At 48.8% G+C, this 288,358-nt stretch overlaps 2 protein-coding genes and 2 long non-coding RNA genes across 9 annotated transcripts; 3 read left to right on the plus strand and 1 right to left on the minus strand.

Annotated features, from left to right (window-relative positions):
- The first annotated feature begins 86,439 nt into the window (after positions 1-86,439).
- Syt13 (synaptotagmin 13) lies at positions 86,440-126,846 on the plus strand. The gene is made up of 6 exons (NM_030839.4): positions 86,440-86,708; positions 111,907-112,132; positions 114,341-114,475; positions 117,128-117,429; positions 122,374-122,503; positions 124,390-126,846. Exons 1-6 carry the CDS (start codon positions 86,526-86,528, stop codon positions 124,692-124,694), a joined length of 1,281 nt encoding a protein of 426 aa, NP_110466.3. The 5' UTR covers positions 86,440-86,525; the 3' UTR covers positions 124,695-126,846.
- Positions 126,847-134,978: 8,132 nt separating this feature from the next.
- Positions 134,979-214,691, minus strand: Prdm11 (PR/SET domain 11). 6 transcript variants are annotated; one of them, XM_017592049.3, is made up of 8 exons: positions 183,630-183,762; positions 182,500-182,624; positions 182,058-182,161; positions 181,361-181,623; positions 162,949-163,016; positions 149,983-150,170; positions 144,764-145,375; positions 134,979-143,723 (listed from the first exon to the last, which is right to left on the minus strand). In XM_017592049.3, exons 2-8 carry the CDS (start codon positions 182,616-182,618, stop codon positions 141,559-141,561), a joined length of 3,519 nt encoding a protein of 1,172 aa, XP_017447538.1. In that variant the 5' UTR covers positions 182,619-182,624; positions 183,630-183,762; the 3' UTR covers positions 134,979-141,558. The 6 variants fall into 6 exon arrangements, with proteins under 6 accessions (XP_017447538.1, XP_017447537.1, XP_038961810.1 ...); XM_017592048.3 differs by lacking the exon at positions 183,630-183,762 and adding an exon at positions 183,218-183,359; NM_001271530.2 differs by lacking the exon at positions 183,630-183,762 and adding an exon at positions 214,236-214,310 and having other exon boundaries at positions 141,404-143,723.
- Positions 151,925-154,192, plus strand: LOC134486127 (uncharacterized). The gene is made up of 3 exons (XR_010064857.1): positions 151,925-152,061; positions 153,506-153,614; positions 153,992-154,192. It is a non-coding gene; the product is annotated as an uncharacterized LOC134486127 (long non-coding RNA).
- Positions 200,191-203,364, plus strand: LOC134486128 (uncharacterized). The gene is made up of 2 exons (XR_010064858.1): positions 200,191-200,734; positions 202,053-203,364. It is a non-coding gene; the product is annotated as an uncharacterized LOC134486128 (long non-coding RNA).
- Positions 214,692-288,358: the final 73,667 nt, after the last annotated feature.

The raw sequence follows: 288,358 nt of genomic DNA on the forward strand, positions 1-288,358 counted from the left end.
ATGGATACCAGGGTATCCTCTGACATCTACATGCGCTCTCTCTCTCTCTCTCTCTCTCTCTCTCTCTCTCACACACACACACACACACACACACACACACACACACACACACACACGAAAGTCAAACACGGGCCATGTGGGAACTGGCAACATCTCCCACCACAAGCAGAAGTGGCACCGTGAAGCTTATAGACAGACTTCCAGCTCTCAGGGAATGCAGAGGTACCCCCTCCCCTCCCACGCTTTATGTCTGTTAAGGACATTATGCACAGGCTCCAGAGGGCTCAGAGGGTGAGTGGGGGGACCCCAGGGCAATCTTCAAAAGCAACAGAAGTTAATTTGGAGCCTGCCTTGGCCCTGATGCCTCAGGAAAGGTTGCCATGGCTACCTCTCTCTTTGACTTCCCAGCTTCCCAGACCAACCTGTCCTGGATGAGTCTGAGCCACCTGCAGGCCAGAGAATCCACTAACATCCTCTGCCCAGTGACCCCTGTGGAAGATCGAAGCTGTCAACCCATTTCCCAGTAGAGGCTCCTTTGTCTAGGCCTTCGGGTGGGCATCACTTCACGCCTTCATCGCAGAGATGTGCAGAGCCCATTAGTGCTAAAGTGAACAGAAATAGGAGTCAGGCTGTGGGGAGAAGGGAGGGGCTGGGGTGAAAGGAAATGGGGACCTCAGGGGAAGCACATGCAAGGGGTCCAGGCTGGGTTACTGCAGAAGGAGGGGCTGACAGCAGGGGAAAAGAGGCCACCCTGCTCCAGGCCCCTGGGCTGTCACAGATCCTGGCCCTGCTCTTCAGAGCCCCTCAGGTAGGAGAGGAGGAACCAGCACCCTGGATGCCTACTCCTGCAGCCACTGCTCCCTGATGGATGGCTATCTTCTTATAGCTTGGCTGTGGAGTGAAATCCAGAACCTTCCCTTTATTTCATGTATCTGCTTATTTCTTTGCTTTTACTTCTTAAGATGGGGGTCTTATGTATCCCAGGCTGGTCTTGAATTTGTTACGTAACTGCGGAAGACCTTTAACTTCTTGTTTCCTGCCTCCACCTCCCAAGTGCTGGGATTTCAGATATGCAGCACTGCACCTGTTTTATCTATTCCTAAGGCTCGAACCCTGGGCTTCATGCATGTCAGGCAAGCATTCTAGCAACTGCGTTTCACGCCTAGCCTTGAAGGTTGGTGCTAAGACTGCATTTGATCAAAGTCTTGCACAAGGGGAAGGAGTGATCAGGCAAGCGACCACATGGCTGTCTCAGTGAGGGTCACCATGGATGCAATGAAACCAAAGCAACTTGGGAAGGGAAGGGTTTACTTAGCTTAAGTTTCCATACCGCAGTCCGCCATTTAAAGAACCAGAACAGGAACTCAAACAGAGCAGGAACCTGGAGGCAGAACTCATGCAGAGGCCTTGGAGGAGTGCTGCTTCCTGGCTTGCTCCTCCCAACCTGCTTTCTTTCAGAACCCAGGACCACCAACCCGGGGATGTCACCCCTGGGGATGGGTCCTCCTTCATCCGTCCTTAATTAACAAAATACCTTACACCTGATCTTCCTGCCTACAGCCTGACCTTATGGAAGCATTTTCTCAACTGAGATTCCCTCCTCACTAATGAGTCTAGCTCGTGTCAAGTTGACATAAAACCAGCCAGCACGGTGTCGCATTGCATAAATTATAGGTGCTCAATAAACACTTGCTGAGAGAATGAACCTGAACAGGACCTACCTGGTAGATGTTAGCAAGGATATCATTTATCAGCACTGCACACATACCAGGGCCCATTACAAACCTTACTCCAGTTTATTTCTCTTTCCTCACTGTGGGTGTGGATGAGACCTTCCACACTCAGGGACTATGGACTTCCACACTGACTCCTCCCTGAGAGCAGCTGCATCCTGGTTGTTCTGAAATTGCTGACTTTTCTGCAAGGGAGCAAGTCAAGGGAGACCGGTACAGGGTGGGCCAGACAGTCGGGGGCTGTGGCTTCGAGGTTGGGGGTAATCAAGGGATTAGGCGTCTAGCACTAAAAGGAAACCCTGAGGTAGAGGTTCCCCACAGCTTGTCTATGACACACAGCACTGCTGACCGCTGTCTGCTGAGCAGCAGCAGCATCTTGGAGGTGAACGCCCCAAAAGATCAGGGTGGTCAGTTTAAAACAGTGTCTGCACACCCTGTTTGCCCAGGAAATCCTGCTAGGATGCAAAAGTAAACTAGGTGTGTCTACAATTAGAAACAGATTTATTTTAAAAGGTTATAATTTCCTACTGATTTGCTGCTTGGTAAATACTGAGTTTATTGCTACGATGATTTTTTTTTCTTAACTGCAGCTCAGGAAAAACAAGCCCAGGTCTGGACATGAACAGGATGCCAGGGAGATGCTGAGTGTGGCTGGGATTGTTTCTTCTTCCAGACGTCAGCAGGGGTCTCTGATATTTCCTGGTCATCTAAGCCTGTTTGCTGAGTTCCAGGTTCACCGAGAGACTCTGTCTCAAAAGTTCAAACTCCTGAGGAATGACACCCAAAGCTCTGGCGCTTACACACATGCACATGTCCTCAACACTCATACAACATGCAGAACACACACAAGAAGACAGACAGAGAAGACAGACAGATAAATACAGAGACAGAGACAGAGACAGACAGACAGATAAAGACAGAGACAGACAGTCAGAGACAGAGACAGATAAAGACAGAGACAGGGAGACAAAGACTAGAGAAACCATGTGACAGCCGATGGAGGCAGAGGATGATTGAGGCAATTCTAGGGACCACCAAGGAGACAGAGGTATCACCAGAGAAAGCCAGGTATCTCCCAGGAACATCCACTACCACCTACTCACTGATTGCCCTGTCAGACTGGGAGGGAATGGGCTACTGTTGTGCTAAGCCCCAAGTTCATAGCTGTCCCAAGGGCACAGACCCTTGATCCCTCTTTTGGAGTGCTCCCTACTACAGCTGGATCCAGCACAGGTGCTCAGTGAACATTTGTTTGTGAGTGGATGTTGGATGGATCCTTGCAGTAGGGAGCCACGTGTCTGGTTGCTGCACTACCATTGCCAACGAGGACCAGGGCACTGCCCTCACTTGCCTCCTTTGGCCTCCCTCCCAGGCTTCCACAGCAGATTCCCATGGGTATCCTTGCCTCCACCATCTCCCAGCCTCTCAAGCTTTGTTGACTCATTCATTCAGAACAGGCCAATGGATTCACTGTGGTCCTGGCCTACCTGCCACTCCTCCTCTCCCTTCTCTCTGGGTGACTGAAGCACAGAGGACATGAGTTGTATTTGGAGAGCAGAGCTGAGGGGAAAGGGATCATGTCCCAACCTCATCTCAGGGACCTTGGAAGATGCTTTCACACCTGCCAATGTCCCTTCAGGGCCCAGGAGGAGGTCCCTATGAGGAAGAGAGAAGCAGATTCTCCTGATCTGACCCTTTCAGATTGGAGGTGAGGACTCAGGATCACAGGAAAGAGCCTGTTAGAGGTCACACACCGTGGAAACATGCTCTCCCAGAGCCCTGAGGCTTGGCCAGTGCCTCCTCAGCTCATTTGCTAAGATAGCTCTTCAACCTTCGGGGCTGGGCTTGGGGGATCTGATGGGAGAGGAGGAAGGAAGAATGCTCTGGTTTCCCTCCAGAGGAGACCAGGACTCAGTCATAAAGTGTACCTGCCGTGCATGCTCTGTGCTGGCTATTGCAAGGGCCAATATGTGTTGCCCCCACAGGCTCATGGGTGGTGTACCTCATTGCTGGGTGGTGATGCTATTTCGGGGGTTGTAGGAACTTCATGAAGTGAGGCCTAGCTAGACGAGATGGTTCCTGGGTTCTGCCCTTGGGACATAACCTGCACTGGTCTCTTCCTTTTGTTATTCCGTCTCTGTTTCCAGGAAGTGAGGAGTCCCACTCCAGCACACATTCCCACCACCAGGAAGTTCCATCCAAATTCATGGGGCCAGACAACCACGGGATGAACTTTCAGACGCTAAGAAGCAGCACAAATCTTTCCTTCCTTACACTGTTTCTCTCCGGTATTCAGTCACAGCAGACATAAGTGGACGCATGCTGTGACATTTGAAACAGACTGGGCACAGCCCCGAGACAGGACACCATGGGCAGATGAAAGCCCAAAGGTCAGTTGTCTCAAGAGCCCTGGGCAGAGGTGAGATCTGAACCCAACTCTGCCTTGTTCAGAGTCTCTGGGCTATCCACACATTACAGAGGGTCCTCACAGGAAGAGTTCAGGTAGGCTGTGGCAGGATCTGGCCTCAAAGGCGGCGCAGGATTTCTCCAGTGCTGAAAGATGCTGGAGTCAGTTTCCCAACAGAGAGCTGTGGGGCTTCCCTAGGGATTTAAGGCCCCCAGTTCGATCTCTACCGCTGCGCTATGAAAATGATTCAAGTAGTACTTGAGAGCAGTGAGTATAGCATTTGCCTTACTATATGAGGACCTGAGTTTGAATCCCAAACATCTACGCAAAAACAAACAAACAAACAAAAACCTGATGTATTGGATGCCGTTTGTAATCACAGGGATCCTACAGTGAGACTCACCTACAGCCTCAAAGAAGAGTTCCTGTGTCAGCAAAGGCGGAGGAAGGGCTTAGTGTCTGAGCTTATCCTCTGACCTCCACACGTATGACACACTCTCTCTCTCTCTCTCTCTCTCTCTCTCTCTCTCTCTCTCTCAAGAAAAAGCAGAGAAGTGGGATTATAGGACTAACAAGATCTTTGCCTCTCCCCTGGGTGAGACCTAAAGCAGGACAGAGGATGAGATTTCAGGCTGCAGGGCTGTCCTAGGGGCCCTGTTTCCAGAATGGTCAGGCTGTCACGAGAGGCTGCATGCCTTTTGGCTGGATTGATGAGAGGGGAATGTCCATGTAGAGAGAAGGATCCCCTTGCCAGGCCTTGCAGGGACACAAGCCAGTCCACTGTGGGGCCCTCACCCAGAGGGCCTCATGTTGGGGCTGAGGAGATTTAACCCAGAGATGCCACTGCAAGAAATGAGAATTATCACCAGTCCCTCAAGACATCTTGGTGGCAGAGCAATTATACAGATACCTCCTCTTCTAAGAGCTCCAAATAATGGGGGAAGGGGGTTTCACATCCCTTTTAAAACACAAGGGGCTGCCGCTAAGGGAGCAGGATTTCTATCCTAGGAGGCATTCGGCTGAGGGGGTGAAAGGCGCTTCACCATGCTGCTGCGTTGATCACACCAGGTGCTCCACACCCTCCCACACCTGTGATGCTCAGAGACAGGGCTGTCTTTCTAGACTTTTCTATAGTGATACACTACTTGCTTCCTGAAACCACAGGTGCTTTTTTTTTTTTTTTTTCAAAATTGGGGACTTCTCCTGATAGTAGGGTCTAGGAATCTGAATTTCAAAATTATTCTGGTGTGCATGAATAATAGGTTTGTGAGATCCTGGACAGCATTCTCTGCCCTCACTTTCACATAGACCCACTAGCCACATGTTCTGGAATCCCACTGTCAATCCCTTGGCCTCCAACCTCTCATTTTCTTTATCCATTAGTATGCCAGCCCTCAGCCCAGCCACTCAGCCCCAGGTCCCCAATCCTGCAGCCCCTCAGCCCCTCAGCCCCGCAGTCCTGGGCTCTTAGTCCCAAGCCTCTGAGCCTTGAAACCTAACCTCCTCAGCCTTTAGGCTCTTAACCCTCAACCCCAGGCCTATGCCACACTACTGGAGGACAAAAGGACTTGACCTACACAGCAAAGCCCACCTCCTATCAGTTGCTCCTTTCCTTCTTGATTTAGAGAAGTGAGAGAGAAATCTTGGTCCAGGCTGCCTGAAACTCAGCAGTAGAGCAGTGTCTCTGTGACCTGGCATGTTTGCTACAAATGGTATGATAGACACTTTGTGTCCATTTTTTCAAGCCATGGTATTCACATATGCTGTCAAACACTAGTCTAGATATTTCTATGGGGATGTTTTTTGTTTTTGTTTTTGTTTTTGTTTTCTAGGTAGTCTCACTATGCATCCCCAGCTGGCCGTCATCCTCCTGCTTCAGCCTCTAATGCTGGGATTGCAGGTGTTTTGGGGTGAAATTAACACTCAAATCAGCCGGCTTTGAAGAACGCAGGCTGCCCTGTTGACATAGGTAGGCTTCATTTAGCCTAGTGGCTGCCACAGAACAAAGGACAGGCTTTGCTGAGCAGGTGGGAGATCTGTGGCTGGCAGCCTTTGGACTTGAACTGCATCACAGCTGTGCCCTAGGTCTGCAGGCCGCCAGCCCACCCTGCAGATGTGAAGCCCTGGCAGCCTCCAGGGCAATGTGAGTCACTTCCTTAAAATAAACCCTTTTCTATACATATAGAATGCACTGGCTCCATCTCTCCGGAGAACCCCCACCAGTGCACAGGGGGCAGACTGAGCCATTAATAGAGGGAGTGCAAAAGGCGAGCGGCTGCAGGCCGGCAGGCAAGAAGGGAACTCGGAGGCCACAAGCAGTCACTCTGACAAGGCCCCTTCCCTCTGCTCTAAAGCGGGCTTCAGAAACACCAGGCACACCAAGGAGGCATCACCGAGTGCCACAGAACATTCTTGGGAGATGCAGAATGAAGTCAAGCCTGAAAACCAGTAATCAGCAAGCTTTCAGTGGGCTGAAACGGCTGACTGCAAGAGCATGCTCCAACCTGTGTGACCCAGGGCACAGGGTTCAGGGACAGGCCTCAAGAGACCTGGGAAAAAGCTAAAGAGGACAGAAACCCTCAGGCCACAGACCCCAAATCATTGTGAATCAGATAGAGAACATTTAAGAAAAAAAATTTTTTTAGCCATCCTGCCTCAAACAGACCTGGGTAAAAACCCCTGTCATCTATCCAAGACAAAGTGGGCCCTAAGCTAGAGTGTTCAAAAAGAGAGCTGGGGAGGGGAAGGGGAGACAGGAAAAAGGATTTTGTGGGGAACCAAGGAAAGAAGGAGAGAGGGAAGGAGGAATCCTGGTGAGCATGGCCTTACCAGCTTTTATAGTAGCTCCTGGCTGCCAGGCACTGAGTGAAGGGCCATCGAACATCATTGGCTTAAGAAGGAAGCATTAGTACCATCCCCACCTTACAGCCAAGATTCAAGGGTACTAGTGAGCTTCCTTACAGAGGTAGAAAGTGGGGGGGTGCAGACCATACTCGGAGCCTCCTTTTGCCTGTTTTAACCAATGTGGACCTCAGGCCTGCTTGGACTATGTGTCCAAGCAGGCGTACCTTGGAGGAGGACCACACAACTCCCTTCTGCCCTGATCCTCCTGTCTCTAAAGAAACAGCACATCCGTGTCATGGGTCAAAAAAAAAAATTAGTGATCGATCATGTCCTTCCCACCTGGGATGACAGAGACAGCACAATGGGCTTGGGGTTCCAAAACCAGCTCTGCTTTGAGCCCAGAGTGGCCTGGCATAAGTTACTTTTCCCGTGCCAAAAATGGAAGAGCTGAACTCTCAGAGACTGTGTTTGTACTCATGTTTATGTGTGTGCGTGCTCACACATGTGTGCTCGTGTTGGCTCTCGAGCCATGTGTGTGGGCATATGTGCATATTAGTGTGCATATGTCTGCACTCACATACAAGCACGCCTGTACACACATATACACATCTGTGTGTGTGTATCTGTGTGCAGGTGAGGCAGTCTGGACAACAAGTGATGCACTCCACGCCTTCCATTTTTGTTTCAGACAGGGTCTCTCGTTTGACCTAGAACGTCACCACATAGACCAACTGGCTGGCCAGAGAGCTTCCAAAGATCCTCCTGTCTTTGTCTCTCGTGTCAAGGCTGGAGTTCCAGGAATGTGCCACGGCACACAACTGTTTTTCCATGGATTCTGGGGACACAAGTTCACACTTGTGAGACACATGCTTTGTCAGCTGAGCCATCTTTTCATCCCTTCTAAGAGGTTCTTATCTATAAACTCTCTGTGTGTGTGTGTGTGTGTGTGTGTGTGTGTGTGTGTGTGTGTGTTTGTGCACGTGTGCGCGTGCGCATTGAGTTTTATTCTGTAGCCCAGGCTGACCTGGAACTCAGAGTAGGCCTTCCTTCTCTCAGTCTCCCAACTTCTGCGATTCCAGCCCTGAGCCTCTACATTTATCTGAGACTTCATTTTAGAGCTCTGAGCACCAGAGTGGAACGCTCACCTACGAAGAACAAGTGCTTGTCTCGCTCAGTCGACTTTAATGAACATGTCTGTTCTCTGAGTGGCCCTGGGTCACTAGTGAGTCCCTTTAGGACACATCTCTGATTTGTATACTTTGAGCCACATTGGGAAAGTGAGGAGAGAGCTCAACCAGACCCCAGCATTTATCCACAAAGAACTTCCTCCCTCCTCCTAGTGGCCAGTGACAGGGGTCACTTTACAAAGGCAGTGACTGAGACCCAGAGAGGTCAGGCCTTAGCAGAGAGAGAATCACCTCTAAACCTGGGTATTTTAAACACCAAACCTATGCTACATGTAAAATGATGGAATAACAGCAGACTCCATAGAAACAAAGTCTATTTTTTTCTTTTTTGGTCTTTTAAAGCAGCTTGTTTCTTCAAAGGCTAGAATCCCCTTCTCAGGGGCAAAGCAGGAACTAAGATCTGGTCTGTGTATTACAGCTCCAAGCCCAGCTGTCTTGGGAGAAAACAGTTACATCGAGGTTCAGAAGGCTCAGAGCTGAATAGCTAACGATCATGACAGCATGACAGGACTGGCTGATTTCCTCTGAAGTCAAGGAGGAACCCCCATGGCTCTGAGAGAACCTCTCACCGGTGACTCGGAAGCCACACTCTGTGTCTGCTGGTCCTCTCGTCTTATCCAGTTTCCTCCTCTGCAGGTGAATTCCCCACACCTAAAGGTTACTGCTGGTGTGTAGGGTCCTCCATGCGGCTGAAGAACAGGGGCTCTTTCAGGCCTCCCACAGGAAGCAGGGTGCTTGCTGCATTCGGGGTAAGGTCAGGGAGGTGAAGGCTTTGAGCTCAGACATGCCTGGGCTCTTGTCTGTCTCTGCCCTCTGACTAGTCCGTGATCCGGGCTTCATTGACCTGAACTTGACATCTGAGCCTGAGAATACTATTGTAGGAATCACTGTGTCCAGATTTACTGAGCACAGTACTGCCCTAGGCAAGGATTTTCAGAAGCTGTGGAGGAAGAAGTCTCAGAGCTGAAAGGTCCAAGGCGCTGGGCTCCCCGATGGAGAAGCTTCCCTAATATCAGGTTCATGTGGTCAGGTTTGCATATGATCCTGGATGGAGGAGAAGACAGGTTCAACCGAGAGAGCATGCTAACACCCCCAGACTGTGGGAGACCCGGTGCCCAGTAAGCCTTTAACAAACGTTAGCATTTTTCTCCCCTCGCCACCCCAGTTCTCACCTCAGTCATTCTCTACACCTGCAGTGACTCACTTGGTATTTTGCTAGCCCAGCACACTCCTGCTGGGGTTTGCTTTTTGGCTGAGCCATCTGGTCAAGAATCCAGGGGGTGTGGTGTAGAGAGCCCAGTGATGTGGTGTAGAGAGCCCAGTGATGTGGTGTAGGGAGTCCAGTGGTGTGGTGTAGAGAGCCCAGTGATGTGGTGTAGAGAGCCCAGTGGTGTAGCCTTGGGGCTTGGCCTGCAGGCAACAAAGAAAACAAACTGCTGAGAACTGAGGGTGGAGGAACCCCTCCACCAAACTTCATTTTACAACAGGCTGTCCCCCCCCCCCCCATCCTCTCCTTTCTGGCTTTTCTTCTCCCCCAACTCCCTTCCCTTCCTTTCCTTTCCTGCCTGCTCTTCCTCCCCTTCTCCTTCTTCTTCCTCTCCCTTCCTTCTCTCCCACATCTTCACCCCATCCTTGAGATCTTCTTCAGTCTCCCCCCACCGAAGGAAATAGCTTCGAGAAAGCAGGATGGCCCTGAGAAGTTGGGAGATGGCTTTGTAGCAAATCATCTAGTTCTGCTGCACTGTGAGTTCACCGGGAAGGACTAGGATATTCTCTCTCTCTCTCTCTCTCTCTCTCTCTCTCTCTCTCTCTCTCTCTCTCTCTCTCTCTCTCTCTCTCTCACACACACACACACACACACACACACACACAATTCTCACATCCCACCCTCAGCAACTCAGCTATTGGAGCCACAGCGCCACCTTCAGTCAAGCTTTGGCTCTGCAGTTTCTCTCCCAAATGCTGCTGCCTGCAGATCCTATGCTGGTGCTGGGCGCTCCAGGTAAGTAGGCCACATCTGTCAATGCTGTGTTGCTGCGTGTGCAAAGGAGAGCAAGGGTATTGCTAATCAGAATGTGGGCGCTTCACATCAAGCAGGGCAGGAAACCAGCAGATCTGAAAGCCAACCTTTTAATCAAAACACGGGAAAACTGAGGCTCAGAGACCTGACCACAGTTAAAGGAAGCTGGAGGCAGAGCCAAAGGCCCTGGAGTAGCCACATTTCTCAGCTTGGCTGGCTGATCACAATAATCTCACTGCGCCAGGGGCAGCAACTACTAGGCTGTAGTGCACACATGAAGCTATGGCTGTACATCATGACGGTACCTGCAGAAGAATGTCAGAGCTTGACTCCCATGGGAGGAGAGGCCTCTGCCCTCACTGTTAGTGGGAAAAGGTTCTATACACAGGGCTCATCTACCTTCCCACACACTCTCACCATTTCCATGTGGAAAACTGCTACTCACCTTTCACAACCCACTCATACATCTGTCTTGCAAGGGTTTCTCTGACCCTTTCCTACCAGTGTAACTTTGAGACATTCATTACCAGATGTGCTCTGATGATTCAGCGAGATGGAGAACTCTAGCCTGGAATTAGATTTTCTTCTTCCCCTTCTCCTTCCTCTTTCCCTTCACCTTCTTCCTCTTCCTCTTTTCCTTTCCCTTCATCCTCCTCTTCTTCTTCTCCTCCTTTCCTCCCCCTCCCCCTCTCCCTCCTCTCTCCTTCTCCTCCTCCTTCCCCTCCTTCTTGGTATTTCAGAAACCCAAGTCAGAGCCAGGCACAAAGATAGTGCTTGAAAAACAGTGAATGGGGGGGTTGGGGATTTAGCTCAGTGGTAGAGCGCTTGCCTAGGAAGCGCAAGGCCCTGGGTTCGGTCCCCAGCTCCGAAAAAAAAAGAACCAAAAAAAAAAAAAAAAAGAAAAACAGTGAGTAGATCCTTGGGTGGATAGATAGATAGATAGACCGACAGACGGACAGATGGACAGACGGTCAGATAGATGGAAAAATAGTGAATGACTCCTGGATGGGCTACTAGGGCTGGATAGGTGGATAGATGGGTACAGGGTAAGTACAACAGTGATGCATGTATTTATGAATATATGGATGGATAGACAAATATATGGGTAATGGATGGATGGAAGGAAGGAAGGATGGATGGATGGGTGGGTGGGTGGATGGATGTGTGGGTGGGTGGATGGATGGGTGGGTGGGTGGGTGGATGTGTGGGTGGGTGGATGGATGGGTGGGTAATGGATGATGGATGGGTAATGGATGGATGGGTGGGTGGGTGGATGGGTGGGTGGATGGGTGGGTGGGTGGGTGGATGGATGGGTGGGTGGGTGGATGGATGGGTGGGTGGGTGGGTGGATGGGTGGATGGGTGGGTGGATGGGTGGATGGGTGGGTGGATGGATGGGTGGGTGGGTGGATGGGTGGGTGGATGGATGGGTGGGTGGGTGGGTGGATGGGTGGGTGGATGATGGGTGAGCAGATAGAAGATGGATGGGTGGATAGATGGGTCAGTGAGTGATGGATGGATGAGCAGATGGTGATGGATGGGAAAATGAATGGAAGGACAGCAGACAGGTAAATGTTGGATAGGTAGAGACTCACTCTTTCTGTTCTAGGTCAGGAGTTATAGCTGTTTCTAAGGAAACACATCAACGAATGTTTGTTTCCGAGCCAGAACTGAAAAACATGGCTAAGGGTATATGTCCCGAGGAGAGTTGTATGGATGCCACTGTCCACCTCACTTCCTCATCGACTGTCCCCTCAGAGAGCCTGTTGCAGAGCAGACAGGAGTTCTCAGGGTGTCATTCCCTGGGTTCCTGCACAGAATATCTGGAAAGACCACAGGCATATGGTTTTCTAGGTCCTTATTACATAGCTCTTACCCAAACCCTCTGGGCTGTGTCTGGGGAATCTAACTCAGCACCACTCATACGAGGGAGACTTTGACAGCTGTTCACTGAGGAGCAGCATGTGGGTTGATGCTACACATTGTCTCTGCTGACTGGCCATTCAGAGAGGCTGAGGAACTGACTTGTTCCAATCTTACTGTCTGTGGGGTCCTCCTGCAGCTATAGCCCTGTGAGAGGCACAGGCTTCTGACTACACATACCCAGTCCATGTGGAAAGAGGGCCTGGCTCTCTCTACACCTAGGGAAAAGGGTCCCCTATAACCCTAACCAGCAGGGCTCATATTGCAAGGCTGACTCCCCATCTATCCAGGCTGGTCACTGAAGAGCCAGCAGCTGCTTTCTGTGTCTGTTTCTACCTGACACAGGTGCCATTCCCAAACATGTGATGTTTAGCAATGTTAACAATGTTGTCACACCTGCAGCCCCACTGTGTGCACCATAGGAAGAGCTCAAGGATGATAAAGGGGCCTGACAATACTTCTGGACTAGGCCAGCAGCCCTCCTACACTCCTGGGAGGGGGGTGAAAAGCTCAGAAGGGGTATGTGTGAGTCTGTCTGTCTGACTGTCTGTCTGTCTGTCTGTCCCTCATGTGTGCCTGTCTCTCTCTGTGTTTGTCTGTTGTCTGTCTCTCTGTGTGTCTGTCTCCCTCTGTGTGTATGTCTGTCTCTCTGTGTGTCTGTCTCCCTCTGTGTGTATGTCTGTCTGTCTCTCTTTGTGTCTGTCAGTCTGCTGTCTGTCTCTGTGTCTGTATCTGTCTCTGTCTGTCGTCCCCCCCCCCCCATGTATTTTCCTGTGACTCCTACCGCATGTGAGTGCCATAGGACAGGCTTAGATGTTGTTTCTCAAGGGATGTCCACTTTGTTTCAGTGTGCTAGCACTTTTGTGTATGTGTGTGCACACAGGTGTGTGCATGTGGAAGTAAGACAACAGTGGAGTCAGTTCTCTCCCTTGCATGGGTCCTGGAGGCAGAGCTCAGGGTACAAGGCTTGCAGGACAAGCACTTTACCCTGTGAGCCTGTGTCTGGTTGCAGTGTGGTTGTTTTCTCAACCAGGTTATCTCCTTGGGGTCTGGGATCTGTGCTTGCACATTAGACTGGCCTGGCCACCCAGTCAGCCCCAGGCATTCACCTTTTCTGCTTCCCCAGTAGTGGGATGGCAAATGTATACTTCGGTTTTTTTTTTCTTTAAAGATTTGTTTTTATTTTATGTGTTTTGCCAGGATCCAGAAGAGGTAGTTAGATCCCCTGGAACTGGAATTACAGGTGTTGTCATGTCATCTATGCTTTTATGATTCTACCACAAGGATGATCAGAGAAACAAGAACTTGCCTGAGTGCTACTGGGTGGCAGTCATCACCCATCAGCTCTCCCTAAGCACCTAGTAGGTCCTGGGCATGGATTGGAATATAGTGGGACAAAAAGTCCAGCTTGGCCTGAAGGTCTGTGCAGCCACCAGCTGAGCGATGCCCTCTGTAGATGGTGCAGAAAGGGACCAAACACCTCCCAGGCTGACTCTGAAAGCTGGGACCTAAGTGACATGTCAGGCCAGGCTACACTGCTTATGGTTAGCCCCACGCCTCCCTCCAGCCTTTTATCCGATGTGGCTGGGTGTTAGTCTTCATCCACAAAGCAGTTAATTACCGACGAGAGCCCCTTCTTCACAGAAGCCGATGGAGGGCTCGGAAGATAAGATTTATGCCTCTTTCAGTCCCTTTCTTCTCTCATCAGCATAGATTCATATTTCAGTTTCCCGAATTGGAAACAAAAAGGAAACTCACTCAGCCCACTGCTGCCTGCAAGAGATAAATGAGCTTACACAAAGAACCCGTCCTATAAACTCAATCTCCTTCCTCTCCTTTCATGTCTGTGATTATAAACACAGCCAAGGGCAGCTGAAATATATCCCTTGGCCTGTCTCTCTGCCTTGTCCAACTCAAAGAGGAGACCAATGGGACAATAGCAAACTGTGGGGTGTCAGGGAAAGGAGACAGGCTCCCCACAGTCCCGTGCTGCCGGCCTGGAGGGAGGATCAGATGGAAAGACCTTGCACCGTTCTCTCTCACAAAAATCTTTTCCAGAGACCACAGGGAGAAGCTGGGCACCCTGCCACTGCAAATGCTTTCATTTTCTAGATGTCAAGGTGCAAACTATTTGCTCAAAAGGAGAAGCCTTTGCTCTGGTGGGCTGGGCGGTAGACATGGGCCAGGCCCCCAGCTGGTTTCAGTAGCGCCTGGATAGAGGTCACCAGTGAACTGGACCACAGAGCAAGGCTGTTTCCACCAACCCAAGGGGCCAGATCCCAAGGAAGAGAAGGGCTTGAAGGGGGTGGTTCCGCATGGAATGGCGCTGAGCTGCCCTCTCCAGAGGCAATAGGGCGGCTTTTTGGTGAGGTTTACTGCAGTTTAGCCCCCTTTTTGTGCTGGGAGATTCCTAGAGTCACTGAAAAGAGTAACCTCTGAGGATCAGGCACCCTGGAAATGAACCCACAGGACCAGCATGTCGGAAGAGGGATCAAAAATCCTAACAGTAATGGTTGGTTGGGGCAGAATGACTAGGAAATGAATGGGACTTAGGCCAGTCATCACACTTGATCTTTGCCAAAAGGCTGAGAAGCCATTAGGCCAGTCATCAAAGGGCTTGCTGTACAGGCCTGAGGACCTCTGGGGCTTGCTGCCCAGGGAGTCTGGCCCTATTGGTGAATTCTAGACTTGGTGCAAGACCCTGTCTCAAACAATAAGATGGAGAAGAATTAAGACTCTAATGTTGGCATCTAGCCTACACAAATGCACACACACGCACACACACTCATGCACACAAACAAGCAAGCACAAATGCAAGCATGCATGCACATGCATACAAACCCCTTCGTGTATGCAGTCATAGCCAACACACACATATGCATACATGGCCCATATATAAGAACACATATGCATACAAGGAAATGTATCATGTCACCTATACCTAAATGGAGGATCACAGAAATAGGACACTTCTTGTTGGAGGTCTCACAGGGAACAAAGAGCCTAGAGGCCCTTGGTCAGAGACACACAATGCTACCTACCATCTCTGGATGCCACTTTTCAGTATTTTGCTTACCCCAAAGCCTTTTTGATTTGGTGTGGTTATGGGGAGGGGGAAATCTAATATTTAAGGCACAATGAAGTAAACAGAGGAAGAAAGGAAAAGAGCTATCCCAATGCAAAGGCCAACACAAGGGTCAGGTCAGTCAGGTAATAATAAAATGTCATCTCACAAGATGTAGAACAACAGTCTTTAATAGACTTGGAGATTTGATTATGCCTTTCTATTAGCAGCAGGCTCCCCCTTGTCTAAACCATCCATTCGCTATAAACACACCCCCCTAATTCACAAACACACGGTAAAGCAAATCATTTTGATATCGAGCAGTTCCAGAGCCTTTCCTCCTCAGAGACCGGTACCTCAGCATTCTCTCCCAAGGGAATGTTAATGGAAGCCCTGGGCACTGTCTTGTGTCCAAGGCCCAAGGCCTGTGTGCCCAGAGCATGCTGATACTGAAGCCCAACCAGTCTTTTACATCCAGAGCTCTCATGGCTGCCCTCTCCCTTCCTGGTTTTCTGATCTCCTGTCTTTCCTACAAGGTGGTCCATCCAGCAACTTCTCAGAACCAATGTGTGAAATCTCTTCCCTGGAGACATCAGGCTTCAACTTTCCCTTCTCCCAGGATGAGATTCTTGGGAAAACTCCCAGTTCCTGAGGGGCCATTTTGTCTGTAGGCTTCACTCCTGCCTGGATGTTTACAAGTCAACACAAGCGTTTCCAACAGCTTGGAGTGGGAGGAGTTGGGGAACCTGTGAAGCTTATGCAGTCACATTCATGTCACCTGACCTCCATGACCCCAGCTCCTCAGGAGGGTACCCACCCTGCACAGGCCCTACCTGAGAACCACCTTCTTGTCCTCACCCCTCCCCAACTCCTCTCTACTTTCTTCCTTTGCTCAAGTTTCAAGAGGATTTTGAGCTTGTCGTAGCCTGCTTGTTCAGCTGAGTTTTGGGAGGTAAATAAAGTCTTGCTCTCCTCCCAGTTCCAGAGCTCTGATTTTTCCCTTCTTTCCACTCATATATATGTAAGTATGTCTAGATGCATATGAATATGATATATATTATATTATACATTATATAAATGTACAATAGTACATTTCTTGGGAAATATATAATATATTCATATACAATATATATTTTAAAAACAGTTCTCTTAAATATGGGTTTTACCTCTGTAGCAAATGTGGGATCTAACTCTATGTGTTTGTTTAGAACTTGCTATTCAGAATGCACATCTTTTCACGACAAATAAGAAATGCTGACATCCCTTCTAACATCGTCCCATGCTTGCCATAATACAGAATAAGATGATTCTCTTCCAAGCCACCATGTATCTCTCTGTTTTTCCAGATATTGGCAGGCCCAATCCCTTCTCTGACCTGCTATCGCATGATTTCCTTGACTTATAAGCTGTCCATCTTTAGCCAGGCTTTCCCCTGACTGGCCAGTCTTGTAAAGGAACACCTTACCCACATGCTATTCTGAAGGGTAAACACTGCAAGGTGGTCATGGTCCTTCAAACAAGACAAAGACAGGCTTGTCAGTCCAGGTTCTGTTGCTGCAAAGCTTAGAGCCCCTTTACATTTTTAAAAAATATTTGTCTGTGTTTATGTGGGGAGTCTGTGTGTGTGTGTGTGTGTGTGTGTGTGTGTGTGTGTATCTACACATGAGTAAACAGGAATATGTATCTGTGTGTATGCATGTGGAGACCCCAACACTATGTTAAGTGTCTTTTTCACCACTCTGCCTTATTGCCTTGAAGCTCACCTTTCTGGGTCAATGGACTGTATGAATCCTCCTGTCCCCGCCCCCCCACCAGTGGGGGCTTCACACACGCCCAGCTTTCTGTGTATGTGCTGGGGATTTGAACTCCAGTCCTTATACCTCCAGAGCAAGCACTCTTAACTACTGAACTCTCTCCCCAGGCTGAGAATGAAAGGGAAAAACAAAACAACAACAACAACAACAACAAAAAAAAAACCCGAAAAACCATAAAGCAGAACTAAACCCTTAAGACACCCTAAACAGGCGTGGAAAAATACAACGCACAGTTCTCAGCATAAACCCAGTATCTTCCAGAAAGACTTACAAAAACAATCTCTGAGAACAGGAAAAGTCGTTGTTTACCAAAGAAAGATTTTTTACAGCGCTGTTGCTGCATTTTATTAGCAAGAGAAGAGGCTGGAAGAGGAGGCGGGCTGGAATCTGCTCATTTAAACTGGGTGCTAAAACACTGCGGGTCTGTACGTCTCAACACGGGAAGTAAATTCTTCCAGGCAATCTGCTTTGCTGGAGCTCTTTTATGGAAGTCACATTCAAGCAGTTTTAGAAATCAAAATGAAATCTCGCAAAACGCATTAAGAGTCCATATCCTTTCGAACTAGTTAGTGCATGGCGGGGACTCCTTGAAGTCCCATCAGCAGAGGCAGGGAGATGGGGACGGGAGGAAGCGGAGTGCTGTGTTACTTACGATCTTAAAAAATAGAAAAGGAGTTAACGGGTCTACAACGGGGAGATGAGATGAGATGGCACACGGCTATTAAAAAAGGTGTTCACTGAGCTGTGAACAGCAAGCAGAGGTGCTTATATTACAATATTAAGTTTTAAAGAGAGAGAGTGAGAGAGAGAATTCTGTGTCAAGACTCCATGAAAACACAAAGAAAACACGAGGAGGCCATACCCCAGCATGCTAACAGTAAGAATCTCTGGGTGGTAAAAACTCACAGGGTTATTTTGTCTTCTTCTCTTCTGCCTTTTTGTAATTTAAGATTTACCTCTAAAAAGCCTACACTGATTTTATAGTAGTTTGAATTAAACCAGGTTCAAAGAGAGAATTGATTCTTTTCTTTTCAGAGCCACAGCAGGATAGGTATGGACAGGTAGGTGGGCATGAGAAGGGTGGTGGGTAGAGATGAGGGTGACCCTGGGAAAGTGGGGGGTCTTAGTTGTTGGTATTCTGTCTAAGCTCCACCCCCACAGCTACCTGGGGACAGCCAGGTATTCTCCACCCCACAGTTACCTAGCAACAGCCAGCTGTGCCTGACTATAAAGGGGGCTGCTTGCCCCTCCTCTCCCTCTTGCTCTTTATTCTTCCTTACTCTTCCCCTCTTCCCTGTCCCTTCTCTTTACCCCCCCTTCCCTTCACGTGTTCATGGCCAGCCTTTCCTCTCCTCTCCTCTTCTGTTCTCATTAAGCCTCTCCACATGGAACCATGTTGGCTTGGTGTGCTTTATCTGGGCACAGGCCATGATTTAAACCCTAACATTGGTGACTCCTACATGGTGATTGATCTCCCTGTGCCTACATGGCCTGGCGCCCCGCCGCCACCGCTGACCATGGGGGCAGAGGAGTAGGCCTTTCCCACCGTGTGCCTTCACCGCCCCACTGCTCGAACATAGCCGCAGAGCCACGATGGAAAAGGATGGAGCCTGGCGCGCGCTTCCGCCATGTGTTCGTGCTGGCTCTGGTATGAGGACAGGAGAGGCACACAGCTTCTGGGCACTCCACCCAAGATCGCTGCCGCACATCCCACCATTGCATCCCACAAGTACATCTAGTTACATCCACGGCTGCTTACGTGCGCGCACCACCCAAATTCGATTGCAGCCGCTGCCTTCGTTATGCCAGCTACGCCATGGACCACCACCACCACCACCACCACCACCACCACCACCACCACCACCACCACCACCACCACCACCTGCTGACTGCTGTGGGACTCAGGACTTCCACCATTCCAGCAGGCCTCCTCATCACTGTGATGCCCTACTTACAGCTGCCTGCCAAGGAGAGCGCTCTCTTTAATCACGTGCTGGCGAGTGGTACCTACTCAACCTCTGTGTGCTTTCTTTACCTCAGAGCTTGATTTTCCATGGTGTACACATGGTCTCAGGGGAGCGTTGTTGAGGTGCCCCTGGGGATGGATCCTTTCACTGACCCTCATTCTAGGACCTTTTCCCTTGGGTGAGATTTTTCCTCTCTCTTTTTTTTGAGACAGTTTAATGTCAGGCCAGGCCTAGATAAACTGCTCTCTGACTCAGTGGCTCTAAATGTAGCCCCAACAATGGTCGGGGAAATTAATAATCCCTTTTCTCACCTATGGATCTATCGGTCTTCACCGTCTGTCCCCATTTTCTTGGATGTTGTGGTCTAATTTACGTTAAGCAGAAAACAATTATCTCTGTCTGGCCCCATCCCCAGGCCCCCCTCCTCCCTTCCTCGTTGCTGTAGCCCTTGGTTCTCACCCCGTGAAAAGCAGGTCTGGCCCCGCAGGAACTCTGTCTGTGAGACCCTCTTTCCCATGCGCCTGCGACACCTAAAACCCTCATGCAAGTGAGCTCTCTCTTTCTGTCCCGGACTTTGCTCCTGTGCTCAGAGAAAAACAGCTTCCACACTGTCTTTTCCAGAGTGTTCACACCGCCACCCGCGTGCAGTGCCTCACTGTGCGCACCAGCATCCCAGCTGTGCGTGCACACACTCACGCCTCTCCCTTACTCTACAGATCTTAAAGAATGTTCATGTTGTCAATTCATGTTGCTATCTCTTTTGTAAACTTATAAGCTACAGGAAACCCACTCAAACACATCTCTCATGAACCAAATAGACTCCACCCAGATAAGGACATCTGCCTAAAGTTCCCACTTACTACCTATTCCAAAGAGTGGGATTCCTCTGGGTTTCAAATGGACATCTAAGAAACTTTTTTTCTTTTCTTCCAGATGCACTTAATCTTATATTCTCTATCTATCTGTCTCTCTGTCTCTGTCTCTCTGTCTCTCTGTCTCTCTGTCTCTCTCTCTCTGTCTCTCTCTCTCTCTCTCTCTCTCTCTCTCTCTGTGTGTGTGTGTGTGTGTGTGTGTGTGTGTGTGTGTGTGTGTGTTCCAGCAAATTGTCAAGGCACTTATTACACCCAGGACAGCTCCAGAGAAGCCACCTCCAGATGTTCACTCTCTTCTCACAGACACAGACACTTCTATTGGACCTGCTCCTTCTGACCTGTCCTCAGATGGTTCCACAGACCCTGGACAACAAGGAAACAGCCAATTCTTAAGACTGGACAAACATCCCATACCCATTTTTTCTAGGGTCCCTAGAGTCACATTGCCCCAAAGCAAGCAGGAAGTAGTCAGAGATCACAAAGACCCTATTCCTGCTCCACCATCACTTTTAATTTTTCTTTTTTTTTCTTTTTTTTTTCTTTTTTTTTTTTTCTCGGAGCTGGGGACCGAACCCAGGGCCTTGTGCTTCCTAGGTAAGCGCTCTACCACTGAGCTAAATCCCCAGCCCCTAATTTTTCTTTTTTAATTAAACCAAAAAGGGGTAATGTTCATAATCTGTCTAAGCTCCGTCCCCACAGTTGCCCAGCAATAGCCAGCTGTGCCTGACTATAAAGGGGGCTGCTCGGCCCTCCTCTCCCTCTTGCTCTTTGTCTTCCCTGCTCTTTCCCCTTCCCTGTCCCTTCTCTCTACACCCCCCTTCCCTCCATGTGTTCATGACCCGCCTTTCCTCGCTTCTCCTCTTCTTCTCCTCACAGATTTATAGCTCGCCTGCCCTAGAGGCTTTTCTTTTAAACTCTAATAAAATTGTCCTTGAGCTCCCATTTGAGCCCATTCTTAAATTCTTTTATTAATGGACTAATGTTAGGATTTAATGTTAGGACCAATGCTAGGGTTTAAATCTCGGCCTGCTTCCCGGACAGAACACACCAAGAAGAGGATCCATGAGGAGCTCCAAGAGGAGTTATAGAATGGCAGTGAGATGTGCAGGTGGAGAGCCATGCCAGTTAAGCTGGGGCGGAGGTCAGGAGGTCAGACACATGGCTCCCACACAGCCACAGGGCGGGAGGGTGTAGACAGAGCAGGATGGCTGAGAATGGGGGAAATCTGGCATGTTAAGGAAAGTGTGCCTAAAGAGAAGAGAGAAAAAGAGAAGTTATGCTTTTCTAATCCAGATTACACACTACTTGACTGCCTTGGAAATTCCTATATGACCAGGGATTCTGGGAAGGAAACATACAGTACCTCATGAAAGAGCCAATTATTCCTCCAATCTCTTTAGCATAACCTAAGGTGGGCCGTCTTCCTGGATGTGGTCCCTTGGCCAGGGGATTAACTTGGCCCAATTGGAATATTAGGTCTCCACCCAGGCCAGAGTTTCTATCCTCTGGACCAGAAATTCTTTCTACTCTAACAAGGGTTTCCTGAGTTATTAGGCAGAGATGGAGACCATCCCCTCCCTTCTTGGTGTCTTTAGTGTGTGAACCATTTTCATGGGGCCTACAGAATAGTAAGTACACACCGAAGCTTCATCGGCTCAAAGAGAAGACATTGTTCCAACACTCAGTATTCATCGTGTACTTACTGTACTCCAGGCAGCAGGTAAAAGGATCAACACTGTCTTGTAGTTTATTACAAAGAAAAAAAAAGGCTCCCTTTGTCCCTGTCATTGTATACTTTATGTGGGACATCGATTGCCCCAATTTTCCTTATATTGTTCTCAGAAAGACAAACTGAAAGGAAAGCGAAGAGAGCAGGTGGGAAGCCCCACCCTGGAGCCTCCAATCCCTCTGTGGCCTTCACCAGAGTCAGCTCAGGGAGAAGCTGCTGCCTACGATTTCCCATCTTCCCTGAAAGGTCTTGGGTGATGGATTCTCTCTCTGGGGTCAGGAATAACTCCATTCGATCAACATGTCAACCTCTTCCAGGAGCCGCGGGTGATGCTGGGATTCAGACAGGGTTCTCTCATTGGTGGAGCTTATATTCCAGTGCAGGAAGCAGGCCCCATACAAACAAACAAAAACAAAAACCAGACAAACAAAAACAAAAAATAATCAGACCTTTCGGGTCACTGTTATGGAAGAAAGAAAAAGAAAGGCAATGGAAGGAAGAGCGTGCTCTGTTTTTAGAGAGTACTAAGAATTCCTTCTTCAGAAAATGAAAATGGAACGGAAAACTGAATGAATGAACTGAGTAGTGTTAGTATCTCAAGGGCTGGCTGGAAGAAGAGTTGAAAAGACCCTGGGGCAGTAGTGTGTCCAGGAAACCAACCTGACGGTTCTGAGAGCAGAGGAAGAGCAGAGGTCGCCGAGGTCCGAGGACAGGTGGCAGTGGAGGATCTTTTAGTGCACAGTGGGATCGTCAGATTTAACCTAAGAGTGAGGAGACCTCTGCATACCTACTCTTGAGTTGAGGAATAAAATGTTCTGGTTTATGTTTATGAAGATGACTGTGTTCACCATCTGGAGGGGAAGGGTATAGAGGGGAATTGGAGCTAGGAAGAGGCACTAAAATCAGCAAGAGATGATGTTTGGGGTGGGAGGGATGAGAAGCAGCAGGAATCAAGACATCGTTTGCCCCGCCCCCTGCAGTGCGCCTGCCACTTGAGGCAGGACAAGCATCATGAGTTCCAGGCCAGCCTTGGCTGCACAGGAATCCCTGCTTCAAACAAAGAAAAAATTGCTGGTGCTTTAAAGCTGGAATTTACGGAATTTGCGAGTGGGATGAATTTACAGCCAGAGCAGCAGAGGAAACATGTGAGAAGCTTCCAAGGCCACTGGTAGGAGAAAGCGGGGTAGGGAAGCATGGGGCAGTGTTTGGTTTTGCCTAAGGTGGGGCAGCTGTCGGTTCCCAGGCCTGCCCTGAAGACCCCACACTTCCGTGTGCCCTGCTTGCCTTTGCTACTACCGTCACCGGAAGTCTGTCCAAAGCTTTCTTCCCAGCCCCATTCCTGTGAGCAACCGTCCCTTACTACACACAGAAATTGATGTACAGACACCTCAGGTCCCTTCCAGGGTGGGAGCAGAGACATCGACTCAGAGCTTGTCAGCAGGCTTCACGGCAAGTGCCTTTCCCCTCTGAGCAGAGTAACTTTAATAAAGCAGGCAGCTATCCCATTGGGCCAATAACTGCTTTCCTTGTCAATTCCAGTCATTAGTGAAGCTGTACCTCCTTGCTTCCACATCTTCTAGCCATGAAGAACAGAAAGAATGATGGCCAGGGAACTGTCAAAGGAGAAGAGGCAGGAGACCAACATCCCCTATCTGGTCTGTCTCCTGGAGATAGTTGAGCATATATCCTGAATCAGGGCAGCCACGTTCTTAGCAGCCACATTAGGGGCTATATAATAAACTCTGGCTCTACAAGGAGCTGGGACCTCATGTATAAAGCTGGAGGCCAAAGAGAACTGATTCGCTGTATGAGCCTCACTCAGGACAGCCCATTTACATGTCACAGTTTATGTGCCACAGACAATTCAGAGACTTTCTAAGTTTCTCCTGTTAGTGTGATTGCCTCGGGTGGGGAAGGTGTTCACTAAAAGTCCCACAGAGTATGTTTGGTTTAAGGAACAAGCACACGGTACCAATGAACTGCTCACAGAAATACTATCAGTCCTTCTAAGGACAAAAGGATTTCAGGGACATGGTCACACAGGAGGGAGGAGGCTCAGGAATCCGTGTTTCTATCATGACAAGGAGCACAGGCTTTGACTCCCCTCAGTTCTGGCCTGGAGTGTGCCCCACTGAAGCTCAGTTTCCCCAGAAGCTTGACAGAGATAGCAGACATGGACATGGGGGGTGCTGAGAGCCACAGCACCTGGCAACCAGCAGAGCAGATGGCCCACTATATGCAGTCCCTGTCTGTAGCTACAGCAACCTGGCAGGGTACCCTGGCTCAGAAATTCTCAGGGTACAGCAACTGAGAAAGAGGTAGACACTTGAGAATGGAGGTTCTTTTCCAGACCATATAGCATACAGTCTTCTTAAACACCTGTCTCCTTAGCATTGCTTGGCACACAGTAGGAGAACAGGTTCATGCTGTGGAAGCAGCACACACTATGTCTAGAGTCAAACCCAAGCCTGCCACTTGCCTTTAGTAACTTATATCTTCATTCTTTAAATGTCTAATAATATCTACATTAGCACTTGACATGGTGGCTTACACCTGTATTACCAGCACTGAGGAAGCTGAGGCAGGAGGGTTGCTACAAGTTCCAGACCAGCCTGAGCTACACAGCAAGACCATGTCTCAAAAGCCAAAACCACCCCCTCCTCCACAAAACAATTTAAGGCATCCTGAGCATGAAATAGAGCAGATAGACCGTCAAAACGGTGACTGACTTTCTAGTATTAAACATATGCTGATAACTCGCAGATGAAAGCACTCTGTCTAGTCCACATACTCACACCCAGGACAAAGGCGTGTCACATCATCCAGTTTTCTTTTATATATGTTAATAGGTAGAAGAAAAAAAAAAGAAGAGGTAGCCCCAGCAGGGTGTGGTGGCGCACACCTTTGATCCTAGCAATTAGGAAGCAGAAGGAGTCAAATTTCTGACTTCTGAGCTAGCCTGATCTACAGAGCTAGTTCCAGGATAGCCAGGTAGGACTACACAGAGAGACCCTGTCTCAATAAGAAAGGAAGGAAGAAAGAAAGAAAGAAAGAAAGAAAGGAAGAAAGAAAGAAAGAAAGAAAGAATTGAAAGAGCCAGGGTTGGGATCAGTCTAAGGCCAGTGGGAAAGTTCCAATGCAAACCTCCAAGCACAAAGACCCCTCCCTTCCAGGGAGTAGTTAGTTCCCGGAGCAACTGCAAGCCTAACCATCAAACAAAGCTACCTGTGATTCCCAACCAACAACCCCCCTCATTGACTCCCAACCACCCCCCCCCGAAAGTCCATTGATCATGCATCAGCTTGGAGGTCACTTTGCCCCATCAATAATACCCTGCCTGGTTACCAATTGTCTGAATTCTGCCTCAATTGTTTGCAAGGTATATAATTCCCTGTCAGAGTCTGCTCGGAGCCTTCCCCTTTAAGTGGGAGGACCCTGACATGTCAGAATTAAACTCCTCTTGCTATTGCATCAATTTCTGCATCCGTGAGTCTCATTCAAGAGGTCCTGGAAGAGATTCAACTGGGACCTCACAGAAGGAAAGAAGGGAGGAAGGAAGGAAGGAAGGAAGGAAGGAAGGAAGGAAGGAAGGAAGGAAGGGGGGAGGGAGGGAGGGAGGGAGGTGGGAGGGAGGGAGGGAGGGAAAAGAAAAAATACAAACCAAAACCAAATAAACAAAAAATTCAACAACAAGAAAATGAAGGACTGCTCTCCTGAGCTCAAGGCAGGGTCACAGGTATCAGGCCACTCGGTGCTACACAGTAAACTCTGCCACAAAGCAAACAGAACAAAACATCCCCAGCCATTTCTTATACTGACAAGCATCTCTTCCAGATCTCTGCACTTGGGCTGCCCAGTGTGAACAAATCCCTGCTCTGCCCCCACCTCCACCCCAGCTTGTGCAAAAGGGAAGTCTTCTTGCCAGGAGGCCAGAAGGACTCTTACACCATCCACCCTCAAATAGATATCAATAAAAATAGATGGCTTCTTGGGTAAATGCACTTGCTGTCAAACCCGATGGCCTGAGTTTAATCTCTGAGACCCATATGGCCGAAGGAGAGAACTGACTCCCATAAGCTGTCGTCCTTTGACTTCCATGCATGTGCCAGTGCATGCATAACAGAACCAGGGAGCCATATTGATGTCACACAGTTCATCATGGAACGCCAAAAGAGTGTGGCACCTGTGTGGTGTTCAAACCAAGAGATAAGATCACAGACACTCAGTTTGAGGGACAGACCCCAAATCACTGGCCAGCCTCAAAGCCAAGATTATAGACATTACGGAAATTCTGAGAACTGTCACAGACTAGAGGAGACTTGGAATCCTGGCTGGGACTGGAATAAAGTCTACATTTCAATTGGAAAGGATTGCAAGGGTAGTTACAGGGGGCAGAAGACTCATAAAGGTTCAGATCAGGAGTGTGTAGAAGGCAGGAAGTTGGCTAGACATCAGGCTAAGGAAGATTTATAGAAAGATAAATTTACCTTCTCTGAGTCTCTCTCTCCTGAACACCAGGGGGAGCTCCCTCCCTCACCCAGTCCTCAAGTGCACCTCAAGGATGAGTGAGTACAGTACAGCAGCACCATCCGCTGTCTATTGGATATTAAAGACCATAACATCAGGTTACTCGGAGATGACTCCATGGGTAAAACACTCACCACACAAGCATGAAGACCAGCGCTGTGTCCCCAGCAACCACATCATGCAAGATGGCTCTACCATATTCCCAGCACACAGGAAAAACAAATGAACACAAGAGCCAAAACAAAAGTTGTATAATGGGGGGAGGGGGGCGAATTGACCTCAGGACTCCTTGGTATGAAGAGGTTTGAGGCCAGAGCGGAGAGATCTGCAGCCCCAGAACTTGAGGAAATTTGAGTGTTAAAAGACTGTGATCCCAGGGCTACCTTCTCCTTTCATTCCCTGTAAGCTGAAGGACAACAGCAGGAAGCTCAGTCCTTGTGAGACACTTCTGTTCACAGGCAGGCAGCGGGAGGGAGCCACATGTTTCCAGGCAGGCATAAGCAGCTTCTCAGTCAGCGAGTCAACTGTTCAGGGGCAAACTAATTAAAAATTTAATCCCATGATTTTCATCTTAATCTCCTTTTCCTATTAGTTTTGATCAATGCCCACAAATACAATTTAACAGAACTTTTCATTTAGATAAATGACTGAGTAGGGCACCTAGCGAGTCTGTTTGTTATGAACCAAATGATAACTAAAATTTATATGCTAATTACTTAAAACCACAGACTAATTTCTAAAGCCCATTATTATCACAAAGCTATGCCCCTGTTATCAAATGGAATACCTTATTCTTTCAGGCAGAGCAACGGTTCTGGTCGGTTTATCTTGACTTTGAGTATTCAAATCACAGTGTCCTCTGCAGGTAAGCAGCACATCTGGGAGACGTCCTCACGTGCTTGCTGACATGCTAATAACAGGAATGGGAGTTCACCCAAGAGCTAAGATTCTACAAACTCCTCAGCTATCTGGAGACTTCTATCCCATGATCCCCCTACTCCACCTCAAAAACAAACAAACAAAAAGCAGGCTATATACAACACACGAAGCAAAGCACAGCGTGAAGTATGAGGAAGTTTTTTTCCATTAAAGGTGGCTAGCCCCCTAAGGGTCAATGTTACATAAGCAGCCAATCCCGTGAAACGCTTCTGTATGAGCCTGCTTGCCCAACCCCTGAACAAACAATCCCATGACTGGCCTCTACAGCACCCTCCCTGGTCTCACCAATTAATTACAAATTAGCCAATCTCATCAAATTGTGAGATCAAGCTTCCACCAATGGGATTAGACACCGTCACTTAGACTAAAAACTAAATGACTTCCCTGCCCTCCCCACTGTGCTTGACCACCTGGTTTGGGTTTGTGCAAAAAAAAGAACTGCTTTGCTGGGTTACTTTCACTTCATGTGTTTCTCTGTGCTACACCTAGAGCATTCTTTTCCGGAGGGACTAGCTGTTGCTGCTTAGTCCAATGCTAAGGTAGAAAGCACTGATGTTCTGTTGAACGCGTCTGCAAGGATGTTCCTTTGGTATGTGCGGATGCTTGCATGCTTTGCTTTTGCACATGGAGGAGTCCACTTGCGTGAATACCCATGCATTTGGAGGCCCAGTGTGGGTATCAGGAACCACCTTATTCGCTGAAGCAGGGTTTCTCAACCTCAGTCAAACCCAGAGCTCACAGATACAACTAGTCTTACCAGTCAGATCGCTCTGGGATCGCTTGCGTCTTAGTCAGTGTCCTGTGGCTGTGAAGAGACACCATGACCATACCAATTCTTCTAAAGGAACGCTGTATGGCAGCATGCAGGCAGTCACGATGCTGGAGGAGTTGATAGTCTGACATCCAGATCCACCAGCAGCAGGTAGAGGTGGAGGCAGTAGGCTGCTGTAGTCCCAGCCTTAGAAAGCAGAGGCAAGGCATTGCAGTCAAAAGCTGAAAGGAGTTGGAGGTCTGAAGAGCCTGGGTCTGATTTGGGCTTTTGAAACCTCAAAGCCAAGCACTGCACTGGTGACACACTTTCTCCAACAAGGCAACACCTACTCTATTACAAGGCCCTACCTCATAATTCCTGTTAAGTAATGCCACTCCCTGATGAACAATCACTCAAGTATATGAGCCTATGGGGGCCATTCTTATTCAAACCACCACATTCAAACCACCATAGGCCTGCAGTCACACCATAATGCAAAAATGCAGTCAGTCTAATTTCAAAAGTTCCCATAGTCTATCACAATTTCAATGCTTTAATTCCAACATTTAAAGCCTCTTCTAATGACGGTAACTTCTCTTTTAACTCCCTGTAAAATCACAATCAAAAAGCAGATCGCATCACTTACAAGGGCCGGGACTATCCATCACCATTCCGAAAGGGAGGAAAGGGAGCAGACTGAGGAAATATTGGCCCAACACTAGACCTAAAACCAGCACGGTAAACTAAGAACTCTGTATCTCCATGTCTGATGTCAAAGCGCTCTTCAGATCTCTGACTCCTTTCAGCTTTTTTAACTGTAACATCTAGTCCTGTCTTCTAGGACTGGGATTACAGCAGGCCACTGCCTCTACATGGCATTTATACAGGTTTTTAGGGATCTGAACTTTGGTCCTCACACTAGTGCAGCAAGTGCTTTCACCATTGAGCCGCCTTCCTAGTTCCTGGTAATGGTCTTTCTTTCTTTTTTTTTAAGATTTATTTATTTATTATTTATAAGTACACTGTCTCTGTCTTCAGACACACCAGAAGAGGGCATCAGATCCCATTACAGATGGTTGTGAGCCACCATGTGGTTGCTGGGATTTGAACTTAAGACCTCTAGGAAGAGCAGTCAGTGCTCTTAACCACTGAGCCATCTCTCCAGTCCGGTAATGTCTTTCTCATTAACTAAGGCACAGCTTTCAGCTCCCATGAGATCTATGTCAATGTCGCACCCTTAAGTTTTTTCAATGAATGCTTAAGGTTTTCATTTTAAAAATAAGTACCAGTGTCTCTGGCCTCTATAGACTTTTCAGCTATTAACAGTGCTGTTTGTACTTGGATTTGCACTGCCATTTCAATAAAAGAGCAAGAAGGTGTGTGATACAATAGGCGTTATCCAGCAATGACATTCTTGGTTGTAGTTCCAGATACAGGAAGTTTGCCAGATAACGAAGTGGCTGGGTCTAGTTCAACTAAATCTAAAAGGAGAGGAAAGCAGTTCTGGGGATGTCAAGGCCCTGGCTGACCATGATGGCCTGCCACAGTTTCGGTGTCTCTGTACACCCGCTGTACCTGTGACTGGCATGGTTTCATCCTAAGCTCAGAAACTCTTCCTCTAGACACCTTCCTCATTGTTTCTGTCTGCTGCCTCACAACCAGCCCCTCGCTCATCTACATTTCTGACAAGGTAAGTGTGAAGAAGATGAAGGGGGCAGAGACCTCTGACTCTTCCTTTCTAGCTGGCACTAGGGCAAGTCAAAAAGTGAGAGAGGTTCTATGTGAGAACCAAAATCCACCCTGGATACCAGTAGTCAGCACATTGTGAGAACTACGTAAGATTTCAGCTTTCACCTCTGCACTCTCTCCTCTGCTTTGCTACTATCAATCACCCTTCCTCTTCATGAACACAGAATGATGTGTTTATAAAAAGATAAAGACAGGAGGGATATGGGGAAAGGGAGTGCCTCTGCAGGCCCATGCTGAGGCATCCCTTCCCCTGAGGGGCCAGCCACAGGACTGTATAGTATAGAATAGAGTTTATCCAGGGCTTGGGGAGGGAAGTTGAGAGGGCAGTAGGGGCAGAGAAAGGCAGAGAGAGAGAGGGGGGGGGAGGGAGAGGGAGAGGGAGAGAGAGAGAGAGAGAGAGAGAGAGAGAGAGAGAGAGAGAGAGAGAGGCCATGAACATGTGGAGAGAGATGAGGGAAGGGAATGGGAGGACAGAGCAGGGGTAGGAAGGCAAAAACAAGAGCAAGAAAGCAGGAGAGCATTGAGAGGGCAAGCAGCCCCTTTTACAGTGTCAGGCACACCTGGCTGTTGCCAGGCAACTGTGGGATGGAGCCAGATACCTGTGGGGCTGAGATTAGACAGAATGCTAGCATGGAGTGTTTTCTATGGCCCCTCTATGTGCTTTGCCCCAGAAATCAGGGAGCAAGATAGACCAACCATTAAGTTTCCTGGCAGTGGAATCATCATGGAGCAGGAGTGGACAGTTTCCAGCAGGGAGCACTGGGAAGGCTGAGCAGGGAGCACAGCTGGCATGAAGCATCTAAAGGTGGCTTGTCTGGCTTTGGCCATGTCAAGGAGAAACATAACCCTCACCATTCTTGAACCAACTATGAGTGTGTATGGCCCAGGAACATGAATAGAGTCAGGTTTCCCCAGAAGACATGCTTCATTATGGAAGTGGTCACCTGAAATTGTATTAGTTACAAAATAAAGGAAGCCATAAATCAGTAAAGATGGGACATTTCTCCTATAGGTTTCAGGTGATATCTGTTGACCATCTTAGCTTTCAGATTTGTGGGACTCAGTTAAGAAGACAGGTTTTGACAGTCACAAGGATGTTAGGTCAGACAGCAATAGTCAATGTGTTAGCATTCTAGGCTCTGCCCCTCACAGTTACCTGGCAACAGTAACTGTGTATGCCTGACTCACTATAAAAGGGGCTGCTTGCCCCCTCCTCAGTCTCTTGTTCTCTTACCCTCTTACTCTCTTCCCTCCCTGTCCCTTCTCTCCCCATTCCCCTCCCCACTCTCATGTGCTCATGGATAGCCTCTACTCCCTTACTCTCTCTCTCTCTCTCTCTCTCTCTCTCTCTCTCTCTCTCTCTCTCTCCCTCTCTCTCTCCCTCTGTGTGTGTGTGTTTGTGTGTGTGTGTGTGTCTGTGTGTGTGTCTTTCTGTGTCTCTGGTGTCTCTGTCTGTCTCTGTCTCCCTCCCAGCCCTGCTTTTCTCTGTCTCTAGTCCCTCAACTCTCTTCCCCATGCTCTAAATAAATAGTATAGTATTCCATACTATATCCGTCGTAGGCTGGTACCTCAGGGGGAAGGAATGCCTCAGCATGGGCCCACAGAGGCACCCTCTTCCACCTCTACCAAACATATCACTGATTCCTTCTTTCTTTTTATAAAACACAACACAATGAATGGCTTTTCAGGAGATTAAAAAAAAAAACAGTGGAGGATAATTTGGCTCTGGTCTGCAACAGTCTCACTTTCCATAATTATGACGTTCAAACATCAGGACTTAACAGAATCATCAGCGGTGTGATTTTCTCCCCTGGGAGTTATTCGAATTAGGACCACACTGGAGAATAGGAGAGGGGGAGGAAAGGGGCTGTGGTAGATTGACCTGCAGGATGAGCGGGGACAGTGGCAAAGATTCTAGGTAGGAGAGCTATGTGAACGTTGGAGTGCCACAGGCCACACGGGATTTGTAGGGACGGTTTGGTTTTAGAGACATTCAGCCTGAGGGACCAGCAGGCCAGTGAAAGGCCTTGGAGCTTTTAGTGAGAGACTTGAACTAGAAGTCTGTCTTAGATTAAACCAAAAAGATGGAGTGGAGCTGTCTGGGAAACAGGCCTAGCGCTGAGCGCTAAGCTCCCCCTCCTGAAAGGGAAGAAGAAGACAGCTGCACAGAAGGCTCCGTGGTTCAGGACCCTTGCTACAGAGTTTTCAGCACCCACATGGCAGTGCCTAACCATCTCATCTCCAGTCTCGGGGATTCTGACTTCTGCAGGCACCAGGCACACATAGACACACGTGCAGGCAAAACTCATACACGTAAGATTAAAAAAATAAATAAATCTAAAAGGAGAGGAAGAACCAGCCACCATAGGAGGAGATGGCATAGTAGGAGCAAGGCAAGAAGGCTCCAAGGAGGAGTAGGCACCTGGGCCACAGTGCCGAGAAAACATGGAGATGAAGACCAGGATACGCAGGCGTGGATACATCAGCCAGAGCTTGTTCACTGGAACTGGAGAGAAGAGCTGCCCTGGGGGAGCGGAAGGATGAGGGAGGGTGAGAAAATGGGGACAAATGATCGTACAAAAGTCTTCCAGGAAATTGTCTGTGAAAGAATGAGTGTTGTAGTAGAAAGAAGATGCTAATGTTTTCTTAAATTAAAATTCTGTGGGGCTAACAACAGAGACAGTTCTAAGAACCATTGAGTGCCCTTGGGTAATTTCATGAGAGTTGTCAACAGGGATGGAAGACGTTTGCAAAGGCCTGGCTGCCTGGGGATTGTGGCTGGGAGTCATTAGTGGCTCTCTGCAAAAATCATCTTACCAATAACAATGAGTGCCCTCCACACTGTCACTCACTGCACCCCCAATCATACAGAGATGGATAACAACAACGGACTCTTGTCCCTGCAGAGCTAGCCTAGTGTCTTCATTGGGGTCAGTATCTCCTGAGACACTGCAGGCATACTTTTCACTTTGATCATTTTCGTTGGCCAAAGAGAGGAGGGGGAGGGGCCTGTGGGTCAGTGGGTCTTCTCTTCAATCCAGTTCTCTAGAAGTTTCTCCATATCTCCCTTCCCAAAGTTTTGTGAGCCTTATCGTCTTCAATCGGTTCTCAACCTGTGGGTCCTGACCCCTGGGGGGGGTGGAATGACCCTTTCACAGGTGTCACCTAAGTTCATTGGAAAACACAGATATTTATATTATGATTCATAGCAGTAACAAAATTACAGTTACAGTTACAGTTACAAAGTAGCAATGAAATAATTGTATGGTTGGGGATCACCACAGCATGAGGAATGGTATTAAAGGGTCACAGGATTAGGAAGGTTGAGAACTGCTGCTTTAATGGTTTCTGTCACTTTGCTTTGCAGGAGGGGAGCTATGGTGGAAAGGCACATGCCTGACTAGTTCCCACCATTGATATCCTAGATTTCTTCTGATACTGCTTTCTTCTCGGTCACTCAATATGGTGCCTTACTGGCAGCCTTACCCATGGATTTTTGTATTCTTAGAAACATTGTTAGAAGGAAGGAGAAGGGGAGAAGGAGGAAGAGGAAGGAGAAGCCTACAAAATTAAACAAAGCACAAGAGAGGACAGTGCCTCTAAGAGTCAGAAAACAGGAGACATGCTCCTTTCTGATAGAAGCTATGTGGATGAGATGCGTGACTGTGTTGGTTTTTGTTTTGTTTTAAGAGTAGAGAGGATCTGGGGTTTTGGCTAGAGTGGCTGTTGGTAGAGTGCTTGCACACTATGCATGAAGCCACAGATTCAATTCCAAATACCACACAAAGCAAGATGGTGTCACTCACTTGCAGTCTCAGCATGTGGGAAAAGGAGGCAGGAGGAGCAAGAACCCAAGGCATTGTTATATAGCAAGTTGCAGGCCATCTTGGTCTACATGAGACTCTGTCTCACAAAAATATAAAAGGACAGAGACTTATGTTTGATTAAATATCCATGGGAAAGAGTCAAAGATATTAATCAGATGATGCTAAATTACCCTGTTTCCAAGCACTGTTAAGGGATTTTGTTTTGTTTCGTTTTAAAGGATGATTTTTTTTTTTGTAAAGAAAGTGAGGTTGGTAAGATGGATGCAGAATGAAGGGACCGTGAGAGCAAACCAGGAACTATATCTTATAGGCTAAGGGTTCTGTTTGCAGCTAAGACAGTTAAGAAGTCTCTGTTGTCCTCTGTTGAGTCCTTGCAAGTTAAGGTTTCTATTTGTAATTAAGAATAAGCTCCTATTTCTTAGATCTGGTGTAAACTGCTAGATGCCCCATTCACATGATGTATATCCTCACCCTCATTCCTTCCCTTTCACTGTATTTTCCTAACAGTATAACCTCCAATCTCTTGCCCCTGTGAACATCCCATCTCTCCTATAAAAGAGACTTACTTCAAAAGGCAAGCAGAGGCAGCCAGTTGGCTGGCTCCTGGTACACCCCCACAATAGAGCTTGCTTTTAATTGGACAATCGTGGACTTGGTCTTTTCTAGTTCAGACTCTCAGGTTTAACAGGACAGCTTTAGAAGGCTACAATGGGAAAAGAGCATTTTAAAACTGACTGCTGGGGTTGGGGATTTAGCTCAGCGGTAGAGCGCATGCCTAGCAAGCACAAGGCCCTGGGTTCGGTCCTCAGCTACAGAAAAACAAAACAAAACAAAACTGACTGCTGAACCAACTGTGTATCTCCCAAGTCCTGGAGTTTATTATCAACTTCAAGGTTATCTTATCCTTGGGTGGTAACCACCGTTACCTCCTGATAGATGATGGCAAAGAGCTTTGAAAAAAGGCTGCTTTTCTAGTTTCATTTCTGTTGCTATAAAACACACTGGTAAGGGCTGGAGAGATGGCTCAGTGGTTAAGAGCACTGCTTGCTCTTCCAGAGGTCCTGAGTTCAATTCCCAGCAACCACATGGTGACTCACGACCATCTGGAATGGGATCCGATGCACTCCTCTGGAATGCATGGTATATGCAGATAGAGCATACATACATAAAAATAAATAAATTTTAAAAAACACTGGCAAAAAGGGGAGGATGTGTTTATTAACTTAATGATTCCGAGTTATGGCCCATCACCTCAAGTAAGTGAGGGCAGGAGCTTAAGCAGCTAGTCATATCACATTCACAGTCAAGAGTAAAGAGAGAACAAACACACCCTTGCTTACACTTGACCAGCTTTCTACATCAGTTCCCCTTGCCTAGGCAATGATGCCACCCACAATGGGTTGGGTCTTTCCAACTTCAATTAATGATCAAGGCAGCCCCACCACCATGACATGCCCACAGGGTAACCTGCTCTAAATAATTCCTCATCAAGACTTTCTTTCCTGGTGCAAAAAGAAAGACAGGCAAAGTTGTGTGTGCTCCCATGTAATGAACTGTCAATAACATTAAAATGCCTGAAATCTGGAGAAACATGAAAGCGGTAGAATGGCCTTTTGTACTTAGAGGTCAAGAAAGAGCAGGAGAAACTGCAGTGTGACAGCCACCTTGCCTGTTGGTCTCTTTCCCACATCCTGTCATTCATTACCTTACTGATCCTACTTTTAGAATATTTTCTTCTGGTGAGAATCTAGTAAATTGCTATCAGTATGTAACCTTCCTTCGTGCTATAGTGTTAAGTTTCCACATCCCAGGGGGTTCTGATGCTGATACCCATCTATGAAAGACTAAAATATAATAGTTCAGGATGCACTGGCAGACATAGGCTCTGGAAACTGCTTTTGAATGGGTCTTCCCTGGGTCCCTCTGGGACACTATAAACACTGGCAATGGTTGGTGTAGACAGACAGTGAGACACCAGGGATGGGGGCAGGTGCATCCAAAGGCAGAGTCCTTACTAGCACCAACCACTAAGTGACAGGCCCTGGGAAACCCCTGTGTGAGATGGATAAAACCATCAGTTTCCATATTATCTCATTTTCCTGCTCCAAGTCCCTTGAAGATGGGATTACAGATACTTACAAGATACCCAGCTTGCCATCTCAGTACTGACTTCTGAACTCTCCCTCGTGACTCACTCTTACCTGCTAAGCCATCTCTCCAGCCGCTATAAAAACTCTGTGAAGTAAGAGTGACTGTTTCTCCCCAAGGTAGAGAGAGCATGAGCAGGATGCCCATTCTCACTGTTCTCACCGTTCTTATTCAACACGGTCTTAGAACTCTGTACAAAGCAATAAAATAAGAAAGGGAAATAAAAAGCCACAAAAATCAAAACAAGTAAACAAAATGAAATACGGGGCTGGGGATTTAGCTCAGTGGTAGAGCGCTTACCTAGGAAGCGCAAGGCCCTGGGTTCGATCCCCAGCTCCGAAAAAAAGAACCAAAAAAAAAAAAATGAAATAAAAACCCTTGTTCTCACATAGCAACTGGCATCGAACAATCTCAAGAAACTCGGGGGCGGGGTGGGGCACAGACTGAATGTGTGAGCCTGACACAAAATGCTCAGGTAGAAATCTGATAAATCTGGGGAATTATTTGTTGGAAGCTACAAAATGTTGCTGGAAGACATCAGAGAAAGTCTGAGAAAAAGAAAGAAGATGGCCCTGAAAAGTTCAGCCAAGGTGACATTTCTTGATATCTATATCTATTCTATATCTATATCTGTCTATATCTATATCTACATCTATATCTATATCTATATATCATATAAACAAACTGCTTACCCAAATCCTAGAAGTATTTTTGTAGACAGACACAAGTTTATAGCAAGATGAAGAAGCTAGAGTAGCTAATAAAGGAGAAAAACATGGGGAAAGTCAGTGAGCTTGATCTTGAGCTGCACTCTCAGACTGCACGGTACTGGAAGAAAGACAGTCACAGTGATCAGGGAAGACGGTAGCGTGTCTGGAAGCAGAGCCACGGGATAGTTGTCCCTACTGATTATTGAGCAAGATGCAAAAGCAAAAGCTGATGACACTAAAATAGGCATGGCTTTCATAGGGAGAGAGAAAGAAAGAAAGAAAGAAAGAAAGAAAGAAAGAAAGAAAGAAAGAAAGAAAGAAAGAAAGAGAAAGAAAGGAAGGAAGGAAGGAAGGAAGAGAGAGAAAGAAAGAAAGAAAGAGGCAAAGATATAAAGAAAGAAACAAAGAAAGAAGCAAAGAGAAAAAGAGGTTCAGGCTCCTTGTAAGATGGCTAAGAGACAACTTCGCAGTCAAGAATACTTACTGCTCCTGAGGAGGACCCGAATTTGGTTCTTAGCACACAAACCAGGTGACCTTCTGGCTTCCAAGGGCACCTGCACATACGTGGCCCACATAAAATCACACAGAAACACACACATAAATGAAATTTTTTAAAAAATTAAAGGACTCAGGTCTCACAGACACAAGAGCGAGTTTGAAGTCATAAGTGTAACAGAGAACAGAAAGCTATTAAACATTCAGAGGGCAGGGAGGTGACTCAGTCTGGGAAGTCCCTACTGTACAAGCATCAAAATCTGCAACGTATCCTCCAAACCCCATAAAGATGCCAAATGTGATAACACACTGGTAATACCAACCCTGGTGAGGCAGACAGGAGAATCCCTGGGGCTCACTGGCCAGCCAGTTTAGTTGAATCAGTGAGGCCCAGGAAATGGGAGACTGTCTCAAAACACAAAGTTCCTCAGGAATGCTATTTGATGTTGGCCTCTGGCCTACACACACACACACACACACACACACACACACACACACACACACACACACACAGAGAGAGAGAGAGAAATACACATACACACATGCATACATACATATATACATACATACACACATATATACACACACGCATATACTCATGAACACACATATATACACACACATACATACACACATATACATACACACATATACCCACATACATACACAGACATACAGACACACAATTTATTAGGGAAAAGGGAATAAAATTGTCAGGACCCGGGGTGAAGCAAAGAGGAAACTGCAGGGAGGCTTGGAGGGAGAAGGAAAGCAAGCGACCAGGCCTTTGTGTTTTATGCTAACAAGTCACCCTGAGTTTCCCTAACTAGAAGCAGAGCTTCACACATGCAGAGATTTACAGAGAAACTTCAAAAACAGACTAGAATAGCTCTTATCTCTTAGATTTAGGGCAGGCCAGGATATCAAAGGCCCAAGCGAAGCCTTGCAAATTCCCATTTCCCGTGATCTAGTCTAATTCTTCAGGCGCGTTTGTTACAGACCCACTTTTTCCCCCCAAGGAAAATTGTTTCATGTTTTAATGTGAAGGCAATGCAGGGCTAACTTCATTCTGTTTCACAAACACCCCTGCGGGGCTCTCCGCTTCCAAAGGACCACCCTGCAGCTTGCAAGGAACCCACAGGGCTTGCTCACAAAAGGTCAGTGGCTGTAGTTGTCATTTTTGAAGCTCACCAGGTTTTGATCATGTTGATCGGTCTATGGTTCAGTCAATGGCCCTTCGCTCCTGGTGTGGCAGAGCCCAAGGCCCTCTTCCCTATAGCTCATTACTTTACCCATTTTGAAAGAAGCGCTTTAAAGCTAGATTTCCCACCTTTGTTGGTAGGGAGGAGGGAGATAGAGAAAGCTTTAGGACTGTCGGTGAAGGAAATACATCCTCATGTGCTTCCCAGCACCATTGAGAATCATAGCCATTCCAGCCATTCTAAAAGTACAAGCAATAAACTCTATTTCATGCTTTTGTGTGTGTGTGTGTGGCTATTTGAGCATCATCTTCTCTAGAATTATGAAAACAGTTTTCGTGTTTACATTTTAAAATAAATTATTGTTATATTTTGGGTAGGACACAATACCACAATGACCCAGCCACTGCTGAGATGGGTAATTAGCACAACCATCTGTGATGGTCAGTGTTAATTGTCAACTGACAGGATCAAGAATCCCCTGGGAGATGAGCCTCTGGGAATGCCTATGAGAGATTGGCTCAATTTCATTAGTCGATGTGGGAAGACACATCTTAATTCACTAAGCAGGGAATCCTGGACTGTGTAAAGAAGGGAGCTCAGCACAAAGCACCTATCCGTTGCTCTCTGCTTCTTGATTGTGGGTGCAGCACCACCAGCTGCTTCGAGAAGCTACTGCTGCCTGGATGTTCCCCGTCATGATGGACTGATCCTTGCAGTATGAGCTAAATAAATCCTCTCTACATTTAGTTTCTTTGGTCAAAGTGCTTTATTATTGCAACAGGGAAAGGAACCAAGATAGCACCGCTCCATCCACAGTCATGTCTTTGTGGTGATAGCACCCACGAACGGCTCTCCTAGCCATTGTAGAGTATGCAAACCCCTGTCAGTTCTAGTAACTCTGCTGTGCACATGGAGGAGTGCTTACATACATACATACATACATACATACATACATACATACATACATACACACATACATAAATACACATGAATACATATATACACACATAAGCATATATACTCACAGTTCGGCAACACCCATCTCTCTGGGTGTCTCTTGGTAACTAAAGTCTATGAAAACTCTTTCATAGACTTTTCACAGACTTACGCACCCTTTTCTTCTTGATTTTGCAGAATTTTAAAAGATCTGTCCTGGATACCATACCCTTGTTGGATAAACTGTGATTATCTTTTCTAAATTTGTTGTCCTAATTTGCTTTCTGTTGCTGTGATAAACGTCATGACCAAAGCCACAGTTTATTCCCACTTATTCTCTGCATCGTCTCAAAAGTCAGGGCAGGAACCTGGAGGCAGGAACTGAGGCAAAGACCATAGCTGCTCATTGGCTTGCTCCCCTGGGCTTACTCACCCTGCTCTCTTATACCATTCAGGACCATGTGCCCAAGGGTGGCACCACCCCATGCTTGGGATGTACCCTCTAACACCAATATTCATGAAGGAGACAGCCCACAGTCTTGCCTACAGGCCAATCCAATGAAGAGAAACCCTCAATTAAGTTCACCCTTCCCAAGTGACTACAGTTCGTGATAAGTTGACAAAACTAACCATCATGTCTGCCCTCTGCCTTTCCCCTCTCTTAATAGTGTCCCTGATAAACAAAAGATCTCATCTTCAGGCATGGTGGTTAAGAGCATTTGCTGTTCTTGCAAAGGACCCATATTGAGTGGCTCATAGCCACCTACAACCCCAAACTCTAAAAGAGTTGCTCTTCTTCTGGCCTCTGAGGACACAGCACCTCTGTGCAGATGTACACATACATACACTTAGGCATGCACATGTGTACGCACACATAAAACAACAAATAAATAAATGTTCCAAAGATCCAGTGTGCATACTCTTCCTGTGGTTGCTGCTGCTGTGTCCTCAATGCTGCTATAGCGTCTGTGTAGCCTCCTAAAACCAAGGCACACGGAGATCGTACTCCCTGCTTAGCCTCTTCAGTGCAGGGCTGTGCTCACACTTGGAGCAGCACTGCACAGTGAAATTTGATAAAGCTATGTGTGCCATTTACGATTTCCTGGTGACCATATTTAAGACAACTGGAAAGTAACGGTGACATAACTGTGGTGGCCTCTTTTATCCAGCCAGATATGTACTGGTACCTGGGTCCTTCCAGTGTCTAAACCTCTCTGCTGCTTTGGTTTTATATTTACGTTCATGTTCTAGTCATCCTAGTCACGTACAAATGCATAGCTGTCACTCTGGTGACTGCATTAGAAGCTGACACATGACATGGGCTTAGTAACAGTGCATAGCTCTTATGGAGTGTTCATCCTCAGCTGGATCTGTCCCCAAGCACTAAATATATAGCGTGCTGAAGGTATTCCAAGTACCAGATGCTCAGTGTCCCATTTAATCCTTCCCCAGCCAGGCAACACAAGCAATACCCTTAGCCCCTCCTGGTGGTTCACTCCATATGACAACGCAGAAGACTCCAGTGCTCAGTTGCTTGAATACCTATCAAGCTATTGCTGTGAAATTATCTATCTCCTGTATGATTGACATCTGAATCAGTAGACTTTGAATGAATTAAATGTGAACAAACATCACCTGGATCAGGACCAGTTAAAAAGAATTCAGCAAACAGTCAGCCACTGTGCTTGAGACTGGCATCAACTGCTATTGGATCCAGCCAGCTATCCTGCAAGTCTGCATTTCCCAGCCCCACAGTTCTGCACAGTGCTTCAGTTTCTCCCTCCCTCTCTCTCTCTCTCTCTCTCTCTCTCTCTCTCTCTCACCCCACACGGTTTCATCTCTCTCTCTCTCTCTCTCTCTCTCTCTCTCTCTCTCTCTCTCATACACACACACACACACACACACACACACACACACACACACACACACACACGGTTTCATCTCTCTGTTTCTCTCTCTCTCTCTCTGGATATCAAACCACCCACCCCAAGTCCCCCAACCAGTCCATAGTTCATTCTTAGCTCCTCTCGCCTATTGCTTCCTGCCATTTGGAAAAACTGTTTAACTTCTAATGGTCTCAATTTTATCAATGGCAAATGAAGCCGGATGACAGCGCCCGCCTGTTGGGTGCTGTTAGGACTGTTTTATTACTATAAAGCTCCTGATGTGTGGTGAGCACTCGGAGAAAGAGGCTGCCATTGATTGAGTCTGCCATCTGAAACACACAGCACAGCTTACTGCTTGATTACACTGCAGATGTCGAAGAGTTGAAAAAAAGGACAAATTTTAGAAAAGTGTGTTATACCTCTTAGTGGTATTACTACAGGTAGTTTTAAAATCTTTTTTTTCCCCTATGGATCATGTCAATAAAAATGTAACCTGAGCTCACCTTGAATTCACTCTGCAGGCCTGGTAGCCACCAGCTCAGGCTCCTCCTGCCCCAGCCTCCCTGCTGCTGGGAGGGTAGGTGGGAGTCACCACAAAGGTGACAACTCTTTAAGCGAGTGCCCCTCGAGTGCCCTGCACTGGAGACCCACGTGCTCACCAAGTGACACTGTTCATACTGAGGTGGGCTAGCTACCCTTTCCAGGTTCCAGAGGAGAAGCTGAGGCTGCTGGTGATTCAGAAGCTCACCGCCCGCCTTCTAATGAAATTTCCAGGGAAATAATTTCCCAACTACCTTCTTATCAAACGACCTGGTTATTTGTTTTCTGGAATAATCCTTTACAAAGCTGCTTACAAGTGAATTGAAATTAACATCAAGTCCTTGGAGAGCACGCCAGCTGAACCACTCCCCTCTCCCCATCCCTCCCTTGTGTCTGGTGCCTGGTGCACACATCTGCAATTCTGCTTTGAGACTGTCATAGAATCTTATAACGTTTTCTTCCTTTGCAATTTCGTGCAGGTAAATCCTAAAGCGGGTTTTTAATATATTGTGTAGGATGAAAATTGCACAGAGCCCGTGGGGAGAAAATGCACGGCCAATAGCTAAGAGAACCCTGTGTTCTTTGAAGCTGTTTATTGTTAATGAAAACAGACTTCAGATGTCAATACATTTCACTTTGTTTGTTTTGCTGTTCTCCATTCTGTGTTCAAATTACTGTAATCCCCAGATTAATTCTAAGGTTTTTCTCTGAGTTATGTTCATAAATGTCAGGCTTTATGGAAAGATGATTTTGTGTGTTTTAATATGTACTCCCCCCGCTTCATTCTCCTTTCTTTGATGTCAAGGTTGAGTAAAGCCAGTTAAATCTGCCTTTCATTTGTGAGGCTTAATGCAGAAACCATTGTAGGGCTCAACTAAAACCTTCCTCTGTTTTTCAGCAATGATCCTGTTGTGTGAAAATGAAGCAAGCCCTTTGGTTCAAAGATTTTAAACAAATAGGTCAAAAAAAAAAATCAAAGCTCAGGGTGGATTTGAATGCCTGTGAAGCAAGTTCCCTAAGATGTTCGCATTGACTATTGAAGGCAGTGCAATACCCATAGAAGGAGCTCTAGGAGATTCTTTGGGGGGCGGGTTCCATAGAACAGCAGTTGCCTTCTGCATACTCTTCAATTTTAACCAGCAGGTGGGTAGGTCTGTCAGATTCATGACCTTTTCTGGCCTGGCTCCGTGGAGACAGTGTAAAGTTTCGAACTTACTTTATGTTGGACTATAAGTTATGCTTATAACTGGAGTGTTAGCACCTGTCTTTCAGCCTAAGTTCTGTACAGTGGCCTAGACGGTTATTTAATGACTGCCTCCTCTGAGGTGCCACCCCTCCCCCCTTTCCATCTCTCCCCTTCCTCTCTCTCATCTGACCAGCTCACTGAGCCTTGGAGAGCTAGTAGAATTCAGAGCAGACCTCCAGACAGCTTGCTTAGAAGAGTCGGAACTGAGCGTGCTCAAATCACAACAACGGTGTGTGTTTAATAGCCTCCACGGCTTTGGTTTGTAGGCAGGTCAGCATGTCCCTTTAAAGCACAACCCACTGCATCTGGAGTGTCATTCACTACTAAAATGTTAGTTAGCATCCTGTTTATCAGGTACTTCTGTCTTTAGATACATAACCCCAGCAAGTCAGTGAGGGTGTGGGTAAACACTTCCAGAGATGGGATTCACACAGTGGTTCAGAATAATAACTGGGAAGTAGCCTAAACAGCCAATAGGAGGAACTGATGAATTATTCCCTGTGTGTCCATGTGATGAAATGTATGCAAACATTAATGACTGACAGGAAAGTATATTAATGACATAATGCTGAGTAAGGAAAAAAGTTACAGTGATGTGTGGTACACGATTCAGTTTCCAAAAGTGCACATATAAATGCACACATTACAGTTCTAGGGGGAAAGGCAGGAGGTATTTATTGTAAAGAGTATCTGGGGGTTGGGGATTTAGCTCAGTGGTAGAGCGCTTGCCTAGCAAGCGCAAGGCCCTGGGTTCGGTCCCCAGCTCCGGAAAAAAAAAAAAGAGTATCTGGACAGTAGAAATGGGTCTTTAGTGTTTCTTTCATAGTACGTGTGTTCATGCACGTTGAGTGAGGACACCAATGCAGAGGGACATGTGTGGAGGTCAGAGGTCCGATGACAACCGTCAGTACCAGTTCTGCCTTCTATTTTCTTTGAGACAGGTTTCTTTTGAGATGGGATCTCTAGTTTGCTGCTGCTTACACTAGGCTGTCCAACTTCCGAAGATTTGCCATCCCTCTGCTCCTCAGCCCCTTGTAGGTCCTACAGTGTAGGGTCTCTGCGATTACAGACCCAGGCTACTGCATCTGGCTCTACCTGAGCACAGGGAATCTGACCTCACATCCTCAGACTTGTGCGGCAAGCCCTGTACTCACAGGGCCATCTCCCAGCCATTTTGTTTACTTTGAGTTGTGGCCCTACAAGCTAGGAGAGGACAGAAAGGGAGGACTGGCAGGGAGAGCACAAGGGTGACGGGGATTCTGAGCGTAGTGAGGGCCGGGCTCCTGAGCTGCGGCTGCTCTGGTCTGGTGGTTAAGATGTGCACCAGTTAAAATTGCTAGAGTTGTCCACAGTCAGCAACTATCGTCTTCATGCTGGTTTTGTGGCTCTGGGACCCAAAGACCACAGGCTTGCCATCCAACCTCCAGGGCTTGGCAGTGTGGATGAAAATCTGGGAAGCATTTGTGTTTGGTCCAGAATTTTCAATGGACAAGATGCCAGGACCTGTCTGCTTCTGGAAGAAGTTCTCACCATCAAATATCTCCCTGTAGATGGAGTTGCCACCAGGGTCACAATGACATGTGACATCACTACCCTGGAATGTGAGTCCTGGGGTGCTTCTAGGAAATCGGGGTCTCTTATAAGCAAGTCTTTTTTCTTCCAGTACTCGGAATCTTGCTATCTTCCAAACCCGTGAACAGCCCCAAGGAGGTACAGCCCAGGGCCTCCCAGTTGACAGCCACGTCCAGTGTTTGGAAGATGACCCTGGCTGGCAGCAGGATGCTCCCAGAGCACCACATCTAAAAGGACACATCTGGGAAATACTTTTTAAAAATTCCCTCACATTTCTTTGCTTTTCTGAATATTCTAATATTTCTTCAGAGATAAAGTATTACTTTTGAGATTAAAACATTCTGAGAGCAATTTTAGTAGAGATAATTTAGAGTGTCTTTTATCAGACATCTGGTGGACTCTCCCACTGCCTGAGCTGGGTCCACAGGCCTGCTTGGGTCTGGCTGAGCCCCTCTGGCCTCCTTCCCTTGCACCCTCTTTGCCCTGCCTGTGTGCCTAACTTCAGAAAGCCATGGTTTGCGTTTGCCCAGTGTGAACTATGGGATCAGCTGCTCCCTTTGGCTCAAACATTCTAGGATTGTTTACCTTGGCATCGAGTTCTGGCTCCCTATACCTGGCCTTTGGGGAAAAGAGACTCTAGGTAGGACCCAGGTGAAGGTGTGGTCCTAAACCCAAGGGGCTCAGAGCCTCAGGGACATGGATGCTATCAATGTCCATGATCACCAAATGTGAGCCCTGGCCCTGTCACCAAAGGGCATCTTGTCTTGCTGTCCCACAGATGTACGCAGAGTTCATAATTTGGCCATGCACTGCCTCACCTGTAAATACACCCTTCCTACAACAACTGGGCACAGTTTATAGTCTCGGTGAATGAATTTCTTGACTCATGTCTGATGTGGGAGGGTCCAGGCCACTATAGGTGACATCATCCAGAGGCGGTAGGACTGGGCTATATAAGAAAACCAATGGGCTATGAGCCAGAGAGAAGGGAGGAAGGAGGGACAGGGAGAGGGAGGGGGAGGGGGAAGGAGGGGGGAGAGGGAGAGGGAACAGTAAGTAACGTCTCTATGGTTTCTGTCTCTGGTTCCTGACTCTACGTTCCTTGCCTGACTTCTCCCAGTAATGGATTATGACCTAGAAGTGCAAGACAAACAAGCCCATTCTTCCCCCAAATTGCTTTTGAACAGTGTTCATAGTAACAAAAGAGAACTAGAAGGCACTCATCTTTCCATCTAGATTATAATAAGGCAGATGTGTATGTCAACCATGGCTACAAGAGCTGGACAGACCTTTGTGGATTTTGAGCCTGAGTGAAGTTAATTCCCTAAGATACCATTTTCCATAGGAGACAGAGACACGGATAGGTCATTTCATTTACCCTAGGTCATGAGCTAGAAACTAGCAGAGCTAGACCCTGCTCTAGGGCCTTACCTGATCATGAGGCTGTGCTATCCCAAAGGCCACATCAGTTCCTGGAAGGGCTGGCCAGTCTGGCTGCCCCATGTCAGTATAAGGCATGTCCTTTCCTGGCTTGTACCCCTCCCATCTCTTACTGTGCATCTGTTTTCCTTCCACGATTAGTTCCTTTTCCTTCCATTGCTGCTCTCCAGCTGGCCTCCTCCTCCTCCTCCTACCCCTCCCCAGCTTCCCGTGGCTTGTCCTAAGGCTATTCCAGGAGGGAGAAATGTCCACATGTCAGGAACATGTAGAAAGGCGATTACGGTTAGCACAGGTCTCTATTGCATCTAGATCTGATGCAGCTGTGAAGACAACCCATTCTCTAGACCCTTTCCTCTCTGAAGGAGAATTGCAGACTATGGCCTGGGTAATCCAGGCCAGAGACACATGCTGTGCGAAGATACCGGGTCCCTGTAAGGGGAATGATCCAATGTTTTTTCTTGTGTGAGATGACAGATTCCTGCACTTTCCAGTCATGTGGATACAAAAGAAGACTTCAAGTGCATTGACTGCTATCCTTCATACACTTGGCTGGGTTCATGTAAACTCTGGGAGCCTGAGCTCCTCTGGCTGGTGGTCCAACAAGAGGTATCGGCCAGCAGGTCCCCCCACATATCCCTCCATGTGGAAGGACAACCACCTCTCAGCCTTTGACTTTGACATGCTCATGACCTGCTTTAGTCAATGGATGCTCCTGTGTATGGCCTTGTCCTCCTCTACCCCAACGATGGCCATTTTACCCCACCTAAAGGTCCCATTTTAAATGCCAGGCAGATCGAGTGTCCATCATAGTGAGGATAAGAATGGAAGATTCAGTACACAAGAGAAGGGAAAACCTGCCACCTTGACTCTAGACTGTCTTTCCCGATGGCTGAGAGTCAAAAAACATCAACACAACCAATAACTTCAAGATCGCCTGCAGAGAGGACACAAGTTTCCCTAAGCACATCTCAATAAGACTGTTAAGAATGAATGGACAGTGCTTACTTGGACTGTAGTGTTTGCAACCCTGACTATTGTTTCTCCCTGAATCTAAACATCATGTCCTCTACCCTCTAAAACAATTAAGTTGTAGGCAGCTTGTCCTCTGGGGACAGGCTTCTCTGTAAAGTTGCTGACACCACAGGAAGTCGCATGGCAGGGGACACTGAGAAGGCTAAGAAGGGCCCCTTCCCCTACAGGATTCAGCAGTCACCTGGACAGACAAATCATCAAAGGCTCTTTGTTGGATGTGTATCCATCATGGCATGCTTGCCACTTGGAGCCCCCAAGAACTTTGTAAGTTCCTTTGGGTACACCGGGGACAGGGCGTGGCTGAAGAGTCCAGAATCAATAGAAAGTTGTAGTGTGGTGCTTGCTACTTCTTATAAGGCGGCTGTGGAGGAAGAAGGGGGGTTGACAGCTGCAGAGGTAGTGGCTCCAGGAGCTCCAGCCCTGACCTAACAATTTAATTTGCAAAAGAAAATTAAAGGAAGAAGAAAAAGCCTACTCCATAGATTTTTATTTTTAAACTTTGAATTTTAAGCTTTGCTTCAACTTTAGACCTTGTGGTAAATCACATCTCTCAGCTGCAGAACCACTTACGCAGGTTTTGCTCGTTTGGTTTTGATTTTTAAGGTGGGTGGGTGTTTTGCCTGCGAGTATGTCTGTGCACCATGTGTGCTGCTACCTACGGAGGCCAGGGCAGCATCCGATCCCCTGGGACTGGGGTTATAGATGGTTGTGAGCCACCGTGTGGCTGCTGGAAATTGAACCCAGGTCCTTTTAACTCCTAAGTCATCTCTCCAGCTCCTCTTTTGTTTGTTTATGTTTCTGTTATTTTTGACACAAAATTTCACTTTTTGCCCAAACTGGTCTTGAACTTATAGCAACTTACAGTTGACCTCTTGAGTACTATGATTCCAGATGTGAGCCACCACACCTAGTGTTTCTTTCTTTTTTTAATTAAAAAGATTTTAGGGGCACAAGGTTATCAAAAAATTGAGCAGAAAGTACAGAGAATTTCCAGATGCTTCTCCGCCTCCCACCTGCCCCTTCCCCCACCTAGCCCCCCACCCTTCTGTCTTCCACTCGCCCTCTCCACCTCCCACCTGCCTGGTTCCTACTGTCACCACCTCACATTAGTGATGTGCACTGGCCACCGTCTGTGAGCCAATACTGACTCGCTGCTATTAACCGGTCTAGAGTTCGCTGCAGGGCTCACCATTGAACAGCTCATTCTCTAGGTTCTGACATGTGTGTAATGATCTATTGCCCCATTAAAGTATAGCATAGAATAGAGTCACTGCCCTGAAGATACCCATCCATATCTCGCTCTCCCTCCCTCCAGGCAACCACTGATCTTCCTACTGTCTCTGAAATCCTCTTTTCCCAAAATGTAACACAGCTGGAATGGTGCAGGGGGCATGTGGCCTTTGCTAGCATTCTGTCTAAGCTCCACCCCCACAGTTACCTGGCAACAGCCAGGTATGCCTGACACCATAAAAGGGGCTGCTTGCCCCCTCCTCACTCTCTTGTTCTCTTGTTCTTACCCTCTTCCCTCCTTGTCCCTTCTTTCCCCACCCCATGTGCTCATGGTGGGCCTCTACTCCTCTACCCCTCTCCCCCTCTCCTCTTCTACTTCTCTCTCTCTCTTTCTCTGCCCTACTACCCTCCCCAAACCCTGAATAAACTTTATTCTTTACTATACCATCCTGTGGCTCAGGGGGAAGGGATGTCTCAGCATGGGCCGGCTGAGGCACCCCCCTCAGACTTCCATGGAACATAATCCCCCCATCCTTTATCTTTTATAAAACACAACATTGGTGCCAAAACTCGGGATCGAACCAGGGACCTGGGACATATCCTCTCCTTATCTTTTTATAAAATGGGCTTAAAATTCAAAGTTTAATCTTTCTATCAGTCTTTGCTCATATAATAATTTGCATTCAAGTCTCTGCTTGTCTTTTGATGCTTCAGTAATTCCATGGTGCTTTGTTTTGTTTGGGGATTTTGTTGTGTTGGTTTTGTTTTGGAGACGGGGTCTCACCACGTAGCTCTGGTTAGCCTGGAACTCCATGGTGGTGGTTCTCAACCTGTGGGTCACAACTCCTTTGAGGATCAAATAATCTTTCACAGGAGTCACACGTTACATAACCTGTATATCAGATATTTATTACAGGTATGAAATAGCAAAGAAATAATTTCATGGTTGGGGGTCAGCACAACATGAGGAACTGTTTTAAAGGGTCAGGGCATTAGGAAGGTTGAGAATCACTGCTCTATGTAGACCAGGCTGGCCTTGAACTCAGAAAGATCTGCCTGTCTCTTCCTTTAATGCTGAGATTAAAAGCTATGCCACCACACTAGATCTCTTGTGCACTCTGAACATCTGTTTACTTTAGATACTTGTTCTTAATAGCATGTGTCTTCCACCCTGGTTCTTGTCCTTCTCTTCTCACAGAGAAATTCACATTTTATTGTTCCTAAGTACATTTGTACTGGAACACAAGCACGATTACTCATGTAGAGACTGTCTGGTTAATTGCTCAGTATATCAGCGGAGCCACCCAGAGCCTCGGAGCAGAGAACCTAAGTATTTCCCAGTTGCCCTTTACAGCTCAGCTTGCCGACCCCTGATTAAGGCTTGGCCCCTGTTCACTTCTTAACAAGTCTGTCTTTCCCAGAAAAGCAATTTCCACGGTTGGCAACAGCTGATCAAACTCCCTTCTGGCATGGCTGAGTCCTGTGTCTAATTCAGGCCCAGCCAGCCAGTCTTTTTCCTTTTGTATCACTGCTTTAGGGTGGCTTGATGTTGACTCCAGATGGTATTGCTCCAGTCCCAGTGAATGAAGAGAACATGGCTGGAATACACTGGGCAGGGACACACTAGAACATACTGGGCAGGGACACATTCGGCTGGGACACAATGGGCAGGGACACACTGGGACACACTGGGCAGGGACACACTAGAACATACTGGGCAGGGACACACTGAGCAGGGACACACTGGGACACAATGGGCTGGGACACACTGAGCAGGGACATACTGGGACACACAGGGACACACTGGGCAGGGACACACTGGGCAGGGACACACTGGGCAGGGATGGGGCTATCTTGCTTAGGCATCTCCCTTCTTCAATCTTTCTGTCATCTAGGGATGGGCAGGTTACTTCTCTCTTTCCCACAGGAGGACCACATCTTCCCTCTTCTGGAAGTTAATCAACATATCTCTATCCTTAAAAAATATCAACACCCCTCAAGGAGGTGCACAGGACTGTATTCCACAGAACTCAGCCCCCTCTCGTCTATGTTCAGGGCTGCTCTTCCTTCCGTTCCTTTTTCTCCTGACAATGTTCTTCTCCAGCCAGGGCTGCCATCTCCTAGACCCCACATCATTTGCCATTTGCAATCTCCGGGGAGCTGTTGTCCCTGTCTTGCTGTTTGGATTTTATACTCTTTTAGCATTTGCTCTTCTTTTTTCTCTCCTCCTTTCCAGTAAGAAGAAGGATGGCAGAGGCATCGTGGAAGGATGTTTAAGCTTTTCCTTTCTCTGCATTCATTCGAGCAGCCACAGTGGAACAACAAGAGAAGGAAAGAGATCTACACATGACCTCCTGCCTGGCGCCGGTGACCTCTGCCATCAGCATCTGATGTAGATCCATTGTGTCTCAACTTCAGAAGAGTTCTGTCAGCTGGGTTCCCAAGTATCGATGCAAAGTATTCTTATGAATTGTTGTTTACCGTATGGCCAAGCCTTTGCTCTGGGTCTCCCCATCTAGAGTCAGAGAAAGGAAAATAAACCAGGGTTTGTAGCCCCTGACCACTCTAGAACAGGTATTGTTAAGCCTAGACGTAGCAGGACCTTACCTCTGCTCCCACACCTCACCTTTTCTGTAAACTGAGGGTTCGTAGAATGCCTGTCCCTTAGAGTTGTTCTGAGGCTCATACTCTTTAAAGGACAGAGCATGTGGAGGGTACGCAGCATGCTGCAAACTACCTAGGTGCAGATGTCCATAAAGTTGTGGCCATAGGTGAACCTGTGTCAATCTGGCTGGCAGTGTCACCCCATTCTGCGCAACCTTTTAGGCTCTACTGCAGCATTCTATAGGATGAGAGATGACTCTAGCAGTTTCAGTCAACACACACACACACACACACACACACACACACACACCCCTCCCTCCAGTGTGGGAAATACATGTGCCCAACATCTCTTCTATGAAGCACTGCAGTCTTCCCAGGGGACACCCAAGGGGACACGTGAACATCATTCAAGTCTTGCTCTTGCTCTGCATTCTGCAACCAGCAGTTCTGAAGATATGACTGGAGGCATGCATGTATTCACGGCCAGCTCCATCCTCAGAGCCCAGGCTGCCCTTGTGGTTCATGTGGCCTCTAGCACTCATTTTGCTCCCTGCTGTCCTGCCCCCTCAACACTGTTACAATCAATCACTCCCCTGCCACAATTAGAATAGTCTTAGACTGCAAATCACTTCTCTACTTAAACCTTCCAACCTTTAATGAAACAACTCACGGCTTCTGTGCCTTCAAACAGGGTCCTGCCAAATACAGCCTGGTGACCCTTTAGGTCGGAGCTGCACATTCTCCCGTCACCATTCAACAAGCCTTTTGACTTTCCCTCTCATTCTTGCTCAGGGTAAAGAGAATTTCACGGTCTGTAGATTCAGGTTCAAGTGCGTGCCACTTTCCTGCATATCTTATACAATGTTGCAGCACCACAGGCTCTTCCCCAGGGGCCCTGGGCCCCTCTAGTTCTCCTCCTTCTGCTGGTAGCCTTCCCTGGAAACAGCCTCTGTCCAGCAAATCCTAATTATGTCGGCACCAGGCTGGCACTGCAGGTGGGCACAGACAGATGAGACTCCATCCTCCCTGGGGAACAGTTCCTCCTACCTCAAAGGCTGCTGTCGTTCACTTTAGGTCTCTAGGGTAGGTGTGAGGCTCCCATCTTGCTGGATTTAGCTCTAAACACACAGGACTCCGGTGGTGCCCTGTGCCCTGTGAGGCTGCACCACAGGCCTCCTTCCCATTGGCCAGCCGCTCTGTTCCACGTCCCCTTTCTGGCTTTCGAGGAGCTATAGTACAATTGTTTTTTTAAAAATGGACTTGCAAATGTGGCTACTGCACTTTTGTCCACCTGCATGCTAATGTCTGTCTGTCCCTCCTTTGATGTTTCCTGCCCCAGAGAATGTTTGTCTATAGACACACACGTTTAGTAAGACGTTCTTTCATACAATTTGAGAAAGTAGGTCTTCCTTTCTTGAAAAAGAACACTATTTTTGTGAGCTACACAAAAAGTCGCAGAGTAGAGGGGGGTGGGGACGAAATAAATCAAAACAACCAAGGAAACTAACACTTGAAAGCAAAGGAACAATGCCCCCTCTCAAAGAGATACAGAGTTCCAACCTCAGATGTGAGTTACAGCAAGCAGGTCAGAGAGGCGCGAGTAGAACTCAGGTTCTGGGGTCTGTGCATTGCCAGGACCCCAGGGCAAGACTCTAATAGCAGAGAGTTTAGAAAACCTGCTGAGGCACAGCGCCTTGCAGAGGGGATGTGGAGAGACATTGGAGGAGATGAGGCAGGTGCAGAAGAATGAGATGCCATGGATTGAGGCATAGGTCATGCAAACAGCATCCTTGGCTTCCTTGCAGATTAGACTGGCGGTGAAGTATGTGTGCCCTCACGCCAGTGATGCCAAGAAACTGGAAAGAAGCCTTCACTGACTGACCTTCAGAAACCCTGGCAGTAGGAGTTTCCTGGAATTAGACTTTATGTTTTCCTCCCAGGAAAGGACATGTCACCTGAACATGTCCCTGTGGGGAGAAATTGATAGACTTTAAAACCCCTGCACACTGACCATAGGAACACATGACACTCCTTTCACAGAATTATCAACCAACACAGAATGACTGCTCCTATAAAATAAAGATCACTCAGGGGCCACCTTCCCGTCTAGTATGCCACAGCTGGTGCAGCCTGAGGCCCTTGGCTGCAGACAGCAGAAGCCCCACCAGCCAGCTCACACAGGAGATCCTGTGGAGTTCACACACCTTATGAATTCCTGAAGGACCAGGGAAACAAGCAGACCTGGGCAGCTGAGTCTAGCTGGGTCTTCGCCTATCCCAGGTCCCTTAAGGACTCTTCTCTTGGAAGTCCCCTGCTTCTGACCCATTTTCTTACTGCTAAGACAGACTATCTGACAGGAACAGCTTAAGATTAGACAGGTTCATCATGGCCAGGGAAGGTGTGCTAACTGTAAAAGTAGGAACATGTTCATGCCTTGTTGACACGGGGAACAGGAAGCTCTGGGCCAGATTCAGAGGCTGGTCAAATGCTCATGTTTAAGACCCCCATCCTCCAGGCAGACCCCATGTCCCAAAAGTTCCATGAGCTCCCAGAGGAGCTGGGAACCAAGAGTTCAAGTACATGAGCCTGTGAGGGACATTTCCAACCCAAACCATAACAGGACTGAATGTTTAAGGTTCCTCCCAGTCTGCCCAGAAGGATCAACACATCTGCCCTGGTGTTTCCTTAGAAATGGTCTTGAACAGGGATTGATAGGAACTGTGTCATGGGCACACCATACTGCCAGGGAGGAGGAGGCACCTGGCCTCAGTGTTGCCATTTCTGTGATGTGGGAAGATGTCTAGAAGAGAACTGGAAGGGTATGAATAGAGCCGTCTGTACATTAGCATTCGATTCTGTAGGCAAGTGGTTTAGATACAGATGGACTCCAGATCGGCCTTCTCAAAGAATCTCAGTTAAAAACGAACTCCACTTATTTGGCGGCTCTCAGATTTAATTCCTTGTTTCTCTGTAGTATAGTGTTAGTTTTCCAACCTGATGCAATGTAGAATTACCTGGAAAGAGAGTCTCAGTGAGGGATCATCTAGATTAGGTTGACCTGTGCGTGCATGCGTGCGTGCATGCGTGTGTGCGTGCGTGCATGTGTGTGTGTCTGCTGTTGTATTTTATAAACCGTGCAGTGGTGCGGTGTGGTGTGGTGAAAGGGAGCGTCTGGGCAGGCCCATACATAAGTGTTCTCCCTGAGGAATCAGCCACAGTACAGGCTTAGTATAAAAGGGAGTTTATTTGGGACCTGGTGAAGGGGTAGAGACAAAGAATGGGGACAGAGGAGGACAGAAAAAGAGAGGAGAGAAAAAGAGGGGAAGAGGCCAGCCAGGGACACATGGGGGAGAGAGAGAGAACAGGTAGAGAGAGAGAGAAAGAGAGATGGAGAAAGAGAAAGAAACCTGAGCAGCCCTTCTATGCCTGGCTCCAAGCTTAGCTACCTGGCTGTTGCCGGGTAACTGTTGGGCGGAGCCTAGAGGAAATGCTAACATCTACGAGGGATTGTCTTGATTACATGAGTTGGTGTGGGAAAGATCCAGCTTACTGTGGGTGGCACGATTACCTAGGCAGGGGACCTTAATTGTATAAGTATGAGAAAGAGCTGAATATGAACAGGCATACACCTCTCTCTCTCCCTCCCTCCCTCCCTCCCTCCCTCCTCTCCTTCCCTCCTCTCTCTCTCTCTCTCTCTCTCTCTCTCTCTCTCTCTCTCTCTCTCTCTCTCTCTCTGCTCTTGACTGTGAAGATGGCTTGAACCACTCAAGCTCCTGCTTTGACTTCCCTGGTATTATGGTCTACAACTTGGAATTGTGAGCTAAAAATCTACCTCTTCTCCTTTAAGTTTAAAAAAAAAAAAAACAAAAAAACAGGGTACTTTATGATAACAGAAACTGGATCTGAGTACAAAATAGCCCATGCCTGTGACTGCTGTCTGTTCATACAAGATGTAATGAAAGCTCAGACCTTTGCTGAGGACCTCCTACAGGCCAGGTTCCTTACCCTATTTAATCCTGAAACGTCCGTGAGGTGGATGTTACTATGCCCACTTCACAGATAAGGACACAGGCTGTACATAGCCTCCCTAAGACTAAATTCACCCAAAGAGTTAGAAGGTGGTAGCCTCAGCCACTCCATCATCATCCGGATATGTTGAACCACTCTGTGACCCACAGCATGCCACAGAAAAGAAATGCCATGGTCTTTTGACTGCTGACTATTTTTCTTTCTTTGACTTCATTCTGCTTCAGTGGGTAGCTTTTTATGTGTTCTTAACAGTACAGAACAGACCAGGGAAAATGATGAGGTGCCATTTATTATCTTGAGCACTAGGGGGCAGCAAGAGGCCACGTGTGTGGAGCCTCGCCTCGCTGATTCTCAGGTCTGGGAATAGGAGTGGAGTTTGGGAGGAAGAATGCCCTGAATTTCCAACATCCTTATTTTTCTCATAAAACAAAACAAAAACAGAATACCACAGATCAGGTTTCTTCTCCAGAGCCAGTTATGGGGAATCATTAAATCAACAAATGTTAATTAGATATTCGTTAAGCCAATTCCAGCTCAGATGTGGTTGCCCCCAACAGAGCTAACAGTCTGGTAAAGTGCAGGAACAATGGGAAGCGACTGTGGAGAGGGCTGCGGAGAGGAGAGGGCAGGAAGAAGCTCAAGCATTCTCGATCTCCCCACCCCCACCCCCATCCCCAAGGATGGAAGGCAGCTAAGCTTTCCAGCAGATGGAACAAGAACTCCAAAAGGAGGACCGTGAGGGGCTGGATCGAGACCAGGAAGGAAAGATGCTTAAGGGGCCAGAAGCAGAATAACTGCGGTGGCTGGAACATGGTCTTAGAAATCGGGAACACGATTTCTCAGCATCCTCACCACGAACCTAAGCTTGTTGACTCGATCTTAAAGCCCCAGGGCTAAAACTTCTTAGCCAAGGCTACAGAGTCTGGAAAGGCCTGGTGGGGACTTGCATTTGAGTCTGTCAGCTTGTCCTTATTATCCCAACAAGGGCAGAGCTAAGACTAGAAGCCCAAGATCCTGTGTGAGGGTCACTTCACTCTGGGAGCCTGGCAGAGGTAGATACAGTATGCAAATTCCAGTCACCGCCTGCTCCTCCTGCTCCTCCTGCTCCTCCTGCTCCTCCTGCTCCTCCTGCTCCTCCTGCTCCTCCTTCTCTTCCCTCTCCCCCCTCTCCATCTCAGAGGACCACTTGCTTCTTCTATGCTTTTGTAAGGATCCTTGTCACTGGATACAGCATCCACCTAGACAACCCAAGGTAATCTGAATTTTAGATGCTTAATTTCAGCACAAAGACCCTTTCTCCAAGTGCTACCGTATCTCATGGTCTGGGGTGGGCGTTGTTTCCAGGAGCCCCCAGATACCAAAATCTGAGGCACACAAGCTCCTTATAGAAAGAGCTGCATGTGACCCTCACGCACCCTAGGCCTCCTGCATACCTTAAAACATCTCTGATTTCTTACAATCCTTACAACAGTGTAAACATCTGTCATGTTGTAATGTGTAATAATGACAAAACAAAAGGCTTTGCCTGTTTGGTTCACTACAGGCACAAATCTTTTCTTTTCTTTTTTCTACTTTCTTTTTTCTTGTCATTTGTTTGTTTGTTTGTTTGTTTGTTTTTAATTTTCAGTTGGTGTCTGTTGAGTCTTTAACTAGACAGTCACATTCATAGGATCCACAGATCAGAACATTATTGAAATGAGTCGATCCAAGCCAGATTATATTATATTAAAGGCAGGTTTATTGGGAAGCTGCTCTCTAGCGAGCTCACTGGCCTCATGGATTGAGGTTAGGGGAGTCGCCATGGGTAGAGAGGGAGGGGAGAGAGAAAGAGAGAAAGGGAGCTCCTGCAGAGAGAGACTACAAGGAGAAGAATGCCAGAAACCAAAATCTCTGGATTATATATGGAAGAGCCTCTGAGGGAAGGGCAGCTCTGGGCTGGAAAGTTCTGGGTTGGGGCCAGGTATGAACTACTGGGAAACTTAGAGGCCTGATTTGCTTTGATATGTAAAATATTTACCTCAGTCCCTTATCCAAGGTCCAAGACCGAGCGGTGGTGGGCACCATTCAGAGTGAGCTGATTACCTGGGTAGCAGTAGGTCAGGCACATAACCATGAACAGATGCCACAGATGCAGAGGCTGCGCCTGAGATCCAGCTTTGGGAACTTCCGTGACTGGAGAGCAGGAACCAGGTAGGCAGATTGGTCAGTCACCCTTTCTCCACAGGTCCCCACAGTGGGTACCCTGACCTGCTGAGATGCATTTCCCAGCTTGACCGAACTCGTTCCAGCTTCAAGATGTGCCGCATTCTTGCTCTGCCTCAAACAAGTTTTGTACAGAAACTAGCAGTTGCAGTAAAGCCTTTCTTTTGCTCCACTCAAAGCAGGCTCAGGCTGGCTACTGGTGGAAGGTGCTGGAAGCAAGCTGTAATGGAGCCCCCCTGGAAAGAGGAGGACTTGGCTCCTAGAGGGACCTCACTGGACCTCAAGCCAAAGCCAGCTTGGCCGTAGCCATGATGTTAGCATCCGATTTCAAAGGCGAGGCAGATTTTCCTGGATGAGCTGGACTGGGTATGCACAAGGGCCTGGGGCACACACATCTGGTTGGAGGCAGAATAGAGAGAATAGAGTGACGCAGAGGATAAGTGTAAGAGTTGAGGAAGTCCAAATGGGCTGAGGGAAACTGAAAGAGCTGAGGAAGCCCAGGGAAGCCAAAGGATGAGGGAGCAGAGAAGGCTGTAGGAAACCGATGCTATGGAGGCTGAGGGAGCCTGAGCAGGCCAAGGGAGACCAAGTGAGATTGAGAAGGCTGAGAAGGATGATGAGTGATGGAGGGGATGCGGGAGGGTGAGGAGGTCAAGGGAGGCTAAGGAGACTAAGGGAGAATGGGGGAGGCTAAAAGGACTGAGGGAGGTTGAGGGAAGGGGAGAGGGCTGAGGGAGGGTGAGGGCAGGTGAGGTAAGCCAGGAGGCTGAAGAAGGCACTGAAGGAGTCCTGGGAGGCTGAGGAGGCTGCAAACAAGTTCCTTTGGGAATTTGTTGGGCGTTGTTGGGAAATTCCTGCTTCTTGAAGGGAATCTGAATCTGCACACTGATTGGCTGACTAGAATTTCAGTACTGTAGAGAGATTGGAAGGGTGTCTGTCCAGAGGTTAATCAGCTTATCTTGGGCTCGAACAGCGGGTCTTCCACATCTCCAAACCTGGTGTAGAAACTTGTTTGGTTTAGACCCCAGGACAAGGGACTGAACTGCATATTTTACATGTCAAGGCAGACCTGGCCTCCAGATTCTTCCAGCATCCCTCAGTCCCTACCTGGCATACTCTGCACCCAACCCTGAACTTTCCAGCCCAGTGGCTGGGCTGCCCTTCTCCCAAAGGCTCTTTCCCACATAACCAGCATTTTTGTCTCCTCTCCCTCTCCCTCCCCCTCTTCCCCTCCCTCTCCCCTTCCTCTCCCTCTCCCTCTTCCCCTCCCTCTCCCCCTCCCTCTCCCTGCCCCTCTCCCTCTCCCTCTCCCTCTCCCTCTCCCTCTCTCTCTATTCCCCCTCACCTCTCTCTCTTCATATGGTGACTTCCCTGGTCTCCTTCCCTGAAGTCAGTGAGTTCACCTGCCAAGAGCAGACTCCCAACAAACTTTCATTTAATATAATATAATATAATATAATATAATATAATATAATATAATATAATAAATATAATAATCTGGCTTGAATTGGCTCCTTTTTTATCAAAACTAACACCTTGTGGCAATAAATTAACAAAACAACAACAAAAACTAGTAGACTACTAGCTTAGCAGGCAACCAGTGTCTACCAATCCCAAAGCAAAACAGTCACCTGACAGCATCTTGAGCCTATAAGAAAGCTTCCCTCCGCTCCTTGTACCCGCCTCTCTGATGCTTCCTTGCCTTGAATTATGATGTTTTCTGTTCTTTAAAACTATAAAACTCAGTGAAACTGCTTCCATATTGAAACATGGAGTTTGAGATAAACTAAACCTGTGCTCTGGGCCCAGGTTACTCGAAACAGCTCCAGAATAAACCAGTTCTTATTTCCGTTCTGACAGAGCTTCAGTGTTTGTATTGAGAGATCTAAGGAGGGTGTTGTTGCACGGTATCCAGACTGGCAGAGCTGAGTTGGCCCTGTGATCCTGGGGCCCCCACCAGGAACAAGACTGACAGAACAGGAAAGTCCCAGGCCTTCCCAAGGCCAGGGGTCAGTACTTGGCCAGCTTCTGGGGCTCTCTTCCTCTGGGGCCAGCTTTGGCTGCTCTGAGTTTTATCTAAGGGGAACTATGGACCAGAGAGATGACTCATCAGGCAAACGTGCCTACTGCCCAAGCATGGCGACCTGAACTTGAGTTCCTGGACCCATCTTGGAATGGAAAGAAAGAACTTCTGCCCCTTTGACTTCTACATAGAATGTGTGTTTGTGTGTGCACACACGTGAACACACACACACATAAATAAGTAAGCAAACAAATAAATCAATAATAAGAGAGATATATGCTCAACTAGCTGAAGGAAAAACCAGTGACGGGGAAAGTGCAATTTTAAGACTCTGCGTTTCCATTGGCTCATCATGACTGGTGAGTAGCATTCTTGTGTTCTGTTGATCTCACTGGGGACCAAGTTCAAGGTCTCACATATGCTGAGAAGGTGTTGGTACCACTGTGTTTCACCTCCACTAAGTTATTCAGCCTGACCTTAACTTATTCTGTAGCCAAGGCAGGGCCTTGAACTGGCCCTTTTCCTGCTTCAGCCTCCTGAGTGTTTGGGATGGCTTTTGTGATCACAGAATAGTCCTCCATTTTAGTTTTGTCAGTTGGTTGGTTGGTTTGGATGGAAAACTGATTAAGATTTTGAGTAATGTAATCTTTAAAACATTTTTTAATTAGGTGTTTGTGTGTGGCCAGAGAAGGCATTGAGTCCCTTGGGGCCAGTGTCACAGGTGGTTGTGAACCATCATGCATGGGTGCTGGAACTGAACCCAAGTTTTCTGAAAGAGCAGACAGTCTTCTTACCTGCTGAGCCATCTCTCCAGCCCCGAGGTATGCAGTCTTTGACAGGTGAACTTGGAGAATAACAAATGAAATGATTCTTTACCAGCCAAGCTTTCAACTCATCCCGATGAGGGGAATGGGAGATTCTATCTCAGATGAGTAGCACCTCACCGAACACATGGGTTGTGGGGCAGCCAGAGGAAGCAGGCCAGCAAACAGAGGGTGCCTTGCCCTGCTGGCACCTGGCAAGAGCAAACCCAGGTCTGGCCTTCTTCCCTGGGTGCCTACCTCAGAACAATGCCCTCTTCTCAGGCAGTCAGAGGGATGGAGAAGGGAGCTGCCTTTTCTCTGCCCAGCTCCCCAGAGCGTCGGATCCCTACATCTCCACAAGGACATTTTTAAAGAAGATCCCTCTTTACTGTCAGGGCAACTCGCCTGAGCTGGGCGTGTTCTTAACAAGGCTACTTTATCCACCTGAGAGATACGAAGGGCTCCTCCCTCACCCCTTTGACTTTAGCTTCCCATCATGTTGACAGTACTCCCTCCTTGCTACAGTAGATCTGTACCTGCTGGACCTTGGACACTCGGTCTCAGCAGGACCCAGAGACAAGGGAAGAGTCTGATGTTTCCACCCGTGCTCCGGTCCTGGGCAGACACCTCTCTTCAAATATGTTGTCAATTCAAGGCTGGGTGGGGAGCGGCAAAGCCCAGCTCTGCTTGGATCTCTGAAGGCTCCCACTGTGACATGAGCGACCGGCACTCACATGCGCTGGGCACCCCACACACAGCTGCTGGACAAAGGAAAGAAATTATAGATGCCGGACCCCAGGACACAGCCAATCCAGGCTTTGAGGTGATGTCTACGTCCCAACAGGCGTTAAAGCTAGTGTTTATCCTCTCCACCACTTACTTACTGACCCAAGCACTCAAACAAGAAAATTCCAGACCAAGAGGGGATCCAAAGTCACTGGGAATGAGCACACAGGTGCCCACATCACTCAGTGGCATGGCTCATGAAAGGCAAGGGCCCAGAGCGCTGGCTGCTCTTGCTCAGTGATCTCTAGAGAAATGAACTTCGCTTTCCTCCGTCTGAAATGAGAAGCTCATGAACTGCTGTACCAAGGGTCTGCTGTTGTGCACATACAGAGCATCCTAACTCTACAACCCAACTCCATGCCCTGGGGCACAGGAACGAAGAAGAGGGTGGAAAGAAAGATGCTCCAAAGTGAACAAAGAAATTGCAGACGGATGTGATTCCTTTGTTAGAGGAGGAACAATCTTAAATTTCAGATGGAAGGATAAATATTCAAGAAGGGCCAAGAAAAATGCCAAGAAGCCTCAGCAAGGAGGGCTTTGCTTCAACAAATGCTCAAGCTTAGATCCAGAGGTACCATGTTCAACATAAACCTGCCTTAGAGGTCAAAATGGAAGCACACCACAGGCCTAGAAGACCATCCCGACAGACTGGTGTGTGAGGAATGACACGGTAGCTCAGAGGAGGGTGACAGCTAACCTCTCGGTGCTGAGAGGTTGTTACTGAATACTGTTCTGCTCCTAGACCGGGCATAGTCAAACCTTTCCATACAGAATACACAATACACTAATAATGCCCAGACGAGTTAAAGATTTAATGGAGTCACCAGTGCTTCTTTAGAAAATCAAACACCATGCAGAAGGATGAGAGGACACACATTAGTTTCTTTTCTCATCACTGTGACAAGTTCAGGGAAGAAAGTATGTTTTGGCTTGTGGTTTCCAGGAGCAGGGTCCATAATTGTTGGGTAGGCACAGTTCCCTGACAGTTCTGTCTAGGACAGGAAGAGCTGTCCGTGCAGCTTGTTTATATCTGGGCAGATCAAGGTGGGGCCAGAAGCAGGGATCAGATGTAACCTTCAATGCCCCTCAGGGAAAAAGAGAAACTCTGGACACCTATGGGCTAATTAGAACCCAGGAAGCTTCTCATAGGAAGACCAACATGCAACCTGGGGGAATTACCACTGCAGGAGACTGACCTCAGGTGGCATCTTCCATCCCCCCAAATCCCCTTTTCCACCCTATAAAACCTCAACCTCCCTACACATGCTCAAGCACAGTCTGTGCCCTTTCAAAGAGACTGTGTCCTCCAGACGCTCTGCCTGAAGAACAATTCCGCTTTCAGAAAGGCCTGTCTCCTTCCTTTTATCAATCCCCAGATAACACAAGTGACCTACATCCCCTGGCTAGACCCTATGTCACAGAGTTCCCCACCTCCAGAAATAGCAATGCGGACGGGACACATAAGCACATGAGGCTGCGGGAGACATTTTATGTCAGAACCACTACAGGGTTTCTCAGGTAAGGTGTAGATGCCACAGAAAATGCAGGACGGTTGACTTCATCAACACTAAAATTTTCTCTCCTGGAAAAGAATTCAGTTGTATGTGTGTACTTTATATGGTTTTTTTTCTTGTATTGCTAATAAGGCAGGAATTCATTCTCCATAGGCATTAAAGGGGAAGCTCCATAGTAGAACTACAAGCTGGCCACTTAGCCGTGAATACAAAGAACCCAGCTGAACCAACCAGTGACACCAGCCAGGGCCAGCGGCCAGTGGACAGGTTAGGGCCCAAGGCTGGTGGACCAGCCAAGGTCAGCAGTTCACAAAGTGCACCAGACATGAGCAGAGTAGAGCTTACACACACCGCCACCCTTAACTAGGTGAGCAGCACACAGCAGCCTGTGACTCCCTCCTCAGCTGGGTCACAGGGCTTGCATAGACCTGTGTGGCCCTGCCGCTTCAGCTCACAGCATTTGTAGATAACCAATCTTTTAAAAAGTTGCCTCAGATTATGACCAGTTTCTGCCATAAATCCCATAAAAAGACCCTAAAATTCCAGGCTGCAGTTTCTCTCTTTCTCCCAAGCCCCTCCCACTCCTGGGTGTTTCTCCCGTTTTCCCCATAATTTCTCATTTTCTCTTAATTTTCCTTAATAAAACCTGCTTTAGCTGTGCTCTCTCCTCCTTTGTCCGTGTCTTGATTCCTCCCTGAGGTGAGATGAAGAACCCAGGGGCCACCGTCTCAGGTTGGCTTTTGGGAGCCATTGTCAGTCTAGCAACTTAGCTCCCAGGTCAAGTCCATGTGGATCATCAGAAGTCCCCTTGCTCTTGAAGATCTGTAACATTAAGGACAGATTCAGAGTCCCCACCATGCAAGGAAAGTGTTCTACCACTGATCCCAGCCCTCTTTTCTCTTTTTATTTAGAAATTGGGTCTCTCAGAGTTGCCCACATTGGCCAGGAACACATTCATAGTCCAGGCAGGAATGAATGGATATAATATATCCGTTGGATACACACACACACACACACACACACACACACACACACACACACACACACACACATCACAAACACAAAGCTGCTTTCCTTCTGCTTTCACACTCAACACTCTGAAGAACATTCTAAACATCAAAATATACACCAGCATCCTCAAACACCAGAGGTTTCTCCAGTAGTCACTAGCAGGCTAACTGCTTAATTCCAATACTCTACCTGGACTTTGAGTCACAGCTCACAAATGACTGCCTCCCCCGCCTCAAACTTGAGTTATGAAGAATAAGTCACCCAACTTCTCCCCAGCTTGACTATAAATTAGAGTCTCCCACGATCCCCTTTTAGGATTTAATTAGTTAGCTAGACTGGCTCACCAAATCAGGGACATATGCACTGCCATATCACGTAGGGGGAGCTGGTACTGCATAGTGAGCAGCTAGAGAGCCGCATGGGGTGCCTTGGTTTCTTTCCTATTGCAGTGACAAGACAGGATGACCAGTGTGAAGGCTGGCAGAATAGCTGAGTGCTCACATGTGATCTGCAAGAAGAAAGCAGGGGGAAGGAGGGAGGGCCAGAGGGAGGGAGGGCCTGAGGGAGGGAGGGAGGGAGGGAGACAGTTTCAAGTCTTTTGAAACATCAAAGCCCATCCCCAGTGACATACCTTTTCCAATAAGGTCTTACCTCCTAACTGTTTCCAAATTTCAAATCATCACATGGAACAAGGTCCCACAAGGTTCTGAACACAAGCCCTTGTATCCCCATGTGTTTGGGGTGCATCACCCCTCCTGTAATGTGAGCACATTCATCCACCTGAGGCTGTCTGGACTTTAGTCCTGGGGTGTTTTGGGGCAGGTCCCTCAGATAGGTGTGATGAGCTAGGGTGAGGGGTTGGGTAGAAGGTCTCAAGCCTTTAATCATGCCTTGGTAGTAAGAATGAGACTGCCCTCCTCCTGAGACTCATGATGAATGCTTGATCCCAGTTAATGGTACCATTTGGGAAGGATTAAGGCCTTGATGGAGTAGGTGTGGCCTTGTCAGAGAATGTGTGTCACTGGAGGTAGGCTTTGAGATCCCCCCACCATAACTTCACCGTAACTTTAGATCACATGTGAGCCTTCAGGCCTGTCTGTTGCCAAGCTTCCTGCCATGATGATGATGTACTCTGAAACTGTAAGCCAGTCCTTAAGTAAGCACTTTCTTTTATAAGTTGTGTTAGTCATGGTATCTCTCCACAGTAATAGAACAGTAACTAAGCCAATGTGGCTGGTGCAGCCCCATTCAGGAGCCCACACAGAGTCATCTTTTCAGAATGAAGATGGCTTTTAGTACCCAGGAAATTCCAAGAGGATCTAAGCTCTGAGACTAGAACTGGGTCAGAGAGTTAATATCAGGACCAAAGATCCTACTAGTATTTCTATTGCTTGAGAAATTCTAAGGGTTTTGGGAGCTTTCTGCCAGGAACTGGTTTGAAGACCAACACACACACACACACACACACACACACACATTTTCTCTTGTCAATCACAATGTCACGGTGGAAAATATCAACACATTTTCCAAGTGCACATAGAATATTTACTCAAATACCATATTGCTGGGCTATTTAAAGAAACTTCAAAAATGTAAAATATTAGAAGCATTCAGAGCCCACCCTCACACAGCTGTGGAATCAAGTCAACTATCAATGATAAATGATATCAACTGCTTACAAGTGAGGCAAAAATAACAGCACAGTAATATGGCTTAATAAAGTTGTCTTAGTTGCTTTCTGTTGCTATGATAAAAACCTCAACCAAAAGCAACTTAGGGGAACAGAGGTTTATTTCAGCTTACATTTCCAGGCCATAGTTTTTCACTGAGGAATTTGGGGCAGGAACTCAAGCAGGACCTAAAGCATAAACCCTGAAGAAACACTGCTTACTGGCTCACTCTCTGCTCATGCTCAGCATGCTTTCTTATATAGCCCAAGCCTATCTACTTAGGGATGGAGCCGCCCATAGTGGACAGAGTCCTTTATACCAATCATCAATCAAAACAATCTGAAGAGACAGTTTTTTAGTTGACATTCTCTCTTCCCAGATGGCTTTAGGTTGTGTCAAGTCGACAATATAAAATTAATAAGATGTAAGTTTTCCCCAACCTGGTCCTTGAGCATGAGGAAGGGTGCTGAACTCTTACTATGAGGGGTAACCATCATTGTTGGCTTGACTGGATTAACTCCTCTAGATGTGTCTGGGAGGGTGCATTTCTAGAGAAGACTGAGGAGAGGTACAGTAACTGGGGAAACAGAGCTGCCCTGAATGTGGGCAGCATCATCTATTAGGAAGAAGAAAGGAAGGAGGCAGTCAGCAAGCTCATGTAGGCACTATTTTTCTTGAGTGCATGCACCTATTACTGCTATAATTGTCCAGGGACACCCTTTCCAGATTCTTCAGCCTTTCAACACAAACTTACACCAGTAAGTCCAGGAAACCCCAGATTTCCATCCTCAGGCTGGAGCTCCATCACTTCTTACTCTTGTGTGCTGGTTCTTTTTACATTAACAACTGGAGCCAGCCATTTGAGAAGACTGAACTTGATGCAGAAAGTGCTCCCAATGACTGGCCGGAGGGCAAGCCTGTCATGAGTTTTCACAGTTGATAACTGTGATGGCTGTTTTTCGTATTCAACTTGATTACCTCTGAAATTAGCTAGAACTGTGAGCGGCTTTTCTTGACCAAATTGTACGAAGTGGGAAGAGTCACATATCAGCATCCTTTGAGGTGGGGAGATCCACCTTAAATATGGCCACACCCTCTGGTAGCAGCCTATATAAAGAACATGGAAGAAGGAAGCACTTGCTCTCTGTCCACTTGACCTCACAATTACTGGAAAGTTCATACCTTCACTGCTTTTAGAGTTTACTTCTTTGGGATTTTGACATGTGCTGAAAACCAGCTGAGACATCCAGCCTCACAGACTGAACCAGTATTGGATTCTTGGACATTGTGTCGGTAGACAACCATTTTCGGACAAGTTGGTTCACAGACTGTAAGCCTCTCTAATAAGATCCAGAATGTGTTGTGGGACAGTGGGCCATGCCAGGAAACTTGGTAGGCTGAGCAGGTTTAGCGTCTCTGGTACCTGGGCACCCATCTAAGATGGTAGGTGCCTCCCTGCTCCCTGCTAGATTCCTGGCCCAGAAAACAGGTCCACACTCCCCATGTCAGCCACATAGCCCAGAGCAGAGTTCCCCATGCTAATGAGGAATCTAGAGGCCCTGAGGGCTTAGCCAGTAAGCGTCCCTTCCCAGACATGGCACTACAATGTGGACCATGCCCAGCTGATGTTGGCAAGACACTTAGACCCACATCAGAACTCCAGACCCAGGCCTCTCTCTCTCTCTCTCTCTCTCTCTCTCTCTCTCTCTCTCTCTCTCTCTCTCTCTCTCTCTCTCCTCTCCTCTCCTCTCCTCTCCTCTCCTCTCCCTGACCCCTTCTCTCTCTTTCCCCTTCCCTCTTCCTCTTGCTCATGTTGCTTTAATCTTGCTCTCCACTCTCTGCTTCTGGCTCTCTGACCACTTTGACTTTTAACAGCACTTTCCAGATCTTGTTTTCTCCACTTTCCACTCCTCCCCAACCCTGCCGCCCACCCACACCCCAGTGTTGGGGCAGAATTCAGGTCCTGTGTGTGTGTGTGTGTGTGTGTGTGTGTGTGTGTGTGTGTGTGTGTGTGTGTGTGTAAAATCATTCTGTCAGTTCCTTTCCTCTAGAGAACAATACAACACAATGATTGATGTTGGTGGGCCCAGCTCATTGTGGGTGGTGCCATCCCTGGGTAGGTGGCCCTAGGTGCTATAAGAAAGCAAACTGAGTAAGCCGTGTCGTCTGAGCCAGTAAGCAGCATTCTTCTGCAGTCTTCGTGTCGGCTCCTGCCTCCAGGTTCCTGCCCTGTTTGAGTTCCTGTCCTGACTTCCTTTAGTGATGGACTATGATGTGGAAGAGTAAGTGAAGCAAATCCTTTCCTCTCCAAATTGATCACCGTCTTGGTGGTCTTTCATCACAGCGATAGAAACCCTAAGTCACCTTGGTTCTGAGGCTTCAGTTTCTTGAACTGAGCAGTCACTGAGTTGTCTACACCTCCACTGTTGAATCAAAGATGGCCATTGTTTGACTACCCAGCCTCCAATTATAAAGACGATCCAATAAGTCCAGAATCGCTCAAGGTAAGCCACTCACACTGAGGCAAACAGAGCATTGAACCCATGGCTACTAAGAGAATTAGTGTAAACCGACTTCGAAAAACTTCCTGACTACTACAGCTGAGCACACATTTAACCAGTGACCTAGTGACACCTTTTCAATCCATGAGCATAAGTTTCCCAGGAGATACATAGGAGGCTGCTATTACTGGCTCAACTAATTGGGGACAAAACACCAGAGAGCCGCCATTGCTCATCAGTGTCGGGGTAGGGAGATAATTGTGATGGAGTTGCATGCTATGGAACATTATACTGCGGTGGGACCAGATGAGCTCCTGCTGCGAGGACAGCACTGAAGAAGTTCACAACACAATGCTCACTCAGCCAAGAGCCACAGGGAGACAGGGAGGCCTCTCTAGACCGAAGAGACAAAAATGCAGTGAGCACATGTGATTGGATTCCAGGTTTTTTTTTCTTAAAGCAATATGCTACATTTTCAGGCTGACTTGCGGCTGCTGGTGTGTATACATTGTACATTAGGGCTGACTGAATTAACATCAGTGTTCTCAGGTTATGATGAGGAGGCTGTGTTGGAGGATGTCCTTGTCTTGGAAGCTTCAGGCTGAAAGTTTTAGGTACTTGTCTCTTGCTTTCTTGAGTGTTTTCGATGAAAGGAACTATGTGTAGTGAAAGAGAAATGGAAGCATGTGGCACAGTGTTAAAGACCAGCAACGGTCTGGAGGGATGGCTCAGCAGTTAAGAGCACTTATTGCTTTTACAGAGCAAATGGGGTTCACTCCTAGGCCCCACATGGTGACTCACGATCATCTGTTACTACAGGGAATCCAAGACCTCCTCGACCTCCAAGGACACTTGGAACACATGCAGTGCACATACATGTATACATGCAGACAAAGCACAAGTACACATAAAATAAAAACAAATAAATCATGAAGACATTAAAGAAGAAATATTAATAATGTAGATGAGGGGGCACGCAGTGGTCACCCACCATTCTTCCAATGTTCCTAGAAACTTTTTGTTCTTGAAAAGAATCAAAGGTAAGGACAGAAACTGAAATAAAAAAATCTAAAGGATACCACTTAGAGAAAATTAAAACATAAAACCGAAAGAAAGACAAAGGAATGGAATGACTAAACCTTCAGCTTAAAAGAAATTACACCCAGAGAAAGTATCTGCCACATTGTCACTTAAGGTGGACTAGGAAATATCTCCTGTATTTTCACTTAAGGTGGACTAGTGAGTCCCAGCCAGGCAGTGATGGGGTGAGGCGCTGAATGGAAAGGAACTAAATCCCCTCCACTGCAAACAAGTTATCAGTCCTAAGGGAACTGAGCTGGGCTGCTGTGTGCAGGATCAGTAAACAAAGGCAAAAATGCATGTTTACATCAAAGCATCCTGGGACAAAAAAAAGTCGTAGTATTTCATTTAAATATAGCAATGAAAGTAAATCAACCAAGGCTGGATCTAACGAAAGACGGTGAAGGATTTGATGTAGCAGAGAGTGAAGTTTTACTGAGACATTAAAGTCCCCAGTAATGGAGAGATAAGTTCATAGATGGGAAAAATCTGAACTATGTCTATTTCTCTCAGTTCCATTTATAAATTTAATTTAATTCCAACCAAAGTCTTCAAAAGGTTTTTCATTGACTTTGACAGTTGGATCGAAGTTCGTGGCTCTGGTAGAAAGACTTAATTTAAAGGCAATGTGCTGAAGATTGTGTGCTATTGAGCGATGAGGGACACATGGGCTAACAAGACAGCACCAGAAGAAAACCACATGTTCACTTGAGGATCCTCACAGTGAGAGGGAGCCCTCCAAGTCAGTACGGGAGGGTTCAGAGGCCAACCCATGGTGTGTTGACCATTGGTGTTCCTTATAGAAAAATATGCTCAGATCTCCACCTCCCACCAAACACAGAAACAGCAGTGCCCAGGGTGAAGTATTGTCCTAAATGAGAAATACAAACTTTTAAACTTTTGAAAGAGCTAGAATTGGGTAGGGGGAGGGCAGAGAAAGAGCTAGCGTGGTGACTTGTGGTGGCTCAATCTTAGTATTTCTACAGGCTAAAGCAGGAGGATTGCCAGGGGTTCAAGGACAGCCTGGGCTACATTGTGAGTTCCAGGCTATCCAATGAAGAGTCAAGAAGCGAGTGCTTCTGAAAAGCAAATTCCCAGAGCAGAGAAGTTCACTGTCTTGTTGGGAGAAGGCCACAGGGATGACAAAGTGAGACACCAGGACACAGAGTCAGAGATAGGTGTGACATTCAGGCACAGAGCCACCATATGCTGCTTCTCCAGATACCCACTGGACACTTCAAAGGTACTATGTCTCCTTGTTGACACGGGAAGGAAGAGTTTCTGACACAACTGCCTGCTTATCTGTGGTGGGAAATTATCCAGTAGTCACCTCAACCTATCAAAGCCTCACTACGTGCCAGAATGGAAGCAGGGAAGGGGGAAAGTGGCTTGCTTGTCTCAGAGCTCCTGTGCTAAACTGCTTGTCTGGCAAGCTGCTCAAGGGAAGCAGAACACAGCTCGTAATGGTGGTTCCCAATCCTTGTTTTCTCAGGTGGGAAGCAGCAGGCTCTGGGATGGTTGTTGTGGTTCCTAGTCTCCTGTGTATCCCAGCACCACTTGGGAGTTGGGAAAGGAGGTGGGGGATTGGGGGGGGTGTTCCGAAGTCCCCTCAGGGCATTTAAGTGCCAGGCAGGAAGGATGGCAGAGTTCAGGACCGGGTGCCAAGAGTACAGAGGGGCTGTTTTATTTGATGGCAAATTTGAATGCATACCCCTCATTCAGGGTGAACGAGGGATTAAATACCTTTTTTGGGAAGGAATGTGCAAGAAGGGAAGCACATTGGCTGAACACTCGGGTCCTATCTAGATACCTCATTAGCATGGAGAACTCCAGGTTTTCATGCTACGTGACTGATTGTCATGGTCCTCTCAGTGTGTGTCATGGTTTACGAGTTCCAGATCAAGTAGTTTGGCAGGGAGCGGGATCACTCCTGATGTTCTTGATTCTGAGATTCCCCAGGGTCTGTCTGTTTGACCTTACCAGTTCTTCTGTCTGGTGGCACAGTTCTCCTGTCCCACACTCCTGCGTCTGGCTTTGGAAATGAAGTCAATGGAGATGACATCTGTGATGTGGAGGAGCTGCCCTCCCTGGAGCAGGCTCAGCCCCTGCTCAGATCCTAAGACTTCTCAGTATTGGCATGAACCCCCTCCTCTTCTGTGAACATTCTGCCTCCTTTGGTCTCCATGTAGGACTTGGCAATGCAATTTCAGCCCTAGAGATTCAGCATACCTCATTGCTGGGAAACCCTGAGGGTTCAAGTGGAGCGACCCACTCCAGCCTGAGGGCTTTCCTCCCATACCCTGGTTATCATCTCACTGTGACCCTCTGCTTTTGCCCTTGGTCCTTGCAGAGTCAGGCAGATTCAGGGCCAAGTCAGGAGGGTCACTTGCTGAGCCAGAATCTTTGGGTGAGAGGCTAGACCCTCACCATGCTTCCTTGCCCTGCTGTCAGCTCCTGCCCTCTTCAGCTTCCTTTCTCTGAGAACCACATCCACCTGCTGTGGTTCTGAGCGGACCAACCTCATCTCCACTTCTTCTGGACCTCTGAGTAGCTGTCCTCATCTAAGCTGAGTCAGGTGGGCACTTTCTCTGAAACTGTATACAAGCCTTCGGTCAAAGACAACCCCTTTTCTTTAAAACCACACAGTTCAGCGTGAACGTCTGGAGGTGAGCAGAAAGGTAGGGAGAAGGAAAGAAAAGACTTCAGTCACAATTGAATTATTGAGCCTAACAATATTCCTGCCTGGGTTTTCTTTCAGCTTGATGGTGAAACTAACAGCTCCCTGTGTTGGAATAGCTTCCTGTCCCTTGTTTCTTAACAAAGTAGAACTCACTGCCCACAAAGTAGAATGAATCCTATTGGACAGCTGCTGGGTTTGAAAGGAGCAACATGGCCTCCCCACTTTCTCCCGATCCTATGGAGGTTAGTGGAGGTAGTCTCCTCCCCAGTCTCCAGGAAGACCACTGCAGATGGTAGCTCTTCTGTGGATGCGGTGACAGCAGAGGTCCCACTCTGTCTAAGCCTCTGTCATCCTTCTCATTCAGATGTGAAGTTCCTGATATGTCTGTGTAAGAGGTTGTCGTCATTGAGACTGGTAAGGAAAAACCACCAGGTGGGGAAGGTGGCTGTCACTGCCTACCTCCTCATGACTGTCTCTGGCTGCTGGTGTCTAAGGTGACAAGGGACACTAGTAACAGGGATTGAGGACCTGAAAGATATACACAGAAGTGCTCACTCCCACTGTCTCAGGTAAAAGGCTCTACATAACTACACCCAGCATCCCTTCCCCACTGCTATGGTGTTCAGTTACCTCCATTGAGGTGGGGTAGGACAGGAAGTAATGGGGAGATGAAAAGAAAAGGAAGCTCCTCAATCCTGAGTCTGGTAAAGTCAACAACTTCAGAACATCCTGACATCTGTTTCTGTGGAAGTCATAGATCTAACTTTACCTGGGTGGACATTCCCTTTCTTAATTCGGGTTTCCATTGTTGTAAACAGACACCATGACCAAGGCCACTCTTCTAAGAGGCAACATTTAATTGGGGCCGGCTTACAGCTTCAGAGGTTTAATCCATTATCATCAAGGCGGGAGCATGGCAGCATCCAGGCAGGCATGGTGCAGGAGGAGCTGAGAGGTCTACATCTTCATCTGAAGACCTCTAGGAGAAGACTGGCTCCCATGACGTTAGGAGGAGAGTTTCATTGCCTACCCCTACAGTGACACATGTCTTCCAACAAGGTCAGACCTCCTAATAGTGCCACTCCCCGGGTCAAGCACATTCAAATCACCACATTCCCAAAGAATGAAAGACCTCTGCAAGCCAAGAACAGCAGTGTGAGCGAGACCTCCACTCTGCCAGCTGTAGATGTTTACCACGGCCAGGCGGCAGGGCTCTCACGACCTGCATGTAAGAGCTACAGCCACAGACTCTTATAACCGTTACCAGCCCAAAATGTGAACCAATGAAGCCCAGCATTTGTTGCTGAGGATTCCTTGTTAGTATCTTGGGCACAGATACCAACCATGTATCTTGGGACCATACCTTTCTTTCTTTCTTTTTTTTTTTCGGAGCTGGGGACCGAACCCAGAGCCTTGCGCTTCCTAGGCAAGCGCTCTACCACTGAGCTAAATCCCCAACCCAGGACCATACCTTTCTTAACAGGAGGGGACCCAAGCCTCTGACCATGCCATCTAAGGGCTAGTGAGTAGCTCAGTGTAGGAAGGAGCTTGTCTCCAAGCCTGACAACCTGGGTTCAATCCATGGAACTCATATGGTATAAAGGGAAAGCCAGCTCCCAAAAATTGTCCTCTGATTTCCACACATACACTACATACAGCACATATATACACATAGCCAAATAAATAAATAGTCCTTAATAAAAAGAGGGAGAAGAGAAAGAAGGAAAAATGAGGTTTGCCTAGATCATTCCTGACTTCCTGCCCAGACCTTCTCTTTATTGTGTCCCCAGAGACATATATAATACAGGAAATGAAGAGGATTCAAGCCACCAGGCTGTGCTCCAATCCACTGGGTTCTCTCTGGCTTAGCTCTTCCTTGCCTGGCCTCCTTATCTTATCTTCTCAGAAAGACATGGAATAGCAAGTTGTGTGGGTACACAACTGTAATCCCAGCACTCAAGGAGGCAGAGGCAGGAGGATTGAGAGTTTGAGACCAACCTGGGCTTCATAGTGAGACCCTGGACAGCAGGGAAGAGAGGGTCAGGCATGGAGCACCTGGTTCAGGTCTAGCTGGATTTGTGGGAGGACAGGGAGGATAAGACATGCTCCTCCTCTTGGGGTGCTCACCACTGGGACAGTTGAAGCACAAGGAGTCCCTAGACCAGCATTTGTTGAAGTGGCCACTAGCGTCCTACCTGTTGGGAAAGGTTGAGACAGGACTGACTACCATAGAAGCCGTGGGTATAAGGAGTGAGACTACAGACAGGAAGTGCACGTAAAGGGGTGCAGCCTCGACCAGGCCTGATCAGTGGAGAAGACTTTATTGCTGCTGGTGGCCTTCAGTGTCCCTTTGTTCTCATGCAGGTCCCCTGCATGGAAGGAAGAAAGAAGGCGGCTCACATCCATCAGGCCCTTAGGACCACAGGCTTCCAGCGTGCATTCTCAACTGTCTCTGGGACACAGTGCTCTTGTTGTGGTCCCTGCTCAGTGCAGAAGCTAGGCCAGGAGGTCATGGGATGAGGCAGGCCAGAAGAACTAGCAAGGCAAAGGATGGGGAGACATTTTGATGTTTGAAAACCCTCCAGGCTTTGGGAATGGAACTGGGACCCACGTGTTTATAGGCTGCTGCAAATGGGTCATTTATAGCTGAGGGTGCAGTCAGGAAATTGGGGTTTTATGGCCCACTAAATATCAATAACAATTAGGCTCAATCATGGAGGGATCGCATGGCCCTCCAAGGGTGCAAAGCACTAAACAAAGTAAGAAAGTCCCCCATTCTGCAGTCCCAGAGAAGCCAGAACTCTGCCAAGCCTTCCCCTGCAGCAGGGGAGAGGGGACACTCAGCTCTGGGTACCTCCCTTAGTTTTGTTTTCCAAAGAAACAAAAACTTAGTGATTATTTTTCTCAGGGGGAGGGAGAGGGAGGTAGGGAGAAAGGGAAGGGAGGGAAAGAGAGAGAGAGAAGAAAAGAAGGAAGGAAGGGAGGGAAGGAGGGAAGGAGGAAGGAAGGGAGGAAAGGAGGGAAGGAGGGAGGGAGGGAAGCTACCTTCTAAATAGGTCAAACAAAAGGATGCACCACCACAATGCTAATTGTGTGGGTATCACAGCAGGCTGCAGTTCCCCAAGAATAATGGCCTCCACTAACTCACTTGGGCAGTACTTTAAGCAAGCAGGGATCATCACCCCCTTCATAAGAGAGGAAAGGGACCTTGGCAAGGGGAGAGCACTTGCTGAAGGTCAGTACACATCTGGTAGGTTCTGTTTGCCCTGCAACCTGACACTTCAGAGTCTTCTAAGAAAAAGCCTGTCCTTGTCCTTGGTCATGAGATAAGCTCACCAGTTAGTGAGTAATATGTCCCACTATAGTACTTAGGGCTCGTAACACAGACAGACAGACAGACAGACAGACAATACATACATATACGTACACACATACATACATTGATACCTAGAGGATAGGTAGGCAGGTAGATAGATAGATAGGTTCATAGATATATAGAGGTATTCACATAGATAGATACATAGATAGATGATAGATAGGTGAACTTAAAAAGGAATAGAAAGGAAAGGAAAGATTGTTCCTAGGTATAGGACATGACTGGCCCTAAGTTTCAGCACCAGGTACAGTAAAAAATAAAAAGGAAAAACCTGACTGCTCCTGGGCATGGTGGAGGAGAAGGTGTGTGGGAGAGCAGAACCGGAGGCAAGAGTGTCTGAGGGAGTCCAGAGTGGACAGGTCCAGGATGAGCTGTGCCATGTGGGGAGGGGGAAGGGAAAGGAAAGAGAGGGGAACCAGATGCAGCAGCCAGGAGGCCCGAAGTACAAAGAGCAGGTAGCAAACTGGTTAGATTATACAGGGAAGAGCAGCCCAGCCTCCTGGACTGGAGAGTTCAGGGGTCCGGGTGGATTATGTGACTCAGGAGGACCCTCTAACAAGTAGAGGATGAAGGATGAGGGAAGAACATGGTGGCCAGGTCCACTTTGATATGTTACATAGGCACCTCAGTCATTTGTCCTGATTTGAAACCTAACAGTTGATAGGTAGTCAGACAGACAGGTGATCGATAGAAGATAGATAGATAGATAGATAGATAGATAGATAGATAGATAGATGATAGATAGAAGATAGATAGATAGATAGATGATATATAAATAAGTAGATAGATGATAGTTGATAGAAATAATAGATAGATAAATACATAGGTAGGTAAACACATAAATATAGAATATGCTGATGACAGATGCACAAATAGTGGGACAGATAGATGATAGATACATAGATTAGTAGGCAAGCAAACAGGAATGGGGCTTAATAGGGGAACTGACTCCTATAATTATGGAAGTCAAGAAGTCCCATAAGTAGCCATCTGTAAGCTGGGACAGCAGGGAATAGAACAGAGAGGGAATCCACTTCTGCAATCCTTGGGGTAACGCCATCACCCAATGGTGATGCTCTCCTGCTTCTCAGGGGGTCCCAACTCCTGCACTGACACAGTGCAGACATGTTAGAAGCACACAAATTCTGAGAACATATTCAGACCCGGCCACACACATTCCACCAAATAACGCTTTACCAGCGAATTGGACTGCTCTCAATCCAGCCAGGCTGGCACTAAAGTGAATTACCACACTAGTGATTCAGACTGTTAACTTCATCCTTGGGGAAAAGAGTGATCCTCAGAGAAAAGTGAGGAGAGCAATCCAACATAAAAGAGAGTAAAAGATAAACGGTAAACCGAGTATAAAGGAAAAGGAGCTAGTTTGGGCGACAGGCAATAGTTTTCAACAATTCTGAACGTTTCGGGATGTTGCAAGCAAGAAATCCAGTTGTTTGGAGACAGATACACTGAGCACTTGAGAAATAAAAATATGGTCGTACGAGTAAAAATTAAGGTGCAAGTGAGAAATGGGAAACCCTCCCAGAAGTAGGCAAATGAAGAAAAGCAGGAAGAGATTGGTCCAGGAGGCTCCTCTCCTCTGTAGTGTTCCAGGGAGAGAACCGGGGAAGCAATGAGATCCAAGAGCAAGAGGACACAAGTGTTTAAGCCACAAGGTTCCCAGAGTGCCCAGCCCAACAATACTGGGTGACAGACACATCCATGCTCAGTGCTGAAGCCCAGATTCTGGGAACTCAGAGAAAAACAAACAAAAAGATGTCACCACCAAATGAGCAGTGTCATCTGAGACACTGACTGTGGGGGTGGGGGTGGGGGAGTAGAACCAAGTCTATAAAATTATAGGGGGCGGGGCCACACCTTCGCCCCACCCACCTCATGTTTGCTGAAGCTAGATTCCCAGGAGGTCATTGGATGCTACATAATTGGAACCTCTCAGGAGGACATTTTATCAGGACAACATCGAGTTCAGAGACCAGGAAGGCTGACAAAACTCTGAGGACATTTCCCCGGGGAGAGGCTATCTAGTTGATGTAGCGAATCCGCCCCCCACCCCGCTCCTGCCACTGTGTATACCTCCATGTCCCCATCTGTAAAATGCCTCCCTGTACCCACTCCTGTAAAATGATGGCACAAACTACCACCAGGTGCTTCATACACATTAGGGAGAGCCAAGCTGTTGGCGCTTCGGAGAGGTCCGTGGGAGATGATGCTGAGGGACGAGGCTAGCCCGAGCGGGTCTGCCCGAGTGAGTCTGCCCTTGCTCTCTCCTCCACCAAAGCAGTTTGTCTTTTGTTTTCTACTGTACTGTGTGTTGTCACTGTGACTGGACTCCCTCCCACGCCCTGAAAGCACCTGTTTCACATTCTACGACACTGTTTAAAAGGACAGCAATCATTCCAAGTCCATTGCACATCACGTGACACGCATTAGGCTGAACCTCCATATCTATTGCGTAGTCTTAAAATTTTTGGACACTGAGCTGAGCCTTCACGATGCTATTTTGTCCAAGGCTTCCCAGTTGGCTTCCCTGTGGGACTCAGGTTCACTGGGGCCATTTTCCTCTGGCTTAACAAAATCACAACACTGTTCTCAGCCTGCCTTACCACTGAACAGACACAAACCAAGGAGGCCATGGACTCTGGCCAAGGCTCCTCCGGATAAGCCAAGCCCCAGAGAGGATCTCAGGAGATCCGTGGCCCCCTCTACAAGTGAGAAGCAGTAGAGAAACCTGCAAAAAGTCTGTGCATAGAGGCAGGAGGGCTCAGAGACTTGAATGTCTATTCTGGACAGGGGCTCTCAGTGCCTGAGATGTAGTATGCCTGGCTCTGTTCTGCGGCTGAGAACACACCAAAAAGCAACACAGAACCGTTTTTCCCTGCCTTCCAAAGGCCTTATTTCCAGAGGAGACTCAGCAAGATAGACAAGACAGATACGCAGTGCACTGTGGAAAGTTAAATAGTGTAAGTGCAAATGCTCGAAAAATTAATGCAGGAAAGGGAAGCAGGAAGTGATGGGGCGAGAGATGGGAGGACGGAGGAGAGAGTTGGTGATTTCAGATGTATCAGGTCCCTTGAAGGCTGCTTTAGAGGTTAGGCTTACAGCAGATCCAGAGAGGGAACAATTCCTGAGATGGCCTCTAGGAGGAAGCATTTCCTCATTTAAGAAACAACTGTCTAAAACTTTCTAAAATCGGGCCACTGGCTCTCTGATCTGGTAAACAGGGGTACCCACACTATAGGAACCTCTGTGACATACTTAGAACCTATGCACTGTGTGCATCCTACTTCAAAAATAAGTCACAATGACACCCCCACCGTAGGCTTTTATTTCAATGTGAATCACAGTTATACTGTTTTGCTCCTGCCCCCACTAGCAAGAGCTGCTAATCTCCTCAGATTTTACGTAATAGATTAGTACACAGAAAGCTCAGAGTGTGCTTGACAGGTAGGAAGCACTTGATGACTGTGAGCCTCACCTCCGGAGCACACCCACGGAGCCTCCTTTGCGATTCCTGGTCTGTCCCAGTTCTACAGTAAAGGGAGAACAAGCGAACAAGCAGATTTGCTCTCTCTGTGTGTTTGTGTGTGTGTGTGTGTGTGTGTGTGTGTGTGTGTGTGTGTGTGAGAGAGAGAGTGTGTGTGTGTGTGTGTGTGTATGTGTGTGTGTGTGTGTGTGTGAGAGAGAGAGAGAGAGAGAGAGAGAGAGAGAGGACTTCTAGAATGCTGGAATATCCATCACCCTGATGATGGTGATGGTGGTGGTGGTGGTGGTGGTGATGATGGTGGTGGTGGTGATGATGGTGATGATGGTGGTGGTGGTGATGATGATGGGGATGATGATGATGATTGTGTGTGTACATGAGTACACTTGCCAAAGGAGGCCAAAGGTATTAGATCCTCTCAGATCTGGAGTTACAGGCAATTGCAAATCACGTGACATGGGTTCTGGGAAAAAGAATTCGGATCCTCTGGAAGAGCAGTAAGAGCTCTTAACTGTTGGGGCATCTCTCCTACTCTGTTTTTGGATAACTCACCCTATCTCATTAGCAACTCTAAAGGTTTCAATTACCCAGTGGATCTGGGCAAACCACCCATCTTGGATTCCATGAAGCAAACACTCCAGACCTCTCATTTGTTGGTTGACTTCTCAATTAATTAAAATATGTGGGGTTATGTTGGGTTTTTCATTAATTAATTGATTTATTTATTCACTTTACATCCTAATCACAGCCCCCTCCTGCTGCCCCCCCCTAAGAAGAGGGAGGGAGGACCCCTTGGGTATCACCCCACCCTGGCATATCAAGTAACTGCAGGACTAGGCACATCCTCTCTCACTGAGGCCAGACAAGGCAGCCCAGTTACGGGAACAGGATCCAGAGGCAGGCAATAGATTTAGGGACAGCCTCTGCTCCCATTGTTGGGGGAGCCACATGAAGACTAAGCTGTATATCTACTACATATGTGGGGGCCTAGGTCCAGTTCAGGTATGCTCTTTGGTTGACGGAGCCCCCAAGGGTCCAGTTGACTTTGTTGGTCTTCCTGTAGAGTTCCTATCCCATCCGGGGCCCTAAATCCTTCCCTCAACTCTTCCCCCCGACCCCCCAAACTCCGTCTAATGTTTAGCTGTGGGCTTCTGCTTCTGTTTCAGTCAGCTGCTGGGTGAAGACTCTCAAAGGCTAGACTCCTGTCTGCAAGCACAACAGAGCATCATTAACAGTGTCAGGGTTTGCTTCTTGCCCACGGATGGGTCTCAAGTTGGGCCAGTCAATGGTTGGCCATTTTCTCGGTCTCTGCTCCATCTTTGTTCCTCCATGTCTTGTAAGCAAGATAAATTTTTGGACCAAGGTTTTGTGGATGGGTTGGTGTTCATATCCCTCCATTTGGAGTCCTGCCTGGCTACAGGAGATGGCCACTTCAGGTTCCATATCCCCCACTGCTAGGAATCTCAGCTAGAGTCAGCCCCACAGACTCCTGGGAGCCTCCCCTATCCAGGTCTCTGGGTCCTAGAGACAACCCCTCCCCCATTGCTCTCTTTATCCCCTCTTCTACCCAGTTCCCTCCCTTCCTCTACTCCTATGACTATTCTGTTTCCCCTTCTGAGTGAAATTCAAGCATCCTTGCTTGGGCCCTCCTTGTTATTTTGCTTCTTTGGGTCTGTGGAGTATAGCATTGTTATCCTGTACTTTATAGCTAATACCCACTTATCAGTGAGTACACACCATGCATGTCCTTTTGGGTCTGAGTTACCTCACTCGGGATGATATTTGCTAGTTCTATCCATTTGCCTGCAAATTTCATGATGGTTTTATTTTTAATAGCTGAGTAGTATTCCTTTGTGTAAATGAACTCCATTTTCTGTATCCATTCTTCACTTGAGGGTCATCTGGGTTGTTTCCAGCTTCTGGCCATCACGAATGAAGCTGCTTCGAACACAGTAGAGCATGTGTCCCTGTGGTATGGTGGGGCATCTTTTGGGTATATGCCCAGGAGTGGTAACTGGGTCTTCAGGTAGAACTATTTTCAATTTTCTCAGAAACTGCCAGATTGACTTCCAAAGTGGTGTACAAGTAAAACATGTGTTTTGGTAATGATACCAACAGACATTAAAAGGTCTGGATATGAGACCAACATCCCTAGGTAGGTGGTAGACTGGGGTGAGGGGAGAAGGGTGAGGTCAGTCAGGGTGTAGGCTGTGGGCTGTGAGCATCACAGAATAGACTGAGGCATCAGTGGCGGCCATAGCCATGGCGAGCTGGGACGAAGCTAGAAAGCTGGACCAGTGGAGGTCAGTTCTGGGAAGTGATAGTCTACTTCCTCAGTCCTGGGGTGTGAAAGATCTTGGGCATTTGTAAGGCTACCCCTGGTCAGTAAGAAAAATAATCAAAGGCATTAATGTAACTTAAAGGCTCTGCTCTGGGTAACATCACAATGCAGAGTATTAGGGGGCTGGAGAGACAGCTCAGTGGATACTAGCATCGGCTGCTCCTGTAGAGGACCAAGGTTTGGTTCCCAGAATCCACACAGCTTCTCATAGCCACCCTATCCCAAGGGTTCTGATGCCCTCCTCTGACCTCTACAGGGACCAGGCACATATGTGTCAAACAGACATACAAGGCAAACCATTCATGCAAAAAGTAAGGTAAAAGATACAACATTTTTAAAGGGGGGGGAGGGTATTACCTGTCTTACCATGAGCCCAAGAATGATAGATTATCATCTCTTTGTTTATATCAGTTAGCTCCTGATATGTGACATATACTCTAAAACTAAATAGCTCATTGCTTAATGGAACTCAGAGTTCTGTGGGTGGCATTTGGCTGGGCTCAGTGGGGAGGTTCTTCTAGCTTCTGCTTAGCTCAGTCATGTGTTGAAGTGAGTGGCCAGTCACCTGGGTAGCATTGCTTCAGGATGGGCCTGCTGCAGGTTGGGGGTCGTAGGAATAAACAGCTCACTTGAGCTGTCATTGTCCTTTGAGATCTACTGGGCTTCTTCACATGGTGTCTGGGTAGGATTCAGTGATGGACTGTGGAAGCTCCCAGGGTGCCTTGGGAACTACATTTAAGTTAATAAGAGATGTTAAAGATGAAAAGAAAATTAATAAGAAAATTCTAGAGGCTGTGCCAGAGCTAAATTCTGAGTGATATAATTTTCAATTCCTTCCTCTCACTTAGCCTTCCCTGACCATACTTCTTCCTCTTTATCTTCAACAGAAGATGTTAGCTACATGTCTGCTCTAGGAAAAGCTTTGCATCTGTGAAACACCTCCCACCCCACCCCCTGCCGTGTGGCTGTGGAATAGGGACAGTTACTTACAGTGACAATTTTGGGATTTTGATTTCTTTAAAAGACACAGAAATAGTATAAGAATATGTTTTCATTTTAATCTCAGGTGTAGGATATGGGGCTGCTTCAGATTGTCCACAGCAGCTGACTATGATTTGCCCCATGCTGTAGCAGGGGTGTGATTTCGCCAGCAGCAGATAGTTTCTGTGATTGTGTGACATTGAGATTTCTGGGGACTTTTCAGAGGGTGTCTTAGTTAGGGTCTTATTGCTGTGAACAGACACCATGATCAGTGTGAGTTTTATAAAGGACAACATTTAATTGGGGCTGGCTTACAGGTTCAAAGGTTCAGTCCATTATCATCAAGGCAGGAGCATGGCAGCATCCAGGCAGGCATGATGCAGGAGGAGCTGAGTTCCACATCTTCACCGGAAGGAGGCCAGGAGTAGACTGATCATCCTCAAGCAGCTAAAAGGAGGGTCTCTAAGCCCACCCCCTCAGTGAAACACTTCCTCCAACAAGGCCACACCGTCTAAAAGTGCCACTCCCTTGGACAAGCATGTGCAAACCATCACAGAGGGTATATAAATGCCAGAGCCCCTAGAGATAGAATGGGTTGTTGCTTGGTTGCTGTTGGCCACGGTTTGTTAAGTAGTCATGCACAAAGAAGAAACAAGAAGAAACTAGATATCCTGAGTGTGAACATCAAACTTGCCCCCAAGGAACTGAACTCTTCCAAGCAGCAGGAAGTAGTCTAACAATAATGTCTCCCCTTTTCCCTCTTGTCTCTCCTGTCTTGGGTTAGGAGGTTGAAAGGGTGAGAGAAAGGGGGTGGGGAAGGAAGAATCCACAAAGCAGCCAAAGACAGCTACAGTTATTCCCCTGAGTCCCTTGACCAGCCTCCCTGTGATTCTTGTTTACCCTTTGTTTCCTCTCAAATTGATCAAACTCTCCACTTCATCTTTCTAAGACACTCTGATTTACTGATGTCGTGTCCTGTGTTAATGATCACCATTTGCATGATCACTTTTGTGGGTCACTTATGTGTTAAAGACATTGTGAGACAAGATTCTGTCTCTAAAATTAACTGATAACTGAGCAACAAAATCTGTGGACACTGTAGTTTACATTTTTAATTTATTGTGCACTAGAATTCCTTTCTTGGCATGCCTAACTTAAGATGTGTGCATGTGTGTATGTGTGTGTGTGTGTGTGTGCATTCATACATGCATGCTTGAATGTGCGTGCAAGTATGTGCATGTGCGCATGTGAATGTAAGCCTTTTGAGAATAATTTTGATTTCTCACCATTTTTGGAAAACAGTGTTTTCAAGATTCTTATTTTGCTCAAGCCTAAGTAAAATACAACTCTGAAAATTTAGGACTAATGTCTTAAAGATCATTATAAAACGATACTGCTAGCCCTTTCTTTGCCTGATTAAAGCTTACAGATTAAAAAAAAAGTCACATTTACAAATGATACTAATATCTTATATTACATCCTAAATACAACTTAGATTCCCTGTTCCACAGTGCGTTTGCACAATAATTCTTCAGCCTTGAAGAGGAAAGACTAATTTAAATAGAGCCCCTTTAGATGATTAAACTGATGACCCAAATGTACAGGGGACGATAAGCTGGGTGGGAGACAGAAATGTCCGACCTTAAGCCAGCGCCAGCTTTTTGGTTGCTTTCTGCTCTGAAAGACAAGTTGATGCTTTGAGCAAAGGCAGGTTTCTAAATGCCCAATATGCCAAGACTTCGATTGTGAAAAGGGTTTTCGGTGCTAAGATAACACAGAAGTGTGCCATGTTTCATGTTGTATCTATAACTGTTAGATAGCAAATACCTGATGTCCATGTTTTCTGTTTTTAAATATAGCTTTCTTTGATCTTTACGAAACTATAATTATTTTAGGAAACATATTTCTAAAGTTTATAAGAAAACAATTCAAGGAACCATCAGGCAGATAGATAGATAGATAGATAGATAGATAGAAAGATAGATAGATAGATAGATAGATAGATAGATAGATAGATAGATAGAAGATAAAGGTTAAAAATATATTTTGCTAAAAAGAAATTGAAAGTGATACTATACTATACTGCCATCTGGATTCTTCTCTAATATGAGTGTCTATTTACTCATCTAAGGACAGCCTTTGCAGAGCGTTGTGAGAACGGACATACTATACCACCCACCGGTCATAGGAAAGCACGGAGTTACGCTCATGATGATACTTGTTTGTAGCAACAAAGCACGGTTACTGGTTCATGTACTCGCTGTTCTCAGCGTTTCCTAATGCATTCCTTATAATCATTTTAAAAATTACTATTGTGAAACAATGATGCTGGATGCAGCCTCTGCAGCCTCTGGTCATGGTTTCCCTTAATTGCGTATGGGGACCAGGGGAGTTGACTGATCTGTGTGTTCTGGTCTTGTGTAATTGCATCCAGTGATGGGATGGTGGCTTGAAGAATTCTCAGAAGCTACCCCATGGTGAGCAGCCATGTGGCTGTATTTGAAATTTTTTTCTCCAGGATGAAAGTCTTCCTGGATCTTGGAGACTAGGAATGACTCCTCCCATTATTTAAACATCCAAGCATATATCGAAATAAGAATGGAGGTGTTTCATACAGAGATTGGGGGCAGCCCTTGGAGAGCTTCCTTCTGCTTGAGATGACCCCCCCACCCCCAACAATTTGCTCTTGTCCGACCTTGGCAGCCCGGCAGCCGGAATATTCCCAATTATCCACCAGCCTTTTCTTCACTGTCTCATCCATTCTTTCAGGATGACTCTGTCAACCACTTTTATCAGACCACATGATTTCATTTGTCAAAGAAACCCAGTCATGCCTTTTCATTAAAGGCCACTTCTCAGATATCAGTCGCAGGAAGTGTAAGTTAGCCCTTTGATGGTGTGTGTGAGGCTGTCTGGTTGGATAGCAAAGGCATTCCAGCATCCTGACAACCCCTGGGGTTCATCTGTCTTGGGCTCTGCTCTTGGCTCTCTAATAGGTTCATTGCATATGAAAGAGATGAGAGGTAAGCTCTTCTTCCTAGGCTGGGGGCCACCGAAGCTGTTAGCATCCCAGTAACCATAGCAACAGTGGACCACATGGCAGGTGTCTGATGTCCATGAGACATTTTCTGGCGTTAAGTGCTTTTCCTCCTTCCACCCATGGCTCCCTTAGATTCTATTCTGACTGGTGGCATTAAGAGTCTCCCAAGGGAGCAGCTCAAGCCTGGGAGACCTGCAGCCAGCTGCCTTAATTAAGCCTCTCATCTCCCCAGAATGTTTAGCATTGCCAAGCTCAGGAGCCCAAAGAACCTCCCAGGCCAGTTCCGATGAGAGAGGCTGCTAAATAGAACACAGGAGATTGGGGGGGGGGGGGCCAGTTTAAGAAGTACAGTTCACAGCTGTAAACAAATGGAGCTTAATAGGAAACTATTCCTGGTGTAGAGCAGGCACACAAGTAATAACTGTGGAAAAGTCAATGCAATAAAATCGAGTTGATATAGAAACTGAAACTCCCTCCAAGCTGCTAGAACCCCTAGGGACATGGTCCCATGTATCACTTAACAATTATTAAGTGCCTACTGTGTGCAATCATGAGTGACGTGGAGCCTCTGATTTTTGAATTACTGATGACTGAAGGGAAGCAGGACCAACCATGTAGCAAAGTGTTTGGATCTCAGTTGCTCCTCTGGTCTATCCATGGAGAGCCTTTGAGAAGTTATGTAGGTGACAGTCAGGGTCCGAAGCAGATTTCAGAAACATCCATTCTGACAGACGTTGAGAGGATTACAAAAACAAGCTAACTACTTCAAGAAGAAATTATTTTCTCCTGTCCCCACCCTTTAAGAGAAATGGCAGCCAGGGCTTTCTTCCTCTTCAAAGCTGGCTGCTGTGCTGGGTGGGAGATGCTCGGGCTACAGGGAAAATCCCTGCGGAGGAGAACCAAGGGCCCCCGTCGAGGTTTCAGGTTGTTTCCTGTGGAGGCCCAGCACCAGCTGCTGCCGCTGAGTGCTTCGTCTGACAGCCCAGACCAGCTGGACCCCTAGATAAGAGCGGTTCCAGAGACTTCCTACAGAAAACAACTGTCCTAAGCCATGGCGTCCTGGGTGGGGCTCTGCAGTGTGTAAGTGATAAATTAGAGGGAGAAAAGGGGGACCCCGGCAATGATCACACCTGAGGGTAGACAGACAAGAGCTGCTGGACATCTCCAACTCCAGTCATCAGCTGCCCGGAGGCTGTGGATTAAATTCTGCCGAGCCCGTCTCAGGAGTGCCCAGCACGCCAAAAGCCCACAGACATCTTGCCCTCAGTGAAGGAAACCTTCCTAGAGCCAAGACAGTCACCTTCCTGGACAAATTCTCATTTTCCCTCCTTCATAAGCATACATATTCTCCACGTTGTGAGCTCTGTGCCCAGGGACAGACAACCTCTCATGTCATTGGCCCTGGGAAGATAGGACTTTGAATCAGCATACACTGAGTGTGGCCTCAGGATGGTAGTGGACTTGTGTCCTTTCTGAGCTTCAGTATCCTCAGCTATGTAAGAAGTAAGGTCTCTGGTGATCAGATCAGGTAATCCATGCAGCCCATAGATAACCGCAAGAACACAGGACCCCACGACAAAAACCACACTGCATCAGTCAGCCCCTGCCATACCTCAAGCTCCCCCATCTCTCTCCTGATTTTCCCCATACTCCTCCTCCCAGTCTCTGCTTTTGTCTGTCCTTAGCGGCAAGTCACTGTGAGCCTAGAAAATGAGACCGCTCTAGTCCTGTGTGTTTGCAAAGCTTGGGGCACCCACTTTACAGCCTCCTTAGCAGCTCTGGGGAAGGGGGAAGGGTGGTATGGCAAATAAAGGGTTACTAATCTGATGAGATGACCAACTACCCAGAATGAGTTCCAGGCCTGGTTGCTTGAACCTGTGACTTTAATAAGCTCCAGTCCTTCCTATGTCCTGTGTGTGTACATGTACTTGTACAGACAACACTTTGTGAATATGTACATGTGTGTGTGTCTATGATGGAGCACTAAGAATGGCTTCATAGAACTCTGAGGTTATCATGTTCCAATGTGTGTGTGTGTGTGTGTGTGTGTATGTGTGTGTGTGTCCATACCTATGTGTGCATCTGCGTGTGTATATGTGTGCGTGTGTGTGTGTGTGTGTGTACATAGAGTTCTATGAATTGCTCCATACAACCCCAAGATTATCACCTGAGAGAAAGAGAGAGAGAGAGAGAGAGAGAGAGAGAGAGAGAGAGAGAGAGAGAGAAACACACTTGGAATGACCCCACACAACTCTGAGGCTATCATCCGCCAATGTGTGTGTGCATGTGTATGTACGTGTGTGTGTGTGTGTGTGTGTGTGTGTGTGTGTGTACATAGAACACACAAACCTGAGGCTATCACCTACCTTCTCCTGCCCTCCTGGCGATAGAGGGGCGGGTCACATGGTGGCGAGGAGTGGGTAACATTTGACGCGCCTCCGGGTCAGCCTCCGCCTCTGACGTCCTTACAGCCATCCTCCCTCCCAGCTGGCTGCGTCCCCGCCCTCGGAGTCTAGAGAGCGGCTGGAGCCAGGCGGGAGCGCGAGGTGCAGGAGGCCGGCGGGAGGCGGGCGAGCCGCGGGAAGCAGGCACCATGGTTCTTTCGGTGCCTGTGATCGCGCTGGGCGCCACGCTGGGCACTGCCACCAGCATCCTTGCACTGTGTGGGGTCACTTGCCTGTGCCGACACATGCACCCCAAGAAGGGGTTGCTGCCGCGGGACCGTGAGCCCGACCCGGAGAAAGCGAGGCCCGGTGTGCTCCAGGCAGCCCAACAGGTGAGTGAAGGCCAGGTAGGATGGCCGGGACACCCTGTTTTCCCAGGCAGGGAAGGGTCAGCAGACCTGCAGCAGGGGTCGCGGTGGCCCCGAGGAATGGGGGAGGGACATGAAGGAGAATGGGCGGAGTAGGGAATTAGGGCTTCAGAAGGCTGGGAAAGGAATTAGGTGGGGAGACAGTGTGCAGGGAGGAGTGGTTGTGAGCCTTTGGAAGGCTGAGAGAGCTGCAGGGTAAGGATACCTACCCTTCGGGGGGGACACCGAGGAGAAGCCCGCAGAAATAGGGGACAAGGATAGTGGGGTCTTCCAGAGGAACGAGGGTGACTGTAGGACAAACAAATAACTGGAAAATAATCAGAAGGGAGGCGACACCTCCTCCCAGCTGGACAGCAGGAGATGGGGGGGCTCTAGAAGGAGCCAGTGAAGAGTCTGCAAGACCCCCACTCCTAGCAGCTGAGCCTCAGCAGCCCCGCAGGTCTCTGGAGATTAGAGGGCTTTTATCACCTTCATCCGTGGTCCTGCTTGAGCTAGAAATGGGCTGTGCATCCCAGGCAGGAATGGCAGCAGGCTCTGAGAGGTCTGGGAGAAGAGCCTGCTCCATGATCTGTGACCTCCAGAAAGCTTCTCAGGTGGAGGACAGTGCTTCCTGGAGAGCCAGAGGAAGGCTGGCCATAGGTCAGGCGTGCATCAAGGACCTCCCAGCAACTTACAGATCCTCTGGTTTTGGTCTCCTGGGAGCATCCTGCTCTAAGCCAGTCCTCATTTTCCTAGTAAATTAATTATTCAGAAACCCCCCAGGTCCCAGAGTGGAGCCTGTGTCATTGGTCACAGTAGAGAGTAAAGGGAAATGGCTGCTGTCCTTGAGGCACTTAGAATTCCAGGCAAGTGACATTGTCACTGTAAACAGGAGCTGGTGAGTGGTGGGAGGTCAGCCTGGAAAGGTCTGCAAGTGGGGAGTGGGCTCCCCGGTGGTGAGGGTGTGGCCCGCTGCCTTTCCCTCCCATCTGGTGTGGATGAGAGACACACCTGAGGGACATATGGCATCCTGCTGCCTTTCAGCCATGGCCCTTCAGCCCTGCCCCTGACTGGGAATCGGTTAGCATAAACAGCCACCAGGCTTCCTTCTAACTGTCCTACTGACCCCCAGTAGCCCACACAATGTTGATTATCTCCCAAAGACGTGCCAGCCAGGCTATTTCTTCACAACTTAACCCCCCCCCAACACCTCATTAGAATAAGTGGCAGCAAGCCAGCCATGGCTTAGTCACCCCCACACTGCCTCACTGGTAAGACTTTTACATATATCCATGCTTGTCAACAGACTGACAAAGGTAAAAGGCCAACTTACAAATTAGGAAACATAAGTGACTTGCCCAAGGCCACACAGTTAGAGTTTTTGAGCCCCACTATCCCTGAGCTAGCCTGATTTAAGATTCCTAACTAGTAGCCCCTCCAACCAATCCCCTCCCCCTCTGTCAGGTGCCTCTCTCTCCAGGAAGGCTCACCCCTGTGACTCTTTCTGCTGTCTTTGCCTCTCTGGCTTGATTCTTCTTCTCTTCCTTCTCCCCCTCCTCCTCTCCCGCTTCCCCCTTCTCCCCATCCTCCTCCTTTCTCCCCTTCTCCTTCTCCCCCTCCCTCTTCTTCCTCCTCTCCCCCTCCTCCTCTTCTTCCTCCTCCTTGCTCCCCACTCATTTTCCATACAGATGGTTTCTCAGCCTTTGAATCTCTTGCTGTTATCTTCCGAGGAAGGATTTTACTTACTGGCCCATGAAACAACCCCCTGATGACCATGTTCCATACCATCCCTTCTAACACCTTTTAGAGCACTCCCAACATTGGCTGTCATTCATATCAGCCACCTGCATAATACTCATTCCTAGTACCTAGAAAATGCCATTTGTGCAATAAGAAACCACTGGCAAACAAAGGCGCCCAGTTTTCTGTTCTAAGGGATATGGGTGCAGGGGGCTGTGTCTCTGCAGCCCAGGGTCAGTTCTATGGAGGCTCAGTGATATCTGCCCACGAGTATCTGTTGATAAGTAATGCTCACCCATCTACATTTCTTCTCCTGGTTCCCTGGTGCCAGGGAACTTGGCAACACAGGTGAAATCAATAGGTGTGAAAACGATGGCCTGGGAGCTCAAGGTGTCTTGGTGGCCACTGTGCTCTGATTCAGCCACTGACCCAGATAACGTAAGGACAAAGACAGTGCACTTGATTTCAAGGAAGCCAAGGAGGCAGGCGCAGGGTGGGAGGTGACGAGAACAGTCAGCAAGGCTCACTGAAGATGATCCTCAAAGAAAGGACGCTGTGCTGGGGGAGGGAGAAGACTAAATTTCTGGCTCCAATAGCTTGCAGCTGTTGTGTCCCGCTGAGGTCTGGGGTGTTTGTAGGGTGCAGCATCCCTGCCTCATGCTTCCAGATCTCATTGGCTGTGTTGCTGGGAAATGTCTTTGGTGTCATAGGGCAGACTGGGAATCTGATTTATGCCCCAAGTGGATAAACACAATTGAGATTTGTACTGAAAAAGAAGCCTGGAGGTCTTCCCAGGGGTTCAAACTCTGCCAGGAGCCTGCAGATGGAGTTTATGGGGGTCAGGGTCTTGAGTGGGGGAGAGATGATCATGGTTTTGTCACCAGTAACTCCAACTGAAACTTGGCAATTTCTCTAAGTGGGGCTATAAACAAGAAAGCATGAGTGTGTTCCTGATCCCTGCAACTTTGTTGCAGAAGATCATAGCTCATTTGAAGCATGCTGCCCGATTGCTGACGCTTCCCCTGTCGTTTATTCCCCTCCCCTCCCATTTTAAGTTATGGCATTTATTAAAGTTCCTGCTCTGTCCTGTGATTTACTACATTAATAAAAGACCACGCATGTAACTTTCCCTGGATATATGCTATTGACTATCCCTTTACGACCTATGTGTTTTACCTTCAGATTTTTAAGCATCCTGGAGACATATCTGAGGGCTTCTCTAGATAGTGAAGGGGTCAGGTCATAGCACAGATGACCAGGAGCTCCTGCTGAGGGCCAGGTGGCAGAGGGTGGAGGTCTCTGTAGCATCCCCTCTGCAGACCATCCCTGGCTGGCTTCCGGTCACAGGTCACAGTGCTTTGCACTAGAGCCAGACTATTGTCCCTTTGCTCCCCCTCACTTGTGTCCAGTCTTTGTGGGGGTGCAGACAATGCAGTCTCTCACACAGGCCATTCCTGGGACCACAGGGAACACCTCAGTTCACTCCAGGATAGCTTCATTACAGGTGACCTGTAGTCAGGGAGATGCCCCACTCAGGGTGCTCTGAGGGCTGTTCCTTCTCCTTCACAATTGTCTGAATTTATGGGAAAGCTGCCTTTAGAACCCCTAGCTTCATTCTCTGGAATTTCCTCTTCCCAGGTTTCAGGTTTCCACTGTCCTTTTTGGCATTCCTGGGTGAGCAGAGAAGCTGCCCTCCCCCTTGTTCACCCTGAAGTCTCTAACATGACCCTACATGGTCAAGAGGCTTTCATTTTAGGGTCCTATTTCCCTTAGGTGACACTTGCTTAACTATGACTGTAAGTGCCTTAAGTGGATCTTTTCAAATAACTCTTAGGTTCCCAGGGGAGCTGGTATTTTCTGTCCTCTCAAAGGCAACATGTAGCCAGAGGCTTTGGTGAACTTGCTTGGCCTTAATTGGTACTCACCCAACTCTCCCATCCACACCCTTGCTCCCCACTGCCACAACCTACTCCCCCATCCACACCCCTGCTCCCCACTGCCTCACCCAACTCCCCCATCCACACCCCTGCTCCCCACTGCCCCACCCAACTCTCCCATCCACACCCCTGCTTCCCACTGCCACCAGCGCCCAGCTCATACACTTCTTTCTTTCCAACGGAGTTGAGACATGATGGCTTTCAACAGAAGCTGAATTCCAAGTTTTCGTGGGATGAATAAATGCTAAATTTATGTCAAATAATATATGCATAGCTGAGTCCTTTCCCCCAAAGTCCAAAGTATACATGTTCCTGACAATGTCTGCTGGGAAACAGGGCATGGGATCCACCTGGATGTACATATTGAACGAAAACATTTTATATATAACACGGACTAGGGGGGACAAACCACAGGTCATACAGGCAAGTACCCATTTATAGGAAATCCAAGGCCAGGCTTGAGCCATGCATGGTGCCACCCTGTAAGGCAAGTAAGGGACAGGTGGAATACAGAATGGGTAGCCTTTGGACTTTGATCTCTGCACTGCCTCTTGATGTAAGCGCTGGGTACATGGTTTATTTCCTTTAAAATTCACCTAGCCTTATTGTTTTTGTGCTTCCCTGTAAGAAGTAATGTACCAACATGGTTCCTATTAAGCCATCTCATCATGACATAGTGTTTGTGCACATTATATCAGACCAGTATTCTAATGATAGGAGCTTTTAGGCCTGAGATCCTCACATACATGGTCTATAACAAGCTGCCTCTTGGCCCTACCTATTTGCTACTGTTTCTCCATTTGCAACATAAAAGTCTTGCCCTATGGACTGGGATCACAGGGCCATCAGTGAGGCCCTAGGAATCCTCTAACTCTTCTTCCTGTAGCCTCAGAGTAGCACCTCCAGGCTTCTTGTTTTCACTACACTCATGAGTAAGATGGGCCAAGAACAACGGTGGCACCACATATTAATCACATCACCCATTAAAGGTTAATGAGTGCATCTGAGGTACAGCATACGGTGAAAGGCAGACATGTTGCTGCTGAGGAGACAGAAAGTGCAGCTGCCACAGAGCATGTAATGGTGCTGCGTGATAGGTAACATTCAGGGAGCTGTGCGGAATCCTGAGGAGAGGCAATGTCAGTGACAGTATAAAGTACATCTTTCTCCAGGTCTGAGAGGATACTCTCTGGACATCCCTTTTGTTGACTCTTAAAGACTGGAGGCCCTGTAAATTGCTAACCCCACTCCTGGAACTGATTGGACTCTGGCTGCTTTAAGGGTTGACCTCCATAGGTTCTCAAGCTTTTACTTATTCATTATTGTTGTTGATAGGTGTTCATGGAGACAGGGGAGACTTGAATCCAACCCTTCCTACATGCTAAGTACATATGGTACTACTGAGGCCAGCCCAGCCCCATTCTCAGCTTTTTAAAGGATTTAACTGCCAGCTTACTGTTATTAAATACCCTGACTTGTAACTCTTCTGTCTGTACAAACAATAATAAAAGACCCATTTCCACAGAGTAGTAAATATCAGGACTGGCACTGCCATCTACACAAGTTCTTTATATATACCAGACAATTGCACTTTACCAGTCAGAAATGGGAATCTGGAGAGCATAAGTAACACATTCATAGGCAGAGCTGGGACACAGACTCATGAAGTCTCACTCTAGAACAAAATATTGGATCACTTAGCTAGAGCTTTATAAGAAAAAGCTAGTAAAAATTTTGTTCAGGCCACTGTTTCCCCAGACAGGTGAACAGGTGCCTGTGTCTTTGCGGTTCAGTTTCCAAAATATCCTCTGATGCTTGGGTTATTCTCTTCCTTGTACATCTGCTGGCTCCAGGCACTAGGTACAGCTCAGGGCCCTCCTGAGAGATTTTACACAGTAAACATGTTTGGGCTGGTTGCTTAGCAACAATAAAGACAGTATGAATTTTTCATCACAAGATTAGCATAAATTATTTCAGGGAGATGAGCACACAACTGCAGGAAGTGCTAAGCCCTTCAAAGCAATCGAATAGGGTATCTCTGTACCTGGACCTATCAGTCCTTCCTAATAGCAGGTCCTGACCTATTGCAGTCCTGCTTCCCCCCCCCCTCCCTGTTTCTCTTTTTTAGTATGGCTTATAGATTAATGTAGTGATTAGTGTTAATTATCAACTTGACAGAATTTAGAATCACCCAGGAGACAGGCTTCTGGGCATACTTGTGGGGATTATTTTGATTATGCTAACCAAGGTGGGAAGACACGTCCACTGTGGGTGGCACCATTCCCTAGCTGAGATCCCGGACTAAACACATGGTGAAAGGGAGCTGAAGAGCAGTGTGCCTCCACTGCCCTCTGCATTCACTGTTATGAATGTGATGTGATTAGCTGCTCCAATCTCCTGCTGCCTTGACTTCCCTGCTATCCCTTGAGCCAAAGGACAACCTTTCCCCTTGTCTACCAGGCATGTTATCACAGCAACAGGAAAATTAGCCAACAGTCAGGTTTGTGACTTATTCCCTGGTGGAGCCCATACAGAAAACACTGTTGCACCCTGTCCAGGATCTTAGATGCTGACCATGTAATCAGCAACTGGGAATGCAGGAGAAGGACTCAAGGAGATAAGGGAAAGAAGAGACCAGCAGGAGGAACCAAAAGGACAAGGGAAGATGAAGGCATCTGAGACAAGACCCAGGAACAATCAGAATACACAGAACAAGTTCTTTCCTGGGCACCTGTCACGCTACAGGGCTATTGAGGTCAAGGCTCTCTCTTACGTACTCTGAGTACAGTTTCTCTGCCCATTCCTCTACTAAAAAGCAACAGTTCACACACACACACACACACACACACACACACACACACACACACACACACACACCCCTCTGACTTTAGTGGCTCTGTGTTAAGAGCCCACAAAGCCTATTTCTTTCTAGCTCTGGGGAAACCTGATTTGAAGAAAATAGCTTCATAGAAGCAAGTGTACTTGTGTGTGTGTGTGTGTGTGTGTGTGTGTGTGTGTGTGTGTGTGTGTGTCTGGGTGTCTGGGTGTGTGTGTGTGTTGGTGTCTGTGTGTCTCTGTGTGTGTGTGTGTCTGTGTGTGTGTATGTGTTGGTGTCTGTGTGTCTGTGTGTGTTCATGGGCACTAGCGCATACATGCATGCAGTGTTTGCCAAAGTCAGAAGAGGGCTTTGTATCACTTGGGACTGGAGGTACAAGCAATTGTGAGCCACTGGAAACCAAACCCAAGTTCTCTTCAAGAGCAGCAAGTGCTCTTAACCACTGAGCTATCTCTCCAGCCCCATAGAGTTGAATTTCAGTAACTAAGGAATTCTCTTTATGGGCCTCAGAACCAACACATCTAAGCACACAAAATACCCCATAACCAAGTTGTAGAAACTAACATGTCAGCAGAGGGGGAAAGAAAACAGAAGTGTTCCTCCTTCCTGTCCTCTCTCCCCTTCACTATTTTTATACTTTTCTCCTCCTCCTCTTCCTCCTCCTCCTCCTCCCCCCCTTTCTCCTTCTTCATTTCCCCTCCCCACCCCACTCCCTGCTTCTTTAAGTTGGGGATTTCAGACAGGGACTCACTGTTATAACTATGTAGCACAGGGTAGACTGGTACTCACTCTGTAGACCGAGTTGGCCTGAAACTTAGAGATCCTCCCACCTTGCCTCCCAAGTGCTGGTATTAAAGGTTCGTGCCATCACACCTGGCCCTCTATTCCTTTTTCTTATCCCTGTAATGACGTTGACTGAGCACATACTGTGTGCCGGGCTCAGTACTGGGGGATGGGTACACTGTAGTGACTGCTTCGTCATCTGTGACACAGTGACCCGTTCTCTATCCTCATGAAGCATACAGTGCCGTGGGCAGGACCAGAGTCAACAGAAGGGTCAGCATGTGTGGGGTCAGTGAAGCTGAGGCCAGCAACCCATTGCAGCCCCTGTTCAGGTTCATCCTCATGCAAGCTCAGAATGTTCTAATGCCTCTGCACACCGTGTACGGATTCTATTCCGTTTCCGTGTGTTTTTGTATTAAGGTAGAATCCACACAAAACCCAACCACTCGAAAGTGAATCATGAATCAGGGCCGTTTAGTACATTCCACTGTTAACCAGTCACCACTCCACCTAGTTCCAGAATCCATCGCCTCAGCAGAAAACCTGCACCCATTGAGTGGGAGCCTCTTGCCCTTCCTCCCCAGGCTCTGGTAAACACCCATCTGCTGCTGTCTCCACGGACATTTTGTATAAATAGAATCATTTAGCAAGTGACCTTCTGTGTCTGGCATCTTATAGTTAGCATAATGTCTCCTTTTACAATGCTTTGTTTTATTTGTGTGTGTGTGTGTGTGTGTGTGTGTGTGTGTGTGTGCGCGCGCACACACACGCACGTGCCCCCATCAAAGTGTGTATGTTCAGGTGCACTTAGATGCGGGTGTAGGAGGCTGGCCGAGTCCCCAGACGGGAAGTTACAGATGGCTGTGAGCTGTCTGGTGTGGGAACCCTGCTTTGGTCAACTGCAAAACAGCAAATGGTGCTCACTGATGCACCAGCTCTCCTTCCACACCATGCAGCATTTCTGAGGTCTGTCCCATTGTCCACACATCCCTCCTGTTTTCTGTCCCTAGTCCCACTGCCCTGGGCTTCCCAGCTTGTTGATTTGTGTCCCTTCAGGTACACAATACACATGGGAGTTGAATTTCCAGGTCATATGGAAGTTCTACATAAATTATGGAGGATCAGCCAAACTGCCTTCCATAGACACTTTGCATTTTTTATTCCCCCCAAAATGTTTGAGAAGCCAAATCCTGCAACTCTTTTGACATTCTGGCTTTTCCTTCCTTCCTTCCTTCCTTCCTTCCTTCCTTCCTTCCTTCCTTCCTTCCTTCCTTCCTTTCCTCCTCCTCCTCCTCTTTGAGATAGTCCCCTAGCAATACGTGAAGCTGTGCTTTGGGTGTAAGCGGTGCCCCGCCCCCACCCCACCCCATTCACCTGCTCTAACATCTGGTCTCCAGCTGGTGGCGATGTCTTGGAAGGTTGAGGAAGTGGAGCCTTGCCAAGGGGAGTGGGCACTAGGGGTGGGCTTTGGAGTTTTACAGACTGGTACCACATCCTGTCTGGTCTGTTTCCCGATTGCAGAAGCAATCTGACCAACCACCTCATCCTCTGATATCCTGGATCTCCGAGGATGGCCTGCTATTTCCTAAAACTGTGAGTCAGAATAAGCTCTTCTTCCCATAAGTTGCTTCTTGTCAGGTTTAGTCACGGCTGCAGGAGATGGAACTAAAACATACGTGTATCTCACGTCAGAATTTTCCAAGCCCTTCATGGAAACATTTTAAAATTATTCTTCTGCATTGATTCTGATTTACATTTCTAAGCTCTTCAACTGGTTTTAAACAGCCACTTGCACTTTGCACTGAAACTTTATTGAAGTGAACCCAGGAACATCTCAGTGCATCTGAGATACACGTGTCCCTGAAGCAGTGGGGTGGGACACAGTTGAGATGTCTGTACCTGCCATTCTGTACCTTAAATCTGTTGCATGCTGACACGGTCCTCTTCCTCAGCTCCCACCCCACCAACCTTTAGCCCTCCTGGGTCCTAGGTCCACCCAGACACTTGGGTGTCCTCTAAGCTCAACTCCATTTTGTACATGTATTTTGTCCTTATGTCTTGATGCTGACAGGACAGAGCAGTGCCAGGAGCAGCTCTGACAATGTCCCCATGGGGCTGGTGTGGCCTATACTCAAGCCTCCCCATCAAATCTAAGCGCTAATTTCTTGGCTAACGGACTTTTGTGCCTTTATAGTACAGAAAAGGCTTAGACGATGTTCACACTGCATTGAAAGGTAATTATGAGATATTTGGAGAAGCTGGTTGAGATTTTAGAGTGGCTGAGGAGCACATTATGAGTTTTTCCATGAAAACGACAGTATCACTTGCCTTCTGAAGCTTGCTCTATGGGAACAAGTCGGGATCGTGCCATGAGGGGCATTTATGCATGTGAGTATGAATGAACAAAAGCGGGAAGGGCCCTGAAGGAATTCTGTGTGATTGAGTCCACCTGGCAAAGACCCAGGGCACATTGATATATTTCATTGATTTCCTCTGCCCTCACTTCCGCTCATTAAAGCCAGGGTGTGCTTTACTTTCTTAGAAACTGGCACGGGGCTCGGAGGAAGGCTAGGAGAATGAATGGATTAGAGGCTGCCTGGGTGATGGCTGGGGAGTGGATGAGCAAGCTGCCTGCAGCCATGGCATACAGCATAGCATAGGGCTGCAGGAGGGCTGCAGGTGGAGTGTGGGCAGACTCACTCCCGATTGGTTTCCCTCCCTTTAGGCCTTCGCTCACTTGGTTAGCATAGGACAAATTAACGACTTCACCCATGGGCATGGGGAGCTGTCTCAGTCTGCAGAGGGCTGGCTGTGCAAGCATGGAGACCTGTTCACATCTGTGGCACCAATGGAAAGGCCTGGCCTAGTGGTGAGCGTTTGTAATCCCAGCACCTCTGATCTCCATGTGCACATACACACGAGAGATGTGTATCTGCACACACACCTAAATCCTCACCTGTGAGGACCAGGCTCCAACTCTTGGGAAGTTCATACTGTGCCTGACAGAGGGTCCAAACTGCTTAAGGTGGCTATGCTGCTGAGGTATCAAGGAGGGGCGGTGGCAAATAGGACAATGAAGGAGAGGGAAAGGGGTGTGTGTGTGTGTGTATGTGTGTGTGTATGTGCATGTGCGTGCATATGTGCACATGTGTATATGCATGTTCATACATGTAAGCACTTGTGCATACATGTGTACATGTATGTGTCTGTGTGGATGTATGGATGCATGTGTATATGTATATCCATATGCATGCCGGTGTGCATATGTGTTTGTGTGTGTGCAAGTGTGTGTTTCCACACATATATGTGCATTTGTATACATGTTTATATGTGTATTCATATATGCATGTTTGTGTGTATGCATATGTGTCTAACAGGAAAGTAGAAGGAATACTATGATGTGGGAGGAAGATTTCTAAAGAAAGGGAGGACCGAAGAAGGAAGGAGGAAGGGAAGAAAGATGTTCCTTCAGACTGGAATGTGGCTTAGTGATGGAACACTTGCCTAGCATGGTCCTTGGTTCAGTCCCCAGCATGTCACAAAGGAGGAGGAGGAAGACCACAGGACTGGAAGACAACACAACTGACTATGACAAACTGTCTTCTCTCCTATGCCAAGGAGATTCCCACATACACATAAAAGCAGGGGGGAAATACTGGGAGGGAAGAGGGGATCAGAAAGTTGGGTGGGAGAGAGGGAACGCTAGTTGGAAGGGCAAGGTATGAAAGTGACACATGTGAGTGAAACTGTCATGATGGAGTTCAACAGGCGTGGTGCTGCATGCCTGTAATCTTCACACTGGGGAGGTAGAGCAGGAGAGTCAATAGTTCAAGGCCATTCTTGAGTACCTAGCAAATTCAAGGCTGATTTGGGCTACATGAGGCCCAGTCTCAAAAAATCGAAGCTAGTGATGACTGAAATTCTAAAGGAGAATGTTCTGGGGAGGATTCAGCTTAGGGGAGAGCACTGAGGGAACAGCAGAGGGTCTAACGGAGGCAGGCCCAGGCCAAGCTGCCTCTCTTCACTTTTGGTGGCCCTGCCTTTCCTGGTTTCACATCTTTCCTTTCCTCAGTGCCTTTCAGCAGCAGCAGACATGCTTCCATTTCCAGTACAAGGAAGAGCAAACTGCCAGACAAAGGCAGTGGTGCTATTTCAAGACAAAAATCCACCCTGACCTGCAGGGCTTTCCTGTAGCTGTGTCCTTTGGTCCTTTGAAGAGCTCATCTCCTATTGTAGGAGTAGCAGATCCTCGAAGCAGCACCTGTCGGGGGCCCCTTGTGCAAAACACCTTAGGACATGAGGAGTAAGAGTGTTAGCAATGGCTGACTCAAGGCCAGAGCTTTGCCGATGACATCAGGACAAGGACAAGGAACCGGGCGATCTTTGGGTTCCACAACACATACTCTTGAAACAATAGATTACAGAATCCAATGGGGAAGCCTGGAGGTGAAGATGGTCAAAGGCTCTGTGAACCAGAGGCAGGAGAACTCAGCCTGCAGCTGGAATGAGAGGAAGCTGGGGATGGAGGGCACCATGTCACAGGGTGCCCTGAGAGTGTCATGCCCACCAGAGTGTGAATAGACACAGCCATCCTTTACAGCCCTGTAAGGCAAGTAGGGACCTTAGTGGGGGAAGTGTCAGGGGACAACTGGAACACTTGCAGTCCATGCAAAGGAGACTGAGCTGCTAGTGTCGGAGGAAGCTAATCCCTGTCAAACATGCCCAGTAGTGTTTCTAGACTCTTCCTTTTAGGAAGGCTCCAGAATCCTTGGCCAACTCGTAGGAGAGTCCTACAGGAGCACTCACAGTGACTCCAGGTCTGCTTATACCTGAGCCTGAGCCGTGAGGTCTGGAAACGTGGGCTGAGGCTCCTACCAGGGATCCATGCAGCGTTGCAGATTATTCCTGAGGGAGGCACTGTAGAGCCATAGCCTCCTCAGGAGCACAGAGAGGTGGCTGTGGCTGAGACTGACTAAGCTGGAAGAAACCTTGCTTGGGGACTCAGACAGGCCGCCTTGGGAGGCTGCTCTAATTGCAACAGTAAACGGAATGGTAATTAGGCTAATAAATAGTATGAATAATTAAGCTGCCTTCAGAGGCCCTTCTCAGACTGATTTTGCTATACCCTCTTTGAGTGAGTGAAGGCATGAGGCATCTGAACTCTACCTTCCCTCTGCTTTGACCAGCCAGTGACCTAAGCCTTCCGCACCTGCCTTGGTTACCTGTTGTTTCCCCATCAGTAAATCATCATGGAGATTAGGTAGCATGCTGTGATGGTTAGGATAAATTGTCAACTTGACAGAATCTAGAATCACTAAGGAAGCAAGCTCCTGGGTCTGGCGGTCTGAATTAACAAATTAGGTTAATTGAGGTGACAAGACCCACCTTAACCATAGGGGAAACTATTCCAAGGGGTGGGTCGGATCTTAGATTAAAATAAGAGACCAGCACCAGGGTTTATCTCTCTGCTTTCTGACTGTGGATACAATACAAGCAACCATAGAACCAACCACCTCAAGGACCTGCGGCCACACCTTTCCTACCAGGATGCACTGCACCTTCAAACCGTGAGCCAAAACAAACCGGACCTTAAACAAACAACAACAAAAAGTAGCAAATGCACACACAAAGCTTGGTCTCCAGAATGTAGTTAAGTGCTGGGGTGGAAACTGCCCCTTGTGGCTTCCAAGGCCTCTGACTGAGCCCTCCTGACCCAGCTCCAATCTTACCCCATCCCTGCCTTTATTCTGAGCAACCCTTATTTTCTGTCCTTTTATGCTCTGGCCCAAGAGGCTCCTTCCTGTCAACTACACTGGTAGAACATTGTGGCACTAGTCCAAGAGGACCCTGAAGGAGACGCCCCCTAGATTCCTCCCTGCCAGGTCTCCACAACGGAAGGGTTCAGCACTTTCCAGGGGTATGTCTTCAGTCAGCCAGCTGCCCTGGGTCTTGTGACCTTCCCTACCCAGGTCCCAGTGATCCTGCCGGGCCTGAGATATCTACCATTCATGTTTCATGCTGTTACCTTGTCCCTCCACTACTGTAAATGTCTAATGAAAGTTCTCCCTTCTGTCCCCCCAGCATCCGACATCCAGTGTAAATGTACCATGTGCTCCTGCCCAAATCTAACAATGGGCATTCAGTCAGTGTTAGCCACCATCACAGACACTGACAGTCAGCCAGGAGAAGGGGGAGCAGATGGTCAAGAGAAGGTACCAATGAAACTGGCAAGGTAGGGCCCAATAGGGAAGATGCTTCTAGTCACACAAGGCCCCAACGTATAGCAGTGGCTTTCATTTTCCATTTTTATCCAGCATCTAGCCAATACCTTGTGCATTAAATAGGGCTTTAATACCTGTTGCCAACCAACACCTGGGAGCAGAGCACTTCAGGGTGGTTCTCATTTCAAGGAGCTTGTAAGGACCTGAGGAAAAACACCCCAAGTTTATACTTAGCGGAAGCCAGCCTCTCTAATATTCCTGGCCTCCTGTGGTCCAATCATGTTTGCACATTTTGCAGACCTGTTGGTGGGAGAGGTTTGTATCTGGTTTAAAAGGAAGAACAGCTGTACCAAAATGGCAGCTTGGAGGGATGTGCTAGATGTGGCTCTGCTGTGGTTGGAGGTAGACATCTCTCTGTATTTTCTCAAGGGAGAGGATTAAGAAAGACAGACAAGCTGTATAAACTGAAGGGTTTTGTCTGCTTGCTGGCTTGTGTTTGTTATTGTTGTTTTAGCAAAGCTAAGCAAAGCAGATATACCAAAGAGAAACTTCAAAGGGCAGCCTTGAAGGAAACAAGCTGCCCAGTGGGTTCTGCATTTGAAAGAAACTTTTACAACTATGTATATGGTAGGCAACATATTCATGGGCTAAGGTAAGCCATTTCACGCCCAAATCATGGTGGGCCAGATCTCCCTTTTAGGGTATTTCCCCATGAGCCTATAAAAAAGTCACACGGGTGCAGAAGTTAAAACCACATTGTAAGTGATGCAAATTATAAAGCCGGAGTTTTTAAGAGCACACACGTCATTCTTTAGCGTACATCTGGAAATTGGGTGAGCACCCTAATTTCTGATCTAGTAGCAACAACCTTGCTGTGACCCCAAATGGAGCGTTCAGACCATGAGGAAATATAGCTGCCAACATGCCAGTATCCTTGGCTACCTTATCTCCAACTCCTTGCCTACCCAGTATCCGCCCTTTAAAGGGGGACATCCCCTGTTGACTAGACAGGAGAGTGAGGGAAGGAGCCAGTCTGCCCTTCAAGCCCTGCTGTATACAGCACCTTCAGGAATAGTTCCCTCTGGGAAGCTTACAAACAAAACCGGAAGTGCTCCTCCTGAGTGCAGCTCTCTTGTACACCCCTCCCCCTCAAACCTGGTTCCACCCTAAGCAGTCCATTGTTCTTGGAGATGTCTCCTTTCCTCATCTTGGTTCTTGGTGTCCCTGATTCTTCCCTCCTAGACATTTCCCCCACCATCCCTCTCCCTTCTCCCACCTCTCACGTCTGTCCCTGACCTGCCGGTGTGAGTTACATGAATCCGTTTTGTTCAGACCATTCTGCCATCCAGACTATGCAAAGCTTCCGCTGTTGAAATAGAATTCTAAATCCTTGGTTCAAGGCCCCTGATGGGCTGGCCTCACATTCTTTTCCAGCCTCGCCTTAGTGACTTCACCGTGCCACATGTGTGTACCCCTCATGTGTGTGGATCCAGATTACTGCCATCTGACTTGAGATGCCTCTGTCTCTCCTACGATTCATCAGCCTTAAATTCTAGGCTGAAGCCATCCTCCTCTGATCACACCGATGTGAGAAGCTGTTCTTTGGGCCTCCGGTAGCACATGGCCCCAGACACTGGACCTTTTAAGACCACATTCAGGGAACTGGAGAGACAGCTCAGTAGTCGGGAATCCTCGTTGGTCTTCCAGACGTCCTGAGTTCAGTTCCCAGCACTTTGATCAGGTGACTCACGACTGCTTGTGACTTCAGTTTCAGATTATCTTACACTCTCTTTTAGTATTCTCGGGCACCTGTGTGTATATGACACACACTCGCATAGACATATACACAAAAATAAAAACAACCCTTTCTTTTCAAAGGCCACATTCAGCAGGCTGGGGGAGTAGCTCAGCTGTAGTGGGCTTGCCCACACACATGAGGCTGTGGGTTCCGTCCTCGGAACTGCCCAAAATGAAAGTCTGCAGCTCAGCTTTTATACAGATGCATCCAGGGTAGCCAATACCTTTCATCTTGTATATCAGTTCTTATTCATTAATACAGCACAAGGATGCCTGAGCTCAGCAAGAACGAACCCTCTGATGGATTAGCTATGTCTGCCGTGAGTTCAGTCTCGGGAGTTTGATAAATTAGCTATGTCTGCCATGAGTTCAGTCTCAGGGGTTGAGGCATAAGCACTTCCATGCTCTTAAGTATGGAGTCTCTCATCCGACCCTTCAGTATACTCTCTGGGAGGGGGGCCTCACGTTTGCTGCAGAGGCTGGGTGAATACGCAGGAAATGGGTGTGGAATGACTTACCAGATCCTAACCCAATGAGGAGAATCTAGGCCTAAGCCCCAAATCTAAGGAGAACGCACACCTGTTTGCTAGCACACTACCGCCCTGGCTTCACTCACACCTCCAGGGTAGAGACTGCTGTGCCTTCCACATGACTGAACAAAGAGGACAGCTGTTCCCAGAGACTTGCACCTCTCTGCACTTTTTCCACCCTGTGTCACCCTTGACGGATGATTTATATGCTTGCCAGACTCAGCAAATGTACTTCCTCCTCTAACACGGAGAAAAGCTTCGAGGATGCGAATGGGAACAGTAGGCGTTGTTAGAAGGATAATCTTGAGTGCACTCCTTATTTCATGGGTAAAAGCAATCCTGTTCCAGTAACTTATGGCTTTTCAATAGGTTGGCACAATAACAGGGGTGAAAATGTTGTCATGGCCCATGGCTTCATCAATTATGCAAGGATTACAAAATCAACAGTTTCTATGGCTGCTTTGGAAAGATTCCAGATTCTGTGTCTAGGAAAGTGACCAGGGCCCATGTAATAAAAGCCAGGCATGGTTACACTGTAACCCCAGTGAGGGGTGAGGAGCCACACACAGGCTTGCTGGCCAGCCCAGGCTACTTGGAGAGCCCTGGGCTAGTGAGAGACCCTGCCTCAATAGAACTGAGTAGATAATGTCACCTAAGAAACAACCAAGGCATGTCCTCAGACCTCCACATGCCTGCACGCACATGTGTCTTTCAGTGACCATACACAGACACACACACACACACACACACACACACACACACACACACACACACACACACACCAAACAAACATGGCCACCACAGATAAGAAATGGAAGTAAAAGTATCTAAGGGTTAAACTGGATCACAGGCTGAGCTGCTCCTGGCCCATGGTCTCTGTTTAACAGAGAGAATTTCAGCCCCTGCAGATGGAGGGACTGGTGGTGAGGGAGGAGCTCACATGGAAACTTTGGAGGTCAAAGGCTGGTGGAGAGAGAGCTCTGGGGTCAAAAGCCAGTAAGCTACACAAGGAATATCAAACTCAGATTTGAACAGAAACCATATAGTAAAGGTGGATAATGCTCAAACATTCTGACAATTCATTCGAAACCAACACACAACTGGTCTGGAGAAGGAGCCCCATGGGACACGGTGTCCAGATACGCAACACCAAAGGGAAAGTCAAAAACCACATCTTGGGAGCTTCCATTCTCAACTGTTTCCCTAGATATCCAGACATGGCACCAGGGAGCCACCCAAGTTCTGAGCAGCATTGGCTTTGGACTCTAATTCTATCTGAGCTGCCCACCCACTCTGAGGCCTTGGACAAGCTTCAGCTTTTACGATACCCCATCTTCTCCTGGTAGAGAAAGTAGTTATGCTGATTTGATTTTTACTTTGTTTTTAAATTTTATTTACTTTTACATGTAAGTGTTTCACCTGCATTAATGTCTGTCCACCACTTTCATGCGGTAATTGGGGGTCAGGAGAAGGTGTCAAATCTTCTGGAACTAGAGTGACTAATGGTACCACCGTGTGGGTGCTAAAACTGAGCCCAGATCCTCTGGGTGAGCTGCAAGGCCATGCTCACCTCTGTTCTGTCTCTTCTCTGAAGGACTGGGGTCTAGCCCACCTCATCCTCCGGCACCTCACCATCACTCACTCGAGACTCACTGCTCTCTGGATGAAGATTTTCAGCCACTGCTTTGCCCCAGAGTCCTCCTCCCTAATGTCTCTGCCTGTCGAGCTGCCACTTATGCATTGGGGTGCCCAGTTCAAAGTCAGGTTCTCTCAGCATCTTCTTGCATGGTTCCCTTCTCCGGGTGCTGTGTGATTCTAGCCACATGGTCTAGCTGGGTTTTTATTGGACTCAGCGTAGCAGATGAGCTTAGAACATCTGTAACTATGTATCGATCTCACAGAATTTCCTTAGCCGAGACTTAGAAGGCTTGGGGAGTTTGCATGGGGCAGTGTAGGGCACAGACAGACATGGGATGAGAAAGGCTGGAAGCCTGAGTTTAAAGGAAAGAAAGAGATCTTCCTCAGACTGGAAAACTCTGCTTTCGAATTGCTTAGTCACTGACCTGGGGCAGGGGCTAAGGACGATGTCTGTTACAGAACACATAGTATTCTCTGGCCAAATTAAGCTCCAAGGAGAGGAAGGCCATTCTGACTACAGATTTAGCCTGTAGGACGTCGTCTTCCCCTGGGGACACAGTGATTTCCCTCAGCAAGCTTGACTTAACAGACCCATCCACCTCTCTCCCCTCCCTGTATCACACACATGCAGACCACATGTGAGGGTAGAGACCAGCAGCTGCCATGGCTACTTTCACAGAAAATGCCCTTGATGGTGAATGATGTCTGACCAGATGAATGAGTGAAGGTCCAGCCTAGAAACACAGAGATGGGATATTCCTCCCTCAAGCCTCTGGCTTCTCCATAGATCTTCCTACAGCCCTGGGAAGACGCCAGTCCACTGCCAGCAGAAAAGTACAGGCTGGTCTACAGACCCTATAGTCACATGCCTGGGTCCAAAACAAAACTTGGTGTCTCACTAACCACGTGACTTCAGGCTTACCACTCTGTGCCTCAGTTTTCTCTTCTGCAAAGCAGGCAGAATGTAGGCACTCTCCTCATGAGGTAGTGAGCTTTAAACAAATCCTTCTGGCACAATGTATAGACCTATGGATGACACCTGATCGATACAGAGATATTTATCTATCTAGGTTTGCTAGTTTATTTATTGGTTTTTCAAGACAAGGTTTTTTTAGTATAATAGCACTGACTGGCCCAGCACTCACTGTGTAGACCAGACTGGCTTCAAATTCATAAAGATCTGCCTTCTGAATGCTAGGATCAAAGGTGTGTGCCATACGATTTTCACACACACACACACACACACACACACACACACACACACACACACAGAGAGAGAGAGAGAGAGAGAGAGAGAGAGAGAGAGAGAGAGGAGAATTTAGCTTAAGAACGACACTTTGGACATAATTTCCTTTCTTCCTTCCTTCCTGGCTTACTCCCTGCTGTGGTCTTAATACTACTTCCTTCTAACCAAAAGCATCTTTGGGATTAACCGTATCTAATTGGTGTCTGCCGAGACTGCCCTCCCCATGAGGACACTGACTTAGAGATATTGTTAACTACTGCTTCTTGGCCCGCAGAGACGAAGTCAGTGCTTAGTGGATAGCGGATGGATGACTGACTGCAGAGAGAGGGTTTGCCTTCTCTACTTGTGGTACACGCTTGCCACTGACACCGTGAACCACTGACAGAGGGTTACCTACCTCACTCCGAGTGGGACCCTAGTTTGTTGCATTGGGTACTGACTCACAGGCTAGGTCTATCTATCTGTCTTCAGTCTGCCCTTTATCATCTATATGTCTGTCAGTCTATCTAGACAAGGACTCAATAGAGGCTTGACTGTCCTCAGACATACTATGTAGCCAAAGATGACCTTGAACTCCTGATCCTCCTCTGTTTACCTCCCAAGTGTTAGGATCACAGGTGTTGTGCCAGCGCTGGTTTGTGGAGAGTTGAGGGTTGAACCCAGGGCTTCATAAACGTTAGACAGAAGTCTACCTACTGAGCCAGACCCCCAGTCCTCAAAACTAGCCTTTTTAGGTTTAAAAATAACCTCCAAGGGAAAACAGAGTAGGAAGAGGTGAGTCCTGAGAGAAGGAGATTTGGGACACAGGCTTGGAATACACAGAGGAGGAGGTGGTGCAGGCTGCAGGGTCGCCATGGAAACACTGCTTTGCGCCAGGACCGGAAGACCAGCTGTTTCTTTAAAATGAAGCTCTGCTCAGCAGTTTGAAATACACACTTCTTTCACTGGGACCCTGAGGACTAAGCCCTAGCAGCCCAGCTGATCTACCATACCTGTGTCTCTGGGATCTCCTTCAATCTGGGGGGGGGGGGCCCAAGTGTGTGGTTCAAGTACCATTCACACCAGTACATCCTGGGAGGCTTTTTTTTTTTTTTTTTGGTTCTTTTTTTCGGAGCTGGGGACCGAACCCAGGGCCTTGCGCTTCCTAGGTAAGCGCTCTACCACTGAGCTAAATCCCCAGCCCCCTGGGAGGCTTCTTAGACATGAAGAATCTACCTGAGGCTGGGGCAGGAATCTGAGCTGTACATCCCTCTCTGTGAATGATGTCTGTCAGCTAGCTCCACCAATATGCCTGCCCCCAAACCCCAATGCCTGGACTGAAAGCTAGGTGGGGCAGTAGGGCACATCAAGGTAAAACCCTAGAGTTTAGCCTAGGTTGAAAGGAAACCCCACTGTTCTCTGAGGTGCAGAAGAAGCTGTTTGTTACGGAGCACATGGTCTTCCATGGCAAAATTAGATTTCAAGGAAAGCCAGGTCATTCTGAACTACAAACTTAGCCTGTGGGAGGTAGTCTTCCCCTGGGGAGATGGTGATTATGTGTGTGCTCATTTGTATACATGTACATGTGTGCGCACGTGTGTGTTTGTGACTGAGCCATCTCTCCAGCTCCCTGAAGCATTCGTTACTTTAAGAAGGATGTCCCAGCACAAAACACTAAATTAATAACCAGGATCAATGAAAACCTCAGATAAGCTGAGTCTTCACAGATGTCTAGCTCTGTAATTAACTTCTGCTTTCCCAACATAAACCTCACCTGGGAGGGCATCTGTTTCCTCCCTCCTGTAGCCTTCACACTCAGGTGAGGCCTGGCCTGAGGTGAGGCTCCATCAATATTTGCTCATTGAATTAAGTCCAGGTCCTCCCGCCCTGCCCTCAAGCCATCTGTCAGCCTACAACAGCTGACATAGACAGAGCCTGGGGAAGCCTGAGCTAGGAAGGTGGGGCTGAGGCTGGGAGGAAGGGCACAAGGAGAGCAGCAGCCTCCATTTAGCATCCAGAATGACAGCTGGGGCTACAGGAGTCACCTTCAACCCAGAAGTTCCAAAGACGCCATTAGGGAAAACAAAGAGGAAGAAAAACAGAAATTTATGGTAAGGTTTCCTGCACACAGAGTCAAGTTCTCCCTAGAGCTATTGGCTTTTCATAAGTGTTTTCCAATATATAGATATAGATATAGATATAGATATAGATATAGATATAGATATATAGACATATAGACATATAGATATATAGATATATATATATATAGATAGATATATAGATATATAGATAGATATATAGATATATAGATAGATATATAGATATATAGATATATAGATATATAGATATATAGATATATAGATATATAGATATATAGATATATAGATATATAGATATATAGATATATAGATATATAGATATATAGATATATAGATATAGATATAGATATTGTCTGTGGAAGGATCTTACTATATAGGCCTAGCTGGTCTTCAATTTGTGATCGGTCTGCTTCCAACTCCTGAGTGCTAGAATTACAGATATGAATCACTATGCCAACTTCAATGTATAATATGTATGTGTGTGTTTGTATATGTATATTGTATTATGTGTATGTATATGTATGCTTTATATGTGCATATATATTTATGTATGTGTGTTTATATATGTATGTTACATGTATGTATATGTGCTGTATATAGTTTGTGTATGCATATGCATGTGTGTGTTTGTAAATATATGTGTGTATGTGTATATATACATATGTGTGTGTGTGTGTGTGTGTGTGTGTGTGTTATGTGAATGTGTGTATGTATTGGGTTTTTTAAAACAGTTTCTCAGTACATATCCTTGCCTGGCCTGGAACCCATTAGTGTAGACCAGGCTGACCTCAAAACTCATGGCACTCTCCCTAGCTCTGCCTCCCAACTGCTATGATTACATAGGGAACTATCATACCTGACCAACACACCCGGCCCGCTATGCCTTATTGTACTAAATACGCATGGTATGAAGTCTGCTCAGTGTGGCGTGTGTGTTAAATATGCTCACATATTTAACTGGCTGGGTGATGAGCCAGCATCGCCATGGCATGTTGCTTCTGTAAAGCTGGAACTCTGTCCCCTTTCAACAGTGCCTCCCTCCTCCCCACTGTGCCTTGCTACCACCCTTCTGCATCCTACCTATGGTGTCTGACCACACAGAGTCTCTCAGGCTTGTCTTGTAGCCAGTAGCATCTTCCAGATGCACTCATGTTCTCTAGGTCTGTGCATACGGTAGAATTTCAGGATTCCTCTTTTAAGGTCGAGTAGCATTGCAATGCCTGCGCTGCCATTTTCTTTCCTTTCTCTCCTCTGCCTCTCTGCTCCTCAGGCAGGAACCTGGAGGCCGGACTTGAAGCGGAGACCATGGAAGGGTGCTGCTTAGAGGCTTGCTCCCTGTGGCTTGCTCAGCCTGCTTTCTTATGTAGCTCAGAATCACCTGCTCAGGGGCAGCACCACCCACAGTGATCTGGCCACTCCCACATCTATCTTTAATGAAGAAAATCTCCTTACAGACTTGCCTTCAGCACAGTCTTATGAAGGCAGTTTCTCATTTGCGGTTCCCTCTGCCCACATGATCCAGCTTGTGTCAAGTTGACAGACATTACCGAGCATACATCACCGAGGTGGTAACTGTGTTTCCTCTTTGGAGAATGACCATTCCTTTGCCTGCTTTTGGGCGGAGTAGTTTCTGACTTTCCCCATAGTGTTTTAGCGCTCTATATTCCCTGATTGATTTTGATGGCCAATTCAGCCCTGCAGCAGGAGGAAGGCTAGACGTGACCGGGCATGTCTCAAGGGCTATTGTACACTCCTTCCCAGCCTGAACCTGGTACCTGCAGAGTTGGCCATGGTGCAGGGAATCAGAGGTTAACAGCCTAGGATATAGGTGAGGCTGGAACGCCAAGGGGCTCCTCCGAGGGGTCTGTCTTGAATGCGTGTCTCTTCTGACGCATTCCAGACAGATGTTCCTGATTGTAGTCCTGGGCTGCAGGGACAGGGAGACCAGAAGACCCAGTTCTGAGGTCACCTCTCTACCTCCACTTGGGTATAGTGTGCCTGCAGGGCCTGCTCCTTAACATCCTCATCCTCTCAGGCATTCTTATCCCCCTCCAAACCCCTCTCCTAGGCTCCCTCTACCCTCAACCTCTTTTCTATGACATGGACTGAAAGGTTTCTGTTATTTGACATGCAACGAAATTTCTTACATGTATGTATGTATGTATGTATGTATGTATGTATGTATGTATGTATAAATTGCACATGCCAGGTACATATATGGTCAGAAGACTGCCCACAGGAGTCAATTCTTTCATTCTATTATGTAGGTTCTGAGTATTGAACTTAGGTTGTCAGACTTGACAGAAATACCCTTACCCAGTGAACCAACTCAATGGCCCTGAAACAGGGTTCTGAAATGAGGAACAAGATGTGTGATTGGTGCTTTTGTGCCTTGAGGATGTAAGTCACTGACAGCAGCTCCCAGAGCTTGGGCCATTAATCATTCCTGCAAAAGGCCACTACTGTTTGCCCTCAGGATAAGGATCAATACCAAGTGTGAAAGCCATAGGCTGGGTATACCGAGATTCCAGGGGTACAAAGTCCTGCCCAAGGCTGAGTGGACATCAGGCTGATGACCCCTGAGGGGCTGCAATACCGGGCATCTATTTAGCATGCTTTGGGCTCCAAGGCAGAGCTCACAGTATCACTTGTGAGCATTCGAGGTGGCCAGGCCACAGGGTGGATGGACTTGGTGGCCAAATGATATTAATATCAGGGACACAGACTCTGTGTCCTTCCACCCGCAGTGAGTGGTGTTGGCATTGTTCTAACTGACTCATCTTGCAGTCACAAGACAGGGGTGTGTGGTTTCTGCTTAGCGGGGACACATTCTGTCTGGAGGACATCTGGGCTGGCTTCCCTAGGATTGAACAGGAAAAATCACCAAGGCAGTGCCATGAACAGGAGGATCAGAGGAAGCAATCACAGCCTAGGAGGTGAAGATGGCCCCAGACAACCAGGTGACCATGTGCGGGGAAGCAATTGAAGGAGTCACCATGGGTTTTTCGCTTCAGGATAGGCAGGAGAGCATTCTGTAGCTCTGTGAAGGGCCCCGTGGAGAATCCCGTTCATTTCTGGAGCCAGTGATGAGTCCCCCACCAAAACCGCAAGTTCAGCCAGTCATGACTCAGCCAAGAACCAAACCCAGCCCTCATATAAAACAATTGAGGTGGAGTACAATCAAATGCAGCCAGGGGCGTGCTCCCAAGGCCACCCAAATAGCCTCACTTCTGGCTCCAATATGTGGCAGACAAGACTGGTTCTGAGTCAAGGGTGGCTGAGACCAGCATATCCAGCTACTCCTTGGGGCTGAGGAACAAGGTAGAACCCCTGAGGCTGGACCAGGTGTTACAATTACCATTCGGTTCACTAGCAATGTCCAAATGGCAGTCAATACCAGCAGGCAAATGGTATGAAATCTGGTCAAAGTCTCTAGGGGCTCTGAATGGTCCAAAGTGCTTCTGAGTCTCAGTTTCCCCACCACGAAATAGTAAAAGAGATGGAACCCACTTTTAGGTGAGACGCAGAATGTGGCTCTGTACTACTATGTGTTGGGGACATGATCCTTCTGCCTTCTGCACACCTCCCTCTTTCAAGGCCAAGGTCAGGCCTGATTTCCAGGCTCTCGAATTGCCTGTGGATGACATGCAGTCCTGCCCTCGACCTTCGATCTGCTGACGCCATATCTCCTAAACAGGCAGATGGGCTCCCTCTTTCCTTCTGTTGTTTGGGCTATCTCCCTAAAGGACAGTGTCACCGACCTCTTGTAACCTGAAGGAACAGCTCAGTGCTGTGAGTCAAAGACCAGATGTGGTGGTGAGGAGAGATAGGAATAGTTCAGATGGGTAATGAGTAGCTAAGAGCTGATCTTTGGGGCCTTAGAAGGGAGATGGACAGATTTGGGAAGTGCCAGAGGCCAGTGAGTCAGGCAAGGCAGGCTCTTATAGGTCACCACAGGAGTCTGGATTTTGTGGTAGATATAGAGGGGAACCACTAGCCCAGTTCAGCCATTGGAAAGGGACAAAGAGAAGGAACGAAGAATAAGAGACAGATGACAGTAAAACAGAGTGACAGAGAGGAAGGCCATAAAAGGGGTGTGTGTGTGCACAGAAGAAGCATGACCTTACTCAGAGATGGTTGTGGGAGGGTGAATGGTGACTTATGCCCACCGACCCCCATTCACACATACACTCTGAAATGTGGTTAGGAGTGACATTTTTCCTTCCCAGAGTATGTTCTTTTGGGGGAGACTGGAAGCAGACCTCTGACCATGCCTCCTTCAGGAAGTCAGCCCCCACTTTTTCTTCTTGGGGTGGACATGGTCCCTACCACATTCTTGTGTTCATACCAACTAACCAGTTCTATTCACGTTTGTAGTTCAACGTTAAAAAGTCCACAGAGCCTGTCCAGCCCCGACCTCTCCTTAAGTTCCCGGACATCTACGGTCCCCGGCCAGCTGTGACGGCCCCAGAAGTCATCAACTACGCAGACTACACCCTGGGGACCACAGAGGAGTCTGCTGCACCTGCCAGCCCCCAGGCCCAGAGTGACAGTCGCCTCAAGAGGCAGGTCACAGAGGAGCTGTTCATCCTCCCTCAGAACGGTAGGGTTCTACACCTGGTGGGCAGCATGGGTCTAGGGAGGGTCTTGCCTGGGTCTTTGGATAGAGTGTGTGAAATGCTGAAGCTGTCCAGAGCCCCAATGTGGTATACACCAACGTTTGGCATCTAGCTTTCCTGTGAGAAATGAGGAGTCTGTTTCAGATCTGACTGTGTAATTACATAAGGGATAAAAAAAAATCAAGGTTAAAAACAGGCTTCTGAGTTGTGTTTAATTCTCTGCCTTTTTATATGCTTGCTGTACTGCACTGGACGTACTACTAAGCCTCTCTGGGACTTCGTTCTCATCGATGGAGTGGGACCATATTATCACCTACCTGGGAAAGTCACTGTTAAATGTATATAAATAATGACTAAAACAAATGCCTGAACCAGGGCTTAGCACAAAGCACCAAAACATATATGTCTATTGTCACTGTCCCTATTCTTCCTATGAGCATCAGGTTTCAGAAGACAGGACCCAGAAGTGGCCAGCATGGTGCAGCCAGGGCAAACGCAGGGGAGCTGAGATTCAGGCTTTAGCCCACAGGAATACAGAAGCTTCTCAGAGAGACAATCCTAAGAGTGAGAGGTAGCCAGTCCTGTGAGACAGGTTTGCTGCATGTGGCGGGGCAGGACGCAGCAGCTCTAACAATGACCTGGGTTCATGTGCGTTCCTCTTGGTCAGTGGACAGATGGCCTACCGCAGGGGCCGGTACTCACTAGCTTGGCTTTTCAGAAACCACTTCAATCTGTGCTGCAAATGTGCCGATCCTTTTGGCTGTCAGTAGTCAAGCTTCCCTGCCCACATTTTAAATAGATTCAAAATTGAAGACAGGAGAATTGAAAGTCAGGCAAGATTGATGGGTGTGAGTACTCTCAGGGATGATTCCCACAGTCAGAGCTTCTCTCAAGAGACTGCTCAGTGCTTGTATAGATCCAGGATGGAACCCTCATGGCTGCAGAGAATCCAGCCCACATAGACTGGTGTCTTCATTTCTTTCCCGTCGCAGAGGGCAGCATCCTGGTTCTGACCTGCAGACAGCTGGCAGCATTGGGCACTTCAGCCGACATCCCATGATATACTGAGTGTGTTTGACTCCCCCCAACTCCACTGCCCCCCTCACTATAGTGCTCAGCACCTCATGTCTGGAAGAAGAGTCCATTCCTGCCACTCACATGGTACTGTCCCTTGGTCACTCAAGAAAAAAACAGCTGCAGAGGGAGCTTTGCAGATGCTGCCCCTGGACAAAAGCCCAACCAGGTGATGGCAGATAAATGGTTCCTCAGTCTGAGGCTGCCTGAGCTCCAAGACCTCTAGGTACCATTAAACCCCTCATTACCCAGTCTACTGCAGCATCCTCAGGATGGCTTTGGGAGCCATCCGCATCCTGCACATATATGTGCCTTCGTCTCACCATAGTGGATCTGCTCCTTAGAGGATAGCTTATAGAAAGAATCTAATAATGAGTCCTTGGGGACACTAATGGTCCCCTAGAGTCCTGCTCTCTGATTCATTCCGAGGATCAGCAGTTCAGCTCTGGTTGCTTAAAGTGTCATCTGTGGCAGCTACTGTGGCTTCTTAATTCTCCTTTCAGACTTGACTGGCGAGAATCTTTCACATTAGGCTCTAGCTCAAGAGAGGGGTGAAGTCAGCAATATTGGCAGTTTTGGGAGCTTCTTTTTTTTTTTTTTTTTTGGTTCTTTTTTTTCGGAGCTGGGGACCGAACCCAGGGCCCTGCGCTTCCTAGGTAAGCGCTCTACCACTGAGCTAAATCCCCAGCCCCGGGAGCTTCTTGATTAAAGATAAGGTCCTCCATTCACTCAGCAAGTGTAGAATGGAAATAAAATCAAAATCAAAGCCACCATCCTCGCCAGTGGCTTTGACTCTAGCTGCTGTCTCCGCCTGTTCTTTCCTGTGAAATTTGCACATAATTCCATCCCCCGCTGGAACCATGTGACCACATGACAGCTTTCCTTGTGGACTATAGACCAGCACAGAGCTGAGAACATCCCCTAAAGAACACACAGCTACTACATGGCAACTTAAGTGTATTATTAGAACCCACATATTGACCACTGAACCATAATGGTCCCTTGAGGTGCAATTCTATAACTCCCTTTAGGGACAGTTTTGGGCTTGGATGGCACAGATAGCATGATATGATCAGAAGCCCAGCATGACAGTCATGGTCAACCTGTCTGTCTCCCAGGTGTAGTAGAGGATGTCTGTGTCATGGAGACCTGGAACCCAGAGAAGGCTGCCAGCTGGAACCAGGCCCCAAAACTCCACTTTCGCCTGGACTATGACCAGAAGAAGGCCGAGTTATTTGTGACTAGCCTGGAAGGTACTGCTTGCTTTGTGCGTTTGGCAGGCCCTGTGGGTGGGATGGGAGAGTCTGCAGCTGGAGCGAGCAAAGGTTAGCACTCAGACAAACAGTCCCTCATGCACGATGCTCAGACAAAGAGATTCTTCCCCCCCCCCCTTCTATAACCATGCACACCAGGGATTCCTAGCCAGCAGACATCTTTCTTCTGCATGATGACTCAAGGACCAGTCCCCTACACCTTCTCTAAGCTCCTCAGACCTCCTGTTAGGGGCTTCTAGCTGATAAGATGAGAATTAGAAGAGGTCACAGCCATCCCATAATAGCCTTAATGGACAGAGCGTGAGTCACTTCTCTTATCCAGTGGTTGGCGCCTTCTCACTTGGCCACATTTTGTTGCAGGGCATTTTAGCAAAGGTGGCCTGGCCGGCTGCCTACTGGGATAGGGAGATAAGTGATGGATGAACAGCTAGTGTTCTTTGTCAGCAATGCCCTCAACATCGAACAGGGGGCTGCACCAGACAAAGACAGTCTTTCAAGGGTCACACACATTTCTGAGAACTTCCACATGAATCGGGTAGTCTGTCTGGTGGGATATCCTGGGGAGTGCTCCTCTGACAGTACACTCCACCAACAGCAAAGTTAAGACTACGGAGAAACCCAGGCTGGAGGCAGTGGAGTGCCACCTGTGCTGTTTCCATCCCCAGTGTCTTCTGTTTCTGTGTTAGCCAGCTTTCCATCACTGTGGCAAAATACATGAGGAGGGGAGTGGAAAGGAAGATTTGTTCTGGCTCACAGAAGTTTCACTCAGCCTTGTTGTCCTTGGGTCAGTGGTGAGCAGAACACCGCAGTAGGCAGAACACCATGGCAGAGAACACACACTGAACAAAGCCACTCACTTACAGTGACGAGGAAGCAGGGGCTGGGCAGAGTCCTAAGATCTTCTTTCAAGAATCCCTAGAGCACCATCAACCAGGGGCCAAACCTTCAGCCCACTGCCTTTTCAGGACGTTTTAAGAGACAAACCTGCACTAGTGACTTGTCTAGCTGCTGCGATAAAATATCCTGACAAAGACAGCTTAAAGAGAAAGGATTAATTTTGCCACACAGTTGGAGGATGCATGTCCATTGTGTACCATGGCTGCCGGGGCTTGAGTCAGCCAAGCACATTGTGTCTACAGACCAGAAACAGAGAACAATGAGCTCTGAGGCTAATTTTATTATTATTATTATTATTATTATTATTATTATTATTCAGGTTAGGATCTCAGACATAGGGTACCTCCTGGGTCTTTGAGATCTAAAAGCTCCTTATGAGCATGCCCATAGGATTGTCTCCTAGATTTGTCATTGGCAAAGCTAACTATCACGCGTACCACGTCAGTCTTGTGTTGAACTTGGCCCTTTAGAATGCAAACCAGGGCTTCAAGCCTGCTGAGCAAGTGCCCTGCCCCTGAGCTTCCCTGCACCCCAGCCCCTTGTTTGCGTATTTGAGTGAGAATTTTACTCAAATTCTTTTACTGTTGCTGACAACGTTTAAGCACTTCCATGGACACCTCTGGTCCTCAGGTAACTACCATTTTACAGATTAGGAAACAGTTCTAGCCTGTCCTCCGAGCGCTCTGATCATGAGTGATGGAGCCAGGCACAAACAGCCCAAGGAAGCACAGAAGGAAGCTGTTGACTGTTGGGGCGTCAGGTCCTCAGGCCTCGTTGGCGGAGAACAAGCTCATTCGACATCTCTCTCTGAAATGTCAGCTTCCACCCTGAAGGGACAGTCATCAGAGTCTTAGGAGGAAGAGGGTCTGCAGGACACACCCACGCCATGACACTTTATAAACACTGGTCAGCAGGGAAGCGGGGCACACTGTGTGGGAGACTCAGGTCTCTTTCCTGGTGAGGTTGAAGACCAAAGCCCATCAGAGTGGCCAAATAACGGCTAAGAGATTCACACAAATGCTATAGCTTAGTTGCTAACTGTCCCCAGAGGTGCATCCGGCCAACGCTTGCTCCCCAGCCCACTGGATTCTTTCTCTTACACTCATTTGTTTCCTGGCTATGACGTAATTGTTCTGCTGGGTCATGTGATTCCACCATGGCATGATGCCTCACAAAGCAATATAACCACTGGTTATATTGGGCTAGCGTTTCTAAAACTGTGAGTCCAAGTCAACCTCTTCACTCTCTAAGCTGGTTCTCCAAGGTGTTTGTTATAGTGTCGGAAAGCTGACTAAAACCATCCACAGTGTGACACATTCAAGACATCAAGGTTGAGAATCGGAAGCAACATTCATGAGGCGCCAGCTGGGTGATTCAGATCGCAAGTGGCTGTGGGATAAATATTTAAAATACAAAAATACATGAGTCACACACAGCATTGGTAGCTATCCTAACCAAAGCTCTCCAAAGGCCTTGGCACCAATGAAGACATCTCTGAATCTTGAGGTCAGAAGGAATCCAGAAAGTGCTTTCTTTTATCCTTATTATCCAAGGAGCCCTTTCCTACCCCATGATGTCCCATTTTGAAAAGCTTCCTCCCTACATAGCTACATAGTGATGGAATGCCGTGTCAGCCCCATGGTCCTGCAGACACCCAAGGCCATCTGTGTTCTGTAGCCAGTCCCCCAATGCCCAGGAAGTCCCAGGTCTGTCTTGTTTTGTTCCTGCCTGCAGCTGTCACCAGTGACCACGAAGGAGGCTGTGACTGTTACATCCAGGGCAGCGTGGCTGTCAAGACAGGCTCTGTGGAGGCACAGACGGCTCTGAAGAAACGGCAGCTGCACACAACCTGGGAGGAGGGCCTGGCCCTGCCCCTGGGTGAGGAAGAGCTCCCCACAGCTACCCTGACACTCACCCTGAGGACCTGTGACCGCTTCTCCAGACATAGTGTGATTGGGGAACTCCGCCTGGGCCTGAATGGAGCATCTGTACCCCTGGGGACAGCACAGTGGGGTGAACTGAAGACCACAGCAAAGGTAGGGGGTTTTCAGACCAGAGGCCTAGAGCTGGCTGGTAGAGTGTGAGAGTAGAAGGTTGAGATGATGGAACAACACTCAGAGACACTCTCAGCTCAGGAAAAAAGGCAGCGTGAGCTCCTGGTCAGAGGCTGGAGCAGATTCATAGCCCTGAACTTGGGTTTCCCGGCACTTGTTTGAGGACAGTCCTACTAGCAGGGGCGCATCACAGTGAGGGTGGCATTAGCTTAATGCTATGGTAGTCACCCTCATCTAAATACAACTTCAGTTCTTCTGTTCCTCTCTAGCTAGCCCTGCAGAGGCGAGTGGAGGAAGGAAGCACAAAGCCTCTCTGATCTCAGAGCATGCAGACCTGGGGGCAAACTGTTAGAGATGTTTCCCGACGGCTGATTTAGATCCTGGGATGTCTAAGAAGAGCCTGTAAGTGCTCGGATGGAATGTTCTGGAAGGCCTGTTAGGCAGGGGTGCTGGTACTAAGTCTGAATCTGAATGAACTGCCTGGTCTCCTTGAAGACCAGAGTACAGTCAGTGGTCTGCATGGAGACTGGTCTGGGATAGTGCCCACTTGGAGGCTGCCAAGACCTTGGGCTCCTTGGAGATCAAGCCATATCCCCCACCAGCCAGTATAATATGTAATCAAGGTATGTCAGGGATGGTGCATCAGTCCTCAGAATCAATCCAAGAGCCTGCTTCAGGGAACCTCTGATCAAGATAGCTCATCTGTCAGTTAGCTGCTCTACACCACGAAGATGTATCTAACCTTATGACACTGGCACACGATGTAGTCATTCACATGTCATGATTGACCATCAATAGTCATACAGTCAAGTTATATATATATATATGCATATATATGTATACACACACACACAAATTGCAAAACAATCTCAGAATGTTGTACGTGTGTTTACGGTTTTGCATTAGGTGGCATTCATAGAGGTCCTTGGGCCAAAAGACTTCACACAGTCCAGGGGTCACAAGGTGGACCAGTCTGGACGAGCTTGCCAGACCCACAAAGTTGCAAGCCTTTCCTTTCACCTTTCTGGATAAAGCAAGTTGCCAACCTGCCCACTGGGACACTATTTCTGTGCTTGCCATCTCAGTGGCTCGGCTCAGGAAGTCACCTATCTGAATAGTAGTAGTAGCAGTAGTAGTCACCATCACCACCACTACCACCACCACCACCACCACCACCACCACCACCACCACCACCACCACCACCATCATCATCATCATCATCATCATCATCACTTCCCAAACCAGTCAGGTAAGGGCAACACCATGAACACCCTGTATGCACACAGGGCAACTGAGGCTGACACGATCAGAAATCCACACAGCATCAGCAGACCAAGGCTGGCAGATAGCTCAGCCTCGACGGCATGTCCTTCTGACTCACCCTGGGTGCTTTTCTGAACTGCCGTGCCTTTGCCAGGGGAGATGCTGGGCAGGCGTCTTTCCTATCAAGCCTGGACTTTAGCAGGCAGAGTGCGTTCCCTCCTCACCTGTTTCTCTTTGGCTCATTGTTTCTTCTGGGCTCTGTTTTTTTCTGTCTTTTCTCGACTTGGAAAATTGATAGGAAAAACCACAGCCACCCTTTGAGATCTGATGTCTCAATGCACACTTTCTAATGACTGTGTGACTTGGGGGTGCATATGGGGTCACTTACAGGGTCCCTGGTGGGAAAGAAGACGTGGGTTTGTTAAACTAATAAGCTTATTTTTCCTGTAGCTTAAAAGTTCCACCTACCAGGCTTGGTGTTTTGGTATGACCCCAGAAGGGCTGAAATCTACCTCACTGAGACAGAATCTTGGGTGTCTTGCCTGTTTCTATCTATCCCCTGAAAGACAACAGTCACTCATTCTCAAGCACCTCACCCAACCCTGCTGTGTCCCAGGCAGCAAGCCACAGCTGCAGCAGAGTCCTGTCCTCAGGCTCATCCATCTCAATGTCATCTCGTGCTGCAGCTGTCACTACTCCACAGTTAGCCAGGCACCCTCTGGGCAGTGGCGTGGGGCAGGAACCCTTCGGCTCCAGGCCAGCTCTGGAATCCCACCCAGATGGAGACTGAGGACTGATTTAAAGCTGCTGAGGGAGTCTGCAGTTTCTGCAACCCAGATGTTTCTGGTTTTGTTTTCTTTCCTTTTCTGGGCTTGAATGGGTTAACAGAGGTGGCAGCAGTGCCCCAGTTCCTGCCAGAAGACATTTAGCCAAAAGTGGCATGTGCGTCATTAGGGACAACAGAGCACCCCACTCTGAGAGCAGTCTGGAGTGATTCACTGAGCATCTAAGACAAAAGGAGGTGGGGAGGGACCGGAAGTGGGGGGGGCTGGTTTTCACTTGTGGTACTTTGAGCATCAGAGGCCAAGGCCAGGTGTCCCTGCAGTTCTCTTGCATGATGACATCCACAAGGCTGGTCCTGGTCTTCACTTTCACATATGTGAGAAGCCCATCAAGAGTGCAGGCCTGCTGAGGGGTGGAGGGCAGAAGGCTCAGGCCTGGCCATCTGTAATAGCAGCCCAGGACAGCTGTGTCACTTTGATGGGTCACCTTGCCAGCTCTGCTGCTCCTGGGCTGTGTGCTTGTCACCTGTTCCCAGACCTCCCTGCCTCCACTCTGACATGAGAGTTCAAAGACAGACTGTCCACCTAGGAAGCCGGAGCAGTGACCTGGGACTTAGAGCAGATTCCACGGGAGTCTGGGACTTGCTGTGTCACAGCTACTGACCCAGGAGGTAGCAAACCCCACCTGACTCTCCTGTGGAGAATGAGAATTTCAGTGCCTTTCCCAAGGTCACTGCCAAGATTAAGAGAGATGTCTGATATTTTTCTGGCAAACATTTATTTTGTATCCAGGGCATGTTTGGTGCCAGGGATGTGTAACGAACCTGCAGTCTGGTGGGACAGGCAACGCACTTGGGTGAAGCAGAGCTTGTGTTTAATAGACCTTGGCCATCTGTACTCTTGTCACACCAAGAATCCCTGACACTCCTGGATCAATTTGTCATGTGACTAGCCGTCTAAATCTAATTGAACAACTACTACTGAAATCTCAAGGCCAGGGCCTGCCTCTGGGTGTCTCAACAGACCGGGATAGACCACTAGCTGCCTCAAGGGTCCAATTAGTAAGGACAGGAAAGCTTGTGCCCCGTCCCCCGCTGCCCCACCCCCACCGCCCCACCCCTACCCCTGCCTGCTACACCAGGAGGGCGGCAAGTCTAACAACCACTTAAGAAAGCTGTCTGCCTTTCCTGTCCTGTCCTGTGCTGTCCTGTCCTGAGATGGCAGAGGAAGGACAATTGTGGGCACAAAGGTGTGGATGAGGTTATCTCACTTCTCCGTGGGGATACTGCTATTGCTTTGGGGGTTCAGTTTCCAACATGAGGTAATGGCCCGCAGGTTCCCCAATTCTTAGAAGCAATTCAAAAGGGGAGAGAAGATTAGAGGAGCAGAGCAGACTCAATTAGGGTAGAGACCTGGCTCCTCCCTCAAGAGCAGTTTCAAAAGAGTCCCCTGGGAAGAACGAGCCATTGGGGCCATGGCAGAGAGACATTTGTCCTGGACAACAGACATGCTTTGAGGCAGAGGGTGTGCTTAGAACACACAGCAGGGTTCCACTATCCACGGCTGGGCTCTGTGCCAGTGTGACTGAAGGAAGCAAAGGGCTCTGCGACCACTCACAGTGACCTCATTGGTGGGTGGGGGATGGGCTCCCTGGATCCCCTCACTGATCAGCACAAAAAAAGGGGCAAAATCTGAGGCTTAAAAGCTGTACCACAGGTCAGGGAGGGTGTCATTCAAAAGACTTGGCAACAACAGTTCACACTCCTGCAGGAAGCTGATGGGGGCCACAGTAAACCAGTACATGTGGGAGTAAGGGGGACTGGGAGGCACTTGGCGTGGACAGAGACAGAGTGTCTCCAGCCTACCCTGACTATGACACTGCCACTCGGTCCTTGCCAGCTGTCCTTGGAGCCTTGTGCTCATGTGGCTGGTTCCTGTTGGTGAATCCAGTCCCTGTTAAGCATTAGACATGCCACTTCATTGGTGATGTTAGCCTGTAAAGCTGGAGTTATCTTTTCAAACAAAGAAACGGACGACTTGGGCCTGAAGGAATGGCTCAGTGATGGAGAGCTCCAACTACTCCTGAAGAGGACCCACGTTCCAGCATATGCTTGATGACTCACAGCTACCTGTAACCCCAGTTTCAAGGGATCTGTGTCACCTGGTCTCTGAGGGAATCTGCATTCACACATTCACACACACACCCCTACACACACAGACACACACACACACAGACACACACACACAGACACACACACACACACACACACACACACACACAAACAGAGAGAGAATTAAAATAAACACAAGGAGAGAGGAGTGAGAAGCAATAACTCTACTCCCCCAGGAGCCTGGTGGGTCCATGCTAGGACTCTCAAACTGGGTTCCCTAGGACCCTAGATATCTACCAAGGTACTCCCAGAGTCTAGGCAAAGGGTGCAGAAGGAGAGAGGCCCTGCTTTCCACCTTCCATGTAGCGTGAGAGGCTACATTTATAACTGGATTTAAAGAGAAAGCATGTGCCAGGACTTGGTAGCTCATGCCTAATCTCAACACTTAAGAGGCAGAGGCAGGTGAATTTCTTAAGTGGGAGGCCAGCCTGATCTACATAGTGAGTTCTGGGCCAGCTAGGGCTGCATAGTGAGACCTGTTTCAAATAAACATAGAATGGCGACACATATGGTAGACTAAGTTCTCCTGTTGGCATACATGCCAGCCCCCTTCCTCAGCCCTGCTGCCTTGTACAGTGGCAGAGAAATGAACCTTAGGTGAGTGGATCCTGGAATGTCTATGGGGTGTGAGGGTAGTGTGACTCCAGCCTTGGCTTCGGTTGATGGATCAGAAGTCAAGTTCAGTGCAATCTCTATCCTTCTGTGTTTAGGAGCCATCTGCAGGAACTGGGGAGGTCCTTCTGTCAATCAGCTACCTTCCAGCTGCCAATCGCCTCCTGGTGGTGCTGATTAAAGCTAAGAACCTCCACTCCAACCAATCCAAGGAGCTTCTAGGCAAAGGTAAGTGAGGGTGCAAGGAGACAGGCAGGATGCCGCAGCTCTGGGATTCATGCAGAAGGCAGTGGTACCCGGTGTAAAACGGAGATGGATGGGTGAACAAGGGTCCTGTTGTGAAGTCACCTTCAGCATCTGTTGCCAGGTCTGACAGACACACAAATGCCTTAAGTGCTCTCACCTCTCTACCAGTGTTCTTACACCCTCCCATTCTCTTCTCCATTCCAAGTCTTGGCCAAATGCCCCCTCCCATACACACCTGCTAAAGTCTGGGGCTTAAGGAGTCTACGGTACAGATGCCCATATAAACCTATTCACAAAAGCCTGTAGGCTTAAGGTTGCCTTCTGATACTTGAGCATAGGTCTCTGGTCTTGAGGACAGAGCAGGCTCTCCTAGCAAAGCAGAAAAGCAGCAAGGATTACCTGGGACACACCTACACAGGGAATGGAGTGCTCAATGCAATATATCAATAATACAGAAATCATCTTTATGTATTAAAAGTTAAAAATACAGACTCACTTGTGCATTCCTAACAGGTCTTGGGTAAATGAAATCAGAAGGGCTGGTGTTGCTACAGTCCTGAGCCACAGGTCAGAAGCTGATGCCTGGCTTTATCCCTTCCAGTCAATTCTGTCTTGCTTTTTTTTTTTTTTTAAATAGCTCCCATCAGGACCATTATAGAAGAGCACTTTGTGTCTGAAATATCTCTGTAGAAATAACAAACTAACCACCCAGGGGCGATAACGATAGCAATAAACACAAAGTTAACAATTATTCTCACATTAGCTTGGGCAACCTTGACTAATGAAAACAAACTGTCCTTAGCGTGGAAGCTTGCCTGCTGACTTGTGAATTTCCTGGGGACCTGAGGCCGGGGAGACTGCCTTCACCCTCTCCATAGTAAGTCAAGGTCCTCAAGTAAAACTTAGGAAAGAGACATGTGAAGAGAACTCAGACAGCCAGGAGGACCATCTTAACAATGAACACGAAGGCTTGACGGGAGAATGGAGAGGATGAAGGTGGAGAGAGCAATTTTTTTCTGGTCTGATTTGATAGCAAACTAGAGGACACTTAAGCCCTTGCCCCTGACTTGGTTTGTCAAGTCACTTAGAAAGGACTTATGGCCAAAGTGATTCTCCAGAGACTATCTGATGTGCTCAGGTCTTAGCTACCTACTGACCTCATATGTTTTGTGACAGGCTAATGTATCTCTAATCTGAAAATCTAATAAATGCCAACTTCTGGAATCTCTTGGGCACTAGTAGAGAATTCTACTCCATGAACACTTGGCTTTATGTTGTATAAAAGTATCTTTAGGCTATGTGTATAAGATGCACACGAAAGCCTAGGGGTGCAGGCCTGGAATCCCAGCTTCTGTGAAGGAAGATCTCAAGTTCCAGGACTGCCTGGGCTGCAGAGAAAGTTCGAGACCAACTGTAGTGACTTGGTACAATCCTGTCGCCAAAGAACAAGTAAAAGGAAGGCTGGAGATTTGGCTCAGTGCTAGAATGCTTGTTTAGTATGTGAAAAGTCCTAGGATCAAGAAAAAAAGAGTCATTAAATGAATGTTATGCTTACACTTGAGTCCCAATCCCAATTTGCATAATGTATATGCAAATATCCCCTAGTCTGAAAAACACCCCAAATCTGAAATGTTTATGGTCCCAAACCTTCCAGAGAAAGATATTCAACCTGTATGGCCAGTCTTACACATTCTAATTGCAACTTTGCCTTTCCTTATCTTTAGACTAGTTCCTGCCCTGTTGAGTGAATGCATGGTCCAGTGGAAGTGTAGGGAACCCCAAAAAAAGGAGCAGTATTCCAGGTGTGACCAGATCCTAACAGCTCACTTGCTCTCCTCCAACTTTCTTTTCTCTGTACCCCTCCCTAGATGTCTCTGTCAAGGTGACCTTGAAACACCAGGCTCAGAAGCTGAAGAAGAAACAGACAAAACGGGCCAAGCACAAGATCAACCCCGTGTGGAATGAGATGATCATGTTTGAGCTACCAGATGACCTGCTGCAGGCATCCAGTGTGGAGCTGGAGGTGCTGGGCCAGGGTGAGGAGGGGCCGAGCTGCGAGCTTGGGCGCTGCAGCCTGGGCCTGCACGCCTCTGGCTCTGAGCGAAGCCACTGGGAGGAGATGCTAAAAAACCCACGCCGGCAGATCGCCATGTGGCACCAATTGCACCTGTAGTTGGCCACCGGCCACTGACCGTCTTTCTTGGACACAGTCATCTTCCAGGCTCAGCTGTCAGTCATCCCCTCGTGCCCTGTCCACATGCCTACACCCAAAGACAGATGCAGACATGTTGGCTGAGGCCAGGAACTCATTCCTCTCTTACTGTATTCCCAATACTAAAGAGTGAGCAGCATTGGCAGGACAGTGAGCAGGACTGGCATGTCAGGGTCACTCAGAAGACTGTGTGTCTTGCTCATCTGTGTTTTGGAAAAAGATGTGCGTCAGGTATACTCAGTAGACAGTCCCTGCTCACATTGGTCTAAAGCAGCAGTTCTCAACCTGTGTGTCATGGCCCCTTTGGCCACCCTCTATCTCCAAAATATTTACATTGTGATTCATAACAGTAGCAAAATTACAGATATGAAGTAGCAATGAAAATAGTTCTGTGGTTGGAGATTGCCAAAACACAAGAAACTTTATTATAGGGTCACAGCATTTGGAAGGTTGAGAACTACTGGCTGGCAGCAGGTCCCTGGGCCACGGGGGCTCATGCCACACTGATGCTCTAGGTGGAATACACCAGGCTCCTGTCCTTAACTAGCACAGGGGTTCTGGAGCAGGAGGGGCTGCGCTTGATGAGGTCCCTTCGACACTACCCAGGCAACCTTTCCACCCTTGACCTCCAGAATCTCAACACTGGGCAGTATGAAGACAAGAGCTCTCCGCTTACTTCTCCTTTTTTACATTTCTGCTGTTCATATCCCACTCTTGAACTGTACTGTGTGTTTTGACTGTTTTATTTAAGGAATTGATGTGGGTTTTGTTTGTCTTTGATCACACGTAGAGTGCCCTTTCCCTGGCAGACCTAGGTTGCCGTTCCTCTGGAGTGTCTGTGGCATTCTGAGGACAACTGTCATGTCTACCAGCGTCACCCACCCAGTTGACTCCGTGTGACAGGCCTGTCCTGCTCGGTGTGCCTGCACTTCAGGAAGAAGCAGCTCTGAGCTTGCCTTGTTCCTTCAGGCTATGTGAATGAGGAGGTGGGAGAACTTTAAACTTGGAATTATGCCTCCCTCCAACTTGGGGTCTATGCCCCTTTAACTCAAATAACAAAAGGCTAGGTTTATGCCCCGTTGATATTTCCAGTAGATGTCCCACTAGGAAAAAGTATAAGTAGCTAGCTGCAGGGGTAGATACTTGTGAGGCAGAATTCGGGTTGTCAGTTACTTCCTTGCTCCACAGCGCCTCAGTGTGGCTAACCATAGCACAGCACCAATGTCATGGGTGCCTGCCAGTCCGACTTCAGAAGGTAGCAGGCATCAGTTGTCACTGTCCACTTGATGGGACTTCCTGGCTCCTCCATTGGCTGTGCTTCCTCTTCAAAACCTCCTCTGTAAATTGCTCAGAGATGTTAGACTGGTGAACCAAAAAATTTCAGTCACCTTTTACATCAGTTTAGCCTGTTTCCAGCCATGCTTATAAGTCACATCCCAATTAGCTTAGGAAGGGTCTATATCTTTGTCAGGGAGTGTTTTCCAGCAAGAGGTGGAAATAAAGTGAGAGGCCATTACAGGCTGGGCTATGATGGGCAGTGAGGAGTTCACCCCAGTTCTCTGTGAATCCCCTCCCAGTGTCAACTAGGTATCTATTTGTTGAGTGTCCACCAAGACCTTGCATGTGTCTGTCCATTCTGATTACAGAAGACTCTGGGGGGCGGTGAGTGGGCAGCGTATCACCCTAACGGAAACAACAGATAAGAGAATCCTGGGAATGCTGTTCAGGTCAGCAGCTCTCAGATAGAAATGGGTCCCGGGGTAAGGGGGCAGTATCTGAACTGAACTGAGGTGGGAATTTTTGGAGGAGAAAGTTAGTCCTGTGGAGTGTTTCTGCCTTCGTCGTTTCCTGTTGTTAGATGCTGCGTGTTCATTATGCCATCCCGAATCAAAGCACAAAAATGTCGCATGAGACATTGTGGTCACATGTCTGGTTACACTTTGGAGCACAAATCTTAGAGTGGTAAATAAATCATTTCCAATGGGGTTGGCAGCCCAGTGTTTCTCTTTGTTCCTTTTTGTTAATATTTTAGATGTATAAAATTTAGGAAAAAAATCTTGTGTATCAAGCACCCACGAACCTCTGCCAACTTCAATAAACCTTGACAACTACAGTTGAATTCCCTCTAGTCTCTATACTGAGAAGACAAGAATCTCACATTCTGATTTGTTATTCTAAGCATTCCTTTATATTTTTTTGTAAATGATCATTTGATCCCTGAGCACTAGAGAATATTTGTCTGTTTCCAAATTTTACTTTAATTCTTAAATTGCATCACACTTTTTAAAAAAATTTTAAGCTTCATGCAGACATGTTCTAACTAATTTCCCTTTCACAGCTCTATAATATTCCACTGTATGAATCTACTATGGTCTATTCTATTGATGCACATTTAAATCCGCCTCCCTCTCTGCAGTTGTTTCCCATGTACATGTATAGTCTCTTGGGAGATATGTGTAAAAGTGAGTGGAGCTGCTCAGACACAGGGAAGGAAGTGTGTGTGCGTGCACGTGCGCGTATGCTGTAGCACTGACTTTATTCCTGGTAAGGAATATTAGGTGGGCTCTTGCAACTCTTCAGGACTCCCCAGTACCCTGTCAGTGGAGGATCGAGGAAACAGAGAATAGACAGGGGCAAATGGCTTAGAACCCTGCTACCCTAAACCGTGCAGGTGACCCATCTCTGCACTGACCTCTGAAGGAGGTGCCTTGAGAGTAAGAAAAGGATATTTGATTTTTTTGGAGGGTCCATTTTATCTTATTTTCGAGACAGACTCTTTTTATGTGTTCCTGGCTGTCTTAGAACTCTTGGTATAGACCAGACTGGCCTTAAAGTCACAGATATTTGCCCACTTCTGCTCCCTGAGTGCTGTGATTAAAGAGGTGTGTCATCATGACACAGAGCTAAAACTATGTAACCCTACGGGGCACTGTCTCTGGCCACCATTACATCCTCAAGCTAGTTAATTGCCTCTGGGCCTAAGTGACAGTATCTATAAAATTAGTTTGAACTAAATGACCTGCAGGTCCTTCCGGCTTTAACCTTTTGTAGTTCTGTGCCTTAGGGCCATTACTATGATGCACAACAATGACCAAAAGCAACTTAGGGAGAAAGGGGTTTATATTTAGCGTACATATCCCACATCACAGTCTACTGAGGAAAACCAAGGCAGGAACTCAAACAGGGCAGGAACCTGGACGCAGGGACTCATGAGAAGGTCACAGAGGCATGCTGCTTACTGGCTTGGTCCCCGTGGCTTGCTCACCCTGCTTTCTCATAGACCCAGGACTAGTGTAGGGGTGGCACCTCACACAATGGCCTGGCTGTCCCCCATCAATCACTAATAGAGAAAGTACCCTACAGGTTTGCCTTACAGACTGATTGCATGGAGTCGTTTTTCTCAATTGAGCTTCCCTCCTCTCAGATGACTTTTAGCTGTGCCACATTGGCGCAAAACTAGCCAAGACAGTCTGGTAACAACTTCGTTCTCACATTTCCTTAGTTTACTGTCTCCTGTAGACATGAAAGAAAAGCTTCTCTCTCTGTCCAACACTGGGTACAGCTTTGACATCTGCTACAGCCCTTCTGAAGGCTACTGGTACTCTCCTGAGTATGGCACCTGAGGCTCTAAGAGAACTGGGTCTCATCTATCGAATTACTGCTGGGCACTGGTACTTTTCCACCTAAGAATTCTTACATTTTAGAGCCAGTTGGATGTCAACATTGGGGATATCCCATTTGGAGCACATGTCCATCTTCCTCCACAGCAGACATCTGCAAGGAATATAACCAAGAGATGGGAGGTTGGGAACTAACTTAGTGCTGAAGAATGTTCCTCCTCACCCCCCACACCCACCCCTGCACTCCCCTTGCAGGTGAGTCAGCACAGACAGTCTCTGATATTGGGAAACGGTAAAAGTAACTTTTATTCACCAGATGTAATTGTCATCTAGGGAGGCTTACTGTTGAATAAGCTTACTCTCTCTAGTCCTTTCTGAGCTCTGGTTTGCTGGTTCAACTCATGCTCTGGTTCAAAACTCCTCTTCAAGCTGACTGATTCAAACTGGCTTTTCTCAGCTTCTCACTGAATTGCTCTGCCTCTGAACTCCATGAACTGAACTGCACTGACTGTACAGACTGCATGAACTGAACAGAACTGAACAGAACTCAACTGAACTGCTCTCCATACTCAACCGCTATGCCCTTACATAGCTTCACTTTTCCTATCTGTTCTCATTGGGTGTATCCTATCTCTGACTCACTCTGTCAAATCTTTCTCTGATTTGTCACTTTGTATGCCTCTCAATTAGAAGTCACTTTCAAACATGGCTGCTTTCTTCTACAAACCAACTTTACCTATGTTGTTAGGGATGAAATGTGTGTACTAAGGGTGTGTTTGTATTCCAGCCAGATCATACTGTGATCCAGAGCCTGTCTGCATTCCAGTCAGATCAGGTAAACCTAGCAGGTTTTTGGATATGATCCCTTGCCAGAGCACTCGTGTTGTTGGATTAAAATTCCTCTACTGGAAATAGATGTCATGGAAACCAGTCTGGTAGTGACCACTGTGATGAAAGCTTAGCTCCCGAGGAGTATGGTCTTCAGCTGGGCTTTGTTATTTATCAGAGTTTTCTCCAATTTCCTGATGCTCTTTCCAGAGATTTTGAGACAGCCTGCTGGCAAATGTGGGTGGCAAAAGTCCTACTTGAGAAACTTGGATGCCATCCAGGGACAAACAAGGAGAACCTGCTTTTCCAGACTAAAGTAACAAATCAAATTTTCCTTCAGCCCCTCTTGCTTGGGGGCTCAAGTGAGATAAACAGATGTGAGCTGAGAAAGGAACCCCAGTTGAAGCGACTCTAGCCAGCCAGAGTATGGTAAACATGGCCTAGCAGGCCTTGCCCTCTCCCTATTCCCCTGTCTTGCTAAAAATCTTTAGATTACATTTCTAAAGTTAGCCACCAAGATCTATTCCACTATTTGGCCACCTCCTCCTCTTGAGGCGACTGCAATGTCTAGCTATCAAAGTATTGAAGTTTAGTAATCAAAAGCCCTTGTTGGCTCACATAATTAACATGCCCAATCAAAAGTAAACATCTCAGCAGTTAACTGACTGCTCTTCCAGAGGTCCTGAGTTCAATTCCCAACAAACACATGTGGCTCACAACCATCTATAATGGGATCTGGTACAGATCCTTCTGGTGTGTCTGAAGACAGCTACAATATACTCACATACATAAAATACAATAGAAAAAAATCTTAAAACACCTCATCCTAATGTGGAGTCTCCCTCTTACCTTTATAAACTCCACTTTCCTAAGGGCCCCGTCTGTCTCCTCTTTATCCAGAGGCAGACCTTTGACACCCTCTGGGACAAACATCCCTTCCCCTTCTCCCTTCTCTTCCTTTTCTTCCTTATCCTCTAGCTCCTGTCTTTGTCCCTCTGGGATAAATAAACCTCTTTGTGCTGAGAACCTGCTGTTGGGATGTCTTGAGTTGCCTCCAGCACTCCAGTGCCCTCTCGGAAGAGGAAATGGTGGTTCCCACTCAGGCCTTAAGGTCAGGTATTCCCAATAATTCTAGGAGGTGAGAACCCCAATACTTCCCGGCACCCACTTCATCCTGATCAAAGAGGACACAACAGTAACAAAAAGATAATCATTCACAGCAGACCTCCCCTCTGTGCTGAGCAACTGAAGATGCAGACTGGGATTCCTCATTTGTCCAAGGTTGTGTGCTTCTAAGAGACTGGGGAATTTTAATATGGTACTGTCTCTTTGTAAAGTCAAGACTCTTCGGGTATATCCCGTAGCCATGCATCATTACTTGAAGGCCACTTAAAAGTATAGGTTATAGTTGCCAAGTGTTATCTGGAGCTACAGAGCCCAGACATGGCTAACTTAAAAAGAGCTGAGATCTTCCCTGGGGAAGGGGGTGCAGGGAGAGGGGTACTAGGAGATGCTTGGTGGCTTGGTTGGGTTTCTGTCCACGGGCAAGAAAAAGGAGCATAGGTAAACTTGCCAACCTTTCACTTTGCAGGGAAGGGACTGGGTCAAGGCCAGATGCCACCAGAAGTCAAGTGCTGGGTCATTCTGATTGCATGAGGAAACCAAGACAACAAGGCAATGAGGAGGAACACAGGACTCAAGCTGTGCCCAATGCAGGGCTGGCACTGGGCTCCTTTGAGGAGCTGCTCACAGCCCTCCATCTCATCAGCATACACCATTTCCTGCCTACTTATTGACAGGAACTACCCACCATAGTGAAACATCTCTGATTTTTCCTCATTGGCATTACTTAGGAAAGGGAACTACACACACACACACACACACACACACACACACACACACACACAGAGAGAGAGAGAGAGAGAGAGAGAGAGAGAGAGAGAGAGAGAGAGAGAGTTGTATAAAATGGCCATAACTAGAATTTTGCCACAACCTGCTATTATACTGGGAACAGCTGTCTCAGGCATAGGCTCAGAGTATCAATCGGGGTATTATTTTATCAGATAAATAAAATAATAATAAAACAAACAAACAAAAACTTGGCAGGGGTTTGAGTGACCACTAAATGAGTACAGGATGAGACATGGAGGCACACAGGGACTGGAGCACATCGGGACAATTTCCCCTGGGAAACCTATGTGTCTAGTTAATTGAGAAGCATAGTTAGATCTGCTCTTTAAAAAAAGGACTATTCTTGAAGTTGTCACAGAAACACTGAAGAACTATAGGATACTAGACAGGCTCCTGAGTCTTCTCTCTGGAGTGACTTCAACTTGTCCTTTGGACCTTGGAAAGTTGGGGAAAAGAGAGAAGGGAATGGAGAGAGCTTACTACATCCTCCAAGAAGTGTCCTCCAAGAGTCACTCTGGGGGGACAATTTCATAAGCAAGGGCAGGTGGAGGTCTTTTCTTCCCTTGCTTCTCGATGACAAAATTATATTCCACAAACTTCTGCAAATCTGTGTCAAATCTGGGGGTACTGTGTAATAATATCCTCCTAACTGAAACATCCTATTCTAGGAAGAGGCTCCTTTAGACAATTCACAAGTTTCATGAAGCCCCTGAATTCACAGGGCCCCTCTCTACTCAAGAGTGTATAAACAGTAGGAGTTGACTGGACTCTGCAAATTGTGCAGAAAGTTCCAGGGTTCCAGTTTTCAGAAGTTGTCATCTGTGCTTGGTAGGTTTATAGTGATGTAAGTTCCCTTTGAGTTACCTGTGTTTCTGTAAGTACGCACTCACCCACACTCCTGAAAAAAACTTCAAACTCTTTCACCAAGTTCTACTGTTAATTGGTCTGTCATTGGCTCCCACTCTAGGATGAGAAAATGCTCATTTGACTTTCCCCCAAAATAGTATCATACAACACAATTGGTATCCATGCAAGGACTGACAAAACCAAAGATGAGCTGGAGAGTTGGGAGCAGTGGTGGTGGCTTCATGGTCCTGCAGTAGGTTCTGAGGCATACAACTGAGGTAGTATATGTGAAGGCAGAATGCCTGTGAGGAAAGTCCTTAATATGGGGACCCTTCCCCCATGGCGGATGGAATGTTGTGCCTCCTTAATGTAGTGGTGGATGCAAGGTCATTAGATGTTCAACAGGATAGGCAACAAGGCTGAATTTATCTATGACTGGAGCAGTTTGGAAGGAAATCCCAGGGCAGCCATCTTCCACTGCTTGCTATAGAATTATGTCTCCTCAATGAATGGGGTCCACCTTATCCTCCCATTAGGGGTTGGGCGATGCACAGTAGTCATGACAACAGCATCATGCCATGGTGAGGAGGCAGATGAATCAAGGGGAATACCTATGGATCACAGAAGGCTAAATGGGGCAATGTCACAGTACCCAATTCTTTTGACTGAAGAATTGATAAAAAGCCTTGAAATCTTTTCATACTATATTGAGCCTTGTTGACTTTTATTTTTTTTAACCATCCTTGTAGCTTAGTTTAGCTGACCCAAACAAACTAGAACTTTTTTTCTAGGATAGATGATGGTGGGCTTTTAGAGATCCTGCAACTCTCTGTAAAAAAGGCTTTTGTGGCTAATGCCAAACCTCAAGTGTTTCACTGATTTGTAAAAGAGCAGTAGGGGCAATTGTTGATTTTAAATAAAGACACAGACATGTCATCTAATGGGAATGAGCACTCACAGAAGTTAAAGAGTTGTTGAGTAAAAAGCTCAGAGTGGGAAATCGTTGGCCAAGGATGCCCCAGAGCCCTCCCCCCAAATAATGATGTCACTACCACTGTTGTTAGCTGCATACCAGAGCTGGATAATATGACCCTATGGATGAATACAGTGCATGATCATAAGACATAGAAAAATAAAGCTGGGGCTGAACTGAATATTCACTCCCTTCTGGCTTGTTTTTATATTGTTGGAAGGTACAGCATAACCTGCTAGGGGACAGTTGTCACCAACTTGGCTGTGTACCCTGCAGCTACCTTATCATAAGGCTAAGAAAGAAGTGACTATAGGAACAGTAGTGGCATGTACTGTCTAGGGTTCAACCAACAACTTTCTGATTGGATTTAAGGCCCACCCCATAAGGAGGAATTCACGTCTGATACTGCAATCTAAGGCAAAAACCTGTGACTGAGTTGGTGATAGTGGTGCATGCCTTTAATCCCAGCACTCAGGACACAGAGGCAGACAGATCTCTGAGTTCGAGGCCAGCCTGGTCAGAGAGAGAGAGAGAGAGAGACTAGGGCTACACAGAGAAACCATGTCTGGAAAACGAAAAAAATGGCTATGGAGGTCCCAGGTCCCTGTAGGGAAACAACTGCTGTTGTTTTTTTTGTTACATGGACGTGATATGGCTCTGTCAAACTTCTCTCTAAGCGTGCTTATGACAACTGGCCATAAAGCACTGTTGTCAACTGTAATTGGTCATAAAAGGATGTTTCCTTTATAAGTGATGATAGGCTACAAAGACTTGTAACTACCAATGAAGGGCCTGAGAATAAGGGACCGTTGCTATGGCAGAGTAGCCCAAGGTTTAGTTAAGTCACCATTCTAAAGCTTAGAGAACACCACCGACAGAGAGCAGAAAGAACTGGAAGAAGGGGTAGAGAGCTATGTAGCAATTTCCTCTAAATTGAAACTATGCATCCTGAATGGAGGCTCATTAGGAGGCTCATTAGGACTTGAGAGTTTCTTTAGAGAGACTTCTTAAGACTCTAGAAATAAACAACTCATAAGTCTCAGGAAGTTCCTGAAACTTAATCAGAGTTCTAAGTCCTCTCCCTTTCCAATCTTATATATTTAGTAAGGGCAGGCTCTCCTACCTGTTGAATTGATGCAAGCTGTCAAGAGATGGCCAGGGTTCCAGTTTTCATGAGACCACTCACCTTGGAATGGGCTTTTGGCAGTGTAGCAGCCTTTGAGTTATCCATGTTGCTATAAGTAAGCCCTCATCCATATTCTTCCAAGTAACTCCAATAAGCTCATTGGCTCACCAAGTTTGACTTTGTTGATATACTTACTTTGGTCTGCTATTGGTTCTATCTCTGGATGGAGAAGACTTTTTTTTCGCACTTCCTCAGAAATAGTGTCACGCAACAGCTGCTTGGTGACCAGTGTCAAGATGATAGCACTTCTGGGCTGAAAGAAAAATGTCTAACGCTAAGAAGACAGAAGTAAGGAGACAGGAAGAGGGAATACCACTGTGAGGAAGTCAGGGGCATAGGAACTGAGAGTGGAGGCCTCAGCATCTCAAGAGGAAAAACCTGTGCTTTGAGGTATTTGACTACATTGCCAATATTGACTATATCCCTGTCTAATTCCTTCCTCAAAAAATGTGGGAAAAATCTTGCTCACACCTGGTGTCTCCAGTGCCATCAATGAGGTTCTAAGAGTTTTCTAAGTGGGGATCAGGCCTGCACGTGGAGGGCCACCAAAGGTAGTTAAGCGGGAGAGCTGGAACCAGTGGATCTGCAGAGGCTCTGGATGCTTCCCCACAGAGATTCTTGTGGGGCCAGTGTTCATGGGGTAGGTATTTTACATGGTTTCAGTCACACCTTCTTTGGCCTGATTAACATACTCTGGGGCTTCCTGCCAGACAGAAGTGGACTGCAGTGGGAAAATGAGGTCACAGTGGGAGAAGGCAGGGACCACCAGCTAACAAGGACTTGTGTTCCTTCCAACCCCTTTGATGGGGTAGGGGCGGGTTGGGGTGGTCTGCACGACTTACCGAGGCCTGTCACAGAAGCAAGGAGCCAAGCTTGGTGTGTCAATTTAAATGCTTTTATTAATAATCTTCTTACATTACGAGGATAATGTGACAAAAGGAAAGACGCTGCATACAGATTATAAACCAGCATAGCTCTATTTGTATCCAGTGTTCTAGCCCCGACACACAGGTACTATAAAGCACAGTCTGCCAAATAATAACATTGAGAATTGTTTTTAATAAAGAAAGTATTAACATATTAATATGCATGTGGTAATAGGCTCCTAGGAGTTCCCTCCCCACCCCCACTTTATTTTTTTTCTTTGTGATTGACATGAAAAATGGTTCAGCAGCTTGGGGGTGGAGAGGAGGAGAGAGATCAGGGCTGAAAAAGACTACTGGTTCTTCCGGAGAGGCCAAAGGGTAGACTGAGGGGTGCCCTAGGACAGCCTGACCTTTGTCTTCTCCTGAGCAGTATTGTGAGCCGTTGCCCCCTCTGCATGGAGGCTGGTTCACTCGATGCCCTGTGGCGTGTTCTCTCTCTCTGAGGTACAGTGCATTGTGGGATTGCTACTGAGAATGCCTATCCCCTGGCCAAGCTCTGACCCACTGTAGCTGGAGGAAGGCTTGGGCCATTGGTCCTGAACTCCACTGAGCCAGGCACTAGAAGGTGTTCAGCCCAGTTGGCAGCTAGCTGTGGCTCAAGGAGGTGGGCATTGGCAGAGCAGACCTGGTCTCAACTGTGGTACAGGACTGGTCTGCTGGAGACTGAGGTCCGTTGGTAGGATGGTGAGGAAAAGCAGGGGGAGACCTGCGAAGGCTCGGTATGAGAAATGAGTGTGTTTATGTAGCCCAAAGGCAGGCTGCTCTCAAGAGCAGGGAGGGATCTGTCATCAGACCCCTTCTGCTTCCAGGAGAGAGAAGGAAATTGAGGAGTTGGGAGCTTCTGACTCCCATCTGGGCTGCACAAGCAGCCGGGACTCCCAGGGACCCCAGACACCCCCACCCAGCTTGAGGGGGGGTGTTGCCTGGGGACAAGCTGAAGAAGATACCCTCCCCAGAAAGAGTGGGCTTGGGTATCTGGTCACAGAATGAGAACAGTGTTTGTGAACTAAACCTAAACCTGCTGTCACAGAGGAGGAGGTTGGGCTGCTTGGTTGGTTTGGGAAGAGGGGACAACATTGTCCTGAGTACAGCCAACAGCTGCTGCAGCTGTGCAGGGTCGGGTGGGCCAGGGCCCTGCTCCTGAACTTGAGTTGCCATTGAAAATGTCAGTGTGCAGATACATCTCTTCCACCAGGGGGGGGCCTCTGCATGGGGAAAGGCAGCGCTACCTAAAGCTCACGCTGCCCTCCTCAACTCCCAGTGCTCTAGAGACAGTGGTTGAATAGGTGAAGGTGGCCAGGACGGTTGTACTTTAGAGGCTTGGCCTCCCGGGGGGGGGGCAGAGGCATCCGGGGAATGGGGCTGACGTCGTCGTCTTTCTGGATAATTGTTCATCCCAGGTGCCCCTTTCCTATTGCCATCAACGTTGCTCATTCCTGACAGGGGCGGGTATTGGGGAATTTGTGCAGAGGTCCCTCCACTAGGGGTCGGGGACCAAGTCCCACCCCCCACTGCTAAGCAGCAATGACCAGCTAAGTGCGGGCTGGCGGTGGTGGGAGGTAGGGGTACTGCAGTCGGAGCTCGGGGGTATCTCCTTCCAGCCTCAGCCTTGCTGGCAGGAAAGGAGAGAAAGTGCATGGAGAGAGCCTGAACACAGCTGCCCTCCTCTCCAACACCCCAAGGAAGACGCCCCCCTCAGCGGCTAGTAACCTATTCTGATGAGCATTCCTACCTCCTCTCCAGAGCCCTGTCCCCTTCCCCTAGCCCAACCCAGCACCAGACTTCCCCACCACCCTTCCAGCTCTATAGACTATTTTTATATCTATTTAAAACATAAAAAATGTATAAATATATAGGATATTATTTATAGATATATAGACGTGATTTACTCTCTTACTCTGCATGTATACGTACTGTATATGTCCGTATATACAATTGATATACCTTAGCATCAGTATGATACACTCACTGCACATACCCCTGCCTCCATGCACAGCCTCCCCAGGGAGACTGGATTGCATAGGTATTTCTAGGGTGATACCACTTGAAGGGATGGGGGAAGGGGAGAGAGTGCTAGATCGAAGAGGAGGGCTGTACTATTTTCCTCTCCAAAGGGCACTTTTTCTCCCTCTCACTAACATGCAAAGATTACCTCAAAGACTCTTAAAATGACCCTGACTAACAGAGGACTAGGAAAGAGCATTCCTCTGAGGAGAAGGACCATGCACACCTGGTACACTTTCCCCCCTCCAGGATTGGAGAAACAGCCAAATTGGAATCCAGGGCAGTGTATAAGGGAGCGATCCCAGCTTAACTGCTGGCTGTGCCCTCCTTTCCTCACTCTGGAGGCTCACTCTCCCTGCTTCAGTTGCTAGCCCAGTCTGGCTGGGCTGCTTCTTAGAGGATATCCAGGGCACACGTGAGCTCCAGGGAACCTGGGGCCTGTCCCCCAATGGGGTGCATGGACCACAAAAAGAAAACAAAAGAGCACAAAGCTGGGTTAGAATTTAACCCAGACTATATACCGAAAACGGGTTGGGATTTCTTCCAAGGGGGGAGAAATGCAAACAAGGGAGTTTTCTAGAAATTAGACCTCAACCCATCCAGCCTCTCCAGGCTGGGGCCTCATCGGCTCCAGGTGGGCAGCAGTGAGCTACCAGTCGTCAAAGCCCAGGCTGGGTAACATCTTAAGTCCATTCCTCCCTCTATACGGCCATGTCTACTCTCTCCACACCTTTCCCTATTCCCTCCAAACAAATGAAAGACATTTAAAAGGTGCTTCAGGTCACTCCAAGGTCCTTGCTCAAAATCAAAGATCACACCAAAATCTGGTGCGAACAAGCCGAACAGAACCCTCAGCAGAACAACTCAGGCTGGGAACACACACTCTGCGCAGAGGGCTGAAGCTCTGGGGACCTCAGATTCAGGGCTCCGGGCAGAACCTGGCGACACAGGGCCCTGGAGCTCCGTGTGCTCTCTTTCCCCAGGGAGGATGAGGGAAGGCCGCTGGACCTGACATCATGAGACGCTGCACACAGACATTACAAAACAAAAGCCCTGGCACCTGTGGTGCCTGCACTCTGCTGTCTCTGGAGGGATTCTAACAGGGCAGGAGCTGCCCACGGAGCTGAGTGGGCCATCGGCCTCAGTGGTCATTGTTTTCCTTTGCTCCGAGGGTTCAGCAAGGTACCCATTTGGCACAACAGCCACGAGCCTCAGCCTTCCACACTGCCCCACTTCCTGCTCTACTCGATGTGAGCCAGTGAAAGCCACAATTAGCCCCGAGGGAATAAATCTCAGCCCCACAGATACATTTCATTCTGTGCCCGTGACTACCAGTTCTACTCCAGAGACATTTACACTCTAAGCCCTACCTCCCCACAGTCTGTTAACCCAGCCAAGATATGAGGTGAGCCAGGCATATGGTTCTACGTCCAGACATGAAATGGTGGGCTGACCCAAGCCTTTCTTCAAGGGAAGTGTGAGAATAGGCCAGAAATCACAGGGCATCACATATGGAACTCCCTGACCCTCCCAGGGAGCATCCAAGCTGAGAAAAGACTGCAAGGGGTTCACCCTCAGCTTCCCTTTCATTATCCCAAGGCAAAGTGGCCCGTACAGCATCTGTCACCTCCCTGCTTGTCTGCATCCAGAGTCCCCAGCACCCAGAGTTTCAGAGACCAAATGTAAGACAACAGGAGAGCTCAGCTTTTCAGTGGCTCTGAGGCAGAGGCCATTGCAGCAGAGGGCAGAAGTGGGGTTGGAGAGGCAGAGGACCAGTGAATGGGTGACTCTGCAGTCACGTGATGCTGCCAGAACAGCTCATTCTTCTAGGTCACAAGGCAGGGCCACTGCTCCTGGGTATCTTGAGGAGACCCGGGTAACACTGGCTTGGCCTGGCACAACCTGTCTCCTTGCCTGAGACTTGAGCTCACCCAGCTACAGCCCCTTGGGAGGGAATGGTCAGTCCTGGTTTCACATGTCTGGCTTAGGGCCATCTGGGAGAGGTCCCTTCCTGGGTGAGGAAGCCCCATGCACTGGGAAGGAGAGGTGTAAGGCAACCATTGGCAAGAAGGAAAGACCCAGGCCACTGTTGATGCCTGCAGGCTGCCCATGGGAGACCCGCCTTGCCAGCCATCAATACTCTGAACCAACCTTGGCCCATTAGATTTTCAATGAAAATGTCCCAGACCAAAGCCTGCATCTGTAAGGAGACAGGGTCCCGGGGAGGAGATAGGCAGGCAAGTGGAGACCTTGTGCTTCACAACAGCAGCCCGTGTGGCTCCAGCTAGGCTTGGCCCAGGGTAGGAGGGGCAGCTGGAGAGAGACACAAGCTCAGCGTGGGTGGGCAAGGGGACTGAGGCTGGGGATTCCCAGGCCTCTGAAAGGGGCTTTGCATTTTCCTATTTAGTTCCTGCTAACTCTCCCTGCTCAGAGGTGGGGACCAGAGTGAGATGAGGGGTGGAAGTCACCAGGCGGGGGTGTATCAACTTGTTGAAGAAGGCAGCATAAGAGGCCTGGCAGTGGGACAGTTGGAAAGACCCAGGTTTTAGTTTCTTCAGTTTTGTTTGTTTTAACATGCTACATCACTGTTGAAAACAAAAACATTTCAAAAATAATATAATATATATATAATATTTATATCATGAAAAGCTATTGGCTAGCAGCAATGATTCTAAAGTTATCTTAGCACCAAGACCATGGAGGCAAAGGGAGGATCTGAGGGAGGACGGGCAGACTGCAGAACCAGGAAAGGGTAGCAACATGTTCAGTGTTAATGACATTTCCGTGAGGCCTCAGAGGTGAGACGAACCCAGAAGGAAGAAAGCTACCACATACTTATAGACCCAGCCAGGTAGGTTGAGGGCATGGGGTTGGATCCCCAGTGCCCCACTGAAGGAGAGGGACAGTTCTCTGCAGAACTGACCACGGGCAGGTCCTTCAGATCTTCCTCCCTTCCCCAAAGACAACCCTGTATCCACATTCTGGGATCTGCACTGACTGCAGAGGTCGGATGTGGAAACTGCAGAGAAGGTTTTAAACAGCTCATGCACATTTCTGAAAACTCTTCGCGAGGTATACTGGTAGGTAAATGAACATTGGTCAGGCTCCTCTTGTTTAAACCACTGTCTGCCCCCACCCCATGGGGGGAGGCAAGAGGCATTTCTAAAGCTTATATGTAGTTGAAATATATGTGTGTGTGTGTATGTGTGTATGTGTGCGTGTGTATATGTATGTGTGTGTAAGTATGTATACATGCTTGTACCTTGAGAACCCCGCCTCACCTTCTGTTTTCTCCTTTTCTATAGGACATCTCAACTCTATTCAAAATAGGAAGAGTTCAGAGGCAGAGAACCCTGCCTGGTGTCCTGTGACTTCCCTGCCAGGCTGAGGAGCAGGTCGTCAGCCTTTTGCAAAGGAACAACCTCTCTAGGCACTCTCTGAGTTCTCTGTAGCCCAGGGCACGACTTGCATTGATAGATTCCGCCCTTGAACTACAAAACAGCTACTCCTTGATTACGAGAAGAAACACAAACCCCGCAACACATTCCTTAATTATAAAGACAAAAAAAATGTGAAAATTGAATATACACTTTTCATTTTACCTGGTTTTAGCCAAAAAAAAAATAAATAAAATGTGGTCCTGTTGGAGTTTAGATCACTTGGCTCATTGTCTCCCCAACAGCCCAAGATCTAAATGGACGTATATACTTTATCCCCCAGTGGCTGGAAAGGAGGGGGAGGCATAAAGTTTACCTTTCCGTCCCCTCCCAAGATTTCAAGCTCAAATGTGAAAAAACAATTGCATTCAGTGTAACAGCTCATACCTTTAAACTCCAGAGGCCGGAAGAAAGGAACTGACATGGGGCTGGGAGAGGTGACATGGGGGAGCGAGTGGGCTCACAGTTGAGGGAGATGCATTTGACGTGGGACGAGGGACGAGGGAAGGGATCAATCAGGAAATGAAAAACGAAAGGTCTCCCAAGCTAAAGTCAGGCGAGGGGAGAAAGACCTGATAGTCCAGTCCAGAAATCCAATTCATCCCCATGAAAACCCCGATGTAGTGTATCTAGACCAGAATGCCAATGTGGAGACCACGGAGGCCCCCAGTCATAAAACCATACCTAAAAGGAGAAGCCAAGCACCCAACCCCCAGACCTCAACCAATACATGAGAACAGAAACAGAACAAGTCACCTACAAGTGACAAGAGAACCGTCATTTAGCTTATGCCGCTTTGACTGTTGGGTGGGAACACGTGTGGCCCCGTAACACGCTTGTGTGAGTGAAGATGGGTTGCCGTGTAGGCTGCAGCTGCCAAGTGCGGAGACAAAAGTCAGTTGCCAACACTGCTCCTTTCTGAAAGCTGCCAGTGGCTTCTGGTGGACATAATTAACTTAGTTTTTAAAAAAATTTCAGTGTGGGTTTATATATATATAATATAATATAATATATATTTATATAATATATCAAAGCTTATGAGTATAGATTAAAAAAATATTCACCGTCTTTGTGGCCTCTGGAGCGCAGCCCCCCTACATGTCTGGGTAGAATTCAGAGCCATGGTCCACAGCCTGCAGCATGGGCTTCTGCTCCAAGGCAGACATCCTACTGAGGACCTCGGCTGAAAGTGTGTAGCTGTTGCCAGACTTCTCCTCAAACCAGCTGTCCAGGGCTCGCTTGGCATCAAAGCTGGCGATGGGTGGTCCGTTCACAGCAATCGTCAACAGGTCACTGAGCTGCTCCAGGGTCAGGCGTGAGCGGTGGTTTTTGCGGACCCGCTGGAGGGCACTTCGGCCTTTCTCACAGCAGGCAGTGGAGGTGGGGAGAACTTTAAGGACCTGAATGATCTTGTTCAAGAGCGGAAACCTCTGCTTGTACTTGCAGATGTGGCTTATGAGGTCTTTGAAGCCATTTTTGGTGTAGTAATCAGCCTTGAGGTCTCTCCACTCCATCAGCAGGCTCCCCCGGGGGTCCATCCCTTCACGGCACACATCCCGGGAGAAGGCAGGAATGGCTTCCAAGTGGTCAAAGATCTGAACCATATCTTCCTTGCCGAAGCTCAGAAGCTCCTCATTGTTCCTGGGCCAGGCGGCTAAGTCGAACACTTGGCAGGCCTTCACAAAGACCCGGCTTCGGGAGTCGAACCTCTGAGCCAGAATGACCTGTGTCTTCTGGCAGATCTTCTCCCTGATAGACTGAAACTTGGCCTCTGCCACCCTGAGGTTCTTCACAGCGATCCCATTGAAGCTCTCTCGGAAATTCTCCTCAAATTCCTGCAGGTACTCTCCCGGGGAGTCTGCAAGCCGACTGATCTCCTGGATTGCCTCCTCGATCTTGTCATCCACCTGTGACACCAGTAGGTACTCTCCCTGGAAGATGTAGGCCAGGCGTGACAGCACGGCAATCACATCCAGCAGGAAGTAGATGAGCTTGATGGACTGGTAGTCCATGAGGAACTGCAACAGGGCCAGGGCTATGGCGGAAGCGTCTGCCCGCTGTGTCTGGCTGCTGACATCCTTCAGGTGGGCCACCACTTCCAGGTAATCCTTGATAAGGGCATTCAAGACATTCTGCTCACCGATGATCCACCTCACGGCACGGATGTCTCCCAGGAATTCAGTCTCCTCGCACAGGGTAGAGGCCGTGGAGCGCAGCTCACACATGAGGCGTGGTGAGTAGCGGTAGAAGCTGAGGAGCTGCTTCAGGTTGTTCTCCAGCTCCTCTAGACAGGGCAGTTCCTTCCCACTGATGGCATCCAGGATCTCCAGGTGTGGCCGGTGCACCATGAAGGGCAAGCACAGCAGCCATGGCAGCGTCTTGCGGATGGTCATGAACATGCTGGCACGCAAGCTGGCGGTGATGTTGGCCCCATCGACTCCCAGGCCCACAGTTGGCTTCTCATCCTGTAAGCGGATGCCCAGAGCAGCAAAGGCCCGGTCAAGAGCCTGGAGATAGCTTTCTGTGCTGGAGAAGCCTAGCTCCTGCAAGGATAGGAATTCTGTGGCCGGGGGCCCATCGCTGCTGGTATACTGCACATAGACGGCCACCGTGTCAGCCAGGAGGTCGTCACTCTGCCCATCCAGGATGATGCTGAGGCAGGGTGACTGACGGATGCGCTCCACCAGGTCCTCTCGCAGTGCCCGGGCGATGTGGTGGATGAGGATCTGGCAGTCCCCCTCATTCATATACTGGTCCACCACCTTGAGCTCGCACTTACGCAGCAGCTCTGCCAGTGGCCGGAAGTCGAGGTAGGGCCTTCCCTCCAGTGCCAGGTGGTAGGCAGTGTTGAAGAGCAGGGTCATGTTGCGGCACATCTCCTCTGTCTTCTCCGGGTGCATGCGCAGCTTGTACAGCTGCAGGCACTTCTTGTGCAGGTTACTCTGACTGTGCAGTTTGATGGTGTGGATCTTGAACTGCTTGGAGCCGATGATGAAGGCGGACGTGCGTGAGGACTGCACCGTGTACTGGCGGCACACATGGCACCACATCTCGTTGAGGGTCGGGGAGTACCTTAGGAACCAGAACTTCTTCAGCCACTCCTGCTTGAAGCGCCGGATGCGGCGTCCCGTGGCAGAGGACAACTTGGAGGGTTCGTCGGTTGCCGTCATCACGTCATTGGAGACAGATTCGTCTGCAGAATCCACTTCCTGGTCGTCGTCCTCCATGATGGCTGGGCAGGAGACCATACTCTCTGAAGCTGGAAAATAAGAGGGGAGGGAGACATTCACGTGGGCTGTTGACAGCACAGGCTTGGCAAGGGACTCTGAGGGAGAGTAGGACCCACAGAGATGGAAGCCCAGCCTGGAGTTGATTCAAGGGAAACCCTGCTCTCCACACTGAGGTTCCCTCCCCATGAGTTGCCCATGGTGGTCTTGGACGCTACTCGTTATGCTCCAAGCTGCCTGTGCCTGAGCTCAGCCTTGACTTGTGGGTGCTTCTGGGGTGGAATGTTCTAGGAGAGGCAAAATGTCTGATGACACGCATTCAGGTTACACTGGAGGCCCTGGCACTGGAATGCCCACTGATATGGTCAGGGTAAGCACGTGGCTCTTAACTGAGGCGAAATGCGGTTTTTATGTCCACCCCACCCCATTCTGAGGGCAGCCGAGAAGGAAAGCCTGGGGAAAACAGCCCGGCTTAGCTGCAGATCTGCACAGAATCGACCCCCAGTTCTTCCTCGGTCCAACAACTTGAAGAGATCCAGGCAGCCAGCAAAAAAGGACAGTCACACAGCTGTCAGCCCCAGGCTCTCTGGTTCCTCATCCTTCTAGAACTCCAGGCTGGGAACCGAGCACCATGTGGGTAGGACAGAGTCTGGAAGAAGTGGACGAGGCTGTGCTCCTGGCCTGAGTTTGGGGAGCTGTGAAAGCTCCCAGCAGACACCCTGTTCAAGACTGAGGGAGAGAGAAGTTGGGTCAGGGGAGACAACGGTGGGACCCCCGCCCCTGCCCAAGAGAAAACAACAGGTCAAGAACACAGCACACAGCCCTCCTGCAATGGGACGTATTTTATTGATGAGGATACAGGTTGGCACATGCAATGCCCCCCAGAGCTTCAAGCCGGCCTGCCTCTGGCACCTGAGGAAGTGGGTTCCCACCCCCAGAGGTGGCTGCCTCTGCGTTGCACTCCTCTGTTCTCCGGTGGCGACTGTGACAGAGAGCTCTGGGCCACCCTCCACACAGGGCGCTGCACTACACACTCTTCCCTTTAATAGTGACCTCATCCTCAGCAACTTACCTGCAGGATCTGAGAACTCTGGGAGCTCCAGTACCTGCTGTGGCAGAATGGGAGGCTCAGGCACCTTTCCAGACTTAAGCATATCTAGCTCCGCCTGCAATTCCCGCACTTTCTTTTTCAGTCGGATGCAGTTAGGGCAAAAGGAGGTGGTGGGCAGCTCGTGGGGGTCAGATGCCAGAGAGGCCTCAGCGGGGCTGTCGGCCTTGAACGACGTATGCTCCTCCTCTTCATCTTCCAGTGGGCCTAGCTCCTTGGCCACCTTTTGAGGGACCTTCCAGTCCCCTTCCCCTGGGGTCCTGCAGATGCCTTGTGTCAGGGCAGCTCTACCATAGTCATCGTCCTGGTACTTGGGGACTTTCCGGATGACCAGGGAGGTGCTCAGGGCCAGCTGGCGGCCTTCCGCGTTAGCAGACTCCAGTGAGGCTTCCAGGACGTCCTTGAAGATGAGGTCTATTTTCTTCTTCTTGGCCTGAGGGTGGAGGTCCCCCTCATCAAAGCTGCGCTTGTAAGGACTTCTGCCCTGCTTCAACACAGGGAAATGGGAGGGACCCCTTAGGTCTTCTGGGTTATCCAGGGCTTGCTCAGCCTTCTCTCTCTGCAATCTCTTCTCTCCTAGGAAGGAAAACCAGGGTGTGAGGACGTGGGGAAAAGCCCCAAATGGAGAGGTTAACAGGGAACAGAATGGGCCTTCTGCTTGGGAACTGCCTGACATCCCCCTGGTGCTGACCATCTGGGTCAGGTGAGACCCAAATGGAGAGAAGAACAGATCACGGGGACTGAAGTCACGGGGCCTTTACCAAAAGGCAGCTTTGAAGACGCCTCACCTGGATAAATGCTTCACTTGTGAGTTGGCGTAGGTCTGAAGGGGAGAACAAAAAGGAGTTACCATCCTAAGGGGATGGCGCTTGACCCCAGAAGACAGCATCTCACCCTATCTGACCAATGCAACAACCTTCAGAACTGAGTGGATATCCGCCCACCATGGGTCAAGCTGTTCTCTGGCCCTAAAACTACACAGTGGTTGCAGTGCCTCAGTAGACGGCATGGGGAGAGCATAGGTCCTGCCTTCTTCCATGCTTGTGGGTCTGGAGAGCCGAGGGGAATAGCCACCCTACAGTTACTGCCTCTCTATTCTCCCAGCTGCCTAAAGGAAATACACAAAGAAGAATGGTTGAAAGTCCCGCGGTTCTCAGTCATGGCTAAGGCTGAAAAGCAGCAGGGTGCCTTGGGAAAGATTCCTAAACATGTCAATGTATCAGCCTCCCTCAAGATAAGGGCAAGGTGGCAGAGAGACCCAAAATATCCTTAAGAACAGCTGTTTCCTCACCCAACAAAAGATGCCTCTTTTTCCTTCTTCATTTTTAATTACCTTGGAGTGTTGGTGAGATCGCCAATAGTAAGCTATTTTAGATTCGTTAACGAGGCCAGTGGAATAGCACAGACAGCTACAGAAGTGCTGGTATGCCCAGGGGAGACATGCTGAGGAGAGCTGTCTCTCAGCTTTCAGAAAGGTTCTGCCAGCAGCCTGTGGGGTTGGGCAATCTCAAAGGCCTCCTGGATTGGTCGGGGTCAGGGTCCTGGCGCTGCAGCCTTGAGCCTTCATTCAGTGTCCAGGCGTCTGTGGGAGGTTTTTATAGGCCCTGGGTGAAGGTCAGGAAGCTCCATGCCTTGGCTCCCCCCATGCTTTCTTTCCTCATGTCTCCAGGCTCCCACAGAAAACAGCACAGCAGGGTTTAAGCCACCCAGGTCCCTATTTTGTCCTCACAGGAGCTGCTTAAGTAATAACCTCATCCTGGGCTCCCGGCACTCAGGCAGCTTCCAGAAGCCCCTGTGTCTCTACCAGTAGAACCACAGGAAGCTCAATGCTGAGAAGGAACCCTTTAAAAATGCATCTTGTGAGCTGGAGAGATGCCTTAGAGATTAGAAGTGCTGGCTGCCCTCCCAAAAGATCTGGGTTCAATTCCCAGAACCCACATGGCAGCTCACAACACCCTGTGACAGACTCTAGGCCCAGGGTAGCCAGAAGACACCTAAAAAGGCAGCAGACACACACGTGGTACAGAGACATGTATGTAGACAAAACACACATATACATAAAAGTACATAAATAAAATTAAATTTTAAAAATGTAATGCAATGTGTTTGTGTCACGGGAGCAGGTGAGGTGCTCACCACACTGAATCTGTGAAAAGCAAGGGTGCCCTTTCACCTTCTCATGGACCCCTCAAGACATCAGACCGCTGAGAATGCTGGCAGGTCAGAGTGATAACCACAGAAGACTCTCATTGTCTCTGTAATCAAAGATAAAGTCACCCATGTTTTCTAGGATGAGCAGGACAGACTTCTGAACTTATGGATTCCGTATAAAATCCATAGTTCACAGATGACCTTTAATGAAGGTCACCATGAATTCTATTCCAAATCCTCCTTGACATTTGTGGATAAAATCAAAGAAAAATTTAGAACATCCCCACACAGATCACCTAAATATGTTGATTCCTCTCCTTCAAAGATTAACCACAAAGGGATAAATGACATTCTCTCCAGAAGTTCTGGGCTCCAAACAACACTCTTCCATAAAAACGACAATAAATACGATCTGGTTAAGCAGCCTCTGATCATGAAGCTGCCCTTCTCTAAAAGCCAGACGAAGTGGTGTCCGTCAGTGATCCCAGTGCTTGGGAGGCAGAGGTGGGAGGTTCTGGAGTTCAAAGCCAGCCAGGGTTACATAAGACTGTGTCTCACAAGGGGGTGGGGATTGGGAGATAGCTCAGCTGGCAAAATGTTTGTTTTACAAGTATGAGGACTTGAGTTTAATGTCTAGAATTCATGTTTTTAAACAAACAAACAAAAAACCAACAAAAAAAAAAACCCAACAAAAAACCCACCATGTGTAGTGACCAGTACTTGTAATTCCAGTGCTGGGAAGGTGGGGGGGGGGCGGAGAAGACACAGGAAGACATGTTCCAGACATGTTCCCTAAGGTTCACTGGCCGGACAGCTCAGCACATTTGGCAAGTTCCAGGTCAGGGAGAGTTGTCTCAAAAGCAAAGTGATTCCTGAGGAATGACACTTGATTCATACATGCATATACCTGCATATGAACACATACACATACATATATACATAAACACACACATGAACACACCAGACACACACACATACACACACACACACACACACACACACACACACACACACACACACACACAGAGCTAATATATCTCTAATACCTTAAGTGACCAGGCAACGGGGACCTTCCTGAACAGGGCTGATAGGCCATCGAAGGCACACTGAAAGGACCAGGACTCTGTACCTAACATCAAACAGGCATCCATCAGCTGCCAAAACTCATGGTCACTCTCAAGGACCACTTTCATCACAGTTCTGGCTGGGCCCACTGTGGTTGCTGGTTTCCTCCTGCAGCCTACAATCCGGCCTGGTCATGGATAGATGCCTTCTCTTGTATCTTCCAAGGCTTGTGCTCTCTCTCTCTCTCTCTCTCTCTCTCTCTCTCTCTCTCTCTCTCTCTTCAAGCCTCCTGTGAGCTTTCACTTCTCAAAACTCTATCCTCTCTCTGAGCTGTCTCTGGGTCTCGGGTCTTCCTGAGGATGATGCAGGTTGAGGTACTTTGGAGAAGACACAGGAAGACATGTTCCAGAAGAATCCAAGATGGCGGGACAGAGACGAAATCGGTGCCACAGCAGCTGTGACCTCTCTTGGTTTTCTTCTTTGGGTAGTGTGATTCGTTTACTTCCGCTTTTATCGATGTGAAGGAGGCTCACCAAACATTTCTGGAGGTTCCGAGGTCCGCTGAATCCTTTTGGAGTTTCAGGAAGAGGTCAAACAGTAGCCACCCTTTATCACAGAAGCATGCCCAAGCTCAGCTCCAAAGGAGACAGGAGATGTGTTTATCCGAGGGTCTCTCAGCTCTCCAGCAATTGCCAGATGCTTTTGACCAAGCCAGACAGCTTCCGGACACCCCAAGGCCTGTTCCGTTTTGTCTTCCAAGTCAGCTTCACCTCAGTGAGTCACCTGCTTTCATCTCCTCCGCTCACCTTCTAAACAAGGCTGTCCCCAGTGAAGAGGTTAGTTAAGAAGATGGTGTAGAAGACCTTGGACATGGCTCTGCCTCCGAGGACCAAATGGACCCTGGGTGTGTGGATGTGCAGCTCTGTGCAAAGATGGCTCTCTCAGAAAAGACCTGGGCACACCTGTTTACCCTGGCCAGGCTGAGAATGGCATCTACAGGTGGAGAGCCAGGGGCCGGGAGTGAGCCAAGCTCCTTTCAAATGAGTCATTCCAGTGGAGCATGGATGGACAGCGAACCCGCTAGGGTCTGTCAACCTAAGCCCATCTTCCCATGTCCACTAGCCTTCTTCTGGAAGCCATTCCTTCATGCTGTGTATCATTTGGGCTGCCGGGAACAAGATCAACCATGCTATGGCTGGCTTCGTCTGGTGGCCACTGTTAGATAAAACTTAGATCCTCTTCAGACGCCTCAAATTGGAAAGCTAGCCCTGGGCTCGTCAGTCATGAGCCTGGGTAAGCCACTGCATTTCTGTAATGTCTGGACATTTGTACAGTGATAGAGCTGATGCCACAAAAATCATCAGACTAGAATTTGACGACCAAGGACTTGGTGATGGTCAAGGTAGAGATTGCATCAATGGTGGTAAGCACATTGTTCCACGGATTTGCAGAGTATCTTGGCAGGTCAGTTCTCATTACCTTGATCCCATGGCAAAGTGAAGGAAACCAAGCTAGCACACGGGAGGTATCTATTGAGGTACTGAGTGAGAAGTGTCTTTTCATCAGTTAGAGTTGGGGTGACGGGATTGGTGTTCATTTAATTTGATCTTTGGCTGGGATTTGCTGATCTCTCAGGACGGCCTCCTAGAGAAAAGAATTCCCTGGGGTGGCGGCTGGCTTACTGTGCTGAGTCTGTCCTGGCCTGGCTCTTTGTACTGCTGGATACTGCATTCCTCATTGGTTTGCTTGGAAGGTTCCCAGAGCAGCTTTCTGAGCTTTTGTGGTTCAGAGTGGGTGTGCCCTTCGTGGCTTTAGCCCTGTGGGCGTGGTCTTGGGCCTGTAGGCGTGACCCTAGCTTTGGGGTGTGTCCCTTCACCATCAGGACTGACTTAGACTTGTGGATTTAGCCTTGTGGGCATGTCCCTGGCCCTGAGGGCATGCTCGCTCCTTCCCCTGCCCATACTCACCCCGGGCCAGGTTGCGGTGGATGGTTTCCTGGGACATGCTGTGCAGACGCTTCATGTAGTCCTCGCTGTACCAGACCCGCAGCCGCTCTCCTGGCCGGATGTCTCGGCATGCCCGGAAGTAGATGCGCTCGCTGTGCTGGAAGGCCAGGAGGTTCTGCTCCCTCTCCTCCCGGGAAATGACCACGTACCTGGTGGGGAGGGGACAGGTGAGAACCATGGGCCACACCTGGTTGAGTGCCTCCAGTGCAGGGCCCAGGAGGTTAAGGTATGTGGGCACAGAGAGACAGCTAACCAGAGCTGGCCCTCCTTCCGGCATCTCTGTTCTGCATCATGTGAACACATTCTCTGGACCTTAAGACTGTTTAATCTGAGACCAGAAACAATGTCTGCCCTGCCGGCCTCGAGGGTCACAGCCAACACCAGGCTCAACAGTAGGTGGCTATCCCTTACCCTCCTTACTGACTTAAAAACAACTTATTTTATATCAGTATTTTGTGTGTAGGGGTGTTTTGCCTGTACTCACGTCTGTGTACCATATGAATAGAGCCCAGAGGCCAGAAGAGGGCATTAGAGCCTCTGGAAGCAGAGTTATAGATGGTTGAGAGCTGCCATATGAGTGCTGGGAATCAAGGCTGGGTCCTATGAAAGAGCAGTCGGTGCTCTTCAGCTCTGAGCCACGTATGCTCCAGCTCCACTTTCATTGACTTTGAACCTCAGGCCTCTGACAGCGGTTAGAGCGGGGGAAGCTTTGGGCTGTTTCCATATTTCTCTAGGCTTAGTAGAAATAACTGATGCTCTAATAGTGACCAGCAATAGGTCTATTTTAGAGCAGCGTCTTTATAGTTGGTCCAACGGGGACAAAGGGGGAAGTTAAACAAGAGACTGCAAGGACAGAAGGCTCAGCGAGGCCGGGAAACTTGTCCAAAGACACAGCTAATGATGCAGCGTTGTGGCCTATCCTTCCCTGAGCCACAACTCATGGCTTCCATGTGGACACGGAGTGCATGGACTCAGCAATGCCCAAGACACCAGTGAATCCACATCTCTCACCCAGTCTCCTTCAGATTGACACTTCCAACATCCCGGTATCACCTTGCCCAACTCCCAAACAGTGCTGCTGTGATGCCAAGTGAGGCGGGTGGGAGGCAAAGCCATGTCCACTGTGTGCCTACAATGCGTCTATCCAGCAGAACAGCCTGAAGCAAACACACCCATGTTTTAACCACGTACACCATTGTTTGGGGTGGATCGTCTCTGGAATTGTCTGTACCTTCCTGGTTTCCTCAATAAAGTTTGTGCGGCTTCTCTCAACCAAAAGGCAAAGAAAAAACATTTACACAGATATCAGATCCTTTGCAAGGTGACAATGGGGGCCGGCAGCTCCAAGAACATTCACATTGGAGACCACACCACCCGTGGGGCATTGCCTGCAGTCCTCACATCCACCCTTCTCTTATCTGGGCAGGACCTGCGGAATCAGCTTGACTTAGCCTTGGAGGAGGTTGGCACCTTACAAACACATCCCCTGAAGCCCAGGAAACCATCCACTCTAGCCACAGAAGATACCATAGGCCGAGGGATGAAGACCCAAGCAGTGGGAGAACAAAGGCCAAGCTCCTCCAATCTGGACAAGATCAATGGTGCTTACAGCCCTTCGTCAGACATGTTGCCCAGGACCTCAGCCTCAGCACCGGTATCTCCATCAGTATCTTACATGAGCATCCGAGAGGCCCCCATGAGCTGTGAAGAATCTCATGGGGCTCTCCATGCACCTAGCACAATACTGTTAGCAAGGGCAAAAGACCGACCCCACGACTACAGAAATCACGCTCGGCCTCATGGCTCCACTCAAAGGACCAGCCTCAACTCCAACCCTGAAATTTCCTTTGCCTGTGCAAAATAATTCCAAGTTTCCTATATAGCAAGAGTCTGGGAGTGATGTCCAAAACCAACCATCTTAATGGTCAGCAGGGCAAAGAATAAATGTAGCTCGATGCTTTTCTGTTCCAGACACATCCAGAAGCCAGACATGTCATCAAATACTGGCCAGTCATCAAATACTAAATACCTGAGAAAAAGGTAAATGAGGAACGAGTCCACTGTCAAGGTTTGCTGATGCAAAACAGCCATGTCTGGGATGGGTCTGAACATTTCAAACGGTTTGTATCCATTTCCCTTCGCACCCCCTACCCCACCCCCACTGTCGTTCTACCCAACAAGAACCAGCATTTAGAAAGAGCACCCTTAGTCTTCCCACAGATCACAAAGTATTTCCAGTATCAGACCAAAATGTGTTGAGCATCCTGCATTTGGTTGTTTTAAAACTTGGCTTTAGAAATGAGATACATATGGCAACTGTGGGTGAATCACAGCCACCCAGTCCCACAATAAGACATGTTTATGTGACAGAACTTTCAAGAGAAAGTTAACTGCATCCAGAGAAGACTGGGGACCCATCACCTCTAATTCAGCCCCCTCCCTTTATAGTGGTAACACTCAAAGGCTTGGCACATTCTTGGAATTGCTGTGCTCATTCTTATGAAATACTGTCCTGTGTCACACAGTCAAGGACCCCACGGTTTCCGGGAACTGTCTCCTCCTTGTGGTCAAGCTCAGCTGTCTACAGGGGGATCTGAGTTCCCAGCTCATCCTCCCTTGTTGGGAAAACAGAGCTGAGTGGGAAATGCTTAAATGCTTGGGCCCAGGCTGTCCTGCAGAGACTGAGTTCACATCTGGCAGTTCAGACTCAGGCACCCTAGAAGTAAATGAAAGGTGACTGACAGTGGTGGGGAGGGCAGGGGTCCTGGACTGAATCTTTCCAGAAGATAACACATTGTTTTGAGTCCTGTCTCCGCACTGGCCTTGGGTACCGGACAGATAAGCACCGGGAGACAATTCTCAGGCCTCACCCACTGGGTCTTATCAAGTGTACCATATTTTCTATCTGGGTCAGGAAATGACTACGGGTTCCTACTCAAGAAAGAGAATGGCCCATGGAGACGTCCACTTTGTTTAATGGGACTGACACACGCTGGTCTTGGCCAACATAGCTTTCCACCAGAAAGGAAGTTGCCCGGGAAGAGGAAAATGGGAAGACTGGACAAGAGGAGCTGGTCTCTGTGATGTCACTGGGTTAGGGCTCTGGTGTCCATGCAGTGGCCCAGTCTCTGTAAAATATGCTCCCCATATGCTGTGGCTTCCTTTTAAGGCTTCCCTTGAGGAAGCTGGGACAGGCTCCCCAGTCATTTCTTTTTCCTATTGAATATTCTGGCCTCCTGGTCCCCACTGTCACCAAGACACCAAAATGGAAATCATTTCCACCTCAAACTGACCGCTGTCCCTGGACTGTGACCTTGTCTCTGGTATACAGCCTTCAATTTGGCCTCTTCTTCCCCAATGCCAGAAATGGAGGCCAACCAGTCTCACAAATTGTGGGCATCAGAGGAGAGCCAGGCCAGCGGCATGGGATCTCTATATCTCCTGCAAACAGCCATCTTAATTTCCATGGTCATATTTTATTCAGGAACTGAAGAGAATGGTCTGGATTCCGAAGCTAAGAACTATTGGGAAAGGGCACTACAGTCTATGATTTGGGGATTCCTGACTCAAGGAAACTCTCTCCACAGCTGGAGGTAAGCCAGGCTGGTGAGTGGTCAGAAGACAGCTCTGTGGTGGGGCACACTCTAGTGAATGCAAGAGGAAGCCGCTCTAGTCCCTCTGAGAATTCTTGGCAGGCAGGGCCTTACCTTTTGCAGGCAGCTGCCTAGGTCAGTGGAGATGCAGCCACTACAGAGGTGTGTCCCAGGATGGCCCCTAATGGTCATCCAGGAGCCTCTCAAGTCTCCAGTCAGAAACTATTTCACTCCCTGGAAACTGCAACACTTTTGGGGAGCACAAGGTTAAACTCACTGAACATTATGTCACCTTTGATGTGCAGGACAAAAGAAAAGTTGACCTAGCAGCCGTGGATGCTCAGCTGCCTTTGGCCTACACTGTCTTTCCTTTGCAGGGCAAGCATGGGGTTGGGTGTGCCCATGGGGAGTCTATGGAATCCAGGATATGCAAGGACCACAGAACCCTCGTCGCCACACACTTTCCATTAAGCGTCTAACCCCTGCTCTGGAGACTTGTGGGGTCTCCTTGGGATATGAAGAAAGAGAATACACACTAAAAAAAAAAAAAAAGATTCTGGAGCCTGGCTGTGTTCAAAGTGTGACATCTGATTCATTTTATTGTCATCTTAACAAAATTATTTGAGAAGGCCATCTTGGGTTCCAGCATAGATGGGCAATCCAGGCACCAGGCTATTACTGGACAAGACAATATGCAGTTTGATGGGGCAGGAACCACCAAAGAACCACAAATTGGGGCAATGAAGCCCAGGGCCCAGGGACACAGCAGGAGCCATCCGTTTATCATTTCATGTAAGACAAAGCATGGTGTGTGTTTATAAACAACTCCAGCAACAGCCTCAGTGGGCACTGGGTCCAGTGGGCTTCCAGGTCCACTTAGTTTCTCAGGAAGAAAGGAAGGGTGTGAAAGGTCTGCTGGGGTCGGCCTCAGGCCAGGGAGGGAGGACAAAGCTGCACCTAGGTCAGAGTGAAGCCTTTGGCTTAGTTTCTCCTCCCTAACTCAAGAACCCAGCTCTCTGACCATGTCCCTTAAGCAAAACACAAAGCTAGAAGTGTGTATGGCTAAGTGAACATACAGCCTAAGCAAGCAGAGGCAAAGCATGCTGGGAGATGGACTGGACACAGCCTCATTGGTCTCGGCCTTATTCAGAGCCAGTGAGTGGACAGTGTGCCTGCTGGCTCCCGAGGCCTGAGCCCGGGACCTCCCACCGCTGGCTGTGAGACTCAAGGCATCACAGGCTGGCAGAATCATCCCCATGCTGTTTTTGTTCCCTCTTCCAACTGTGGAAGCTAAGGCAGGGCTTGGGTGAGGAGAAGATCCCCATCTATTAGCACTCCACATCTGGCCTCTTGATGAAAGCTGGCCAGGTCCCCACTACATGGCTGTGTTGTTTCTGAACCCTGAGATGCATGACTAGGATTGGAATGACCAGTAATCAGTGATTGCAAAGACTGACTTGGCTGCCTTCTCACTGCTCAGAAAGCTCCCTGAGATGGCCTGTCATGTGCAGGCTGGGGAAAAGCTTACAGTATGCTAAGAATGCCAGATCATCTCTTTCCCCTCCTCACACGCCCATTCTCCTTCCTCCCACAAAAGGCAAGCACAGCAGCTGAGCAATGTCTGGCAAGCGCAGGACCAAGGCTAGGGCCCTGCCCACCCAGCTGAGCCAGCCCCACCCACCCAGCTGAGCCAGCCCCACCCACCCAGCTGAGCCAGCCCCGCCCACCCACAGGCCGCGCCACCTGGGAACAGGGCAGAATCAGGACCTGGGAGGTTAGCTCTGCTGCAGCCCTGAGTTGGAAGCAAGATTCTGTTGGATGCTGCCCCCCTGCCCCAGCAAGGCCTGTTCCGTAGGCTACAGGATACAGGCCATGAGGAGAGCAACCTTCTAGGCCAAGCAAGCATTCAAGCAGGCAGCTTTTCTTGTGTCTTGAGCATCTTCCTGAGATATGGGGGTGGGCTGTATACCCACTCTGTTAAAGCACAGGAAGCTGTACTGCATCAGGTGAAGAGATGACTGTGCCCCAGGGTCATCGGTCTCGTTTCTGGACACAAGGGACTCCCCCATCTCAAGGCCAGACACCACCGGCATTGCTTCTCCTTATGCAAACTGGCCATGTTAGAAATTGTGCTTTCTCTTCCGAGACCTGGTAGTCCGTGTTGGGGCTGGTTCTGGGCAAGCTGCTGTAGGGTCCGGCAGGGATGCCTGAGCCTGGAAAGTGCAGTCAATGGGAGCTGCCCCTTTTGGCCCATGCTGAGATGCTTGAACTGCATCTCGGATCTCCATAAGTGTCTTACACATCTGACCAACACGGCTGTTCAGTTCAGCCATAGCCTGGCTGATAACATGCATGCTGTCAGCCATGTCTTGGTGCACAGTCACCAGCTCCTGGCAGAACTTCTGGAACATTTCGGTCTGATGGGCACGGGCATGCAGGAGATGCCAGTCCAGGCTCATGGTGGGTGAATTGGGATGTGGCTCTGGGGTCCTGCATGCCTGGGCCTGGAGTGAGGGATGGGGCAGGACCTCTGGCTTAGGGCCCAGCATCTTGGACTGGTCTGAGGAAGATGAACAGAGCAGTGTGGGCCTGGCCAGGAGGGCCTCTTCCTCTGGAGAACGTAGCAGGGGCATCCGAAGAGGCTGCTGTGAGGGCCCAGGAGCTTTCTCATCTTCATCATCTTGGAGTGTACAAGGAGAGAAGGACAGATGATTACAAAAGGGCGAAGGGGCAGCCCGGGTCACAGGCTCGCCTCTGAAACTCCCTGCTGTACACCCCTTAGCCTGTACTGGCACCACACACAGAGAAATGCCAGCTTCTAAGTCCCTGAGGTATGGAGGTCCAGTATTGGTAGAAGGATGAGCAGGAGCTGGTTCCCTTCTTCCCACAGAAGCAGCTACATTCCAGGAAAGGAGTCCAGTCCAAGGAGGCCCCATCTCCAGTGGCAGCCATGCCAGTCTAAGGGTTCATGACCCTGATTATATTTCACTACCTTCAAAAAAACAATGGTGTCTGCTTTGCTGAATCCCTGGGGCCCTGGCTGGGCTCCTAGTGGGGCTCCCACTACGGTGCATGGCAGAGCTGACCGAGTCACCCTGTAAGAGGTGCTAAGCTGCTCTCTGTGAGCACCAGTCTCCACAAGGGAAGGACTGTCAAGGTTGCTTGGGGCCACCTTGTGGCCTTGCTGGAATCCTAACCACTGCAGGGAGCTAGATGCCAGATGGCTGAAGATGAGAGGGAACGGTAGGTGCAGGATTCAGCAGGATTATGAAGGGCAAGCCATTAGCCCTGTTGTCCCCGCGAGGTGGGCTGTGAGGTCAGACACATCATGGCCTACTCATGAATGCTTGATTTACACAGGTCCGTAGGTTTCCTGATGCTGGCACAGTGGGAGCCTACTGCTTCCTGAGCATGCTCTATAAATGGCAGCCATCCTCTTGGGGTGCCAGAAAGGGTGGGAAGGAACACTCTGAGCTGCCATTACCCCTTTTCCAAGCCCAGTCAGGCTAAGGCTTGTGACTATTAGATGTGGGAGCTCCTGCAGCCCATGTTACCTCTGCTAACCTCATCAGCTTTGATCTCTAGGAGATGGAGTGGTGGCTAGGGCAGGATTCAGGAAATAAGCTTTTCCCGATGCTGCCCGATTTGAGGCTCCAGCAAACGCTGCCAGATCCAGGCTCAAGTCTGGTTCTGATGCCTCAGGGCCCCCTTCATTTTCTGGAAGATTATTTGCCTCAACTAGCTAACGAGGAAGTCTGCCTCATCGTGAACACTCTCTTCTACTCCTGAGGCTGACTTTGTGAGTGGCCACCTGTCAGAGACCTCAGCCAAACAGGAAATAAACAGGTCCCCATGGCAAAGGGCCAGGGAGGAAGTCGGACTGGGTGAACCGCTTTCCTGCTGGCTGAATGCTTAGATCCTCCTGCCTTGCTCACAGGACTCCATCGAGGACAGCAGATGAGGAAGGGTGTGGGTGTGTGAACAAGTGGGAGGGTGGGGTGGAATTCTTCAGGGATGGACTCCAATGGCTCCCCCTTCTGGTGAACTCCAACTAGACTGGCTGAAGTCCCAGGAAGCAAGAAGGTGGGAACACAGGGAAACAAAATGGGTGGGGCAGGGGAGCCAGAAGAGAACGGGAAAGGAGGCAGGAGAGGGGGGCCCAGCCGGTCTCAGTCTCAGGTGAGCACCAAGAAGCAGGAACTGAACGGAAGTAGATTAAGCTCGGAAGACTGGAGAGTAGAGGACAAAGCACAGAGTGACCAGACAATCATGAAGAAAGCTCTCTCCCTGGCCTGCCACTTGGCTGCTGTGGTGGTGCCCCTCCCCCTACCGGCTATGATGGGGCTTCCCTGGCCTTTGCAGTTCCTGGAACGTGCCAAGCGCCTTCCTGATGTGGGCCTTGTACATGCTGTTCCCAGCCTGCTCGCCTTCCCCTCCCCTCCTCACACCAGGCCTGGTTAACTCTTCCTCAACCTTCAAGCATCTTCCTCAGCCAGCCTTGGCCTTTTCTGCAGCTGCAGTACTCCATTCATGTGCTTTGCAGACCCAACAGACTGTGGGGCGGCAGACCCAGCGTGGGCCCCCAAGATCACACAAGTCCAAGGCTTGTGCTGGACTGGGTGAGCACTCATTCTTCCTCTAAGGTGAATGATAATCTAATTCAAGAAGGTATGTCTGCCTAACCTTTTGACATTGTAACACAAGGTCAACTACAAAGTTTCTGCTCAGGTACCAAACAAACAAACAAACAAAAAATGTGTACTGTTTTAAACAAGGCTATGATTTGGGTTAGGCCACCTTCATAGCGATGTGCATGTAACCCTTAGGCCACAGGTTGGATCCATCCGAAGTGTGTTTAGTCCTACAAGTGTCTGTGTGGGTTTTAGATGCAGCCCTATCCTTCCTGCTCCCAAGCCAGCTTCTGGCACAGAAGGGATGCTCAGGGAGTGGAGACAGGTCAGAGGTAAGATGGGGCCATGGAGAGAGCCAGGGAGGTAGGCAGGGCTGAAAGATAGCAAGAGAAGAGGTGCACACAAGGAAGCAAGTCCCACACTCAGGCAGCGATACTCACAGCTGGTGTTAGGGCTGTCGGTTCCATCGAGCTCTGCCCTGGGGAAGCTGTGCCCAGCCCTGGCAGTGAGCAGTGCTGACTTGATAGCTCTCTTGTGGGCAGCAAGCATGATGGGATGGGCGTGGCCCCCGATCCCTGGGCCCGACAGTGACTGCCGCATGAAGGCCAGCTTGTCCTTGGTCCTGCGCTTCATGTCATCCCATCTGTGTTTAATATCCTTGATGGAGCGGGGAACCTGGCTGACGGAGGTGACTTTCCGAGCTATGCCTTCCCAAATCTTGTCCCTGTCGGCATGGGACAGCCGCATGGTCTCCCTCCCAAAGAGAACCGCTTCGTGACGGGTCACCTCTGTGACCAGAATGTCCAGCTCCTCCTTGGAGAATTTAGGCTTCCTCTTACGCTCAGCCAGGGGCAGCACGTTCCTTGGGTTGAATATCCCACAAAGCATAATTGGGTAAATGACCGTTAATGAGGGTGGTCCTCCTCCTTCCCAATCACAGGCCCCATCTGGGAAGCAAGGGAACGGCTGGGGCCACCTCGGCCTAGCCCCACCACACCCTCCTCCTACTGTGATGCCTTTCCCTCTCTCCTCCTCAGAGGGAAGGCAGGAAGGAGGTGGTAGGAGTCCAGTGACCGCAGGGCAGGGCTACCCTACCTCTCATCAGCCTTGAGCACCAGGCACTTCGAGCTCAATCAACCTCTGCTGCCTCCTTCTCCCCAACCAGACCAGTTTCTGAGGGCTCCATCTATGTACAAGAGCTTCGGCCACTTAAGGGACTGGAGAAGCAGCTCAGTGGTTAAGGACATTTCCTACAACTCTCTGTGGAGGATTAGAATTTGGATTCCAGCAACCACATCAAGTAATGCAAAAATGCCTCTTATTCAGACTCCAACGGATTTGTTGGGCCTCTTTGGGCATCTGCGCGCGCGCGCACACACACACACACACACACACCACACACACACAACACACACACACACAGATACACACACACAGATACACACACACAGATACACACACCCACAGATACACACACAGATACACACACAGATATACACACACACAGATACACACACAGATACACATACACACACACAGATACACACACTCACAGATACACACACACAGATACACACACAGATACACACAAACAGATACACATACACAGATACACACACAGATACACACACACAGATACACATACATACATACACACACACACACACACACACACACACACACACACACACCAACTTAATTTTAAACAGCCGACAGTAGATTGCAGTGGCTGTGTGGCTGTGGCACTGGTGGCCGGTGTCCATCATGTTACAACCACAGAAAGCTTACCCTGTCACCTATGACCTGTTTCCCTTTTTCCTGTGTCTCTCATGTCCCTACTTCCCTGTGTGTGTGCAGAGAACAAGCTCTTCTCCCTCCGAAGGGCTTCTCCCTCAGAAGGGGCTCCTCATGGTTTAGCTGCTGTGGTGTTCTAGTTAAGACATGAGACACCCATGAGCATCCACCCAGAGACATGTTGCTCTTAGAAGGACAACTTTGATTTTGCTGAGGCTCTTCAACCTGACCCTGCTCCTGCTCTGGCTTTAGAACTCAGAGAGCATCATATTTCTACCTGCCTTTCCCTACAACTTTGAAACTACAGCTTCACCCAGGAGGAACCAGGGTGTTGAGGCACACTCAGATCCAAACCCATACCTTTGGATGCTTCCAAAATCACAGTAGTACAAGCAGGACTCGGTTCCTGCAGCCTTGCTTCAGTACCCAGCTCAGGACAAAGGCCTTGCACTCAGACAGACTTGAAACTATCCTTGGGGACCACAGGGCCCCTGTAAAACTAGTGAAGTCTATAGGCCCTGATTATACCCTTGTGGGAATTCAGAGACTGTGTTAGGAGAGGAGATTGCTGTACAGTGTGGAATGTTCAATAATACGAGTACCTTTGGCCTCTGCAAACCAGGAGTACCCAATCATGAAGCTGTGCTCATCTAGAATGTCTGAGAGCACTGCCAAACCCTCACATGTCTCAAGTGCCCCTGGTTGAGAATTACTGCATGCACAGCACCTAACACAGAGCTTGCATAGGTTAACACTCAAGACATGAATACCCTTGTACCTACCCCTTGCTGGGCCCACCACTAATTTCGTAAAGATCTATTACATCACCCCCAAGGCCCTGGTCTGTGACAGCACAACTAAGAGTCTATAAGTTAACAAGAGCTCCGAAAAGCAAAGCCACACACACACACGATCACTGGATCCTGGAACCATCCTAAGTCAGGACACATCAGCTAAGACAGACCACCCAGGAGTCACCTGGGCTCAGGGCAGAGTCGTGTTAATAGAAGTGGGAGCAGCTAACTCCCACCCCCTGAACCCACCCACAGTCACAAGGATCCAATGCTCTGCTTGGTCCGTGTTTATTATCAGAAAGAACTGTGGCTTGCAGGTCTAGAGACACAGGGCCCCAGGCCAAGTTTTGCCACAGATGACAGGAATGAGAGTCATCAGAGTCACTATAAAGAGCTTGCAAAACTGAGATGCTCTGAACTCATCCCCAACCAAGTTACACGCAGTCCTGGAGTGTTAAATAACACCCGAGTTGGCTGAGATGAGGCCAACTGTCTTCTCAGGGGCAGTGGGAAAACCCTTTGCCCAGACAAAATCTCAGAAATGGGAGGAAACATGGGACGGGTCAGCTCTCTGAGCCATAGCTTCTGGAGCTCTGCACACAACAATGTCACAGGAGGCATCAGATTCACTCTTTCAGCCTGGACCTGGCGTAGTGACATATGTGAAGGCCCAGCCCAGGGCTGTGGTCTCCATTAGCAGTCTTTCCGCAAAACTCACTTGCTCCAGCTGCCCTCGACAAAGTCCTGGACCCTCTGAGGGAACACATCAAAGGCTCCTCCCTGTTCCATCTGGACCCCCACAGAGCACATGTCTGTGCCTCTCTGGCATTACGCACGGGCAGGTGTGCCTGTAGGGGGTGCTGAGGAGGGCAGGATTGAACTGGCCTACTCTCAAGTGTCCATATGTGCTGAGCTGACAGGGTGCTCAGCATGAGGGATGGACAGGCTGTCATGGTGACCTGGACCTTTGGGGAGAGAGAGAAGAAGGTAGGTAGGAGTGTCAAGTACAACTTCTGGTGCCACTTTTAGGGAGAGCTGACCATCTTGTAGAGGAGGCTGTCATATGTGGGTGCTGATTCTGCACCTGTCTAGGGCAGCGAAAGCAGCTGTGCGCTCAATAAGAGGAAGAGTCCAAACTGCCCTGCAAACCAGCTGCAGCCCTGGGGACATACAGGTGGCAGTGAGGCCACAGGGGTGGGGGCGGGGGGACACACAGGGGACCTCCTCATGACTTTCCATTTCCAACCAGCTCCTCCTCATGTGCTCAGACTGCCCAAGACAACCCTTGATATCCCCATCTCTCATCTTCCCATCTGCCATCAAAGGTCACCCATCTGCTATCTGAGACGCACAGAACTGTATATGACAGGGCCTTGGGTTCGTGACGAGGCTGGGTCCCTGGTCCTCAAAGGCCTTCCTTTCGTCTCTACAAATCTAAATGCCCTACCACCGCCTCTGGATCCCAGATGTAGATCGCAAAGTGGTACCGGGATCAGACTGACCTTTTTCCCTAATACACACCTTCTGGGAGGAACCACACATACCATATAGGCCAGCCCTAAGCACGGCTCCCAACTCAGTGTGGCCACCTGGGAAGTGACCCTTGTTCTTCTCTGCTATCTCTGGCTAGACTTAAAGGACATTTCTGACACACAGTCCTAGGCCATGACCTGGGCCAGGATAGATCCATGCTGGGCCGCAGTCAAGTTTAGTGTGAGCCCTGCGGGAAAGGGAGCTGGAGATGTCAGGAGCTTTCCCTACCATAAAACCATAGGACGATTTCTGGGTCTTCCCTGGAATGATGTCATCCAGGTAGCGAGAATCTGCTCTGGGATAAATGTCAGGGGTCCATCCTAGGTCAGGCACATTTTCCTCTTTGCAGGAGTTCTATCAGGAGCTATGGCATGCAGCCTGATTCCTGCAGCCTGCTGGTCTGGCCACAGGCTCTCTAGAGCCTCTGATGGAAGCCTGGGGAACAGGAGACTTCTTTCAGACCCTGTCAGCTGCAGTTCTGGAGCAGCCTGGAGAGCTCTGAGATCCTGGAGGCCCAAGATACTCCCTGGACCCATCCCAGAGGCTGGTGAGGCTCACTGGAGCTGGGAGGATGGGACTCACCTCATCCAGTTGGCCTTGGTCTCATCTGACCCATCTATGGACTTGTAGCGGTTGTTCTTGTCCACAATCTGGAAAACAGAGAGACCATCTGAAGCGAGCCATTACAGAAGGGGCTCTCATGTGCCTGGGCTCCTTACCTGAAGCCCAGAATCCAGCTCCATCCTCAGTATCACCTCTTCCCTCTGCCCTCCTACACTGTCCACACCATCACCTCAGCTGCTGTCAAGAAGTTTGCTGTCTCCTCTCCACCTACTCCCATTCTTTTAGAGACCCTGGAGACAACCCGAGAGGAGACACCCCTCTCATCTGTGCTGATGGAATCAGAATCCTGGGCAACATGACCCAGGCTCACCACTCCCCACAGGTACCGGGCTTGTACGACAGAAGCTGAAGACAGCCCTTCTCTCTCTGCGGTGTGTGTAGGAGATGAAGGTCATCACTGGGGCCCAGGAATTGATCTGAAAGGGCTCATCCTCTGCTGAAATTTCAAATACTCAAGACCCTTGGGGTTTGGGGTGGGTTGTGTCCAACCGTCTATACTCCACAATCATTCTGAGTATCAAGATCCATGGAATTGTATGTTGTCCCTTACTCTCTTTGTGGAGGGCGGGGGTCCTTCAAAGGCAGTTCTGGCACAAATTTTAAGGTTGAAGGTTAAGGCAGAAAGAGAGATACACTCAGAAAGAGAGATACACTCAGAGAGAGAGATACACTCAGAGAGAGAGATACACTCAGAGAGAGATACACACTCAGAGAGAGAGATACACCCAGAAAGAGAGATACACTCAGAAAGAGAGATACACTCAGAGAGAGAGATACACTCAGAAAGAGAGAGATACACTTAGAGAGCATAGGTGTAGGGTTCTCTGATGGCGTCTCTGGTTCTTTCCTGATCCAAGTTATAAGCAAACTACTGATAGTCTCCTATGGATCTTTTGCAGATAATCAGTCCGTAATCTTTCCTTTTGTGTACTGCTTGACATCATTTTGTGTTGTGTTGGTGAAGCAAAGATCATAAAGTTCTCTTCACTGCTTAATGAGCACTACCACATTTTAGTTCTGGTAATCCTCAGCCTTTATGCTTTTTAATATAACCTCTCGCTTATGCCGTCCTCCGACAGTAGAATCTCTATTGAGTAAACATAGAGTAGCTCGTTCAGCCCCCCACATCTTCTAGCTGCCTCTCCATGGTTTCCTCTGTCTTTCGGAGCAGTGTCAGGGGACAGTTCTCGGTCTTTCAATCTGCCAGTGTGTCTCTGCCTACGCCAGCTATTTCCATTCATGAGGCTTTTCCTTTCTCACTTCACTTGCTTTTTTGTTTTCATTTTGGTTTGTAGAAATTTTGAGGCAGGCCTTCACTACATACCCAGGCTGGTCTTGAACTTTCAATCCTCGTATTCACCCTCCTTGGGTGCTGGACTTGCAGGCCCTCACCACATGCCTGATGCTTTGCTGCCTTTGTAATGAGTATCTTTTATCCAATTGATATTTTTCACTTTCAGTGTTATTGATTCTTTTTGAGGATCTGTCCATTTTTTTGTCTCTTTGGGTTTCATATCAACATGATCCTTCTTGTTTGTACAGCTTAGTTGAGTTATAAATCGTACAACACAAACTTCCTGACTGTGCAAACGTGCTAGTTCAAGGCTAGTTCCCAGAAGACTTGGTAAAACAGAGCGATCAGAAGCCCCTGGGCACAGGTGCTAACACTCCACCATTCTCAAAAATGGCAGAACAAACTTTTGTCAATTGTAATCAGACCATGTGGCTCATATCATCTCAGGGTTCTGTCCTTGAGCTTCTGATGGGATTCACATTTATGGTCATAACCTCTCAGGTCTGTACACTTGAGCCCTGCCCAGCTGTCTGATTGACCTTGACTTGTTATGGTTTGAACATGAACTGTGCACACCAGGCTCCTGTGTTGAGCACTTGGTTTTCTGGATGACAGTGCTGTTTTGAGAATTGCTGAGAACTTCAGGAGGAAGATCTACTTGGAGAATGCTGTGACGTATCCTTTCTTCTTGCTTGCTTGTCCACCATGAGGTGAACACCCTCCTCTACAGTCTCCTGTGGCCATGTTCTGCCTTACCACACGCCTGGGACTAATGGAGCCAAATACTATGGACTGGAACCTTCAAACCGTGAGCCAAAATGTCCTTCCCTTTGTTCAGCAGTGTATGTCAGGTATTGTCCTAGTGAGGAAAAAAGTAACTCGTCCAGCCTCTCTTTGGCTCTCACTCACTGCAGCCTGTTCTGAGGGCCAGCCAGCCCAGCTTGGGTCTGTGCCCAGAAGCTCCTTTCCATCAGCTTAAAGGAACCATACTCTTGAAGCACCTCAAACACCCAGAGATGATAAGAGGATAATGTAGCTGACAGCAAGCACCAACGAAATGCACAGCAGTCATTTTCAGCTCAGATCTTTCCTGTGCTTCAAAAAAATCCCAAGTTGAAACAGGAAGATGACTCAGTGGGTATAGGCGCTAGGATTTGGGCTTGACAACCTGAGTTTAATCCCCAGATCACAAATGGAGATAGGAAAGAACCAGTTCCTGAGAGCTGTTCTCTAACAGACATATACACACTAACATACATACCACATACACAGACATACTTGCATGCACATAACACACACACACACACACACACACACACACACACACACACACACACTCCAAATAAATAAAAATGATAAATTCCAAATAGAGACCCTCTCAGCCTCTATCTCCTTTTCCACTTCTTCCCGGAGTCCGCAGGAACTCCACCCCCACCCCCACCCCGTTTTTGACACATACATTTTCTTCTCCTAAGATCAACATACAATACTGTTTTGCAAAATCTAGAAAATATTAGTCTAGTCTGGAATGTTCCCTGCAGGCTTGTGTATTGACAGTGCAGTCAGTCCCTTGCTGATAGCACTATCTTGAAGGGTGCCACTATATTTGAAGACTTTAGGCACCCCGGTGGCAGACTCTGGCTCCTGCCCCTCCCTGTGCTTTAGATGTGAGGCATCTTCACCCCCATACACTTTTCCAGCACTTCCCCACTATGATGGTTCGAAACCCTGAGCTAAAATCAGCATTTCTTCCTCTCTCCTTTTCTATGGGGTGATTAACTATAGACATGCACTAGTAACGAATGCTGCAAGTTCACTGAAAGAGTCTCCAAGTGACCACATCCTGCTAAAACATTACCTCACTGAGCTGTGGGTACCCATTCCCTTCTAATCTGTGGGCCTCAGACTATGTCACCTCTGCAGGCCTTTCTGATTTGAGCTAGCTCTCACCTGCCACAGCCCTGGCCTCTCCCAGCATTAGTCCCATGACATCCCATTACTTTTCCAAAGACCCTAGTGATAAAGAACATTACTGTTGATGGTATGTCCGGTAGCTGTGAGTCTGATGAGAGGCTCCCTCACCATCCAAAGGAGTGGAAACAAGCTAATGGCTCTGCCATTCCCAGTAGCAGCCCTAGTGCCTTACTTAGTGTAGATACGTGGTAGAATCCTGGTTGGTTGGTGGATGGTGGAACAAAGAGCCCTTTAAGTAAAAAGCAAGGGGGAAACCCACAAACAACCTGACAGCATTGCTATGTTAGTAAGGAAGCAATGAGCAAGTACACTGGGCCAGCCTGTGCCAACTGGGGCCAACTATTAACTTGCTGGAATTCCTTTCTTTTTTTCTTTTCTTTTTTTTTTTTTTTTTTTTTTCGGAGCTGGGGACTGAACCCAGGGCCTTGCGCTTGCTAGGCAAGTGCTCTACCACTGAGCTAAATCCCCAACCCCAACTTGCTGGAATTCCATAAATCAGCGGTGATGTGAGACACATCCATCTTCAAAACATACAAGGAAACACATTTCACACTTTTAAGAGGTACCACTCAGAGCCTGGCATGATGGTGCTCTGGAGGCAGAAGCAGACCATTTCTGTAAGTTCAAAGCCAGCCTGGTCTACAGAGTGAGTTCCAGAAGAGCCATGGCTGTGACATAGAGAAACCCTGTCTTGAAAAAACCAAACCAAACCAAAACGAAACAAAAGAAACCCCCACAAAAACCAACACCAAAAGCAAACTCCTCAGAACTTAGCACTCCTCGGTTGCTTTACTGCACTGCAGAGTGCCACCCAGGTCCTCTGGTCCTGTAAGCACTGCTGTGTGGTGGGTGTTGGTGGTGACCACCTGCTGGTAATGGCCACGTGGCATGCATGCATGACATCTGCGTGGCTTAGACCTAGATTGTTCCCTGAAGACCCTGAGGTAGCAGCTTGGTCTTCAGCTCGGCACTATTGGAAAGTGATGGAACCTTTAAGAGGTAGAGCCCAGTGGGAGGTCTTGGGTCATAAAGACATGCCCTTCAAGGTGGTTATGGAAGGCCAGTCTCTGTCTAGGGGTCACAAGGTATTGCAACTTGCTTGCTGGTGCTCCCCAGCATAATGTACTGACACAGCAGGCAGGGCCCAAAGCAAAGCAGTCAGATGATTAGGGATTGAAGCCACTGACACTGTGAGCCCAGGTCTTAGCCTGACCTTCACAAATTCTGTCACAGCAACAGGCCGTGGGAATGCAACACCACCGTGGAGACCTTGGCTAATGGACACGGGACCCAGGATTCCATTCCCAGGACCACGCACTCACACAGACTCTTCTAGAGGAATCAAAGCCATGCACATTCAAGGCATTTCTTCCCAATTCCACACTCAGGGGGTTCATGTGGAAGGGCTGTGAGCAAGGCATGTCAAGAGCATGAACCCTAGAAACCAGCATGTATGCTCCATTGTTACCAGCAGGTGGTTCACACACCAGCCCAGAGCTATGGCTGTGCTTAGGATCAGAGGAGCTAGATGGCATTCTGAAAACATTCAACCCTAACTTATTGCTAGAAGAGGAGAGAGAAGTGGGGTGCTCCTCATTTGTCTGTATGAGTCCGACCTGCCTTTGTGCTTTAAAAAATCTCAGTGACAGGGTACTGGGAAGATGTCCCCATTGGTAACGTGCTTGCAGTTCAAGCAATGAAGCACTCACGAAGCATTCACATTCAAGTGTGAAGACCTGGGTTCTGTTAAGTCTCAACCCCTTGGACAAGCAGCTGAGGTGTCTGTTTAACCCACCAAAGCAAATCTGGCAGTCAGGTTCTCCCAGCATCCGTCAGTCCCAACCTAGTATAAGGGATGGTTACCCCACCCCCTACCCTGAATTCTCCAGCTCAGAGGACTGGGTTGCCCTTCTCAATATAATCCAGCCATTTTGGTTACCTCTTCTCTTTTGGACCTCCTGGTTGCCGTACCTGGTTCCCCTCTCCCCTCTCCCTCCACCTTCCTTTTGACCCAGCTCAGTCTGGTCATGCCCACTCTGGACTCTCCCAGGTGTCCCTGCCTCTGACTATGCTCTCTCTTTATCTACAGTAAGTTTTCTCCTTTACCATACCCAGGAGCACACACCCTTTCCTTTTTATCTCCTTTTTCCCCCATTCAAGTTCAATTCTCAGAACCCAAATTAAGAAGTTGGACATAGTGCTGTGGCCTTGTAATGCTGACACTGTGGAGATGGACAGTGGATCTCTGGGGCTTGCTGGCCAACTGTCTAGCCAATCTGCAAGCCGCAGGCCAGGGAGCAACCTTGTTTCCAAAACAAAGATAAGTGGGTTGGAGAGATGGCTCAGTGGTTAAGACTCTGACTGTTCTTCCTGAGGTCCTGAGTTCAATTCCCAGCAAACACCCAGACAGCTACAGTGTACTCACATACATAAAATGAGTGAATAACTCTTAAAAACGTACATAAAATAAATGATTCTTAAAACAAAAAACCCTCTACACACGTCCACGTGTGTGTGCACACATGTTTATGATATTAAGGTCATATGTGCTGCAGCCCAGGCCTCCTCCTCCTCTACACGCTCCCGAGATGACGGGTGCCCTAGTATATACCAGGACCTCCATGGAGTGGCACAGAGTCTAGTTCTTATACTAACACTGCACACCTATGTTACATCTCCTAGTGAGCACAGCTCACAGTTCACAACCTCAGGCAAGTTTTCTCTGTAACACCACCTTGTAGACCTTCAGCCTTGAGCACAGCAGAGGGTAATGGTGGCTATCAGCACCATGAGCACCATGACTGCCACTGAGGAAAAGGCCAAATATTCCCTGTTGTTAGGGTTGAGGGGTGATATATACCGGTCAGCAGTCAACATAGAGTGGTACTAATTACCTTTTGGTCCCTTACAGCGTCAATGGAGCAGAGGGATCTAACTGGGCTGGAGGGACGTGGAAGCTACCAGAAGCCTCTGTGGCTTCTAACTGTGGCTGGTTTTCTGGGGGATGTTCCTTGGCTCACCATTTGGGGTTTTCTCTATTCATGCGCACCAGTACATGACATCAGAGGAGCAGCTGGAGTGACAAGCTTAGGGACAAAGTGGTGAAGACTTAGAAATCTTAGTCACTGTCCCACTGCTTTGAAGAGACACCATGATCAAGGCAACTCCTGTGAAAGAAAGCATTTAACTGGGGGGCTTATAGTTTCAGAGGTTTAACCCACCATTATCATGGTGGGGAGCACGGTGGCGTGCTGGCGGTGCTGAAGCTGTAGCTGAGAGCTACATCCTAATCCATGGACAGGCACAGAGAGCATCACCAGGTTTGGCATGGCCTTTCGAAAGCTCAAAGCCCACCCCCTTTCTCCAACAAGCCACACTTCCAGCCCTTTCAAAGGGTGCCACTTCCTGGTGACTGTGCATTCAAATGTATGAGCCTCCGGGGCCATTCTTATTCAAATCACCACATTTCACTTCTTGGGCCCCATAGGTTTATAGCCATATCTTAATACAAAAATGCACTCCGTCCAACTTCAAAAATCCCCATATTCTATCACAGCCTTAACACTCTTTAAAAGTTCAAAGTCTCTTCTGAGATTCATGCAATCTCCTAACTGTAACCCCCTGTAAAATCAAAATCAAAAGCAGATCACATTCTTCCAACATACCATGGCACACCATTCCAAAAGGGAGCAAAAGGAGCAGAGCCAGGAAATACAGGGCCAAAACAAGACCAAAAACCAGCAGGGTGAACTCCAAATTCTGCATCTCCACGTCTGGTGTCAAAATGGTCTTTAGATCTCTAACTCCTTTCAGTTCTCTTGACTGCAGCACACTTCTCTCTCTTAGGCTGGGTCCTAACCTCAGAGGTTAGCAGCTCTCCTCCACAGGTCTCCCAGGACTCTGTCTTATCCAACACCTCGGGATCTCCAAGGCAAACCAGGCTTTACCTTCACAGCTACACACAATGGTCTCTCTAGGCCTCCATGTAGGGACACCCCTCACATATGCCTGGCCTCTGCTACTTCCTTAGCCATGAAAGGAGATTCTGCAACTCCTTTCTTGTATCCCTGAGTCTAAAGCCAGAACTACCTGGCCAAAGCTGCCAAGCTCTGCGGCTTGCTGGGGCAAGAATTTGACCCCTCTTTGAATGACATGTGCATCAGCTCTCTGTTGTGGATGCTTCCCCTCACTGCTGAAGCTTTCATATGTTAGAACCTTAGCCGGGTGGGGTCCTATCCTGAGCTCACCAAGCCCTTTATACTTTTAGCATCAGGCTTTTCTTTACACATTTTTCCTCCCTGGGCACAGACCCTGGCTCCACCATCACGTTTCCTGGTGGTCCTTCTCTCCTCAAACTGCATGCTTTGTATTTCTGTCTACACAGCTTGCTCCTCTGCATTATAGGTCTGTGAGATTGCTAATAACCACACAAACAAACTTGAAATATCCTCTGCCAGCGCCATTAATCCAAACCTCTTCAGTTTAGCCTCAGGCAGGTTTTTAGGACAGTGGTGAAAGTAGCTACAATCTTTGCCAACATCTTACAGGGAAGGTTTCTAGGACACTTGCTAATATTCCTTTCCTTTAAAACTTCTTGATCTAGGTCCTCACAGTTCAAACTGTCCCCAGCACTGTCTTCCATGATCCTTCTAAGGTAGCCCAGTAAGCCCCACTTAAAGCATCCAAATGCTTCCATAGCCTAAAATCCCAAAGTCTTCCATATCCCTCCAGCAGTGTGGTCATGCCTGTCACACGTGTACCCTGGGCCCCATATCAACTACTGCCTTAGTCACTGTTCTATTGCTGTAAGGAGACACCATGACCAAGGCAACTCTCACAAAAGAAAGCACGTGACTGGGGGCTTGCTTACAGTTTCAGAGGTTTAGTCCATTATCATCATTCCAACGAAGCCACGAAGCCACGGGGACTTCCTTTCATTGTTCTGAAACTGCTGTTGATAAAATCTCTGTTTGTAAAACCACCTTACTGGCTGGTTTTGATTGACTTGATTGTCACACCCACTAGTGTGCATGTGTAATGGACAGTCCTTGATGAGTCTGGGAAGAAGTACACACCTTGGCACATCAGCCTAACCCACGCCCAACCTACTTCTGCTTTAACGGCCACTGTACTGTGACTCCGTGAAGTATCGCACTGCCCTCGACAGCTCTGACACAACAGTGCATTCCAGGCCCTGAGCTCTATAGCAACCTTGAGGACCTGTGTCTTGCATGATAGACACTTGGTGCTTTGTTTCCCTGTGTCCCAGCCCTCAGCAACTGCCAGTCTTTCTGTCTCTGCCTCTGTCTGATTCTTCTTAGAACTGTTGAACTGTTGTGGAATGGATTTCTTTACTTCTGTGTATTCAATGCTACACACACACTTGTGTGTGTGTGTGTGTGTGTGTGTGTGTGTGTGTGTCCCTGGAGATGTGTTAAATAAATCCTATTCACATGAACCCAGATCTTATATCCAATCTGACATACTTCACCTTCCTTATCTCTTCCTGAAGTTACATGAAGTTGGCCAAGAACAATCAAAGCAGCCTGTCACCTGCCCACTACAGCCACCAAGTATCAATACTTATATCTCCTGAATGTCTTCCAGGGGCTATGTGCTTGTGTTGCTAGACCACTGACAAATTCAAAGCTGAACTTCCAGCCAGTTGAAGAACCAGGATCTGAACTGTGCAGAGCTCTTTGGTCACGTCAAACAGTACTTCCTCTTAAGGGTCCCATGGTTCTGTCTGGGAAGGGCACCTGATCCCACGGAACCAGTGTCAGTACAAACCACCCATCCCTTCCTCGGGGTAAGGAGCAGGCTCCCAGGGAAGCAAAGGGCACTTTCAGGTCCTAAGGTAGCCCTTAGGAAGTATATGAGGTGGGACTGAAAAGGATGGTTTGGAGCAGGGAGAGCCTTGAGAGATCTAGAAGGATCTGCCTGCCCTGCAGGTAACATGAGGGCAAACTGAAATGGCCAAGGGAAAAGGCAAATGATGAATGTGAAGTACCATACGGTGGTTTAGAAGGGTTTCCAACAGCACTGGGTCACACCCTGGCACCTCTGGAGTCACAGGGGACAACTGATCCTGCATAGAGCACTGTGTCACAAGGCTGGGATGCTGAGGAGAGGAGGTGACCTGAGTCCATTCTGGGTTTAGCACCATCCTAAGGACATGTGTCCTTGCAAGAGGACACTGTGATCCACAGTACGGGATAGTTTCCCTTCTGGCCCATTACAGAAAATACCGATTGGCTGTGTTTCATGACACTGAGGTAGCTGGTGTCACACAAGAGTTGATTATTCAATATCAGTTATTACTACTTGTCACTAAACTGTGGCCAAAGGACAGATACACACTGTCTAAGTAAATAAAATCTTCCTTCTGGCAAAGCTCCCTGTGGCAGTAATGGTAATCAAAGCCGGGGACAAACGGGGAAAATAAAGAGATTACTGGAGAATTGGCTTGGTGGATAAAACGCTTGCTGCACAGGTGGAGCTCACATCTCCAGATGCCTTGTAAAAGCTGGGTAGGCGTGGCAGTCCTCAGGAAGCCCAGCCAGGGAATTCCAGGCAAAAGCTGGCTATAGATTCAGCAAAGACCCTGCCTCCATAAATGTAGTGGGGAGTGAATGAAGAAGACACTGAAGCTTCTGGTCTTTATAGGTATGCACACATATGTGCACAAACACATATGTACATTACACACACACACACACACAGAGAGAGAGAGAGAGAGAGAGAGAGAGAGAGAGAGAGAGAGAGAAGAGCTTGAACACAGCATGCAAAGGTATGAGCATTCCATCCCCAGAGACTCCAACAACTTCACCCAGAGCTTCACCTGTGAAGCTATGGCCTGTCTTGTTCAAATGATTTTGTGGGTCTCAACTGTGTATGGCAGGCTCATTCTAGTCTCTTTATCTGTGAATTCATTCTTACCGCTGCCTTTCCCTTCCAATACCCCATAATGAGAAAGACACGGCACTGCTGTTGGGTAGGAAGTGAGGAATGCGACCAGTGGAAACTGTGGGGCATCCTGTGCACATTCTATTGGCCTGCATGCTGTCGTAAGCATCAGTATCAGAAGGGGGAAAGAGGAGGCTACAAAGCCTGACCACCGGTGTGTCCTTGGATGGCTCCAGGGGAGGCCTTCATAAGGGCATTACTGCTACAAGAGACATTGACAAGACAGCAGTGAACACAGAGACATGCCTGGGGTAATAACCTGGAGTGGCATAGGACAGGCCAGCCAAACACGCCCATCATGACCCCACCCCATTTTCACATACCCCTGTGAACTAAGAATGGCTTTTGAACCTTTAAAAAATATAAACATTTTTGAATGGTTTTATAAAAATATTTTCCTTCATGCAACTTTACTTCTATGGTTTTTTACATTTATACGAATTTCGAACTTCATTTGAAATCACATACAGTTCAGAATTTTAGACTCTAAATAAAACTTTATTGGAACACAATTTACACACACTCATCTGGGGCTACTTCTGTACTACAATGGGCAGAGTGCAGTAGCTGGGATAGAAACTGGGTGCTTCACGGCCTCTAACTTAAAAAGTAAAGACTTATGTTTACATGTGTATAGGCCATGCATATGAGGTTGTCTGAAGATGCCAGGAGAAGGTGCTGGAGCCAGGGAGATGGAGTGATGGACAGTTGTGAGCTGCTGTTAGACATGGGTGCTGGGAACTGAATTCGGATCTTCTGGAAGAGCAGCACAAATAAATGCTCCTAACTGCTAAACCATCTCTTCAACCCCTTAAACTACTTTATGAAAGGCTTGGACTGTACCTACACACACACACGCACACACACACACACACACACACACACACACACACACACAGAGAGAGATGCATGCACACACACATGCGCACACGCACACACACGACTCTAAATACAAACGTAAATGTTATGTAGCCACAGGTGATCCTAAGAGCAAGGTGTTCATTATTAGGCTTATATCTTTCTGCAAGTTTTTTGGTGTGGTTTTCTTGGGGTTTGGGTTTTTGTCAGACAGGATTACAATATGTAACCCAGGCTTTCGACTCTGGCTATTCTCTTCCCTTAGCCTCCTGGGTGTTCAGATTATAGGTACCCACCCACCACACCAGGCTCTTTGAAACTTTCATAGTTAAGAATTAGTAGAAATTGGGTTGGGGATTTAGCTCAGTGGTAGAGCGCTTGCCTAGGAAGCGCAAGGCCCTGGGTTCGGTCCCCAGCTCCGAAAAAAAAAAGAAGCAAAAAAAGAATTAGTAGAAATTAAATAAAAAGCACTCAAAAGAAGCTCTTCTTGTTCAGGATGGGGAGACTCAGAGGGCCACAGAGCCTGGGGACCTGGGTTTGAATCCCCGGAACCCACAGAAGAGCTGTGCGTGGTAATGCTGAGGATCCAGGAAGATCCTAGGGCCCATTGATGAGCCATTCCCGCCCATCAGTGAACGCTGGGTTCAAGAAGAGAAAACACTGCTTCAGAACATAGGGTGGAGAAAGACCAAGGAGGACACCAAGGTCAATATCTGGCCTCCACGGGCATACACAAAAGTGCACACACAGACACGCATACATAATCACATGCCAAGCCCTTGTTCACCTGTGTACACCCATACACACATTCCAATCTCTCAGATGTCCCCTCAGTCAATGGACAAGCCTGAGGTTCTGTGCTTCCCTGAGCACCCTGAGATAGCAGACGTAGGCTGCCAACTCCTGGCAACATTGTGAGACTCTAGGCTTGCTTTACTTTCTTTTCTCAGTTGTAGCACCCCACTGAGGTCTGTTTTACACACCTTGCTAGGCTGCCCTAAATCCTCTCTGGAATAAAACACAGGCTGGATGAAAAACTTAAAATAGAACCTTTGCTGGCTCCTCTTCCTTCTGCCTCTTTTCCAAACCACAGGGTTACATGGTGGCTTAAGCACCGTGTGCGTGCGGTACTGTCCTAGCCCGCAGCAGCATCTGTCGGGGAGGGAGGTGTGGTGTGGGGGGCTGGGAGACTTTGATCCATGATTTACAGCATGATAAATTCCATTGGGCTGAGAGAGCAGGGAAAGGGGCGTATCTTGTCTCAGCAGCCAGAACTGAGCACGAAACTCATGCCAGGGCAGCCAGACTGACTGTGAACCCAGGCCCTCATAGTCAGCACACAGTGGGGTCAGCTCTCCAGCTTGAACAGAATCAGAGAGGGAACTGATGCTGGGCAGGAAGGAGAAGAAAAGATCCAATCAGGGAAGCAGGGAAGAAGGAAGGAAAAGGCACAGAAGGAAGGGAGGTGGGGAGGGCCAAGAGGTGAGAGGAGGCAGGCTTTGCAGCCAGATGGCAGCAGGCCTAAAGCCTAACGTAGTTCTGCCTAGCTGCTTAGCTTTGTATGCAATGCCCTTTTCCTCCCCTCCTCACCATCCTCCAGCAGGATGACAACACACTGTGTTACAGGAGGAACATGGTACAATCAGTGGAGCAATGCTGTTAGTGGGGAGTCTACCCTTAGCCAGGCTTTACCTGGCGCTATAAACACTAAGGGCTGTGTTTAGTATGATCAGGCCCCATGCCCACCGGAATGCCGTGTGCACAAATCATTGAACTGTTGTGCACAAAAAGTAGTGTGTGTGTGTGTGTGTGTGGTTTTGCAAGCCAGAGAAGTCAACAATGGTGTCTTTCCCCAAGACTACTTCATTTCACCTTTTCTTTTTGAAACAGCGTTCCTCTCTGGCCCAGAGCTCACTCATTGGCTCTAGTGGCTGGACAGGGAGATGTGGGATTTCCAGCCTCGGCCTCCCCACTGCTTGGGTTTTAAGAGCAAGCCACCATAGCATGCTTTTTGACATGAGTTCTAGGGCTCAAACCCAGGACCTCATGTCTGCATAGCAAGCATTAGTGATAGAGTCATCCCTGTAACTTCAAATGTGTCTTCTTGGGTGGGGCCAGGGCTTCTGAAACCAGGAAAAAGGATAAGGAAAAATAACCAGGAAAGCTTGGGAACAGGATTTGACCAATGAGTTCATGGATGATGCAGGGTTTCCAGATTCTGGCCCCAAATCAGCATCACGATCCAGATGGTTTCTTTCCTTTCTCATTTATCATCTGAGTAGGCCAAGCTCCTCCCTGGGCTCCCCAGTGAGGTATAAACAGCCGTCCCTGACATATGTGGGGACACACATACACATACAGACACACACACACACACACACACACAGATACATACACACAGACACAATGACACATATTTACAGGTAAACACACAGAGACACCCACATACAGAATAGACACACAAACACACATAGATACACATACACACACACACACACACACACACACACACGGGGGGGGAGGGGCAGTTCCTGCTATCTTGAGTCTTTCCAACCACCCATTCTCTTCAGGCCTCTGGTATCGGTCACCACTTGATATTCTGGAGGCCACAGGTCCACTATGTGGCCTTGCCTCCTCCCTCTGTCACCTTTCACATTTTAGCAGATGTCCCTGACCCACAAGCCTCCTCCTTGGTCTAAGAGCATCCCTGCCTCCTGCATGAGAAGACCAAGAGGACATGGCTGCTCCTAAGGGATTGAGGTTTTTATTAAACATCTAAGGGAGAGCACAGGCAGAGGCATCTGGAAGGATCCAGACTGAAGCTGGCCATGAGAAAGGGTTGGGGAGAGAGCCAGAGAGGAAGAGAGAGGAACCAGAAGCCAAGAGGCCAGGATCAAGCCTGGAGACCAAGAGACCAAAAGGATCACTTAGCCAAAATGGCTGAGTGATAGAGGGAAGAGAAGCTGGGGAAGGGGGCTCAGCTCATCCCCTGGGCTGGAGAGTTTAGGGGTGGGAGGATGGGGTGGGGGAGGTTTGCCAGTCAGGAGGACCCAGTAACAGGTAGAGACTGAGGGAGACTGGCAGCCAGGGTCCACTCTGATATACTAATAGGCACCTCGGTTAGCTGTTTGTACTGGGATTGAGACCTAACACTTCCTAGTCCCCTCCACTTCTTGGGGGTCAACAGAAGTTATTTTCCCCACATCCAATTTGACTCTGGCACTCTTGACTTCCTCCATGGAAGAATTTTGTAATTACGTTGAACCCAGCTAGAAAACCTAAGATCATCTCCCAGACTCAAGATGTTCACTGTAACCACAGACGCTAGCACCTTTTGCCACTAAAAGACAGTCACCAGTTCTGGGGACAAGAATGAGGACACTATGGGACCTATCTTAATCTCATTCCTGTCATAAAATACTGACAAACCTAACTTAAGAAGGAAAGGGTCATTTGGCTCACAATTCCAGAGTCTATCATAATGGGGAAGTCACACAGGCAGGAGGAGCTCTAGACAGCTGGTTGCATTGCATCTGCAATCCCGAAGCAAAGAGGGATGAACACCTATGCTCAACTCACTCTATTTTATAAGGTCCAGTATCCCTGCCTAGGAATGCTACCACCAAGATGGGTCTTCCCACATTAATCAAAGTATCAAGACAATTCCCCCACAGGATCCATAATGTCCTAGAAACTTGTCTCCTAGGTGACTCCAGATCTTACCAACTTGGCAATGAATACTAATAATCTTCAAAGAGCCATTAATTAGTTTACCACACCCACCTACCCTGGGCTATCCCTTAGGTGATGGAAAATGTGCTGACCCACCCCTTTCCATACTCAGCAGCTTCTGGAGACCCTTCCAGAGGTGCTACAAATGCATGTATGGATGGTGTTCTCACCTCCTGTTTCTCTCCAAAGCACTCCTCTTGTTGGCCCTAAGAATGCTTTCATTCTAAGAACAGCTTTCCTGACCCTCCAATTACCAGCCACCTCTCTTATCTCTCATTTTCACATCTGAGTTCTAGCCAAATTTCTGAGAAGTCTTTCTACAGGCCACCTCTATGCTAATCAGGTGCCCAGCTCCAGCACTCTACTGCAGGGGGCTACTGATAAGCCTTTGTTGTGGGTCTCGGTCCTAGGCAGTGCAAAACACTTTTGGCCCTGGTCTCTGCCTTGAGGAACCAGTAGCATGTCCCCACCCTGAGCTGTCAGTACGGCCAAAGACCATATGGGCCCAAGATCCCAGGTTGAGGCCTACTGCTCCTCTCACGCCACAATGCTTTTGTGGGCACAAGATCCAATAGACACTCTGGGCCCTGTCATCCTAGGCTTTCCAGCAGCCTTTGCAGACCTCTTTTCTGGCTATGTAGGCAGGTCACTCTCCTGGCCTTCTTTCCTCCACTGCAGCTTTCTCCCATGCTCCCTTCTGGACTGTTAACTACTGAAGTCCCTTGACACTGAGGCAGGGCCGCATCCATTTCCACCAGCCCCTATGGACGTAAGTCACATCTCTATACTCCCTCTGTATGCTCCAGAACTGTACATCCACCTGTTTGCTATTACCATTCAACAAGACCAAGACTGGAATCCCAGTCATTCTCAACCTTCTTTCCATCCAGCAGTCTTCCCTTCAGAAGTGCTAGGTGGGAGGTAGAGAGGACCGAGCTGGCCTTGATACTTGGCTCCCTTACTGAAGCCATCCCATTCTGACTGGCCCTCATCCCTCATCTAGTCCTCAAGTTGATCCTTCAGTCTCCACGTGTCTGTCCCTGTCTCCACCCACACCACCTCCACTGAAAGTCTGGAATTACACTGACTCTCTACCTGCTTCCTGACCAAGGCCACATCTCTGTCCCAGTCAGTTCTGTAGGCTGCAGACAATGTTGTCCTTTAGAAACATTAACGTGGGGTTGGGGACATGGCTCAGTGGATAATGTTTGCTGTGTCATCATGAAGAACTGAGCTGATTCCCAGGACCCAGGTAAAAACCCAATGCTGTGGTGTGCATCTGTGATCCCAGTGCTGGGAGGTAGGAGGATTCCCTGGAGATTTACTGGTTAACCAGCTGAACTGGTGAGCTCCAGGTTTAGAGAGAGACCCTGACTCAAAAGTAAGGTAGAGTTATAATTAAGGAAGACACCGCCATTAGAGACCTCTGTCCTCCACATAGGCAGACACGCACGCGCGCGCGCGCACACACACACACACACACACACACACAGAGAGAGAGAGAGAGAGAGAGACCACCACCACCACCACCACCACCACCACCATCATCATGCTGAACACATATACACACAACAAAAGAAATCAATAAACAACCAAACTGAAATTATCTGGTCATTCATCATTACTTGAAGCAACCTGGAAACTTCCCAGCATCCTTCACAGAGTAAAGTCTGCACAGGACCCCACCTGGTACACCCCCATGCCTTCTCCAGCCCCACGTTTGGGTCTACTAATCTGATAATCCTCACTGATGTGTGCTTTGGTGATGTGATGTCTATTCTTAATTGTCACCTCGACTACATCTGGAATTAAGTAAAACCCAAGAATTGAGGGAAACTCTTGTGAAGGATTTTTGCTTACTTTGACATGGGGATCCACTTCTAATCCATATCTTTGAGGTGGGAAGACAGACCTCTAATCTGGGCCAGAAGCCTATATAAGGATATGGAAGAAGGAAGATTTGTTCTTGGCCTCCTTGCCCTCCCTTGCTAGCAAGTTCATTCCTTCACTGGCATTGGTGCCTACTACTTCAAGATTCTGGTGTAGACAGAGGACCAGCTGAAACATCCAGCCTCATGGACTGAACAACTGCTTGACTCATGGGGCCTTCCATTCATACACAGCCATTGTTTGATTAGCTGGACCACACACTCTTGTAAGTCATTCTAATAAGTCATATATATATATATATATATATATATATATATATACACACATATATATAATTTATTACACACACACACACACACACACACACACACAGAGGAGGGGGTGGATTCTCTCTACACATTCTGCTACTGTGGAGAACCCTGACTAATACAGGTGATCATGTTCTTCCTTCAACCCCAGCTCAGCATCTGGAGGCCTCTTCTGCCCTCTGTCCATGTGGATTTCCTGGTTCTTTACTTCTCCTAGTTTCTTAGCACCAACACCTGCTAGTATATATACATATATATATATATATGTATACATATATACACCGCACGTCGCTCTCTCCACCAATCTCTCTCCCCAGTCTCCTCCCTGAGTCAAGACTTTCTCTGCCACAACCAGACCCAGCCACGCTTCTGCTTGGCCATATCACCAGCTTCCCTGAGTCTTCGGGTTTGGGAAATTTATCACGCACAGGCCCTCCCCCCAAGCCCCGCCCATCCTCTCTGCTAATCTCCATTGCCACAATGGCCAACTTCTTCTCCATCCCTCCTGTCTATGAGGAATGAGGTTCGATTCCCTTCCAAGACAAGCTGCATCTCATTCTCCAGGGCTTATTCTGAAGGAACCCAGCCTTCATCCAGGCCAACAGCAGTAACATCAAGCAATGATAATGTTTTAGTGACTGAGAACGATGCAAGGCCACCTGGAGTCATCTCCACCAGCGGCTCTTATTATCCTGTGTCACAAAACAGGCCCAGAGAAGAAAGTGATACATTCGAGGTCATTAGAGAGTAAACAGTTAAAGCTTGCTGACATTCCCGCTGTAGACTCCGGGTACCACAAACACAATGTCCCAAAGTATGCTGTGCTCCCCCTCTGGTGGCAACAATCACATGTGCATGCTTGATGCTTGCCTTCCTGGGAGACCATATCCTCTCAACAACAGGAACCCTGCCTGTCTTGCAGAAGGCCTTCCCTCCGGTACCTGGCATGCCCATTTTCTGAGCGGAATACCATGGTCATTGGCCCTGCAGCCCTTAGCCACAGGTCTTTGGAAGAGGGGTTGACTGAGGTCTTTGTAGATACCTAATGGTATTTACATGACACAGCCACATGCACACACAGCCACATACACAGGCACATAGGAGGATACTTGGGAAAATCAGCCTTAAGTACTACTTGGTGATGACTCACCTGTTTGCTGCTGAGGTGGGGTCCCTTAGCATGGCCTTTGGATACCAAAGGACAAAAGCCACATGGGTGGACAAGAAGGTAGCAAGACCCATCATCCATGCATCTATAGGCAGCCACAGAAAAGCACTTGTGCAGGCTGTTTTCTCCGAGTCCCATGTCAACCTCTCCCTGGGAATGAATAGTACAGGGGACACTCACCAGCCATGAGAAGAAGCCAGCTGACTTGTCCTGGGTAGAGATCTGCCCCTCATAGGGGCCAAAGATGTGACCCTTGGGGACGACTTCATTTATACACCGCACATCGCTCTCTCCACCAACTTCCTTTACCACCTCCATGCCCTGTGGAATGGTGAGGGCCGCCCGATCTGGGATGCCCACAGGCACTGGTGTGTCAGACACAAACACGGGGGGACCATGGGTCGGACATTCATCCACAAAGTACTCTTGGCAGGACTCGCAGACTGGAAGAATGAAGAAGACGGAAAGTTCAGTAGAGGTGGGATGTAGGACCCCTCCCCCTTACTGGCTAGGGAAACACTGGAAGCCACTGAGGATCACTTGGAGCAGTAAAAAGCACACTGCATGTGGTTCTAGCTACCAACCCTAGATCTGCCCAGTCAGCTGCAGTCCCAGGTCCATCAGAAGCAATAACCCATGATACTCCCTGGGGCACTGAAGGACATGCTACTAATGTCAAGGCTTCTGTCTCAAGTCTTACCAAAAAATTGGGTTTGGAATCATCTGTACATCTGTGGACTCTAAGACTCACGACAGGCTGCTGAACCCTGGTGTGTCCCAGGTGAGTGCCTCTCACTGTAACTCTGGCACAATAACCCAGGGGCAGATGGGATATGGGGTGAAGGGAGGAGTCACCCAGAGCCTCAGCTCCACTTACACCAGAAGTCCACTTGCTGGAAGCTTTTGGTCACGATGAGGTCACGTTTTCCCTTTAGTTTCTTAGGTTCAACTTCCATGGAAGATGGCTCCAGTCTCCGAGAGCTGGTCAGGGCAAGGGCCCACAAAAAAAAAAAAAAAAGCAAAGAAGCCATCAGAGACAACCCAAGGGGCAGACAGACTGTCCAGGAGGCAGAGAGTTGCAGATGAGCAAAGAACTCCACCAGGCTGGCTGTTCACTGTAGGAGCAGTGGAGCACAGGAATTCCTGAGAGTTGGGCCCTGGGAAACTCTGCCCCAGCCCATCTAGTGCCTGCTCACCTCTGACCCCAGAAGCTGTCCAGTTAGGAAGACTGGCATCAAGTAAGAACGTCCCCTGGGTCCCCAACCAACCCAGCACAGCCACCCACCTCCCCTCCTCAAGTCACCACCCAGGGGCCTCACCAGGGCTGGCCATACTCCTGGTCCCGGAGTGGTGAGCAGACCTCTGTCTTCACTACTGTCACCATGTCCCCTACAGCCGCCTTGGTGTGGGCCAAGCACTCCTTCATGTTCTCAGTCATTCTGTCCTGGGGACAGGCAAGGAGGCGGGACCAGCACAGGAAGAAGATGAAAGAGACAGGGGAAGAGGGGTGAGTGGCTGGGAGAGAGAGCAGGGGTCCCTAGGAGTCTGGTTACCCTCCCTGCCATCCCCAGAGGAAGCGCTTGAGAACTCAGACAACAAAAACAGCTGTAGCATGGCCAAGAGGAAATGCCATTTCTATCCCGGGCTGGTCCTGGGGACGACTGGAGCCACCAGCCTCAAGGGGTCAAGGCCCAGGGGCAGCTCAGGCCAGGAGGCAGGCCTGAGAAGCCTGGACACTAAGTCCAAAGGACACAAGGAACCCCCAAGAACCTGACAAATTGCCAAAGTGGGCAGGAAGGGGACTCCACAAATCCAACTGGGCCCGAGGGAGTGCAAAGCTGAAGTGAGCTCTGCATGGCTGGCTGTGAGGCCCCAAGCGAGGGGCTGCCAGGAGAAAGAAGCCAGGCCCCTTGGGCAGCTCACAGCAGGTACAGGCGGGGCTGGGGAGCTGGTTGTGTGCCAGCCAGGGCTAGCCCTGCCCTAACTCCAAGCCCACCTCTCTCTCTCCAGGGGGGAGTGTCCCCAGAGCATGCTTACCGCCCTGACCACAGAACCTGGCTGCAGCCCCTCCCCACGGTCCTCATGCCAGACCCCGGGACACTCTTCTTCAGAGGACTGTGCAGTAGCTCGGCCTTGGGACCGTGCTGGGCCCCGGGACTGGGCAAGCAGAGTGTGTGTGTGACTCACTCCCCGGGGCCCCCGCTGGCCACACCCCTGCTCCTCGGCTCACCAGCCCCCTGCTCCCCACCGGGGGCCCCAAAGCCCGCGGCGGCGGGAGGGGTGGGAGAGCAGCACGGCCTGCCCCTCCTGAGAGCCGGGATGCGGGGGGCGCGCACAGGGGACCGCAGGGGACAGGGCGCCCTGCCCCCAACCCGGGGGCCGCCGTTCGACCGCGTGTGTGGCCCGCGGGGAAAGTGTGCACGGGGGCGGCGCCCCGGCCGTCACCCACCTTCGCGGCGGGGAGCCGCAGCCCGGCCCGCCCCCCGCCCGCCCGGCATTCCTTGCGGGGGCATGTGGCTTCTTGCCGGCCCCGGGGGCACGCAGTTGGCTGGCGGTCGGGAGGGGCGCGGGGCTCGAAGGACACGAGCGGCGGGGGTTGGGGGGGCGGCTGCGAGGGGACAGCCCCGGGTTCACGCGCGGACGGTCGCACGCGGCCCGCAGCCGCCTCCGCAGCGCCGCCGCCGACACCCACCTCGGCCACCGCAGCCCGCGCCCTGCGCCACCTGCACCGCCCCGGGTGCGAGCGCGGCGTTTTGCTCCACCTCCCGGCCCGGGCGATGGCTCCCCAGTCACCCGCGGAGAAAGGGGGTGCGAGGGCTGAAGGCTGAAAAGGGACTGGCCCAAGGTCACGCCGACTGACTGGAATGCAGTTGCAAGGGCAGGAGTCCCACAAGCGCTGCGTCTAGGAACAGCCTGCACTCTGAGAGTTCAAGTCTCAAAGACAAGCTGTACAGCCAAGGAGCAGGTGTTAGGGGCTGAACCCTTGACGCTCCCCTACATTCAAATCCTAAATCCAAATGTGACTATTTGGAGAGGAGAGGATTGGATATGGTGGTTCAGGGTCAGGTAACCTTTAAAGGTAAGGTGACACGGGGTTCTCTACCTGTGAGGATACAGTAGAAAAGTCCCATCTGCAATGTAGAGAGCCCTTATCTGACTCAATATACCTTTTCCTTTGACTTCTTAACCTCCAGAACTGAGAGGCTGAAGACATGTGGCATGTCTGTGGTACTTGACAATGGCCAGCAAGCTGATTGATAAAGAAGGTCATCTGATTTCTTTACATTTTCATTTCTCTCAGTGAATCTAGCTAATGTGTGTGTGTGGGGGGGGGGGTGGACATGAACTTGTATAGAGGTCAGAGGACAACTTGCAGGAGTCCACTCTCCTTCCAACAAAATGTGGCTAATGATAGATTCCATCAAATGTGGTGGGTGACAGGGACAGAGATAAATGTGGGTGAGGCTACAACCCCAGGATGGAAAGCTGATCAGGAGCTGCCCATAGTGGTGTAACCCGTTAATCCCAGGGCTCAGGAGGCAGAGGCAGGCAGATCTCTGTAAGTTCAAAGCCAGATTGGTCTATATAGCGAGTTCCAGGTCAACCAGAATACATAGTGAGACCCTGACTCAAAAATAGATAGATAGATAGATGGATGGATGGATGACGTGAAATGAATAAAAATACAAAACAAAGAAAAAGAAAGCTGATCAGGAACACAGCCAGGTAGCACCAACAAGGGCAGCTTAGAATGGTCTCCACTAGGTTGGATTTCTCTTTTTTAGTCAATCACTGACAAACTCTGGCTTTCTGGGAGCTTAGGACCATTTTGTAGTGCTCCCCTTCTCTGGCCTCTGTCTACTCCACCAGCCACAATGCCTGGGAACAAGATGTGTTCCCTCCCATCTCCTCACTGACCCCCCACATCCACCCGCCACAGTGCCTCTACTAGTCTTGGTCATAATGTCTCAGACCTGCTTTTTGGATAATGGCCTTTAGCTGACTTGCAATAGCAAGCTCCCCGAGGGCAGGACAATGGTTTTACCAGGCTCCCTGGCTTACCACTGACTTCCCAGCACTTGCAACAGGCGCCAGGGAACATGTGGAGCTGGGAAAGCATGTAAGGACTAGAGCATGAACTTCAAGGGGCCTCCATTCCCAGGGAGCCTTCGAGGCATGGGAGTGGACTTCCTTCAGTTCTGCACTCTGAGCATCTGCTGCACCTCACCCTCGTCTTAGGCCCATCCCATCCCAGCAGCATTCACATCTGCCAAATGAATCAATGACCCAGGTCAAAATGCACCGAGTCTTCTGTGTCCCACTGGCCCCATAGACACTCAGCTCCATAGAGACTCTAGAAGGAAAGAAAGCCTTTCGAGTTATTTTTCCCTCTCTGTTCCCATATGACTGGGCAAGGAGGGTGGCAAGAAAGGAGACAAGGCTGGCACTGAGGGGGGCTAGAGCAGTGACAGGCACAGCGGAATCAGATCTCAAATCTGGGAGGCCGACTCTTACAGTACGTCCTAAAGCATTCAGCTTCGAGATACTGTGTCTTTCTACCTGGCAATGCCAACCTTTGCTTCTCAGACTCACGGGCACCCCGGGATGGCTAACACAAAACCACAAACTCAAGGCATCATCAGACTTTCTTTTCTTTTTGAAGTTTTTTAAACAGGGTCTGAAGGGATAGCCTAGCAGTTAAGAGCACTTGTTGCTCTTCTAAACAACCCAGGTTTGAACCCTGGAACTTGGCAGCTCACAATCATCTGTAACTTCAGTTCCAGAGAATCCAACGCCCTCCTCTGTGGGCACCAGGTATGCATGTGGTACACAGGACATATACGCAGGCAAAACACTCATACGCATAAAATAAAAATAAATAAACCTAGAATAGTTTTTAAAGCTTTTTATTAAGTTTATTTTAAAGTCTGTCTGTCCGTCCATGTGAGTGGAGGTGCCCATGGAGACCAGAGGGGTTGCAAGATTCCTTGCAGCTGGAATTGCAGGTGGTTGTGAGTCACCTGATTGGATGCTGGAAAGTGAACAGGACTCCCACAAGAGTGCAGAGTGAGCCTCCGTGCCATCTCTCTAGACCCTGCTTTGTTCAAGGTCTGGAGTATGAACGTTGTAGATGACAGCATCTGCAGCCATATCAAAAGATTGTGCGCTAAGCCTTAGAGAATCTTCATGGGTAAGCCGGAAAGAATCCTAACTCCCAGGGCATCCTATGGGAGAACTGGGATATAGACTGAGGGGAGGGCTTGGAGAGTTGAGCACCAGTGCTTTATAAGGGCTGTATTTCATTGGCTTCCCAGAGGGCATCCAATGGGGAAGGAAAGGGACACATGACTAGGAACTAGGAGAAGACACACATAGACAGTCCCAATCTAACGGTCACCAGACAGCACCTCCACCTCCTAGGAGTGGCCTGTGGCTTTTTGCTTGCACTTTGTTCTGGACATTTTCCTACAGAAGCACATCAGGGTAATGTGACTCTTGTCTGAGAGCTTGGTGGCTGTGATGGTTTGTCTGTGCTCCGCCCAGGGAGTGGCACTATTAGAAAGTGTGGTCCTGTTGGAGTGGGTGTGTCACTATGGATGTGGGCTTTAAGACCCTCATCCTAGCTGCCTGGAAGCCAGTCCTCCACTGGCAGCCTTCAGGTGAAGATGTAAATCCTCAGCTCCTCCTGCTCCATGCCTGCCTGGATGATAATGGACTGAACCTCTGAACCTGTAAACCAGCCCTAATTAAATGTTGTCCTTAAAAGAGTTGCCTTTGTCAAGGTGTCTGTTTACAGCAATAAAACTCTAAGACGGTGGCCAAAAGTGTTTCAGACCTGGGAGTGTCCCAGCATTAGGATACTGGCACTCTCTTCACCAAATCTCGAAGTTCTAAAACTTGACCACTTGTTGAACTTGTCAGATTTTGACTTATGTTGGGTTTGGGATTTTTTCAGACTAGGAATCTTTAAGCAGCTCGTACAAAGTAGGATGCTTAGGAAAGAGTGTCAGAGATGACAAGCATGCCATGTGTCTTCAAAGCTCTTCCAGGTGGCACCCGACAGATTATAATAATCTGTTGTTAGATGGTGAGTGATGCAACATCCAACTAGGTCTGAGCTTCCCAGTAAACAAAACAAAAAAAAAAGGGTGCCCTGCTCTCACTGTGCCTAACATCTATTCAGGCCTCTCCATTCTTAGAAAAGCACAGCTGCCTAGAGGCCATGGCCACTTGTCTGAGTGCTGTGCGTTTAAAGCCTGAAGCGAGACACAGGCACCTTTACTCTGAAATAGACTGTCTCGATGGAAGGCTTACAGGGACATAGGTCGGAATATGATGTGATTAAGTGAACTTCTGCTTCAGGCTGGTGACCTTCACCGGGTCCTCTATACCAGTCTGCATGAGAAGCCACGGGCCAGGGGAAGCTCTAAAAGCCATTTGTTCTGGCCTCCTTGCCCAAGCAGAGGGCAGCCTCCTGAAGCACTCCAAGCTGCTGGCACTGCTCCCTCCAGGCTGGCTCCTCAGAGTCTGCGCTCACAGAGATTAAGCCTGGTGGAACCTTCGGCAATGAGATGCAAACCCAAGAGGAGGGGTAGAGAGTGGCCCGAGGCCTGCAGCTCATTTTCACCCGTGGCAGAGAGCCAGGACCCCAGATTGCCTGGCAGCCAGGGGACTGGGCATCACGACGCTGTGCCCACTTGGCTTCCCTTAAGCTTGGCCCCCTGAGAGTTTGCAGTTCTGTTTAGTATCCACCCTGCCTGTCCCCTTGAATATCTAAAGGACTTAAAGTCAGACATTGACCTGGGCTGGGGATTCTGAGTCTTGGGCACTTGGTCTTGTTTGTGCCATAAAATGAGATGTTTCCGCCTATGCTCTAAGCCTCAGCTTTCCCTTCTTGAAAAGTCGTTTGCTTTTAAGACAGGGTTTCACTATATAGTCTAGCTGAACTGATGCTTGCTGTGTAAACCAAACTGGCCAAAATCTTGTGGCAATCCTCCTGATTCTACCTCCCAATCCACACCCCATCAATTAATGGTGTTGATCAATAAACCACAGGATCGGGAGTGGGGACATTTGGAAATTATTAGAAGGAATAGTTGAATTTAAAATTATATTTTCCTTGTGTATGCATGCACATGTATGTGTTTATGTGTGTGCACACACATCTGGGTATGTGCAAATGTGTGTGCGTGTTCAGGCCAGAAGAGAGCAAGTCCCTAGGAAGTGGAGTTACAGGCAGTTGTGGGTCACCCACTCTGGGTCCTGGGAATTACACTTGGATATTCTGTGAGAGCAGCAAATGCTCTCTAGCCCCTGGATAGTTAAGTTTATATGACCAGCAAGCATTATCTATGGGAAGAACGATCAGTATTCCTTGAATTTACATGTAAGATAAGCCTGCCAATGCAGGTAAGCTGCTCCTACGACAGGCAAAAAGCAGTTTAAAAAAACTATTTACCAGGGTTGGGGTTTTAGCTCAGTGATAGAGTGCTTGCCTAGCCCTGGGTTCGGTCCTCAGCTCCAGGAAAAAAGAAACAAAACAAAACAAAAAACAAAACAAAGACCTTTTTAAAAAAAGTCTGAGCCAGGTGTGGTAGACACCACCTCCAATCCCAGCACTGGGAAGACAGAAGTGGAACTCTCTGTGAGTTCTAGGCCAGTCTAGTCTACATAGTGAGTTCCAAGACAGTCAGAGCTACACTGAGACCTTGTCTCAACAACAGAGTCTGGCAGCTCATAATCCTCCTACCTCTCTCGTGTGCCAGGAACACTAGAGTGCATCACCGTGAGATAAGTCTACTAAAACACATTTCAGAGTCCATGCAGGCCCCTCCCCTTCTTGAGACAAGATCCCTCCACATAGTCCTGGCTGTCCTGAGATTCACTATATAAATCAGGCTGGCCTTGAACTCACATCTGCCTCTGCCTCGCAAGTACTGGGATTAAAGACGTGAGCCACTGCAAACTGGCTAAACTTATGGAAGTCTTACACAAGCACACATTCTGTCACTGACAGCAGCATGGCCACACCTAGGCTCAGTAACTTTGACAAGTGACGACTTGTCTTGGTTTCCCTGCTTGTTTAGAGAGACCAAGTATCTACACACTTCTGTTTCGCAGGTCTGGTCTGCACACACAATGTTTAGTCCATAGTAATCACTTTATTAACAGTAGTCTTATTATGTAAATGTTAGCGTCATTTAAAAGTATCATGAACTAAGTCCAGCTGCTTGGGAGGTTGATAGGAGAGTCATGAGTTCAAGGCCAGCCATGGAAACATAGTAAGAACCTGTCTCAAAAAAAAAGTATAGACATTAAAGAAGGTTGGGGAAATTTTGGAGTTGGGCTGAGAATATAGGTCAGAGGTAGACCATTTGCCAATCATTCGTGATGCCCTGAATCATAGCCTTAGCTTGGATAAAGAGCTTCACAGCAGCTACTACACCCAATAGAAAAACACTTCTCATTCATTGATAGTGACGCTCAGCTCAATAGAAAAACCATGAACATTTTGTAAAAGAGGTGAGTGATAAATGCTAAAATGCTCAACAGAAAGTGTAAAACCTTACACAGGCTCTGGTGTCAGAGATGAAGAGCCTATGTCTCCTACATTCTCCAATGTGGCACGGATGACACACATCACTAATCCATCAGAGCTCTCTTCCTTTCTTGGCTTGAACTAGGGCTCTGATCAGGATCTTCCTTGGTACTAGGCAGCCCCTCCATCAGTAAACAGGCAAAACATTAAAGTCTTAAAGCTCTTGAGGCTCGCCAGGAGCCAGGAGAAGTAGTCAGCAAATGTTGCGGGCTGGAGTGTGATGTGCATGGGACAGTGTCCTCAGAGGGTGATTCCGCAACCCAAAGACCAGCTCTCGACAAGAGAGATCTCCCCCCCGAGGAATCCACTGTAAGGAAGCAATCGTGCAGACGACGATGGCTCACGCAAACATGAATTTGCAGGGCTGTCCTCTACAATGTGATCCGTGCTCACACAAACACAGAAGTGCTTTAAACTTCCAAAACCAGAGAGGAGCTGACACAGAGCATGGGATGGAAGGTTGGACGGCAATCTACAATCTGCTGGGCAACTATTGACATGAAACATGTGCTCTACACATGGAAGAAACATGGACGTTATTATTAAGTGGAAAAGGTCACTGAGGAAATGTACTGGCACTGTGTGACATTCTGAGAAAGGGAACCTGTGGAGGCAGTAATGGGAGAAGGGGGAGCAGCAGAACACTAGATTGGTCATGAAGTGACAGTTTCAGACACTCTGATAGCAGACAGACATCAGCATCCAGTCACCCATTTGTTTGGTAAGACAGAGAGTGTCAATACCAAAAGGGACCCTCATGTCACTGTGGACTTTGACAATGATCTCACTGTAAGGTCACCAATTGAAACAATATGCATGCCCTTGTGGTGGGTGAGTGAGAAGCAGAGACACGGAACTCTGTTTTGGGGTGACTCAAAGTGCTGTGCAGTGGTGAGTGAGCCCAGGAATGGCATAAAGAGACACAAAGTAATCCCATTTGAGGACTGGGTAAACCCATGTGAGTTTTGGCCTCTGCATGAGGGTGGGCAGGGAGGAGGAAGGGGAGAAGGAAGAAGGGGAGGATGGGTAAGGGGAGGAGGAAGTAGGTGAGGAGGAAGGGGAGGAAGGGGAAAAGGAGGAAAAGAGGGAAGGGCTAAGAGAATGAAGCCCTTAAAGCAGTGCTTCTCAACCTTCCTAATGCTGTGACTCTTTAGTACCGTTCCTCACGCGGTGGTGACCCCAGCCATAAAATTATCTTCATTGTTGCTTCATAACTATAATTGTAATGTAAATATCTGATATGTACGCTATCTTACGCGACCCCTGTGAGAGGGTCGTTTGACCCACGAACGGATTGCAGCCCACAGGTTGAGAACTGCTGCTTTAAAGGAACTATTCCCATCTGTCCATAGACTCTCAGAACAAACCCCAGGGTGGCAAAGGGAGGGATCCGGCTTAGAAACTGAATACAAGGGGGCTCTGGGCACATACTTGATGGAAGAGGAGCTCACTGATAGAGCAAGGCAGCAGGGTATCTCCACCAGGAAGCATCCTTGGTTTTGTCTTATGGTCCTGTTTTGAAAGACCTGCCTGCTGGCCCTTCACACCACTCAGGCTGTGTGCCAATCAGATCAACAGGCTGGCTAGCTGTCAGCATCCCAAGCAAAGGCCGCAAAAGACCATGCACACTCACTCTGCCATGCCTCTTCCTCATGAAGTACACATTGCTCAGGAAGCTTCCCCATTTTGATTGTTTTGCTGTTGTTTTTTGGGACACAGCCTGCCTATACAGGCGAGGCTAGCTTTGAATCCTTGATCCTCCTGCCTCAGCCTTCTGAGCTGAGGTGACAAACATATACCATGTATCCAGTTTCACGTTTTAAAATAAAATCAAACGGTAGATAGAAAGCTATATGGGAAGGGTGACCCAGAGAAGAGAGGCTATACTCCAGAGAAAATTCTTTGTGGGATTTAATTTGTATAGAGAAACAAGATAACCGAGGACAGTCATAGTGTGAAACTGTTCCGGTTTAGCTCACATGATGGCCAGCCCCATTCCCTCACAGGCTCTGGGTTTGAAGAGTTAGTCCCTGGCTGGTGACACTGGGGAAGGTGTGGAATCTTTTGCATTGCGTTCCAGCAGGCAGAGGAGAAGCTAAAGTCCAGAGCTTACCTGTTCCCACTGCGGCCTCTCTGCAACATGGTCTGTCACTGAGAGGTGAACAGGCCTCACTCTGCTTGCCACAGATGGAGTCCCAGCTACCATACCTTCCCACCACGATAGCCTATATCCCCTGGACCACGAGGCAAAACACAGCCTTCCTCCCTCAAATTATTTCTGTCGGGTATGTAGTCACATCTATGAGAGGAAGTAAAACAGGGGTCAAGTTCAGAGTTATTCTTGGAACCAAATGGAATAAGTAGAAAAGAGAGTCCTAGGGTGCTAAAATCAAATTTGATTTCTCCGCCTGGGTGCTGGTTCCGTGTGTATGTTTGTGGAAATGTCTCTGGCCATGCTTTTGTATGATGTGGTTTTGTTTTTGTTTTTGTTTTGTTTTGTTTTTGTATGAACCAGCATGCAAAGGCAAGACATCTGCAGGGGACTCAAAGGCAGGAAACATCACAGGCAGCTGTGGAACTGAGCTCCAGTCAGATCAGGGCTTCCTCCTGTGGATCCCAGCTGTTTGGGTCTGGTAGAACACAGTGCTCCTCCTGAGGTGGTCCCTCCTGCAGCACTTCTGAAATGTACCCCACTCTCCTCTGCTGGTAGGACTTGGAGAGGCAGAGGTTGGAACAAACCCTGAAGAACATGCTTCAGTGGTACTGTTTTTGTGGGCTTGCATCCCACTGGGTTTGTCACACTCAGGAGTCTCAGGTGCCTTCGGCAGCGGTGGGGGTGGGGCCCACTGTCAGCCCCAGAAGCAGGAGCTGCCCTCGTCGATCAGTGGTGTACCTCCATGGTCTCCCCAGCAACTAACTAGATACGGAGCTTGGCCTTTTTGTTTCTTTTCTTTTTTATGATTTATTTATTCATATTTTATGTGAATTGGTGTTTTGCCTGCATTCATGTATGAAGGTGTTGGATCCCCTGGAACTGGAGTTGTGAGCTGCCATGTGGGTGCTGGGAATTGAACCCAGGTCCTCTGGGAGAGCAGCTAGCGCTCTTTTTTTTTTTAAATATTTTATTTATTTATTATATATTATGATTACACTGTCGCTATCTTCAGACACACCAGAAGAGGGCATCAGACTCGTTTCAGATGGTTGTGAGCCACCATGTGGTTGCTGGGATTTGAACTCAGGACCTTGGGAAGAGCAGTCGGTGCTCTTAACCACTGAGCCATCTCTCCAGCCCAACTAGCGCTCTTAATCACTGAGCTATCTCTCCAGCCAGCTCTCTGATTTGGTTTTGTTATTCGAGACAAGGTTTCTTTGTGTATCCCTGACTGTCCTAAAACTCATTCTGTAGACCAGCCTGGCCTCAAACTCACAGAGATCTACCAGCCTCTGCCTCCAAGTGCTGGGATTTAAAGTGTGCACCATCACAACCAGCGAGAGCCTGGCCTTCAAGGAATATCATCACACATGATTTCTCTCCTCTGCATCAGACAGCTGACTCACTTTGGGGGAGTCAAAGTGAGTGAGAGGTGTTTATTTTGTGACTTCAGTGAGAAAGCCCACAGCCAAGGCAACCAGGCCCTGCAGAGGGCTTTGCAGGGCACATCCATGAAGCCAGCCAACAGAGAGGAAGGACATGGGTACAATAAGAAACATCTTTGACCATGTCCTTGGTTTCTGGCACACTCTCTAAAGGGAATGTCTCTTGTTATTTATAAGAAGCCCTTTAGCCAGCACCTGGGTTTACTTCTGCGGACTCCTGAGAGCTTCAGTGTGGGGCCAGCCTCATTAGAACACTAGAGCTTTTGGAGCCCACTGAGCTCTGAAACTGGGGAACAGGGGCTGGAGATTAAACCCTACTTCAACAGGACTGGGGTGTGACTCTGAGGTAGACTGCTTGCCTGGTGTGCACAAGGCACTAGATCCCATGAGTGGAACCAGAAAATTAAAATAAAAATTAATATATATATATATGGAATTGGGGAAATGCTCAGTGAGTAAACTGCTGTGCTAGCAAGAGAAACTGAGTTCAGTTCCCAGCACCCACATAGGAGTATGGGGTCAAGTGGGGGAGGGGACAGATGGATCTTAGGGACTTGCAGGCTACTCAGTCTGCTGAAACAGTGAGCCCCAGATTCAGTAAGAAACCCTGTCTCAAAAAAGAAGGTGGACAGAAATAGAGGAAGGAACTTCCAGTCTTCATGTTTGCTTTCCAGGTGCATGTGTACTACATGTACAAAACACACACACACACACACACACACACACACACACACACACACACACAGAGGTTCATGAATTGGGGGGTCTGTACACAGAGAGAGCTCAGTAGCTCCTGCCCCTTCCCCACACCACTCCCTATGCAGCTCTCCCACCTGGCAGTGTCTGAGTTGGGCCTTTTCTACAAGCCAGGAATGGTGAGAAACACCACTCTGTAAGTCAACCCAGTGAGTCATGGAGGCTGAGGAAGGCTCAGAGCCTCGGATCTACAGAAGTCAGAAGCACAGAGACTTAGGATCTGAAAGAATAGTATGAAGTAGACATCTGGTGGGACTGAGTCCTAGTCCTCTAGGGTCTACACTGAGTCTGGGAAGCCAGTGTGGACAGTTGAGGCTGGAGGACCTGAGAACTGGTCGGTACTGGACACACTGGAGAAAGGGGATTCAGTGGGCAAGGCTGGAGTGCTAGTCAGCAGATGGTCACCTCTTCATTGCCTGGAACCCTGCTTCAGAGCCTCTTCAGGCAGTTTCCGCTCTGAGCAGCTGTCACCTACCCTTACTCTGCCCTGGCCCACTGCAGGTATGGGGCCCTGTCCAGATAGACTTGTTCTTGGTGGCTCCAGCTCCCCCCCTGTGCCTTGGAAACCGTCTCAGATGCTTGCTTTCTGGGTTGGGAGTTAGCATTGGGTGTTCTATGGAGAGGGACAGAACCTGGATGTGATAGCTCGCACCTATACCCCAAATCTTGAATTCAAGGGCAGCCCCTGCTACACAGTGCGGATTTGATCTCAAACCTTGAAAACAGGAAAAAGCTACAGGTAGACTTCAATCCCACCATTTCTCTCCTTTTCTCTTAGCCTCCGTAGGGGTTGTGAGCTCTGTAACATATCAATGTACAGAAGGAGGCTCCTCCTCCCCAGTGACTCTTCCTGATCTCAGCTACTAGCACATAGCAGCTCCCTACTGGCCAACCGAATCTGTCACAAGGGGTCCCTTGCTTCAAACCCTGCACAGTGACCATCCCATGCATAGCAAATAAATACAGACAGTCCCCATTTCCTGAGACCTCATCACTCATGGTCCTTTCTCCCATTACCCCTAGCATAGCCCCAGGAATCTGCCCTGCCTCCCACATAACTTTGCGGTGGCTATTTCCTCTGTAAGGAGTGCTCATTCCAGCAGATCCACACGGCTTGTCCCGCCCTCCAGGCGTTGACTGCTATCTCTGGGCATCCTACATTAACTAGCACCCCTTGCGCGCGCTCTCTCTCTTTCTCTCTCTCTCTCTCTCTCTCTCTCTCTCTCTCTCTCTCTCTCCTGCCTGCTGCACTTTCTGCCGACCATGTCGTCATTCAACTTGCACAGTATTTATTTATAAGATTGGCCCCAGTCTCTCTCCAGTTAGAATGTAGACTCCAGGAAGTGAAGATGCTTATCTATTCTGTCCCTTGCTGTGTCCCCTGCAGCCAGAACAGGGCCTGGTGCAAAGTGGACACACAACAGGCTCTGGGATACGTGGTCTCCTCCGTGGTAACAGCAGGACCTGAAGCAGAACGGCTGATGAGAGGTGCATGCCGTGGTGCTTCTATTTACTGTAGTGTGACTGGGGGTGCCTGACCCTCTCGGGGCCTGTGGATGCAGGCAGCATCCTCTTGGTAACGTTGCTGTGTGAAATGTGTGTGGAGCTCAATGAGTAAAGACCTTTCAGGTCCTTCTTGACAAGCCTGATGACGAGTTCAATGCCCAGGCCCAACATGGTGGAAGGAGTGGACTGACTCAAGTTATCTTTTGACCTCCACACATAGACCACAGCACGTGTACATCCGCACACATGCACGCACGCACGCACACACACACACACACACACACACACACACACACACACACATAAACAATAAATCTATTTTCAAATACACAGTAGCATCGGTGGTACACACAGAATGGGTCTGGTACTTAGAAGTATTTTCACATGCTGCATGGCTCTGGGCAGTTGATGAGGTTGAGTTGAGAGGTGAGCTTGGCAGGTAAAACAGAACCCTAGACTCCACCCCTGACTTCCTGAGCCAGAGTCTGCCTGACATGCCTCGTTCAGGGAACTATATAAGTGCATGCTCAAGATTGGGGAGGGCTGCCCGCCTGAGTTCTGGCATCCTTGTAACAACTCCACTGACCATCTCTGGCTGGGAGGGCTTCCTGTTCTCTGACCCCCAAACCACTCCTGCCATGGGTCACATAGTAATAAAGTAGGTCAAGGGAACTATGAGCATATACCTGCTGGCTTCCTGAAGACGGATGTCAGCTTCTCTGTTTGCTATGACGAGTGCTGAGCTCTCAGCCCTGGGTTCTTTCTCTATACAGCAACCCACTGCATCCTCATCACATCCTCCCATGCGATTTGAGGGCAGGGTGATCTACCTGCCCTACCTACTCAGTCATCTGACATGTAGGGGCTCCTACTGTGAGCTGAGCTCTTGGGGCTCCTACTGTGTGCTGAGCTGCTGGGGCTCCTACTGTGTGCTAAGCTGCTGGGGCTTCTACTGCATGCTAAGCTGCTAGCTATAAAGTTGATCCTTTGAACTTTAGTACTGACACTATGAACCTGGGATTCTTCTGTAACTTGTGTGTGTGTGTGTGTGTGTGTGTGTGTGTGTGTGTGTGTGTGTGCGCGCGCGCGCGCGCGTGCACTCCTGTGCCTGAAGCAGTCATGTATAAAGACCAGAGAAAGCACTTTTTTCCACGAAGGTGGAAGGGCTCACGTACAGACCCATGTGTTAGGAGAGATCCTGGCTGGGAGGGATGTATATGGGCCCTGCCTTTCGCAAGCACCTACTGTGTGCATGATCTCACTCCTCACTGTGTCCTTCCTTCAAGTGATGGAACAGGTGCTCTGCTTCCGAAGGAGGACAAGCAACAGCTTACAGATGAAGGAGACCCAGGGGGAGATGACATCAGCTAATACGCCTGCGTACATATGGTGACATGGTCACTAACACTTGTAATGACTGCTTGTCACACCTGTGGGACAAACTAGGGTTGTGGGACTGCTCTGGTGGAGCTGACAAGCTCAGACAGAAGAGCCTCTGCAGAGCAGTAACACTGCCAGGAAGGTGACCTTCCTCACAGGCCTTCCGGAAGGAGGTGGGAGGGGAGCCGCACTAATGTGTCAGTACCCTGGCAGGGTGGGGTGTCTTCTAAACCCAGTGGAGGGCGCCCATTCCCTCCCTTGTGACCTGTCCTCCTGCAGTGCCAGAACTCCACATCAGCACTGTCCTACGTGCTGGGAACCCAGAGAACAAGGCTCCCCTCTTCATGGGTCAGCAGTTATGCCCAGGGGCATGCCTTATCCTGACCCTTCATTTTTCTGGCACCGACTGCCTGGTATTTTGGGGACAGTTGAGTATATGATTGTGAAGACCAACCAGTCAGAGCTTGGATCAACATACTGTATCAGCTATATACAGGGGTTAGTGCAGCTTCTTTCCCTCCCTCCCTCCCTCCCTCCCTCCCTCCCTCCCTCTCTCCCTCCCTCCCTCCCTCCCTCCTTCTTATCTCCTCAGGGTAGACAGGTAGGAGACCCAGCCAATGGATGAAGAGATGGAGCTTCACAGGAAACCACTATGAGAGAAAAGGATGCAGAACAGCTGTACCTGCCGCCAGGCCTGTGCCTCACCCTCCACCCACAATGGCACCCCAGTGAGCTGCCTGTGAGCGGAGCCAGTAGAGAAGAAAGCGGAGAAGGCTGGATGGACCGAGTCCTGAAGACACTGTGTGAGCCGCTGGATCCAACACTGCCTGAAGCTCTCAGGATCCTCTTGGACCCTGAGCTGAGCCACGTGCTTTCCATTTTTGCATGACGGCTGAGTTCCTGGCAGGTCGTAATTCCATGAAGTCCACAACCTTGAGAACAGCTTCCCTTTGCTTTTCAGAGGGAAGTTCAGAGAGATTAGGCGGCTTTCAAGCCGTGTGGAGTCTAACCAGCCCAAAGCCTGCCCTCTTGCTACTATTCCCAGGCAAGCCTGTAGGACAGGTGACGTCTGCAACAGAGAGGAAGGGATCCTGCTCAGGAGGACAGGCCTTCCTAAGAGGATCCCACAAGATAATCACCGCAGAACCTGGTCCACCCTGAGGCGGCAGGAAGGAAGGAAGTGTAGGTGGCAAACTGGCAGCTGTTGCTATGTCAACTCTTATTTCTGACAGCTTTAAAGAAACAGAAGATTCCGCAGGAAAGCCTGGGCAGTCTGCTCTCTGCTGCCAGAAAGGCCCGCTACACTGCACAGGTGGCTCCACGTGGTGGCGGGGTGCTGGAGGCAAGTGGGAACCCTGCTCAGATGAGCCGGCCTGGTTCCCCAGCTCTGAAGGCAGACAGTCAGCCTCCTGTGTTTCCTGTGCTGGCTTCTGAGCTGGTGACCTATGTGGCAGACTGAGGACAGGTCCCAGATGATGACGACTTGGGAAGCATCCAGTCTGCCAGCTCGACTTCCTTTGAACTGCTCCCTTATGCTGAACCCCGCAGACTCTGAGCTGAAGTGCATGAAATCCTGTGCTCCCAGAGGTACAGGAGGCTGGGAACCAGAGCAAAGGCAGCTAGGTCCCCGCAAGGAGCAGCTCAAGTAGAACCAGGGAAGGCAAGTGCCAGAGGGAGATGCCCTGGTGTGATCATAACTAGGGAAGCCTCCTGCTGTCCCTTTATAAAATGAAACAAGTCAGGCTGGGCTGCTTTGAGCCTGGGACTTCTTCCACTTAGGCTTTGAGCCCCACTTTACCTGTGAGTACAATGAGGTGATTGGGCTTCATTTCCTTTAGCACCTGCTTGCTCTGGCTTTCTGTGACCACAGTGCAGGGAGAGAAGGTAGCCTTATGCAAACTCCCAGTGCCTGACCAGCAAGTAACAAACACCTTCCTGTCAAGCTACTCCACCACAGAAGCCAAGTAAACTATGGAAAAGGTTGATGGATCCCAGCCCTGGGATCCACTGCAGCATTAGACCAAATCGTGATAACCCAGTGGGGCACCCCACATGGACACGGCATGCCACTACAGCTGGTACCCAGCACTCAACTAGGAGCCTTTTCCATTTCTCACAGGTTCCCGAATGGGAAATGAATCATGAAAACCAAGAAGGTAAAATTAGTCCGCCCTGCCAAGGAGTAATTTATGCTATGACCAGCCCCTGGAGGGAGGACTGTACACAGGCTTGGGTTGGCCTCTGGGGTGGGCAGAGGGCAGCCTGGCCATCTGGAGCTCCTGTCTCCGGGCTCTTCTATTTCTGGCCTCAGCTTCCTGGGCTTCTGGCACAGACTCTAGAGCTTTTCTAAGTCCCTCCTTGTCCCCTCCCTGGCAGCAGACCTCCAGCAAACAGACATGCTTGGGTTCCTGCGGGTGCCCCTCCCACTGCCCTCAGTTCACAGGTGAGGGAGATTCGGCTCAGAGGGGATGCTTGGGCAACTACAGGGAAACAACCAAGCAGGATCTGAACCCAGACCCCTGCTTCCCACGAGGTGGGGTGCTTTCCCATGCTTGGTACTTCTGCCTGGTCTCCAGCCCTGAGGTGAGTGTGACAAGGGGACACTGGCAGCCCCCCCACACACACCTCCTATGTGTTTTCCAGTCTCAGGCACTAGACACCAAGACCTCCATGTTCTATCCACTGGCCAGGTAGAGGGAGGTTCCTTACTAACCCAGGGAGTGGGGCTTACAAAAGGCCACATGGCAAGGGTGAATGCCATTGCAGAGGTCCTGCTATTGGGCTGTTCATGCAGAGAGTAAGTCTGGGTGGGAGTGAAGGACTCCCTGCATACAGGGGCCTATGTGGCTGTGCCACTCATAGCACTGACCAGGCCCAATAGAGACAGACCCTGGGTCTAGTTCTCATTTAGGCAACTGTTTCTATACGTGGGATCCATGAGAGACACAGGAGCCACCAGAGGAAGGGTTCATCGGAAGGCAAGTGAGTCAGGTAAGTTACCTCACCCTCCTGAGCCTTCTTAGAGATCTGCTCGGGGGTGGGGGGGGCTTGGGTTGGGAGTGGGTGAGCATTGTAGGCTGATAGAGTTCAATGGCAACACAAGTGTCCTGTATAGAGGTGGGCACGTTGTCTGCCCTCAGTCCCTCTGGCCCCAGAGGAAGCCAAAGCCAGCACCAGGAACAGCCACAGCCATCCTTGCAGAGAGAATGTACCTCCATTCCAGGGGCTGGCAGCTGAACTGCCGTGTGGACAGCTGGGAGAAGCGTCGTCTCCTCCCTGGGATGTAGTTCAAATCAGCTCTGCTGCAGTTCTCCCAGAGTGAGCACAGCTGCTGTGTCCAGGGCCCTGGGTACAGAGCTTTCAAACTGCACTGCATGGGCCTCTTTCCATCAAAACTGGCATGTAGAGTCCAGGTGGCTCCCAGAAGCCCCCCACCCAGTCATCGGTGCTCCCAGAAAAGCCCTTATTTCACAGTCTGAAGGGTCCCTTGCAGCCTGCGATAAAAGTAAGAAGAAGCCAAGCACACCTGCAACTCCAGCACTTGGGAGCACTGAGGCAAGAGAAGCCCTTGAGGCCAGCCGGGGCTACATGACGAGGCTGTCTCCCATGCCTCAGCTTCCCTGCTGTACATGGGAACTAACGATACAGCCGCCATGGATTAGTCTGAGAAGTATCCGGTTCATCACAAGGCACTGAACATCACCTAGTACCAGGTAAGCGCTCAGTACACAAGAGAGGTGTGAGACCAGACTCTTGTTCAAATCCCTCTGACACTATACCACGACCTTCAGTCGGAGCATGGCCAGGTCCTTCAGACCAGCAGGAGCCAGCAGCTAGAACAGAGGCAGCAGACAGATGCCCTGCTGCCCACCAGCACCCTCTAGCCCAATAGTCTTTCAAAGACTTACTTTTCCCAGTTGAAAACTGGACCAATGATGGCTGTTCTGTGCTTCCCTGGGAGTCCCCAGTGTCCTCCCTCTAACAGGGCAGAGGACCTTGGAGCAGCAACTCTTCAGCTGGCCATTTCAACTACCAGGAGGGTGTGTGTGTGTGTGTGGCTTGGTGCTGGGGAGGGCTGGGCTGGGCCAGCCACAAACTCCTCTGCTTTTAAAATGTAATCCCAGCTGTCTGCACTCGCTGACCACACGCCACTGCCCAGAGAGGCAAGGCTAAGCAGGCTGCCCGGCTGGCCACCCTCTGCCAAAATGATCACATTGGGTGGCCTTGTAAGAAAGGAGTGGATAGACAGCCAGATGGCCTGGCTACCATGCCCAGCCCTGCCAGTGGTCAACCATGCGGGTGGCTTTGAGAACGTCATTTAGGAATCTATAATCTTGGTTCTCCTCCTGGGCAACAGCCACAGCCAGGGCACCTGTTTCACAAGGCAAGCTGGTCAGGCGGGGCACACTCTGCTGCTTGCAAGGGCGGTAAGGACGAGTCGGAAGCCATTCTCCCAACAGGGAGCCAGGAGAATGATGTGATCCAGAGGCCGAGGCAAACCCTTGCCTGGGCCAACATGGTGCTAAGACACCCAGCGCCCAGGGGAAAGTCTGGCCCAAGTAGCTTTCTTCTCTTGCCCACCCTGCAAGCCAACAGAGATCAAATCCACAGCCACAACGGCCCCATTGAAGACTAGTAAATGTGTCCAAAGTGTGGGGTTACGTTAGGTACTGTGCTCCTGGCCACCTCCTCACAGAAAATGACCAGGACAACCACTTTCCCTTTCTGCAGGCCCCAGTCCAGAACCTTCAGGGCCAGCAGGGTAGAAATCTGATCACCCACTGCATTCCCAGGCAGCAGTGTCCTCTGGGACACCCACTGGGCTGGGAATGGAGGCGTCACAAAGGCGAGAGCCAACCCAGGCTGCTCACCAGGGACGTGGGCTCCGTGCCCAGTGAGGCGATGGTGAACTAAAGCAGGGGCAGGATCCCATGACAAGGACACTGCTGGGTGCCTACCCTTTGCCTGGCCAGCTCTTTGCACTCAGGGCTGCTCAATGATGTGAGTGCTGTTGTTATTTCTGGTTCACAGTGGATATGGCCAAGCCACAGAAGTGCCACAGTTCTACAAATAGTGGCTCTGGAGGAGTTGGGTCAGGATTTCAACCCAGGCATTCTGATTCCAGAGGCTGCTGATCTTTTGAACCACCACCACCACCATCTCTCCCTGCTTCCAGCTCACCAGAACTGAGCCACTAGAACAAGGACAGGAAAGGGGACTGTGAAGGAGAGGAGACTCCGGAGCCACGGAAGCAGCTCAAAAGAGGAGAGAGTCTGGCATAACAGCATCCATGGGAGGTGTCTGGCTCTCCACAAACTCTCAATGGACACACCTCAAATATCGGATAACACATTTTTAAAGCATGGCAGGTTCCCCTAACCCAGCAAGAGCAACTCCAGAGAGGCCCAATGAAGTTCTGGATAAAATCATAGCTAACATACACATAAATGTCCATCGGGGCGAATGGCTAAATAACAATGACTTCCAAGTACTATGTATTAGTGTCTTTAAAAAGATGGTAGTTCTCCATGTGAAGACATAACCAAACTGGCTTTGGTGGCTCAAGCCTGTAATCTCAGTTCAGAACACCGAGACAGGAGGACCAACGAGCTGGAAGCTGGCCTGGGCTACATAGCAAAGAGAGGCCGGTGGGGGAGAACAGGAAGACAGCTGAGTCAGGAAAGTGCTTGCTGTGTATAAGGACCCGAGTTCAAACCCTAGTGATGTAGAAAAGCCAGGTGCACCAATGCGTTCTTGAAATCTGAGGAGGCAGAAAGTGTCCTGGGGTTTGGGGCCAGTCAGTCCAGCCAAACCAGCAAGCTCCGAGTTAGGTGAGAGAGAGACCCTGGCAGCCACGAGGTCGCAAAGTGTGGAAATTGACTGAGGAAAACATCCAACACTGATCCCTGGTCTCTGCATGCACTAGTACATGTTCGTTTGTTCTCTCTCTCTCTCTCTCTCTCTCTCTCTCTCTCTCTCTCTCTCTCTCTTTCTCTCTCTCTCACTCTCTCTCTCTCCATCCCTCCCTCCCTCCCTCCCTCTCTCCCTCCCTCCTTCCCTCCAGAAAAGCCAGATTTTTTTCCCTAGGTAGAATGTTGAAAGTCAATGTACCCAATAATCAATACTACAGATGACTATCGCCGTCCATCTGCTACATACTGTCAGACTGTATACAGAAAGAGCTCTGCAGGGCCACAGCAACTGTGATGCTAGCCTTGCGGAAGAGCTGGGCATGTGGAGCTGCTAAGGAAAGCCTTATTTGTCAACATCCCACTTCTACAGCAAATACATGTTGTATGATCCTTATGGGATTAAAACTCAGCACAACGAAATTTAAAAGACAGAGCTCTGCCTTAGGAGAACGACCCACCTCACCCCCCAGAAACACAATCACCTACAATAGGGGTAGGAGCATCAGGGAAAATTCTAATACCCCATGGACAGGTGGGCTGGGTGTCCCTGCCGAGTCTCGTTGGGAAGCAGGAACCTAAGGCCTATCAAGCAGCATGTAGAGTCATTTTAGAGAAGCACTGTACACAGCTAGATAGGGGGAGGGGAGCTAGGCAATGTGGGCCCCATTTTGACTTAAGAAGTGGCTTAGGCAATCAGAGGTGAACAGCCTGGGTACTGTGAATGGCCTTCCCTTCCTCACACCACCCAGTTTTCGCAGTGACCTCAGCCTCCCTCCCAGAAGCTGCCCAGCTCCTGTCCAGCTTCCGGGGTGCTTCAGGATAGAGGGCTCATCTGAGAGGAATGATTCAGAGGTGACGTTCCGAAAGGAAATAGGAGAAGCAGGCAAACATACCAAGTGCTCATGGGGCCAAGTACCTGACTGTGACACTGTACCCAGGCAAGAGCCCTAACTGTCCAGTGAACCCTAACCCCAAACAGCCTGAACCTGGCACAGTCCCAGCTAAACCCCAGGTCAGGACCATGTGTCAGTGATGTCAATGCTGATGACATCACTACTTCAAGCCAACTCCAGTGTGGACAGAAGAGCCAGGAGGAATAGACCTGGGAGACCCAGCTAGTTCGTCCACCAATTGGGCCAATGGCGCATCTCCCAAGCTGGCTATGAATAAGTTAATATCAGTTCACGTCCTTGTGAAAAACAGTGTCTCCACTCACACCAGCAGTCACAGCCACACTCTAGGGAGACCCAAGGCACCAAGAAAATAAATGGGCAGTGTCTGGCCTCCAAGACAGTTAGGCTTGCTGGGTGTGGTGGCACGTGCCTTTTGTTCTAGCACTTAGGAGACAGAGGTAGGCAGATCTGTGAACTTGAGGTCACCCTGATCGACACAGAGAGTTTCAGACCAGCCAGGACTACATAGTTGGACCCTGTCTCAAAACAAACAATCAAAGCATAGGCAGAGATGTGAGGAGCAGGGAGCTGTTATTGGGGGTATACTAAATGGTGCCTGAGACAAACCGAGCACCTGACTGAGCCCTGACTCCCGGGTGCAACCTTAGAAGATTACATTGGGAGACCCTGCCAAACAGGCTTTGGGTGTTCTTTGAGAAAGAGGGACATGAGGAAGCAAGGTGGTCCTGCATGACATTAGCCAGGGAAGCTGCCAGCTTCAGGGAGGGAAGGCAGCAGAGGGAAACCTGAGACCACTGGCCTAGGATCCGCTCCCCCCACAGAGTGCCACTCTTCCAGTGTGACCAGAGACACGTCAAAGCCAAAAGCACCTCAGTGACTCCAGGCTGGTTGGCCTGAAGCCCAAGTTGGGTCAGGTGAAGAAGGCCTGCCCTGCCCCACCTCATTCTGCAGTACAGACTCCCCTGAACAGCAGCTACCCAGCCTGCGGCTGCAGCAGGACCCAGCTGGTCTGGGAACCTAACCGAGAGAGTGAGCCAGGGCACCCTTAACAGGGCCCCAAGGAGAAGGGAGAGGCTGGAGCTAGTGGGAGGGGTGCTCCCTCAGCTCCCTCCTGGGAAGCCCCCCTCCTTGGGCTTGTGGCCACATGCAGGCCCAGGCACACCTTGGGTTCTTCCCAGAAACCAAGTACAAGGTGGGTCCCTTAAGCTCAAAAAAAGAGCCTGGGAGAGAGCTGAGGGAGTAACCTCTTCACACTATGCCGTGCTCCCTCTTCACACTATGCTGTGCTCCCTTGGAGTGGTGCAGGCTGGGCCCAGCTTCCAGGTGAGGCAGAAATGCTGACCTCAGACATGACCATTAGAGAATCAACCTGGCAAACAACTGCAGGCCACTGTCCCTTCTGACCCCAGCTCTCCAGATGGCAGGTGAAACTCAGGTAACACCAGCCTCGACAAGAAGCCCCAGCTTCCCTCCTCCTGGCACAGGACCCACCAGGTCAAAGAACCTGGACACTCCACTGGCTGCTCTCCAGGTCACAACCCTGGAGCTCTAGTGTTAGAGGTGGGGGAATGAAGCTTCACCCCCAGCCAGCAAACACAAGTTCACGACCAGGACAGCTTAGGAAGGCTGTGGCCTCACCTTAGGGGCCTGCTGGCTCATCAACCAGGGCTGCCTCATAGAATGAGCAGACAGCTACTCCCTGGCAACTCATTCCACTGAGCCCAGGACAGCCTCCCTAACAAAAGAAGGATTGTATCCCAGAGTGGTCTTATCCCTCCTCTAAATAACCATGACTGTTCCAAGCCTCCTGCTACAGAGACAGAAATTCTCAACCTAAAAGCTAGCTGCATCTCACCCCTACTAAGGAACAATTAAGAATTCCTCAGCAGCTCCACGCGAGTCCGTCCAGTCTCTAGGGCCATCTTCCCCCTCTCCCAAATGCCAAAACCACTTATAACTCAACGGATGGCAGGTCTTCCTGATGCTTACCTCCACGTTTCTGTTCTCAATGCCCAAATTCCCTTCCCTTTACAAACACACTTCTGCTTTGATGAGGGGTGTCCCACTGCTCCCCTACCTCTGGAAAGTGAACCTGCATGCACTCTTCTCCATTGCCTAGGCCAATCCTCACACTCCCTGCCTTCACTTACAGTCAGGATGGGAGCTGGAAACACTCAAGTTGCCTGTAGTTAAATAAAAGCACCTTCGGTTTCAGCTTCCAAACAGTGGCCCTTGGTTGTGTTTGCAAACCACAGTGAGAATGGCATGGGGACCTCGTGACACTCCCTTGACGGATCTGTAGCAGAAGAATAACTCGAAGCTGCTCACCTAGGGCAGAGGTCCACCCAGCATTCCCTGCGAGGCACTGGCCAGGCTGCTGTCAGCCTAGCATTCCAAGGAGAGCCATGCAGCAGTGTGCTTGCATTCCCAGACCCCGAGGGAATATTGTTCAACTATGTGGTGACAAAATGTTGGGTAGATAGGCCCAACCACCCCACAATACAGCTGCACTTGTGCCAAGAGCCATCTATTCCCCAGACTGGCCTGGGCTACAAAGTTCTTCGTGCTCTATGTTTCTGCTGCACTACCTTGCAGCTCAGGGGTGAAACAGGAAAGCCACCGTCACCCAGTGCAAAGATCCCTCAGCCTGGCCACCACCAGCAGTGACACAGAGTGGGTGATCTTGGCTCAGCCTTTCCTATCTGTGTACTTCTTTGGACCCTTTGGACCCTTGTTTCACCTTTACAAACCGGATCCAATAACATCAGCACAGTGGGGCAGCTGTGGCTAGCAGGACCGTGCACACTCATGTGCCCTCTGCAGGCATGGCTGGTACTGGGGCTTTGGAGAAGCCCACAGGAAATCTTGATATTTCTTGAGAGGGATAAGCATGTTCCAATATCCACTAAGTCACAAGTCTCTTTGGTACACCTCCTCTCCCCCTTCCTGAGGCAAGGGGCTTCTCTCTCTTCACCACACCTCCGGGCTGGGACACAGAATCTTCGGCAAACACCAACCTTCCTGGCTAGTTTGACTTGCTTCATGGGCCTGCACAGGGGCTTTACACAGATACACAGGGACAGATACAAGTCACCCTGACTCTGCTGGGACTGTAGTCTGAGCCAGGTCCCACACCTTCTCAGACATGTCCACACCAGGTCAGCTCAAGGTTAAGTCACACCATACCCCACCTGTATAGCCTGCTCTCCTGTGTTCACTAACAACCGTCCCTGAGTATGGACACCAGTTACTATAAAATATACCCAGGAGTGAGGTCCTTGGGCACAGGGAAAGGTTGGATGTGGAGTTTGGCCTCTCTAAAGCAAGTGATTCCTATAAGGTCACTTCTGATCTCTGAGCCTCAGTGTACTGGCTGGTTTTGTATGTCAACTTGACACAAGCTGGAGTTATCACAGAGAAAGGAGCCTCCCTTGAAGAAATGCCTCCACGAGACCCAGCTATAAGGCATTTTCTCAATTAGTGATCAAGGGTGGGAGGGCCCATGGTGGCTGGTGCCACCCCTGAGCTGGTAGTCTTGGGTTCTATAAGAAAGCAAGCTGAGCAAGCCAAGGGAGGCAAGCCAGTAAGAAACATCCCTCCATGGCCTCTGCATCAGCTTCTGCTTCCTGACCTGCTTGAGTTCCAGTCCTGACTTCCTTTGGTGATGAACAGCAATGTGGAAGTTTAAGCTGAATAAAACCCTTTCCTCCCCAACTTGCTTCTTGGTCATGATGTTTTGTGCAGGAATAGAAACCCTGACTACGACACTCAGTTTCCTCAATGGCACAATGGGGTGTCCTATGATGTGGCCTGCCTGCCTTGGGACCTTGTATAAAGGCTCTGGGAGTAGGCAGAGCCGTGAGGAGAAGGCTGGGTTTCCTTCTGTGTAGGAGGGGAGAGAAAATTCCACAGGTTGCAGAAAGCTCCGGAGGTTCAGGTGTGTCTCACTGGAAAGATAGAACCCAGCCCTGCACAGCTACTCCACTCTGAGGCTGATGCCAGGAGGCAGGGTACCAACTGCCTGTGTCTGCTCCCCTCCCCCATCGCCACTGCATCTGAGACTCTTGGTGTAGCCAAATGTACTCCATGGAAAAGGTCCTGAAAACAGCTGTGCCAAGACCCTACCAATCAAATCCGCTTTAAGCAGCCAAAGAAACCTGAGGGGATTATTAGATAAGACATAAAGTAGCCCATAAGGCTTCCTTTGTGATGTAGCTTTCACAGGGTGACTGGGGGGGAGTTGAAGCTGTGTGCCCTTCAGCTGGCCAAGCGACCTCTCTGAGCCCAGCTTCCTCCATCCATAAATGTGAAAAGCAGCTGTTGTCAAGGACCATGGTACTCAAACCATCTTCCTTCCAGCAGCCCTCTTGGGGAGCTTCAATTTGTCTTCAATTTGGTACTGACAACATAGAGGGGAATTTGCCAGATCAAAGGCGAGCACGGAGACCTCTGTCCATCTCTTTTCAGGTACCTCGGTCAGGAATAAAGATTATGTCCGTGCCTAGGACATGCTCCCCTGGTGCACAGTGACTCTACATCCTGAAAGATGGCTCCAAGTTGACTCCAGTCACTGGTTGCCCAGTGCTTGCAGTGAGCGGTCTGTACAGCCCCACTGGGTTATTATTCTCACTCCACAGACAGGGAATGGCCAGTCAGGGGAGCGGCCTTCTCCTGTTAGGACATCCCTGCTGACAAGCAGCAGGACCAGGGACCTGACCTAAGGTGCAGGTCCTCTGCAGGGCACAAGGTCAACCCCACCAACCTGGTATCTTCCCAGCTTCTCTCTCCCGTCAGGGTCCCAGATCTAAAAGATAAACACTAGGATTCTCTGCCCACCTGAGCTGAACCTTCACCTGTCCACTCTGACGTGTAATCATCTCCTTTCGTAGGTTCCTCCTCTTCCATCAGCTCTGCAGCTTCTATGCAGCCTGTGCACTCTAGAACAAGGATCTGCTCACCGTGTCATGTAAGATCCCTCGGAGGCTCCCTACAGCCCACCAGTGTGCAAACTCCTTGGCCAGCACAACTATCCCAACCTCGTTGAGAACTGGGGTCAGGGTTAGGCAGGAGCCAGGTGAACCAGCTTCAAATCCCAGAGGTGCACAGCTTACTGGCAGTGAAGCCCTCTCCCTTTCTGAGCCTCGGTGTCTCAAACCACAGACTGGGGAAACACGGATGAAGGGACTGTGAGGGGGAAAAGCACCTTCTGAGGAGTGAGCCCCCCATTCCTTCACAATTTCACACAGCTTCCAGACCACAATCGTGAAACCCTAAACTGTTCCCAGGGGTGAACCAAGCACCAGATAATCTCCAGCTCTCTGAGAACAGAGGGGGAGAAATAAATAAAACAGGTGAGTACGGCGTAAGATTCGTTATAAAGAGAGAAAGCAGGAAGCTGAGGCAGGGAGTTGTGTGGGCTGCAATGCTAAACAGGAAAACGCCCCAGAAGGCAGTAGTTTGGCAGTCCTGGTGCTGAAGATGGAGCCAGTACAAAGCTAACTGGGGAGCAATACTCCAGGGAGATGGAGCTCCTGTCGGAGGGCAGGACCAGGATGTTGTTCTCCGATATTTGTCCCTCCCTCTTGCACCCACACACTCACCAACCACAGGCCATCTTTCCAAGGCTGCCCACCAGCCCTGACTAGCTCTGATGCCTCTCTCTCTCTCTCTTCTACATCCAGCCCATCCTCCAAAGTCCATCCTGAAGGCTTCCTCCCCTGAGGAGACTGCCGTGACCAGGTATCCCCTTCCCCTCCACTGGAACCTATAACCACCTTTCCTGGTGCCTAGCTATGTGTGGGCCTGTGAGCTGTGTAAGGCAAGGACTGGGTGGCCCCACGCCCCATACATAAGCTTCTTGGAGGAACAAAGCACAGGATGACACCCAGGCCCAGGTTTCTCCTCCTGCAATTTTTTGGGTGCTGGGATGGGGAATGTCTCTAGTGTATGTGAACATCAGCCCTCAGTATCAGCAGACCCAAATCTGCAATAGGAAATAGGCTTTTTAAAAATAACAACACACATTTTTCTTTCTTCTGGCTTTTTTTTCTTTCTGCACGGCTTGTTTTTCTGCCATGGCCCCTGGGCCAGCTGCCGAAATGCCCCTCCCTGGCCCCACTCTGAGAACATGGGGCTCTAGGGCCTCCTAGGACTTGCAGGCTCCAGTCAGAGGTGGAGATTACCAGCCAGCTTCAGAACAAGTCCTCAAGCCCCGCTCCCAGGTACTGCTGGGCCAGACACATCTCTGCTCAAACACACTACACTTTCACAGAGCTTGCTCTATTTTATATACATATATATGTAAACACACACACACACACACACACACACACACACACACACACACACACACGCCCTTTCCACCCTCTCACAGACACATACTCACCAGCCACTGACTCACTCTTGCCTCTCCAAGGCTGGTCACAAATTGCTTCCCCACATTGCTGCCTCTCCTCTCTCTCTCTCCTTCTATACCCTGCCAATCCTATCCAGGGGGCTCCCAGGGTCTTCTGTCTTTGCTCCAAAAGACCACTTGCAGGTGACATCTGATTCTGATCATGCCATAAGCTCTATACCTCTCAACCTGCCTCTCAAAGCCTCAGTTTCCCCATCTGTGAAACACTTGTGGGATGTGGTATTGAGTGGCTAGTATTTGAGTGTGCCCTAATGATAGTGGTTCACATGTTTGAAGGCCCTGGGGCAGTACAGGGGTGGTAGCATTTAAAGACATGGGGCCTACTAGGAGGTCCCTAGGTCACTGGTGTGTGTGTGTGTGTGTGTGTGTGTGTGTGTGTGTGTATCCCTGATGAGGTCTCTGAAGAGGCTCCTTCCAGACTTCCTGTCTTACCATGTGATCTTGCCTGTCATGGTGCTATCCAGCACACTGAGACACTCCAAGACATCTTCCTGGAGCTCGGACCATGCTGTTTGGACCTTCAGATGCCAAAACTGTTAGCTAAATGAATGCCCTTGCCTCAGGCAATAAATGGCCTTGGGTGTTTCACTGTCCTGAGAAAATGACCCATACAGGATGGGACTACTTAGGGCCTGAGGGGTGTAAACCCTCAGGGAACACTAGCTGGTGTCACCGCCATCCTCTCCCCCTCAGCCCTGCCCTTTCACTGAATCACCCCTTAAGTCAACAGAGACCTCAAGATCTCTAGTCTCATCCCACCCCCCCCTCCTGGAATTACCTATCATAGTTTTCTGGAGCTCAGCACTGCTGGGTCCAGACACCTGCAAGGACCAAGAGTTTGTTCACATTTGCCCTCTACGAGTTATTTAATGCTGCGCCTGAAACCTTCCTGCTGGGACTGCAGCTCAGGGAAGCTTGGGGCACACTGCCTGTCCTTGGACTCTGCCCTTGGTGATTCCCAGTCGGGACCAAGTACTCAGAGAGTGCATTCCTGAGCAGCTCTCAGACACAAGCCACTTACCTGAAACAGGACCCATGGTCATGAGGACGTAAGATATCACCAAGTAAAACACAAATCCAAGGAGAGAAGGATGAGACCAGAAACACCTGTAACCCAAGGTTTAGCCTAGTCCAGAGAAGCTTCTTGGAGGAGGTGGCATAAGCTATCCTGTAACAATAAACCAGCCTGATGTCTCAGTAGTTTAAAATAACAAAGGTCTATCTCTCAAGTGTACTGCCTGGTACTATGGACCATCAAGGTACACTGCTCATGGAGTGACACGGAGGCAGTTCCAATCCTGCTATCAGATGCCACACCACCAAGCACGAGACCCTTAGAGTCTTGCATTGACAGCTAAATGCTCAGAGCCACAAGTACACATCTCTGTGGGTCCCAACTCACTAGCTAGTCACAGGGCCTTAACCTAGAATGAGAGGACCTGAAGTCAACCCTGTGGTGTACCTCGATTTGCTGGAAGTACTTTTAGGAGAGCAATAAAGACCACCAGACACGGGGGCTGGAGAGATGGCTCAGCAGTTAAGAGCACTGACTGTTCTTCCAGAGGTCCTAGTTCAATTCCTAGCAACCTTATGGTGGCTCACAACCATCTGTAATGAGATCCGATGCCCTCTTGTGGTGTAAGTGATTGTGTTCTCACATAAATAAATCTAAAAACAGCAGACATTTCCACACCACCCTGCCCCTCACTGTCTTTCACTCATTCATAAATCCTAGGTCATGACGCCAAGAGAGACTGGGGCAGACTGGGCTGGGCACAGAGAGGTGGGGAGGGCGGGAGATGAGGCTGAGAGGAAGGGAGAGGGGAAGGGAGAGACATGTTATAGGCAGATGTTACAGTTAGCAACAATCTGATACTTTATCAGAACTGCACTAGGCAGACAGGAGGATGGGGCGGGAGCCGGAACTGGGAGCCTGAGGTGACCCCAGTTGTACCACAGGGAACAGGGCAAGAGCAGGTGCCTTATGTCAGACTCAGCAGTTGTCCTGGGAACGGGCATACTGTTCACCAATGTGCCAGTGGGGAGCAGTTAGGAATCTGGATGGGTAAGATTCACTAAAGAGAGTCTCCTGGGCTTGGAGATGGGTGGACTGACTGGGATGAGGGAGGCAGAGACACCATAGAGATCAATGCTGGAGGAAACTTAAGGAGGAAGGCCAGGAGTACGTTAGGATCCCCAAGTGAGAGACCACAAAGGCAGCATAACTCCAACCCCCCAACTCCTCCTCCAATGGTCTTTGCCCCTTTCAGGCTTTCTCATAACTCCATGTTGAGTCTTCGTGAAGAGTAAGTGAGAGGGAAGACTCATCAGACACCTCGGAGAACCAACCTAAGAAACATGTGGACCAGAAAACTCCAGTAACTCAGGCTGGAGGTGATGTCTGTGATGACAGATTAAGGACTCCTGGGACAAGTGCTCCTCATTCTTGAGGTAACACACGCTGAGAGCACCTGCTCTGGGGGCACTGTCAGTTAGGGGCTGGGTGGAGCAGGCTGGGATCTGACAAATAATTGTGATACCCAAGATGGTTCACAGAGCATCGCCTGGGATCAAAGCTCTAGCTTCTGAAACCAGGAGCCTGACCCCGAGCCAGGTACTATCTCAATGCTCTCCCAGCTGACTCCCAGACAGGCTGCACTGAGCCCGCTGCAGGGAAGAGCCCCCTCGGAGAGATCAACTACAGTCCTGCAAAATCCAAAGCCCCGTGGGAAGGATCCTGAAGATGCCCTTTCCATGAAACTAAAAAAACCAAGGGGCCTGGGCCGTGTGCCCAGAAAGTTCCCAGAAGATCCATGCCTGGCTCCCCAGAGATGAGAGGAATATGGGACTTCTGACCCATACACCGTACTCCACCAACCAAGACCCTAGGAAAGTCCCTGCCTTCCTCTGCAGGGGACAAGAGGGCAAGGCAAGCTGGGGTGCCACGGGCATCATACTTCATGGAAAATTATTCTGCTTCAGATAGAAAAAACTCCCAAAGTTTAGAGGATTCCCAAGATGAAGAGCAGGCTCCCTTCACCGCTCGCAGTCCCCACGCACAAAGGGCTGGGCGTGCTTCTTCTAGATCACTTTAAATCATAGACCACGGCTGTCCTCCACACGAACCCACGGTCAAAAAACAAAAGATAGACTTTCTTCCTCTAGGTCACCAACTCATTCTAAGGGTCTGAGCTCCTACTCTGACCGGCTCAAGACACCCGCAACTTTTTGCTGTATTAGCCCAGGGTTGCTCGGTAGTCCCTGCAGCGACTTGCCTAGGGCACGCTGGCCTTGACGGAGGAAGGTCATTGGCCACCAAGTTTCTGCAGTTTCTGCATCACATAGTACCTTAGGGACCAGGAATGAGGAGGTGGGGGGTGGAGACGACACTCGGGGGCGAATTCCCGAAGAGTCCACGCCGCAACCAAGTCTTAAAATAGATGAAAGGCACGCCCTCCCTCCGCCGCCCCAGGCCCGCGGCAGGTCGCAGAGAGACATGCAGTCCCCAAGCCCCTCAGCCTGGCCCCGGAGCACCGGCGACCAGGTCCCTGCAACTAGGCCAGCGGCTGCCTCCCGCCCTCGCCCCGCCCTGCCCCCTGTCTACGCGTTCTCTTAGCGAACGCCGGGCCCGGGAAGCCGCTCCCATTGGCCGGCGGCCGCGTCCGTCAGCGCGCGGCGGAGCCGAGGAAAAGGCTACAGTGGAACAAGGCGGGCGAGTGCGCGGAGGAAGGAGGCGGAGGCTGGGCCGCCCGAGGCCCGCGTCGGGCGGCGGCGACGACCTGCGGGCCTGGGCCACCTTGGGACCCACCCCGCTCTCGGTGCTCCGGCCGGTGCCCAGTCGCCCGCCTGCGCCCTATTCCCCAGTGTCCCCGTGCACTCGTCGCCGCGGCCCCCGCGCCGGTTGGCGAGCCGCCCAGCGTCTTCCGAAGCCATGTTCACGTTCATGGCCACGGTGGCCACCGGGCCCACTCACCTTCGCGGGTTCCCACGCGGGGCGGCGGGCCGGGCCGGGGCCGGGGCGGCGGGACGCGGCGGGACGGGGCGGCCGCGCGCGGGGTCCCCGGCCGGGCAAAGTTTCAGCGCCAGCGGCAGCGCGGCGGCGACTCGCTGCTGCTCTCCTCCCCTGCTTTGACCACCATCTTATTAGTACAGGAAATGACATGGAAAACGGAAGAAAGCGGCGTTTGGGGCAGACGCGGACCCCCCAATTCAGGGGGCCGGAGCCGGGCCTCGCTGAGCCCCGCGTCCCCCGAGCCGGCCCCGCGCGGGAGCTCGCGCGTCCCCGCCGCGCGCCCCACGGGGAGGGCGACGCTGCGGAGGAGGAGCGGGCTGCGCCAACTTTGCGCCCGGGATACTTTCGGGGGGTCGTGCTGGAAAGTTGTGGCATTTGCGCAAGCCCATCCGAGGGTGCCCCCTAGCTCTGCCCGGCTTCGACGCTGTCGGTCTACAACCCAAAAAATAGTCAGAGGGCGATAAATGCGTTTATAATTTTAACCCTTACTGGGTCCCTTTCCGGGCCCCTTTAACCCTTTGGATGCTCGACAATTTGAGTATCAACTGAAGTTGGGTAACATGTATCCCATGGACCAACAAGGGGAAGGGCTCTGGGGCCTGTGAGAAAAATGAGAAAAATTAACTATTTACAGGAGGGGGCTTAAAGGGTGAGTGTCACTTGCTGCTCAGATCAAAGTACAGTACCAAATCAGAATACAAAACTGGGACCGACTGCTCTCTAACTTTCCTTGGCTAGTGCCTCCTTGTATCCATCTGTGAAATGGCACTTAACAAAAAAGATATTGAAGGGATGTGGTGATGCCAGGGTGTTTAAAGAAAGTGTGAGTGGTCAGATAGGAACCAAAACGACCATACCCCAAGCAACCCCTTCTTTGTAATGATCTCAAGGGGAAGGCTGCTGCAGGGTGGGTTTCCTAGCGGTAGGAGGGCCTCACCTTAGGCTAGAAGTTGCCAAAAAGGATTCTACCTTAGTAAGAGATCTTGGAAGGCCTGCCCAGTGCCAAGTAGTCCAGGAAGGTCCAGAAAGTCCCAAGAAGGTGTCACCTTAGGGGAGCCGATTACCAAGGGAAACGAGCTTCTACCAGGGTGATCCCAGAGGGCTTTCCAAGGTCAAGTACTCCTGAGGATGCTGTAGCTCCTGGAGACCCGATGGGGGCTGGGAGGGGAGGCAACTTCTTGACCGTATTTCTCTTGACCTTGATAACACAAGCGCTTCTTGGGATCCTTTGTCTGTCACTTGCAGTATGACCTTGAGTGTCTGTAGCTTTGACCCTGTTTCCTCATCTTGCAAAGCTGTAAGGTCCAGCTGCCAGCTCTAGGGTGAGCCCTGAGGGTGTGTGTAAAGAGCCCAGAAGCAGCTGTAATGCTATGGAAACGGCTAGGGGTTGTGTGTCCACAACTGTAGCTTTCTGAAGCACCGGGTACTGTGGGTAACATAGATGAAGACCTGGATCTGTGCATCCCGGTGTATCCCAGCCCAGTCAGAAGTCTGTAAGACTTCCTCAAGTTCTAAGTAACACATGGGAGAGGTCAGGCCTTCGAAGAGAGGCTGGGGAATTAGCTACTTGTCTCTTCTGAGGGGAAGACACCATACATGAAGCGACATCAAAGGTGGGCCAGGAATTCACAGGACAGCATGCCAGGAAGGCAAACAGTGAAGACCTGGAGGTGTCAAGAGTGCCCAGGGGTTTGACACATGGTGCCTGCTGCAGAGAATGGGTGGGGCCAAGAACCTGAGATAGACCAGAAAGAGGCACAGGAAAAGAAAGGGTGTGGCCATGGCCAGAAGGACTAGCAGTCCCTGTGGACTGGTTTTCTCTGGTCTGAACCAGCTGACAAGACTTGTGGGACCCCTATAGACATGTGGTCAAGCCAAGGTCAGTGGGTGTCTCAAGCTTCCCTCTGGCTAAGTTGGACCCGAATCCCAGAAATGTTGGTGGGAGGGTGCTCTCTGGAATTCCCTCAGGACTGGAGCTGAAATCACACATCCGGTGCCTTGCCACTGACCCTTTGCCCTCCTGGTCTTCCAAAGCAAGTTTTTTTGTTTGTTTGTTTGTTTGTTGTTTTTTTTTTTTTTTTTTTTACCAAGAGACAACATGCTCAGAGAGGTTCAACTGGCCTGAAATCACACAACTAGTAGAAGCAGGGAAGACTCACACTGGGCTGCCTCCCTCCCTCAGACAGTGTCTTCTCAGCCCCTTGGAGTTGTCTGCTCTTTCCCACGAGCAAGTAAGGATTTCCTTTGCCTCCTTCCACAAATACTGCACACACAGAGTTTACCACTGTCTTGAGAGAGGAAGCCAGGTTCCTCTCTTGCCTCTCTTTGCAAAACTGTCCCCATGAAGCCATCGAGATGTGACTTATGAATAGTCTTAGCTCTCCAGAAGGAAAAGTCTGTGTGAGAGCCACTAATAGTAAAGATACCCATCCAGGACAGCCCGTGCTACAGAGAGAGACCCTGTCTTGAAAATAAACAAGTACCAATACATTTTAAAAATAAAGATACCCAATCAAAATCCACACCCAGTGAGCAGCATGGTGGGTGCCCCAGGTCCCTGGAGAGTCTTTTCGATACTTACTATCAAACAAGCATATTATTTAGTCCATCAACTGATGATATCTCTTACAACCTCAAGGGAGAAATGTGACTCAGGATTTATTGCCTGGAAAAACTAAAACTGGAACAAATTACATCTCCCCCGAGGAACCAGCAGGCGTCTCCCTGCTAATGAGAGGAACTCTGTAACTGATCAGGCTTCCCTTTTTCACTTGGGCTGCCAGGAAGCTCAGAGCCAAATTCTATCCTCATTCCCAACAACATTGGCAGTTGCTTCCTTCTCATTCTGTTTCCCCACGTCTAACCCTACTGGCTCAGCCTTGTTTTCTCTGCCTTTCATTAAAAAAAATGTCTCCCTTCGTTAATGGCAAGACATAAATCATCCAAATGAATCCACATTTGGAAGAGTTGCTGAAGTGGCCTGGATCCCTTGGGCCATGTTCTTGGACAGATATGGTTCCATTCTGGTCTTGCCCACTTGCCCAACAGCTGAGGGATCTCTCTCTTGGAAGGAAAGAGGGACTGGCTTAAGACCAAGGGATTGCTCTCACAGCTGCCGGCAAAGGCTAAGATCAAAGGGCTAGGGTCAGGTCCTCGTGCTCTTCTGTAAGCTACTGACAGGCAGCTTGCCTATTTCCTGCTAGCTCCCTAGAAGCAGAAACCACCATGCCCAACTCAACACCCCAAGTGTCCTCTAAGGATCCACCCCACTGAGCCATGGCAGAAGACAGCCCCTTCCCTCTGGAGGGCCAACTGTCATTGAATGGGTTTCAATGGTGTACAACAAGGAGAGGGCAACAGGGTTCAGGTGGGAGATGGAGTGGGAGACCCAAGGCACTGGCAGGTATCTTTAGACAGGAACAACCTCTCTGAGGAAGCAGCACTTTGTGGGTGGGGGATATGTTCGGTGGACAAGTCAGCCTTGCCAAGAGAAGAATGGCAGAGTCTCTGCAGGGGACACAGCCACTGCAAAGACACTGAGTCGAGAAAGAAGACATAATATGGGAGGAAGTGGCAGTAGTGGGGTCCAAGTCCAGCCTCCCTGGTGAGATCTGCTTGGAGAGCAGAAGCCACTGAGCCTCAGAGCTGGGAAACATAGGCTCTGGTTTGGGTTTACACAAGCTTGCCCCGTTGCCATGGGGTCGTAGCTTCTTTTCTGTTGCCATAAAGAAATATTCTGAAAAGGAGTGACTTCAGGGAGAAAGGGCTTGTTTAGCTTGAGGTTTAAGCTACAATCCGAGGTGGCTAGAAGGCAGAAGGGTGGGAGCTTGAAGAAGTGGGTCACACAGAATCCACAGAGGAGGAGAGGGATGTACACATACTAGTGCTCAGCCTGATTGCTATGTCTTACACCGTCAGGATCTTTTGTCTAGGAATGGCCTTGGCAACGATTAAGATGGATTTCCCACACCAACTAATATAGCAAGAGAATACCCACAAGCATGCCTGACACCCGTCTCCCAGGCGAGTCTAAATTCTGACAGGCTGATAATCAACATATTGTAGCTCCACTCCTTGTTGACCTGATCCCCAAACGTGTGTTCATGCCATAACCTTCTACCTCTTGCCTGAAAATCTCATGACATTGGAATACTTTAAAATGCGTCCAGTCCAACTTTAAAAGATCTTTACAAAATTTATTGACCTTTATTTTATGGTATTATGTCTGCATGGGTGTCTACGTGAGATCTTGGGAGTTATAGACAGTTCTGAGCTGCCACGTGGGTACTGGGATTTGAACCCAGGTCTTCTTGAAGAGCAATCAGTGCCCTTAAGCGCTGAGCTATCTCTCTAGCACTCCCGCCCAGTCCAATTTTAAAAGTCTCTGTAGTCTTTAACAATTCCAACACTTTAAAAGTCCAGAGTCTCGGGTTGGGGATTTAGCTCAGTGGTAGAGCGCTTGCCTAGCGAGCGCAAGGCCCTGGGTTCGATCCCCAGCTCCAAAAAAAAAAAAAAAAAAAAAAAAAGTCCAGAGTCTCATCCTTTTTGCCATCTTGAACCTTGCCGCTTCTGTTTCTGTCCCGCAGAAAAGAGCGACGACACAGCGTTCTTCTCAAAGTGGTTTATTCAGGAACCTTACAACATGCAAGCAGGAATCTTTCTTTTCTTTTCTCTCTCCCCTCCCCTGAGCACACTCCCTTATATCCTCCCTCAACTCCGCCTCCTCCTTCCAGACTGCGTAATCTCAGTTCATAGGTCCACGTCACATGGCCTGATCTTGCGTCATGGTGCACCTGCGCAGCTCTCACAATGGACGTGGCTAGTTTCAGGTGTGTGAGGAAGTCAGGTCCTAGTCAGGAGACTTAGCTGCAGTCCTGGTCGCCATCTTGGGACTGCTGCCACACCCGCTCCCCACAGAACCTCACAGAATGGCTCCCACAAAGAATGGTGGCAAAAAGAAGAAGGGCCATTCTGCCATCAGTGAGGTGGTGACCCAAAGATACACCATCAAAATCCACAAGTTCACCCATGAAATGGGCTTCAAGAGGTGTGCTCCCTGGGTACACGAATCCAGAAATTTGCCATGAAGATGGCCACTCCAGGTGTGCACATTGATAAAAAAAAATCTGGACCAAATGGATAAGGAATGTCCCATATCATATCTGTGTATGTTTGTACAAAAAATGTAGTGAAGATGAGAACTTGGTAAGCAAACTCTAGCACTGGTAACTTATGTGCCCGTCACCACATTCACAAACCCACAGACAGTACACAAGGGTGAAAACGAAACTGCTGACTGTCAAAGGTGTAGAACTTTAAAAACTACATCTGGAGTCTGTGGGCTAGGGAGAGGGCGGAGACGTTATGAGCACATGCTGCTTTTGTAGAGAATCTGGCCTTGGTTCCCAGCGACCCTCATAACCACTTATAATTCTAGTTCCAGAGGATCTAATACCTTCCTCTCCTCACCTCTGTGAGCACCAAACACACATGTGATGCATATGCACATTTGCCAGCAAATATTTAGACACACAGTCTCTTACTGTGCACTACTCTGAAATTAAAATACGTGCAACATATAATGGCAAAGAGTAAAACTTCCCATCCCAAAATTGAAGAAAGAGGACACATAACAATCAAAACCACTCAAAAGCAAAACCAAAATCAAACAGGGAAAACATCAAACCCTGAGCTCCATGTTTGGCATCTTGAGCTTATGATAAAAACAGCTGGGCTCCAAAAGACAAGGATAGCCCCAGCCATTCAGCTATATTATTCTCACACATACAGGCTTTCTCTGTGCTGGTTCCAGTCCATATTCACAGCTCCCTTGATGTGTGTCTGGGGCAGAACGAAGCCAGGTTATGTGAACAAAATATCACACAAATGTCCTCTTACCAGTTCCTGACAGAGGCCTTGCAGGAATCCCTTGAGCTGGCCCCCACCCTCCACATGTTTTGTCTTCCTAGCTCCCACCAGAATAACCCATTAAGTTCTGTGTCCAGCATTCAGGGGATTTTCTAGCCCAAAGCTCCAAAATTCCAATTCTTCCGTAAGTTCCAGCCACAGAACAGTTCCAGTGGCCTAAGAAAAGCATGAGTAGGTTTTATCAAACGATGGTCCCAGTTCCCAGGACCAACTTCTGTCTCGGTGCTAAAATACCTGACAAAAGCAGCTCGCAGTTCTCTTTCTGCCCCTCAGTCTGGCTGTGGGAGATCCACCGCCTTGGTCAAGCCTGATGATAGCTCGAAAGAATTGTCCTGAGCCCTGGGTAAAGCTACGGAGGCAGAGTTGGATAGCTGGGTGGGACCTGGCCTCTCTTAGGACCCTGTGACTGGAGAGTAGCTGCCTTTACCACCAGTCACTTCTGTCTGCTTTCTGGGACTTACTGTCAAGGTGTTCTAAAGTTTGCGGACAGACAGTGTAGTGTGAATGATTTTGAACATGCCCTTTCATCTCACAACACACCATGAACGTCTTCTCAAAGCCCCTTTACAAGTCTTTGTTGTTGTTGTTGTTTTGTTTTTTACAAGCACTTTTTTAGCTCTAAGAAGATTTTAAATGGCTGTGCTGTGCACAGCATGTTGTGACATGTTTGAGTGTTGTCGTTTTCTGCCATTATAAATAATGGCATGATAATATCCTCATTTGGTCTGAGGGAAATTTTTCTAAGAATTAAATTACTGGGGAAATCGTCTATGCCCTCTGTCTTAGGGTTTTACTGCTGTGAACAGACATCATGACCAAGGCAAGCCTTATATAGGACAACACTTAATTAGGGCTAGGTTACAGGTCCAGAGGTTCTGCCCATCATCATCAAGGAAGGAACATGGCAGAATACAGGCAAGGCATGGTGCAAGGAAGAGCTGAGGGTTCTACATTTTCATCTGAAGGCTGCTAGTGGAAGACCAACTTCCAGGTGGCTAGGATGAGGGGATTAAAGCCCCCACCCACAGTGACACAACAAGTCCACGTTTCCAAATAGTGCCACTCCTGCACCAAACATATTCAAACCATGATACCTTGCTAAGATTTTCCATAAGTTTTTCTCCAGAACTTTCCACTGATCTGTAATGATGTCGGCAGAGTCTGAGCCCACACGTACTGCCGTAACCGCCACCAACCTGCGTGGCAAGCATGCCATTTGTAATGATGGGACGGTAAACTTCCTGACCTTGATTGGATTAAGAAATGCTTACGCTCATTCAGGGACCCACCTTCAGGTTTCCAGAGAAGATTAATGAACTCCAGCCCAAATTCAGTGGGCTGGAGTTCTGGATTGAATAAAAATAGGAAAAGGAAGATAGCAACTGGGCAGGATGTTCATTCTGTTTCCTGATCTACTGAGATGTGAGTGAGCAGTTTCACATTTCCACCGCCACAAACAAGGCCTGAGCCCTCAGCTTCCAACTTTCCCATCCATAGTGACTGTATCCCCTCAAACTGTGAGGCAGCACGCATCCTCCTCTCCATTCATGCTTATCAGGAATTTGGGCTATAATAACTAGAACAGTAAAGTCTCATTCTCAAATCCTGAACACCTCCATGTGGTCAACACCAAATTGTGGAACAAAGCAGTTGCAGGCTCAAGACCTGTACTTTATACATCGAATACCTCAGAGATAGTCTTTGCTGCAGCCAATCTCAGACTTCATATAGGGAAATCGTACAATCCATAAACTTCGAGGTTTGCTCCTTCTGCTCCTTACGTATGCATGTGATTCAGACACCATACTCAGAAGAGCAGACATGTTCCTCTCATTGCTGTATAATATTCCCTTGTATGAACACACAGTGATCCCTTTCACTGCTTGCAGACATTTGAGTTGTACCTAACTGCTGGCTCCTTTAAGCAGACACCGTAAGCATTTGACACATGGGTTTTAATGGACATGTGTGTATTACCTTTCTCATATCGTAGCTTCAGATTCGTATTACTCACAGATGGGTGGATGTGCGGTAAATTTCATTTTTGAAAGTTAGAGACAGCTTTCTAGAATAACTGGTACTGATCCCATAAGAAATGAGCTTGAGAATGTGTGTTGAAAGACTATCCTTTCTCACTAATATTCTTTTGCCAAAAATCAATCAAGGGAGTCGGTCCAGTGTGTAAAAATATTTTCTGATTCAAGGAGGCCACATACCAAGGCATCTGTAACCCTAACACTCCTATGGCTAAAGGGAAATCGGAGGCAGGAGAATCAGCCTGAGGTTCACAGGCCAGCCGACCTGCAATAACACAGCAACAGAGAGAGCAGAGACCCTGCATCATCAAGAGGGATTTTAACAATTCAACTGCAAATGAAAGTCCTTCCGACTTATTTCACTTGTTTATAGAATTACAATTGATTTGGAAGTCACTGTGTTTAAACAACTCGTCAGCTTTTTCAAACAACACCTTAAGGTTTTCTTTTTTAAAAATTCTAACATTTGTTGGTCCTTTAGGATTTCCCACATACATCGTCATGCCAAGCGTGAAATGATAGTGCATTAAGATTTTCTTTTCTTTCAGATTGTATGCTTTCTTTTCTCTAATGCACTGACTACAGTCCTCAGCTCAATGCTGCAACAGAAACACAGACAGTAACTTTGTATTTCCTTAACTCCAGACACACACACGCACACACATTTTTAAATCAATGACATTTAGTCATGGCATGTCAAACTGCATTTTTTTAAAGATTTGATTTGGAAATATTTTACATATGACTTTTCTATTTATATTTATGAGAGTTATGGGTCTGTAATTTTCCTTTCCTCTAAAATATAATAATGAAATGTCATATTTTGTCCCAAGAAGTAGCTGCCCTTGCAGAATGAGTTCAGAGTTGTTTCCTCTTTTTCTATTTTCTGAAAGAATTTATGCAAGATTAGCACTGAAAACTACCAGCACAGCTATCTGGCCCTGAAACCATCTAGTCTGTTTTATATATGTATAAAAGCAGATACCCCTTCTGTAGTTATTGAGAACATATGCCAACTGGCTAAAACTGGTTAACACTGTAATCTCTGTGCAGGACGGTTCTAATTTAAAATACAGATTGCATTTTGCAGCTCATATACACTTTCACATAACTTATTTATTTAACGTATGAGTGTCCTGCATATACATCCACATGCCAGAAGAGGGCATCAGATCCCATGACAGATGGTTGCTGGGAATTGAACTCAGGACCTCTGCAAGGGCAGGCAGTGCTCTTAACCGTTGAGCCATCTCACCAGCCCTACATTGTCACATTTTAACTTCCTTTCATGTGGCAAGTTATATTTTCAATGGGCGTGTTCATTTAACTTAAGCTGTTGCAGATTAAACTAGATGGCATGCAGAAAGATCCTAGCAGATCCCTGGTGTAGGATGGGCTGGTGTTAGTGACAGGGATCTCATAATGTTAGACAATCCACAGAGCTGACGGTTTGTTCTCTTAACGACTCCAAGTTCCCAATTTTATTTTACCCTTGTACACATCTCATGATTCTCAGCATCTTCTCACTCAAAGTGTTTCCCAATGACTTAACATGGTTTCTTCTATAACCACGCACTATATAGCAATATGCTGGTTAATTTGCAAGTATTGGAGATCTTGCTGTGCCCTTTCTATGGAGCTTCCTGTTACATCCCACTCCAGTGAGGGAGCATAGTCCACAGAATTCCATGTCTTTGAAATTTTCTTTAGCTAATATGGTCTATGCTGGTTGCCAATCTAGTCTGTTTTATATCTGTGTCACGGAACAACATTCTGACAGCCCTTCTGAGTTATTCAATATGATAGTGAACAGATGCCACTGGTTAATCCCATCGTATCATAAATTGAAAATAGCATAAGTGACCAGGTGTGGGAGTAGATACCCTCTTACCTCAGCACTGGGAGGCTTAGGCAGAAAGATCACCCATTTCAGGATAGTCTTGGCTACACAGCAATAAATTCAATATTCCACACTCGCCGATCTTATTGAGGTCATGGACTGTCGAGTGGAAGGAGGCGGAGATGAAGCTTCATTTCTGTCTCATTGCACCAGGAATCTATCTTGTCAGTACAGCTTAGGACTGTGGATGCAGCCCCTAGACACCTGACAGAAAGGGTCTACCAGGTTCCTCACTGTGAAGCCATCCTTCTCCTCTTTCCCATGGTGCATTTGGGAAGGCATCAGGATGTGCATACTCCACACCAACAAGTGGGGCATAGCCCTCCAATGTATCTATCAATTCGCTGGAATTGTTCTATGTGAGACTCTCTCTCTCTCTCTCTCTCTCTCTCTCTCTCTCTCTCTCTCTCTCTCTCCCTCCCTCCCTCCCTCTTTCTCTCTCTCTCTTTTCCTCCCTCCCTCCTTCCCTACCTCCCCAGTTCCTAACTCATCACCCTACTAATTGTATCAATGTGGATTCAGGGACTTTTGTTTTATGCTTTCATTTTAATCCAATAGCATCTTTTGATTTTATTGCTGAGTTGTTCCAGCTTTAACATTTATATTTCTGTTGGTTAAATCCTAGCCTCCTTTGACTAATTCTTCAACTCATGAGATTTCTCTTTTTCTTTTAACTACAAGCTCTTCCAGCTTTATCTTTTATGTTTCCTCCTTCAGTGATAGACTCAAAGCCCTGATTCCTTCACTGGAGTGTAGTGCCCTGTGCAGGGCATCTGAACTTCTGGCAGGGTTATGTACAAGTAATCCCATAATAATCTGAAAATATTATAAGTCGCTGTGTGTGATGGCAGGTGCCTGTGACTCCAGCACTTGTGGAGCTGAGACAAGAACATCACTGATTTCAAGATAGATTTGGCTTCAAGCAAGACCTTGGCCTCAAAAAAGAAGAACCTTGAAGTAAGACCCCTTAAAGGGCCAGGAAGAAAGAAAGCTTGTTTGGTAAAGTGCGTGCCACACTGTGAATGAGGGAGGACCTGTTCAGATTCCAAGCACCCACATACACACACAAGCCAGGTGCTGAACTTCAAACCCATTCACATCCCAGCTCTTCTGTGACAGGAGGGTTGGGGAAGGGAGCAGGGAGATCCCTGGAGTTCAGCCAATCTAGCCAAACTGGTAAGCACCAGGTTCTGTGAGAAACCCTGTCTCTTAAAAAAAATGTGGCAAGAGCCCCTGGCCTCAACGTGCACATACATGTGCACAAACAAGTACACACACCAAGAATAGTAAATAGTGCAGATGCACTTTTAATCCCAGTACACAAGAGGTAGGTGCAAGAGGGCTGAGTTTGAAGACAACCTGGGCTCCATAATAAATTCAAGGGCAACCTGGATTGCATAGTGAACCTATCTATGTATATCTGTCTGTCTGTCTGTCTAGCTAGCTAGCTATCTAGCTATCATCTATCCATCTCATCTGTCTGTCTGCTAGTAAGCTCACCCTACTGGACACCAGGTCTTAGCTCACCCTACCTTGTACATGCTTAAAACACATTTGCCTCCAGTTGGGCAAGATTGTCTGACACAGTCTGTTTTATAATAGAGAGTTGGAGCATGAGCTACAAGTTATTGGTTATCTATATCCAGACTTGCTGGCTGCACAGCGTGGATTGATTGCCATCATGATCAGTGACTGACCGGAGCTGTGGCTCACTGCTCCCAAGACCGTTCCATCTCCTACACGGATACCCAGGCTAAGTTCCAAACTCCTGACTTTGGAACTCCTGACCCAGCGTGTGATTTCCACTGAGGTCCTGCTGCTTTGGCAACATTTTGATACCAGAAGTTCCTGAGTCAGAAATCATCTTTAACAGTGTGGTCGGGCTACCACCACCCAGGAGGACAGGTTGGGTGTCTCTCCTTGCAACTCAAGGCTGAAAGTCCTGAGCTCCATTTTAGTGGCTTCCCTCACATTTTGAATGTTGTTCTGACCTCACTGTTTAGCATCAAAGATTTTATGATTGTCGTTCTAATTGTTTCTTTGACTGACACACACCATGTAGAGGTATGCCATTTAATTTCCAAACATCTGTGGAGCTCTCTAGATTTCTTATTGTATTGAAATATGGTTTTCATTGTTTTGTGAAAATTTTTTAATAATTTCAAGATAAAGAAGTATATGCTGTAGCACAATATGCAAACTATTAATATGGACTATTTAAAAATACCTTTGGTAAATGGTTAGGCAGACAAAATAATTGAATATATTTTATGTAAAATAATAGATCATGTTTAGAATTTTCAACAATTCTGAAATTCAACATTCTACATTCATATATTTTTTAATAAATGATATATTTACTATTTAAGCTTCTGATTATTCATTGGTAGTATAAGGCAATTTAATTTAAATTATTACTGACAGAAAACATAGTTTGTAAGATTTCAATAAAAAAATAAGGCTACTAAATAAGGGTTAAGATGATCTGTATGTGGGGTGGTGTTGAAACATGCTTTTATTTCCAGTACTCGGGAGTCAGAGGCAGGTGGTTTACAGAGAGCCCAGGACAGCCAGAGCTCCTCAGAGAAACCCTGGCTCAGAAACAAAAAGTTCTACACGTATGCACAATAATCCAGTGCAGTTATACAGTATAATCGTCCATATGACAGCTGGATGAATACTGCATTCAATCTCCTGCTCATCTTTGATCTGTTCCATCATTTCCAAGAAGGTGGCTGTAATAGTCAGTGTTAATGGTCAACTTGAAAAGAAATCTAGAATCTAGATGGACTTCTGGGCATCCCCGTGAAGGACAATCTTTATTACATTGGTTGAGTTGCGAAGACCTGCCCTCTGTGGCTGGCACCCTTCCCTGGCTGAGATCCTGGAGCTGGGCAGCAACATGCATCCATCACTCTCTGCACCCTGACTTCGATGCTGTGTGACCAGCTGGCCCAAACCCCTCCTGTCTTGATTCCCCTACTGTGATATACCTTGAACTGTGAGCCAAAGCTAGCCTTCTCTCCTTTAAGTTGCTTTTATCGGGCCATTTTATCCCAGCAACAGAAAAATAAACAAAGAAATATAGCATTATTATAGATTTGGTCGATTCCCCCTTTTAGACTTATCAGGTTTATTTCCATGTAAATCAAAGCTATAGAGGGAAATACACATTCATAATTGAATTTTTTGATAAATTAGTCTTCACAGCTTGCTCTTCATTAGCAGCTACTGCCTGATTTAAAATGATTGAATCTGATACCAACATCACTAGTTTGTCTTTCTAATGTTGGTGTGGGATTTCTTTGTCCCACTTTTTGTTTTCAATCTGTCATTACACTGAAGAGTGGCCCTGGTAGGTGGCACAGCATCAATTCTTACTCCTTTGTGCAATCTGGTGAGCTCTGGTTTTTAACTGGAGTGTTTAATCCATTTACGTTTAATGTAATGGCTGGCATATCTGCATGTACTTCTACCAGTTTTCTCATCTGCACTCTGTTTATCTCATACACCCTTTCTTCTGCCATTACTCCTTCCCTGTCTCCTTCTGAGTTAAACTTTAAAGAATCAGTCTTTGCTTTTGACTTTTTGGGTCATCTTTGCACATTATTTCATAGCATGTTTTGTAAGAATACTTATTTACCCACAGCTGATTATTCTGTCATTTTATATCAAACTTTGCAACAATCTCCCTACTCTTTGCATTTTCTTTGATTGTATGCTTTATAACCTCCATACTACCAGATTATAACTTATGCTTCTATCTGTTAAATAAAAAGAACAAAAATTAGGGCTTCTTTAATAACTACTTAAATGTTTACTATTTTTAGTATTCTACATTCCTTCCTATTGTTTGAATTTATTTCTGATCTAAAATTCCCTTCAAATTTGAAGGATTCCTTTTTTATTCCTTGTCTAAACATTTTTAGCTTTCAATTTTTTTTCAAAAAAAATTTTTTTTGTGCTTGGCTATTTTGCCTGCATGTTAATGCATCACATGCCTCAGAAGGCCAAAACTTGGCGGCAGTTCTGGAAATGCCATGTGGATGCTGGGAAATGAACTCAGGTCCTCTGGAAAAGCATCCAGGACTCAACTTCTGAGCCATCTGTGTAGGGCCGTTTTCCCCCAACAGGTCGGCTGGCAATGAACCACGTCAGTTATCCTTTGCTTGAAATGTCTCTGTTTCTCCACGTTTGAAGTCTGCTCTTGTCATCTCTGCTGGGAATTCACCAGCTGTCTATATGAGCAGTCCTCCTGTGTGGCGTGTGCTCTTGCCGCTGTTCACCTGCCTTTTACTCCCTGGCTGCGTTTAAGATTTCTCACTCTGTCGTGTTCCTGTGTGCATTGTGCCCAGGCCCAGACGTTCCCTTTGGAGTATATATCTTAGCGCTCAGGGAAAGTGTTGGGCTTACACATTAGTTTTTAAGCATGTTTAGAACATTTAAGCCAGTAATTTTTCCAAAAATCATTTTTCTTCTCTAGTGTCCATTTTCTCTTTTCTCCAACTTTAATATGTATGTATACGTGTGCGTATATGTGTACGTGTATGTGTATGTGTATGCGTATAGCCAGTTGATCCTGTGCCACAGATGTTTCAGCAGCTGTTCCAGTTATTTCCAATTTCCCGCCTTCAGATCGCCCCGCTCCCGCCCCATGTTTCGAGCTTCAGGTTTACCTTTTGGCCAGATCCTGTAAACTGTCTTGTACAGCCGTGAGTTTTTGATTTATATGGTGGTGTACTTGTCTAGATTATTTTACTATTCTTTAGGGTTCACACTTTTCTGCTGTTTTTGACTGCTCATCCATTGTGAACTCTTTCCTCTAAGTCCTTGAGAGCATGCGTAATATCTTCTGTAAACTTGGTGCTGATTCTAAGGTCTTCGTCACTCAGCCTGTTTATTATGTAATTATTTTCTCTGGCCTCTTTTCTTCTGGTGAAGTGTTGACATTTGTGATAGCAATCAGTGAGTTCAGCCTGACTCCAGCCCTGAGCCATCTCCTCTTGATGGGCAGTCACCGAAATCTCAGTCTTTCCCTCTCAATGCTCGCTCGCTAGCTGCCTTGGCCTCTCTGAGGTCAGCTGTGGATTTTCATGGTTTCATCGCTTCTGAAATTTTCCTCATGGTCGGTTTGCTCTCCCTGTTCTTTGCTGTGGTTCCTTGAGTGTTTTACCTCAGTGGTCACCCTACCCTACACACACACACACACACACACACACACACACACACACACACACACACATACACACACACCCTCCTCCAAGCTCTGCACAGACGGGGGACCTGTGTCAGGGGAGGCGCCAATGGTATGGTTTTTAAACAGCTCTGCGCTCTCACTCCTCTGCTCAACACCACTTCAATTTTTGATTCTTTAGATACTTTCGTTTTCCCTCCGATGTCTTCAAACAAGTATAAAAATATTGTTCGAAGCCTGCAGTTAATTATCTAAAGGAGAGTTTAGGTCAGTTAAACCAACTTGCTGTCACTGGACCTGGAGCCAAATCATAGTGCACCAGCAGCTATGGTTCATAGTTCTCTGCATCCTTATCCCTCAGGTTCTCTACCCTCTCATTATTTTACTGATTACTGTGATTTTAAAAAGTTCCTCAGGTACCAGACCTAGAAGTGCAGATATCAGCTACTCAGGAGGCTGAAGGGGGAGGATCTCACGTTCAAGACCTGTCTGAGCTGCAGAATGAGTGCAAGGCAATGAGTGGAGGTTCTTAGTGAGAACCCATCTCAAAATATAAAGCACTGGGTTGGCGAGATTGCTCAGTGGATAAAGGTGCTTGGGACTAAGCCTCTGTGTTTGATCCCTGGAATCTACAGAAATTGTTTTCTAATCTCCACGCAAATTCAGTGGTATGCATACATACAGAGACACAGATACACACTTGCATACACGCACTCGTACACATGCAAATGAGTGATGAATGAAGAGATGGATGAATGAATAAATAAAAGACGTCTATGCAAACCACCTTGTGTGACTGCTTTGCTGCCCCCTGCTGGGCAAATGGAATACTATTACAACTAGGAGGACAGCAACCCCCAAACCCAGGGTACCCAGTGAATTCTTCAGGTGAGGAAGCTATGCCTGTGTCCAGCAAAGCATAGTCTATCCTGCTGGACACTGTGGCTAACAGACCAGGGGACAGCTAGTCAGATGCCTGGGACCCAGTGTGTGTGTGTGTGTGTGTGTGTGTGTGTAGCTTTTAGGGTCTTTTTGCACCCTGGTTTCTCTGAAGATGAGTGGAGGAAAATCTTCAGCATCCTGCTTAGGAGCCAGCATGATGACACATGCCTTCAAGCCCAGCACTGGGGAGGCAGAGGCAGGTGGATCTTTATGAGACCAAGGTCAGCCTGGTCCACAAAGAGAGTTCCAGGTTATCCAGAACTACATACCAAACCCATGTCCTAACACTTTCCGCTTTTCCAGTTTCTAGGCAATTCCATTCAGGTCTGCGTTGGCATCCAGACTTAGTGAAGTCTATTCTGCTAAGGCTGTGGACACAGTTTTAACTCGTTAATGCTACCGCATTTCCATTCTGATCACACGAAGCCTAATCCTTCTTGGAAACCAAATTAAAGCTGCCTCTCAAAATATGGTGAGAAGTCTTCGTCGTCTTGAGTGAGGACCCTGCTTCCAGCCTGCACTATAGATGAAGCCACTGATGACCCCACCTTTCTGGATGGAGCAGCAGCATAGTGGGTAATAGGGACTCACGGTGCTATTTTAAGGCTTGCACAAAGCAGCAAGATTTTGGAGTAGAAATCAGGACTGGATCTATTTTTGAGATAGAATCAAGACTTTAAAGGAAACTTACACTCCAGGCCGGTGGCCTGCGGTGAGCACACGTATCTTCTCTTGGTGCTAACAAGTGCTTTGGGAGAGAGTGAGAAGCATTGTGAGGAGATTCTCCACTCACCACAGGCAGGCCCGTGACCTGGGGTGTCCAAAGACAGCCACTGTGGTGGACCTGCTGTACCCAGACTCCTCCCTGCCTTGTGCAAGCATGCATATCCTCTCCTGTGTGGGGACTCACAGCAAGGGTGAAACCTCCCCAGATCCCAGTCCCTGGCCATAAGCCCAGGCTGAACAAGGGAGCCATGGCCCTGCAGGAAATGTGAACTGAGAAGAGCAGGAAGCTTGCACTGGGTCCTCCATCTTCTTTTTATGGAGCGGTGGGTGTGTGCTCAAGAGTAACTATTGGGAATGGAATTTCAGAGCTCCTGATAGCAACAGAAAGAAAGGAGCCCAGCCTAGTGCCCACAAACAATGCTGGTTACACTTCTGGGTAAGAGTACCCTTGAGGAGCATGCTGGATTCTGGGAGATGAGAGGGTCCCACATATGAGGTCAGGGGAACCAAGGCAGCGGGGAACAGTCACAGAGCACAGATGTGATGGAGAACGCTCACAGGCTGAAGAGGAACACTCAGTGTTTGAGAGCAATGGGGAGCACTTTCCACTCGCAGAGCATGGAGTGGCGGGGAGGACTTGCAGGGCACAGATAGAGGCAGTGGGGAGGCGTTCTAAATATACCAGGGAAGTGGGAAGCACTCATAGGATTCTGGAGCAAGGAGGTGCACCCTGGGAGACTGAAACTACTGGAACTGACACATTTTAATGGCTAAAAGAGACACAGCAGCTGAAAATGAGCCACCTGTCTGGCCGGATAGAGCAAGATCCAAGCTCAAACTTAGCTTGTGTTTACTGAGCAGCTATTAGGAACAGGAAACTGTGCCTAGAGCCCCTACATGAGGGTAACTTGCACACAACCCACGACTTCTATTAAGCTCATAGAGGACTGGCACTGAACAGAACTGGACAGCCAGTTGGTAAGCCCAACAGAGCCCGCATCCCACCCTATCCACCCATCAGCTGCAAGTTTAGGGTATGTCCTAAAAGGCAGACACCTGCTGCAGCCTCCCCATTGTCCCATAAACCTTGGTTCTCCACGTTGGTACCCCATGGGGTTTTAAATAGCAGTTTCATCAGTAGCAAGTTTTTCTTTACATCTGAAATAGATGGAGTCTCTCAGCGAAAGCCATCCTCCTTTGCAGAAAGTAGCACACAGGCTAGAACCTGTACATGTCATGCCGATGAGGTGGTGATGGCCACCCCTAAGCCTGGCAGCATCTGAGCCAGGACCTGGCATCTGCCACTCTGGCATCTCCTGGGCTTGTGGAGGACTCTATCAAGTTCACCCTAAGCTCTTGGGGGGTTAATGCCAGGCACTTTGGAGGGGATTCAGAGACTCTGCATAACAGAATAAAGGGCTTTCTGGGGGAAGCTGCAAGTTCTTTCTCCCCCAACTCCACCCCAAGTTTGTGTGCCCCACCGAGAGGGATGATACCAGAGAAGAGCGCTTTGTCCTGACAATTCTCAGCATGGCCCCTAGATGGCGGGCTAGGCCATGTCTGGTTGCCTGGAAGGGTCATTCTTTAGGGAAACTGGATCAGGAGAGCCGGTTTTCTCCAGCCCTGAGGCTGTCCTAGCTAGAGAGTCAGATGGTAGGGTCAGAGGCTGTCTATAGGCTGAGGCTGTGTGCTCACATACAGAAGAAGAGCTGAGCACCCACCGTTCCCACCTCTCAGGTCTGGTGTCCCGATAAGCGATGCTGGGCAGCCTCAAAGAAGCCCCTCTTCTCTGAAAAACAAGGTTTGCATTGACTGGACTCTGTGGTGGCTGGGTAGCCTCAGAAAGCCATGGCTAATTCATTGGATCCTACTCACTAATGTGATGGGGTCAGGAGGTGGAGCCTTCAGGGGTGAGTTAGTGAGAAGAGAGGCCTGAAATTAATGTTTGTTATCTGAAACGTGCCCAGAGAGCCATTCCCCATCATAGCTCATGAGCCCACTGCAAGAGGAGAGAACAAGGTAGTGTGTCTGTTCAGACATCAAATCATTGCCTTGATCTTCATCTTCTAGTCTCCAGAGTGATGGGAAATAAAGGCTCAACTGTAAGCCTCCCTTTGAGCTTCACTGTAGCACCTGCACAGACCAGGACATGGGACTTTCAGCATGAAGGATGAGAGTACAGGTGAGGGGCCAGGCCTGAGGCTCCCTGGGAGGAGGGCTGCTTAGAGTGGCTTAGTTGTCACTGTCCCAAGGACTTAACCCAGAACCTGGTCTGAGCCAGCCTCAGGATGGGAACAATAACCCTGACCCATGAGTGTCTTTGGGCACACCCACTGTCTTGTTTCCTCTGTGTCCCTAGGTTTCTAGTCTGGCTGGAGGGTCCCTACTTATCAATGCCCCTTCTTTTCAGGGCTAAGTTTATTCTTTCTGTGGACTGAGGTCTTGGTGAGAAGTAGATTGGAGCTAGCCTGTGGTATCTGTGACTCAGTTTACTTGCCTGTATAATAGAGAGGCCCCTATCCCTTTTGAAAGGTCAGAAGACAAATGGAGAATCCTCAATACCCTACTTATCTCTAAGGAAACCCTAAATGGTAGGAGAAGCACATCTTGCCCCGTGAACGAGTCATGCACGAGAAGCACCTGACCCAGGTCACACAGAGGAACCTGGGCCTGCACCTAGCTGTCCGCTTCTTTCCTCTCATTCACTCCTGTGCTGCCCTCCATCCGCATGGCTCATGTGCCCTGCTACCTTGGATCTGGCTGGATTGGGCTGGGACTGGGGCTGGGCTGGGCTGGGGCTGGGCTGGGGCTGGGGCTAGGCTGGGCTGGGCTGGGCTGGGGCTTGGCTGGGCTGGGGCTGGGATTGGGCTGGGCTGTGCTGTGCTTTGCTGTACTGTGCTGTGCTGTGCTGTGCTGTGCTGTGCTGTGCTGTGCTGGGACTGTGCTGGGGCTGGGACTGGGGCTGGGCTGGGCTGGGCAGGGGCTGGGCTGGGGCTGGGACTGGGCTGGACTGGGGCTGGGCTGGGGCTTGGCTGGGCTGGGGCTGGGCTGGGCTGGGGCTGGGCTGGGGCTGGGACTGGGCTGGGGCTGGGCTGGGCTGTGGATTTTGAGGGCAAAAGGTCTGTACACGTTTGATATGGACGTAACTGTCAGTTGCCCCTAGAGCTATCAGCTTGATTCCGTGTATTTATCCACTGTTCAGCTCAGAAGTGGTGATGGCCACACAATCCGATGTCTGCCAAGGCCTGGATGCCGACACTTTATCTCTCTCACAGCACAAAGCAATCCACAGAGTCAACCCAACAGTTTTTTTTGTTTGTTTTGTTTTTTGTTTTTGTTTTTGTTTTTGTTTCTCTCTCTCTCTCTCTCTCTCTCTCTCTCTCTCTCTCTCTCTCTCTCTCTCTCTCTTCTTCATTCACAAACTCCCTTTATGGGCCAGCTGTCATTTCACAGACCAACCACCAGATGGTGCCAAAGGGCCAAGTGTGGAGTACAGGCCCTGGAGTCTTCATTGGACCCAGTTTTCTGGGCTTTTGGGGTGGCTGGCAGGGGTTGGCAGTGGGTGGTCATTCTGGGTCTGGTGTAGCAGATATAGCTGGCTAACCTGTCTCAAGATCTGTCCAGGTAGGAAATGAGGATAGACACACAGGCTATGTATGACTCAGGCATTGATGGATCCTGAGCTGGGGGACCGAGACCTGTGCTAGAAGTTAACTCTGTCATACTCTCTAGTGTGACCTTCCTGTTAGCCCCAGTGACACACTGAGCTCAGCTGTCACCAGGAAACTTTTCCTGACTGTCTGAGTTCACGTCATTTCCTAGAGTCTCCTCTGTATCAGGTACTGGCTTCCTATGGGAAAAGCCTACTTTTCACTTTGGGTATCTGCTGAGGATTCCTGCATGGGTCTGTGCCCTCGTTTGCATGGAGCAGACTAATGAGACATAATGAACCAGTGTCATGGGCCAGGAGATGGTGGCCTGACTCAGAGAGAGGAGCCTGCTTGACAGACAGTGAGGCTTCTAAGAGTGGCTGCATGGACATCCCTCTCACCGTGGTTCTTCACCCTGTGTCAGCCCTTGGAAAGTAAGACAGGGCTGGGGAATTCCACCATCTGGGTCAGCTTGTAACTGCTACCACCACTAGCATAGAGGTAGGACAGGAAGAGACCCCTGGGACCATGGCTCACACCCAGCCAGACCAGAGTGACTTCTCATCCCAGCCTACAGCCCAGCCCATGGCCCCAGAAGGCCCCACAGGAAACCCTTCAGGGTCTGAATGGTTGCAAATCTCTGCTCTGCAGCCCACCTTCACCCCTCATTGTTAGGAAGGTCTCCCCAACTTCCACCCATGGAGTACGTATATTGGGTCCCATCAGCCAAGCTGGATCTCAGGAACCACCAGCAGATCTGGGGTCTCTTATTGGCCTGGAGCTTTGCACAAAGGCCAAGCTCACTGCTTCACATGTCATCCTGTCTCCTCTCATGTCAGCATTGCTGTAATCACAGGTGCCCACTGCCATGCCTGGTTTCTTACATGGGTTCCTATGACCCAAACTCAGGTCCTTGTGTTTCTGAGGCTAGTGCTTTACGGACTGGGCCACCACCCCCATCTTCTTCATTTGCACTTTGGTTAGAAATAACTTTTAAAGTTGACCAATTCCCTGACTCTATAAAGTGCAGTAACTCTGTAAGCTGTATGGGTACTTTCAAAATCTGCCAACAGGGGCCATTTCATTGGGTTTTCTTATTAAAAGAAGGTCCTAGTCTCTCAGTGTCAGCTCCTTTCCTAGCAGCTCCCAGTAGCAAAACTGCACTGCTGTGCAGCTGCTGCCTCTGTCTGCCAGGGATTGTTTGTAGGAGTCATATGTAGGAGGGCAGAGGGGTATGAGCACTGTGGGACTGCCTCCCTACACACACACACACACACACACACACACACACACACACAGAGAGACAGAGAGAGACAGAGAGAGAGAGACAGAGACAGAGACAGAGAGAGACAGAGAGAGACAGAGAGAGAGACAGAGAGAGCCTGGCTTTTCACTCTAGCTCTCTGTTGTGAGGTCAGGAGAAAGTAGGGAGCCCGACCCTGGCACAGCTTCTCCAGTGCTGTGGCCATCCCTTACACACCATCACACCATCCTATCACAGGCCTTCCTTCACTGGACCCTGCTGGGCTCACCACCCACTGGGGTCCCCTCCACAGTCATCTACCTCTCAACATACAGCCCTAAGCTTCACTCAACACACACTTCAGGGCTCCTCTGTAGAGCAGCACATTCGAGATCAAAATCCCTAGCTCTATGCAACACCACTAACGGACTACCTTTCAAGACTCCTGGTCTTGTCTTCGCCAACTTTGTCCTTAACACCCTCTCTGTAACCCTCTCCAACACCTACCATGAGGTACCAAGTTCCCTAGACTTCAGTTCTTCTCTCTGTTCTTTCCAACTCCCTCACTTTCACTTTGCAGAACCGAAGTGAGCTCCAGGATCTCTCTCTCTCTCTCTCTCTCTCTCTCTCTCTCTCTCTCTCTCTCTCTGCTCTCTGTCTCTGCCTCTGTCTCTGAATCTATCTGTCTCTGTCTCTCTGTCCCACTGTCCCTCTGTCTCTCTGTCTCTTCTCTGTCTCTGTGTCTTTGTCTCTCTCTGTCTCTCTCTGTCTCTGTCTCTGTCTCTCTCTCTCTCTCTCTCTCTCTCTCTCTCTCTCTCTCTCTCTCTCTCTCTCTCTCTCTGTCTCCCCCCGCCCCCAACCTCCTCATCTTTACAGTGATTACAGTCAGGAATCCTGACTCTAGCTACAAGACATGGTCCCCCCCCCGCCCCCGCTACTCCGCTTCTTGGATTCAGGACCGTGGACAGATCACAGACCCCGTTAACTGGCAAGTAGAAGACCTTCCGTGGGGTAGAAGACACCAGTGGTCACCTCAGTCTCACCCCGGAGTCTGAATGTGTGTCAATATGCTGGTTAAAACAATTCTTACGGGGTTGGGGATTTAGCTCAGTGGTAGAGCGCTTGCCTAGGAAGCGCAAGGCCCTGGGTTCGGTCCCCAGCTCCGAAAAAAAAAGAACCAAAAAAACAAAAAACAAAAACAAAAAACCAAACAATTCTTACAACCGAGTGAGGTTCCCTGACCTGATGGTTTTCCTTGTTAAACCAGAGGCTGAGTCGGAAGAAAGGGGCGGGGGGTTGGGGGGGGGGATTGGAGCACAGCTCTGCCTTGGGTTTGTTGAGGTGCGGGTAGAGCCAGGAACTGTGAGCATTAGGAAGGGAGGCGGGAGCTGTCCGCGGTGCTGAAAAGCGCGCTCAGTGACTAATCCCTCTGTCTGAGCTGGCCGCTGGGAAGTGAAAAGATTTGCTTGGGGCAGCCAGGAATGAATTTTCATTTTCAGCTTCAGCCAGCACATTTTGTTCTGTCATTTACCTGGCCCTCTGCCGGTGATGTGACGTTGGTTGCACAGCTCTTTCCCCTGCCTGTCCAATCCCTTGGACAACTGTTCTGCCATTCCCTACCCCTCCACACCAGCAGGCGTCCCCCAACTTATGAATGTTTCCCCCAGAGCCATGGATGGAACGAACCATATCACAGGATTCCCACTGCATGCCTGCTCTTTCCACAGTCTCTATAAGCAGTCTTGGAAGCCCCATCTCATGGCCCCATCTCAGACCAAGCAGAATGCCGACCATGGATGGAAAGAATAGAAACTGTAGCCTGCATTCACAGGAGTTAACTGGCTTAAACTCTTGCCTGAATTCGAGTCCCATCATGCATGTGTGACTTTGTGGGTTTTTTTTTCCATCTGAAACTCAGTTTTCTCATCTGGTAAATGGAATTAATGGCCAAGTCCTCGTGGTATTGTTGTTGAAGTGTCTGCCTGCCTCGGGACAAAAGCCCAGTGAAGAACCACTGATTTTCTTTTGCTGAAAATAAAATCTGAAGAATTTCAGACATTGAGATAATCTAGTGTACACCGCTACCCCCAGTTTGTGTTCAGGGAAACTGAAGCCAGTCAGTTAGAAGGAACCCATCCACATAACCCATGCACAGATCAAGGGAGGATCTCAAGATCAAGAAGATACACTAGTTCAAGATATCTGATGTGGTTGGATCATGGGCTGCCCACAGCATGAAGGACACAATTGCCCCAGTTTGTTGAAACACATAACCTTGATTGAAGTTCCCCCGCCAAAGGTTCCCATATCTTCTCCACCTGCTCCTCTCTCAACCACCTTGCTAGGTTGCTATCCCCAGTATTTCACTTTCTGTATGAGAAATTGAGGCTCAAAAGACCTTGGAGCTTGGTGCACGGCCCCCAGTATCTCCCTGTAGGCTTGGTGGGTCCATGAGAGATGAAAAGACAGCTCAGAAGCCAGCCTCTCAGGAGTATGTTTGGAAGTGCAACATCCCCTTACCTGTCTTAGCTTACCCCTTGCCAGTCCCCCATGGCCCCTCTGATTCTGACAGGCTTCAAGCACCATCTCTGAGAGAGAAGATAAGGGATGCTGAACATCAAAACCAAAAAATTGGTTGCTTAAGATGTGGAGTTCAGGCCAGTGGGAAGATGCTGGGGAGAGAAAGGCCTAGCAGGGCTGTGTAGAGAGAGTGGGACTATGGGAGATATGAGATGTGGGGTGTGAGGTTTGGGGGATATAGTGGGGAGAGAAAAGGTGAGTAGGGACACTAGGGACCTGAGGAGCACTTGGCCACCTGAAAGCATCTTCAGGTCTGGCTAGAACATTGAGGCCCTTTGGATTCCATCCAGGGCCCTTGAATTCAGGTCTTACCCCCACTGCTTGAGCTCTGGGCTTGGTGACTGGGGTGGTGATGATCTGACCTCAGGACTCTGCATCTGGATGCCAGAACTGAGAGCACTGAGTTCTGAGGACATAAGGGAAATGGGGTGATTCTTGTTCAGTGTCAGCACTGGCTTAATCAGCTTGTGGGTCTATCTAGTCCTTCTGGTCTACCTGTATCTACTGGTCATTCCTTTGTCTGTGAACTTGGTGTGTACCAAGCTCATAAGACTAGGTGTAAAGTCACTGTACCCAGACTCAGTTTACTGGGGAGAGTCAGAAAAAAAACAAAACAAAACAAAACAAAGAACAGGAAGGAGGAAATTTGGTTATCAGCAAGTAGTATAAAATAAAAACAAAAGCAAACTTTTAGGGTTGGGGATGTATCTTGGTTGGTAGTGTACTTGCCTACAACCCGCACAGCCCCAGGTTCAATCTCCAGCAATGCATAGTGGCACATGTCTGTAATCCCAGAACTTGATTGGTGGAGGCAAGAGGATCAAATTATCCTAACACCTAACATCCTGAGACCAGCCTGAAACACAGCAACTCCCAGCTTTATGGTTGGGTAGGGAAGAGGAATTGAGAGTCAAGTCTCAAGGAGAGCTGGGGGTGGGGGGACCTTGCTAAAGAGCTGATGACGAGCAGAGACCTAGGTACAGTTAGGGAGGGAAGGTCTAGCTGGGGAAAGTGGGTGTGAAATCCTGTGCTGGTCAGGAGCCTGGTGCCCTGGAAAGGAGATCAGACATGCTGTAGTAAGGAGGGGAACTGCATGGGTGGCAGAAGTCTTCTAGGCCCCTGTGAGGTGCATTTACTTAAGACTTTTCTATTCCCTTGTTCATCTGTAAATTCAGCTTGAGCCCACTAACCTTAAAACATCAGAATAGGCAGGGGCCCCAGAGGTGCCTGGAAGTGAGGAATGCCCAATGTTGAGAGGTCAACTGGAGTCTAGAGACAGAAAATGATGAGGACAAAAATCATAGTGTAAATTCAAAATGCTGCCATTTAAGATCATGACTGTACATGATCATTTCCATCCAAGTGATGGAAAGCACTGAAGACAGTACATTGTGGGGCAGTGGGACAGTACCACCATCACTGGTGACCCCAATTCCTTCTAATTTGCTTACTATCAACCTCATGACCCAAGGTGGCTGCCCCAGCTGCAGCCATCAAGCCTGTCTTTTGAAAAATGCCCCAGAGTTGTAATTATACTGTGTGTGGCTGAATTTCGTCATGTGATTATACTGAGCTGCAAAGGAGGCTGGGAAATGTAGTTTTGAATCTGAGAAGCCATCTCCTTTACCCAAAGGTCAGGAGTGGCATTAACCAGAAAGGTAAGAAGAGGCAATGAGGGACAGGTGATCATGCCCACCATGGAGATTCACGAGTCTTTTCACTGTGCAGTCCCTGCATCTGCCCTCAGTGTAATCAGCATTGGGCAGGAAGAAGAAAGAGCCAATGTGGGGTGGCTCTGAGGAGAGGGCATGAAAGCATTGAGAAAAAGAGGGAGCAGAGAGAGGAGGTGCACAAGGAGCATCCTGGCCCTGAGCCTGGGCCAGAGGGACATCACTGCTACTTCCTTCTAGGACAGGGAATAGTGACCATCTTTGGATGACTCCCTGTTCCCAGTGGAAAGACTGGCATGTTGATGTGATCTCACTGTGACAAAGGGTGAGAGCAGGGGATGCCAGCCCTGTCCAGTCTCCATCCCATGGTTTCCTCTGGCTCTCTACTGTCAGTTGGACAAGGACAACATTCCTGGTGGGTCTGACTTGGTCACTGTCTTCTAATTGGCACTGAGCAGGGAGCTCCTCTCCTTATCCTTCCTCATCTCCTCTCCACCTCTGCTTCTGTCTCTCTGTCCCTCTATCCTCTGTCCCTCTGTCTTTCTGTCCCGGTCTTTCAAATCCTTCAAATGGCTCGTCTTTCCTATCCTCTCCTCCTTCCTCCTGGCCCTTGCTCTTCCTCTCCCCTTCCTGAAAATTCTTCCCTTTGCCCTCTCCCCCTCCTTTCCTGAATAATTGAACACTCCCATCCTCTAGTCCTCCCACAGCCCAGACCTTACTCTCTGGGGACCCCACTGGGACAAAGGACAATAGAGGACAACTTGAGCAAGTCACCTGGGTCTTAGCCTCTCTGACTTCACGTCCAGCTCCAGCGTTAGGAGTCAGGATGTCAGATGTCACAGCATACCTTTTAGGTGTGATCACCTACCTCTTACCACCTGCACCTACTAACCTGTGACTCCAGTACTCCCAAGATAAGGATAAGGATCTGAGGCTTCCAAGCTCCATTCGCACATGACGACCTGTCTGTATGGACTGAGTCTTCTCCCAATTCAGCCTCATCTACTGTTTATCACCATGTCAGAATTGTTTGAAATTGACTGGGAGAGATGGTCAGGAGGACAAGCTTTTGTCTGTCCTTGATCTGCTCTGTCTCTGAGCTCCTGGACCCTTGGGTCTCTGGTTGCCTACCCTCTAAGTGGCTCAGGCTAGAACTTCCTGCAGGGCTTAGCAGGCGGGCCTCAGTCTGCTCCCCTGTAGCCTAGCTCTGCAGCTTCTCAGCTCTTGGGCTGCTAGGCCTCCTCTCTTTAAATAGCCTCCTGTTGCTCCCCAACCACAGCCCTGCACCCACAGATGCTCGCCCACAATGGAGCATCCAGAGCACACGTGACCTCCCACAAGGCTGTGGGGGTGTGGGGACATCGACAACTATGTTGTTGTGGAGTAAAGGCGGTGGAGACGGCAGAGATGTGGTCTGGACACAGCCTGGGGATGTGGTGGTGGTAGTGGTGATTCCCAACATATTGTCCTGCAGTGTAGACACAGCTGACATAGATATCACAGGCAAGCTGTAAGAAAAAAACACCATTAACACTGAGCAAGATGAGACCGGCCTACTAACAGCCTCCGACTAGACAGAGACCTAGAGACCTACCACCCTGCACCCACCCCATCCGCCACTCCTGATTGAATGCCCATCTCCACTCCCTTTCCCAGCAGCTGCTGCTCCTCACTGCCACACTAGACCAACCTGGAGCAACCACTCCTGACAGCATGCAGAGAACAGACTTCTTGAGTCCCCTGAGCCTGGAAAATCCTGTGCTGGCCTCTGTGTTCACAAGGCCTTCCTAAGGACTCCAGCGCCTCCTAGTGGCAGCTATGCACTGGTGCTGTCAGCTTTCTTTTCCCACAGGAGTGGCATGCCTTGGTGTTTGGGCAGCTGGCTGTCCCATTACTGGATCAGTGACTGACTAGGGAAGGTCACAGGGGTTTAGAAGGTGCTTGTGGTGTTTCTCATGCTGAGTGGAGGGTTGCAAGCCTTCATATTTCAGGAACCAACATATTCTTTAAAATGTGCCTATAGCCACAGCTCCCTGCTCCCAAACCCCATGGGAGAGAGAGCTCATTGCCCAGATGTGTAGGCAACCCTGAGACTGCAGGGCAGGAGAGAATACCACTTCTGCCCACCTTTGCCCACATCCCTGGCCCAAGAGGAAACTGTGTAGGGGCCTCTGGGCACAGGAAGATAGGGGCAGTCAAGCTGCAGGAGCCCTACGGTCCAGACTGCACCCGGATCTGAACGAACCTGGTCAAACAACTCCCTGCACTCAAATCCCATGAGAGAGAAAGCTAGACCTTCAGAGGGGCAGACATGCCTGGAAAACCAGAGGAGACTACTCTCTGCCCACATTTCTGACTCTAGAGGAAAACACCTAAAGCCATTAGGGCCCCCCTGTGCACAGGGACCCAGAAGTAGGGGCAAGCCCTTCTGCTTGCTGCCTTCATGGAGAGCTGAAACCCAGATATGAGTAGTGACTTCAAGCCCAAGACCAGAGGTAAGACCAACTTTTCTGCTCCAAGTGACCTGCCCGGTGGACTCAGGACACACACCCACAGGAACAACTGAAAGCCAGTGGGCAGGAACAACTACACACCTGAAAGCAGAACACTCTGTTCCCATAACTGGCTGAAAGAAAACAGGAAAATAGGTCTTCAGCACTCCTGACACACAGGCCTATAGGACGGTCTGACCACTGTCAGAAATAGCAGAAAAAGGTAATACCAGAGACAATCTGTTGGTGAGGGGCAAGTGCAGGAACCCAAGCAGCAGAAACCAAGACTACATGGCATCATCAGAGCCCAATTCTCCCACCAAAGCAAACACTGAATATCCAAACACACCAGAAAAGCAAGATCTAGATTTAAAATCACATTTGATCATGCTGATGGAGGACTTTAAGAGAGACATAGAGAACACCCGTAGAGAAATGCAGGAAAACACAAGTAAACAAGTAGAAGCTCTTAGAGAAGAAACACAAAAATCCCTGAAAGAATTCCAGGAAAACACAATCAAACAGGTGAAGGAATTGAAAATGGAAATAGAAACAATAAAGAAAGCACAAAGGGAGACAACCCTGGATATAGAAAACCAAAGGAAGAGACAAGGAGCTGTAGATACAAGCTTCACCAACAGAATACAAGAGATGGAAGAGAGAATCTCAGGAGCAGAAGATTCCATAGAAATCATTGACTCAACTGTCAAATTTAATGTAAAAGTGAAAAAGCTACTGGCCCAAAATATACAGGAAATCCAGGACACAATGAGAAGATCAAACCTAAGGATAATAGGTATAGAAGAGAGTGAAGACTCCCAACTCAAAGGACCAGTAAATATCTTCAACAAAATCATAGAAGAAAACTTCCCTAACCTAAAGAAAGAGATGCCCATAAACATACAAGAAGCCTACAGAACTCCAAATAGGTTAGACCAGAAAAGAAACTCTTCCCATCACATAATAGTCAAAACACCAAATGCACAAAACAAAGAAATAATATTAAAAGCAGTAAGGGAAAAAGGTCAAGTAACATATAAAAGCAGACCTATCAGAATTACACCAGATTTCTCACCAGAGACTATGAAAGCCAGAAGATCCTGGAGAGATGTCATACAGACCCTAAGAGAACACAAATGCCAGCCCAGGTTACTGTATCCAGCAAAACTCTCAATTAACATAGATGGAGAAACCAAGATATTCCATGACAAAACCAAATTCTACAAATCCAGCCCTACAATGGATAATAAATGGTAAAGACCAACACAAAGAGGCAAGCTACACCCTAGAAAAAGCAAGAAACTAATCGTTTTGCAACAAAACAAAGACAAGCACACAACATAATCTCACCTCCAAATATGAAGATAACAGGAAGCAACAATCACTATTCCTTAATATCTCTCAAGATCAATGGACTCAATTCCCCAATAAAAAGACACCGATTAACAAACTGGATATGCAATGAGGACCCAGCATTTTGCTGCTGAGGAAACACACCTCAGAGACAAAGACAGACACTAGCTCAGAGTAAAAGGCTGGAAAACAACTTTTCAAGCAAATGGTCTGAAGAAGCAAGCTGGAGTAGCCATTCTAATATCGAATAAAATGGATTTTTTAACTAAAAGTCATCAAAAAAGATAAGGAAGGACACTTCATATTCATCAAAGGAAAAATCCACCAGGATGAACTCTCAATCCTAAATATCTATGCTCCAAATACAAGGGCACCTACATACATAAAAGAAACCTTACTAAAGCTCAAAGCACACATTGCACCTCACACAATAATAGTAGGAGATTTCAGCATCCCACTCTCATCAATGGACAGATCATGGAAACAGAAATTAAACAGAGACATAGACAGACTAACAGAAGTTATGAACCAAATGGACTTAACAGATATTTAAAGAACATTCTATCCTAAACAAAAAGATATACCTTCTTCTCACTACCTCATGGTACTTTCTCCAAAATTGACCATATAAGCGGGCACAAAACAGGCCTCAACAGATACAGAAAGATAGAAATAATCCCATGCGTTCTATCAGACCACCATGGGCTAAAGCTGGTCTTCTATAACGATAAAGAAAGAACGCCCACATATACATGGAAGTTGAACAATGCTCTACTCAATGATAACTTAGTCAAGGAAGAAATAAAGAAAGAAATTAAAGACTTCTTAGAATTTAATGAAAATGTGGGTACAACATACCCAAACGTATGGGACACAATGAAAGCTGTGCTAAGAGGAAAATTCATAGCTCTGAGTGCCTGCAGAAAGAAACAGGAGAGAGAGCATATATCAGTAGCTTGACAGCACACCTAAAATCTCTAGAACAAAAAGAAGCAAACACACCCAGGAGGAGTAGAAGGCAGAAAATAATCAAACTCAGAGCTGAAATCAACCAAGTAGAAACAAAAAAACTATACAAAGAATCAACAGAACCAAAAGCTGTTTCTTTAAGAAAATCAACAAGATAGATAAACCCTTAGCCAGACTAACCAGAGGACACAGAGAATGTGTCCAAATTAACAAAATCAGAAGTGAAAAGGGAGACATAACGGCAGAGGAAATTCAAAAAAATCATCAGATCTTACTACAAAAGCCTATTTTCAACAAAACTTGAAAATCTGGAGAAAATGGACAATTTCCTAGACTGATACCAGGTATTGAAGTTAAATCAGGAACAGATAAACCAGTTAAACAACCCCATAACTCCTAAAGAAATAGAAGCAGTCATTAAAGGTCTCCCAACCAAAAAGAGCCCAGGTCCAGATGGGTTTAGTGCAGAATTCTATCAGACCTTCATAGAAGACCTCATACCAATACTTTCCAAACTATTCCACAAAATTGAAAAAATGGAATGCTACCGAATTCCTTCTCTGAAGCCATAATAACTCTTATACCTAAACCACACAAATACCCAACAAAGAAAGAGAACTTCAGACCAATTTCCCTTATGAATATCGACACAAAAATACTCAATAAAATTCTTGCAAACCAAATCCAAGAACACATCAAAACAATCATCCATCATGATCAAGTAGGCTTCATCCCAGGTATGCAGGGATGGTTTAATATATGGAAAACTATCAACTATCTAAACAAACTGAAAGATAAAAACCACATGATCATTTCATTAGATGCTGAGAAAGCATTTGACAAAATTCAACACCCTTTCATGATAAAAGTCCTGGAATTCAAGGCCCATACCTAAACATAGTAAAAGCCATATACAGCAAACCAGTAGCTAACATTAAACTAAATGGAGAGAAACTTGAAGCAATCAGGGACTAAAATCAGGGACTAAACAAGGCTGCCCGCTCTCTCCCTACTTATTCAATATAGTTCTCGAAGTCCTAACCAGAGCAATCAGACAACAAAAGGAGATCAAAAGGATACAGATTGGAAAGGGAAATATCACTATTTGCAGATGATATGATAGTATATTTAAGTGACCCCAAAGGTTCTACCAGAGAACTATTAAACCTGATAAACACCTTCAGCAAAGTGTCTGGGTATAAAATTAACTCAAATAAATCAGTAGCCTTCCTCTACACAAAAGAGAAACAAACTGAGAAAGAAATTAGGGAAACGACACCCTTCAGAATAGTCCTAAATAATATAAAATACCTTGGTGTGACTTTATCCAAGCAAGTGAAAGATCTATATGATAAGACCTTCAAGCCTCTGAAGAAAGAAATTGAAGAAGATCTCAGAAAGTGGAAAAATCTCCCATGCTCATGGATTGGCAGGATTAATATAGTAAAAATGGCCATTTTACCAAAAGCGATCTACAGATTCAATGCAATCCCTATCAAAATTCCAATCCAATTCTTCATAGAGTTAGACAGAACAATTTGCAAATTCATCTGGAATAACAAAAAACCCAGGAGAGCTAAAACTATCCTCAACAATAAAAGGACTTCCGGGGGAATCATTATCCCTGAATTCAAGCAGTATTACAGAGCAATAGTGATTAAAAAACTGTATGGTATTAATACAGAGACAGGCAGATAGACCAGTGGAATAGAATTAAAGACCCAGACATGAACCCACACACCTATGGTCACTTGATTTTTGACAAAGAAGCCAACACCATTCAATGGAAAAAAAGATAGCATTTTCAGCAAATGGTGCTGGTTCAACTGGAGGTGAGCATGTAGAAGAATGCAGATCGATCCATGCTTATCACCCTGTACAAAGCCTAAGTCCAAGTGGATCAAGGACCTCCACATCAAACCAGATACATCAAACTAATAGAAGAAAAGTGGGGAAGAATCTTGAACACATGGGCACTGGAGAAAATTTCCTGAACAAAACACCAATGGCTTATGCTCTAAGATCAAGAATCGACAAATGGGATCTCATAAAACTACAAAACTTCTGTAAGTCAAAGGACACTGTGGTTAGGACAAAATGGCAACCAACAGATTGGGAAAAGATCTTTACCAATCCTACAACTGATAGAGGGCTTATATCCAAAATATACAAAGAACTCAAGAAGTTAGACTGCAGGGAGAAAAATAACCCTATTAAAAAATGGGGTTCAGAGCTAAACAAAGAATTCACAGCTGAGGAATATTGAATGGCTGAAGCACCTAAAGAAATGTTCAACATCTTTAGTCATAAGGGAAACATCCCTGAAATTCTACCTCACACCAGTCAGAATGACTAAGATCAAAAACTCCGGTGACAGTAGATGCTGGCGAGGATGTGGAGAAAGAGGAACACTCCTCCATTGTTGGTGGGATTGCAGACTGGTACAACCATTCTGGAAATCAGTCTGGAGGTTCCTCAGAAAACTGGACATTGCACTACCTGAGGACCCAGCTATACCTCTCTTGGGCATATACCCAAAAGATGCTCGAACATACAACAAAGACACATGCTCCACTATGTTCATAGCAGCCTTATTTGTAATAGCCAGAAGCTGGAAAGATCCCAGATGTCCTTCAACAGAGGAATGGATACAGAGATTGTCATACATCTACACAATGGAATACTACTCCGCTATCAAAAACAATGACTTTATGAAATTCATAGGCAAATAGATGGAACTGGGAAATATCATCCTGAGTGAAGTAACTCAATCACAGAAAAACACACATGGTATGCACTCATTGATAAGTGAATATTAGCCTAAATGCTCGAATTACCCTAGATGCGCAGAACACATGAAACTCAAGAAGGGTGACCAAAATGCAGATGCTTCATTCCTTCTTTAAAAGTGCAACAAGAATATCCTTAGGAGGGGATAGGGAGGCAAAGTTTAGAACAGAGGCTGAAGGAACGCCCATTCAGAGCCTGCCCCACATGTGGCCCATACATATACAGCCACCAAACTAGATAAGATGGATGAAGCAAAGAAGTGCAGGCCGACAGGAACTGGATATAGATCTCTCCTGAGAGACACAGCCAGAATATGGCAAATACATAGGCGAATGCCAGCAGCAAACCACTGAACTGAGAATGGGACCCCCGTTGAAGGAATCAGAGAAAGAACTGGAAGAGCTTGAAGGGGCTCGAGACCCCATATGTACAACAATGCCAAGCAACCAGAGCTTCCAGGGACTAAGCCACTACCCAAACTATACATGGACTGATTCTGGGCTCCAACTGCAATGAATATCCTAGTAAGAGCACCAGTGGAAGGGGAAGCCCTTGGTCCTGCCAAGACTGGACTCCCAGTGAAAAGGATTCTTGGAGGGAGGGCAGTAATGGGGGGAGGATGGGGAGGGGAACACCCATATAGAGGGGGAGGGAGAGGGGCTAGGGGGATGTTGGTCTTGAAACCGGGAAAGGGAATAACATTTGAAATATAAATAAGAAATACCCAATTTAATAAAGATGAAAAAATTTTAGAAATTGTGCCTATGTTGGCACATTCTTCTGTATGTTCCTTTCCTAATAAAAAGTAAAAATAGCAAAGTGAAGCCCAAGATGGAAAATAGAAGTCACATTCCTGCTCGCCAGTCGAGCAGGCACTCTGGCCTTCTGCCTGCACAACTCGGCAGACAGCCAAGGAAAGCCCCAGGCTTGGCGGCCTGGGTAGGTGGGACTTGGTGTCTTGGGATAAGGAGAGTCCATGGTCTAATAGATACCCTGCCCATCTCTACCTTTGGGTGCCTCTGACCCTAGCTCTGTGCTCCCATCCCTGGGGACAAAGGTGGTGGTTTTGAGTGCTTGTTTAGGGACAAAAGTCTCCTTAGATGGCTGTCTTTTAAAAATCAGGCTACCAGCATCCACAGCCACTAGCTGCAAGTGGGCAGGCTGACCAGGAGGAGTTGGGAAGGGCAGATCTCCAACAGCCTTGGGATCTCTCTACCCTGTGCATGCTGTAATGTGAACAGAGACAGAACAGAAAGAGTTACATGGCGAGGCAGCATTCCCAGAGTGAGCTGGATAGTCTGGACATGTTGTTTTGTTTGAGACATGGTCTCGCTATGTAGCCCAGGCTGGTCTGGAACTTGCCATGTAGACCAGACTGACCTCAAACTCACAGAGGACTTCCTGCTTCTACCTCCTAAGCACTGGGATTAAAGGCACACGCTACCATGTCTGACAAGAACACCCTTCCTTGTTCCTCTGGGGATCAGAGAACTGTATTCTCCTGGAAAAAGTCCCACCTTCCAAGCCAGGCTTTCCCTAACCTTGGAGTAAGGAATACACCCAGAATGTGCATGCGCACTGGGCTATCCAGGCCACCCAGAGCAGCAGCATGGCACACAAGCTGGAACACACCATCATCCTTCTACGGGGAGATTCCTTCTCTCTGTTTCCTTTTATAGCCATATCAGAAAATGCAGCCCTGACCCCTGAGCTGTTGTTTGCCACTGGTGTTTATATAGCATGTGAACCACCCGCCCTTTATCAGGTTTCCCCTTGAGCACTTGAGAACTTTTCTAGAGAATGCACCATTTACCCAGGAGACTAAGTTTCGACACTGCTTACTTTTCCTCAATGAAGCTCGGGAATAGTTTGCCAGTGATGAGTTTTGACTGCTGGCCCTGTAACCTTTGGGCTTATAAATAAAACGGGAGTCACTTTTGAACGACATGGAAGTCGAAGCATCTCAGCTTGGCTACTGTGAGGTAAGAGGAACTTAACAGGCTGGCCACTTTCTTAGTTTGCTATCTCCAAGGAAAGTGTCTCTGCTCCCCCTCCCCCATCGTGCCTTTCAATGTCTGTGGTGGCATATAGATTTAGCAAGGCATTATTTACAAGATGTCAGAAAAATGAAACATCTTTCTGTATTCCCAGAAGAAATTTGCACAGCTGCTACTCAGTTAAAAGGTCCCCTGAGATCACAATCAGCCCTCTCTCTGCTCAAAGCTCTTAGCCCTGAAGCCAAGCCTGGACCTTGGATGAGTCAGAAGCCCAAGTCCTCCAATGCCAAGCTCCTGCCTCCTGCCCAGCCTGTCTGCTGCCTACTCTTATGTTGGGAGCTCCCGGACCTTCAGTGGTTCCCCACCTGAAAGCTCTCGTATTCAGTCTGTCATTCATGGTTTGTCACTGCTGCTTCTAGCATATGTTCCTCTTAGTCATTATCTTGTTCAGTCTCTTTGTCCATATGCTTACACAGCTATCTGTCCATCCATATACCCATCCATCTGTCCATCTATCATCTTATCCATCTGCTTCTTTATTCCTCCCTCCATCCATTCATCCACCCATCCATCTGTCCATTCATCCACCCACCCTCCCATCTATCCACCCACCCATCTACTCATCTATTCACCTATCTACCTATTTACTTGTCCATCCACCTGTCCATCAAGCTATCTACCCATCCATTTGTCCATCCATCTGTCCAGCCATCCAATCAGCCATCTGGACCCCTATCTACCTACCTACATATCCCATCTACCTGTCCACACCTCTATCCATCTACTCGTTTATCTATCCACCCACCTACTCACCAATTTACCCACCCATTTATCTTTCCAGTGATCCTACCATTCAACTGCACATCTACAACCCACCTATCCATTACTCATTCATCCACCTGGCTACCACATCAAGCCATCTACCCACTAACCCACCTATTTCTCAATCCATCTCTCCACCTGTTCACTCACAATCCACATATTTATCCATGCATCCATCTGTCTATCCATCCAGCAATCTAGTCATCCACTCATCCATTCATCCATTTAGCATCCATCCATCTATCCATCCATCTATCCATCCATCTATCCATCCATCCATCCATCCATTCATCCATCCATCCATTCATCCACTCACCTATCAAATCATCCATCCACCCATCCATTCATCCACCCATCAATCCATCCACCCATCCATCTATTCATCCATCCATCCATCCATTCATCTATTCACCCACCCACCTATCAAACCATCCATCCACCCATCCATCTATCCATCCACCCATCAATCCACCCATCCATCTATCCATCCACCCATCAATCCATCCACCAATCAGTCCATCCATCCATCGATTTATCATCCACTCACCCATCAGTCCATCCATCCATCCATCCATCCATCCATCAATCCATTCATTCTCTCTCCATCAGCCCACCTGTTTCTCCATCCATCACCCACTCACCCACATATCCACACATACCCATCCTGTCATTTGCCTACTCCATCCATCAATCCACTTATCTATCCATCCTCCCACAAGTCGCCCCATCACATCTTTCCATTCATCCTCCAAGCATCATGCATACATGTGTGTTCATCTGTCCATCCAATTCTTCGGCATGGAGGAAACAGTGAGATTGAGCTTGCAGTTACTCACAGTTTTAGGAAGAAAGAAGGAAGGCAAGATTTCTGGTGTGAATGTCAGATTTGATGTGAGGGGATAGATCAATCTCCAAAGTCAGAGCCATGTGTGGGCACTGAGGCAGGGAGTGGAGCTGAGGGTGGGCATGAGTCATCGGCAGGAGCTGAGGCATTTTGAGCCTCCCCTTCAAGCTGCAGCCCACAGTGTTTCCTCTCACTTCCCTTCCCCCAACACTGGTCTTCTATGGAGTCTTCTTATGACCCTCCCCCAGGCCCAGCCTCTCCTGAGGACTTCTGCTCTGCAGATCCTACTTGCTCATAGGGCTCTGGGACCGGCACAGAGAACAATCCAGAAGGTAAACAGAATTTCAGTAGAGAGGCTCTGACAATGTGCTCTGATTCCCTGAGAAAGAAGCAGAAAGACTGCAGGGAGGAAGGGATGTTTGAACTTAATGGCTGGGTGGAGTTTGGATATGTAGCATGATGGGAGAACATTCTAGAAGGAAGTCATTAAAGAATAAAAGACACAGGACAGTGTGAATGCAGGTGAGTCCAGCTGCAGGGCGGAGGAGGCAGAAGGAAGAGAAGGAGAGGGTGAGTTAGGTGGGAGGAGGGGCACTGATTAGTCACTCAGCAAAGATCCTGTTCCCAGCTATAGACAGGGTGCTGGTGGATGGAGACACTGTTATCAGAGGGTAAAAGGCTGCCATCACTCCTGTGCAAGAGTCATTACAGGCGTTTGGGCTGAGGAGGGGCCTTGTTGCAAGGGCTGGGTTCCATAAGTCAAATATTCTCCATATACAGGGTCTCCTCAGTCCCCACAGTGACTTCTTCTGCCTCAGCCCTGTGTCCTTTTCCCTAGAGGTCCCAAGCAGCACCCAACCTACTCTCCTATCCCTATCTTCAGCTTTCCTACTCTCCCAAGGGCACTGGAATCACGAGAAGGAAGAGCGTTGAGAGGTCCTTTCTTTGCATAAAATCTTCCATGGCTCCCCAGGGCTCTGGGCATAGACTCCAAGCTTCTGATCCTCAGTTATACATATTTCCTCCCCTAAGCCTCCTGAGGCAGGTCTTCCAAGTCCTTAAAGGGTCCTGAGGTTTTTTTGTTTTGTTTTGTTTTCCCTGCCCAATTCTAAGCAGGCTCACCCTACATAGTTCTCTTGGCAACACTTTCTGGGATCCACCAGTATCTTACTGGGTTTCTTTGCTGCAATAAAACACCATAATCAGAAGCAACTTGGGAAGGGCAGAATTTACATCTGCCCTTGTTACATCTTACAACTTTAGTCCATCACCCAGGGAAGTCATGACAGGAACCTGAAGGTAGAAGCTATTGGAGAGGCCGTGGAGAAATGCTGTTCATTGACTTGCTCCTCAAGGCTTACATGACCTATTTTATCTGAACACCCAGGACCACCAACCAGTCCAGGGGTGGCACCACCCCCAGTGAACTAGGCCCTCTCACATCAATTGTCAGTCAGGAAAATTCATCACAATCTTGCCTACAGATCAGTCTGGAGGGGGCATTTTCTCAGTTTAGGTTTCCTCATCTAAAATGACTTAAGATGGTGTCAAATCAACATAAAACTAGCCAGTACACCCAAGCCCTGTTAAGCATCCTCTTTTTTTTTTCTTTTCTTTTTTTCGGAGCTGGGGACCGAACCCAGGGCCTTGCGCTTACTAGGCAAGCGCTCTACCACTGAGCTAAATCCCCAACCCCTAAGCATCCTCTTTAAACAACTCAGGCTCTTGTCTCCTGTTCTGTAGGTCACTCAGGGCTGTGAGCTCATGATCATGTTGTCTGCACAGCTCCCCATGATGCTGCCTTTGTGTCCCCAGCTCATGGAAGAACAAAGGGTGGATGACAGCTGGACTTAGTGGAGTGGACAGTCTACAGTGGGGATACTCCTGTGTACTTGGCAGCTCCCCAGGAGTTCAAGACTTCCAGGATTCCTGGCAGGTCTGCTCCATGAGACTGGCTCCAGTGGGTTAGAGGAGAAAGCAGGTACACTCTGCCAAGTGGCCGACAGTCCAACCAAGAGATCTGTGCCTAGCAGACACTTGACCAGGAAGCCTGCAGCTTTGACCTCTGCACCCTGGGATGACTGGCCTGTCTGCCTTTTCCTTTCCCCTGGGAGCCTCCCCTACAGCTACTTTTATTTTCTTCTTGTTCAGTTGCTTGAGCAGCCTGTGTCCTTTTTCTGGCTTTAATTGGGCCATTTTCTGCTGCTACAAAGAGAGTTTTTCTTTTTCCTTGGCTGAGGCATACCCTATCCTCAACACACACACATCACTGCCCATAGGAGCTTGAAACAGAGTCTGAGTGCAGGGAAAGTGGACAGAGATCTGAGCAGAAGAAAGGCGTGGAGAAAAGAAAATGGGGGAGAGGGAAGCAAAGGGAGTCAGAGAAGTAGACAGCTCACTCCTCTTGGGTAAGGTGAGGGAAGCAGAGAGATGCACCCCACAGGGAGGGAGGTGGTCCCACAGACACAGGGCAGAAGGGCCAGGGTCTTGGGGGAGGCTGAGCTCCTGAGATCTCTGCTTCTCTGGACCTCCATCAATGTGTATGCATGTGTGTGTGTATGTGTGTGTGTGTGTGTGTGTGTGTGTGTTGTGTGCATGTATGCTTTATGAGATGGTGTGTTCAGTGAGTGGGTGTGCTTCTGTGTGTATGTACATGAGTGTGTGTGTGTGTGTGTGTGTGCTTGTGTGTGTGTGTGTGTGTTGTGTGCATGTATGCTTTATGAGATGGTGTGTTCAGTGAGTGGGTGTGCTTCTGTGTGTATGTACATGAGTGTGTGTGTGTGTGTGTGTGTGTGTGTGTGCTTGTGTGTGTGTGTGAGTATGTATAAGCATGTGTGTATGCGAGTGCACAGACTTTTCTCTGGACTTTGAGGGTGAACAGTGACAACAAGGTCAAGGCTGCTGCCCCAGCACAACTTGGGACTATCAGTGCCAGGGAAAGCTCAGCTCCATCCAGTCCAGTGCTTCCAGAGAGCATCGCTGCACAGCTGAATGACAGGCCGGGCCAGTAACTGAGCAAAGGCAGCCAGCTGGAAAGCAAGGTTCTGGGTCAGTGGTGTGCGTGTGCCATCCCTGATATCTCCCTGGCCTGTCCCATTATCTCCAGTCACAGGGCCCTGTTGAGAGACTTGGAAGAAGCCTTTCACTCAGTTGGTTCAGGGTTCTTATACGCTTCAGATGCCATATAAGGGAACTGAGGATAGACAGCAGAGGGGAGTGAAGTCTGAGACAAACTGGGGTGTGGCTGGAAGGGGCAGGTCCTTCAGAAGACAGGATGTCGGTCAAACAGTACAGATGAGCAGGTCTGTCCCTGGGAACATTAGGGAAATCGAGGCTCAGAGTGGTGAGTGGTGAGACCAAGTTCACACCGATGCTTCTGGTAAGGGTGCTCCTTTTAGGAAAATAACTCAGACTGCAAAAAAACTGGGAGCCAGCCACTCCTTGTCTGAGGACAGTTAATTAATGGTAGAGGGAGGGGTAGCCTCAGAAGGATCTGAGGTGAGGCCTGTGGAACCCAAGCAAGGCCAAGATTTGCCAGGGAAGGTCACCAGCAGGGTGGGAAGACTCAGCCTCAAAGGCTCAAATCCCCTTTGGCCAGGCTCCAAAGGAGGGGCCCTGGTGAGCTAGTCTTCAAAATACAACCATGGTGCTATGACGACCTCTCTCCCACCATAGGTCTCCCACCTTCTCAGTTGGGAGGCCTCAGCCTGGCCCTAGCCAAGAAATTCCCTGGAATGTGTTGCCATCCCCAGAGCCTGGAAATGCCCAGCAGGCCTCATAGACAGTGACTTTTATTTCTGAGTCTCAGTTTCCCCCAAACTTTCTTTTCAGGTTGTCTCCTTCCTCGCACAACCACCTCATCGATACACACCATTACAATAATCTGTATTGCAGCCTTCTCCTGGGAAACAGAGGTGGGGGGTCATGGGGCTCATCCTAGAACAGGGACAACCCCAGCCAGCTGTTTTGTTTGGCCAGGTCCTTATTTTTTCCAAGAACGCATCGCTCACAGGCTCAGCCCAATTGTCTCAGGCCCATCATTAGGACACCCTGATGTCCTGTTGGCATTTGGTGAGTGTGGTATTTACACCTGCACCTATCTCTTTCCACTGATGTCTGAAAGTTCCCAGAAGCCAGAGAGACCAGCCTTGCTAAGCTCCACGTCCCTAGGTCTAGCAGCACTGGACACAGCTTTTGAGTTCTGTGAGTACTGGACACTGTTGATCATTTTCTATGGTTCCTCTAATAGATGAAGAGCCTCCGCTGTCAGGTCTTTGGCCTATTCATCCTGATAAGTGTAACCTAGTCCAGGAGACATGTTCAAAATACCTAGGTAGGGACCTGGGGATACGGCTCACTGTTTTCCTAGCGTGCATGAAGCCCTAGGTTTTATTCCAACACTACATAGAACAGGCAGGGTGAGGCATACCTGCAACCCCAACACCCAACATGTGGAAGCTGGAAGATCAGAAGTTCAAGGTCATCTTTGATAACATATGAAGTTCAAGTCTGGCTTGGGCTAATGAGACCTCATTCCCAAAAAGGAAACGAGAACTTACAGGTACACACAAGCAAGCACATCATTGGTGGTAAGGAACAAGGGAAGGGAAGAGACAGCTTTCTGGACAAGATGAGAGAGATAAGCAAGAGGCCTGACGATCAGCTTCTTGAGGTGGTGGGAGTATGCCGTAAGCATGTGTTCACAAGGGATGCTTGGGAGGTCACGAAATGCAAGTGCAGAAGACGTAGATTCTGTGTCTGTGTGTGCAAGCGGGTTGTGTGCTGCGGTGTAGGGAGGGGCACGGCGTCGCTCTAAGTCAGTGTTGTACGCCTGGAGGCTGATGTGGTCTGAGAGTGTGCAGTTGTCTGGGTGTTCATGGTACATGTGGGCGTTGTGTCTGTGTGTGTGTATGTGGGGGTGTAGTGTTGTGCCGTGCTAGGTTGGAAGATGAAGTAGGAGGAGAAGAAAGAAAAGACACAACTTGGGACTATCAAATGCCAAGTGCAAAGAGGGGGAGCTCAAGATATTCCAGCGGGGAGACTCCACACCCTGCAGCTCCCACCTCCAGGCTCCAGATCCATTCAGGAACCCATCCCCCATCTGTTCATGATGACCAAGTTAGGCTCTCTGCTGGTGCAGCCTCTGGCAATCACCGATAATCCCTCAGAGCCCCATGCAGGGCAGTCCAGATGTGGCTTAACCTGCTGCTCGAACACCCTTCTTTACTGTCCCCCAACCCCAGAGTTTTTGCCACCATCTCCAACAAGGTCCCTTGCAGAAGAGAACCTTCTAGGGCAGGAAGAACCACTGCCTGTGGCCAGAGTCCTCCGGCAGTTTGGGCTGGTCCACCCAGCCCCTTTTTCCCTGTGGGGGAATCCCAGGCAAGTGGCTATGCACCGAGGAGACTATGCAGATGTGTTGGCTCCACAGCCCACCAGGGAGAGCCATGTCATTTGCTGAGCCTGGCACAGGAAGCAGGTTGGCAGAGAAGGCCCTGGGGAGAAGATTCTGGGTTCCTGGTACTCATGAGATGTTAAGTCCTTGTTTATAAGGTGGTAGCATCGGTTCCTTTTCTGTTTTATCTTTTTCAATTAAGAGAAAGGCTTGGCAGGATAAAGGAAAATGAGCCTGGAGCTTGAAGGTTTTCAATTCCATTCAGCGCCTGGGCTCCTCTTGCACAACTGCAGCTATGCTGAGCTGCAGACTGACGGGGTGGGGGACGCCAGCTGGGGCCAGAGAGTTAAGAAGACAGCTTCTAGCATCCTGTGCGCCAACCTCCGCATGCTGCTCTACTCACTGGCTGTGTGATCTTGCAAGTTACCTCACCTCTCTGAGCTTCAGCTTCCTCCTCTCTAGAAAGGACAGTCCTTTCCTTTCCCAGGGCTCCTGTCAGGATGAAATGAGCAAACGCCAGGGGAACTCTGAGCCCACTGTGAGCCAACCGCTGCTGTTTAAGTGGAAGCCAGGCCGCTGGAAAGTCCCCCAGCCTTCTGTCTCCCTGCCTTGGCGGGCCTGCCAGCTTCATGGGCCAGTCTCTCTGGAAACCGTGGGAGCAAATGATGAGGAGCCTTGGGAGTGTGCCTTCCAAACAGACATGGCTTGCCTGCGGTGGAAAGGCGAGAGAGGAGGCTGCCAGGGAGAGCCTGCCTGGGTGTGCTCAGCTGTGCTGGGCCCACAGGTTGTCACGGACTTGGCCACTTGCCTATGCTGGCTGAGCCATCTTCTGTGCGGGAAGACTCTGAGGCTTTAGAAGCCTGTTGCAACGAGCAAGCTGGGCCTGGGGGTGGAGTGACAATGGGTGTGGGGATCAGCAGGGAAGCCTCCTTGGAAGGAGCAGGGCTCCCTCAAGGACCGCTCCAGCTGGCCTGCACAGAGGTGAACAGAGGAAGCAAATCCAGGCCTTGAAAGCCAGATTTTGATTCCTCTCTGCCCTGGCTGAACTGGAGAAAATGCAATCTGACCACAGTACCAGTCCCTCCGCCCCCGCTCCCACCCCCAGACCTAATTCTACAAGTTTCTACTTGTTCTCAATTGCCATTGTTTAAGGATTCACAGATTCACTTCACAGTCAAACATCTTCCTGAACACTCCCCAGTTCCAAATTACTCCTCCTCCTCCTCCCTCCTCCTCATTTTCCTTGTTGACTGTTGATTTATTTTTGAGAGGGTGGCTTTCTTCATAACCCAGGCTAGACCAGAATTCTCTATGTAGCTCAAGCTAGCCTCAAACTCTAGATACTCCTGCCCGTCTCCTAAGGGCTGAGTTTACAGATGTGCACTACCATAACGAGCACCCCCGACTCTTTTTTTTTTTTTTCGGAGCTTGGGACCAAACCCAAGGCCTTGCGCTTGCTAGGCAAGTGCTCTACCACTGAGCTAAATCTCCAATCCCACCCCCAACTCTTTAAAAACCACTAAAAGAGCTGGGATGCCCACCTGACTGAGAGTCCACAAAACCTCCCGTGGGGAAAAAATCATATGAAAGACCCATTTTGGGCCAGAGGGAAGCTAGATGGGTGGGAAGGGGATTCCATGGTCTTCTATGTCTCCTTGTTAATAGAACTTTCTGCTTCTCCATGGGCCTTCCAGTTCACTGACTCCACTGGCTGTAGCAAATGACGTTGCCCTGTAAACTTAAAGAAGATCTTAAGCCTGCAAGGGTTGCACGTTCCTGAGAGTGCAGGATTCCATTCATATCCAAAGGCCTTGTGTAGTTGGTCTTATGGCCAGCTAGTACAGGAGGGACTGAGAGGTGAAGATCATTTGTGCTCATGAGTTCCAGACCAGCCAGGGCATTATATGCTTTCAAAAAACATAAAAATCATTAAGAGGTGAAAACTCAGGTTGGGGCATATGGCTCTGTAGTAGAGTAGTGGTTTAAACTGTGTAAGTACAGGAGATTGATCCCAGGGACATAAAACCAAAGCAAACACGAGTTCCTGTGCTCAGAGTTCTTGGGGGCAGGGTAGGAATGAAGGTCTCTGCTCTTGGCCAGCATCCAGAGACTGAGCCAGCTGTGAGGAGGTGCTTTCCTTTGGAACCTAAGAGTGAAAACCAGTAAACAGGCTCTAGGGAGGCTCCTCAGGTCACCAGCACACACCCAAACTGTTCTGAGCTGCCTGAAACACAGCACCTTGCAGTTTCCCCTTTGACAGTTAGCTCCCCTAGCTCCCAGGTGCAAGGTTTCCCTAGTGATGCGCGCATCCTCACTTTGGTTAACTCTGAGCTCTGTGTGGTTGGGTGTGTAGGAGTTGAAATGAGAAGATCTTACTTTTCATTATGTGCTCACCGGTAACGCAGAGATAGTTTATCCTATTACAGAGAAGACCTAATTATTCTGATTTTAAACGCAATTGAGTAATTAACTTAGATGTGTGAATTTCCGCTGAAATCCTACGAGGCTCACACTTACTAACCAAGTAGCTGGGAGGAGGTTAGTTTTACTCTACATGGGTGGTTCACTTACTAGATGGAAGGAAATTTTATTTAAAACAACCAAATGAGGCAAAAAAAAAAAAAAAAAGACACATCAGGAGGCTTTTTCATTTATACCAAGGTTGGCTGCACACCCGGAAAAGTCCTGAGGTTACAAGGGGTATATCATGACCCCCAGAACCCAAAACCATGCCAGTAGCTGGAAACTCCTGAGGCTCCCAGCCTCAAAACATCTGAAGAATTCCAGCTGAATTGTCGGAGGCAGGTTTAATTCATTATGTTTGTAGACGCAGCTACATTTCCTTCCAAGGCCTACTTGAAGCGGTTGCTGGGAACCTGCTTACTATAAACAGAAGAAGATTTGTAAGTGAACTTGAAACTGGGGATAGATCCAAGGTTGCTGTTTTACTTAATAACTTGAACTCCAAAAACCTGGGACATAGCTCAGTCGGTCAAACACCTGCCCAGCATATTTGAAGCGCTGAGTCCTGTACCCAAGAGCACACAAACCGGGGTGCTGGTGGGGTATGCAGTCTGGCGGTAGAGGCAGGAGAATCAGAAGCTCAAGGTTATCTGTAGCTACATGTTGAGTTGCAGACAGCCTGGACTCCATGAGACTCCATGTGGTGGTTTGAATATGAATGGCTCATTTATTTCAATGTTTGGTTCCGCATGGGTGGACGGTCTAGGAAGGATTAAGAGGTGTGGCCTTGTTAGAGGAGGTGTGTCACTAGGGACCGGCTTTGAAGTTTCAAAAGCCCATGCTAGGCCTAATCTCTCTCTGTCAGATGTAACCTCTCAGCTACTGCTCCAGTGCCATGCCTGTCTGCTGTCATGCTGCCTGACTCAGACTAAGCCTCTAAAACTGTAAGAAAGTCCCAATTAAACGCCCTCCAAGTGGCCTTGACCATGGTGTCTCTTCACGGCAATGGAACAGTAGCTAAGATAATCCATCTTTAAAAATATTGAGATATAATTGCTTAAACTCAAAGTAAACTTTCGCATCATCTTTTGGGACATGGCAACCACTAATAAAATGGCCACAATCTGAAATGAACATGCAAATCTGCTTCAGAGCCAAGATCCAAGGTCCTAAAGGAGATTCTTAAATGACCTCTCATATAGTCTCCCTACAAATCCTGTTCAAAGCCAGAGGCTTTCCCAACCTTTGCTCCCTTTTCCCCCCTTAAGATTTATTTGTGTGTGTCCGTCTGTGTGTGTGTGTGTGTGTGTGTGTGTGTGTGTGTGTGTGTGTGTGTGTTAAATGTGTCCATCTGGGTGTGGAGTGTATGTGTCTGTGTAAGTGTATGTGCACATGTGTGTGCTGCACCTACAGAGGCCAGAAGAGGGCGTCAGTTGTCACTGATTGTCCTCTGTCACCCTCTGCCCACTCCTTTGAGGCAGGTTTTCTCCCTAAACCTAGAGCTCTCTTGCTCTCAGTTATGCCGGAAGCCAGCAAGCTCCCACAGTCCTTGGTCTCTGGACTCTTTGGATCTCAGATATGTGTGGGATGCTGTCTTGTTATATGGATGCTAAACTCTGATCCTCACAATGTGTGATGTTGTAGAATGTGCACTTAGCTACTGAGCTACCCCCTCTCCCTTCCTTCCTTCCTTCCTTCCTTCCTCCTCTTTCCTCTCCTTCTCCTCCTTTTCCCCTCCTCCTCCTCTTCTTCCTCCTCCCCCTCCTTCTCTTCTCCCTCTTCCCCCCTCCTCTTTCTCCTCTTCCTCTTCCTTTTCTTTTCCTCTTTTTGTATTGGAGACAAAGTTTCATTTTCCAGGCCAAGCTGGCCTTGAACTTTCAGTGACCCTCTGGCTCTGCCTCTTGAGTGCTGTGATTACAGACATGCACCACATCCAGTTTGCTCTTGTCTTTGAACAGAGTGAAAATGCTGATGAGTACTTGGGAAACCTCAGGGTGCAGTGCCATAGCAATCCTGTGTGTTACTTTGAATCAGCACTCTGGAATAGCCAGTTATGGGCCAAGAATCCCGCATTTCAGGCACGAGTGGTGGGCATTTACAAACTAGTAATCCCAGGCTTCCCAGAGATAACTAGGAGGGTTGTGGTGTTTTTTAGCTCCAATCAGCATTTGGTCATTTGCATAATGAGTACAGATGCTTTTACATTGGTGCACCTGGTTGTGTAAACAATGTAGCCATTGGCTGGGGATGCTACAGCCTGGCTGCCACAGTCTAGTTTACTGGCTCAGCTCTGGAAAGTGCATCTTCCAGCCTGGTGGTGAGCTGCTTGCTCAGGGGCTCTGGGACATACTCCTGGCTACTCCCATTGCTTGTTGGACTTGGCAGGCCAGAGTAGGATGTTTGGAACAGGGAGAGATGGCTTACTATTAGAGAGTGGCAGTGGGTCTCTTTAGTTTCTTCTCCCAATGCTAAGGCAGTTTGTTTTGTCCACCGTTCCAACAGCATTCTGTAGCCCTGACTGCCTGCAGATGTGCCTCTCGGCAGCATCCAGTGACTGGTGAAGACTGGGACTCCTCTTGATGTCCTTTTACAATGACTTACTTCTTCCAGCCAGGCACTGTGGCCAATGCCTGTCTCCAGCATTCTGGAGACAGAGGCATTCTGGGGACAGAAGCAGGCAGAATTCTGAGTTTGGGACCAGCCTGGTCTACAGAGTAAGTTGAAGGACAGCCTGAGCTACACAGAGGAACCCTGTTTCAAAACAAAACAAAACAAAAAAGAACAAACAAAAAAAATAAAAGAAAGAAGAAAAAAGAAAAAGAAGAAAAAAGCAAGGAAGGAAGACCCCTACTTCTGGGAAGACCCCCACTTTCTATCTTCCTCCCACCTTCTTCTTCCTCGTCCATCCCAGCCCAATCGTACATGGGGCAAGCAGCTCAGTCCCCTGAACCCTTCCTCAGCTTTGGTGACTTGTCTCTTTCTGTTCCCTCCTCTCCTCCCTGGCAGAATGATAGAGCCTGGGTCTGCAGCAGATGCCTTCTTCTGGCCCAGTGTCTCTACATGAGCCCTGATTGCTCTTCTGGAGTTCCTAGAAAGGTCTAGGCTGTAGCAAAAGTGGCCAATCTTTGACAATCCTTCCCAAGGACGGCTCTGTCCAGCACATGGCTTCCCTCTCTCTCCCAGACCCAGCTGTACCCAGCAGGCAGGGAGGATGCACCGCCTTCATAATCTTTCACGTCCTCTGAGACCTCAGACAAGCCAACAGCCCAGAGCCTGGCATGGATCCTAAGAGGACTCCAGCCTCACAATGTGGGGAAGAAGGCTGTGGTGGGTGGTGGGTGGGCAGAATGGGACCTTCAAACAACCTGAGTCCTAAGGACCTGCCCACCCAACCCAGCAGTAGGAAGGTAGAAAAGGCTTCCTAACTGAAGGAGCGGGACCTACCTCTTCATGCCTGCCCTGCTCCTCCTCACAGAGTCTGGCCTGCCTCTAAGAGGAAAGAATGAAGAGCTCCACATCTCTGTGCCAAGGCCAGAGGTCACTCTGATCACAGTATGCACACCTTCCCAGAGCTGGCTGAGACCTGACCTGCAGAAGGTTAGGCTCTTCTTTTTGACCTTGTTTCCCTCTAGGTCCCCAGGGAACCCCACAATCTTCAAAAACTCTTATCATCTGGGACCCTGAAGAAAATTTAAGTTTGGTCTCAGAAAGGCCTGGGTTTGAATCTGGTTCTCTAGCTCTGTGACACTGGGCATGTCATGTAACCTCTCCTCTCCTATCTTCTATTCTAAATGAGACTGGTCAAGTTGTTCTGGGGGAGTGGGGGGGGGGTCACTGTGTTCACAGACCAAACAAATTCCCTGATGTATCTTTGTGCTTGAAACAGGGTGGTCCCTCCCCTCCCATGCCCTGGTGTGGGAAGAGGTCCTGGAGGTATAACTGGCTAGCTGGCTCTGCAGCGGCCACTTGGTGGAGCTTGGCAGTGGATGAGGTCCCAGCTTGGGTCTCTGCCAACCATCAGCTCCCAGTGTTTCCACAGCTGCAGAGGCTCTGGCCCCAGAGCACAGCAGGCCACGGAGCCTCCTGGCCCAACTGTGGGAGCACAGCTTGACTGGCAGGGTCCTGGGCCTGGGGCCTGGGGCGTTGAGAATCCCACTGGAGGGTGTTATCCTGTGAGCCAAGCTGTCATTAGTTGTTCTGTGCATAATTGGGCTGTAATCACCCTGTGGCCCCAGATGGGGTGTCACTGTGATTATGTGTTATTAGCCTCTCCGTGCCTCAGACTGCTGACTGCATGCTGTGCCTGGTGCCCACTCTTCACAGCCCCAACGCAAACACAGGGACAACAGCCTCCTGCACAAACCCTGGACAGCATCCTCTCACCTCTACTTTATGTGCTGCGGAACTCACAGCTCAGCCTAGAACCAGACACCACTGGATCACACTGGTTCTGAGCTGTAAGTTCCAGTTTACTTCCATCCGGGCTAGGAAGGGGGTTGGGCTTCCTAAACAAGATTGCTTTCAGCCAGGTCAGCAGGGCTGGGGGTGGAGTCTGCAGAAGAGAAGCATGCAGGCAGATCTGGAGCTCTGGTCTTGGGTAGATGGTGGGAGCTTTCTGAGCTTCCCATACCTGGCAGTGAGCCAGGCTCGTGAGCCAATAGGACTCTAGGTCCACAGGCCTATCATCCAGCCAGTCAGCACGGGCCGAGCTCCCCTGGTGCCTAGGCTGAGCACCTGTGCTCAAAAGTGAAGGAGGTGTTCATCCCCATTCCAGGGACACAGAAAGGAGCCTAGCGGGGGACCAGTCTGGGCAGCAAAAAGTACAGAGACCAACATAGCCCACTGCCACTGCTCAGCACCCTGTGGCCTTCCTTGTCAGGCAGGCCTCCAGTGACTGAAGGGCTTCAGGAACTATGGTGTGAGTTTTCAGTTCTCTCTGGATAGGGAACTGGCCAAAGAATCGATCCGTTCTTGACCAGCTTGGTGAAGCAGTGAATTCACTGGGGTTTCTTACAGGAAATGCAAACACTGTATGACAGCAGAGCCTATCCTTGCACGTGAAGCACGAAAGCTGCCTCCCCAGACCTTCCTACTTGTACATAGGCAGCTCTCCTACAGAGAGCTTCCTGCATTTATAACCTTAAGGAGGGGCCTTGTGAATCTTGTTAACTTTCTGATCTTCCTAAGCCTAGTAAGTTTCCTTAACTTCCTGAGTCTCGGGAGTCTTCTCCGGAGGACAGAACATTCAATTCCCATGAAAGAGTTAGTCAATGAGAAGAGCAGGAGGAGAAGTCTCTGTCTGGTGGAGTTACCAAGGACTTCTCAGCAGAGTCTTGAGCTAGATTTCAAAGGATGAGAATATCGAGCCCCTCCTATCCCCTCCTCCACACTTTTCTTCCTTCTGCATCTTCTCCGATGGAACAGACCCTCTCTTTGTTCAGGACTGGGCTCAGTTCTCCTTCTTGCCCACTCCAACCGTCAGCCTGATGTGAGCACTTTCTCAGGCTGTAGCAGCTGTAGGCTGATCAGCTTCTGACCCTCCCCAAACTGAGCCTTTCCCTCCTCCAGTGAGGGCCGCCTGTCTTGGTTTTGTGCCCTCCTGGTCCCAGGGTGCCACCTGTCTGTCTCCTGACTTCTGCACTGTGGCCTCCAGTAGGACACTGCATTGAGGTTTTTTGTTTGTTGTTTGTTTTTCCTGAGTCTTTGTGTTTCCCTCAAATTCCTCCACTCTAAGCCTTACAAGATACAGCTAAAGGCCTTTGAGCTGGCTATATCTGAATCCAGCCTGGGCTACCTGTGTCCTTATCCCTGCATCTCCTCATCTGTAAATCCATCAGGCCAAGCAGGACAAGTAGACACACAGCTCTGTGTCTGCCTGGTTCTGCCTGGGCCTGATTTGGTCAAATACTTGAGCAGAGAGTAGGCATGGGGTTTGGCAAGGGCCAAGAAAAGCATCAGGGCTTCCCGGTTACTTACTGTTCAACAGATTAGTGAAGGCCAACAGGTCAAGTAAGTGGGGAACCTATCTCTCTCTTGGAAACAGGTCTTCCAGGTGGCAAGGCCCAAAGCAGGAAAGACTGAGGTAGGGACAGCCTAACCTGCCTGTCCTCACTCCCAGGATTGTGGAGGTCATATATGAACCAGACCCACTGCTCCACTTATTCAGATATGTCCCCGAGATTTCCAAACCAGCCTCAGCCCAGCCATAAGAACGAGGTGCTAAGGCCGAGTGGAGATGCCCACTGAGCTTACACCCCCTTCCTTCTGGCTCAATATCACACCTCCTTACTTCTCTATGGGGACCTTAAAGAGTACCTGTTGTTCTCCCTGCCAGGACTCAGTGTTTCCCTGGGACTCCATGTGTTCTGTTGTCTAAAGTAACAAACATTTTGCTAGATGGGTGGGGTGAAGGGTGGGGGTATGTGGAGTGGGGAGGAGAAGAGAAGGGAGAGAGCACAGACACAATAGCTCATTGTGCAAAGATCTGACCGCCTTCTCTTTCTACCAGATCTGACAACCTGAATTCAATTCTTGGAACTCACATGATGGAAATGGAGAAATCAACTCCTGCAAGTTGTCCTCTAACATCTACATGTATTCTGTGACATGCACATGTATGCACGTGCACACACAGAAGTGTGCACATGTTCACATACATGCACACACACATGTATTTATACACATGCACCCCTGCATACACGCGCAATAGATAAATGCAATTTTTAAGTTCTTTTAAAGAATAGCTCTCCTTTCCTTTTGCAGAAATAGATGAGCGGGCCACCAAGCTGTATGACAGGCAAATGAAAATGGTCATGTCGTGGGCAGCTTCAAGGAGCTAAAAGTGTCCCTGGCAGTCAACAAGGAAACTGTAGCCTCAAGTCTAGAGCTACAGGGATAACCCTGCTCCAACCTTCAAGACTATAGGCCTGGCCACCTCCAGGACTACAGTTAGTGAGAACTGCCACAGTGTGAATGTGGAATGTCCCCCACAGGGTCCTGGGTGGAAGGCTTGGTGCCAGTTGGTGATACTATTGGGGAGGGTGTGGAAACTTTGGGAGGTAGGCCATAGCTTAAGGAAGTGAATCTTTGGGGACAGGTCCTAGAGAATATTTTGTCTCTGGCCCCTTCCTGGTTTATTCTATTTCTACCCACAAAGCAGTGTAAAGCAGTCTCTACTTCTGTATTAGTCAGGGTTCTCTAGAGTCACAGAACTTATGGAATGTCTCTATATACTAAGGGAAATTATTGGAATAACTTATAGTCTGCAGTCCAACTGATCCAATAATGACCAGATATGACTAGGAAGCCTAAGAGTCTGGTAGTTGCTCAGTCCCATGAGGCTAGGTGTTTCAGCTGCTCTTCTGCGTGAGCTGGAATCCTGAAGAGTTACAGATGTGCTGGCAAGTAAGTGCCAGCAGGCAGAGAAGGAGGAAGCCTCTCTTCTTCCATTGTCCTTATGTAGGCCTCCAGCTGAAGTTACGGCCCAGATTAAAGATGTGTACCACCGGCCTGGACCTCAGCTGTTCCTTACTTGTAACTTGTTCTGTCCCAGGCTGGCCTTGAACTCAGAGATCTGCTTGCCTCTGTCTCCTGGAATTAAAGGTATGTACCAACTTTGCCTGGGCCTAAGCTTTTCATGGCCACTGTGCCTCAAGATCTGGATCAAAAACCTGTGTCTTCCAGCCCCAAGATCTTGACCATAGGTGTGCCCTCCATTTCTGGATTGTAGTTTATTCCAGAAATAGTCAAGTTGACAACTGGGAACAGCCCCACACTCCCACCACTGAGGTGTCTGCTCCAGTGCATGAGGCAAGGCAACCGAGGGTCAAATGTTTTGAAACTGTGAGCCAAAATAAGTCCTTCCTCTTTTAAGTTGTTTGTGTCAGGTATTCTGTCACAGCTGGGGGAAAAAGTACCCAACAGAGCCTACAGCAGACCCGGCCACATGCAGAACCACAAGAGAGGTGGCCTGTGTCCACAGTGAGAGCTCTAGGTGTCAATGGGCGAGCTAACCCCTTTGAGGGGAGCTCATTTGTGGAGAGGTGGGAGAGTCACCGTGCCTGTCTTTCTCTGCCTCGCGCCTCCTACCCATTTGGCTTATAAGGATGCAGGGAGAGATGTGGGCAGACATTGCTAAGTGCAAAGTGGGCATGTGTATATGGTGATGTCATCAGGGTGGGTCTCATCATCGTCCCCAGAGCCAATCTAATGATCTGGTTGATGGGCAAGTAGCAGACAGTTTGCACATCTGACTTGCTGGTGAGCAGGGGGGAATGAGGAAGATCCGCGTGAGAAGGAGCCACATGCAGCTCCTCCCAGGGACCTCAGACAGACACAGGCAAGAAGGCCATTAGCGCTAATGAGGAAGGCACTGCCAAGCTCCATCATGAATGTTTCATCCCATCACTGACAGCTCAGATGGTGGTCTGTTTGAAGGTACTCAGCATGGGACAGCCATTCATACTGCTGGCAGGGGAGGTGATGTTTCCCTCATCATTAAGCCTAGTTCTTCTCCCTCTCAGCTCAGAGCTCTGAGTGTCATTGTAGGCAAGAAGGGAATGAGAGAACATAATGGATAAGAGCCTCGATGTAGGAATCAACCCTGACAGACACTGGCCCAGCTCTCAGCTATAAACTTTCAATGTATCAGCTAGTCCCTGCTGTATAACAAGCAGCCCCAAACATAGTCACTTAAAGCAAAGAATGTTAACTCATAAGTACGTTGTCTAGCCAGGCAGTTCAGCTGCTCTGGAGTCCGGCCTGGCTGAGTTTTGCAGGGCTTGCTCAATCACGGGCAGTTAGTGGACTGACTGGCTACTCACAGGTGCTATTCTCTAGTGTGACAGAGCTGACTTGGCTCTGATTGCCAGATGCCCTTCACAGTCTTTTATGTTGTACTGGGTTATCTCTGGCTATTCACATGAGTAGCTCTAGCTACCTACATGCTAGTTGGCAGAGCTCAAAAGAAAGAACAGAAACTCAGATTGAGGCATGGCTTTCTTCCTTTTTTTTTTTTGTTGTTGCATGTATATGTAGTGTGTGCATGTTCACACCTGTGTGGTTGCATATGGGTATGGGGACTGGATGTTGACATTTGTGTCTTTCTCCGTCTCTCTCTGCTTCATTTACTGAGACAGTTTCCCACTGAACCTGGGGCTCTCCACTCTGGCTTACCTAGCCAACCTGCTTGTCCTAGGATCTTCTGCCTTCTGAACAGAGATTACAGGCAGGTCACCATGGCCACCTGGGTTTCACATGGATGCTGGATAGTCAAACTAAGATCCTTAGGTTAGTTTGCCCTATCCACTGAACCAACTCCCCAACCCCGGCACAGCTGTCTTCTATTGCATTGTACCGGCCAAAGCACACCTAACATCTAGACCAGATTCATTCAGCTCTGTTACATAATGACTCAGCCTATACTGACCTACGGGTGCTACAGTGCAATGGGTGCCTGTGAGCCCTGCGCACAGTGTTCCCAGTCTCTCTGTGTAGCTTGTTTGTGTACACTTTTCATATAGAGGCACTTTCATGAAGTCACATGGTTAACAGTGAACGCATCGCCAGCAGCACCAAAACATAAACCTGGCTAGGACACTCAGTGACCCTTCAGCTCTACTTTACACAGGGAAATCAGCCCGAAGCAGGAACATCCGGAAAATAGGACACTAAATATCCCTCAGAAAGGATGCCTGTCAAAGGATGCATGCTTACTGGGAAAGAGCAGAAAACAGGAAGACAGATGTGCCCTGGCCTAAGAAGGCCACCTTCCTGGTTCCTGCACATTGTAGTACAGGATTCCTTGTGGCTTACTTATACACTTTCCTTAAGTGGTGACTTCTCCAGGGGCTTGAGGTGTTGGCTCCACTCACCTGTGAGCTCTGGTCTGTCTCAACATCTGGCCCCAAACAAGTTCAATCTAGGCTGGCTGACAGACCTGTGCAGCCTGTAGCCCGAGAGCCTGCTTTGACCCCTTGAAAGGAGTAGTCTGTAAGAGGAGGAGTCTACAGGAGGAGGAGTTTTCAAGTGGAGGGGTCTCCAGGAGGAGGGATCTTCAGGAGGAGAGGTCTGCAGAAGGAGGGGTCTCCAGGAGGAGGGGTGTCCAGGAGGAGGGGTCTCAAGGAGGAGGGGTGTCCAGGAGGAGGGGTCTCAAGGGGGAGGAGTCTGCAGAAGGAGGGATCTCCAGGAGGAGGAGACTGCAGGAGAGCCTGTAAGAGGAGGGGTCTCCAGGAGGAGGAGTTTATCTGGTGAGAAGGCCCCAGTAGAGCATTTACCATCTGGTCTTCCCTGAAGAGGCCATCTGTACCTAGCACCATGCCTCCTCTACACAGGTGCTCTGTCTGCTTCCAGGGTGGTGTGTCCACACTTTTTTACAGTCCCTTCTGTTGGCTAGGAGAGGTGTGTTTTTATCAGGAGCAAGTGTGTGTGCACTTGCATGTGTGTGTGAGACCAGAGATTGAACTCAGACCCTTGCTCACACTGGACAAGTACTCTACCACTGAGCTACAGTCCTAGCCCATGTTGACCTTGAACTCACTCTGCAGTACAAGATAGCTTTGAACTTTTGAACTTCTTCTTCAGCCTCCTGTGTAGCTGACAGGTGAGCACCACCAGGCCAGATGCCCATCTGGACTTCCTGATAGCCCAGGTATCTGCAGCAGCAGGGGTCCAGCCTTGAATAAAACAAAGATATAAACAACAGCAAAACACAACTCTGTCAGAAAACATAATGTTCTTAAATTCTGAAGCACACACCTAAATATCCTGCATAGCTTTATAAAGGACGTGGCCAAGGGAAATGATCACCTTTTCTGTCCCTGAAGCCTTCTTTTAGATCAACAACATCCTCCCAGGAGGGCATAGCAGAGTTTCAAGCCCCACCCAAGGATCTGATCTCAGGGAAAACTTGCTTTTGTCTGAGACACCACCCTGCGTCTCTAGGGCCACAGATTTGCAAGGGACTTGTACCTGCTGCTGATTCTGTTAGCCTGGGATGCCCTTTCTGTCAACACGGTGGCTATGGCATGTCAGGGCTTGTCTAGTGCCATACAGAGGTATTATTATATGAATTTTAACTAAAAATGTAAGGCAGAATACCACATTACGCACGCCTTGTGTCTGTAATTAAAGGAGAATCAGTCTGTGCCCAGTCAAATATGCAGAAATGCAATCAGAGCTGTGCAGGATGAGGCTCCGGACGACATTCGAATAAACATTAAGTCCCTTGTTGAATAATAGGAACCAGTGGTGGCCTGGTGCACATCCCTTGCCTTCCTAAACTTGTTGTAATTTTGCTGCCTTTATGACAGAAAAAGAAGAAAAGCTTTGTTCTGCTGGCACAGTGACAGAAATGACATATCAGAGTTTAACAGCTAAAGTTGCCTCTCTGCCCAGGGCCTGCTGACCCTCTGGAAAATCACCATATTTATCATCATTATCAAAATTGGTGCCACAGGTCCCACAGTGCGTGTGTTCTGCAGAGCTGTGGAAGAGGGTGTTTGGAAGCTCAGGGGGGAAGCTTGGCGGTCTTAGCAGGGTGCGCTGCAGTGAGGCAATTACCAACCATTTGTAGGCAGGCAGAAGAGCGATCAGGGTGCAAGCTCGGCTGCTTCTGTATGAAGACGTGGAGAAGGAGAGTAGAGGGGCGAGGGAGCGATTCTGCACACCGTTAAGTCCAGGGGTCCCCGAGTTTAGCAGTCTGGAGGGACGTTTGCCCATGTCTGGACAAGATCAGTTGTCAAGACTGGGGAAGGGTCCTCCTAGCATCTAGTAAGGAGAGGTCAAGAAGGCTACTTGGAGTCCCATGAGGGCTTGGGTAGTAGTGAAGGCCCTGATAAGGAAGCAGCCCAGCTCCCACGCTGGTGCCGTTGGTGACAGCTGACATTGAGCAGGGAAGTGGCTGGAAAAGTTCCTTCTAAGCCAATTCTATTTAAGGCTTTGGAGGCCAAGGCTCACTAGGATCTCTTGATTTGGGGTGAACCCCTGCCCCACTGTCAATTCACCCTACCAGGCCACGGAGAGTACAAACTAACCTGTGAGCATGCTCTACCTTCCCGTCCTCTGTCCTTCCTGTCCTCTGTGCTGTCTGCATCCTGTCCCCTGCCTTTCCCTTCCCCTCAGTTCCTTTCTGCTTGTTATGAGGGGACCCGTCTTTAAAGACTTAAGTACTGCTTCTTACAGAAAGCCTGCCTTGATTTCTTCCTCTTATTTCGGTGTGGAGAAACTCTATTTCTTCATTGGGCCAGGATGGAAATAGCCTGCTGACTGGATCAGTGTTGGGGTGGTATGGAGAAGACTCACTGGTTGAGCAGACCCTGTCTCCTGATGAAGCAAGCTGGCATCCTATAACCGTGCCTTTTGAACTGTTCTAGCCTGGGATAAGCTCCATTGCCTCCTGGGGAACATGATGTTTCTGTATCTGAAATACAGCCAGAAGATTCAATGCTTATAATTTGTCTGCTAAGCCCAGCACAGGGTGGACAGCCATGAGCTGTCAGTCGAGTGGAAACCATGTAGAGCCTTTATAAACACATCTGTGTCCAGCTCTCTGAATGCTCTCTTCCTGTGGATATCAGTTCTGTTCCCACCTTCCACGAAAGACTATTTAGAGGATTTGTTCCACAAAGAAACGTAGGTGACTGAACCCCTCCTTATAAGATCCCAAAGAGGGTTGGGGATTTAGCTCAGTGGTAGAGCGCTTGCCTAGGAAGAGCAAGGCCCTGGGTTCGATCCCCAGCTCCGAAAAAAAGAACCAAAAAAAAAAGATCCCAAAGACAGAGTAAACCACAGTTTCTTCAAAGTTCAACCTGGGAAACCAGTGGGTTTGTTGGGCTTTCAGAGCATTGGTGATGGGTTGCTTACAGGAGCATAGAGGACCCCAAAGTAGCCACGTGGAACATCTTCAACCAACATAGACACTGGCTTTCCCATGGTTACATAGTTGGAGTTCTTCCTGCCTACCTATCAACCTCCCACACTCTTCTAGCGCCTTCCAAAGGCCCTAAAACTATATGACATTAGAGCAGAATTACATACACATGGCTAGGAGGACCTTCCCAATAGCCTTCTTCTCTGGGAACATTCAGCCAACAGGCCTGCTCGTATGGTCTCTTGCAAGCAGGAATAATTGCATGATTAAAAAAAATGGTGGCTGTTAGGCCAGGTGTGGGCGTGCAGGCTTTTAATCCCAGAGGCATGAGGATCTCTGTGAGTTTGAGGCCAGCCTGGTCTACAAATTGAGTGTAGAAAAAAATGTGGCTTTTTTTTTCTCAAAGGACCATGTATACAACAGGGACTGAAACCCAAAGAATGTGAGCATCACCCAGTTACCTGTTTCCAAAGCTATACTCTTCCCTGGTAGATGAGTATGGATGCAGCCTGGCCCAGTCTCTACCTAACCACCTCTGCACAGCTCATACTGCTTCAGCTCCTTCTCCCAAGCAAGCCTTTGTACCTAGCCTGATACAGCTCTACAGTGAGGATGGAGATTCTGAGAAGCCACCCAGCCTGGACAGGGCTCAGCCAGGTTCAGACCCTTATCTGCTGGCCTCAGGGCTAAGCACACTGTGTTTTCATGTTGACAGTGGAGTGTCCATTACCAGTGAATTACAGTAGCTGTTATCAGATACCAAGTACACATACTATGCTAAAAGCACTCTGCAGATATCAACCTAAACATCCCATTTTGCCACTGTCACAGAAGCCGGGACCCTGGGGCTTTCCCAAGATGCCAGCTACCTATTTTTTTATACCTCAGCTTGCTAATGTCCCAAGTGCTCTGTCCCATGTCAAAAACTCCGTGCTCACCTCTAGGCCACTACACCAGAGTCTCTAATAGCTGATTCTGGACACACTATGGTGACAGTCCTGCACTGTCTCACCCAGACTCATCTCAGCTGCTCTCTAATGAGCACCTCTGGAAACAAAGACCGCAGTTCCTCGTCCAGCTGGGACAAAGACATGAACAAAGACGCATCCTCTCTGTCCCTTTGTAGAAAATAATTGGCTTCAATTAAGTGGGCTGGGTGAAAGGAGGCATGTGGAGGCACGGGACGTGGAGCGGGTGGAAATGAAGGTATGAGTGGCCCTGTGGGAACTGTCCTTCCTTGCCACCCAGGGACAGAGCTTCCTCTCAGGGTTCATCTCTGTGGGGTAGAAAGAGCAAGAAGAAAGTCTGGTCTTCAAACGGCAGTTAGCAAAGCCACAGGGCGTGGGCTGGATGACAGACCCTTCTAGAACCCAGTGAAACAGCTTCCTCAGAGTGGCTTGCATTTGTCCTGTATCCTTGCAGAAGGAAAAAAGTTTGAATCGCTAAATTGAGCGACCATGGCTCCACCCTGGCCTCTGGTTTTCCTGAGCTTTCCTTGCAATATGGGGTCTTACAGTAGGGGGCGTCCATTGGTCACAGAGTTGGGCCAATCCAAGTGGGTATATTTGTGGTTAGTCACCAGGTCTTGTGTCCCCGGATTCTTACTTCTGCCCGCTGTGCACAGGTAACAGAGAAGGTGGTGGCTTGCAGCAGTCCTCAGTCACACTAGTTTCTGGGCTGCACGCTCCAACCCAGTGTCTGACCAGAGTTCTCATGAACCAGAAGCCGTGCCCTGGGGATGAGAGTGGAGGATGTGGGGCTCCTCCTATCAGGAAGAGATTGGCACACAGGTCAGGAGGCCGCAGTAGAGCTAAACAGAGTCTCCCAAGGATGCTATGTGGGAGGCAGGGCACCCCTTGTGGGGATAAGAGTTGGGCAAGGGGCTAGAATTAGCAGTGCACAGGAAGATTGACAAGTGATCCTGAGCATAGAAGGTGTGATGGTTTGTGTATGCTCGGCCCAGGAGTGGCACTATTAGAAGGCGTGGCCCTGAGGAAGTGAGTGTGTCACTGTGGGTGTGGGCTTTAAGACCCTCGTCCTAGCTGCCTGGAAGCCAGTATTTTCCTAGCAGCCTCTAGATGAAGATGTAGAACTCTCAGTTCCTCCTGTACCACCCCTGCCTGGATGCTTAGTGCTCCCGCCTTGATGATAATGGACTGAACCTCTGAACCTGTAAGCCAGTCCCAATTAAATGTTGTCTTTATAAGAAGAGTTGTTGGTCATAGTGTCTGTGCACAGCAATGAAAACCCTAACTAAGTCAGAAGGCTTGTGCCTGGGCTGACATGCAAGGATGACTCTGGAAGGAGAGGTGGGTGGATTCGGAAGGTATTGAGAAAGAACACAGTGGGGTGAGGGCTAGTATAGGGAGAAGAGAGGGGCTACATAGGCCCATATAGGGGTGGAGGGACCACAGACCAGGGGCTCGACAATGAGCTGAGTGTCCAGCCTGGGCTACTGTGTGCAAATGCCCAAAAGTGTTAAGGATAGACAAGAGGAGCTGCAGGGTCCAGAGGCTGCTATATGAGGCAGCCACACACACACACACACACACACACACACACACACACACACACACACACACACACATGGCTATATGAAAAGCATGATGGCATTTGAAGGTTGAGAGGAAAACAGGAATGAGGGGCTGGAGGAGGAGGAGAAGGAAGAGTAGGAAGAGGGGCAGGAGGTGAAGAAGGAGGGGAAGGAGGAGGGGAAGGAGGAGGGGAAGGAGGAGGGGAAGGAGGAGGGGAAGGAGGAGGGGAAGGAGGAGGGAAGAGGCCATCAGTGGCCCGACAAGGTGCTTTGGGTGGGGTAAAGATGATATAACTTGATGAGAGTGGGGTAGAATGGGGCTGCTCTCAGACAGCCTGGCTGCTCTCCAAGGCCTTCTCTGTAAAGGGAGGACACAGGTGTGCAGGGAGGGAGTGGGGGTGGGTCTGTGGGTTCCAGTTAAGGTAGAGAAACCACAACCAGTTTATATCCTGTTAGAAAGAGAGACTGATGCTGAGGGATGGGGAGTGGGGGGAGGGAGGCATCATCCAAGTAGGTCACTTAGGTACAGCCCCCGGTCAGTGGGCTGAGCGCTTGGATGGGATGCTATCCAAGGAGGTGGTTGTGGGGAGGCAGACACAGTGCAGTTTCCTGCAGCAGGAGGTTGCTCATCTCTGAGGATAGCCTGGGAGAGCTGTGCCACGTCTTCCCTGCCCCTCACTGTTGGTATAAATGTCCACAGCCACCAGTACTAGCAGCCCCTCAAGCTGGCTGGGTTCCAGGGCTGGAATTATTTAGAACACTTCTCAGGAAGGCATGAGTGTTTGGGGTGGGCCTTGGGTTTACAGAATCTCGCAGATGTCTGCACCTGCTGAGCTCACCTGTTTCTATTCAAGAACAAAGAGATTGGTGGTGGAAAAGCCCAGAACACAGGGAACCCCAAGCCACCTCTCCTCCCCCTGCAACCTCAGGCCCAGGGAGCTGCTTCCAGAAATGAGACAGGTATTTAATTTCATTCCCTGCAGAGGTGACACTGCAGATCCCCAGAAGGTGCAATTTCTCTTGTCACCTAGGTCACTTCTGCCTGTCCTCACCTTGTCATTTCCCCTGTGAGCATCACCCGGGCAGTGAGGAGGACAGTTGGGGACTTATGTGTGGCTTATGGATCATATCTCAGCAAGTGGTGGAGTGATCTACATGGAGATGCAATCAGGACTTGGTAGCTCAGAGGCCAGGCTTGCCCCCTTCTCTCTCTCTCTCTCTCTCTCTCTCTCTCTCTCTCTCTCTCCCTCCCTCCTTCCTTCCCTCCCTCCCTCTGTCCCTCTCTCTCTCTGTCTCTCTCTGTCTCTGTGTGTGTGTGTTTATGTGTGTGTGTGTGTGTGTATGTGTGTGCATGTTTTTGCATGAGGGTGTATATGTGTATGTGTATGTGCATGTTTCTGCAAGCGTATTGAGAAGGGACGCACATGTTTGGAGTATACTGTACATGTGTGTTTGCATGCTGTTGGGGGGGATGCATGTAGCAGTAATCTGTTAAACTGCTCTGAGCTTCTGGTGAGTAATTGAGCTTCTTACCACCCACCAGAGTTTTCTGGATTCACGAATGAAAAGGCGCACGCGCGCGCGCACGCGCACACACACACACACACACACACACACACACACACACCCTTTAAATCTTGATATGCCTTAACTAGCTCAATAGTTGGGTCACTCCTGAGCCTCTACGTGGCTAACACACTCCCCTCAGGTATTCCTGAGGCAATTCCTGAAATTCCTATATTTCATCCCTGCTACCCCAGACCTAAGCGGGGATGTGGCCCCTGGAGCCACTTCCCTTACTCTTACATGGCTGGGTGCTTTCTCTCCTGCAGCTCTTAAGTCTCATCTCTCTGCTTCCCATCATGGCGATTCTGCTCCTTTTCCCCTTCATCCCTTGTCCAGGAAATCTAAAAGTCCCACCTCCATCTCTCTGCCCAGCCATTGGCTGTTAGAAACTTTATTGGCCAATCAAAAACCAACTGGGCACAGGGACCCTCAGCACCTGGACACGTAGATTCCCATGTGATTTTGGGAGCTGAACTGAGATGAAGCATTAGACCCAGTCCCCCACAGGTGCATGTGCATGTGAAGGCTTGAGGTTAACGACAAGAATCATCCTTCATGGCTCATCTACCCTGTTCAGGGAGACCAGGACTCTCAATCGAATTCAGAGCTCTGTGGTGTGGTTCATCTCCCTTACCAGATTGCTCTGGTGATCTTGTTTTCACCTTTGAAGGCTGGAATCGCAGGCAGACCTTCACCCCACCCAACGTTTATACGGGTCCTAGGAGTACAAACTCCAGTCCTCAGTGCAGCAATCACTTTAACCACTGAGCCACTGTCCCATCCCTTTTCTTCTCCCTGGCAGGCAGTTGTTTGGAAAGGGGACAGAATAGATGCTGGACTTACCCTCCCTCTCACCATAAAACACTCCATGGAAGAAGCTTGGCTTGCACAGGACCCGGGTGCTAGTGGCTCAGGTTGCCATGGATGTCAGCTCCAACCTCTCTGTAGAGGATAAAGTGGAATGTGGGCAGTGCAATATTACTCAGCCTGGAAAAGGAAGAAATTGTGATATGCAATTACTCGAGGTCTTGAGGACACTACTTTATGTGAAATCAGCCAGTCACAGAGAGCAGCTGCTGTGGGAGGGATTCCTCTCTTCTGTGAGGAATGCGGGCCGTCAAGTACATGGAGACAGAGACTGGACGGTGAAAGCGTCTGGCAGTGAGGGAGGAGAACAGAGGATTGTCAATGGGCTGAGTTTGTGCTTTGTGAGATGACAAGAGCTCTGGACGGCGCTGTAGGCTGCAGAGCAAAGCAAGACCACAAACTGCCACAGAGCTGGACACTTACGGATGCTTAAAGTGGCAGATTTCACAGTAAGTGGCTTTGCCAGAGTGAAAGAGGCCTCAGAGGGGCAATTTGCCTGAAGGTAACAGCTGCCAGGAAAGGGGGGCTGAAATGGAAGACACAGGGGTGACTAAAGGATGTACCTGCTGAATCCTTAACGTTTTTTCCCATGAGCCACTGCAGCGAGAGGTGGAGAAAGATCATGGTAGGTTAGCAAAGCTGGCAGCTGCTTCACAGCTGGAAATTTCTGTGGACCAGATGCACACTCAGCCTGGCCCTGGCACCTGGTAGATGTGGGTGGAAATGACTCTTGACTCCACAAGAGACCTCCCAGCCTGCCCTAGGTGCAGGTTAACCAAAGAGAGGTTAATACATACACAAATGGGAGTTAGATGCACACAAAAGTCCAGTAGCTCCCATGGGTAGCAGGAGGGAGCTAGTCCATCTTGGGGTGCTTTGAAGCATCAATTCTAATCGCAGGGTAGAGGGGGGAATGAATGGGAGACAGAGATGGGGGTGTCTTTCTCAAGTAAGGTTGCTGCCTTAGTAATCTATAGTGGGACATGTCATGTGTCCTGAGGGCTCACACCAGGCTTGTATGACTGAACAGGACTAAAGAGAATTAATTGGTTCTTTGTGTCTCAGCTCATTGTTTTGCTGGTGTTATCCAGCATCTCAGCTCCAGGTGCTATATGGGTCCAGGAACTCAGACCTTGCCATTTGGATACATTCTTTCCTTTCTCATCTTTCTTGTTCTGCCTTCTACCCGCTTTGTTTTGGTTTGAAACGAGGTTTCATAGCCCACTTTGCTCTCAAACTCACTATACAGATGAGGCTGGCCTTGAGCTCCTGGACTCCACCTGAGTGCTAGAACTTCCAGACAGCAGCACACTGAATTCTGCCTTCTGCCTTCTTCACTTCCAGTCTCTCGTTTGTTGTCTTTCTCCCCTCCTCCTCCTATTCCTCCTCTTCCTCTTCCTTTCCTACTCACTTCCTCCTCCTCCTCTTCCTCCTTCTTCTTCCTTCCCCCTTCTCTCTTCTTGTCCTAGCTTGAGATAGACAACTCTACAGCCCAGCAAATACGGAGTTCATTAAGTAACCCAGGCTGGGCTTGAACTTGCAACCACACTCCTGCCCTAGCCTCCCAAGTGCCAGTATTCCGGATGTGAGCCACCGACTCAGCTCTGTCCTGCCTCTGGCCTTTTCCTAAAACAGAATCCGTTCGCCAGGCTTTCTTTCCCACGTTGGGAGGCCCCCTCTCTTTCCCAGGCTCAGGACTCTCTGGGCGATCTCCTAGCACTAGCACCAAGCCAGGCTCTGCACTCAGAGAGAGGTCTAGGCTGTGGCTGAGAACCTGAGAGTGGAGTCAAGTGATGGTCAAGTCCAGGATGGTGCTCTCAGATGGGGAAATGGATTTCTGAGAAGTGGGAACACCAGGACCTGCAGGTGGCCAGAGCAAGGACCATAGATAGCTCTTCTCCAGATCACAGCAGCTCACACTCTGACTCCTTCCCTCCCCAGCCTCCGTCCTGCTCCACAAGATGCACCCAGTCTGGTTCACTCCCTCCCCAGCTTTCATCCTGTTCCACAAAATGCACTAAAATCTCACCTCCTGGTTCCTCTTTCACACATGTTGTCAACCGCCCAGGATGCTAGGTGAAATCTGATCCTCCTTAGGTGCCAGAGACACATTCTGGTGGTGCTACACCTGCCAACTATCACCCCAGCCCTCTCCGGCTGCGCCATAGGAGTTAGCGGGAACTGTTTGGCTGGGTGCTTGACTTTGGTTACTGGATTTCTCTTGCTTTCACCTCCTGCCTGCCGTGTCCTAGGCCATCTGAGGTAGCATGGCTGCCACGGCTACACATAGTGACAGCCTATGGTGGGAGGGGCAGGAAGAGCTTCTTACACAAGGGCAGAGCTGGGAGGGACACTAAGGTTAGCTCGGTGAGCAAGATGGCACTGCCCATAGTGAGCTGCTGAGGTCACTCTAGGATCCTGCTGTTAGCCTCCAGGCATCTACACCATGCCAGTGGGCTCCTATGCTGTCTGTAGACTCGGGCTGGTCATCAGCAGAGCAACAGGCTCTCTTGGGAGTGACTGCAGGATGCTTCCAGCTCTGCCTTTCTGGGATAGCTCTGGAGCCTTCATATAGCTCACACAACACCTACCAGGATGAGGCTGGTGCTGGACCCTGCATAATGATGACAGCACAGACTTTAGGGTTAGAGAGTGATGTAACATGAAGTCTGTGTATGGTGGAGGAGGAACCCTGACAGCATAAAGGAGCTGCCACCCAGGAGAACAAGCACCCTGCCATTGAAGAGATGTGCTCCAGTGTGAGGTGTAGTTAGGGTGAAAGTGTGGAAGCAGGAATCTGGGACTCCTGAAGCAGCAGGGTGCCAGGAAACGAGGAGGAGGCTTGAATGCCATCAAGAAGCAAAGGACTTCATGTGAGAGATTCTGGGTGGTGTCTGGCCTGACCTAGGTTGTCACATCTGCCTGGGTCTGATTGACATTGTCAACCCGCTGGCCAGCTGCCTTTATATTACAGATACAATGGTCACATTTTGCTGATTTGTTTGTGTTGAGGCTGCATCTCATGTAGCACAGGCTGACCTCAGACTCTCTACGTAGCCAAGGACGACCTTCAGCTCCAGATCCTCTATCTCTCAAGAGCCACAATTACAGTCGTCTACCACCACATCCAGGTTACAGAGTGCTAAGGATTAAATCCAGGGGTCTGTGTGTGGCAGGCAAAGTGCTCCATCAATCACTCATCCCTCAGCCTTACAAGCTCCACTAGTCACTTAAATAAGTGAGTCCTGGCCTCTGTCCACTTTAGCTGAGAAACTACGGCCTATTTGGAATCCATCTTTGACCTGGCATCCTGGTTTGCTCTGTCTGCTCTTTGCTGAATTGGCTTCTCAGGGCCCCTTCTTACCGTCTGTCTTTAGGGATAATGAGCACCTCCTGCTCACCATCTCTGACCAGCACCAGGAAACAGTTACTGCTTCCCACCAAGCCTCCGGTTGGACTTCCTTAGATCTCATTTTCCCAAGGCAAGCCATGGAGCACCAGGAAATGTTCCTGGTTAAACCCTAGTGGCTGCAGCCTCCTAGATTTTTTATCTTTGTCCCATTTTTCACCACAGAGGACTTTGGGATGCTCAGCCTGTGGTTCAAGGGCCCCTGGGATCCCATTGTCCCCAGCCGAGGAGGCAGTGGCACTGGCTCCTCTCTCACCTCTGCTGCTCTAGTGCTGGGCACCAGGAAGCGGAATGGGAATGAACGAGACCGAGCTTCGTTAATAGGAAGTTGCTGAGAGAGACAAAGGGGGTATGGATGTAGTTGTGAGATAATAGTTCCTCATCATGAGTCTTTTGTTTCAGTGCCTACTGTGTGTGCCAGAAAACACTTTCAGCTGTGTGGTATAGCTGTGGACACAGTGGAATCTTTCCCCTAGCAACTCCTAGCAACACTGGCATCCTTTGGGGGAGAAAATACAACCCCTGCATTATCACCATGAGAATGATAATGAAACCACAACTACGTATGGAGGTTCATACTTCAAACCAATAAAACGAAGGAAAAGTTAAAAACCCAGGTTCTGTGGCTGGTTTCAAGGGCTCAGTGGCTGTAGGTGGCTGGCAATTGTGGTCAAAGAGCATATCAGGATGGCATTGCTGGAGGCCAACAGGTAGCAACCGGTGGATTCTTTGCAGTCAGTGGAGATGGGAAGGGGCTGGGAACCAGAGAGAGGCAGGGATGTTGTTTGGAAAGAAGCACAGCTAGAGTGTATGTCAAGATGTGTTCCTGGGAGGCGTGTGAGGAGAGACTACTAGCTAGCACATGAGAAAGCCCTGAGGTTCTAGCAAGGCTGCTGTGCCAGAGAAGAGACCAAACTGAGAGAGTGGGTTGACCTGCAGAATCAGGATGAAACTGATAGGGACGTTTGGTGCCTTGAGCATCATGAGGAAGATGTAGGGTGGGATAGGGAGATCCCAGACGGGAATCAAATGCAGAGGGAAGGATATGAGGTTAAGAGACTCTCAGGTTAAGAGAGTCATCTCGATGCTGGCAGGAGGCAGGCCAGGAGGATGCTAAGCTGGACGGTTCTCACCAGGGCAGTGGTAGGGACAACGCAAGACTGTGCCCACTCCGGCTTGTGATGGGTGAGAGTCTGGTACCCATCCAATGGACATTCACTGGCTCTGAGGCAACCTTTCTAAAGCTGGGGAACCCAGGATCCCCGGCCTCCTTTCCATATCCTTCATGCTGTGTGATTTTCAGTCCATACTGAGCTTAAAACCTGCAGTAGCTTCTGGAGGGCCTGGTAGCCCTGGTCCCACCTGAAACCCTATTTGTCACAGCACACCCTCCAGCCTCAGCCTCAGCCAGGGTGACTCCGAGTGGACTGATTGTCTTTTCCATTTTCCACAGGGGCTTGGACTGTATTCCCACAGCAGCAACCTGCCTTCAGGACACCTGCCTGGCCACCTCCAGTCACATTTATGACCCAGGAATATGTGAGGAGTTTGTGCCCTGGAGGAAGCCTCGCTGGTGGGTGGAACCTGAAATGAATGCCTCTTCTGCTCTGCTTGAAAGCTGCTCCTGTCCCTGTCCCCTCAGTCTCAGCCCCATCTTTAACACACATGGCTGAACCTAAGTCAAGTTCAGTTAAACGCCGTGAGAAGTCAGAGAGTGACTAGGGAAGACACTAGACATTGACCTCTGGCCCCTACACATGCACATATAGTGCACATATGTGAAAACACAAACAAATAAAATAAAAGATATATATATATATATATATATATATATATATATATAGAGAGAGAGAGAGAGAGACAGGAAGAGAGAGTAAATCTGGGCCTCCTTCCTCTTCTTACAGGAACCACACGCCCATCCCCCATCTCCCACCCCACCCCCAGTAACTCCTCCCTAGAGCCCCGTGTCCTATTGTCAACACATTGAATGTGGGGCTTCCAGGTGTGAGTTAGGGTGTCATAGACCTGCAGTCTAGAGTAGAGTCATTTCCAGCGCTCATGGGATGAGCCGTGGCTCCACACCTGCCTTCCCACTCAAGGAAGGCTCCAATCTAGCCTGGGACTGGCTTTGATGGTTTCATGGAGGGATACCATCCATAATGGCAAGTGAACCCTCCTGAGGCCTCCAGGGCCCTTCCCAGCACCACTCTGCAGTTCCTCTGCCCAGCTTGCTTGGAGTAAGCAAGAGTCCCATCGGTAAAAGTCCCTCCCAAGGTGGCCCTGAGTGTCATACGGAGGGCACAGGTTACACATGCCACAAAATGTCAGATTAAATAGTCAAGGCCTTTTCACCTTAGGATGTTAAATATCTCTCTTTATAGTAGTAGTAGTGATAATGGTGGTGGTGGTAGTAATAGTAGTAATAGTAGTAGTAGTAGTAGTAGTAGCAGCAGCAGCAGCAGCAGCAGCAGTAGTAGTAGTAGTAGTAGTGATAGTGGTGGTGGTAGTAGTAGTAGCAGCAGTAGTAGTAGTAGTAGTAGTAGTAGTAGTGATAGTGGTAGTGGTAGTAGTAGCAGCAGCAGCAGCAGCAGTAGGAAGTAGTAAAGACAGGGTCTCGTGTAGCTAAGGCTGACCTTGAGCTCATTATGTAGCTGAGGGTGACCTTGAATTTCCGATCCTCCTCCATGAGTTTATGCCACCAATGGCAGATTAGCATGACTCTGGGAATGGAAGCCAGGCTTTGAACATGCAAGGGAAGCATGCAACCCTCACTCTGCAACTCTAGGCTTGTCTCTTCTAAGGGGCATTTCCTGAATTTGCTTGCTTGGGGAACCCTCAATCAGAAAAGGACCATCTTTGAGGGCTTGGACACTTACATTGCGCCCAGCTGCTATGGGAATTGGTAGGCCCCAAATGGACAGATTGCCTCTGCCAGATGGGGTTTCCCTGAGTCTTGTCTCACTGCCTGGGGAGACTCTGGGGAGAAAGCACGAGTCAGTGTTTTGGGACGACAGCTCCAGGACAGGAAGGTTGTGTGTGGCAAGAGGTCACAGTAGTTTTCCTAGCTTAGACAGTGACTGGCAGCTCCAGGAGCAGAGCCAATTATGGGGAAGCATTTGCAGAGGGTCAAGGCAGGTCAGTAAAGCCTGGGATGTAGGGCTGGGAGTGGGGAGTGCGGGCCCAGTCAGTAACATGTTCGCTATACAAGAAAGAGAACCTGAGTTTGGATCGCAGCAGCATCTACATAAAAGACAGTGTGGTTTATGTTCTTGTAGAGCAGAGACAGAGGGAACTGGGGCCGACTGGCCAGCCAGCTTAGATAAAAGGACGAGCTCTGGGTTCAGTGAGAGACCCTGCCTCGAATAACAAGGTGGAGGGGAACAGAGGAAGTCACTCAATGCTGACCTCCAGCCTTTGTGTGTACGTGTGCGTACCTGCGTGCACGTGTGCACATGCATGCACGCACACACAGACATTCACAATATGTACAGACATACATAAATGCACTTGCGAAACCTACAATTCTCCTATAGAGCCGACTGAGACTGCAAAGTGTTCTACAACCATTACTGACCCTGAGGTGTGACTGAAAGAGACAAACTGTGGGGACAGGGGAGGAAAAGAAGTCACTTACCGGGGCTGGGGATTTAGCTCAGTGGTAGAGCGCTTACCTAGGAAGCGCAAGGCCCTGGGTTCGGTCCCCAGCTCCGAAAAAAAAAAGAACCAAAAAAAAAAAAAAAAAAGAAGTCACTTACCCCAGAATCTGATTGAAGCCTGTGCCAGATGACAGTCAAGAATTTTAACACAGCCAAGGCCTGGAAGATGCCAACAGAGAGATGAGATTCCTTTTCAATAGCTCTATTTCTAGCAGGAATACACCAACAGGTGCTTAAAGTCTGAGAATGTATGACCTTTCCCCCTACCTGGTTGGAAGCCTACAATTTTCCAAAAAATCTCATCAGAAATCCCCTTTGCAGTAATAGGGCATGCCTAGCCTCTCTTCTGCAACCGGCAACTCCTGGTTTTATCTGATCAGGACAGAGTCCTGGCAAAGCTATCTCCAGAGCCATTTTATAATCTCAACTTACTGACAAAGAGGAGCACAGCTTTGAGATGTCGCTTCAGAGGTACCCAACAGTATGCACAGGGAGTGCTAAGGTACGCAGGAGTGACTGCTCTTGCGTATACCTTTCTCTAGTGTGGCCAAGGATGGGACTGACCTGAGTCAAAGCCCCTAAAAGATTTAGAGAAGGCCTCAGGCTGCTGCAGGCTACAGCATTGCTCTCTGTCTTTGTCCCTGCTGCCACTGACCTGGTATGTTCTGACTGGTCACAAAGCTGAGCTTATGAAAGTGGAACAAAGATAGGGAAGAAGAGCACAGGCAGGGCCGGAGAGATGGCTCATGTAGTGTGGGGTTTGGCTACTCCACTTTATGCTCCTGGCGGGTCACGCTCCTCCAGCCACCCGCCCAACACACATACTAACTTATTTTAATATGCCATCTAGTTCAAAGGCTGGGCAGTTCTAATCCCTCACCTGCTACCCTAGGCCCAATGGAGGAAGTGGCCAGTGGCCACCTACCGGAATTCTTACATGGCTCGTTGACTCTCTCCTGCAGCTCTAAATCTGATCTGTCTCCCACTGCATCATGGAAATCCTCCGTCTCCTTTCCAGTTCCTAGGTCATGCAAATCTAAAGGTCCCACCCTGTTTCCCTTTGCCCAATCATTGTCTGCTGTCATCTTTATTGATCAATCAAAAACCAACAAGGACCTTCAGCATTTGGACACACAGATTCCTGATGAAATCAAAGCATTAGAACGAATCCCCAACAGGCTCAACCATTGGGAGTGCTTGCTTGCAGGGGACCCTGGTTCTGTCTCCAGCACTCACAGGACAGCTCACCACCACCCACCTCCAGGAAACCAACGCCCTCTTCTGGCCTCCACAGGCACTGCCTGGACACAGGGCATATCCACACAGACAGACAAAAGACCAAAGTAAATCAATATGCGAGAGAAGGTGACAGGGAGGGAGGGAGGGAGGGAGGGAGGGAGGGAGGGAGGAAAAGAGGGAGAGGGTTTGTACCTCTCACTGCTGTGGACCATGCTGGGGAAGGTCTTTCCTCTCTTTTTGGACCCCAGCATTGCTTGTCCTGTCTGTCAGGGGAGGGGGCGGGGGTGAGGGAGCTTGGCTGGTGACCTCATCTTAGAGAGGTGATGGTGGTGTCACCTCCTGACTCACTCCTCCTATGCACTCTCATCCAGGTAACTGTTTCCGTCCACATCCAAATCATCCCCACGCTGTCCCTACCCTGCTAGACCCCAGCCTGCTGCTTGCTTACTTGGACTCTGGGGCCAAGTGGGCTCTTCAATTCCTCTCCTTCTGGGAACCACAGTCTGGCTAAGACTGACTGGGGCTGGCTTCCATTAATGGGAACTTTAAAGATAGAGTTCCTGATCTGGCTATGCTGAGCCAGCTGCATAGCAAGTCTAAGGCTTGGGCTACCTGAGAAAGAAGGAAGGAAAGGAGGGAAGGAGGGGGGCAGAAGGAAGGCAGGCAGGCGGGAGGGAAGGAAGGAAGGAAGGAAGGAAGGAAGGAAGGAAGGAAGGAAGGAAGGAAATAGAGGGAGAGACTGAGACAAGAGAGCAGTGAACATATACACCCAAGATCATGCCTGTGGGAGTTCTGGTCCTTTCATTCTTCTCATACCCTCTGACATTCATTCATAAGACACTTGCTGAGAGCACACTAGGTCCTGACTGACTTCAGCAAGCCTAGGTTCCAGGCACTTGGGTCCCAGACTTTCTCACACCAGGGACCTTTGCTCTGGCTGCCTCTGCCAATGGAAGCACAGGGCCCTGGACTGGCCAGCCTGTCTCTCTGGTCCCCCAGTATAGTGTGTATCTGCTAATGTGGAGGGCCGGAGAAGCCAGAGTGGGCAGAAGTGGTCTTTAAGGCAGAGTTCAGACTCCCCTCTTCATGGCCTCCACTGTCCTTTCTTCATTGTTCTGATAGGACCTTGGCTGGAATGACAGGCCATGTGAAGAGAGAAGGGCCCAGCATCATGTCTACCCCACCTCCTGTGGACCCTCCTGCTATATACACAAGCCAGACCCCTGGGGGCTCTGCTGGTCACTTGCTGATTTCACAACAAGTCTTTGGTGTTTTAAGCCACCAAGAGTTGGGCTGTTTTGGTGTGCAATGAACTCTGCACAATTCTTCACCACCTCCCAGCCTCCTTCCCACCCAACCCCCTTTGCAGGCTCAGCTAGTGGCTGAAGAAGAGGGGAGTCCTGGGGAGCCCACAGATACAGGAGCAGGAGGACCTGAAGCCCACAGGCCAGTCTTCTGAACTGACATGGAGGGTCAGCAACAAATGCCCACTCACAGTTTTCCACTGGAGGCACACGCTTGCAAATGGGGCTATTTCACAGCACTCTGTTGATGTCCAACCCACTGGCACTGCTGAGGCCAGAGCTAGAAAACACTCATTTCCCTCACCAAATTGCCACCACTGAACTTCCTGCCGTGCCGGGCTCCGGCGATGTAAATTAATTCGCTACATGAAAATCTGGCACAGAAGAGGGAAAGTGGGCATGCTGGGTAGGGGACAGATTTGAGCAGGAGTCCAGTGAGACATAGCATCAACAGATTTAAGCTTAGAGGCAGGCAGACATGCGCCAGGTTTCACAGGCACCCAAGCAAGCGCCTCTACAACACCCCAGCCCCCATGTGTGTTGTGTGTGTACATCATTCAGACAGCTTAGAGATGCTGAGCCTGCACAGCTCAACAAGACCCAGGCACCGGCTTCCCCATAAGTTCCTCTACAGAGCAGAAGCTGTGGTCTAAGGTAAGACACACACTGGGAACCACTAGCCTGAAAGATAAACTATTAAAAAATAGATTTATTTTTCATCTTGCAGTATGTGGTGAGGCGATTGGGTAGCCCTTGAAAATGTCAGTAGTTATTTGGAGCTGCAGACTCTCTCCCAAGATGACTTTACCGTGTATTGTCCTGATGGACACAGGATGGCTGCCACAGCTCTGGACCTCATGTATGTTCTGAGAGAGAGAGAGGGTTAATCGAAAGGCCTCTTGGAACCTAACTTCAAAAACCCATATAATATTACATTTTCCAGTTTTGACTGGAGAATGACTCTCAGGCCAGCTGAAACTTAAAGAGACAGAAAACTAGATCAGTGCTAAATGGGATCCTTGGTACAGGATCCTTCGTACAGCCCCGGGGCCAACAAGTACATGGCTTGGGAGGGGAGAGGTTTGCAGCCATTAAACGTTCTACTGGAGACTGAGGCTGCAGGCCAGGCTGCAGGCTCAGTCGACAACATCTGCCGAGCATGCATGAAGCCCTAGGCCTGACCTCATGCATTACTTAAGCAGGGTAGGGTGATGTGGGCCCGTAGCAGGGTGTGGTGGTCCGTGCCCGTGATCCAAGCACTTAGAGGTGGAGGCAGGAGGATCAAAAGTTCAAGGTCATGAAAGTGAAAAAAAAAAGGTGTTTACAGCAGCCAGAGGCAGAGGACTGGTCTAGGTGACATTGGCTGCTAGAATTCATAGGGGCTTGAGCTTGTCATGATAAAAAGTGGAAGCCATTTACAACGCCACCGCCAGGCAGTGGGACTCAGGGTAGAGTCTCAGAGCTCTCAATCAGAGTCAAGGGGCCCTAGCACCCCTGTGGCTTAGCTGTATAAGGGATAAGTGAAAAAGTTAAAACAGGGGCTACAGTAAAGTTGTGTGGTTAGTTGTTAACACTGCCTCAGTATTTAACAGTCCTCCGTTCTCAGCCAAATACCCACGGGCAGAGTTGAGGCATTTTATGTACTTAT

This window comes from Rattus norvegicus, chromosome 3, assembly GCF_036323735.1.
Source record: "Rattus norvegicus strain BN/NHsdMcwi chromosome 3, GRCr8, whole genome shotgun sequence".
NCBI classification, from domain to species: Eukaryota; Metazoa; Chordata; class Mammalia; order Rodentia; family Muridae; genus Rattus; species Rattus norvegicus.

Coding starts and splice junctions, on each gene's coding strand:
- Syt13 (NM_030839.4), top strand. CDS start 86,526: ATGGTTCTTTCGGTGCCTGTGATCGCGCTGGGCGCCACGCTGGGCACT. Junction 112,133..114,340: donor GTTCATCCTCCCTCAGAACG/GTAGGGTTCTAC, acceptor TCTGTCTCCCAG/GTGTAGTAGAGGATGTCTGT. Junction 114,476..117,127: donor ATTTGTGACTAGCCTGGAAG/GTACTGCTTGCT, acceptor TCCTGCCTGCAG/CTGTCACCAGTGACCACGAA.
- Prdm11 (XM_017592049.3), bottom strand. CDS start 182,618: ATGACTGAGAACATGAAGGAGTGCTTGGCCCACACCAAGGCGGCTGTA. Junction 163,017..181,360: donor CTGGCTTCTTCTCATGGCTG/GTGAGTGTCCCC, acceptor TCTGTTTTCCAG/ATTGTGGACAAGAACAACCG. Junction 150,171..162,948: donor ACCAAGGCCAACTGGATGAG/GTGAGTCCCATC, acceptor CCTCCCCACCAG/GTACGTGGTCATTTCCCGGG.